Here is a 260,878-nt window from a genome sequence, read left to right on the forward strand (position 1 = left end):
CAAAGCTTCTGACGTTCCATTCTGTCGACTTTTCCACTAATTTTTCCAACCTTGCTTCCAACTTTGGGAGCATCATGAAGTGCAGAGTTTTCACACGTAAGTGCAGACTTTCTGCGAGCAAATAACGGCACTTTTAGCAGGAGCAATTATACAACGTCTCTTCTGCCGGATGTATCGCCTCCTCCCAGCGGTCATCCCCTGTTAGTCACAAACCAGGAAGCAACAGAGGGCAGAAAAGCAGCGCTGGAGCCGACAGGAACCGCGCACTTCCCCTTTCACACCCGCCCTGGTAGCAGCACAGACACACAACGGCCAGCACGGAACACAGACCTGCACACAAACACTGATCTGACCCAGCATGAGCCTGGTCAGTCATGTTTACTGAAGGCATCAATCAGTGACACATCTCAACCTGTCCTTGGCCTCTGGTGCCTATGATAACCTCACCCTCGGTTCAGGATCAGCTCAGGCTCTGGAGAAGCAGGGACCTCTGAGGAGCCTTCAGGCTGAGGCCAGCAGATCCCTGGACCAACCCTGAGGGGAGAAACCCTGCCCTGCAGACCAGTGGAGAGACTGAATTACAGATAAGATTCACCATCAAGGAAGGAGCATAGAAGCAGCAGAATGAGAATACTCATTGCTTTAGTTTTCATCTTCTCAACAGGTGAGAACTCAACTGATCTGTTTGTAGTTTATTTTTGGATTATTTCTCATGTATGTGTGCAGAACTAAAAGTAACTGCATAATTAAAATCCATAACATTAAGTAGTAAGGTATGTAGAGGGGTCTGCAATGAAATAGGTGATTTCACTGCTGGGTAGGGTGGGTAGGGTGGGCCACGGCCTCTCTATTGTGGCTGCAGAACTCTGAACCAGCTTGTTCTCTCGGTATGTCTGTGTGTGTGTATGTTTGTGTGTGTTTATGTGGTATTTCTGTAGCATGAACCCGGCCAAAAGGCAGCGGAGCGCTGTACAGGGTCAAAGACAAACATAAAGTGAACAAGTATTAGGGAGGCAGCTGGGTTGCGGACAGTTAATGCACTGTGACGTAGTGTTCCTTAAAGTGCCAAGTCCAACTCTTTCCTAAGTAGGAGCAGTGTTGGAGCGGGCCTTCTCTCGCTCACTCTCAGGACCGCCCTCTGCATGGGAACACGACCCACAGACCGCTTCGGCCTCGCCGGACCTCATCAGTGAGATGAAGCACGAGAGGCGCTAGAAGACAGACCTTTACACTACATTATAATTGTAAAGTTTCATCCAGTCTTTAAATGCAGTACAGATCATGTGGTATCAGCAAACCATCAATTTCATCGCGCCAGTCTTAGCCACATCGGTGCCACTTTCCTGGACTTCTGTGCTCTATCTTACCACGCATAGATCTTGAAAGGATTTAAGGTGATCCAGTCCTACTAGTCAGTTCATTTATTTATTTACTTTCAATTTTATAATTCGCAAACAACATCCAGGGTACTAGATCTGTTTAAATTAACATTAGGAAATATAATCAGTGCAAGATCATCCAAGACATTAATTAACTCTGTTGATGAGAAAGAAAAAACACTGATATAATACATATAGAGACAAAGGATTTAATTTTTTGGGGTATTTCTCAATCAGTAGATGTTTTAAATGCTGGAAGATTTCTAACAAAGGATCAGTGCGTATTTCAGGAGCGACTGAGTTCCACATTCAGATAGCACTTCCTGAGAAGGACTGGGAGACAGTCCTTTCTTTCTTGAACTTGGGTAGTTCCAGGAAAAGTAATTCTGCACGTCTGAGAGAACTGTTGCATTAAGGGAGACTTTGGCTCAGCTCTACAAGGTTTGTTTTCAAACCCACAGTTGACATGAGTGAACTTAGTTCAATGCACCAGCTCTGAATGTGAAAGACAGGTTGCTGTAGCCCCGCAGAACCCCACCCCATGCAGAACTGAGGTGGTGTCAATGTTTTTGGGTTACTCACAGGGAGCAGTGGTAATCCAATCATTCATTAATGATTTACACATTAAAAATCACAAGAAAAGGAATAGATAGTTCAACACATTTATTTTAAAATAGTCATTTTAAAATGCCTATATCGAGTGCACACAATATTGGCAATATCAGAGAAGATAAAAAGCAGCTAAGCTTTTCAAATAACAGTGACAACAGGGAAAAACCAGAGGTAGGGCGCATACCTGGACAACAGTGTTTGTTGTCTGTTTGTAAAATCTTGTCAGCTATTTGGAGCACACCGCCAAGAGATAGGAGATTGCGTCTGTGCGATAGCACAATTCTGGCACTAGTTTTGAAGGCAGAATGGAATACTTCGCAGAGCATTGAAGAGCCTTGAAGGATCCTTCTTCACTTGAGATGGAATCTTGTGCTGTACTCATCCAGACCTGCGCCTGTGACCTGCATGATTTTTCTCTTCTGAAAAGTGGTCAAATAGCAGTCCTATGATACTGTGTCTTATCTAGGATAGAGTTTCCAACATTAGGAATGTCTTGACATAATCATATACATCAGTGGATGTCCTAATAAAGGTAAAAATATGTCAATATTGACTACATTGTTTGTGTTATGGTTGTTAAAAAGGCACCTGTTAAAAAGCACCTGTCCCAGAGTGATGTTGCACTGGGTTTTTTTGACTATGTCATTGTTGGGAGCATAGGACAAATGTATAGGTTAAAAGGATGTGGCATATTTACAGTTACTCAGGAAGATAAAGGCCACTGTGTTTTAGACCTAGGCGATTCAAGACTTCTATTTTCTTGAAATGCTTATGACAAAATGGGGTCTCGGCCTGGACAAAATGGGGTCTGCATTTATGTGTTCAAGAACCTAAAACTAAATAAAAGAAGACTAAATCCAAGTGATTAAAATAGATAAAATAATAGAATTCTGGAGGGAAACAGAAATGTGATTTATGTGATTTCAGGAATGATTTCTAAACTAAATGGTCACAAAAATATCACTGAATGTATTTTCAATAAATTTGCTTATATTACATATATAATACAACTCATCATACATTTACAGAAGAACAGCACATGCAAACAAATGTGCATTTGATAAAATAGCAATTCATCACTTGTTACATGTTCACTAACACTTCTTGAAACTGGAATGAAAAAGGGGTTTCTGAGCTGAAAGACATGTTCCTTACAACAGGATGACTGCTCTCTCATGGGACGCGTTTCTCTGCCACTTATTTTGGGGTGCCTCAGTTCAGAGCTTTGTGTGTGTGGCAAGTAAAATGAGTCTAGCTTCCATCAATAGTAATCAACACAGGAGCAATAGATCCTGAGTGAAAGGTTTGATATTTGGGAGAAGTGAGATGGTAGTAGAGGTTTGATTGTTTTAGAGTCACTGTGATTTAATGTATACGTTGAAAAGGGTTGGTGTTAAGGAGGGCCCTTTTAGGACTCCTTGCATTGCAGGAGCTAGACTAATTAGAGATCTATTAAGTTTGATTTATTGGCAGTGGGTGTCCAAATAAAACAGATCCAAGTGTGGACTATTCCAATTTTACCTTTATTATTTTTTCTCTAAGAGTGTAGAGTATGAGGCTATGATTGATCGTTTTGAATGCTGTCAGTAGGCTGATGAGTCTTGTTTGTACATGAGGGAGAGAGTGTTGAACACAATCTGTGGCATTGCTGGTTCTGTTCTGCAGCCAGGTCCAAAACCAGGTTTAAAATCATCAGGAAGGTAATAGTCTTCAATCATTTATTTCAGGTGAGTTCATACACAGCTTTCAAATATTTTTGCCATAAACTGGAGATTGGATACAGGGCATAAGGTATCCAAATGTGGGCATACCTTGTTCTGTTTTCAGACAGTTTGGAACTTCACCCTGGACCAACAAACAATTGCCCAGCTGAGTCCAGTAGGATGTGAGAGCTTATCTCTTTAACTAGTGTGAAAGGATCCATGATGTAAGACCCTGGTCTTGTGTTAGCTTTCATCCCAATAAGTTCACGTTTGTTAACCTTCTTTAACTCGCTTTAGCTTGAGTTGTCCTTTAGGATAGTGTTATCTGTTGAGATGATGAGGAGCAGCAGTTCCACCGTTTGATCTCAGATTTGAATTCGGATGGCTTCTTGCATCTTTCTTTAGCAGAGTCAACATTGATTTTGGTTGTTGGGTCAGTGTTTTGTTGTTTGATAATGTAAGTTTTCTGGGATTTTTTTTTTGTTGCATGAGAAGCATTCAGCTTTTGCCTTGAAGACCTTGCTTTTGTACTTTCCTCTGTCTTTTTTAGCTTTTTAAGTATATTTTTATTGAAGTTTCAGATCTAGCATTACAATTAGAGAAAGATGAGAATGCAATCTTATACATTACAAAACAAACAAGAATGTGTTATTGTGTAAGGGATTCTATGCAAAGTTTCTCAATGGGAGGGGGGCACTAGGTGGGGCACAAGCAGTATGGCAGCACAAGCAGGATGGCAGAACTGTAGTGTGGCTCCTGCAGCCCGGAGCATTAATCCGCACATATATATCTGCCCAGACGGTCCCAAATGCTTAAAGACCACAGCGCTGCGAGGAGTAAATACTGGTCACTGCCCCACGCAAGTTTGGTGTAAGTGAGACATCCCTGGTCACCGGAGTGGCGGAGGTTAGCGAACGCCGCTGCTGCTGCATAAGAGGCCGGTACAGAGCCTGGGCTGCACTGGCTACATGAGCCTGCGGCGCCCACGTGGTGACAAGGCCTCGCTGAGGAAGGCAGTCACGGCCCACAACATTGGGCAACACAGAGAGAGTAGTATCAACTATCAAACGCCCATAACAGCACTGCCGCATTGAGGCCCGATAACCTTGGGGGAATGTTACCGGATCGCATCGCATTGCTGACACCGATGCCAGCCCAGCTGATATTGTGGGGGCCGCGCAGTCGTTGCTGCCAGGATCGGGCAGAAGCTGCACTGGGGTGAGGCCTTTCAGGCTCAGCAGACTCTCGATTTCACCCCACACCTGCATGTGAGGCGCCCCTGATCACTGACACTGCTGTCTGGGTGCCAGGAAATCCTGGCACCCAGGCGCGAGTCCCGCAGCGCCAAGTTAGAGGTAGGCCTCGCAGAAGTACACAATTGTGGTCCAAAGTACCGCAGTATGAGGAGTGAGCTCCATACTCCGCTCCAATCCTCTGCAAAGAGCTATCAAGGAAACACATGCTAACCTCTGGGAAAACTAATCGGATTGCACCACCTGGCTGATATCGGCGCCAGCCCAGCCATCATTGGGGAAGTTGCACTACCATTATCGGCAATGGAGAAAGGACCCGGCATATGCAGCCTACCAGCCTAAACACAGCATATATTACCTCGCTATCCTGCAAAGGGCACTTGCTGTAGAGGGAGGAGGTGAGAGCACTGCTGTGAAGCGACTAGGGAACACATCCTAAGCAATCCAACCACCTTAATGCATCTCGACCCTCCCTGCCTGGAGTACTGATACACTGACTGGAGGCTATTTTCCAACACCTGAGATAAACACAGCTGCGCAACATAGCTGGCAACCATGATTCGGCCGGATACCTGAAAACAAAGACAGGTAAAACTAGAGGCTGGGCGAAGTGACAACTGAATACAACTGAATACGCAAATAGCACCACCCTTACCCGGATCAGACCTCACAGGCTGCATAACACAAAAAACATGGGGAAGGCAGACCCGAAACAACCCAGACTTATGTTCGAGACCAGAAAGGGAGGGCGCACACAGCACGAAAACACCACTGCAGTCACTGAAGCACCAGAATCGGGATCATCTATTGTGCCAGAAGACGATATGAAAGCCCTGGTATTAGAAGTGTGACAGGGCCTAGCCACCATTGCTGACAAAATGGACTGTATGTCTAACCGTATGGATGCCATAGTGCATAAAATAGAAGGCCACGAAGAACATATTAAAGAGACAGAACGCCGCATCTCAGATAATGAAGACACCACCTCTCAACTCAAGACAAAAGTGACTAACATGGACAAATTGCTGAAGGTTATAGCTGCTAAGAATGAGGATTTGGAGGCATAAAGTTGTAGAAATAATATACGAATGCTTGGAATACCGGAAAGTACCAATACTGGGAAAATGGAGGACTACATTGAACCACTACTAAGAGTCACAATCGGCTCTGACTCGTTCTCATCTCAATTTCTTGTCGAAAGGGCACACCGGTCTCTGAGGACCAGACCCTCCCCAAGCAGCACACCACGCCCTATCATCACTCGGATGTTAAATTATGGCGACTGGGACACCGCCCTCAAGTCAGCTAGAGAGAAGTGCCAATTGACTTTCGAGGCAGTCATTTCACCATATATACGGACTTTACAGCCACCGTGCAGGACGAACGGCGCAAATTTGTACCTGTTAAAAAGAAACTGCGAGATGCCGAAATCGACTATGCCCTTCTATACCCAGTGCGCCTGAGAGTCACCCATCAAGGGAAACACCAAACCGCAGCAAGTGGGCGAATTCCTGAAGCGCCTCCGACGTTACAACAATTCCACAGGCTCCTCGATCTCGTCTCCAAGATCCGAATCACCAACAACGGAGTAAGGCAATCTTGAAACTTAGAAGGGACGCATCCGAGAATGCAGAAAGACGCACACATTACCAGAAGCCCCAACACAGTGGGAACCGCATAATACGGGTACTAAGACTGAACTATGGAACTAGACTCCTGGAGATGTCTAACTGCCTGGAGGCCAACACCAGATAAGTGTCATTTGGGATCATGGGATATAATATACTATGGGCACCACTGCCCTCTCGGGGCTGGGCCACTCCAACGTTAAGGCTCTCTGAGGGCGGGGAGAGTATGTGCTATTTCCTGGAAGTTCCCCCCCTGAGGGCGCTCCCCCAATGTTCTATGCTGGAACTATGTCAGCAATAATTTCTGGGCAAGTTGGGGAAATAGGGTGGGGGGTGGGATACGTAATTCTGGCATGATTGGGATGCTTCAGTGGGAGGGAAACGGTCTAGGGTTGTTGTTTCAGTTTCTTCGTAGCTCGCAAAACACATGTGATGTCCGATTGTATTGTTTTTACTTCATTCTGCTTCTCAGACTTATAGCACCTATCCTCATACTCAACCCATCACACCAGCATGCATGACTGATCTAATGGGCTCCCCAACAGCGCGGTTCCTCACCTGGAATATTAGGGGTCTAGGAGACCCGAAAAAGCGCTGCCAAGTTTTGGCATATTTAGATAGACACCAGACACACATAGCCATGCTCCAGGAGACCCACATCAATCCCAGACATGATAATTCCTTTGCTAGTAAATGGGCAGAGCACAGAATTTGTGCCTCATATTCTTCCTACTCCTACGGGACAGCAGTTCTTATTAAGAAAAGCTTTCCTTTCGCCCTGGCAGGCTCAACGCAAGACCAGCATTGGCCTGGGGCAGACTCGGCACATATTCTGTTATCTTAGCTTGTTGCTATGGTCCCAATACAGACTCGCCTGAGTTTTTCACTACGCTATGGGGAAAAATTCTGGAGATAGGTTCCACTCATCTCATCTAGGGGGAGGGTGCGGGGGGGGATATTTCAAAGTCACCTTAGACCCCACAATGGAAAGATCCAACCCAGCCCGCATCATTACAATGGCTCATATAAAGCGCTGCGTAACATAATGGAAGCCAATGGTGTAATAGATGCTTGGCGGTACGTCAACCCACATGCAACTGAAGGCACACACCACGCAACTCAATTGGTGTCCTGGGCCCGCCTAGACTACCTCCTTGTTACGCAAGGCCTAGGTCCTCTGATTGTCACGGCCACACACCTAGCCAGAACATACTAGGATCATGCTCCTGTAAGCCTAACATTTAATCCCTCTGGATATGACGCCGCACAAAGGACCTGGAGGTTCCAGCCACTAACACTGCTGGATGTGGTGTATCATGACGAATTTGGACAAGAAATACAGGAGTTTTTACAGAGATATAAGGGTTCTGTTGACAGGGTAGAGGCTGGTTGGGAGGCCTTCAAGGTCAATATCCAAAAGCTCGGGCGTATTACGAAATATACAGAGGACCCTGAAAAAATTAGAAACTGAGATTAAACACTTAGAGACACGGCTCAGCACCAGCACTGACGGACAGGCAAATCAAGAACTTCGAGATAAACTCACTGAATACACTGACACTGCTGACACGGAAGGGAAATTTAGGGGCAAACACTGGGTTGCAAGGAGATATGGAGAGCGGCAACGCCCCAGGAAGGTGTTGGCAGACACAATACAAAGACCACGCTTTGCGAATAAAATGTTATGCCGTTTCCTCCCAAACCATTGCGCTCTACAGGCATAAAATCAAAAAACGTTTCCCAATAATCCCTCCAATTTACTTGCCAAGTGTACATTATAAAAAAGCAAAGACAAAACATCATACAAATGCTCTCCCCTTTCCCCTTTTCGAGCATTTGTATGATATTGTGTCTTTGCTTTTTCATAATGAACACTTGGCAAGTAAATAGGACGGACTATTGGGAAACGTTTTTTGATTTTATGCCTGTAGAGTGCAAGGGTTTGGGAGAAGACTGCATATCATTTTGATTAATTACACACAGGAGTTTACCAAGGGAGTGTAGCAGAGGGTCGGTTATGGTAATATTTTTGACGAGGTTTCTATTAATTACTATACTCACAGATAGTATATGTTGTGCGCTTCTGTCTCACTGCTTATACAGTTTTTATTTTATTTATTACTGTGCCCCTGTCGAAGAACTTATAAGAGTTAGAAATGCATTGGGCTTTTTACTGTGCTGACTCAAAGGAATGTTAAAAGCACGTATCAATGTTTAAGCTTATTTTGGCGACATATGATATTTGAAAATGCGCAATAAACATTCCAGTATCATCAGGCTGTCTCCGGAGTGATTTAGTAAACTGGGATTTTTTAGAATACTTTTGGATTATAAAGGATCACTATGGATTACTGAGAGAAACAGTTTACTTCTGAGGGAAGTCTCCCCACTTCAGCAGTGCAGCAGCGGGGGCACCAATGTTTCCTTTTAGGAAGTATTTTGTAGATATGCTGTGAAAAGAGACGGTCACGGCGCTGTCATGCACAAATTTATTTGCAGTTACAACTAAAATGTAGTAATCATGGAAGGGAAGGTGTGCACTCACTATCCTACTTTCTAACTTTCTAAAAGTGGCATTTTTAAAATCGTAATCAAAAACTACATTTTACCATTAAATAGGGTTTCTCATTACAATTCAAATCACACCAATTATAGCTCAGCTAATTGTAAGTTATAACTTATTAAATGGAATAAGGATTTTCCAATGTTATGCAATGGGAGGGATAAGCCTCACAGAAGTGAAAAACAAATTAGGAGTTTTTCATAACTAGGACATATAAAACGTAAAAGTGTGTGTCCAACCTTAATTACAATGCACCCTACCGTGTGAGGTACTTATAACCTACCTTAGAGGTGACTTATATGTAATAAAAGGGGAGTTTCAGGCTTGGAAAGAGGGTTTTCTTGCCAAGTCGACATGGCAGTTTAAAACTGCTTCCAGGTTGCACGTGAAGGCCTGGGACAAGTAGTTAAGGGGCAACTGAAGTGGGCGGCACAATAAATGCTTAATGCCCACTACTAGCATAGCATTTAATTTACAGCCCCTAAGTATATAGTATACCACTCTACAGTAAATTAAATATGCCACACAGGTGTAAACTAATGTTGTCATGCTTAAAGGGGAGAGCACCTGCACTTTAGCACTTGTTACAAGTGGTAAAGACCACAGAGTCCTAATTCCAATAAAGAGAAATTCAGTCAAAAGTAAAGGGAAAAGGACAAAAGGTTTGGGGGGAGAGAGGGTCAGGTCCAATAGAGACCTTGCTATCCTGCCACTAAATGTACTTCCAACGGGCCTGGCGACCTCGAGGATTACTCTCTTCTTATTGAGCCCATGGTCAAATGCAAATATGGGCAGTTTGTTTTGAGTCCGCCCTGAGTTAAGCTTGACAAGCGTGTTGGAGCTGAAGACTTGTTGCTACTGTGCAGATCTGTTCCAGCCTTTGTATATTGGTTGGAGCGCATCGATGTTAGGCTATTTTTCATGGAGACATTACGGGTTTACCTAATACTTTCACTTCAGTCATTCATCAGCCTCCCTGTGTTTCTGCTGATGTTTCAGTGTTATATTCCTACCCGCCATCTCAGATCAGTTCAGCTGAACTTACTAACTGTCCCAAAAAGGAAAAGGAAGAAGCTTGGAAGGTTAGTTTTTCCGTAGTGGCTCCTCACATCTGGAATACCCTAGCCCTTGGCATTAGATCATTAGCCATTTATGTGGGTTTTAGGAAACTCTTAAAAACTTGGCTATTCAGACAAGATTATGGCTACTTTTGCTTCTGTTACTTTCTGTACCTCAGCTCAAGAGACCTTATGGTGAACATGCACTCTATAAATTCGCAATAACATAACATCAACTATTGAGTAAGGTTTTACACAGGCTATTTATTTACAAAGGTTCGTAACTCTTATCAGAATATTTATGTAAGAGGAGCCCACTGGGTAGAAACCCCCCTTAAAACAATTTGAAGGAGATTGTATTGCTATTATTATTTATAAATCCATGCATGCAACTTGCTCTTTTTGTAGCAGCTCTCTGCTGCTATGCGGAGTCACATCATGGCCTTACCTTTGTGTTTTTTCTACATACTTCTGTGGTTGCCGCAATAGTTGTTTCCCTCAAAGAGGACCCGGCAACATATAGTGAACCCTGGGGTTCATTGAAAGCTGGTAATGATATTGTTGTATCTAACAGAGTTACAATCCTGCAGATTCTGTTCTCAGCGAATTGATATGAGTCGCTAGAAATCTCAGTACCATCTAGTGAATTACTAGTTGCTCCTCTCATACTAGGTAATTTGACTTCTCCCTGCAGCCTACAGGCCAAATCCGCTATGTTCAATCTTATTAGTTGTAACATTGCAGCGATTAATTCTAAATTAAAGAGGCCAGACTAGGTTTCCTAGATGAATGGTTCAGATGTAGTTTTGTTATAGGAAACTTGGGGCCCACATGTATGTAGCTTTATAATGGTCGCTAATTACCCAAATTACAGAATCTGGCTGTTTGTAACCAAAAAAAAAGCATTTTCCTATGTACAAAATCCAGTTTCGAGATTGGGCAACCTATTATCGAATCATAAAATGGGTTAGCAAGTCAGTATTAGGAAGAGGCGTGTTAGGGGTGTCCCTTCCTAATAGCGACTCACAGTGCATGTATGAATGTTTTGCGACCGAAATACGGTTCCAAAACATTAGCTTTTTTGGCCACATGTACGCCATTTTTAGTGGTAGAAAATGGAGATTTGTGTTGTTTGCTGGTGATAAAAAGGGTTGTAGCATGTATCGACCCTATTTTGTGACTCTGTAACCTGATACCTACTCGAAATATAGGGTTTGAAAGACACAATTAGGACGGGAGTGCCAACTGCGTCCCTTCCTAATAGCTATTCGCAAGGGGATGTATGATTGTTTTGCGACCGGAATATGGTCGCGAAACCATCGCAGTTTACCACCTACTTCAAGTAGGAGGTAAGCAAGTTGCAAACGGCAAGGGGTCCCAATGGAACCCCTTCTCCTTTGTGAATTGCAGCCAAAACATTTCTTAAAAGCAGGCAGCAGTCCCTAGGACCCCTGCCTACTCTTAAAAATAGTATAGTATAGCCAGTATAATAGTATAGTATAGCCAGTATTCACTCACTGCTGGGTTGCCCTTCGTGAAGTGCCCCATTGCCGCAGCACCTCCCAAGCCCAGCCGGAACCAGAGGAACACCAGGAGAGGAACCCGGATCTACTGGTGAACTACAACCCCCAGAGTCCCTAGCGCACTGAGAACGCGCTAAAAGCAAGACGCCGGCCCACGGCGCCTTGTAACCATTATTCACTCACTGCTAATGCTGGGTTCTCCTTCGTGAAGTGCCCCCTTGCAGCAGCACCTCCCAAGCCAGGCTGGGACCGAAGGAACGCCAGGAGATGAACCTGGATCTACCGACGGGACTACAACCCCCAGAGTCCCTAGCGCACTGAGAACGCTTTAAAAGCAAGACGCTGGCCCGCAGCGCCTTGTAGCCAGTGTTCACTCACTGCAATTGCTGGGTTGTCCTTTGTGAAGTGCCCCCTTGCAGCAGCACCTCCAAAGCCAGGCCTGGACCGGAGGGACACCAGGAGAAGAACCTGGATCTACCAGTGGGACTACAACCCCCAGAGTCCCTAGCGCACTGAGGAAGCGCTAAAAGCAAGACGCCGGCCCGCAGCGCCTTGTAGCCAGTATTCACTCACTGCTATTGCTGGGGTGTCCTTCGTGAAGTGCCCCCTGCCGCAGCACCTCCGAAGCCAGGCCGGGACCAGAGGAACACCAGTAGAAGAACTCAGATCTACTGGCGGGACTACAACACAGAGTCCCTAGCAGACTGAGAACGCGCTAAAAGCAAGTCGCCGGCCCGTGGTGCCTTGTAGCCAGTTATCACTCACTGCTATTGCTGGGTGGTCCTTCGTGAAGTGTCCCTTTGCCGCAGCACCTCCCAAGCCAGGCCGGGACCGGAAGAACGTCAGAAGAAGAACCCATATCGACTAGTGGGACTACAAACCCCAGAGTCCCTAGTGCACTGAGAACACGCTAAAAGCAAGATGCCGACCCGCAGCGCCTTTTCACCAGTAGTGACTCACTGCTATTGCTGGGTTGTCTTTCGTGAAGTGCCCCCTTTGTGCAGCACCTCCCAAGCCAGGCCGGGACCGGAGGAACACCAGGAGAAGAACCTGGATCTTCCAACGTGAGTACGCCCCCCAGAGTCCCTTGTGCACTGAGAACGTGCTAAAAGCAAGACTTTGGCCAGCGGCATGGGACCGCTCAGGGTGCGCCTGGGCAAAGCCTGGGTCAAGGGCGGGCCCGTCCACGCCCGTCGGAGCCCAGAAGAGGCTGGGCTGGGCCATCCCCCCTGTTAGACCTGGCATATTTGGCGTGGTTTTCCCCTATCTTTTTGCCTCTACCTCCTGTATTTTTGATGCTGTGCTGGATTTCGTTTTTGCTGGTTTAGATGCTTTGGACACTGCTGATCAGTGCCAGAGTGTAAGTGCTCCCTATGTAAATTGTTATTCTGATTGGATATACATGTTTGGCATATTTGTATCACCATGAAGTCCCTAGTAAAGTGCACTGGGTGTGCCAGGGCTGGTGATGACAAATGCTACTAGTGGGCCTGCAGCACTGATTGTGCCACCCACAGGAGTAGCCCTAAAAAGATGTCTCAGGCCTGACACTGCAGTGCCTGTGTGCAGTTTAGAAGTTCCATGTCCTCCTGGTCAGTGTCCCCACTGACCAGGCCTAACCCTTCCCTTTTTGTGCGCATCAGTCACCCCTATGGAAGGCCCAAGGTACCCCCCTGGGCAGGGTGCAGTGTATGTAAAAGGTAGAGCATGTACTAGTGCAGGTGACATGCTCTGTTAGTGAATGGCAGCAAATTTCGTTTTCACTATTGTAAGGCTATCTTGCTGCATAGATTAACATGGGGGATGCTGGCTACAGTGGTTAACAGCATTTCTTCCCATAGGAACAAGATAGGACATAAGTATCTAGTATCCCTGAACTCAGAATTTAATAACACATCTTTTAGGAAAGGTTGTTTTTAAATCCTGTGTTTGAGAACATCACTTTTAGAAAGTTGCTGTTCTCTTGTCTGACCCTTCTGTGTGCCTGGGTCTGTTTGTGTATTGACTGTCTGGTTTGAGAGTGACAGGGGCTGGGGATGCCCCAGGAGGCTGGCTGAGTCAGCCCTAGGATGAATGACTGCATTTGCAACTGGAGTGGTGGGAGGAGTTAGCACCTGGGCCTGAATAGGGCTGTGCCTGCCTTCCACAATGCTGGCTCCACCTCCTGCTGGGTGGCTGACGACCCTGCCCCTCACTCTGAAAGGAAAGAAGAAGCCAGCAAAACAAAGTACTCAGGAAACACCCAGAACTGGTTCAGACCGGGCTCAGGGCCCACATGCACAGACAGAACAAAGACTTTAGGGGTATAAGTACAGGACCCCTGACAACAGAAAATTAGATCATCCTGGAATCAAGAAGGAACCTCTGCCAAGGAGAAAGCTGAAACTGAAGAAGGAAGACTGTCCTGCTGTTGCTCTGCTGGACTGACCTGTTGCTTTGCTGCCAAGGAGAGGGGAAGGACTTTGCTGTTGAGCTGTGTCCCCTGTCTTGAAGGAATTTCCAAGGGCCTGAGTAGAGCTGGCTCCCTGTTCTGAAGTCCCAGGAACAAAAGGACTTCACCCCCACCTTCCCTGAACTCTACTGAGAGAGTTCTGTCCTTCCTAGAGTGCTTGATCCAGTTGTGGGGCCTCTGGAAGTTGTACCTGTGCTGGGAAGCTTGAAACTAAGCTTGAGAGACTTTTGAAACTGAAAAGTGTTGCATCGTTCGCTTGCGGAGCGCATCCCCGACAGTGCGAGAAGTTTCCGGCCGCTACAAAGGTCGAGATCATCGCAGCGCCTGACGCCGCTGCCAGAGCCGTCGCATCCTTCGTTTGCGGGACGCACCAGACTGGTGCGGGAAAATCGAACATCGCTGCGAGTGTCGTCGCAGAGCCTGTCGTCGCTGGGTGAGATCGCCGCACCGCTTGCTTGCGGACCGCATCACGTCGTTGCGAGCATCGTCGCAGAACCATCGCATCGAGGAGCTGCGAGAGAGAGGATCACCGCTGGACCGCGCATCGCCGCCCCGGAGATCGTCGCAGCCCCTACGAGATCGTCGCATCGTGCCTTTGCGAGAACAGACTTCCTACGGAACCTACGCACCGGAATCCATACAAGTGGCCTTCCTCCCCATACAGACCGGATTCGTTGCAACACGCCGCTGCTGCAGTGAGGCTGTCGCAAACGCCTCCCCAGGGTCTCAGGAGCAACTCATCGCTTGTTTTCCACCGCACCAGCTTCTGCTTTTGGAACTTTGTTGCAACTAAAAGGTACTGTGAGTAAACGTGACGCAACTGTGAACTTTTCACGCATCTGTAGAGAATTCTATCGCAACATAGAGAATTCTATCGCAACCTAAAAAATTTAAACGCAACCTTAAGAACTCTTTTGAAACCATATTCTTGAACTGTGTATGTTAGATTTTTGTCATTTTGGTCTTGTGTAGTTTAGATTAAAAATACCTTTATTTTTCTAAACTGTTGTGGAGTCAGTTTGTGGTGTTTTCACTGTGTTACTGTGAGTGTTGGTACAAATACTTTACGCATTGCCTCTGGTTAGCCTAGACTGCTCGTGCCAAGCTACTTAGAGGGTGAGCAGGGGTTATCTCAGAGGGTTATCTCCTTGCCCTGACTAGAAGCAAGGGTCCCTATTTGGACAGTGGTACCTACCCCTGCCAACTAGAGACCCCCAGTTCTAACACCCCCTAACATCTGGATTAAGGTACTATTATTTATTTTTCTTTGCAGTGTCTCTTACTAAGGATGGTAAGAAAGAAGCCGGTTGTGGAAAAAGTAGTGGCAGGAAGAGTGGCAACCCTTGACGCATTCCTGACTAGAGCTGCGAGCGTCCTCTCTCATTAAATAGAGCTCACAGAAAGACGCTTGTCCATGGAACCACTTCTTCTTGCTAACAGGTTATCCCCTGGAAGTACTCTCGAGATTGCCCCCTCCATAAGTCCCGATCGCTGTTTCTTGATGACCTCCCACCTGGTCAAGAGGAGTCATTGCTAATTATTTAATCATCTTCCACTCCGCGGAGCAATGAATCGCCATCTCTCATCAGCGTACCTACTGACCCCACCTTAAAACAACGGAAGGGTGTGTGTTAGAATTGGGGGTCTCAAGTGTTCACTTGTGACAAGCAGGGACCCTCTCCTCTAAGTCAGGGCGAAGGATGACCCCTTAGAATTACCCTTGCTCACCCTCTAGGTGCGTGGCGTGAGCAGCCAAGGCTATTCTCCAGGCGTTGCTGAGTTAAGCATTTGTAATAACACACACAGTAAATATACTAATCCCCCCACAAATGGACACCAGGCTGTAGATATGTAAAAATATGTTCTCTTTATGTAAAAATATATATATGCAGGCCAGACTTATCACAAGACCAATGATAACGTTTTGCTAAGCCACAAGGTTGTAAATAGGCAAGTGTTCTCTTTGTTTACAGCTCAAATATTGCTTCTTAGTCTCTTTTACTTCAAAAACGGTTCTGTTAGTTCTTTTAAACTGTTCTTAGTCTCTGAGGCCTCTTTGGACTCCCTGGCCGCTTCTTAGCGCTTCTGTGCGCTTTTCCCGGTGAAAATGAGCGAGACTCTACCGCGACTCACGCATCTCGCGGTGCGGGTTGAATGGAGACCAGAGAGGAGCCTCGAGAAACCCAGGACCTTTCCGGAGGTGGGGGCTCTCAGCTGCAGTGAGGAGCAGGGAGGCGATGAGAGGAGCCTCGAGAAACCCAGGGCCTTTTCCGGAGGTGGGGGCTCTCTCGAAACCCAGGGCCTAACCCAGGGCCTTTTCAGAGGTGGGCCCGTACCTTTGTGATCGGCGTATGGGAAAATAAAACGTTGCGGGCCCGAGCCCGGTGAAGATCCTGGGGAGAGGTTTGAATTCCTTTCTTGGGGGTAGACGAGTCGTTCACGGACAGTGCGACTCGCTTCTTCAGGCGGGTATCCTCAGATCTTTACAATTCGGCAGGTGCATAAACACAAGCAGGCGCGGCCCACGACCCCGGTACAGATGGTACTGGGGTCTCCCAACCGGGGGGCAGCATGGCCTGTAAAGTCTTTGGGTCGGCGAGCGGGGTTAGCAGGACACGTGACACGTGCAGTCTCGGCTTAGGTCACCGGCCGCAAAGGAATTCCGGCGGGAGGGGCGAGTGAGCGCTCAGAGCGCTCCAGTGGAGAGGCAGGGGCAGAGGAGCAGGCGGACTGACCCGGGGGCAGAGAGCGACTCCAAGGAGCGAGGCTCTCACGGGTAAAGGGCAGGCGAGCTCCCGAGTGCCACAGCCCTAGGAGGAGGCGATGGGGGGTGCAGACTCAACTCCGGCGGGAGGCACACACGGCTCGAAGGTCAAAACGAGCGAAGACACCATGAACCCATTGGTCCTGGGGTTCAGATCAAGGGGCAAGCTCAGACAAGCACTTGGAGAAAGTTTCTAGCACAAGTCTACAAAGTCTTTTCAGCAAGTCTATTCCTCTACTTCCTCAGCAAGGCAAGCAGCAGGGCAGTCCTTCTAGCGTCTTCTTCTCCTTCTAGTTGGGCAGATTTTTGTTGTGGGAAACAGGATTCTGATTTACAAGGAGCAGGGCTCCTACTTTTATACAGCATTTTCTTTGTTCTCACAGGCCAGGGGGGCCTTTGCATAACTTCTTTCAGTCTCTGAGCACTTTGTGGGTGTACTCTGGTTTCTTCTTTCAGTGTGAGGGGCAGGCACATCAGATGCTCCACAGGAGGTGGAGCCAGCATTGTGTGGACAGGGGCAGCCAGGAGTACCTTGTTGACAGTGCTTCGCCCTTCCTAGGCCAGGTGTCGGGCTGAGTCAACAGTTGCTCTCCAGGAGGTGGAGCCAGCATTGTGGTGTCAGAGCACAGCCCTATTCAGAGTCCAGGGGCCCTCCCACCTCCCACCAAGGTGTAATCCTTGCATTCACCACCTGTCATCCCCCAGCCCTGTCACTCACATATCCCAGACAGTCAGATACACATCCTAGCAGAGGCGGGCTGAAATGGTTAGGCAAGCAAATGCTAACTTTCTAAAAGTAGCATTTGCAAACACAGGATATTAAAATAAACTTTACTAAAAGAAGTATTTTATTATTCTGAGTTCAGGCACACTAAACTTTATTTTCTACCATGTTCCCCGAGCCTGCTGGAATTATAGAATGTAATAATTCCAGCAGCCCATCTTGGCCTAAGAGAACAGGTAGCCTTACAATAGTGAAAAACGAATTTGGCTGTAATTCACTATTAGGACATGCCACATACATCAGAACATGTCCTACCTTACACTTACAATGCACCCTGCCCTTGGGCCTACCATAGGGGTGACTAATATGAAGCAAAGGGAAGGTTTAGAGGCTGGCAAATGTGTGCACTTGCCCAGCCAGCATGACAGTACCAGACTGCACACGGGTTCTGCAATGGCAGACCTAGACACAATTTGAAAAGGCTGCTTCTGTGGGTGGCGCAACCAGCGCTGCAGGCCCACTAGCAGTATTGGCATTCACAAGCCCTGGCACTCCTGGTGCACTTTACTGGGGACTGACAGTAAATCCAATGAGCCAAATCATGGAAATCAGTCACATATACATTTTGCACAGGGAGAGCATATGCACTTTAGCACTGGTCAGCAGTGGTAACGTGCCCAGAGTCAATAAACCAACAAAAACAGGTCAGAGAGAATATTGGAGGAAGGCAAAAAGTTCAGGGATGACCCTGCCAAGAGGGCCAAGTCCAACACAACCCCCTTCCAGCCAAAAAGCTGGGTAGACCAATCACCACTGTGATGGACTTCCCGGCTTTAGGCGATAGAACATGGACCTGGCCCGCAACAGCAGGGTCACATTCCAGTTCTACGCCAATCTGAGCCTATTTCAAATCCTCTGTCCATACTCTCAGGGTCCACCCAGCTAATCCATGGGGCACCCTTCTCTTCCTTTGTGGACACCACCTGTGCAGCATCTAACCTTAACTTGCTCACAGGTGTGTCCCAACAGATAGTCATAAAATCACAGTGGCCACTGACAGTAGTCAGGGCTGAGACCCAGGCCTCATGCCTCCCAGGGCTCCCAAACCTCTGTGGCCAAAGAGAGCGGGGGCAGTAGCCCCAGGTGCTTGGCACCTTTTGTTCATTCTCTCTTCTGTCAGTCCAGGTATGACATCCTGGCACTGACCCACCAGCCCCAGGCCTGTACCTGGCGGCTAGACCAAAGACTGGGGAAGCCTCTCCCACACCCGGTCCTCCTCCTTGGCGCTCTGTACCCTCCCACCTGGAGTGGTACCCCTTCCAGAATTGTCAGGGCACCTGTGGCAGGTGACTTGAACAGTTCGCCCACCAGTTCAGGGGTGCTTTCCTGCAACAGGGGCACCAGGTCAGGGTGGAAACTCTGTACCTGGCCCTCTATCCCAGGGTCTAAACCCTCTAGTTGTACCAGGGTCAGAGGCGAGGACTCCCTCCCTCTGCACCCCCTTCCAGAGTACTGCCCACTCCCAACTGGAGGGGTACCCCTAGAAGCGACATGGGCCAGGACACTGATTACAGTGGTCCCACCCTCCAGGTCAGACAACACCTGAACCTGGCGCTCCTACTCAGGGACCCAGCCCTGCAGTTGAACAATTGCCTGGCGCACCAGGACTTCCCGGGGAGCACGCAAGCCCCCCCTGAGGGTGGCACATAGCTCATGTGTCCTGTGACAGTCTGCCTGGCGCAGACATCCCAACCCCTGTCCCTCTGACAGTGTGGGAAGTTCCCCCAAGACAGAAGTGGTGTCCCCATGGTCATTCACTGGGGACGCAGCCCTGACCCACTGGTTCTTCCACTGGGGACTCTTTCGCCCTCTCGCCCCTCCTTCTGGACTTCTGTACCCTCCCAACTGGAGGGGTACTGCCAGACACCAGAACTACTGGAGCTCTGTTTACAGAGCCTCCACGTTCTCTAGCCACTGGGGGATCCCCCTCAGAGGGTGACTCATCCGGACATCCTAGGCTCCCCACCTGGTGTTCCCTTAAAGAACCATCCAGGCTCTGAGACTGAGGTTGGGCACTACCGGGACGAAACCCATTCTCACTCCTTCCCCTTAAGGACAGGACGTGAGGCCCTACACCCCTCTCACTACTACAGGACCTAGCTGGGCTACTCTGCGCCACTTCCACCACTCTAGGCTGGAAGATACCTGAGCCACTCCCCACAGGATCACACCCCAATGTCTCTCCAGACCCTCTGGAATCCACCACAAGGTCTGCCTCCAATGTGAGCTCCCTGGGATCAGAGAACTCACTCTCAAACAGGTGTTGGCATAGCTCTGGAAAACTGGGACTTAAAGTATGCTCTCCCACAATTGGATTACACAGCCCCCTAAGAGAGTTAACCAAACTATCCCCTCACCATCCAGCGCCTCACACACATACTCTCCACCATTCTCCTGAGACTGGCCAGACAGTAGCGGACTGTCTCTGTCACACAACCCAAACTCTTCTGTGCGGTCCTTACACTCACCCACCAGGACCTCAACCATGGGGGAATCCCTCCCACCACTAGGATCATGAACTCCTACGCCAGCTACCCTATTCCCTTCAGGGATGCTGCGCACTACTGGAGCTACCTCATGCCCTTGAACCTCCTGGTGTATGTTAACCCCCTCCAAGTCAGGTGCCATATCTCTAGGTGGGCGCACTATGCTGTCAGGACTAGCTACCTGAATGTTGCTGTCACCAGCTGAGCGGGACTCCTCCTCCAACTCTGCAAAGCTCAATCTGTGAGCTACACAAATCTATTGTTGCTGGGCTGAAGTCCTCCTGGCTTCAAGCTCCTTGATCTCCAAATCAAGTTCTCTCATTCTCAAGTAGTGATCTCTCTGGCGTTTTTGCGCCTCCATTGCCAATTTCAGTTTCTCCATTTCCATTTGTCCCTTTAATCTCGCCATCTCCATTTTATGTGCCCTGGTTGCTGCCCTGTCTGCCAACTCCTCTGGCGACAGGCATCTGGTTGCTGCATTTTCCATCCTCACTGAACCCGGCATGACGTTTCAAAAACACATGGAGATCTCCCAGTAAAATTATAAAAAATGGAAATCTGTGGCTGCGTTATAGGTCTGCTCTCACTATGTGGTGATCAGCAATTCACTGTATGTCAACTACAAATGCAAATTCGCAAATCCTCACCGCTGCGTCCAATGTTAGAATTGGGGGTCTCTGGTTGGCGCAAGTATTCACTTGTGACAAACAGGGACCCTCTCCTCTAAGTCAGAGTGAAGGATGACCCTTTAGAATTACCCTTGCTCACCCTCTAGGTGCGTGGCGGGAGCAGCCAAGGCTATTCTCCAGGCGTTGCTGAGTTAAGCATTTGTAATAACACACACAGTAAATATACCAATCCCCCCACAAATGGACACCAGGCTGTAGATATGTAAAAATACGTTCTCTTTATGTAAAAATATATATATGCAGGCCAGACTTATCACAAGACCAATGATAACGTTTTGCTAAGCCACAAGGTTGTAAATAGGCAAGTGTTCTCTTTGTTTACAGCTCAAATATTGCTTCTTAGTCTCTTTTACTTCAAAAACGGTTCTGTTAGTTCTTTTAAACTGTTCTTAGTCCCTGAGGCCTCTTTAGGACTCCCTGGCCGCTTCTTAGCGCTTCTGTGCGCTTTCGCCGGTGAAAATGAGCGAGACCCTACCGCGACTCACGCATCTCGCGGTGCGGGTTGAATGGAGACCAGAGAGGAGCCTCGAGAAACCCAGGGCCTTTTCCAGAGGTGGGGGCACTCAGCTGATGTGAGGAGCAGGGAGGCGATGATAGGAGCCTCGAGAAATTCAGGGCCTTTTCCGGAGGTGGGGGCTCTCGAGCCTCGAGAAACCCAGGGCCTAACCCAGAGCCTTTTCAGAGGTAGGCACGTACCTTTGTGATCGGCATATGGGGAAATAAAACATTGCGGGCCCGAGCCCGGTGAAGATCCCGGAGAGAGGTTTGAATTCCTTTCTTGGGGGGTAGACGGGTCGTTCACGGACAGTGCGACTCGCTTGTTCAGGCGGGTATCCTCGGATCTTTACAATTCGGCAGATGCATACACACAGGCAGGTGCGGCACACGACCCCGGTACAGATGGTACTGGGGTCTCCCAACCGGGGGGGGGCGGCGCGGCCTGTAAAGTCTTTGGGTCGGCGAGCGGGGACAGCAGGACACGTGACACGTGCAGGCTGCAGTCTCGGCTTAGGTCACCGGCCGCAAAGGAATTCCGGCAGGAGGGGCGAGTGAGCGCTCAGCGCGCTCCAGTGGCAGGCAGGGGTAGAGGAGCAGGCGGCCTGACCCGGGGGCAGAGAGCGACTCCAAGGAGCGAGGCTCTCACGGGTAAAGGGCAGGCGAGCTCCCGAGTGCCACAGCCCTAGGAGGAGGCGATGGGGGGTGCAGACTCAACTCCGGCGGGAGGCACACACGGCTCGAAGGTCAAAACGAGCGAAGACACCATGAACCCATTGGTCCTGGGGTTCAGATCAAGGGGCAAGCTCAGACAAGCACTTGGAGAAAGTTTCTAGCACAAGTCTACAAAGTCTTTTCAGCAAGTCTATTCCTCTCCTTCCTCAGCAAGGCAAGCAGCAGGCCAGTCCTTCCAGCGTCTTCTTCTCCTTCTAGTTGGGCAGAGATTTGTTGTGGGGAAACAGGTTTCTGATCTACAAGGAGCAGGGCTCCTACTTTTATACAGCATTTTCTTTGTTCTTACAGGCCAGGGGGGCCTTTGCATAACTTCTTTCAGTCTCTGAACCCTTTGTGGGTGTACTCTGGTTTCTTCTTTCAGTGTGAGGGGCAGGCACATCAGACGCTCCACAGGAGGTGAAGCCAGCATTGTGTGGACAGGGGCAGCCAGGAGTACCTTATTGACAGTGCTTCGCCCTTCCTGGGCCAGGTGTTGGGCTGAGTCATGAGTCGCTCTCCAGGAGGTGGAGCCAGCATTGTGGTGGCAGAGCACAGCCCTATTCAGAATCCAGGGGCACTCCCACCTCCCTCCAAATTGTAATCCTTGCATTCACCACCTGTCATCCCCCAGCCCTGTCACTCACATATCCCAGACAGTCAGATACACATCCTAGCAGAGGCGGGCTGAAATGGTTAGGCAAGCAAATGCTAACTTTCTAAAAGTAGCATTTGCAAACACAGGATATTAAAATAAACTTTACTAAAAGAAGTATTTTATTATTCTGAGTTCAGGCACACTAAACTGTATTTTCTACCATGTTCCCTGAGCCTGCTGGAATTATAGAGTCTAATAAATCCAGCAGCCCATCTTGGCCTAAGAGAACAGGTAGCCTTACAATAATGAAAAACGAATTTGGCTGTAATTCACTATTAGGACATGCCACATACATCAGAACATGTCCTACCTTACACTTACAATGCACCCTGCTCTTGGGCCTACCATAGGGGTGACTAATATGAAGCAAAGGGAAGGTTTAGAGGCTGGCAAATGTGTGCACTTGCCCAGCCAGCATGACAGTACCAGACTGCACACGGGTTCTGCAATGGCAGACCTAGACACAATTTGAAAAGGCTGCTTCTGTGGGTGGCGCAACCAGTGCTGCAGGCCCACTAGCAGTATTGGCATTCACAAGCCCTGGCACTCCGGGTGCACTTTACTGGGGACTGACAGTAAATCCAATGAGCCAAATCATGGAAATCAGTCACATATACATTTTGCACAGGGAGAGCATATGCACTTTAGCACTGGTCAGTAGTGGTAAAGTGCCCAGAGTCATTAAACCAACAAAAATAGGTCAGAGAGAATATTGGAGGAAGGCAAAAAGTTCAGGGATGACCCTGCCAAGCGGGCCAAGTCCAACAGTGTGGAACTGCTGAATCAAAACAACCCAAACCTGCAAGAGTGAATAAACCTAGGGCAGTTCATGCCAAGATAGCTAAACCGGACACTGCAAGAGCGCCAACGGTATCAACTATACGTGCCTTGACCCGAGAGTTAGCACAAACGATGTTTTTTGGGCAGAAGTCACTAAACGAATGACCGCTCTTCTCGACCCCATTCTTCTAAAATTGATGAAGATTGAAGAGAAATTAGCTGCCTTTGAGTCCAAAACTGTCCCTGCATCGACATCAACTCAGAATGCGGATTCTATACATTCATCTATGGTTAATCCTCAACAAAATGCTTGCGCTCTTGGGGATGAGATAGTTTTAACAGCTTTGAGTATCCCTCCAAGCACACTCGTAAGGGAGAGTCTCCTACCCCTAGCACATGAGCAAGCCCTCCCTCAACTAAAGGACCAACCCATATTACCTAGGGACAAAGGAGAAGTGTCCCATCAGGCACACCAGGAGCCACAAGGGCCAGGGGAACTAAGCATCGTACCTCATCCACCAGTAACAGACCATCTTCCTGCAGCAATGGACGTTAACCGACAACAATTTCTTCACCTTCCACCAGCAGCTTCCACCGTAGTGTTGGTTCCGGACAATGTTCCTCTCTTGAGGGTCAATCAGCAGGAATCTGCCACGCAGCTTATGGACAAATGCCTGCATTGGCTATCTAGCCATCCTATGGACTGGGGAATGGGTAGCCTTCAGCTAGCCAGCAAAATCATTATTGCCAGGAGGGTAAGGTGGGTGGGTCACTCATTGAAAACCTTTTCTGGAGATTGTGTAGTGATAAACTTTAACAACCCTTACACTGGCACTTTCCTCCTTAGAAATCTTTATAACCTTCTCTTTAGGAACACGCAGATCATTCCTCTAGCATTGGAGTATTTTTACAAACAGACCCCAATTTTGGGACATCAACAGAGGGCCAGGCTTAGATCAGGTTATCAGGCGTCACGTTATTTAGAGTGCCCAAACACTACACCGGGGGTTGGGCTCTCCAATAGATTTGCTGTCCTTTCTGAAATGGAAGCATGTGACTGACCATCAATACCTACGTATTCACTTCCCCTAATACCGGTCAATACTGAGCCTATTATGCAGGTTTTACCCTTGACCGTATCATCCCAGGAAATAGGGATAGGAACATTATATGCCTAGCTGCATGGAATGTGCCAGGAATTGCTTCAAAAGTATGAAATATCGAGTGGCTTAACCATTGGCAAAAGAGGGACATTATATATTTTCAAGAAACTTGGGATGTGGATCCAGTTTTCTTTGCGGGGTTCCAGTCCATTCATACTACAGCTGTCCCCTCTGCATCAGGCAGAGCTAAGAGTGTTTTACTAACCCTAGTTTCTAACACACTACTGGTACAAGTAAAACAGGTGGGTCCTCAGAATAATTATTTTCAGATTCTCCAATTGGAGGTGACAAAATCAGGGCCATTGGATATCAATAGATTTTTATAATAATGACTTTGGGGGTAACATGAAACAAGTGGTTGATGATTTAAATAATGAAATCCGATCAATTAAAGTACGGACAAAGAAGGGCCCTCCCAGCTTAATATGGCTGGGGGATTCTAATACTCATTTATGTAAACTCAATGAGGCTAGCGTGTGTGGGTTGGAGGATCCGCAAGGTAACCCACTGACACATTTTACTCACAGTGAATAAGACGACTCTCTTAACAGGCTACTATACACAAGAACCTGACCATAGTTAATAGTGGAAAGACAGGTCAAATAGAGCCAACAATTAGGAGCCCACAATTGATTTTATTTTAGCTTCTTCTGTAATACAGGATAGAATTGATCATTTTAGTAATACATTTGCCTACCACAGTGATCATGCAATATTACTTATCCATTTAGGTATCCCCAAAAGGTGAAGAGAAACCAACAGTGAGTGAATAATATTTCATTATCTAGAAACAATGGTTACCAACTGAAGTGGGCACATGTGGAGAAAAAGAATGTGGCTTCTGCCATAATAACTCAAGTGAGGGGGGACATCCTACTCTGCTTGGACCAGGATGTTCCTCCCCCTTTTAATCTCCCAGTTTAAAACCCTTCTATTAAATTTAAATGCCACTCTTTCTCGATATAACCCAGTAAATGGTACACCACCCGGTCGGTGGTTTGATTCACTATCCTCATCAGCCAAGAGAACTCTTGACAGCGCTTTAAAAATGCAACTCAGAATGCCAGCACTGATAAGAGCCCTTCGTAAATATTACAAACAGGCAAGAAGTATATGTGCGAAGGAACTAACGGAGAAGGCCTGGGATGATTTGGAACAAGCTGAAAGCTCACGTACTAGCAGGGAGTTTTGGAAGGTCATAAATGTCCCATTTTTTAAAGATTCAAATGACCCGTCTCTGGAAACCCATGTAGAGGAAGCTGCATGGATAGGGTATTTTGAAAGTATCTTTGCATTACAATCCCCCAAGAGCTTCCGCAGCTAGGTCAACTCCTCCCCATTAAACAAACTCTGATCTTCTCACCATATGAAGCGAGAAAAGATTTGGAAGCCTGCGTTAAAGGGAAAGCCCAGGGTCCAGACGGGGTCCCAATTGACCATTCTCTGGCCAATTACGACCTGTGGGTCCTGCTATTAACAAACATTTTTAATAGTATTGTGGTAGAGGGCCCCCCATTATCCTGAAACCAGAAGTGTAATAGTTCCAATATTTAAAAAGGGATACAGAGGCTGTCCCAAGAACTACAGGCCCATCTTCCTCCTGGACACAACCGCCAAACTCATGGGCTGGCCGCTGTTAGCCAGGTTGGAGGAGTGGGCTCAAGATTGTAATATTTTAATGCAGGCACAATATGGCTTCCAGAAAGGTAAGAGGACAGTGGATCAATGTCTCAACCTCTCGCTTTGCAAAGATAAGTACAGAAAGGCCAAAGGCGGGAGGTTATATATGGCCTTCATGAACTGGCCCTCGATTGTGTGTCCTACTCCAAATTGTGGCTGATGGTGGAGGGCATGGAGATTGATCCCCTGATTATCCGTTTCATCTGTCAGCTGTACGCCAACGCCTCTGCCTCTGTGCGGTATGGCAGAAATGGGGAATGCATGCGGTCATTCAAGATTGAGAAGGGAGTCAGACAGGGCTGCTTCCTTGCCCGGTTTTATCTTTTCCATCTATACCAACGGGGTGGCGGCAGCCCTGTCTGGTCTCTCCTAGGCATGCCAAAATTTGATAACATCTCTCTCCCAATATTGGTGTATGCTGGCGATGCGGTTTTAATTGCCAGGACTTGGGTAGCTCTCCAAAGCATTATACCCTTGTATGCCTCATTTATGGCTTCATTAGATTTCGTGTGGGCGGAAGTCGCGGAAGAGACTATCGCGGAGAGGCACGGAGATTGAACCAATCTCCATGCCTCTCCACGATATTTCCTTTACGCAAGCCCACCCGCCCGCCGCCCGCCTGCCGCCTGCTTCCCGCCCGCCTCCCGCTTCCCGTCCGCCTCCGTCCTGCCTTGTTAAATTATATTTAAAGGCTAAAATACAACTTAAATAAAAGTTACCTTATTGCGCCGCAAACTTCCCCATCGCAGCTGCATCTTGGAAACTGCGCATGCGCGGGAGCCTGCGCATGTGCAGTCCTTGCGAGGAATGCGCAGGCTCCCGCGCATGCGCAGTTTCCAAGATGAAGCCGCGATGGGGAAGTTTGCGGCGCAATAAGATAAGTTTCATTTAAGTTGTATTTTAGCCATTAAATATAATTTAATAAGGCGGGTGGGAGGCGGGCGGGAAGCGGGAGGTGGGCGGAAGGCGGGCGGGCGGCCAACTTCGGTTCTGCCCACGAATGTGCAGAAATTTGCCCCATTTTTCCGCCTTCTTTGCGTAAAAAGTAAAAAGTAAAAAGTAAAAAGTAAAAAGTACTAGATATATCATCATCTACGCGCGTTTCGGCTGACGCCATGCAGACGGACGCCGACCAGACCCCTCGATCGGAAGACGATAAATATAAAAACTCCAGTTACTCCACACGTCCACGCATTGAGCCTATTCCTCCCTTGGCCCCATGCAAACGGACGCCGACCAGACCCCTCGATCGAAAGACGACAAATATAAAAACTCCAGTTACTCCATACGTCCACGTATTGCCATACACAGGACGAATACCGTCGGCTAGCATCCTGAAGCTCACAGACCCCACGTGCGACACCTCGTTGACGCATGTCAAGACTGCCAGTAGGAACAGAATTGTCAACAGAACTATCTAACGAACTATCTGAATCGAGTCATCAGGTTATCTACTTATCAACCACTGGGTACCCATAGCACGTAGCTTCTTACCCAACAGGAGCGACTCCACAGCTTAAATACCAGAAGCTCACCCTTAAACGACAAAATATATGAAACACGCAATTTAGACCTAGATTAACGACACACTACAAAGGTCCACTTGGATACCTACATGGCTCCCTGATGAAGGCCTTCAGCCGAAACGCGCGTAGATGATGATATATCTAGCCATGTTTTAATGAATAATGTGTTAAAATTTAAAAAAAAGCCTTCGTATAGATCTTAATTTAAACTTTTTCTGACCATGAAATATGTATAGGATCCGATCATAATTGTCCATACATGCAGATAAAAAGTCAAATGTATAATGAAGGCATGCACACAATAACCATATATATTTAAATAATAATGTGTCTTTTTACCATAATGAATATTTAATAAAATAATTTTGTACCATGTATTCTGCTTACTCATAGTTTATGCTGTCACTAGTCCGCCTTTGTCCTTTGTTTAAACATTAGTTCCTAATTATTTTTCTCAACCATTATACCTATCCCGTATTAGGAACTCTAGTCGGGGATACCCCTTCTTCCTTACATACAGAGATAAGGGCGTGGTCAGACAAAGAGCGCGGGGAAAGCTCTGCGGCAGACAAATGAGGCATTAGTGACGTTGTAGCGAGAAAGTGGTCCAAGCGCGCATAGGTTTTATGTGCTGCGGAATAGTAAGTGAAGTTGCGCTCTAGGGGATGCTGGGTATGTCAAACATCATGTAACCCCCCCTCCTGCAGCCACTGTTTCCCTCCCTGTGTGATGGACCCTGTTTGAGGCAAGCGTGCAGCCGATCTATCTAGCACAGGATCCATCACCACATTCAGGTCTCCCCCCAACAACACACATGCATCTGGGGAAGCCAGCACCTCCGCAAGCGCCATCTTCAAAAAGGGCTCTTGGCGTTCATTTGGGGCATATAGGGAGCCTATCGTGAGATTCGTGGCCCCCCATTGGATCCTGACCGCCAGAAAGCGCCCCTTTACATCAACCACTTGTGACAGGACCTTACAGTGAGCTTTAGCGCTAAACAGGATAGCCACCCCCTGCTTCTTCGCTGGACCTGAGGACCACAATTGCACTGGAAATGCCTGTCTCTCATCCTCTTAGTATCTTTGGAGAGGAGGTGAGTCTCCTGTAACAGACACACATCTCCACCCGCACTCTCCAACAGTGATAGTATGGCTGCACGCTTAACAGGGTTATTAAGAACCCGTACATTCAAGCTAACAATTTTCAAATCTTTACCCATACCCGCCAAACAGGGATAGGAGCATTAGACAGGGCATCTGAAACAGGACCATTGGAGGACCTCTGGGAGGCACCCAACCCTCCCAACCTACCCCTAACCCCCCCAGAACTGATGTGGAGCCCCAAAAATAACCCCTCCCCAACCCCCCCAAAATCACGGCCCAACAGTTCAAAATAATGGAACATACGGTAGTTCATAATAAAGGCCCCAAAGGCAGGGGAACATGGCACCAACCAGTCATTCTTCTAAATCCTGATACAGGACTCCCTGCCGAACCAGAACATAGAAGATTTAGTCAGATGCCTGCTTCGAACCGTCGCCTCCGGCGCCAGCTACTGGCCCTATTAGGGCCTGATGAAGGGTCCATGCCTCAAGTGCCTGCTGAAGCGTCCATCACCTGGGCCACAGAGGCCACCGCCGCCCCACGTGCCCTCATACTCGCTGTCAAGCCGGGCTTCACCTTGGGCGCAGGTTTACCCACTCTCTGCCAATCGGCGGACCGTCGCCGTTGTCTACCGGGAGAGCCGTCGGCCTCAGAGACGGGGGGGAGAAGGGGGAAGGTCGATCCAGCCCTAATATGTCATAAGCCGCTTCTAGGGACCGGACCTGTATGAGCTCGGCCTTCCACTTGAAGATGAGCCGGAATGGGTGCCCCCAGGAGTAGGGGACATTCTGCTCTCTAAGGTAGTTAGTGACGGGTTTGAATTCTCTCCGTTTTACCAGCGTAGAGGCCGCTAGGTCCTGGAAGAACAAAAGACGATGTTCTCGAACCTGAAGGGGAGCAAAGTCCCTGGCTTTTCTTAGGATCCGTTCTTTGAGTTGGAAGTCGTGCACACATACCAATATGTCAGGAGGAGGGGCCTTAGGTCCCCGCGGGAGACCAACTCAATGCACTCGGTCCATTCGGATATCCTTCATGTCCTCCTCATTAAGAATGTGCAGGAAGAGGGACCCCACATACTCTCGCAGATCCGATCCCTCGCCCTTCCAGGGCACTGCCCTAATCCGAATGGTATTGCGATGGGACCTATTCTCTAGGTCCTCAGCGTGGGCTTGCAAGTCTAAGTTTTGTTCTGTGAGACGGATCACGTCTTGCTGGAGATGGTGGATGTCCTCCGCTGTCCCTAGATCATGCTCTTCCAGGGTCGCGACCCGCTCGCCCACACCATCGACATCTCGCCGCACTTCCCGGAGATCAAACGCAAGCTGGGAGCGCAATTCCGCAATGTCTTCCTTGATCGCAGAGAACAGCTCTATCATGAAAGCCTTAGTTGCCGGGGCCTCCGAATCTTCTTTCCGCAGGGACTTGTCAGCTGCCGGCACGGTGGCCTGCACCGCCACTTTCGGGGATCGCTCCTTCCCTGCCTTTTCCTTCCTGATCCTGGCCGTTGCCATGACTGGGCCCGGGGGGGCTCACAAGCAAGCTGGAGGAGCGAAGGGGACCCAGCACTCAAGCTCCACTCGTGTACGTCTCCACCGGCCCCCAGGCAGCTCCACCCATCTAGTTAGTGCCCAGGTCCCGGGGCGAGTCACCTCCAGGCCCTATGCGCTGCCGTGTCTCAGTGGTGTCCGCCGTCAGTTGCGGCTCTGCGCATGTCTGTATGGCGCCACAGCCAGTTCTAGGCCCCTCTCTGTCTGCTCATGCCCACTCAAGACTCCTGGGCCCACCAGAGTCCACCTCAGATCCCCGGAGGGATCCCCTCCTGCTCCTCACCTCCAGGCGTCACCACGGGTCGCCAGGTCATCGCTGTACATCAGGCGTCCCCAGGACCACTTCTGCAGGCGCCTCAACGTCTTTGTCTCCTCAGGGCACCAGCAGCCCGCATGGGGCTAGGCCGCAAGCGCGGGTCTCAAGTGGCGCAAAGCTGGGCCCAAGTCCGTCACCCCGGGGCGCACAATCTCCTTCAGGGCCATGATGGGTCGGCTGATTGGTCGCAAGACCCCCGGTTCCTCCCCCGAGCCTCGCAGTCCACAGGGAGGCCCCCCTCCAGCACCGGCTACAAGCCTATCGTAATCTCCAGCCCGCCGCCGGGGTGTCGCGTAGTCCATCTGGCTGTCTCCACCGCAGCGTCCAGCGATATCCTCTGCGCCAGGTCCAGGCCGGGCTCTCCACGCTTGTGCGGCCTGCTCCACATCCAATCAGTCAGTCGGGGGATGCCCCCCCTCGCTCCACGCTCGCCGCCTCCTGCACTGATTCGGGGAGCCTCAGTTCCTCTCACAGGGTCTCCCGCGCCGCACCGCAGCGCTGCAACAGTTCCAGGGCCGGGACCCCACCCCCAGCACTGGGCCCTCACCACTCACTGCACTCCCTGGGCTTGGCGTTGTGTGCGGCCCGCCACCAGCCGTTAGCGCCGCTGGCTCGGATGATCCGCTCCCGCTGGGCCCCAGGTGCACTCTTCTGACCTGCTCTGGGCCGTCACAAGTTTCTCCATACGTCCGCCATTCCTCGGGTCAGCACAGCACCGCCGACGGGCGCCAAGGAGCTGCCCAGCCCTCGGCCTCTGTCACTGCTGGGATCCGGCTGGCCCCTCCGCCACATCAACTCAACTCTCGGGGCACCTCGGAACAATCCCCAATGTTCAGGTAGGCACCAGACCCGCCTCTGCTGCTCCACTTCACCGGCCGCACCTTACCGAGTCCGAGCTGCCACCCCGCTCCGCCAGCCACGAGGCTCTCCCGGTGAGCCACCCACACAGGCTGAACTCCTCTACACCTCCTCAGTCCGGGCCACACTCGGAACGGAGGCCACCAGCTTGTGCCAGACGGAACCCTGCTCTTCGGCACCACAGGCAGAAGCGTGGATGGGCGCCTAACAGGGCGATAATCAAAGCGTTGCAATGCTTGGCGCCGGAGGGACTGAAAGCGCGTCCTACTCCGCCGCCATCTTGGCCAACCCAAACTTTCTTTGATTGAGTTTTCAGTTAAAATTTAAGGCACAGATATTTTTATAAAGTTCAGGATTGGGCCAATGCTAACATTTTAAGATGCTGCCAATATGGCTTTAGTGAGAACTTAGGCACTCAGGAACAATTTTTTAACCACACTTTATTGGTAGAAAATACACAAGTGTCCCATGTTGTCCATTGTATTTAGATTTTATTAATTTATCCAAGTCATTTGACAGGGTCAACAGGTTCAAACTGTGCCTCTTTTTAATTGAATTGGGACTTGGCTGTGTTTTAGTTTATTGTCTTGTAGATTTGCACTGTAATGTCTCTGCAAAAGTGAAATTTGGATTATAAGTAGAACTAACAGATTCCATCCCTTTTCAATAAGGTGTCTGATAAGGATGCGTCTTTGCTCTGCTTTTGTTTATCCTATATTTAAACAAATGTAGCCCTACCTAGTGAGTAGGGGTTTCGATGTGCCCATGGTACATAGTAAACCTATCACTGTTCTGTGTTATTCAGACAATGTGGTGCTTCTGGCCCACACTTCGAATGCTCTGAAAAATGTAGAGACATATTTTGCCAAGTTAATTTCTCCCTTAGATCACATAATCAATTTTCCTAAGTCAAAGCTAATGTCTTATGGCCCACGTAGTTCCAACAAGCGAACTCTCCAGTTACTTTGCAACACATTGGATATTGTACCAGATTTCCCTTGTTTGGGGATTGTCTCTTCGGCTTCGTCCTCTTGGTGCCCAAATATCACATTGAGGCACTTAAAACGTATCCAAGCTGTGGGCACCCTGTTGAATCTATCATTATCCTTGGGAGGGAAACCTATAGAACTGATACTAGAAATCTACAAACCTCACTGTGTACCAATATCTAGGTATGAGGATGGTATTTGGTAGTTTTCTAAAGCTTGGACCTTTCAAGTAGAAGAGAACAGTTTTTTAAGGTGCCTTCATTCATTGCCTCATTACACTTTAAATGATGTATGCCATGAGAAACTGGGTATTTCCTACATCAAGGACTTCATCAGAGTTGCCCCAATACTGTTGGGGATTGCTATCTCGTTCAACCCTCAAGGATTTCTTAACCAATCAGTTATCTGTGATTGTTTATCTTGTGGCAGAGGCTTGGATAGTCCCTGGATGTCATAGGATAGAACCTATTTTATTAAACTAGGATATGCCCCGGTTAACAAATCCATCTGTTAGCCTTCAAAAAAGGATAAAAGATGACCACATTTCACATTATGATGTTCAAGTCACGGTCTCAGGGACAACAATTTCTTATGTTTTATTGCTGTGTCGTGTGAGTAGTCTGCTGTGTATCTTTTTTTATAACAAATGTATGGAATTTATAGAAACAGTGAGCATCATTCTGACATTACAATTGTCAAAATCTATGGCAATCACATAGATATCAGCTCACGCAGGAGCCAATCCACTTGCCAAGATAGACCATAATAAGCCCATTATTTCCCCCACACCTTCTCATGTTTTTAGGGGCATCCACAGGCTTCATATATGGGCTTCTCCTGCTGTGCACACCAATCAACACCAGTGCACCAAGCAGATAACGAGAGAGGTGCAGGCTGCCTCCACAATCAGGCTATATCTCGCTTGGCCACTAAACAGACCACACCTATGATGAGTTGCTCCGCCCAGGGGCCTAGCTCGTGGAATTTTGTGGAAGGAATGTGCCAATCCATGGTCAGGGAGGAAGGCCAGTGCAACCAAGTGTATGGCTGAGCTGGTCCAGTGTTGCTAAGGTGCCAGTCTTAATGGGGACAATGTTCCCTTCTCCTCATGGGATTCTGAGGTGGGCAGGGTGGAGGCCCAAAGGGGGTCATAGGAGCTACCTAATTGCTCCGAATTGCTCATACGCCTCTGTGTGCAGAGTCCCCACCCAGACTGATGGCAGGGCTCAACCCATCAAATAGGGCTATTGGGTCCACCACTTTCACCTCTGATGTCACCGGGCCCCAGGGGCCCAAGTGGGTCTCTGACAAGCATGGCGGGCCACTCTCAGGCACCGTTTAGTCGGTGGACATATAATTGCCATCCCCACAGACTTGAGCACCGATACGGTCAGTGATCAGGCTCTGTTCATGAGAGCTCATGCGAGCTTTAGGAAAGGGCCACGATATGCAGGCAAGCACCAACGGGGCCTGCATCTTCTTCACTGCATGGGTCTCCTGACAGGCACAGTGGAGGTCCATGAGGATCACTGGGGGACACTGAACTGCTCTGAAGCCTCCAAGCACGGCCCCCCAACTGGAGAGCAGGTGCGGACAGAGATCCTTCCGAGTAGTTCTGGGCCCGCCACTCTCACTTGTGGAGCAGCGCGAAACAGTTTCAAACTTAGGGCCCATAGGAGTCTCTTTTCTATCAGAGTGTGCCACTCTCGGACATGGCCTCATTGCTGTGCTTAATTTGAGCCAGTAGTTTTCCATGCTCAGCACCGGCATTTAATCATCAACACCAATGCTTTTCATGAGCACCAGTTAAGGATTTAATTTAGACACGAGGAGATTACGTGATTTGCCTAGAATCACGGGATGTTGAGCGAAAGCCAAAACTCGAACCTGGTTACTCAGCTTCGAAGTCGGCAGCGCTGGCCAAGATGCCACATCCTCTCCCCACTTTCCTGGTTAGTAGTTAGTTCTACTTTAAGCGGAGCTAATAGGAGGACTGGGCTGGTGCGAGCTGCCTCCTGACAAGAGCCCTGGCACATTGTTTTAACAATTTAACCACTGGCTCATTGGCATACAGTCATCGTCAACTCCCTGTGGTCCACGGGTGCTTCTATGGGTCGTGGCTGGGCACCACTCATGCAATATGTTGTCACTCTGAAGGCCAGTGAGTGCTGGTGGACATCAAAGGAATTTATCTGAGGGGGGCGGGCGCACTCGAACCGTTCCACAAATGGGTGACATACCCAGTATTCAGTGTGTGATCCCCATATGCCTCCATGGTCAGCTGAGGTTTCTAATGGAGCGGCCATCTTCCTCTGTGGCCGGCTCCACGTCTGTACTTTCTTCTTTCAAATCCAAAGTATCAAGAAATTCATAAAAGCCGGATTTTGTCTCTATTCATGATCAACTGATCTAACTGGCATTCACTGCTCATTCTGTTCTGTATTGAGCTATTGGAATGAGTTTCAATCAGCCCAATTCTTCCATTATTTTAGTCATGGTTTCATTGCAGTGAATTACATGTTTAGCTCATTGTATTCCGGTACGAATTTGTGACTCAATTTTTGCAGCAAGCTTGTGGGTGTTAATGTGCCAAGTATCTCTTACCCTCTGATTTAGTATGACCATTTGATCATTTATTTTGGTCGTGTGTGAATACAGGAAGAAAATAAGATGGTGATCAGACCGGTCATCTGAGTCAATCGAGAAGTGATCTTCTTTTGCAAACAGGAGATTATGGGTGGCTCCTTTTATATGGGTCAATTCTTCACAGAGTTGTGTAAGATTGTTTATGTTGAGGAAGGTGTTCAGTTGAGCTACCTAAGAAATCCAAATGGTCATTCTAGTGTAAATTGAAATCCTCTATGACGATGTTATTCATGGAGAGTAGGGCTTGATTAGATCCATGACCTATTCGATGCAAACTTGGTTGACTCCTCGAAGGTTATACATAATGCACACCTCTAGGGTTAGATACCCTCTGTGAAGCACTTGACTTGAATCCAGTTTGTGTGAATGACTGTCATTCCTTCTCCAATGAGGCTTTCTCAATCTAGACATTTGATCAAGCGGTGGGGGGGCCTTGAAAGTCGATCACCCGTTCGGTGGCTAAAAAGATGTCAATGTTGTAGATGAGGATAGCATCAGCTATCTCTATGCAGTATTTTGCTGCAGATCTGCAGTTATGAAGTATACACCCTAGGTTAGTTTCTATCAGTTTAGCAATATTTGGGGGACTATCCGGCGTAGAGTAGATTGTTTGGATTAGGCCTCATCAATAATTGAGGTAAGTTTGCTTCCTATTACCTTCAATTACTTGGGTATTGGGGAGCCTTTAGCAAGGAAGAACCACATTTTCTGATCTATAATCCTCTAGTAGAGCAACAATGTCACTTTTAGAGAGACAGTTGTGAGTGCTCTTTGGAAGCTGATGTCTAATGCAAGGATGGCAGGGGGCAAGTGGTTGCACAAGATTTGTAGCCCCATGACATGTGAGAGCTGAGGAGATTTTTGATCCTCATAGGGATGGTGTTTTTCATATTGAACATAGTGAGTAAATGACTAACTATGGTTTCTAGTTGGTTCAGGTGTTAATAATAGCTGACTGAAGGTGAGACCGCTTAAAAGGTGAGGCTGCAGGATGCAGCATGGGTGAAATGGATAGCGCAGGGTGGTTTCCCTCTGTGGGGAGCCATGTCTTAGGTTGTTTATTTCTTTGATATGGTTATTACAAAGGTGAACGAGGATCGGCCTGGGGGAGTGGCCCTTTCTACATTCATTGTTTATTCCTAAGAGCACTTGGTTGTCATGATGCTGCTATTCTGTGTAATGGGGGAGATGCCAGAGACTGGAGGAGGTATTCTTAATAGGGATCGATTGGGTTTGCATCCAATATCAGGAGTGATGTCTTGTGGCAGAAGTGTGGCAGGTGCATTTAGAGGCAAGTAGGAGTGTTAGAACCAGGGATGGTAGTAATGAAGTATGGTGTGTTCATTGGCAACTTCAGGGGCTTGGCCATGATAGAAGGGAAGGAATCCCTCCATGGGAATCGGGATGGCCAGTTGTAGATTATCGGTTTGTCTGGAGTTTGATGGTAAAAGGTTAGCAAAGTGAAGATTGAAAGTTCTCAAGTTGTTGTAAAGGGCTTGGGTCATTAGGCTGCCATTGTTATGGACGTAGATCAACATTACTCTTTAAGCGGCCTATTTACAAGTCCATTGCACTGCCGATGTGTCACTTATTTTGATGCACCGGCGACAGAGTGTGCTTACCCATATTTACAAGGTCACGTAAAGTCAACCTGAGGGACTTTTCATGGCCTTGTAAATATGGGCCCCTTTCACATATTACTCTGCTTGAAAGGGGCGTTCCATGGGAGTTACAGTGGATGTTCTCATGCAACATCCATGGAACTTGACGCATTACCAGATTTACAGCGTTTGCAAAAATGGGAATGCATCAGAATCCTACGCCTCCCCTGTAGGAGTGGCTCAACGAGGAGAAATACTTTTATTTCTCCTAGTTTTTTCCTCTTTCTATGTGTGCTGCATTCTGCAACATGTATGGAAAGAGGAAAATGTCATTAATGATTGTTTTTGTGCAGGAAGGTGTCCCTTTCTACACAAAAACAATCATCCCCGCAGTGCAGGCACCCCTGCAAAATGACGCAAGGCTGCCTGCGCTGGCGCATGGGAGCTAATTGTCACCAGCGCCGGGGATGCACTGTGTTGTTGTTAATAGGACGCATCCTTGCGCTTTGAAAGTGAAGCAGCGCGGCGCAGCTACATGGCTTGCATTGTCGCGCTGCGCCATGTTCTTGTAGATGAGGCCCTAAGATTGTCGGATAACAATAACGAGAGTTTGAGCACATAAGGAGTTTCAACGGAGAGTGCCATTACAGTGCTTTCTTTTCATTAAACAAGTTATTCTTGCCCTCTGTCTGTTACAAAACATTATTAATACAGTTGGTAATTGTGTCCTGACAACTTGTGAAGAAGTCCCCAATCTTACTCCCGGACAGGTGTATTGTGGTAGCTTTTTGTTGGAAAACCAGACTTCCACTGGAACATCCTCCGCTCCCCATTTGGTATTTTATTATCCCTTTGTAAAAAATGTATTTGCAGAGTTTTCTATTGCACTTGAAGTGACATCTTTTGGTTATATGTACGGACATTGTGTTTGTTATGTTTCTAAAGGGCTTAGTACAGCAGATTGTCTTTTCTGGGGCGAATAGTGGGTGTTTCAGGGCTGTTTTTACGACTCTAACTTATACAACCGTAACTTGCCAAAATAGATATGGGTATTTGTGAGGAACATTTCATCCCATTGGGAATGTCTCTCTTAACATTTCTGGTAAGTTCCCTTTATGAAATACTTCTCACAGTTGAGCCCCTTATCAAACCAACTCACTGCATGTTGTAACTGCGCCGCTGTATAAGACAGTGATAGGTCAAGCGGTCCCAGGCCTCTTTTGACCATGAGAGCTTCAGAGTGGCCAGTTTAATAGATCTGCAGACCAGAGTGAACAGATGCATGTCTAATAGTTGAGCCCGCATTGGGCACATTGGGGCAGATTTGCAAGCTTCATGCAACACTTTTGTACAGCCGGTGCGTCACTTTTGTGACACAAGCCAGCGTAAAAAATGCAGCAAATTTACAACATGATGCATCTAGGGAGATCCATCACATTGTAAAGCCCTGCATGACATTATACCTGTGTCAGGTATAATGTATGCAGGGTCGGCATTCCCACGCAGAAAAGCCTTGTAACAGTGATGAAGATTTTACTGCGTGACTTTTAGGACGCCACTGCTTCAAAACCTTACGCCGGCTTGAAACAGATGTAAGGAGTGACGCAGTGTGTTGGGAAAAGGCCGCAACACGCATTGCCGGAGTTGCATCGTGCTTGCGACACGACTCCAGCAATGCGTGACTTTGCCGCCTACAGAATTTCTGCCGCATCTGTCAATTCTTGCACCAAAGTGCGCCGTATTGTAAATACGGCACATCTATTGTGGCGCAAGGGATTTTTACGCAGGCGCAGGGAAACTGACACATCCGTAGAAATGCGTCAGTTTCTTGTGAATCTACCCCATAGAATTTTGCAACACGTAGAGGCATCATGGTAAAAAGACCATCTTAGCCGAGATCTTTCCCATAATAGATAATGGCAGTGGTTTACAGAATTCTGCTAAGTGAATGAGCCCTCCAGAAGCCTTCTCATATTGAATGGGTATTGCTCCAGTCTATCATGAGTAACGTTTATTTCCTAAGTCATGGCAGCTTCATGTTTCCAAATATATTCCTGAATCCTAGATCCGATAGGGCACACTCATCTAGTCTTTAAAGGCTCCCAACTAGAAATTAATCTAAGTCTCCATAGTTCGTGAGTAGTTCTGAAACATGTTTGAATCTCTCAAGTTCCTGAGGAAAGAGGTTCTCCTAAATAGACTCAACCTCATCATGCACATACAGGCATCTGGATACCTTAGCTTCTTTCTGTGGTCCTTCTGAAACACATCTGTTCTAGCTGACTCTGGGATGTGCATCGTCACGAAAGTTCACACTCTGTTGACATCTTGCTCATTTTAGATTTGTTAAATAGGCAAACCACACCATTTATCGTGCACCACTCTTCCCTGAAAGGACAGGGTGACAGCCTAGCTGGAAAGAACCAGGAATGTGCCCTGGGATTGCTGGACTGCTGGGTTAAAGGTCATTGCTATTGACACATCAGTCAAAACTGTTCACGATGGCTTTCAGCTGGGCTCAAAAACAAACATCCGGGGCCTCCTTGCTGTAGCGGAGAACGGATCAAATGCTGAACAGAGTTGTAACTTACACATTCAATGAATGAAATTAGCAGCAACTTATCTTATTCTATCTGCAGTATTTCATTTATTTTTATTTATCTTTCATGTTATTATATATATCTGGGTAAATACGTGTTCATCAGAAGGTGTACACACATTTTACAAACAAATCTAATTTAAGAGGGAATCTTTTTTGACATGATAATGAGCATATGAAAAGGGGGGGCCCTCGGCCCCCCCGCACGCATGGCGGCGCGGCGACCGTCTCACCTCCTCTCCCGGGTCCTTCGACGGTGGGGGCGTGCCCTGGGGGCGCGGCCCACCGCCGATTGGCCGGCGCCCCTCCTGACCCGGATTCAATGGACTGGTTCCGGGTCGGGGGGGGCGGGCGTTAGGAGGGGCCACCCGGCCCCTCGGGAATAAGAGGTAGGGAGCGCCCAGGAGACCCCCTTGTCCCTGGACGCTCCCTCGCTGAACGTTGTGCCCCGCGTTCGGGGCTTCTTTGTTTTATTGAATTTTTCCCTTTTGTTTTGCAGGTGGAAAGCGGATCTGGATATTTGCAGCGCGGAGCACCGAGGACTGGAGCCGACAGCGTGAATTTTTCGTTTTGTCTTCCAGAAGGCCAGCAGCGTCGAGCAAGAGCCAGCAGCGTCGAGCAAGAGCCAGCCGCGTCGCGAGATTGACGGCCCAGCCGCGTGGGGTCAGCCGACGGGGAGATCTGCGTCTCCAAGGGACGCGAGGCGGCAGCAGAGGCGGCGGGAACAGAGGCACTTTGCCCAGGCTTGGTTTTAGTTCTAAAGCGGCGCGCACGGCGACCGCATAAGGTATTTGGGGCACGGGCAGGGACAAGCTGTGGACCGGCTATAAGGAGTAGAGCGCGGGTCCGGTTTGCCGTCCACAAGAAGTAGAGCGCGGGTACGGTTTACTGTCCATTGGGGGGAGGAGCGGGGGCCGAGAAGGCTGCATCCGCGAGTGCTCGTAGAGCAATTTTGGTGTGTTTTCTTCCATTGGCAAGCGAAGCAGGGTCGACCAGGGCAGCACCTGGATGGGAGACCCCATTTAAAGCAATCGGTAATAGGAAGAGAAATAATTGCAATTTTTAACAAAAGTGAATGCATTTTCATAAAACGGGCTGCAGAATTCTTTACAATTGTAAGAGAAAGTGAATTGATGTTTATAGATCTTTGGATGCTGCATTGATTTGTATTATTGGAAACTGCTAATGAAGGTGTAGTTGCAAGTAGGTAGGGAATTCACTGTTGGCTATAATTCTGTCCCGGAGGGAATTTGTATTTGTCTATCTCTGAATTAAACGGATTTAGGAGTGCACATCCCAACAGGGTGGTAGGGGGGGAGTGCAAGCCTCCATTATTTTAAAACAAAGGTTTTTTCCCTACAATCTGCCCCCCTCTTTGTTAATACAAGGTGGTAATACGTATCTTTATTTCAGACATTTAACGGCACTACTGGTGCAATCCACTCACAGAGAGGGACGTAAGGACGGTAAACGCACGGCCTGGTGTGATTCGTGATCGCGGACCAATACCACCAGCGGACACGCAGGACTAGTCGGTAAGAGGGGTACGGGGGGCTAGCATTCATAGCTCCTGGTGGCCGCCGGGTGGGTCTACATTAGGTTTACTCACCCCTTACATAAGCGGACAAGCCGCTAGTGTTGCGGTCGCCGTTGCATGGTGCTGAAAGCCCCCTGGTGACCCTCCATCTGAAAGGTACACACAGTTGACCTGTTGGGAACTAAGTAGGCAGCGGGTGTTGTTTGGGGTAAGCGTCATGCCAGGTCCAAGGGGTGGAAAAAGGGGGTCCAACATGGAGGCTATGATGCGGGCTATGATGCGGGAGATGAGCGACATTAAGCAACAGCTAGGACAAATTAAGGAGCGGGAAGCCCGGTTGGAGGACAGAGAGGGCGAGGCACCGGGCCCGTCCGGGAGACCGATCCGCAAGAGGGTGGCACCAGTGCCAAGAGGGGAATTTGTCACCCCGCAAGGGAAACCTAGGTCCAAAAGACCCAAGGAGGCGGTCCCCACCCCAGGCCCAGTGGATCCGTTACCAGCCGCACCGCCCGCGGTGGTCCCACCCCCGCATGTGCCTACACCCATTGCCCCTGTGGTGCCGGTGCCGGCAGGTCAACCAGTAGACGCTGGGTCTGCTCCCGCACCGGTACCCACATTCCCGGGTACAGGCTGGCCTCACCCGGCGCCCGCCCTGCCACCTGTGCCAGGACCATCGGGCATAACCCCAGTGGTACCTGTTGTCCCGGGGGGTACTGTAAATTCAATGCCACCCGAATTCGTATCTCAGTTAACGGCCATGATGCCATGGCTCCAAAAAGGGGGAGCCTTCCCGAATTCTGCAGACCATGCGGCAGAGGCGGCAAGGTTTGTAGAAAAAATCAGATCGGCACCGATCGCCGACAGTGTTGCATTGCCAATTTCTTCTCCCCTTGCAGGTACAAGTGTTCCCCAGCTGGACGGAGTTAAAGGGCAGCCGCCCACGGTGCCCGCACTTGGTAAGGAAGTGGCATTGCCGCTCTTGGGGGACGGTGTGATACCTTCCAGGAGCGAAAATCTAGCTCAGCATGTGTCATTAGCTGTGAAGGAAATGATTTGGGCTGATAAATACGTGTACATTTATTCTTTATTGCTGGATAATAGGGAAATGGAGCAGGCGAAAGCACTGAAAGAGTGGATGCTCCCAAGTGAATGGAGGGCGCAGTGTACTAGATTCAGGGTTGAGGAGAATCTCAATAATTGGATGCAAGCATGGGCCGTTTTCACTGCAATTAAGGCTGAGCGTCCTCCAGATCTGCAGGCTGCATTGGCTTGCTACTCGAGCAGGATTGTGGGGTGGAGTCAACAGTATTCTGGGGAAGCATGGAAGGGTTATGATGTCAATTTTAGGAAGGCATTGGAATTCAATAGATCATTGCCATGGGACTCGGTGGATTCCATGGCTTGGCACAAGCAGTTCTCTGACACTGCACCTCCCCCTCAGTTCGGTGCGGTCAAGGTGTTCACTAGACCGCAGCAGCCCTTTCGGCCCCCCCAAACGAGTGAAATACCTGGGAAATTTAGGGCAGGTGGGCCAGAGAAGAAAGGGGTGTGCTGGGATTTTAATAGGCGCACCTGCACAAGGGCCGCGTGTAAGTTTAGGCATGCATGTTCCTCCTGTGGGCACCCCTCTCATCCAGAAACTGCCTGTAGGTCCAAGCAAGGTAACACAGGACAGAGGGGTAGGGGAAAGCCATTATAAGTCAGACAGATTACGCCCCCCCACTCCAGTGGATGTGGTGGCAATGATTCCATTGTTGAACAGATACCCTGACCACAAAGCGGCCACCCTACTCCAGGAAGGTTTTTCTAAAGGTTTTAGGATCCCGGCCGGGGGATACACAGGCAGTGCGCACTGTAGAAATCAATTATCGGTCAAACACAATCCGGCTGTTGTGGCCGCCAAAATTGACAAGGAGCTTTCCTTAGGCAGGATAACTGGCCCTTTTTCTGCAGTGCCAGTACCCAATTTTGTGTGTTCCCCACTGGGAGTTGTCCCCAAGAAAGAGAAGGGGCAATTCAGATTGATTCATAACCTATCAGCACCAAAGGGGGCGTCACTGAATGATGCCATTGACGAAGGTATCTGTAGTGTTAAGTACGCCTCTTTTGATCAGGCTGTTACCTTATTGCAGGCCACTGGACCCGGGGCGCTGATGGCGAAATCAGACATAGAATCCGCCTTCCGCCTCCTCCCAGTCCACCCGGCGGACCAGCATCTTTTAGGTTTCACCTTTAGGGATAGGTTCTACATGGACAAATGCATGCCTATGGGTTGTTCTATTTCTTGCGCCTACTTTGAGATGTTTAGTTCATTTCTTGAATGGGCCATGAGACAAGTGACGGGCCATCAGAGGGTCATGCATTACTTAGATGATTTCCTCTTCCTCGGTACAGCGGGTTCTCAGGAGTGCGCACTGGCATTGCAGGAATTTTGCGTGCTCATGCGGGCTTTTGGGGTCCCGCTTGCGCCTGGGAAGACGGTGGGCTCGACCACCTGCTTGGAATTTCTGGGCATCGAGATTGACTCAATGGAGAGATGTTTTAGACTACCTAGGGACAAGGTGTGCAAATTCAAGACATCGCTACAGTTATGCCTCCGGAAGGAGAAGGTCACTTTGCAGCAATTACAGGAAGTGGTAGGGCAACTGAATTTCGCGCTAAGAATCATCCCAATGGCTCGCCCCTTTTCTCGCTCCATCGCGCACGCGATGAAGGGGCTGAGGGAAAAGCACCACCGCACGCGCCTATCGTCTGAAATTCGCCAGGATATGCTTATTTGGATGGCATTCCTGGAGGATTTTAACGGTAGGGTGGTCTGGCCCGACCCGCTCATGACATCAGCGGAGTTGGGACTATGGACTGATGCGGCCGGTAGTGTGGGCTTTGGTGCCATCCTAGGGAATAGGTGGGTCGCTCAACAATGGCCAGAGGAATGGAACACATGGGGTTTGCTTAGCAACATTGGCTTCCTGGAACTTTTTCCAATATGGGTGGCACTGATGGTTTGGCCCGAACACCTATGTAACCAATCAGTGGTGTTTTGGTCGGATAACATGACAGTGGTGGAATGTATCAATCAGCAGGGGGCGCGGTGTCCTTTCATACTTCGTCTGATCAAGGAAATTGTTCTGCGGTGCCTTAAACTGAATGCTAATTTTAGAGCCAAACATGTCCCTGGTGTTTTAAACAATGCTGCTGACTCCCTTTCTCGCTTCAAAATGCAGGTTTTCAGGGAACATCTCCCCACAGCAGACCCCTCGCCAGCACACTTCCCAGCAGTACTTTGGCAGATTGGTGCCCCAGATTACAAGACCTCGTGGTCGCTAGCCTAGCCCCCAGGACCAAGACGGCGTACGAAGGGGCGTTTCTGTCTTATTGTTCTTTCTTGGGGCCACAGTGGGAAGTGCTTTGGGCGAAGGAGGATGGGTTTGCAGCCTATTTAGAATGGATGCACAAAGAGGGGCGCTCAGTAGCAGCGGCAACCAGACATAGGGCAGCAGTGTCATTCTTCGCTCAAGCTAGGGGCTTCCGAGATCCCACTAATACCTTTATGATACGCAAGGCTTTAAGGGGATGGCGCCGTATTCAGGGACACCAGAAGGATAAGAGGAAGCCCATGGGGTTGGCCCGGCTAACAGCCTTACTGGGCATGATGGAGATTGTGTGTAACTCGGAGTGGGAAGTGCTTCTGTTTAGGGCGGCATTCTCCCTGGCATTTTATGGGGCACTGAGAATTAGTGAACTTGTGGCAGGATCCAAGTCTGACATACTAGGTGGCTTGCAGAAAGCGGGGGTGACGATAAGGGGTGACACCATGTGGGTGATTATCCAGAAATCAAAGACCGATCAAGAAGCTAGGGGTCACACCATAGTTCTGCAACGGGCCCCCGCCAATCCGTGCTGCCCGGTGAGGCACGTAGAATCACTCATGGGACTATTGGTCGGTTCGGCGGGCAGGGCGTTGCTCTGTCACGCCGACGGGAGCCCCTTGACCAGGTATCAATTCAGGAGAGTGTTCGAAATAGGGGTTACAAAAGCGGGTCTTGATCCTAGAGATTTTGGATCTCATTCCTTCAGGATTGGGGCAGCAACTGAGGCGGTGGCGGGGGGCCGCCCAGTGGAAAGAGTGAAGACAATTGGGAGGTGGTCGTCAGACTGCTATAAACGTTATGTTCGGATTGACATGCTATGATTACTTGTCACTCACGCTTGGTCTCTTTCCGCTCTTTTACAGTTTCTCAGACCTGTTACGCAGGGGAGGAATTTGTCGTCGGGCACCGCCAATATTCATCGGCACGGAGCGGCGAACAGGAAACAACAAAGAACAATGTCTGGATTGTCGGTCATTCGTATGTGAAGCGAGCAGAATGTGTCTTCCTGTCAGGTGACAAGAAGGAAAGGGCGGCACAACTAGGGCTGAATATCACGTTCTTTGGCAGGGGAGGGTTGTGTCTTCACGAGTTCAGGGGATTCTTCCAAGGGCTGTTAGCACGCCAGCGGGCTCCACCGTCAGTGGTGATACTTCACCTTGGGGAGAACGATTTGGCAACACTGGGCAGGCGCATCTTGATTGAGGAGATTATCTCAACAGCGGGTTGGATAGCTAGGACCTGCCCCGGGTGCACACTAGTATGGTCACAACTAATACCTCGACTTCAGTGGCGGGGGGGTCATTCGGTCAGGGCGTTGAATCACTCGGTAAAGAGGATCAACACACGGTTGGATAGGTTGTTTCGAACCCCCGTGTTACAGTCAATACCTCATGGGTGCATCTGGGGTCACAAGTATTACTTGAAGGACGGGGTTCATTTGACAGAAGAGGGTAATGTCCTATGGTCTGACAATATCTGGGCTTGGCTAGAGGGCTGGGATAGGAGGAGTGTGTCCTTAGGCAGGGGCTAGAGGGGGAGGCCAGATCGTCGGTTAACAATACTGGCCTGTGGCGGTAAGGTCATTATCGGTGAGCACATATTTGAGGTCTGAGGTGGCGGGCATCATCCTATGGAGGTTCCCGCCCGGGGGGAGGGGCCTGCGGGCCACTCCCAGTACTCCAGGGGCAAGGTAATATGCAAAGGAGCGCGGGTAGGAGTAGTTCACGCTTTCCTTAGGCTGGTAGCCACCCCGCGCGCGTGGACTCATGACGCCACCGGCGCAGAGTAAGGGCCCTCCTTTAGTGGGTAAATGGAGTTTGGGGCGTAGACCGGGCAATTCCCGGGGTAACACTGCGCATGCGCACTTCTATGGGGGAGGCGCAGCTTGTAGGACCTGACACCGGTAGTGACCCTGCCATATGGCCAGAAATGTACAAAAATCAAGATAGGATGTTTAGTTTAAGCTAGGAACAACTTGTATTAGAGTTTTGTTAAGGTCAGGCTCTCAAACTTGTTGATAACAATTGTATAACTGAATGTCCTGCTGATTTTTGTATTCATTGTTGATTATGCAATTAAACCTTTTTTAATTTCATACTTTAATAAATACGGCCGGGCGACTAGCGCCCGCCTTCCAAAAAGTAAAACACGTCTCGTGTCCACGTTCCTGGGTGTTGGGTGCCGGATTGGGGGGGAGGCGGCAGCTAGTCGCTGACCATGTGAAAAGGGGGGGCCCTCGGCCCCCCCGCACGCATGGCGGCGCGGCGACCGTCTCACCTCCTCTCCCGGGTCCTTCGACGGTGGGGGCGTGCCCTGGGGGCGCGGCCCACCGCCGATTGGCCGGCGCCCCTCCTGACCCGGATTCAATGGACTGGTTCCGGGTCGGGGGGGGCGGGCGTTAGGAGGGGCCACCCGGCCCCTCGGGAATAAGAGGTAGGGAGCGCCCAGGAGACCCCCTTGTCCCTGGACGCTCCCTCGCTGAACGTTGTGCCCCGCGTTCGGGGCTTCTTTGTTTCCCACCCACCATCCCTTGGTACAAAGTTTAAGCAGCGTTATGTCCGGTTTAATGGTAAGTTTCAAAGGTATGGACCGCGGGAGAGAGTAGGCTGTTGTTGTATTTTGTGATCTGTTGTTAGGACTTTTTCCCCTTTGTAGGAAAGTGATGTGTAAAGTGAACTGTACTTGAAGATATGTGTCTTTAGGCCTTTTTTCCCTTTGTAGCTATACGTTGATATTGTAATTTTGAATAACATGTGTGAACCGAATTGTAATTTTATGCCATGTGTCGTTAGGCCTTTTTCCCCTTTAACTATGCGTGGATACTGTTATTTATTAGCCAGTGTAGTTGTCCTTTAGAATTTTTTCCATAGGTCGTCGTATTTATTAGGTATGGGGCATGCGGTAAGGTCATTATCGGTGAGCACATATTTGAGGTCTGAGGGGGCGGGCATCATCCTATGGAGGTTCCCGCCCGGGGGGAGGGGCCTGCGGGCCACTCCCAGTACTCCAGGGGCAAGGTAATATGCAAAGGAGCGCGGGTAGGAGTAGTTCACGCTTTCCTTAGGCTGGTAGCCACCCCGCGCGCGTGGACTCATGACGCCACCGGCGCAGAGTAAGGGCCCTCCTTTAGTGGGTAAATGGAGTTTGGGGCGTAGACCGGGCAATTCCCGGGGTAACACTGCGCATGCGCACTTCTATGGGGGAGGCGCAGCTTGTAGGACCTGACACCGGTAGTGACCCTGCCATATGGCCAGAAATGTACAAAAATCAAGATAGGATGTTTAGTTTAAGCTAGGAACAACTTGTATTAGAGTTTTGTTAAGGTCAGGCTCTCAAACTTGTTGATAACAATTGTATAACTGAATGTCCTGCTGATTTTTGTATTCATTGTTGATTATGCAATTAAACCTTTTTTAATTTCATACTTTAATAAATACGGCCGGGCGACTAGCGCCCGCCTTCCAAAAAGTAAAACACGTCTCGTGTCCACGTTCCTGGGTGTTGGGTGCCGGATTGGGGGGGAGGCGGCAGCTAGTCGCTGACCATGTTATATTGACATGATAATGGCTATACTGAGGGGTCAGGCTGCCCGTGCTCATGTTTTATTGTTTCATTTCTCTTTCCAGCCGGCGGCCAGGCTCTGACCGGTCCAGAAGAGGTCACAGGGACCCTCGGAGGGTCGGTGTCCGTTGAATGCAGCTATGAGGCAGGATGCCGCGATTCGGACAAATATTGGTGCCGAGGAACATCCCGGTTCTGCGACACTGTTATAAAAACATCGGTCTCTGAGCGAGAGGCGAGGAAGGGCCGAGTGACCATCAGGGATTCGCCACAGACCGGGACATTCACGGTGGTCATGGAGGGGCTGCGGCTGGACGACGCCGGGAGCTACCAGTGTGGAATAGACAGAACTGCCGAACTGGATCACATGGTCCCAGTGTCAGTGGGTGTTCTTAGAGGTGAGTTCACGCTCTGCTGGCATTAACAGTTACTCCGCCTCTGAGTGCTGCTAGGGAAAGGGGGCGTATGTATTGGAGCGTGTATCGAGTGCACCAAACTGGGAAGCAACAGCACAGAAAAAGATTTGCGAGACCCCATTGACTGAAACAAGCAGTAAATGGGAAAAATCAGCGTTCTAAAGGCATTGCGGGAAAGGTGGCGGTGGGGAGGGGGGAGGAGGGAAGGGTACATTTCGCCGGACCCCAGTTCAAGTAGCCTAGAAGATATTTTGGTCTGGATCTGTGATTTGGCCGACCCGGGGATATTTGCTGAATTTGTCCTGTTGTCATTTTCTGACACCAGCAAATAATTCAGGCAAATTAAACGCTACTATTGGTCTTGCCGCCCATTTAAGCAGCCCTTTAAACCTTGTCTGAGGGCTGCCATTAAAACCTATGTGCACTTTTAAACGGCCAATTCAATTTCGCAAAATAAACCTTTTGCCAAGCGTAGAACACCCTTTTAAAACATAAAAGTCACCTTTGGGTAGGCTCTAGGCACCCCATGGGGCAGGGTGCATTCTATTTAAAAAGTTGGTTGTGCACTCTAAAGTACATTTGTTTTTCACCACTGTGATGCCTGTATGTTTGGTGTCTAAAGAATTGTAATTTGAAAAACTCTTCCATGGTAAAGTCGGATTTTAAATCACAATTCTGAAATTACCACTTTTAGAAAGTTGCCATTTGCTTGCCCTAAACATTTGGTGCCTGTAACCTATTGCCTTAGTCACATGACTGTGTATTTGGAAGTTGGCCTTAGTGTATTCCTACTACACAGTCACACAATAGAGCTATTGGGTGTTGGCATGATGGGCCATCCTGGCAGGATGAAGAGGAGGGGGGGGTAGATGGAGCTGTGGACAGTCACTCTTGCACTTCACACATACTGTGTCAGCTCACAAAGAACTTCACACTAGCCTTTTGTGAGCTCAAACATCATGAGACCTGGGCAGGGAAGCAGGAAATTCAAGACACTTCTCTGGGAAGAAACTCCTGAATTTTCTTCCACTTCAAAGCTGGCACAAGGTATTAAATTAGGACTGTGAGAAGTTAGCCTGGCATACGATGTCCACTAGTTCTTGTGGGCACCGTGCACCAGTCTAATTGACATTATTGATGGTGGTTGTAAAGTCAACCTTATAGAAAGCTATTCTAGTGGTAGCATGGACCAGCAGTCATCAGGCTAAGACTTGAGCATGTGAAGCAGGTTGTTTTACCAATTATAATCCCTTGAATACCAAATGAAAGGACACCACACAAGGTATATATCAAATATATATGTATTTATTCTAAACACAACCCCTCTGCACTCTTTATGAGGTCAGAGGTAAAAGTACATCACAAGTTACTTAATTAGCATATGATAAGGTGCACCAATACAGTTAGGCCCTAGGGGCCTCACAAACCATATACTAAAATAGTGGTGGTAGAACAACCAGGTCTGGTAGGAAGTAGGCCTAGGGCGTAGGGAATCGCTGGGGCTACACTAAACAACCAAAGGTTAGGCAATAGGAGGCCCACGGGAGATGCATGCAGTGTCTAAACACAGCCGCGAGTTACCACTGACTTTCTATGGGAAACGAAGAAGTTACAAAGTTACTGTTTAAGGGCACTTCCGGATGGACTACGACAAAACCCTTTAAGACTAGGACACTTCGAGAGTCAAGACCCACGGGAGCACCGGAGTACTTGTGTTACCTTACCCAGGGAAGCCGGGTGCATATGTGCCTTTTGGTGTCGGGTTTCGTTGTCGTTTTCTATGGAGATCTGCAAAGAAGTGCTGCAGGCGACCAGAGGAAAAGTGTCCGTGTGGATCCAAGGGTGGATCAGAGATCTGAAGAGCCTGAAAGCAGAGGGGACAGAGTCTGGGTCACTAGCCATTGACCAGGAAGGTACCAGGAAGAAACCAGGCGATGTCGCGTTGATCTCAGGTGAAGAGATGAAGCTTGTCTTTGCAGCCACGAGGTCCAGGAGGTGTCGATGATGACCAGGAGCTGGATTCGAGCTGTCCCACAAAGGATCTAGTTGACTGCGGTGTAAGTATCCGGATTGGACCCAACAAGCCTTGGCAAACGCAATCCACGCAGGAAATGAAGATTGATTTTGGGGCAGACCAGCAAAGTCTGTGGCACTTCTCCTTTGTAGGAAAGCTGAAGCAAAATTGGAGCAACCAGGAAAACAAGTTAAATTCAAGATGGCATCTTCAGGGGGCTCACTATCTAACAGGCAAAGAACTGGGAAGACGCGTCAAGCTTAAATGCAAAGGCGGGGCCCACGGGACACTCCCCAAGTGTGGGGGCCTGGGCTTTGGTGCAAATGGTGCTCGGGGCTAATGCTTCTTGTACCCCAATGCACAACTTACTGAGGCTTCAGAAAAGGAGTGCAGGTAGCAAAATGCAGGATGTCAAAGATGTCCGGTCCACGTCTCTCGTGTCTGCCACCGGTCTCAGCTTTGCTCTGGATGTGGATCGAGGTCAAAGAAGTCTGCAAGTCTAGTTCTTGTGTCACAGAGTCTTCGGGTTCCAACTGGAGATTTGAAACTGCAGACCAGCAAAGTTGCTGTTGGTGCCTGTTTGCACAGGGTGGTCACTCCTTGACCACAAGGGAGATGTCTTCCATCTTCCAGTCAGAATGGAATGTCGAAGGTCCAAGATATGTCTTTCAAAGATTCATCCCAGATAATCTAAAGTCGTAGGGACACCGCTCTTATACTTATACTAAGGTTAGGGGCTGGACTACCTGGCTAGGTCCCTCCTATGGGTGGACCTGGGAAGGGGGTGGTTACACCCCTTTCCCTTTGCACAGTTTCGCATCAGAGTGGGGCTGGAGTGCCCCAGCAACTGGTTTGAATTGGGCTATGCATGGAGCACCTTGTGTGCCCCAGGCAGGGTCTGGAAAAGCATCTGCTGATGCAACCCTTCCTGCCCCAAAACACAAAACCCTGTCTGGGGAGGTGCTGGCACCTCCCTGGACAGGAAACGTATTGTCCTAGCCCTCCCCTGCCGGAGTTTTATCCAGCAGCAGGAGGTCAAACTCGTGTCTGTGGCAGCAGCATCCATTTTGTGATGCTGAGGCTCTGTTTAACTTTAACCGGGTAAACCAGTAACTCCATGTCTCCCTCCTGTAGAAGGGTGGAATGCTACCCCTGCCACCAGGACTGGTCGGGTGGGGTAATATTCCAAAGTGTTTTACACCTTACACGACATGTTTTGGTAAAGCAAACCAAAGTTAGCATTAACCGCGAGCATTATAAGCACTTAAGAGTATATGGTATGGCTATATCATAGAACAGCTATAAGGAGATGGTTCCGAAAGCTGCAGAGGGGCTCAGCTCATGCTAGGGCACCCTCTCACATAAAACGAAGCACTCTGCCTCCAGGATTGTCGAGGCCTACCATAGGAGTGACTTATAGGTGCATATGTGTCTATATATATAGGTAGATATGGGTATACTATATCTAAGTAAGGTGTGATTACACCACCTTACCCAGGCTGTACGAACAGACCTGTGGTGTCAGTTTGGAAGGCAAACCAGGGGCACAATACATGCTGCAGCTCCTGGTAGGCCTAAGGTGCTCCTACGCCCTGGGTACTGAGGGTACACTATACAGGGGCTCACAAGGGTGACCCGGTAACCAATATGGTATGTACCTAAAGTACATGGTATCAATTTAGAGAGCAAACAGCTGGGCTGTGGGTCTGATTAGCAGGGCCACAGCCAGTCTAAAGTTAAAAAAAAACAGAAAATCACAGAAAAAAGTGGGGGTGACCATAGGAAGCAGACCCTACTCTCCTACAAGGACTCTCAGACCCACTCTTAAGTTCACTTCAAGACCTGTAGAGGACTCTTAGAGCACTGCCCTTCTGCCTTTGGCCTGCTGTGTACTTCGGAGGGCTGCCATGCTGCACCAAGTGGACTGTCTTGCTGCCCAAAGCCTGCCCAGTGTTATCAGCGGGCTTCTCTGCTGCTTGAGACCTGCTCCACTGCTTGAACCTAGGACTTCCAAAGTGAATCCAGGGACTAGTTGGCTGTCCTTTTGAGCAGAGCCTCGGAGACCGAAAAGGCTCCAACCACCTTGAACTCGCACCTGAGCCTGAGGGAGTCCTGACCCTCAAAGTGGTGCCCTTCATCCCTGGGCCCTTGGAAGTGGTGCTAAAGGTTCCCAGATTTCTCAAATCCAAAACTTGTTACTTAGAAAACTTTCTTCCAAAATGTGCTCTGAGAACAGAGAGGAGACCGGACATACAACAAATCCTGCTCAGCTGCTCCTCACAGAAGGAGTATCCGGCATTGTGGAGCCCTTGTTGGCTACAGCCTGCAGCTTCATCCAGCTGGAGACTTTCAACTTTTAAATAAGAGGATAGGTACAAATGAAATCTTCAGTGCTACTTTGTCTAGCAGCTCCCTGGCAATCAACGCCTCCTCCTTGAACACCGCCAGCTACCTTGCCTCGTAAAATGTTATCTTCCCAAGAAAGTTTATTCCAAAATGTCTTCTATGTCAGAATGTAAGAGGAGACCAGGCCCAATCCACACTGTATATCTGAACCGCAGTCATCCATAACTTTTTACTTTGCCCTTGTCTTGTGTGACTAGATGTCTTCAGTTGGAGCTTAGATCTTTGAGACGCTATTATGTTTTTTATTTTGAAACTTCATAACTCCAGTCTACTGATTGTATTCTCCATCTGATTTAGGTTTGTGTTTGAAAATGTAGGTGGTATTACTGGGTGCAGAAGTGCAAGTGGCAAAACAGGGCACAGTACTCCCATACACAGTCATTCTAGATGGTAGAACACCAGGACGTTCAAGCATGGCAAGAACAGTGCCCCCTCGGGATACCGTTCCAGCTAATCTATAACTCCCAGATGTCCTTCATCACCACTGGAAACCTGGCAATTAAAAACAGGCTTCCATGCACTGTTTCCCTAATTTATCTTACATTTCTTTATACAGCAATAAGGCACCAAGAGTGGCACCAAGTGAGTAGCAAAACATAAAAAACATCCCCTAATTCAATCAATAACACAAAATGCATGCAGCTACTTAAGTGTTTAAAAAACATACCATATTTCTATAATTATACAAAACTATGCACCAGAGCTGCTACACACATAATCCAACCACTGTGATAGAAGCCAGCTGTGAATTGAATATATGCATAATCAATATTGGGTTGGTTAACACAACAACAGGGTCGATTACTGGTGATATTGCACAACATGACGGGAATGAGGCAGATCATCTGAGTGTTTTGTCGGCATTGTGCCTACTGACATGGGCTTCTGCTGGAGCTTTAACACAAACACAAACCTAGAGGTCCAGTAAAAAATACATAGGGCTAGAGCGCATGCTAATACAAATCTCCAGATATACTAAGTCTACATCAGGTTTCTTGACAATACCATTCAGGTGCAAATGAATACCGAGCAGGCAATATATCCAGGGTCTGGTGGGAACCTTTTGATATCATAATCAGACATGCCAGTGAATTCAGTTATATGCCCTTACAAAATAGGTATTCAGCCACATTTAATAATACCTGAGTAAAATGAGTCTACTTCAGTATTATAAATCTAACAATTGATTTTTCTTGACAAGAGTGTGACTTGACTAAGGACAGCACCACTCTCCAGAACTGCATGACCCTTGGGGAAACCAAAATAAATAAGGGTAAGCAACAAGCATGCATATGTAGGTAAGTTCGAAATACAGATTCCTAATTATCGCTTTTTACAGAATTGGTAATTAGAAATCGGTATTTCCGATGTACGTAATAATTTGGTAAATATTACCAATCGGTAAAAATCTGTAAATATTTACCAAATCCGCAATACCGATCGGTTTTTCCGAATCGGTAAATACCGAATCAGAAAATATTACCGAATCGGTAAATACTGAATCGGAAATTCAAATGCACAGCAATTGAGGAATCAGCCAATTCTGTGCAACCACCACCCCTCCAAACCTGAAAGTGGCTTCTGGAGAGGCTGGGAATGCAGAGGAGAGAAACAGTGCCACTGCCTGAACTTACTCTGAAAATCTTTCACAATGGCCAGCCAGGACACAGAAGGAGGGGAAAGGAAGAGAAAACTCAAATTCAGTCAGGAGGAATTGCAGGTCCTTGTGGAGGAGGTTGTTAAGCAGCACACCAAGCTTTTTGGGAAGCAGTCCCTGCAAGTAGCAGAATCGGAAAAACGCAAAATCTGGCTTGGAATCCAGTCCCAGGTGAGTGCCATTGTAGTGACCCCCCGGGACATTGATGTGCTCAAGAAGCGGTGGTATGACATCTGGATCATCACCAAGAGGAAGATGGCTGAACACAAAAAACAAGCCAGCTAGACGGGAGGAGGAAGGAACAGGGCACCTGCCCTCACTGAACTTGAGAGGCTTGTGGAGTCCACGATAGAGCCAGAGAGCGTCTGTGGGATTGGGGATGCAAACAGCTCTGCCAGAGCTGCTTCAAAACAAGGTAAGAAGCATGCACAGCATTGTGCCCCCCTTCCCCTATCCCAAATCCCCAATTGGGCTATGTGAATCCCACTCCAGTACAGGTTTTACTTCAGACCAGCAATGCATTATGGGAGAAGTAGTCAGTGAAAGCCCTATCATGACAGGAATAGCACTGAACAACAAGGCATGTGACACGCATCAGCAATAAGCAGGCAGAGGACAATGAGATATTGTTTCAGAAATGTATTTTAAATGTTGCAATGTAGAGCTGCAGGTACACTGAGCTAATGTACAATTTCTGTCCACAGGCGAGACCTCACGCAGGACTGCGCAGGACAAGGAAGAGAGGGCACCCCAGAAGGACACCACAGAGAAGGCCAGTACAAGTGCAGGCCACACAACACCACCACACCCAGCAACACCACCACAGCCAGCCTCACAACCACAGCAGCCAGCCTCACCAACACAGCCAGCCTCACCAACATCAACACCACCTGCAGTGGTGAGACCTAGAAGGCGTGCTGTTGCCAGACTGCTGGAGTTTGAGTCCTTCTCTGAAGACTCGATGGGGGGGGACTCCTACTGTGCCACTGGTTGTATGACATCACAAAGCATGCTTTTACCACGCATGCCATTACAACGCAGTTTTTACAACGCAAGTCATTACAACGACTTGCGTTGGGGGGCGTTGGAAGTGGAATAGTTTAATTTTCTATTCCAACTCCAGTCCCCGTGGATAGTAGGGAAGGTGTTGGATAGAAAATTAAGCTATTCCCTATCCTACAGCGCCCGCCAGCGCAAGTCGTTGTAATGACTTGCGCTGTAATGGTTGCGTTGTAATGGTAGTGCGGGGTAAAAGTTGCGTTGTAAAGGATGTTCCCGATGCCACTGGATGTCAGCAATGCTGGTTTGGTGGCCACGACTGAGGAAGCACACACAGGTGCCCGACGCTGCCGCAGGGCTCGTGTGACAAGTCCACCTCCATAGGATGAGAGCCATGGTATCTTTGGCGGGCTGGAAGTAACCATAGTCATGGTGCAGCGCCTACAAGGAAAGGAAATACTCTCAGTCCAACGACAAATGAGGCGCTTCAATGATAACATGACCAACATTGACAAGGGCATCAACTCAATGGCAGAAGGAATGAAGGAGATGACAGCGGGCATGCGGGACATGTCCCAGTCTGTGATGCTGTTGTGCAGCAAAATGGATGACGACAGAGTAACAAGGCGCAGGGAGAGGCAGAAAATGGGGCAACATACGAGGGCAGTAAACCGGCTGGCAACTGCCACTTCTCTACCATGCAGGCGCTCTGTGGCCATGCAGGAGGGACTGGCGCACTGCAGCCCTGATGTGTCTCGGGGGCTGGTAAAGGTCACCACTGCTCTGGAAGTGCTGCTTACGAGTCACTCTGCCACCACTGGTGCTGTCGAAGTTGCGGACAGTGAAGACACAACCAGTCGGAGCAGCCTTACCCCCATGTAACAGACACCAGGAGGAGCAGCAGACAGCATGGGGCTGCCACTGGTACCACAGCCAGTGAGCAAAGTCAGTCAATGCCATCCAGCACTGTTGTGCGTGGGCGTAGACGGTGATGCAGCTCACACTTTCTGGACAGAATTGAGTGGAGTAACCCATTACTTCCTACTATGGATGTGACAAATTGGAGGATTTTGTTGTGGCATAGTGCCCAGAAATTGAACTACGTCATTACATACAACAACTGTCTGTGTCTCCTTACTTACTTAAAAATAGTTGCACGTGATCTCTTCCCATGTCTGTCTCCCATCTGTTGCTGGTGGTACTCCTGCTGCGTTGGGCTCTGGCTGTGCAAATTCATCATCAAGGTCCTCATAATCAGTTAATTCCACTTCTGTACCTTTCTTAGTGGCAAGGTTGTGCAGCATTGCACAAGTTGCAATGATTTTGCAGCAGATGATGGGTGTGTACTGACGTGCACCTCCGCTTTTGTGGAGGTAGCGGAACCTGCTTTTCAATAGTCCAAAGGTGCGCTCCACAACGTTGCGAGTTGATTTGTGTGCCACATTGTATCGTCTCTCACTCGGGGTTGCTGGGTTCAGGTAGGGAGTGAGGATAAATGACTGCACGGCATATGCACTATCGCCTAGGTGAGAATAAGATTGCCATTAGTCACATATACCAATACACATTCATCTGCAGTAAGTATAAGGGAGTGTCACAATGATTTACCTAGCAGGTATCCTTCTCCAAATTCTCCAGCAGCCAGGTGTGTGTAGATCCCACTGTTCTGGAAGATGTATGACTCATGGGTGCTCCCAGGAAATTTGGCCACGATGTCAGTGATTATGTTGCCAGCATCGCAGATTACCTGCACATTTATGGAGTGGGTGGACTTTCTGTTCCTGTAAATATACTCAGTGACTGCTGGTGGGCAGATTGGAATGTGTGTGCCATCAATACAGCCTATGACATGCGGGAACTGTGCCATCTGGTAAAAGTCTGTCTTGGTTTTCAGCAGTTCCGCTTGTGTGTGTGGGAAGCTGATGCAGTGATGCATTCTCTGCATCATGGCATACAGGAACTTTCTGAAGAAACGGGTCAGGCAACTCTGAGACACCCTGCCTACCGCAGCTATCACCCCCTGGTAACTGCCAGATGCGAGGAGAAGTAGGTTACAGAGCACCTGCACGTGTGGTGGTATGGCGTGCGCCCTTGGTGTTGGGTGCTCAAGGAGTGGGTGCAGGTCCCTTATCGGGCCCAAGATGGTGTCGGGGTGTAGCCTGTACCTTTCATGGATTTTGCTATATCATAGGATGGTAGTGATGGTTTAGATGAGTCGCACATCAAATTCTCCCAAAAGTACAGAAATGGTATGTTCCCAATTAAGGATATGCGAATATTACAGTGCCACTCAAGTTAAGGAAGTCATCCCACTACCAAGGATGTCAGATTAACAGGTAAAAGTACCTGTTGTTGATTATCTTACAGAAACAGATTATACCTCAGCACTCTAAGATTTAGGTTTGTGCAATTTTGCAATTGAATTAATACATATATGTCTGATAGCCAAAATATTCATACAGCAAAAGTTTTGCTCATATGTGAAACAACGTCATACTCATTACTCCAAAGAGAGAGAAGAGATCATCTTAAGATTTGAACACGTTTCATTTTTGTTTAAATTTCCAAATTCTGTGGGTCCTAGTCCGCCACCCACATTCAAAGGCTTACCCGGGCGCTAGTCACTGCGGTTCATCTTTCGCAAGGACATACCAAAGTCCTTGTTTGCTAACTTAGAGTGCCGAGGTATAATCTGTTTCTGTAAAATACCTTTCATAGATCTCAGCCTCAGTCTGTTGGAAGAGTGTGATTCGCTGTCTGTAAATGCGCTCCTCCCATCCCCAGATCCTCACTCCTGCTGCCTATAGACATAGCGGCCTTGCAATCCCATAGTAAGCCGCCATAGTGATCACACTGTTGCATTTTGGGATTGCTTATATACCATGTGGCTGATTACCACCTGCTTTCAGTCAGTGTTAATTACCAACACTAAAATTCCGAATTTCATGAAATTCGGTATTACCGAATTTACCTACATCTCTTTTCTAGTTTTTATCGCTTCCTATTTACCGAGTCGGTAAATAAGGAATCGGTATTTCCGATTCGGTAATTTTGGATTCTGAAATGATGAATTGGTATTTACCGATTCATATTTACTGAATCCTTATTTTTGGACTCCTACATCTCAATAGCCTATATACCGGTCAGTAACGGGAAATTTACCGAATTTTGGCCGTTATCAACCGGTATTTAGCTACCTACACATGGCCCTTAATCACTAAGCATGTCTTCGACATGAGAAAAATGTAAATATGGACTGCATATTAAGAAATTGTAGTATCCCATTCGAGTAAAATCACAATATTTATTTATAAATGAAAAATCCTTGAAAACATCTTAGTAAATACTCCAACAAATGGAGATCACATACTAACAATAAAGTTACACCATCATCGCTTATTCTAAGGGAGGTGTACCCTTCTCAGTAACAAAGAAACCCTGGTCCCAATACAATTATGGGCTAGGGAATCATCACAAGTCCTGACTAAATTTAGCCCCGTGACGCGCTGACGCAGACCGGCCGCCCCCACCCGGAAGCAGGACTCCATGGTGTTTACTTAACTGCCTCGCTGCCCTGAGTGGACATCTTCAGGGTCCAGCGGAGGGTCGCTGTAGGTATACCACGGGTGCCGAGCGTCGAGGGCGTGAGTACTTCAAGCAGAAACTGTTCCGCACTTCCTTTGAGCTAAGTACCGATCTGAGTCGCACAATTGCCTGTTCTTACTTCATTTCATTTTTTGACAAACTGCAGGGTGTGCCAATTACGCCTCCACCCCCCTCCTGTGACCCATGGTGTGAAATTTACACACTATCAAAGTGAGAAATTACCCTTGTTTTAACTGTCAGCATGATTGTTTATCGCGCCGACATTTTAGGTTGATAGCGTTTTTACTCACAACTCCTTGTAAATAGCACGCGTTGTACATAGCACGTATAGCACTTAGCACAAGTTACTTATAACGATCTTTTCGCTGGGGACCTAGGTGGTGTTAACTATACCGTTATCTAACCACAGGATGTCTCCGATACCACCAACTGGAGCACACTGGACTGCTATAAGGCAACCATCAATACAACTGATTGTTTGTTCTGTCTTTATGTTTGTCCTCGTCTTTTCATTTCCCAACAGGTGCAGAAACCAAAATTGGAAGCCTCCTAAACCAGGAGTTATTAGAAAGACAGCTTTTCTTTCTAATTTTTTGCACTTTTTTCACGATTAATTTTCACTCTCACGTCCCTAGGTAAGGGTGGACCTTAGCGAGTCCATACCGCCAGGGTTTATTTACACCAAGTCCTGAAGAATGCCAGGTAAATTTACACCGTTTCGTGGCTGAAACATGTCGACTGACTTAGGAAACTACCACTAAATTAATTGTGGACGTATTTCCTACACATCATTTTTATCTCTAAGTCCTTAGTGATCCTAATAAATTAATTTTGATACACTACAGACTTTATTTTTAACTTCACAACACTCACTTATGATTCTTTGCACAGCACTGTCCTTACCCACCAACCCGCTCCGCAGTAGATCTGGCGTCGCAGCACACAGAGGGGATGCTAGATCCCCTCTGTGGGGCCCGATGATGAAGCATGTCATCACTAGGTGGTGAGTGAGGGCTTTCTTTCAAAATATAACGCCTTAAGTGAAGTCGTTGATCTGCTCCCTATTGATGGTCTCTATCATTGCCATAGAATACTCTTGTTTTGTTTATTAAATTTAGACTACGACCACTGTTTTTAAGCAATCCATAATGTTTTAGGTCCACCTTTAACCTCGCCGTGAATACTTTTTGTCTCGTAGGTAATAATCAAGGACATAAGACTGAGACAGGCGAGAGCCTTATTCTTCATGTATGTGCATGGTAAGCATGCATAGAAAGGTAGGGATGCATTCAATGAGCCTTGATGAAGGCCTTAAACTCAAACAGGCTCATAGCACACGCCGAAACAAGAAACAATTGAACAAGTTCAATAAACCCTACTTCAGGTACCCTTTTTAAAAGGAATCCTGTGAGTATACCTCTAGGTATTTTTAACTCTATATCTTTCGACATGATCCTGCTTATCCAGTTTGATTTAATCCAAGAAGTCCCATTCTATCTTTGGTTGAGTCTGCCCTGGTGGTACCATCCTACCAGGGTGTGGATAGGCGCCGATGATAAAGCATATAATGATAAACTGAGTGAGGCGTCTTATCCAATAGCTTTGGATAGCCAAGAGGTATAAGAAAGAAGCTTCTTTCCATTTCCTTCCTTTCTTTTTTCTTTTTTACTTTTCCAGTCACTTTCGTGTGTGGTAGTTAAGTGAATAAGCCTGGTCCTTTCTAGTGAAGGTTGAGAAAGTTCTGCTTCTGAAATTTAAAAAGAGAATGGGACAAATAGTGCTTTTTAAAATCATAATATTTCATGAAATTGCCCTAGAAGTTACAAGAACTGCCTACTGAAGCTGACCATTCCCACAGGTGTTGATGAAGTCACTCTGCTCATGAAAATTTTGAAAAAATGGGGCCATATTTTGCATTTTAAAGCACCATTTTTAAAGACGTAGGCAAAAAAGTCACAGGCCTTGATTACAAATGCCTTGTAATTTTCCATCCCCACTGCTCAAATACCTGTTTCATTATTACCAGATATGCAGAGTTGACAGCAATTGGTAATTATCGTACCTGATAAGGACCACATTCTTCCCAGGTTGATATCAACAAGTCGAAACTGCTGAATTTTACACAAAGAAAATGCTAGATAAATACCAAGACATGAGGATTTTGGTTCAGAAAATGCAACCATCTGCTTGCCATTTGCAGTATGGTAGGATCTATTTCAGAACTGGAGTAGTTTATTGCCCCTTGATGAATAACAATTGCCAGGATATCAATATATAATTTCCCATGCTCACTATCCTCTGCTCTGCCCTTTCTTCACTCCTCCACAACTTGCACCAGGGGCCTCCAGACAGCCAATGCACCAATCTAAGACCTCCTCCAAGCAAGTGATGTATGGTTGTGGATTTAGGACTGTTCTTTTCTTCGCCGTGGGATGAAAACACATAAAATTGGACCTGAAACTCTAACTTGCAATCCCTGTATTTAAGTGCAGAGATATAGGTTAAAAGTGCTAATTCTGTTCCTAGGAATCTTGCTCCAAATTACAGGGAATTTGTACATGGGACCAACATAGGTACAGTATGGACAGACAGTCCTGGAGTGTTGCAGAAATGGCAGGCAGATTCACAGCATTTAGCCAGGAGGTGCAGAACTGCTCCATGCACAGTCAGATCAATGGTTGGTGAATTGCAGATGTGTCCAGTTGTAGGGGGAGAACCCCAAGTAATATGAGAAAAGGAATTTACTTCAGATTTTATGGCCCTACTTATAGTGGGGCCCTTTAGTCCAGAACAGAGGTAAACTCACTGGGTTTCGACCCTACATTTCAACCATTTTTCCTACTGTTATCCTTGCAATTTTCTCTTAACTGAACTTGCCTTTGATTGCCCAAGATCCCCACATTCCTTCCCTTTTTTTTCCTTCATGTTTCTCTTGTGTGCCTCTACTTATTTTCTATATATTTCTTTCACACACACTTTCCATTCTCTATTTGTTTTGCTCTTCTAATGTCAGATTGGATAATCAAGGGATGGTCTGGAAAAGAGGGGAATCCAGCTGTATCTGGCAGGTATTATTGATGGGGTCTGGTATCTGTGTCCTAGTACAAATTGAACTGTGGGACCACACATTTATGTTCTGTGTCCAGATCAGCAATCTGCAGGGGCTAAAGACTTATTTTCAATTTCAGTTGACCCTACACAAAGGCCTCTCAATGGGCCATCTTAGTTCATTTTGTTCTAGCCTACGATGACTGGGAACTAGCTGGAGCCTAACACATTGATACCCAAGCCATCAAAAAAATCAACATAATCAGCTTGTTGCTGCACAAGTGCTTAAGAGATCAAAATATGGGGGCATATTTATCAAAATGTCATGCAGCAAGCAACCTTGATGCATTAGTGGAGAGGTGTGGCTCACTGGTTAGAGGCGGCAGACCTGTAAGCAGAGAACGGCCCGGGACCAGGGTTCAATTCCCGACGCGGCAGGGTCTTGGACCAGCGTCAACGGACTCGATAATTCTCGCCTCAGTGCCTACTCTAACCAGGGAACACACTCGGTAACTCTGGGCATTAAGCTTGCCATATCTCTACAACGGCCCCCCACAGACGCCGGGGATGCCTGGTTTCACCCTGGAGATTCCCAGAAAGGGACCATCTCACAGGGAAAACCAGGACGGGTTCCCCAGCGGTCTACAGCGCCAGGACACTCGGGTAGAGTAACAGTGCGCTTTACAAGTATCCAACATTTACATTTACATTTACGTGGCATGACCGGGAGAGGGCAGGAATGCGCCATATTTAACAATTATATGGTGTGTCCCTGTCCTCTCCTTGCGCTGGTGCACTATGTGCTGCCTAGCGCCAATGCAGGCAACCTTGCACCAAGGTGATTGATTTACAGGCAGAGTTGTTTGTGTGCAAGACGGGGTACTATCCAGCACAAAACAACCCGTTGAGGGTTTTTCCTCTTTCTTTGTGTGCCCTTTACATCACACATACAAAGTAGGAAACATTCAGTCTAAGCACAGTATTTTGTATTAAAAGTGCACTTGCCTGTTCAAAACCTGTGCTAGACTCACCCTATGTTGCAAAGGTGTGTGCATAGCACTCAGCAGCCAAATTCTGCACCAGCGCTGTGGGGGGGGAAAGTGCCATATCTCACCTTCTCACACAATGCAGCACAGCAACTTTGGTTGCTGCACTGTGTTGTGTGACTTGTGTGACTTTTTCATAAAAGGGCCACGTGGGTGTTCTTTTACTATAGTTCATCAATGTAGCATTTTTGTGTCCCTACACAGGAGCATTTGAAAGTAAAGACAACAAAAATACTAACCACAAAAATACAAACTCAGTTATGTAGAATGCCACGGGAGTAACACAGGACCCCATCAACTGTTGTGAAATGAGATGACATTGCAAATCAAAAAGGTGCTGTGGCTGTGGCATCCAGGTTTCACACAGTGCTGGGGTGAAGGGCCAACAGACAACAGGCAAGTTGTGTGTAACTGGGTGTAGTCCCCTTGGAAGAGTGCGGGAGGCCCACATAAATAGATGTTTCTCCAGAGAAGTCTGCTGAGACTGCAGTCAAGAGAGCATGCAGCTTCTGCTAGAAAAGAGCATGGTCTGAGATTAAGGCTTTATTTTTACAAGTTCTGGCCGCAGAAATGCAATGTCTGATCTCCTATCTGTCACAATGAGCTGACAAATAAGTCAGGACTAAGTTCACTTGCTACCCCTTCTCTTCCGCACTCTTTGTCTTTGCAGGGTCTCTTGCTTTCTGCCCTCTGCATTACCATCTTTTCCACTTTTTCTCTACATTGCTTTCCCCATCATTCCTTTCCTCTCTCACTTTCTGTTTTCCCTTTTCTGCATACCACACAATTTTTTTTCTTTGCCTTACATCTCTATTTCCCTTGCTTTATGATTCGCTGGGCATGTCTATCCTTCCTCTGCAATACTCTCCCGCTTTATTGCCCTCTATTCTTTCCCAGCCTCCTATACTGACTTTTAACCACCTTTTTCCCGTTAGCTTTGCATCGCATTTTCTATCCTATCAACCATTTGCCCCTCCATAAACCCATCTGCTCCTTTGTCTGTTCATCCATCCATCCATCCATACATACATATATATATATATATATGGTAACAAGACAAAATATCGAATTCAAAATATAGAATTACCAAAATATCGAAGTCAAAATATAGAATGGACAAAATATCGAATGGACAGACTATAGTGGTGAAAAATATCGAATTGAAGGTAAGTAATTTAATATCGAATAGTAATTTTTACCCCTATGCTATCCAACGCTTTCCCTACTGTTGCACTCTCTGGAGTGGAAATAGTAATTTTTACCCCTACGCTATCCAACGTCTTTACTGTTGCACCCTCTGGAGTGGGAATAGTAATTTTGACCTCTACGCTACCCAACGCTTTCCCTACTGTTGCACTCACTGGAGTGGTAATAGTAAATGTTATATTTATTATTTCATTCATTTTAAATTACTTTTAAGACATTTTAAAAAATTCGATATTTTGACTAACTATATTTTTTAAAACTATAGTTTTGATTCGATATTTTTGTACTTACCTGTTTGTGGATAGGAATTTGATATTTTTGCATTCTATATTTTTTCTTCGATATTTTGGTAATTCTATATTTGTGTATTCGATATTATGTCAGTGATCCCCCAAATGCATTGTTGCTCTCTGCTGATGATGGAATTAATCCAGAAACACATGCCTAGAGTTACACAGCACAGGCCGCACCAAATATTGTGATACATTAAAGACTACTGCTGAAGTAAGAGTTGTCATGCACTGCATTTACCATGATGCAGTGGAGCAGATTGAGTGCTGGGATCTGAGGCAATGTGATTCCAACCTCCTTCCATATGATTTATTGCTTTAATATAATCTGTGTGCTGCCGCTATGAACTCATATCTAAAATAAAATATTGTTACTGTTTAATATGTGATACATATGGAATATGCATGGAGTATGGAATAACAGCAGGTATGAATTTCATCATCAAAATTTCATTAAAGCAATGAAATATTATTGCAGTACAGTACAAAACCTATGCTAGACTTATGCACTATAGCTCAACGGTGTGCATGTGGCGCTCAACAACAAAATTCTGTGCCGCCGATAGGGAGTGGGGATGGGAGAGCCATATCTCTGTAGATATGGCACTCTCCTGCTCTCTCCTTGTCATGCAAAGCAGAGCAGAATGTGTGGCTGCTGCCCTGTATTGCATGAGAATTTAGTAAATCTCCCCCAGGTGCTTGAGGGTGCGGTACACTTTTATTGAGGGTGGAAGCCACAGACTGAAAGAAAGCCCCTGCTTATTGAAAATATCCTTTTTCCAGAATAGCCTGTGCTTGGAAATGCGCTGATGTGACATAAAGACATAATCAGCAATCTTGCATTTCACTGAGGGGGAAAGAACATACCTAATTTAATGAGACGGCAGCACCCCACCCCCACAGGCAAGTGCAGCGTGTCTTCTAACCCACCTGTGCATAAACATGAGTACCATGTAGGACCCCTGTGACCTTTGTGCCCCCTAGCAAGGTGGGCCAGAGGAGGGGTATATTAACTGTACTTCCTGTATTTCCTAAGTGGTATAAACACAGTGAGCCTATTTTACCTCTGAGGCTGTGTCGGAAATTTACCAGATCACAGTTGCAAAGGCATACCTGCATGTTCATTTCGTCATGCCTCCATGCAAATGAGGGAACTCCCACCACTTCCAATCATGCAACATGTGTGCCAGCCATATCAACATTAAAGAAGAAGTTGCACAAGTGTCACGGTCCCAGTGCCGTAGTGAAACCCCCACTGTAACAGATTAGGTAGGGGCTGCCCCTTGGGTCGATGGGCCGTTGAACTCAATCATAATAAAACATTCATTTGTTATTGTGGGCCTCTTCTGTCTGCAGACAAAATTGTCATAAATATCACTAGAAGGCAAATGCATGACAGAGTGATGTGGCTGATGGGCTGCTTCGCAGTGAAGGAAACTATAAAAGGAGGAATTATAAAAAATAGGGGAAAACACAGAGAAGCATACAAACAGAAAAAAGCATCATAAACAAAGGTAAGAGAGGAAAATGTATGGATGAAAATTAATAGATGAGTAGATAGAAGAAAAAGAAATAGGAGGAGAAAGGAACCGTGAATGTGAAGAAGGAAGAAAAGGAGAATGTTATAATTGGTGTCAAGCCTCCTCACCCAGAATGGGCAGGGTCCATGGAGGGGTAGCTTCAAAGGCCTGCCGTCTTTGAGCTACCCCAGCCATTTGCTGCTCCCAGCAACCGGCCCCCACCCATTCTGACCCCCACTTTGGATGGGAGACTCGGCAGGAAAACCAATTTAGGAGGGAAGTGTGCCCACCTTTGCCTCCGCCCTCATGGGGCGGAGGCGAGGTGAAGCACAACGAGTCCCTGCCATCATGCAGATGGGGGAGCCAGCCAACCAGAGTGAGGCGTATGCCTCCTCCCACTGGAAGGCAACATTATAGGGGATGTACCTACCCATTGAAAGGAACCTAATGGTCCTGACCTCCACCTACCTGTAATGCCCCTAAATTTTGTATTTAGGGGCAACTCTGAATCTTGCCTTATAAGACCAACGCCGAAAAGAAGAAGCAAGAAGAAAAAGGACCAAACAGCCGTGCGGAGAGAAGAGGCGGACATCTACTGACTTGGCCCCAGTCCTACTGGCCCGTCCCAAACTCAGACTCCTCCAACGGAACCTGGGTGTGTCCTGCAGCCAGCAGTCTTCAAATCCCGGAGAACCTGCACTGCCTTTGTGGCTAAAAACTGACTTTGTCTCCCATGAGCACCGGACTTGCTCACAACCAACCGACTCTGACTCCGGCTGACTCTGTGAGTCTCTCCCACTCCGCTTCTGGCACCCCAAGCCTGAGTGAACCAACAGCCTAAGGAGGTCGTTCCAGTGATCCTATCCTGGATCCCAGTGGCCCTTAACCTCAACATGCTCCCAACTCAAACCTGCAGCCAACAACTAGAAGGTCCTCTCAACCATGACCATAGGCGACCCCCAGATTGACTTAGTAACCGAAGCAGTCCAGAAAGAGCAACGGCGACTGTCCGACTAACTCTGTCACCAAATGTGTGTGGTCACAGGAAGACGACTCCTAAAGATCCCATTCGCCTGAGCAGCAGCTAACCGACTCAAAGGGAACCGAGAACGAATCTGCAGCATCAGCCAAGACCGTACCTTACACCCGCCACTCCTGTGCCACCTGAGGTGTAGTTCTTGTGTTGGCCACGGAGTGACCTTGACTCTGGGAGCTTTTGTTCCCCAATTTGGTGGCCTGCTTGCCGCAGTCCCCATGCCCATGACTGTGCTTAGCCCGTTGGCTAACGTGTTGTCTCTGCACACTGCACCCTTCTGTTGTGGTGCCACTGCCGGTGCGGCTCGAGTGCCCATTTGACCGAATCTTGCCCACAAACCCATAAAACTCAGTTCTGCCTTCTATGGAATAAATATGGCTTGTGAGTAATACTGTAAACCTGTATTACTGTAATACTGTAAAACTGTATTTGCAAAATGCCTTGTTTCATTTTTCTTTCCCTCAGGAAATACACCAGCCTTGTATCTAGAGATACCTGGCTGTGTAAGAAAAGTAAGTGCAAAGTAATTCTGACTATCTGCAAATACAACGTAATTCTACTGTAACTAATTCACTGCATTCAACTGTAGTGAAACTACATATGCCTGCAAAGTATTCCTATACTTACCTGTACCCTTCCACGCTGATAACAAGTGCTGGTAAGGGCGAAATCACCGCCTTTCCCGCCTAATAATCTCCTACCGCCCTGATTGGAACACGCCCACTCGAGGCCACGCCCCCTACCCCAAGCTATAAAAACGAGCTGAATCACAAGCAAGTTAGATAACTTGGACCCTCCTGAGGCGCAGCCGGGAATAGTAGGAGACAGAATTATTTCACTGTTTTTAACTTAAACAATTGTATTTTTGCCACTTGAATTTTAACTCACTCACCCCTCCTGGGACATATCCTCTGTGTGCAGGCACCCTTCCACGCTGATAACGAGTGCTGGTAAGGGCGAAATCGCCGCCTTTCCCGCCTAATAATCGCCTCCCGCCCTGATTGGGACATGCCCACTTGAGGCCACGCCCCCTACCCCAAGCTATAAAAAACGAGCTGAATCACAAGCAAGTTAGATAACTTGGACCTCCTGAGGCGCAGCCGGGAGTAGTAGGAGACAGAATTATTCACTGTTTTTAACTTAAACAATTGTATTTTTGCCACTTGAATTTTAACTCACTCACCCCTCCCGGGACATATCCTCTGTGTGCAGGCACCCTTCCACGCTGATAACAAGTGCTGATAAGGGCGAAATCGCCGCCTTTCCCGCCTAATAATCTCCTCCCGCCCTGATTGGGACACGCCCACTCGAGGCCACGCCCCCTACCCCAAGCTATAAAAACGAGCTGAATCACAAGCAAGTTAGATAACTTGGACCCTCCTGAGGCGCAGCCGGGAGTAGTAGGAGACAGAATTATTTCACTGTTTTTAACTTAAACAATTGTATTTTTGCCACTTGAATTTTAACTCACTCACCCCTCCTGGGACATATCTTCTGTGTGCAGGCACCCTTCCACGCTGATAACGAGTGCTGGTAAGGGCGAAATCGCCGCCTTTCCCGCCTAATAATCTCCTCCCGCCCTGATTGGGACACGCCCACTTGAGGCCACGCCCCCTACCCCAAACTATAAAAACGAGCTGAATCACAAGCAAGTTAGATAACTTGGACCCTCCTGAGGCGCAGCCGGGAGTAGTAGGAGACAGAATTATTTCACTGTTTTTAACTTAAACAATTGTATTTTTGCCACTTGAATTTTAACTCACTCACCCCTCCTGGGACATATCCTCTGTGTGCAGGCACCCTTCCACGCTGATAACGAGTGCTGGTAAGGGCGAAATCGCCGCCTTTCCCGCCTAATAATCTCCTCCCGCCCTGATTGGGACACGCCCACTCGAGGCCACGCCCCCTACCCCAAGCTATAAAAAACGAGCTGAATCACAAGCAAGTTAGATAACCTGGACCCTCCTGAGGCGCAGCCGGGAGTAGTAGGAGACAGAATTATTTCACTGTTTTTAACTTAAACAATTGTATTTTTGCCACTTGAATTTTAACTCACTCACTCCTCATGGGACATGTCCTCTGTGTGCAGGCACCCTTCCACGCTGATAACAAGTGCTGGTAAGGGCGAAATCGCTGCCTTTCCCGCCTAATAATCTCCTCCCGCCCTGATTGGGACACGCCCACTCGAGGCCACGCCCCCTACCCCAAGCTATAAAAAACGAGCTGAATCACAAGCAAGTTAGATAACTTGGACCCTCCTGAGGCGCAGCCGGGAGTAGTAGGAGACAGAATTATTTCACTGTTTTTAACTTAAACAATTGTATTTTTGCCACTTGAATTTTAACTCACTCACCCCTGCTGGGACATATCCTCTGTGTGCAGGCACCCTTCCACGCTGATAACAAGTGCTGGTAAGGGCGAAATCGCCGCCTTTCCCGCCTAATAATCTCCTCCCGCCCTGATTGGGACACGCCCACTCGAGGCCACGCCCCCTACCCCAAGCTATAAAAACGAGCTGAATCACAAGCAAGTTAGATAACTTGGACCCTCCTGAGGCGCAGCCGGGAGTAGTAGGAGACAGAATTATTTCACTGTTTTTAACTTAAACAATTGTATTTTTGCCACTTGAATTTCAACTCACTCACCCCTCCCGGGACATATCCTCTGTGTGCAGGCACCCTTCCACGCTGATAACGAGTGCTGGTAAGGGCGAAATCGCCGCCTTTCCCGCCTAATAATCTCCTCCCGCCCTGATTGGGAAACGCCCACTCGAGGCCACGCCCCCTACCCCAAGCTATAAAAAACGAGCTGAATCACAAGCAAGTTAGATAACTTGGACCCTCCTGAGGCGCAGCCGGGAGTAGTAGGAGACAGAATTATTTCACTGTTTTTAACTTAAACAATTGTATTTTTGCCACTTGAATTTTAACTCACTCACCCCTCCTGGGACATATCCTCTGTGTGCAGGCACCCTTCCATGCTGATAACGAGTGCTGGTAAGGGCGAAATCGCCGCCTTTCCTGCCTAATAATCTCCTCCCGCCCTGAATGGGACACGCCCACTCGAGGCCACGCCTCCACCTATCCCCTCCCAACAAAAATGTGCATGTTCTGGAAGCGCAGCGGACAAGCGCAGCGGGTGCAACGATTGCGCGCCGAAGGCGCGCATTAAGCAAGCTCGTCTGAGCTCGTCCGTGCCGAGACCGGGCCTAGGGCCACCCCCCCTATATCCCAGGCTACAAAACGCAAGCATTACAGCACGGAAACTCTCTTGGGATTAAGACCCCATGGCATGGATTGCTATCAGTCCCAGTTCCACGCAGAAAACATCCCATTTACCTGTCCCTCCTGTCAATCAACCCTCAAACCTAAGCCGGCCCCAGACCAATCTCACGAGTACTGCATGTTCTTGCTCAATTGCAGATCCCTGCCCAAACACAGGGCAGAGTTTGCGCTACTGCTGGAAGAACGTTTGCCAGACATTGTTTTCCTGATGGAAACATGGATGGCCACAGACTCGGACCCGGCGGTAATCACAGCCCTCCCTCCTGGCTTCCAAATCATCCGACAGGACCGACCTGAGGGCAGAGGAGGAGGTTTAGCTATTATCTATAAAGACCAATTCCTCTGTTGAGTAATCCCGGAAACCATCCCGGACTACGAGAGCTTAGCCTTCAGCCTCGAACTCTCCCCTAACATCTGCTTCACAGGTACTCTAATTTACCGCCCCCCAGGCCCTCCCAAGCAATTCTACAATTTTCTCGCTTCAATTGTGGCGGAACGCGTCAGCACTCCCTCGAACTTCACCCTGCTAGGGTATCTTAACTACCACTTTGACTCCACAACCGATCACATAGCCACTATGCTGGTAGATGACCTAGCAGCGCTGCAGCTAACCCAAATCGTCAGGTCTCCCACTCACGTCAAAGGCCATTTGCTGGACCCTGTGTTCAGCAATTGTGCAGATCTTACATCTAGCCCACCAATCCCCCTTCCATGGACTGACCATTTACTAGTCCCCTTCACCTGGACCACATTCAAACCCCCAACCATCAAACCCACAGTACGAATAGCCAGAGCCTGGTCCCGCCTCCCAGTCGATAAATGGACAACCAAACTCGCTAGCAGCCTTCCTCTCCATAACAAGGATCCCTGCCTAGCCAACCAGACATTTGAAGACTGGATCACCCAATCCCTTGACAACACTCTCCCCAAAAGAAAAACCACTCTGAAACGTTCCCACAAATCTGCACCCTGGTACTCAGAGGCCCTTAGGGCAAAGAAACGCCTATGCAGGAAAGCTGAAAGGAAATGGCGTTTGGACTTCTCTCCAATGGAAAAAACCCAATACCAAACGCTACTTAAAGAGTGCAAAGAAGAAATCAAAGTTACTCAGGCGGCATATTTTGCTAACAAAATCATTCTAGCCAAATCAAAACCAAGGGAGATTTTCCAAATAGTAAAAAATCTCACCAAGCTACTACCCAGTTTGCCTGAAACAACATCCTCAGAGCACTGCAACAAGGTGGCAGACTTCTTCCATCAAAAGGTTGACAAAATCTACGCCTCCTTCCCCCCTTGGCCGCACCCGTCACAGCCTCGACTAACACAGCCTTGGCACACCTTTCCCCACAGACTCCCTCCACACTAGATCACTTCCCCCCCTAGATCTGGTATCTCTGGAAACTGTAGCCCGGAAAGTCAAATCTGGCTCCCCCAATGACCCAGCGCCACCTGACATTATAATGTCGGCATCTCAGGGTCACCCTGCCCATCATTATGGACCTCTTGAATGCCTCCATCTCCTCCGGCACGGTCCCGCCTGGATGGAAACGGGCCATGGTTAAAGCGCTGCTGAAGAAACCCAGTTTGGACCCACTAGACTTCAGCAACTATCGGCCAATCTCCCTACTTCCCTGGCTGAGCAAGGTTTTGGAGAAATACATCAACAGCCATCTGGTCACCTTCCTAGAAACCAACCAACTACTAGATCCCACCCAGACAGGCTTCCGACCCAAGCACGGAACCGAGACCGCCCTCCTCATTGTCACCGAGGAATCCAGAAAAATCTTGGACCAAGGAGGATCAGTGGCAGTGATCCTCCTTGACCTTAGCGCGGCCTTTGACACGGTCAGCCATGACATCTTGCTGAACCGTCTAGCTAATGTCGGTGTCAAGCACAAGGCTTGGCTATGGTTTGAGTCCTTCCTGAAAGACAGATCGTTTCAGGTATTCGACGGGGAATCAGTGTCCACCAGCAGACCTTTAAGGTGCGGGGTCCCACAAGGCTCCTCTTTAAGCCCGGCGCTATTCAACATTTATATGAGGCCACTGGCTGAGGTTGTTCGTCCGTATGGAGTTAAGATCATCTCCTATGCGGACGACACCCAGCTGGTGGTCTCACTGGCGCAGGAGGCCAACATTCCCATAAGCGGAGGACTCTATAAGTGCCTAGAGGAGGTAAAGAGCTGGATGTCTGCCTCGTCACTCAAGCTAAACGGGGACAAGACGGAGCTGATGCTTCTAGGTTCCGCGAACCCAAGCTCCTTCAATTCCCTGTGGCCACCCTGTTTGGGTACCCTTCCAACACCCAAGGACAACATCAGGAGTCTTGGGGTGTGGCTCGACAAAACCCTGTCATTCGACACACAAGCTACCAAACTTTCGGCCACCTGCTTTGGCCTGCTTAAAATGCTCAAAAAAATTCTTCATCTTTTACCCATGGAGGCTAAACAGGTGGCCATCCAGGGTCTGATCCAGTCCCGCCTGGACTTCAATAACGTCCTGTATCTCGCGGCACCAGACTACACACTGCGGAGACTTCAAACAGTGCAGAACTGTGCAGCCCGGACACTGCTCCAGCTCCCACGCCGACAATCCATCAGAGCTGGTCTGACCAGTCTACACTGGTTGCCAGTCCGCCAAAGAATCCACTTCAAAGCCTTGTGTATCGCCCATCAGGCCTTCTGGGACACAGGCCCCATTATCACCCGCGACCTAATCTCTCACTACCATCCAAGTAGAAACCTACGGTCAACCCAGACCTTCATTGCCACCACACCCAGAATAAAAAGAGCCAGATCAGGTGGTAGGACCTTCGCCCATAACGCCTCCAAGCTGTGGAACGCCCTTCCCCTTCATCTGAGAGCTAACTCCAATCTTACCTCATTCCGGAAACAGCTCAAGACTCTTCTTTTCAACTCCCCACAGTAATTCCTGGTACTATCCCCGCCTCTGCCTAATCATCTGTTGGTCCCTTAGCGCTTGGACGCCCCCGGGCATCAATCGCGCTCTATAAATCCACTTACAATTACAATTACAATTACAATTACCAGGCCTGGCTTGGTTCTAGACAATAAATATAGCTAAATAATATTTTCATACAAACCAATTGGTCAGAGTTCAGTCCTTGAGTGTGTGAAATAAATTCTTTCCTCAGTTATACAATAAATGCGTACCACTACTATCTGATAAGTCCTTACTACTCGCCCACACTACCACAAATAGAAAATAAGATACTGTCTACTTTAACCTCTACCTACTGATGGAGCAGGATGTTTTCGCAAAAAGAAACCTGCTTGGATTTGCACCCCCACAATTTGTACTACCAGTGTGCAGTGGAAACTAACATACAAATCACATGACACGCAGGAAAACTGCTTTACACATACGTGCACTAAGGTGAACTAATGCATGAAAGAACTAAGCTGCATTTACATTCCGTTTCGAAAGAAACAAGAAATGCATGACTAGTCTGCATTTCGTCTTTTGCATTCTGCTTTAAAAATAATAATAAATAATGCCACTTTTCCTTAATGTTTTGCTAAAGAAACCAATAACATGAGATAGTGCAAAGGTGGATGGTGAACAGTGAAAAGTGCATTTCTATGTAATTAACAAATGTTTATGTTTATTTCGTCATTAGTGAGTCAAATTGGCCTGCATTTAGATAGATGGGGGCTGAATAGAGCATGAAAAACCAGACAAACAGACTGACATGTCAAGGTTGTTCAACCACAGAGAACAGGCTCCAGTGTTTCTGGAGGCTCCAGAAACACTAGAGGCACAAACAACCTTTTGCTAAAGCCTAAAAGATTCCGCAAGGAAAAAACCTTTAAACGCTCTTTCTCAGGAATGGCTCCCAGGATTTGGAACTCGCTCCCCCCTGAAACAAGGCTTATCACCTCTACCATACTTTTCAAGAGAGAAGTGAAAGCGATCCTCATGGCTAAATACACTTGAACGACTACTGAGGAAAAACTACAAAGACTCGATACTCATCTGTACTACCTGTTCGAACCCTTGTACTTCTATTTTTGACTTTGAAATTGACTTACTTGACTGTTTTATGATATCACTTCAATGTACTGTTAACATGATTGATGTATCTGCGTATACATGCTCCCCTCCTCTGTAAAGCGCTCTGATATCTGCGAAGATCTTGTTCGCGCTATATAAAACTTTCAAAATAAATAAATAAATAACATTGTTTGTATGCCAAAAGATGAGACTGCTGTGGGACCCAAGACTTCCACGGACGTGGCTGAGACAAACATGAAAAATTAATGAAAAAGTTCTATCTATTAAATGAATGAACGAGTCAAATTTTATGTCATGAGAAAGGATGATAAACAAAAAAAGAATGCTTAATTTTGTAATGAAATCATAGTGGTGTGACAGATCCACCTGTCAATCCGTCCAATGAGAAGTTAAGTTTTATGAATTGTTTCAACTAATGTGGGTTGGACATGTAGGTTTTAGGTTATAACTGGGGTGCCTTTAGAGGTGTGGTTTAGAGCGAGCAGAGATCGAGAGAGAGAGAGAGAGCGGGGTTATGCGTCGCTGTCCGTCGGTTTGCAGAGAGGCCTAGCTGTTCCTGTCACTGTACGGTTCCTGAGTTCTGAATTCTTTGTTCCCTGACTCTATTTCAGGGGACCCCCACTACCTCCTTGGCCAGCGGGTGGGTATTTCACTGATCTTTGGGTTAGTATTATCCTTCTGACTCGTATTCTGCATAATCATTTGCAAATGTAATGTTGTCTCTGAAACTTATGTCTCTTCATCTATCCCCTCCGTCATATGTATATTGTTTTGCATTATTTTGCTAAAACTTATGTCTCTTCATCTACACTGATTGCATATTGCTGATGTTTTTCTCTCACTCTTGAGGATTTCTTTGTTTGCATTTGTAACCTCTATGCGATGAGCATAAACTATATACATTAATTTGAGATAAACTTTATTGTTCTAACCAAGAGTCTGTGATTATTTAGCTGACTAGATAGATAGTACTATTATTACCATCAACTACTCAACCAATTGACCAGAGGAAAGAGAGTTGATATACACGTTTAATTATGTATTTAGAAATGTTGACCCTGAACCTGTGAAGGAAACTAATTATGACGTCATAAAAACTTGACCCCCAGGGCATCAAGGGATCTGGGTGAATGTGTATGGGCCAAATTGCATGGGATGTTATTGAGTATTGATCCCTGATTAGGTGTTGTGCTGGATCACTACCCTTGGGGATGCACTGGACTCTGTGCACATTATACCTTACTTTCGTATAGAATATACAGAGCCAGCTTCCTACATGCTTGAATTGACATCTTTTGGTAATATGTACGGACACTGTGCTTGTTATGTTACTAAAGGGCTTAGTACACCAGATTGTCTTTTCTGGGGCGAATACTGGGTTTTTATCAGGGCTGTTTTTACGACTCTAACTTATACAACCGTAACTTGACAAAATAGATATGTGTATTTGTGAGGAACATTTCATCCCATTGGGAATGTCTCTCTTAACATTTCTGGTAAGTTCCCTTTATGAAATACTTCTCACAGTTGAGCCCCTTATCAAACCAACTCACTGCATGTTGTAACTGCGCCGCTGTATAAGACAGTGATAGGTCAAGCGGTCCCAGGCCTCTTTTGACCATGAGAGCTTCAGAGTGGCCAGTTTAACAGATCTGCAGACTAGAGTGCACAGATGCATGTCTAATTCCTTCAATAGTTGAGCCCGCATTGGGCACATTGGAACAGATTTGCAAGCCCCATGCAACACTTTTGCACAGCCGGTGCGTCACTTTTGTGACACAACAGTGGCGTATAAAATGTGGCAAATTTACAACGTGATGCATCTAGGGAGATCCATCACTTTGTAAAGCCCTGCGTGACATTATACCTGCGTCAAGTATAATGTATGCAGTGTGGGCGTTCCCACGCAGGAAAGCCTCGTAACAGTGACGCAGATTTCACTGTATGACTTTTAGGATGCCACTGGTTCAAAACCTTATGCCGGCTTGAAGTAGGCGTAAGGAGTGATGCAGTGTGATGGGAATAGGCCGCAACACGCATTGCTGGAGTTGCGTCATGCTTGCGGTACGACTCCTATAATGCGTGACTTTTCCGCCAACAGATGCAGCAGAATTTCTGATGCATCTGTCAATCCTTGCACCATAGCGTGCCGTATTGTAAATACAGCACATCTATGGTGGTGCAAGGGATTTTCACGCAGGCTCAGGGAAACTGACGCATCTGTACAAATGCGTCAGTTCCTTGTAAACCTGCCCCATAGAATTTTGCAACATGTAGAAGCATCATGGTAGAAAGACCATCTTAGCCGAGGTCTTTCTCATAATAGATAATGGCAGTGTTTTACAGAATTCTGCTAAGTGAATGAGCCTTCCAGAACCCTTCTCGTATTGACTGGTTATTGCTCCAGTCTATGGTAAATAACGTTTATTTCCTAAGTCATGGCACCTTCTTGTTTCCAAATATATTCCTGAATCCTATATCCGATGGGGCACACTCATCCAGTCTTTAAAGGCTCCCAACTAGAAATAATTCTGAGTATCCATAGTTCGTGAGTAGTTCTGAAACATGTTTGAATTTTCCAAGTTCCCTGAGGAGAAGAGGTTCTCCTAAATAGACTCAACCTCATCATGCACATACAGGCATCTGGATACCTTAGCTTTTTCAGTGGTCCTTCTGAAACACATCTGTTCTAGCTGACTCTGGGATGTGCATCGCCTCAAAAGCTCACACTCTGTGGACATTTTACTCATTTTAGATTTGTTAAATAGGCAACCCACAACCTATATTATGCACCAATCTCTCTTGAAAGGACAGGGTGACAGCCTAGCTGGAAAGACACACGAATTTGCCCTGGGATTGCTGGACTCCTGGGTTAAAGGTCATTTCTATTGGCACATCACTCGAAACTGTTCACCAAGGCTTTCAGCTGGGCTGAAAAACAAACATCCGGGGCCTCCTTGCTGCAACGGAGAACGGACCAAATGCTGAACAGTGTTGTAACTTACACATTCAATGAATGAAACTATCAGCAACTTATCTTATTCTATTTGCAGTATTTCATTCCTTTATTTCTCTTTCATGTTAATATATATATGGGTAAATATTTGTTCATTAGAGGAAGGGATACACACATTTTGCAACCAAATCTATGATGATAGTTATATTATATTGGCATGATAATGGTTATACTGAGGGGACAGGCTGCCCGTGCTCATGTTTTATTCTCTCATTTCTCTTTCCAGCCGGCGGCCAGGCTCTGACCGGTCCAGAAGAGGTCAGCGGTACCCTCGGCGGGTCGGTGTCCGTTGAATGCAGATATGACGCAGAATACCGCGATTCGCACAAATATTGGTGCCGACAAACAACCCGGCTCTGCGGTAACCTTGTACAAACATCGCTCTCTGCGCGAGAGGTGAGGGAGGGCCGAGTGACCATCAGGGATTCACCGCAGACCGGGACATTCACGGTGGTCATGGAAGGGCTGCGGCTGGAAGACGCCGGGAGCTACCGGTGTGGAATAAACAGACTTGGTTCACTTTATGTCCAAATCCCAGTGTCAGTGGCTGTTCTCACAGGTGAGTTCATGCTCTGCTTGCATTAATGGTCCCTCTGTCTCTGGGTACTGGTAGGGGAAGGCCGTTTCAGGGAGCGATGGAAAACATGCATGTATGTGTGTCTGTATGTATATATTGGAGTTTGTGTAGAGCGCACCAGGCTGGGAAGCAGCAGCGCTGTGAATACGGATGAGACCCCGATGACTGAAACAAGCAGGCAACGGGGAAAACCAGTGTGTGAGGGCATTGCTGGAAAGGTGGGGGTGGTACATTCTGTCGGATGCCAGTTCTAGTAGCCCGGTGGCTATTTTGGGCCCGATCCAGAATTTATATGATATATATGATATATATTTGCTGAATTTGTCCTGGTGTCATTCTCTGACACCAGAAAATAATTCACTTACATTAAATGCTACAAGTGGGCCTTCCACCCATCTAGGTATCCCCTTAAAACGTGCCTCGGGCTTCCATTAAAGTATAAGTGCAATTTTAAACTGCTAATTCAATTTTGCGAAATAAACCTTTTGCCAGGGGTAAAACATCCTTTTAAATACATAAAAGTCACCTTGGGGTAGGCTCTAGACACCCCATAGGGCAGGGAGCATTGTATTAAAAAAGTTGGCCATGTACTCTAAATTTTTACATGTACTAGTAGATAAAAACGTACAAATTTATTTTTCAACACAGTGAAGCCTGTTTCTTTGGTGTTTAAGGAATCGTCATTTGGAAAACTCTTCAATGGTAAAGTCAGATTTTAAGTTACAATTCTGAAAATACAACTTTTAGAAAGTTGCCATGTTCTTGCCCTAATCATTTGATGCCTGGGGTCTATTGCCTGGGACTCATAACTGTCTATTTGGCCTTCTGTGTATTCCTCCTGAACAGTCACACAATAGAGCTATTAGGTGTTGGCATGATGGGCCATTCTTGCAGGATGAGAGGGGTGGGGGTAGATGGAGTTGTGGACAGCCACTCTTGCACTTCAAGCCTACTCTGTCAACTCACAAAGAGCTTCACACTAGCCTTTTGTGACCCCAGACATCCTCGGACCATGGCAGGGAAGCATGAAATTCCAGACACTTCTGTGGGAGGAAACTCCAGAAATTTCTTCCACTTCCAAGCTGACATGAGGTATTAAATTAGGATTCTCAGACCTACTCTTGAGTTCACTTCAAGACCTGCAGTGGGCTCTCAGAGCACTGCCCTTCTGCTTGTGGCCTTCTGTGCACTTCAGTGGCCTGTCCTCCTGCACCAAGAGGACTGGCTGTCCAAAGCCTGCCCTGTGTTATCAGAGGGCTTCTCTGCTGCTTGAGACCTGCTTCTCTGCTTGAACTCAGGACTTCCAAAGTGACTCCAGGGGCTAGTTGGCTGTCCTCCTTATCAGAGCCCTAGGGACAGAAAAGGTTCCAACCACCTTGAACCCACATATGAGCCTGAGTAAGTCCTGACCCTCAAAGTGGTGCCCTTCAGTTCTGTTCCCTTGGAAGTGGTGCTAAAGGTTCCCAGATTCCTCAAATCCCAAACTTGGCCCTTAGAAAACTCACTTCCGAAATGTGCCCTGAGAACAGAGAGGAGACCAGACCTACAACAAATTCTGCTCAGCTGCTCCTCACAGAAGGAGTATCCGGCATCGTGGTGCCTTCATTGGCTCCAGCCTGCAGCTTTATTCAGCTGGAGAGCTTCAACTTCCGCAAAAGAGGCTAGGTACGAATGAAGAAATCTTCACTGCAACTTTGACTAGCAGCTTCATGGCAACAACGCCTCCTCCTTGAAAACCGTCGGCTACCTTGCCCCGCTAAACTTTACCTTCTCAAGAAATTTTTTCCCCAACATTTCTCCTACCTCAGAATGTAAGCAGAGACTGGGTCCAATCCACTCTGTACATCTGAACCGCGCTCCATCGCGGTCATCCATAACTTTTTACTTTGCCCCTGCTTTGCGTCACTAGATGTCCTCAGTTCGAGCTTTAATCTTTTAGACGCTAATTTCTTTACTTTAACACTTCATAACTCCGGTTCTACTGACTGTGTTCTCCACCTGCTTTCAGTTTGTGTGCGTAAATTCAGGTGGCTTTACTGAGTGCAGAAGTGCAAGTGGCAAAACAGGACCCAGTAGTCCCATACAGAGTAATTGTAGATGTGGAAATACCAGGCCATTCAGACGTGGCAAGAGCAGTGACCACTCGGGATAATGATCCAGCCAATTCTTAAATCCCAGAAGTTCTTCATCACCACTGGACACCCAGCAATTAGAAAAAGGGGCTTCCAAGCACTGTTTCTCTAATTTATTTTCAAATTTTTATACAGCAATAGGGCACCCGGAATACCACCAAGTGTGTAGTGAAAAATGTAAAACATATCCTACTTCCACAAATAACAGATAATGCATGCAGCTACTTAAGTGCTTAAAAAAACATCCTGTGTTTCTATAATTATATAAAACTTGCAGCAGAGCTGCTGTACACATAATCCAACCACTGTGATACATGGCAGCTGTGAATATATGCATATTGAATATTGGGTTGGTTAGCACATCATCAGGGTCAATTATTGGTGATTTGGCACAACATGACGGGAATGAGGCAGATCATCTGAGTGTTTTGTCGGCATTGTGCCTACTGGCATGGACTTCAGCAGGAGCTTTAACACAACCCCAAAGGCCCAGTAAAAAAACACAATGGGCTAGAGCTCCGGCTAATAAGAATCTCCAGATATATGAAGCCTACATCAGGTTTCGTAACAATACCATTCAGGCGCAAATGAATTTTTAACAAGCATTATATACGGCCTCTGGCGGGAGCTTTTCGATGTATTAATCAGACATGACAGTGAATTCAATGATATGCACTTACAAAATTCGTATTCAGCCACATTTAATAATACAGGCTCGAAACGAGTGTCCTTCAGTATTATAAATCTAACAACTGATTTTCCTTGACAAGAGTGTGACTATGGAAGGCACCACTCTCCAGAACTGCATGACCCTTGGGAACACTAAAATAAGGGTAAGCAAAGAGCATGCATGAATTGCATGTACGACACCTAATCATAAAGCATGTTTTCCACATGAGAGAAATGTAGATATGGACTGTATTTTAAGAACCTGTAGTATCACCTCCATGGAAAATCACGATATTTCCAAATGAAAAATCCTTGAAAACGTCTTTGCAAATACTCCAACAAATGGAGATCACAAATTTACAATGAAGTTTCACCATCATCGCTTTTTCTATCTAAGGGAGGTGTCCTCTATTCAGGAACAAAAAAACCCTGGTCCCAAAACGATTATGGGCTAGGGAATCATCACACATCCTTACTAAATTTAGACTAGGACAGTAGTAAGTCGGGATACCACTCATCAAAAATTCCTGGTCGCAAAAGTGACATGTCTGGTCGCAAAAGGCTGGTCGCAATTTTGACAGCTTTTGACATGTCTGGTCTTAAACTTCTGGTCTCAATTTTGACAGTTTAAGACCAGGACTGTTTAAGACCAGGGTTTGATCTGGCCTTAAACAGTCTGGTCTTAAACTTCTGGCCTTAAATTTAACAGCTAGGGCTGCAAAAATGGACATGCCCAGGAGTGCTCAGGCCTGGTCTTAAACAGTCCTGGCCTTAAACTGCTGGTCTCAAACAAGTGACAGGTGGCCCGTGTGTTGACAAGGACCGACAGGTGCCCCGGAAGGGGCGTATGAGTCACAGGGGGGTGGGTTGTTTTTTGGAGGTAGAGGCGTGGCAAAGCAGCCCTATGGCCATGTGTCCCTGTTGTGGTGTAGAGGTATACGCCTCTTTTAGGGGTGGTGATTTCTTTGAATACATATAAGCCTTTGTCAGGAGCCTGGGGTAGCAAGCAGCCGCTGGACAACGTGAAGGGTCACCATGGCAGAAAGGAAGAGCTACAAACCATTTGAGAGAAAACATTGGTTTGGTGGCTCAGAGATCCCCGTCAGTAGCTTTTACAGAACCAGACCTGCGGTAATGGAACATAATGCTCAACCAGGAGAACCTTATGGCTGTGGGTTTGCTAAACAATGGCCGAGCCGGGTGGACCCGATTAAGCGTTACAGCAGCTCTAGCGAGTGTTCGAGTGACGGTTTGGCGTCTGAGCAAAGCATGCTCTTGGAGTTGGAGGATGAGGAAGAATCCATAGTTCCTCCTAATACACCCGTCTATGAAACCATGGATGTTCACATGACGAGTCCTCAGGAAGTAGGTGTGCAACAGCCTGGTACAAGCGTGGAAGATGAGGGCTCACCAATGGATATTACCGACTCTCAAGATGTCAGAGTAGCCGACGCGGGGTTTGAAAATGTGGAGGTGAGTTAAAATGTTAGGAGCAACTATTTTGCATAAGGATGTATTTTATTTCTTCAACTACCAAACGTTAATCTTACTTTTGGCCCCTCTAGAGAGCACCAGCTCCTAACACACCCATCTATGAAACCCCGGATGTTCACATGACGAGTCCTCAGGAAGTAGTTGTGCAACAGCCTGGTACAAGCGTGGAAGATGAAGGGTCCCCAATGGATATTACCGACTCTCAAGATTTCAGAGGCGCTGCAGAGGATGGTGAAAATGTGGTGGTAAGTCAAAAAAAAAAAAAAAATGTTAGGAGTAGACCCTTTACATGAACGTTTGTTGTCTTTCTAACGCTAACGGGTTGTCAATATTTATCTTTTGAACCTAGGATGAAACACCGAAAAGAACTGATGCCCAGGGGCAGACTGCAAAAGGTCGCAGCTTGAATCTGTCTTGTATATGCTGTGCAAACCAGACGGGGAGTTCCACAAATCTGGGGACACCTATGTCTAAGGAGTGTGAAGAGTGTTCTAAGAACGACGACTCTGAAAAACCAACGCCAGGGTTCACCAGAGTTGGGTTCACCACTGATGACATATCAAGTGTTAAAGGTTTCGCAGCTGTGGTTGTATACACATGCGTCAAAAGGGACTATTACAGCCTGTGTTTCGGCCATCGTATTAACGACCCTGAACAGGGGGCGCACGAGTGTCTATCCGGATCATACAGAGACCGTGTAATCCGGTACATATGTAGTATGCTAGACCCGTACAAGATGCATAAACTGCTAAGGGTGGTGCACGGCCTGAGCGCTGAAAATAGTTTTGTCCATCCGAACATGCTGAAGATCATGATAGCGACAGTCAAGGAGATACGCTATGCCAACGACCCCTACGCAAAACTAAGAAGTATGCCAGGCACAGGTGTGTGTTGTGACAAAAAGATGGCACAGAGACTTATAGAAAGGCGCATGTGTAATCTGTATCTAAAAAACAGAAAAGTGGTATCCTTGGCACCACAAAGGCTGTTTTATAATAGATAAGGCCTGATGTATTGTGACCTTATAGCGTGCATTTAAAGTAATGTAGTAGAATGTTACACCCTCAAGATACCTTTATGTAAACCATACTTGCTATGTAATAATGTAAAATGTCTGTGATATGGTAATACTCATTCTTTTTTAATAAAATGTTCTTACACAAAACAAGCGTCTTTCATTTCCTGTACTGTAATGCCCGCTAACATGTCGGAGGGCCTGTTAAGAAAACTTTATTATGATACAAGAGGGGTTGGCAGCTTTGGAAGCGGCGCAGCTCTATATAGAAGGGCTGTGGCTGAAAAGGAGTCTGTAAGCAGAGAAGCTGTGAAGACATGGTTATCAGGAGAGGAGGCATATTCACTACATAAACCTGCCAGAAGACGTTTTAAGAGGCGACCCACAATCGTTAATGCGTGTATAGATTATCAGTGGCAAGCGGACATAATCAGCCTTCAAGATATAGCAAAACATAACGACGGTGTGTGTTATATATTAACAGTCGTAGATGTGTTGTCCAAGTATGCGTATGCAGAGGCGATGCGTGATAAAAGTGGAGCTAGCGTCACAGACGCTTTTAAAGCCATCTTCGATAAGGGGCGTATTCCTCAAAAACTACAAACAGACGCAGGAAAAGAATTCTTAAACAAGTCATTTCAGAAATTATTAAAGCAGCATAATGTTCAACATTTTGTAACACACACGGAGGTAAAAGCAGCGGTTGTAGAAAGGTTTAACAGAACTTTAAAGTCTAAGATGTGGCGGTATTTTACGGCCAACAATACATACAGATACGTGGATGTTCTACAGGCTTTTATAGCTGTATATAATGCCAGTTATCATAGGACCATCAAAATGGCACCTGAAGAGGTAACAACTGATAATTCGTTAACTGCCTGGAGAAACGTGTATGGGTCTAACTTTGGTACAAAGGTGAAGAAGTCTGTTTTTAAAAATGGTGATCACGTCAGGATTTCAAAACTGAAAGGAGTCTTCACGAAGGGTTACCAACAGACCTTTAGTGATGAAATATTTATAGTGGAAAGTGTGGAGCTTAAGGAAGGGGTGTATATTTACAGGCTAAAGGACTACGATGGGGAAACGGTGTCAGGATCCTTTTACAAGGAAGAGTTACAAAAGGTGCCCGATGATCCAAACCGCGTGTATAGGGTTGAAAAGGTTCTGAAAAGGAAAGGTACCGGTGCTAAGAGCCAGGCATATGTCAAATGGCGCGGATGGCCTGAGAAATTTAACAGTTGGGTGTTGGCCAGCTCCCTGAAGGGTGTGTGAACTAAAAGCCGCTGCGACGATGGAGACTACACCCTTTTATATAACCTTACCATCCAACGCTTCTAAGGACATGTTCCCCAACAATCAGATTTCTAATTACACCGTCAAATTGGCTAAGGCTGTGGACCTGAAGGGGGACTGGGAGGTCGCCCTAACAGAAATACAATACCCTAGAACATGGAATACATTTACAGCGGCTGAAACCAAGTTTTACATCAAGAGGGACCAGGACCCCATGGGCATACACACATCCTTCCCACCAGGCTACTACCCACACGTAACAAGCATTATCGAAGCCATCAACAAATCCATAGCCAGTATAGAACCACATCCGAATATTCATCTGGTGCTAGATAATGTGAGAAGGAAGGTGTTTCTTAAATCCATAAATCGAAACACCCTGTTTAACTGTTCAGGTAAATTAAGAAGGATTTTAGGGACAGTACAACATGTGAAAAGCCCCGTGGAACAAGATCACACGTGCCCCGATATTAATGGGGGGTTCTACACGCTCTATGTGTACAGCGATATTGTAGAGTCTCAGAGGATAGGTGATAGTTACTCGCCGTTGTTAAGGTGGGTGCATGTACAGGGTGATAATAATACCATGGTCAACATACAATTTAACAAACCCGACTACGTCGCAGTTTCTAAAAACCATTTTGACACTATTTCAATTATGATCTACGATGATCAGTCTGAGCCGGTGGCCTTTAAATACGGGAAAGTTATTGTCAAGCTTCATTTAAGGCCTAGACACGACAGAGGGTATTAAGCAGCCATCATGGTGGTTATGAAAACCTACGGAGACCCGTCTATGTACAGAGACTATTACAGAAGTCAAGCCGGTTATGGAGGACCACCGTACTTTCAAGGTTCACCTGTTATGTACGGGGCTGGATTAGGGGGATTCTTTAGGAGTCTGTTTAGAAGAGCTATGCCTTTCCTGAGAAGAGGCTATGAAATTGCAAAGCCTCATGTTAAGGCTGCTGCCACGAACATTGCCCAGGAGGTGGTGGGGTCTGTTACATCGGCGGTTGCAGAGCGCATGAACAAGCAACCTCAAGAAGGAGCTGGTTTGATGTATAAGCCACGCGCTAGTGTCAAAAGGAAACGGCGTGTTTCCAGACGCAGGGGTCCCCCAGCCCCCTATAAAAAAAGGAGGACCTCTTCAAAACGTCCTCAGAAAAGAAGAGCTCCAAGACGGAAGAGAGCTGTGAAGAAGCGAACCGGCTCTAAAGTAAATATTTTTTAAAGACTTGTAAACACAGCCATGGCCTTCGTACATTGTGGATCTGGAGAGTGCGCCAAATCAGAGTTAGACTTGTTTAGTCTAAAACCTACGCAGACAAGCATCGAAAACAGCTTCTTCATGGAGGTGTCACCTTTAGCAGCATTGACACCTCTGGCACCTATAGAGTTTTATGTGTCAGGGGCCACGGATATGTATTTGGATCTCAACAACACTCTGCTGCATCTTATGTGTAAAATCGTAAAAGCGGATGGGTCCGACATTGCCGACGACGCTAAAGTGGCACCGATCGCTTACCCTCTAGCTACCATGTTTAATCAAGTGGACATCACCCTGGGCGACCGACTTATCACCCAGAACGATAACATGTACGCCTACAGAGCCTACATAGAAAGCATTCTAAATTACAGTAGCGAAGCCCTTGACACACAACTTTCAGCGGGTCTCTTTCACAGGGATACACACGGTCAGTTTGAAATCACAGCTCTGGATGGTGATAATAAGGGCTTTATAAAAAGAGCGGGGCATGCTGCAGCCAGCCGTACCTTTGACCTCCTGGGGCGCATACATTCGGACCTCTTCTTCCAAGATAAACTGCTCATCAACGGAATTGATCTTAAGATCAAGCTCAATCGCAACAAGGACTCATTCTGCCTCATCAACGGGGATGCTGAACAGTACAAGCTGAACATACTGTCTGCGAGTCTGTTTGTAAAGAGAGTGAAAGTGTCCCCGAGCGTCAGGTTAGCGCACGCCGAAGCTTTGCAAATATCCAACGCCAAGTACGCTGTGGAAAGAGTAGCTCTGAAGGTATTCAGCATCCCTGCAGGTACCCGCTTAACACAACAGCAGAATTTATTTCTGGGACAGCTACCAAAACTCATCATCATAGGGTTTGTGGACAATACAGCTTTTAGTGGCACCTATGGCTCAAACCCCTTCAATTTTAAACACTACAACATCAACTACGCAGCGCTGGTCCACGAGGGCAATGTGATTCCTGCAAAACCCTACACCCCCAGTTTTGAAGCAAGGCATTACATCAGGGAATATCAAGGACTGGTTTCGATAACAGGAAAGCATCAAAGGGACTGCGGTGTAGCCGTGTCAAGAGAAGGCTATGGCCGTGGATACACACTGTTCGCATTCGACCTGACACCGGACATGGAAGATGGCGATCACTACAACCTGGTCAAAAATGGGAATCTAAAAGCTGAAATACGATTCGCAGCTCCACTACAGACTAATGTGAACATGGTCGTATTCTCTGTATTCGACAGCATCATTCAGATCAACCACGCAAGGCAGATTTTGTTTGACTATCTTTAAAAACATTGGTGAAATGGATACGGTGCAGATACGTGACTTCTTAAGCAGACATAAATACGCCAGGAAATACTTTTTGGGTGTTTTCCCTAGCGATGGGTTACCAGGCGAAATAGGGGCAGAAAGGCCCTGCACCCTAGTCTTTAACACAGACCCGCATGACCAGGCTGGGACACATTGGGCGGCCATGTTTATAGATGTTGATAAGGTTATAGTGTTTGACAGTACCGCAGAGTTCCCTGAGCACAGACTCTATACAACTCCTATATTCAAGTTTGTGAAAAAAGCTGCAGCTGTGGTGGAGTATAACAAACTAAGGGTGCAGGATTCCATGGCCATCACATGCGGGGAACATTGTATTTATTTTATCAGTAAAATGTCACAGGGTCTTTCGTTTAGAAATTTCTTAAATCTATATCCGGGGGATCTTGTTAACAATGACCGTATAGTTGCGAAATATGTAAAAGAAAACACCTGGGTGTCGGTCAGACCTGTGAAAACAGAATATGTACCTTGTCAAAACTGTAAGGGTTTATAACAGTTGTATGTCTAAAGTTGAACGTTTAAAATAAAAGACATTATATTTTTTTTAAAAACATGCATTCAGACTCGTTATTTCAATATACATGCAACATGAAATGATTTTTTGAAAGACGACTGAGACGGCTTGTAAAGTTATAACAAGGTGTTTATTACAAATATTTAGTTGACAAAACTTTACTGCAGAAACCTAGGAATAAAAAATCACACACAATTAATCAAAAATCCATGCGATGGGTGGCTGGGTCAATGTCTTTTTTTTTTTTCGAGATGTCGTCGGCTGGGTAGGGGTAGACCAAGTAGGAGATAGTCTAGGGCCTTCAGAACCTGTAGGCGATGGCAGTAGGGGACTCTTCAAATTGTCTAGCAGGCGCCGGTGTTCATTATTACCAACAAGCGTGGAGGGTATATTGAGTTCAGCAGCGGCCCTCAGAAACTGCTCCCAGCCTCTCGGTGCATTTTGAGGCGTTAGGATTTTGGGGTGTGTCAGACCTTTGACTAGATCGTACATATGCGACCCTGCAACAGGTTGGCCCTTGTAGAGAAACTCGCCGCGTTCATTCCAAGAGGCTAGGTCTTTAGAAGCGGCTAGTTTACTCATCAGCATCTGCGCAGCCCCTCTGTGCCTTTGACCTATATTTTTTAGGAGGTCTCCAGCAAAGGTATCTGAAGCTGTCGCCCCATCGGGAGGCGGTTGTAGGGGCTGAGGGTCGGGGGCCTGAGCAGCTGGTTGTTCAGAGTCTGGGGTATATAGAGTCAACTTGTTCTTCTCAGTATTCCACTGGGTGTAGTAATTTAAGAATTTTTTTAGAGTGCTGTTGTAAAGGTTAGCCTTGTCATAGGGGTTTAGATCAGTCCTGCTCAAAATGTCCTTAATTTCAGTATCCAGGCGTAGAGTCTCATTTCTACGAATATCCCAGGCATTGTCCGTGGTGGACCCCAGCTGCTCCATTTGCTGCCTAGGAACCAGATACATCTTTGTGGCATGATCCATCACTGACCCGAGAGGAGGCTTGTAATTACAGGTATAGCTATGCCCAGCAAGTTACCTATAAAACCTCCAGACTGTTTCACCAGTTTCTTCTTTGTTATGAGTGAGCCCCTTTTATTACTGAGCTTCTTGATGAGCCCCTTCTTCTTCTTCAGAACCTGTAACTGACGCTTTGATATAGGGACGTTGCCTTTTAGGGTGTTTAGGGCTATTTCTGAAATGGCGGCCACTAAATCGTCAGAAGCGGTGCCCAGGATGGCCTTTCGGTGTTGGGGGCTGGCTGTAACAAGCATTTTCAGGAGAGCTAAATTGCGGCGTAGGTGTGTAGACATGGTCACCACTGAGCGTTATAAGGGCTGGCCTGTAAATGGTTCTAAAAGACTTCACCGCTGCTTTTTATAGGGCCTGGTCTTGGGCTTTGGTGTGTAAACTACAGGTAGCTCTGGGGGAAAAATATCAGCCCTTAGTCTATAGTCTTCTAGAGTTTCGTTTTTTAAGTCTACCAACAGGTACCCGTGGGGTTTTGATGTAGCGTCGTTAAAGGCCTCCATGAAGAAGTGTGTGTTTCCGGGGTACATCTGTTTAGCTATGACAGCTATTTGTTGTTTGTCCCGAGGGTTTTTAAATAAAACAAGGTATGAAGCGTTGAGAGCTATAGACCTACTGTTCTTGCCTTTGTAAAACAAGTTCTGCACAATGTAGCAGATGCTTAGATTGCGATGATGTGAATATTGAGTAAAAGCTCTCTCTAACTCTGGATGATCACCACCTTCACGCATCAGATCATCAACAATTATCATATTTACAAGGGTTGGTGGTAGTAGTTCATCATCGTTGAGGTTATTCGGTATACCCTCTATAAATTTGATATGTGGGAACCGACTGCCCAAGTCTGTATAAAGAGGCTGCCAGCATGAATAAAGCCACACAATGTTGTTAGGGGTTTGTGATAAAGCAGAGTTGGCATTTTCTAAGAGCTTTTTTATAAAGTAGCTTTTACCACAGTTTGAGGGTCCTGCTAGCACGCAGGAGAATGGATGCTGTAGCCTGGTGTCCATGCTGTGGCGGCTGTCTCTCTAATGGGCCTAATAACCATAAGGCAGTGTTTTATAGTCGGTGGTCAGGACCCTTTTATCAAAAACAACTCGCAATGTTTTATGTAGAGGCTCGGTTGTGATTTCCCACTTCTTTTTGGATCTGACTATGCAGGGTTGGTTCACGACTATGGTTTTAGCATTCTCAGAATCGTCTGCTGTAACGTATTCGTGCACCAGATTCTTCAAGCTATCAAAATTGATTTTTAGGGTGTTGCTGACATTTAATGTTATCCCTTTGACCTTCATACACACCTTGTTCTTGTTGGTACGGTAGCTGTATGTTTTAGGCCCTGAGGAAGTATATTCTTTTATATACTCGTCCTTATCTAGCTCACTGGTTAGGTTACCCAGATAATCTCCTAGAGGAGGGTCTTCATCCCCCGGCTTGCTCAGAAAAATCACAGAATCTGTATCGTGATACAAGCAGCGATCCTGGAGCTTATCCATAACCCCGTAAAGCTCTAGACGAGCGTGGGCTGTCGTGAAGCAGGCTATGAAAATGTTTATGTTGTTACTCGATGTGGGGTACTCTTGGGCATATTTCCAACACAAAGCCGCGGTATCGTCATCGATAAACTCGCAGCTGGACACCTCGTAGCATGGGGCAAACAGGTACTTGAACAGTTCATCAGGATCTGATATTAAGGTAGTATTTGAAAGGTTTGTGCGCTGTGCAAATTTTCCCCATAAGGAGTTGAGACAGAGTTTGGCTAACTGTCGGCGTGCAGGATTGACCTCTATCAGATGGGATCGTAAACGGATACCCTCGTGAGCATAGTAGTCATCGATGTATTTCTGTTTTGCATCCTGACTAGTACACCATTCAGGATACCCTGAGGCCTCCTGCTTGTCTCTGAGAAACAAATTAATGTAGGGGGCAAAGAGTTGTGTTGTAGTGCTCTTAAAATGCCACACTTCGTGTACTCTACCTAGCCTGTACCCCTTCTCTAAGGCAGCTTGTACCTCGATGCTACACCAGGTCCCTGTGAGCATCCTTTGTTCCTCGGTGTGTGTGCAGCCGTCAACCTCTTTAAGCATCGCACAGGTTCGGCAGAGGGGGAACATTAGCTTGCCATCGACTCTGCATGGTAACACCGGGAAGTAAAGCTGCTTAGGAGGATATATTTCACATTTGATAAGCCCAAAGTATTCGTCTAGGGGCTTAAAATCTCTATAGATGATGGTGGGATGACCCACCGGGTACAACTTCATCTTGTTCACAAAAGGGTACAGACTGGTGAAATCATAGTAGTGTATTTTCTCACCCTCACCAACGGCCTTGTACAGTTGTATGGCATTTGTACGCCCCCCAAATAAGGCATCTCGGGGCTCCAAAGGTGTGGGTAAATCATGAGTCTTAAGAAAAGAGCAGAGGTCTGTGTCGGTTTTTAACATGTCTAACCACTCGTGCTCCCAAAGAACTCTCATAGCAAAGCCACTGTTTTCAACATACTGGGCCTTTGTCAGAGTACGTCTGTATAAGTGTTCAAATTTGGCACCCAGCATTTTGTTATATTCGTGGGGCTTGTAACACTTGGGGCAGCCGTGGTAAAAACAGCCGTTGAATTCAAAGGCTGTCGGCACACCCTTAATTACAGAGTACCCGTCCAGGTAATAGGGGCCCAGGCGGAATTCACCAGCCTGTAATGCATGTTGAATCTGGATGTCTTCCTTCTCAGAGACGTACATGAGCCACTGGATAGAGGGGGTTGAATAACGTTTCTGTTTACCGTTATAGAGGTCTGGCGGTACTAGAGCGATAGTTTCTGGCCTCAAAAACATGTGTTTGTAGATGGACATACACATGGATGCCAGAGTGACGTTTTGAAATGGGTCTATGTATTCGACCGCATGCTGTATTTCAGGGGTTTTGGATGTCGAGGCCTTGACTTTCTTAGTCAATGTCTTAGGTTTCAAGGCCTTGACTTCTTTAGTCATAGACACCACAACATCTCTGAAGAGGTTACAAGCTTGCCGGAGGATCATTACATCAGCCTGACAATAAGCTTTCAACTCTGTTTGAAAGTGAAACTCCTTTTCACGGTTTTCAGAGTACCACTCTAGAAAGCTCACTTTCTCATCAGGCATCATGTATTCAACCCCGTAGCTGTCAGGAGGCGGCATGGGTCCCACATAATTCTGGTTAGCCCAGGTGTTGAAAAAGTGTGGAAAATACCCTTTACACCCTGGGAACCCAAAGGCCTTTGGCAGCTTGCTCAATTTCATGGGTAGGAAATTCAGGGTGTCTATGAAGCGTATTTTTAAAGGACATACCGTCATCAGCATCAGTTTAGACCCCTGGGTTATGAGTTCCACCTGTATCTTTTCACGAATCATGTCTCGTAGAATAAAGAAGGAGTCATAGGCTTTCGAGTTGTGGGCTAGCATGGTATATCCTTGGAATTTGGCTTGAATGAAAGTGCTCAGGAAATCACCAACGCACGTTCGTCCCTCAAACTCCCAACTGTCGTCGGAAGTTAGATGGTGCGCGTAAATGTAGTTAGGCTGGTGTACCCCCGTCTCTTGTGTGCACTCTATATCAAACACTATATAGTCTTCGGTCTTGGTCTGAGATGGACCTTTAACCATATAACACTGATGGTTGGTACCGGCTTTGTAAGATACATGGCAACGGGGACATATCATACCTTTGCACTTGTGATTCACTGCCACATACCGCCCACACTCGCTACAGTCCTTTTTAGGGACGCAGCTGTAAGATTGCTCGTGTATGCTCAAACAGTTTTGCGAGCGACAAAACAACCTACAGATGCCGCACCTCACCTTTAGGGTAGCGTCTTCTATGCAGCCGTCCCTCTGACACATCTTACAACACATTTCACACTGGTGGTATGTTTTATTGTTGTATATATGATCGCAGTGGGCGCACACATATTTGGCCCCCAGAAAACCTTTAAGGTTCAAGATACCGTAAAAATGATTTTCCATGTGGAGGACATATACGGTCTTGTTTCTCACAGGTTCCCCGGTTGTAAAGTACTTCCAGGAACCGCTGTGATAGAGAACTTTCACCGTCACGGCGAAATAGTTCTCAAAAAGACCTATATCACCAAAGCCGACCATTCGGTCAGGAGGTATTTCAAGAACCTCATGGGCTTCAGCAGCTCTAGACATGATGACAGCGTCAGGGGTCTTGCGAGTCATCAACAGACCCACGATGCTGGCCGCCAGACATGTATTGGCAGTGGCGTTGCTAAAGTTGAGCAGCCACCTCTGTTTCTTGCCAATTATTTTACTGTATAGTACGCTCTTTAAGGGTCTGGAAACACCCCCCTCACGCCCCCGTACAATGAGGGCTATGACTCTAAACGTGCCATAGGCGACTAGTTCAGCCTTACTCTGTAAAAGCCTTGAGAGGTTTTCTAAAAATTGCACGGCATCAAAAACATCTCGGGTCTTCCGCCTGGTGAACAACGGTGTGTCAAAACCCTGCCCCTGGAAGCGGAGTTGGAAAAAGTCATTAGGCCCCACATCGTGTAACAACCTTACTATGAGCTCCTGCACAGCCTGATGTATAGCCAGAACACCATGAGTGGTTGATGTTATTTGATGTAGGTTAACAAATCTAAACTCCTCATAGTGTTCTACGGCCCTAAACCTCTCTACATTGCGAGTGTAACTCCTAACACTCTCTAAAAACAAGGGCTCTGGGCCCTCATCAGTAGGAGTGTGATTTGTGGAGGTGTTCTCTGATGTGTCACTTTGGGAGGTCAGGGTGGTCCCTGTCTCAGAGGTCCTTGTAAACCTGCGGGTAGCGCATATTCTAGCCTTCTTGAGCTTATTTATTAAAAGCCGGCGTTGCTTTGTACTATTAAGCCACTTTTGTTTTTTTTTACGGGCCCAGGCTTTTCTAGATACCAAGCCCCAGCCTATCTGAACAGGTAGCTCGCTGTCGTTGGATGTCTTGTTCATGGAGGCCCCCGCTACAGTTCCACCCCTGGGTCCTTCTGAATGTTGCGTTGTTTGGAGTTTTGCCATCCCCCCTACCCCCTTTAAATGGCCGACCCTAGGTATGTTAGACCCTGCCCCTATGTATTGTCGGTGGTGAAGTGCTGGCTTATATGCTTCAGGCGTTGATCTTGAAGCTGTGGTACCGTGGTTGAAAGGGTCTAGGGAAACAGGGGTGTCTTGTTTGAAGGGTTCTATGGAAACATTGGGGTCTTGTTTGAAGGTTTGTGGGGTACCAACTGGGCGTTGCTTGAGCAGTTTTAAAAAGCGTCCAGACTTTGTCACTAACCTCTGGACCGTACGGCTATATTTTGAGGGTCTCTTATGAGCACCAGTGGTTGTGGGGGTCTTTAGGGGTTGGTGCTTACATAGTCATGAATGTGTACCTTGTATGTCGGCCACAGCCGCCTGACACATCTGTATGATGTCTTTTTTACAAACCCCAACCCTGGCCACGACCAGATGTTGGGCCTCCCTCTTGTTGATGAGATTGGAATACCCCATATCCATTCTTATGAGTGCACGGTTCGCCTGCCGTTTTAATTTTCGAACCGCCATCTGTATCTCTCTTACGTGTGTCTTCAATACATCTTCTGTGTTTACAGACCCATCTTGTTCCTGCTTAGGGGGGCACACCTTGCGAGGTCTTATAAATGGAGGCAACCCCCCAGTCCCATCTATACTGCAACCCTCAAAGGCGGGGTTGGACACGGGTCTGTACACGGGCATGTCCCATGGGATGGACACGGACCTGTACACGCGGCTGGCAGAGGTGCTGGCCTCGGGTTTGGACACGGTACTGTACACAGGATTGGCAGAGGTGCTGGCCACGGGACTGGACACGGTACTGTACGCGGGATTGGCAGCTGGGCTGGCCTCGGGTTTGGACACGGTACTGTACACAGGGTTGGCAGAGGTGCTGGCCACGGGACTGGACACGGGACTGTACACAGGGTTGGCAGAGGTGCTGGCCATGGGACTGGACACGGGACTGTACACGGGATTGGCAGCTGTGCTGGCCACGTGACTGGCCACAGGACTGTACACGGGATTGGCAGCTGGGCTGGACACAGGACTGTACACGGGGTTGGCAGAGGGGCTGGACACGGGGGTGTACATGTGGATGGCCGTGGGGCTGGTAGGGTCGTATGCTCCTGGAGGGGTACTCGGGGACAAAGGGTATGAGGATTGTGAGGAGGTGTCGTTGTAATCCTGGGGCCTAGTTGAAATGTCGGTGGTAGGGTGTGGTGCCTGGTTACCTGTGTTCTGTAAACCCTCTGTGCTCAAAGACCCTTGGTACACCGCTTCTGGGGTTCTACCTATGTTGTCTACCAACCCCCTCAACGCCTCAAGAGAGTTGCTAATCGTGGTAGAAGGACCTTCTAGGGGTTGCGCAGTATCACCTGTTGAGACCCTAGGCTGTGCCTGAACACTTACAACCGGTTTTGGGGGCTGTTCAGGGGCGTGCACCTCTACATGTACAGTTATTCTATTTGGCACTGTCTGGGGTTTCAGGACGCTTGGTGGATCCGGCGTTGCCTTAGGGTTGCTGAGGGTCTCTGCTAACTGTAGCTTAGGGACCCCCGGTTTCAGCTTCAGATGTTTCCTTGAGAGGCGCGATGTTTTAGGGGGTTGTGGTGGCGACGCCTCTTCTACACCCACAGGTGCAACTAACACCTCCTTGGGGCTCAAGGTTGTATAGGTCTCATTCAAGGGCTTAGCATCCTTTTTTATAGATAAATCTAAGGGGCTAGCTTGGGGCTCAGGGGTGCTAGGGCTTTTCTTCTCAGGACTTAAGAGCTTTGCCTGACCCTCTTGGAGCACCTCCGGTGTCTTCTTCTTCATGTTTAACTGTTCTGTTTGGGGATCTGTGAATACCTTACAGGCCTTCACACGTTTTAAAGGGTTGGGGAGGTTCTCTGAGTCCCTATGTTTCTTCTTAAGGGAGGCCTGGTTTGTAGGCAGGCCGCCAGTGTTGACCCCACCCCTGTGCAGAATAGATTGTTGTAGCTGGTTGTTCAGCGTGTTGCTTGGTGTGTAGTAGGTAGAGAGTTTTTCCTGGCGTACACGCCTACTCACGCCTTTCGCGCCGCTTCCGTTGTTCTGGACGGATGTTGTTATGTCCATTAAGGGCGCCACCGACCTCTCTTCAGCCGCATGTTTCTGAGCCGCTTCTAAAATATAAACAGAAAATATATATATATTAGAGAAAGCATAAAAAAAAACCAACACATACAAGCACCAGCGGGCTATGTCCTACACAGCCACCTTTTTTGATATAGGCTTTGCTACAACCAGCTGTAGCCTTCTGCTTGAGAGTCTGTAACACCTCTAGTACTTCTCACACCCTTTTGTAAAAAACACACCTGAAAGAGGTCTTTTTGCAGCTCCTTTCTTTGACAGTGGTCCCACTTTAGAAGTTGAAGCTTTCCTCTTCAAAGGGATTTCTTTTGAACCATGCGCCGCCTCTTGGACCTTGACGACGTCCTGGCATGACGTAGGGACACCTGTAAAGAAAAAATAATACCCAACATTAGACATCTTTTCTGATGATTACCTCTATACATCCTCAGGGTCAGGACTCTGGCCTACCCCACCAACTACCCAGCGTCTTAGACAGTTTAAATAACAGCTGTCTTTTTATTTACCTGTAGGAACTGAAGTGTTTTGCACAGTGTTCAGAGCGTCTTGAGCCTCGATGTACTCCATAAAATCGTCAAAAGCTTGTTGTAGGTCAGGGTCATAAGCTGTAAAAGCATACACACATGAGAGCCCATTAGAAAAAAGAGAACTTCTGAGAGACTGGTGTACAAAACTACGTAGAACTACATAACTTTAAATATATATATATACCTGACTGCGGGGCTGACAAGTGCCCAGCGTTGCTATTTATTACAGCTGGGGCCAGCGCAGGGGGCACATTGGTGACGGTTGCATTTGCAGGGTCTTGCACCTGTATTAAACATTAAAAAAAAAAAAGCAGCGGTTTTAGTAAACGCCTTTCTTAAACAAAAGTATCACAACTTCAAACAATTCCTGTATACATTTAAAACCTGATAAGCGGGGTGCACCAACACACATTTTTAAAAAAGCGTTGCATGTGCTGCGCTAAAACATATGTTAAAAAACAACCTGCGCCATATCCTTTGCTTATGGGGTAAACCACTTTAGGTACACATGGCCCTTCTGACATTTAACCACTACCCTATATACCGGTTACTCTTTTGTAACATGTACATGCCACTTTTCTCTTGTAACACATTGTTTAATAACTCTCACATTTTGAGTGCTTTAAATAGTTGCGCCATTGCCACAATTGCCTACATAAAGCTTATTCTTGTGCTTGAGTGTCTGCCTTATATTACAGTATTATAGCTCTAACTGTACTTTGTTTTCTCTTGTAAAACACAGTTTGCTACCTCTTGTATTGCCTCCCATTGTCTACCCTGTATTGCAGTATTTTACCTCTACCTGTAACCTGCACACATTGCACTTTTTTCCTCATGTAACTTAACGTATGCTGTTGTACTTTGCTCACCATTGAGATTTTTGCCCATGTAACTTATCGCCTGCTCTTGTAATTTGCGCTAACAACCAGTATTTTTTCAGTTTGTATCTTTTATGTAACACCTGTAATTCTTAGACCTTATGTTTTGCATAAGGCTCTTGTGTAAAGCGCTTTGACACATTCCAGCGCTAACTCTCAGTCTCACATATATTGCAGTATTATACCTCTATATTTATTTTGTACGCTTTTTGTAACCTGCACACGTCACTTTTTCCTCCTGCAATGCATCGTTTGCTACCTCTTGTATTTTGTTGACTCACGATTGTCACTTTTGTAATGCACCGTTTACTACCTCTTATACTTTGTTGGCGCACAATTGTAATTTTGCTTCATTATTGTAACGTATGCTTTTGTAATCTGTTCTTTTGTAATGTTCTCATGTATCAGTTCTGTTCCTATTGTGAAGCGCCCGGACACCTTCGTGTTCGCGCTATCTCTCAATAAATTTAAAAAAAAAAAAAACACACACCGGGCCTGCAGGGGCTTGGCCAGCCCCTTCAGTGATGTCACCAGCTCATCACTGGTGGGGGCGGCCCTAACCCTGCTGCAACCCCGGAGAAGCTCAAGCCGCCATGCTGCCTGCTGCTGGATCCACGTGGAGCCGTGGGGAATTGCCCCCAGGACCCTCACAGCTCCCAAGGACACCGGAGTCCTGCACCAGAGCCCCAGGGCAGCGCCCGAGGCAAGCGGGCTCGTGGGGGATTATTTTTTAAAAAGAACGGCCGTGGAGGCCCAGAGACACCGCGACCCCCACCCCCGAGCAGCGCCCGAGGCAAGCGGGCTCGGGGGCATTTTATTTACACAATGAACGGCCGCGGAGGCCCAGAGACACCGCGACCCCCACCCCCCGAGCAGCGCCCGAGGCAAGCGGGCTCTGGGGGCATTTTATTTACACAAGGAACGGCCGCGGAGGCCCAGAGACACCGCGACCCCCACCCCCCGAGCAGCGCCCGAGGCAAGCGGGCTCGGGGGCATTTTATTTATTATTTTAACAATGAACGGCCTCGGAGGCCCAGAGACACCGAGACCCCCACCCCCCGAGCAGCGCCCGAGGCAAGCGGGCTCTGGGGGCATATTTTTAAAAAAAAATAAGCGGCACTTGTGGCTCCCAGCCCCACAGGGACACCAGGAGACCGACGCTCGAGTCCCCGAGCAGCCCCATGGAGAAGCGGGCTCGGGGGGCAATTAAAAACCGACACAACTCGGCATTCGGGGACCCCACGGAGCCACAGGGCCCCCGGAGCCACAGGACACCCAGAGCCCCCGAGCAGCGCCATGGTGAAGCGGGCTCGGGGCATTGTTTAAAAATAACGCTGCACTAGGGACCCAGAGACCCCCAGGACACCCCAAGGGACTATGGCGCCCCACCAGGAGCCCCCCTGGACAACTGGCCCCAGGGTTTATTTATTTTTTAAATACAAGGCCCTCAGGACCCCCCAAGGAGCAGCAAGGACCCCGGAGCCCTCCATGGACCCCTCCAACTCTCTACAGCGGTTTGGTGAGTGCAACCAGGCATTATTAATTTTTTTATTATATGCCATGTATATTATTTAAAGCCCCTATGGTACCGTTACAGTGTGGTTAAATGTTTCTATGAGCTGTAAAATACCCTGTTCCACTCTGCATGTACCCTCCTAAGGCCTACAACATTATGCCCCTTAAATACATAGCCTGCAAACTCTACCCTACGTCACCACCCCATTAACACTAAATACCTACACACATAGCTTTTTAAACTCAACAAAACCTTTATTCATTTTAAACACCTTTACATTACAATTCAGGTCTTTTTAAACTCCATCCTTCAACAAAACCTTTATTCACATTAAACACAGCACATCGCCTTAAAGATTAACAGTTTACAATCCACACTACATAGTACTATTTTTTAAAAGTGCAACTTTTTTCCAAACTACATGTACACCCTAATACACCATTGCGCCATCCATTATTTACCTTCTCTACATGTTGACAGGCGGTGTCAATCTGGGAAAAGTTGCTCCGGTCCATTCTTGCCTTAAGTTCCTTGGGTTGGCTCCAAAACAATCCAGGCAAGTCACTCCCCAAGGTTTTGAAGGGCTTGATGGTGTAGAAATCCACAAAGGATTTCTGACTGGGTTGTAGATGCAGGAGTCCTCCAGGTACAGCAGAACAATCCACGCCAGTCGCTCCTCAAAGGGGGTTTTTTGAATGGGTGTTTGGCAGTGTTCCATGAGGGGCCTTTTTATACCTGTCCTAGCATGCTAATTAGAAGCCCCCCACACCCCTTTATGACTTGAGGGGTGTTTAGAACAATGTCATGGTGGCCTTTGGATGGGAACCTTTTTTTTCTATCCTTGTACAGTATAAACAGTACAACATTGTTTACTTTGACACCTGTTACTCAAACTCAAGGCCTATCCTGGGAAGAGTGGGGTTAGACAATGGGGGCCGGTGTAAAACTCTTCACCCCTACGTGACCCCTTCTCCTGGGAATTAGGGAGCCCGGGAACAGAATCTACCTTGGGACTCATATGTCAAATTTCCTGCCAGCCACGTCAAGTTGGAACTAACCTGCCAAAATTTGGGACCAGAGGCTTTGTGATGTGTTTATTACATCCTAACAGCTGACACCCTGTTTCAGGGTCTCATTGGAAGCTTTGATCTACAGGCCCCCTGTCTTTTATCTTATCTCAAAGCTCAGGGGTGGCTGTGTGGGTTTTAGAGAGAATTACCACAGGTAGGTTTGTGAGGACCCTTTACAGCTTTGACACCTACATGACACATTCTTCTTCCCAGGCCCTGGGCTGGGGAACTCAGGACTGCCCCAGCAGCTGTTCAAACATCAGCTGGCTGCAAACCCCCAGTTTTAAAAATGCACAGACATTTCCAGCCTACAACCATGCAGTTTTTTTCTATGCACTTTTAAACACATACACAATTACCACATGTTTTTGCTGCCCTAGCTGTTAAATTTAAGGCCATAAGTTTAAGGCCAGGACTGTTTAAGGCCAGATCAAACCCTGGTCTTAAACAGTCCTGGTCTTAAACTGTCAAAATTGAGACCAGGAGTTTAAGACTGTGAGGACCCTTTACAGCTTTGACACCTACATGACACATTCTTCTTCCCAGGCCCTGGGCTGGGGAACTCAGGCCTGCCCCAGCAGCTGTTCAAACAGCAGCAGGCTGCAAACCCCCAGTTTTAAAAGTGCCCAGACATTCCAGCCTGCAACCAGGCAGTTTTTCTATGCACTTTTAAACACATACACAATTACCACATGTTTTTGCTGCCCTAGCTGTTAAATTTAAGGCCAGAAGTTTAAGACCAGACTGTTTAAGGCCAGATCAAACCCTGGTCTTAAACAGTCCTGGTCTTAAACTGTCAAAATTGAGACCAGGAGTTTAAGACTGTGAGGACCCTTTACAGCTTTGACACCTACATGACACATTCTTCTTCCCAGGCCCTGGGCTGGGGAACTCAGGCCTGCCCCAGCAGCTGTTCAAACAGCAGCAGGCTGCAAACCCCCAGTTTTAAAAGTGCCCAGACATTCCAGCCTGCAACCAGGCAGTTTTTCTATGCACTTTTAAACACATACACAATTACCACATGTTTTTGCTGCCCTAGCTGTTAAATTTAAGGCCAGAAGTTTAAGACCAGACTGTTTAAGGCCAGATCAAACCCTGGTCTTAAACAGTCCTGGTCTTAAACTGTCAAAATTGAGACCAGAAGTTTAAGACCAGACATGTCAAAAGCTGTCAAAATTGCGACCAGCCTTTTGCGACCAGACATGTCACTTTTGCGACCAGGAATTTTTGATGAGTGGTATCCCGACTTACTACTTAGGACTATGGTTTTTACACAATTCATAACATTTTAGATTACACCTTTAACCTCGTCATGGAAAGTTTTTGCCTCGTATGTAATAATCAAGGACAGAAGATCGAGACAGGCGAGAGCCTTATGCCTCACGTATGTGTATAGTATGTATGCGTAGAAAGGCAGTGATTCATTCAAAGGCCCCAAATTCGAATGGGCTCATAGCCTGGGCCAAAACATGTTGGCACCAATAGAGGAGGTTTAATTGAACAAGTACATCCAAAACCCCGTGCCAAAAACAAAATCGACCAAGCTTCAGGTACCCTATGAATAAAGGAATCCTGTGAGTATACCTGTAGGCATTCTTAACTCTATACCTTTCTTTTGGATCCCTGCGTATCCGGTTTTATTTAATCTAAGAACTCCCATTCTATCTTTTTATTTTTTTTTACTTTATTTTTGTGCAGGTATAAAAGAATACAGTCACACCAGGCTCATATTCAGCATGAGAAAACTTACATCATATTACTATATCCACAGCCTTCACGCCCACAACCCGGAGGCCGGGCGGCGACAAAATTTTCGTTAAGTGAGTTGCAGTTATTCTGAGACTTGCGAGCACTTCACGTAACTCCCCAGACCTGCTTTTGGTTTATTTTTTCTCCCACAACTCCCCCCCCCTCCCACCCCCCTATCAACAAAACTGGCTGGTTTCTCCCCTCAACGGGGTAACAGTCCGAACACATGTCTATCAAACTAAGTGTCACTAGTCCATCAGTGCCATTTGTGCCTACTCTACTGATGCTTGTCTCTCTCCCCATGTTACTGTAGATCACCGTACATGTGTGGCGTCTCTAGGTTTTCAGTGGTTTGGTCTGCTACCGAGCATTGATCGTAATCGGGTGGTCTCCCACTCCCTCCTCTGTACTCCGTTCGTCTATGAGTCACCTCCTAAATGCCCGACTTCTAGGCCATGGTATTGTCTCCACCTACCCCATACCTTTCGGAATTTTTTGGGACAGCCTCTCGCTTTGTATGTCACTCGTTCTGCAGCCATATAGAGGTCTAACCCTCTCCTCCACTCCTCTACTTCCGGCCTCTCCGCCACCCCCCAGTATTTTGCAATATCCCTTTTCGCCACAACTAAAGCCAACATCAGGAAGATAATCTGTGGGCGCGGCAGGTCTACTTCTGTCACCATTCCCAGTAGTGCCAGTCTCGGGTCCAGTGTCAGCTCTACTCCCAGTACCTCCCCCAATTCCGCGAAGATGTGAGACCAATACGCTTGAATCGCCGCACAGGACCAGATAGTGTGGTAGAAGTCCCCTTGTTCGGCCCTGCATCGAAGACAAGTGTCATCTGTTATCCTCCCCATATTAAGGAGACGTCTCCTATCAAAGTACGTCCTGTGCAGCACATTCAACTGAATCAGCCTTAGCCGTGACTTAATGGCCACTTCTCGGGGGTGCATCAGGATCAGCTCCCAGTCTAAATCTTCTAATTGCCCCACTTCCGCCTCCCACACTCTCCTGAGTTTCGCCAAATTCCCTAACATATTATTTGTGAGTGTTTTGTAGGTGAGGGACACTGCCTGGTGTAATATTTGCTCCTGTAAGAGTCTTCCTTCTAGGGGTGAATATTCCGGTATATCATGTAATGATATCTTCTGTGCTTTCCATGCATGCACTCGCGGCAAGTGTTTGTACTGTTGTGAGTGGTGTAATCCAAACTCTGCCTGTAACATTGCGAATGTCTTCAGCGCACCCTGCCTAATCACGTCTCCGATAGTAGATATCCCTATGTCGTCCCACCTTTGGAAGTCTTTCAATTTTTGAAGTTCCGTGAACCAGCTGCAGTGCCATAGTGGTGTCTGGCGTGTAGGTTTCTCCTCCCACCCCGTGGATCTCGTGGCCCGTGTCCATGCTCGAATCGTGATCATGGTAGCGGGCAGGAGCTGTCTTCCCGCCCTCCCCCCATATAAGTAGTGAAGTATATTGTGTGTGGACAATTTATGTCTTTCCAATGCATATGTCGGGTGGTCCACTGGTGCGTGTAACCAGTCGTTTATGGGGGTCAAGTGTTCCGCCCAGTAGTATGCCTCCAGGTTCGGGAGTGAGATCCCTCCACTATATTGGTGTCGTTGGAGTGTTTGGAGTGCGATGCGTGGTTGTTTGCCTAGCCATAGGAAGGACGCAGGTCTGCATGGATTTTGGTGATCGTGTTAGCCGGGAGCGGGTAGTATTCATTCTGAAGTGCGTAGAGGAATTTGGGTAGCGTAATCATTTTATACATCGCCGCTCTTCCCAGTAGGGTAAGGGGTAGCAGCCTCCATCTCGTCATATCTTCTACTGCCTCGTCCATTATTCGTTCCACATTATGCTGGAACGAGAGCTTCTTGTCCAGAGTGATATAGACCCCAAGGTACTGGAACCCCTCCGCGGTAGTGAGTAAACGGTCCGGTAGCGCCACTTCTGTCACAGGCCCCCGCGGCGTATACAAGACTGATTTGTGCCAGTTGATGGTATGGCCTGCCATCGCCCCAAAGCCCTCCAACTCTCCGAATAATGTCCCTACTGAGACCTCGGGTTTCGTAATGTACAGTAATACATCGTCTGCATATAATGAAACTTTTTCCTGCACCTCCCCTGAATCACTCCACGTGAAACCATGGATCCCTGGGTTTTGCCGAATTTTGGCAGCCAAGATTTCTATCGTGAGCGTAAAGAGTAGCGGGGACAGCGGGCATCCTTGTCATGTGCCCCTTTCCACATGGAATTCACGTGATAGCCATCCATTTACTTGTACCAGCGCTTTCGGTGCCGTGTACAGCAGCCCTATCCATTTCTGGAAGCGTGGACCAAAACCAAACCGCCTCATCACCGCCATGAGAAAGGGCCAGTGTACTGCGTCGAACGCCTTTTCAGCGTCCAAGGACAGGAACCAGTGCGGTTCCGCCCTATCTTTCACTTCTTGAAGCCAGTTGTGTGTCCTCCCATTCTATCTTTGGTTGAATCTGCCCTGGTGGTACCATCCTACCAGGGTGTGGATAGGCGCCGATGATGAAGCATATCACGCTAAAGTGAGTGAGGCATCTAATCCAATATCTTTGGATACCCAAGAGGTATAAAAAAAGGAGCTTCTTTCCAATGATAGGATCCATTTTCTTCCTTCGGCTTTTTTTTTAATATTCCAGTTGCTTTTGTGTGTGATAGTTAGGTGAAAAAGCCTGGTCCTTTCTAGTGAGAGTCAAGAAAGTTCTGCTTCTGAAATGAAAACAAATAATAGGACAAATTGTGACTTTTAAATCGTAATATTTCATGGAATTGCCTAGGAAGTTAGAAGAACTGCCTATTGAAGCTGACCATTCCCACACGTGTTGATGAAGTCACTCTGCTCATGAAAATTATGAAAAAATGGGGCCAAATTGTGCATTTTAGGGCACCATTTTTAAAGACATAGGCAAAAGGTCACAGGCCATGATTACAAATGCCTTGTCATTTTCCATCCCCATTGCTCAAATACCTGTTTCACTGTTACAAGATATGCAGAGTTGACAGCAATTGGTAATTATTGTACCTGATAAGGGCCACATTCTTCCCAGGTTGATATTGACGTCAAAACTGCTGAAATTTACACAAAGAAAATGCTAGAAAAATACCAAGACATGAGGATTTTGCTTCATAAAGAACAACCATCTGCTACCTTAGTATGGTAGGACCTATTTCAGAACTGGAGTAGTTTATTGCCCCAGATGAATACCAATTGCCGGGCTATCAATTTATAATTTGCCTTGCTGCAGGCTGAGCCCACACTGCCCACCATGCCACTGCATAAAAGGGGAAGCTGTAAATCTCCCCCACCAGCAATGCTCACTCCCCTCTGCTCTGCCCTTTCTCCACTCCTCCACCACTTTCACCAGGGGCTTCAAGAAAGCCAAAGCACCCATTCAAGACCTCCTCCAAACAACTGCTAAATGGTTGTGGATTTGGGACTGTTCTTTTCCTCACCGTAGGGGGAAACACATAAAATTTGATCTGGAACTCTAACTTGCAGTCCTTGTATTTCAGTGCAGGGATATCAGTTGAATTCTGTTCCCAGGAATCTTCCACCAAATTACAGGGGACTTGCAAATGGGATCAAAACAGAAAGACAGCTGACATTGGGCATCTTCTCAATAAGGAGGATTCTTCGCAACGGAAGCTTCAGGAATGGACTGAACAGGAACGAAGACTGGACCACTCTACTATAAACCCTTCACTTTGTTTTTTTTCGCCTTTGTTTGTCTGTTTCCATAGTACACCATTTTTTATTTAATATATTCATCGCTTAGATTGATTGTCAGATTGTCTGTGTACTGTTTTTAAGTATACACCATTTTTCCAAGCCCGGTGTATCAAATGGTTTTCCATAATTTAAGTCTAAATCATTATCCATTTTTCCTCTTCCTTGCTTTATCTGCTATACTTTCTAACCGTCTTAACATATCTGCCACCTTCACTCTAGTGTTATATCTACACCCGTCTGAAGCCTGCGAGTCCTTTGCACTACACGAGCAAATGTGAATTTTCACCACATCGCCCCACTCAGTGCTACTCCTCACTTCGCGCTTGCAATTCCCTCACCTAGACGACGTGGCAACCTCTTGACGCTCCGCGCTATTTAAGTTCACATATGGCGCCTTAGCATTGAGAACTATCGGCCATCGCGCCATTCACCACTGGACTACACCGTAGGTAAGCCCTCCATCCAAACCAGCCCCTGTGCTCACCCTGATGAGCCTCCCCCACAAATTACCGACTTTTCCACCTCTTCCAATTTTAGTCAATTCCCTTTTTTCAAGTCACGCTACTGAGGACCGCTGGAAAAATCTTCTCCTAACACGGACCAAATTTCAATCGTATTGGAGGAAAGGGCCCGCTGTCCACACCCATCCCAACCCCCTTCTCCATGTCCGTGTTCACCAATTTCCCTCCTTCATCCCCGCAGGTCCGAAGAGCCTTACGGTCCAAACACCAGTCACCTCCTTGTCTGAGGCACCGCAGCCTCTGCCCAGACAAACCACTATGGTTTTGTTGGTCTTATTCTTTTCACCTAACGGACCAAGTTCCCCACTGCCTTGCAGGTAAGGGCTCGCTCTCCATACCGCGCCCTGCTCCTTCCTGCCACAACCATGATTATGGCTTAATCTAACTTGTTCCTCCACAGGTTACTCTGCCTCCAGGCCATCCTGCCACCTCCTCTGAATTATCTCAGTCACACTACCGCGGAACCGCAAATCTTATCCCCTGCTCCGTGTATCTCCAAACCTTTGCCTTTATAGCAGATCACGAATCTGTCAGCCAATTCCTCACCTGCACTCGTACAGCTCCTTCTTACAGGTACCCCTCTTAAACCAATTAGTCGCCATCTGGTTCCTGCAATGTGTCAGCCAGCTCACCGCCATATTGCGCCTGCTAGCACTTTCATTTTATATAAAACTTACCTTGGGTCAAACACTCCCACCAAGTCATCACCTGCAATTCCACCACTCCTCTCACCGCCATAAACTTAAATAGTTAACTCTCCAAGCACCATCTGCTCCGCATGCATAATGCTGTTAAGGAATGTTTTCTACCACTCCAATTCTTATAATCTTTTTTCTTTTGTTTTTCTCCAAACTCTTTATTGAATTGTCCATTTCTGTATTGTCTCAAAGGCCACATGGCTCTCAAGCTTGCATTTAATTTGTCCTGATGATGGATCCCATTATTTTTAGAAAGGGATCGAAACATCATCGAATAGCTTTACACTGTCTACACATCTTAATTTGATACCCAAGTGTAATGTTTGTCTCTCATTTGGTCCTTGTTTCATTGCTCACACTGTGTACAAGCCTCCTCACCTTGCCTGAATATTTTGTTCCTTTGGTTTGTTTTTGATGTTCACTGTTATATGTAGGACGCTAGACTGTTTCCCACTGTATTTGTTTTCATAAAATTCCTCTCTGCAAATGTATTAAATCATATTGTCCGGCTGGACAGAAGCAATATAGCACTGATTCTAGTCTATATTCATTACTTCTGCTTCAACTAAAATTCTGTTAAGTACCACTGTTCTTAGAAGCTGTGCATGCCTTCATCACAAAACCCTTTACTCCATAGGGGATAGCTGAGCAGGTGTTCATCAACCCTGGGGAGTTGCAGAAATGGCAGGGAGCTCCACAGCATGTAGCAGGGAGGAGCAGCACAGCTCCCTGCCCAGTCAGATCAAGGGTCGGTGAATTGCAGTTTGTCCAGGTGTAGAGGGAAAGCCCTAAGTAATATGGGAAAAGGAATGTACTTAAGATGTTATGGCCCTACTTAAAGTGTGGCCATTTGCTCTGGAACAGAGGTAAACTCACTGGGTTTCGGCCCTACATTTCTACCATTGTCCCTACTGTTATCCTTGCAATTTTTCCCCTAACTGACCTTCCCTTTTTGTCCTTCATGTTTCTCTTGTGTGCCTCTACTTATTTTCTATATATTTCTTTCACACACACTTTCCATTCTTTATTTCTTTTGATCTTCTAATGTCACATTGGATAATGAAGGGATGGTCTGGGAAAGGGGGGGATCCTGCCGGATCTGGCATGTATTATTGATGACGTCTGGTATCTGTGATGAGCTGATTGCATCCTAGTACAAATTGAACTGCGGGACCCACACATTTTATGTTCTGTGTTCAGATCAGCAATCTGCAGGGGCTAAAGAAGACTTATTTTCAATTCCCTTTGCCCCTACATAAAGACCTCTTAATGGGCCATCTTTGCTCATTTTGTTCTAGCCTATGACGACTGGGAACTAGCTGGAGCCTAACAAACTGATCCCCATGCCGTTAAGAAAATCAACATACTCAGCTTGTTGCTGCACAAGTGCTTAAGAGATCAAAATATGGGGCATATTTATCAAAATGTCATGCAGCAAGCGACCTTGATGCATTACGTGGCGTGACAGGGAGAGGGCAGGAATGCACCATATTCAACATTTATATGGTGCTTTCCTGTCCTTTCCTTACACTGGTGCACTATGTGCTGATTAGCGCCAATGCAGGCAACCTGGCACCATGGTGATTGATTTACAGGCAGGGTTACGGGCAGAATTGTTTTTGTGCAAGAAGGGGCACCATCCAGAACAAAACAACTCATTGAGGGGTTTTACTCTTTCTTTGTGTGCACTCTACAGTGCACATAATTCAGTATAAGCTTAGGAGCACATGCATCATTGAAAATTGCATTCGCAAAGGGTGCGAATCGCAAAATTCGGCCGTTTGCTAATGCAATTTCATTAATTGGGATGCATCACAATTTTTGTACTGTTCGCAATTTAAGAAATCGCAAAATTGCGATTTCTTAAATTGCGATTGCATTTAAGGAATCTCAAATTGAGATTCCTTAAATGCAATGCATCAAACTAAAAAAATTAGCGATTTCGCTAATAGTGGGAGCAAATTACCATGAAGTTGACCTTCATGGTAATTTGCAAAAACTTTGAAAAATGCACTAAAGTGCATTTTCCAAAGTTCCATTTTACACACACACATGCCCTTGGGGCATGTGTGTGTGTGCAAGATGTACTTATAGGCAGATTTCAGGGGTGCAACAGGGTGTCCTTTTGACACCCTAGCACCCTTGAAATTGCCTTCACAATTTGCGATTCTCTAATTGAGAATCTCAAATTGAGAATGTCTTCCCATTCACTCCTATGGGCCTTTAGGGAGGTATTCCTTAATTGCGATTCGCAATTTGCGGGTCGCAATTAAGGAATTTTAAGAAATTGCTATTTTTTTAGCGATTTCTTCATGCATAGCCTTTTGCAATTCCTTATTAGCGAATCCTTATTTTTCGCTAATAAGGAATCGCAAATGGCATTGTTGATGCATGTGGGCCTTAGTATTTTGTACTGGAAGCGCACCTGCCTGTACAAAACCTGTGCTAGACTGACCCAGACACTTTTGCACCATGATGCAAAGGTGTGTGCATGGTGCTCAGCGGCAAAATTCTGCACAGCTCTAGGGAGAGGGGGAAGTGCCATATCTCTGTAGATATAGTGCTCTCCTGTTCTCTCAATGCAGCATAGCAACATTGGTTGCGACACTGTGTTGTGTGACTTTTTCAGGAATCTGGGCAAGGAGGGTGTTCTTTTACTTTAGTTCATAAATGTGTCAGTTATTGCACTTTTGTGTCTCTACACAGTAGCATTTGATAGTATAGACAACAAAAAGACTAACTACAAAAACACAAACTCAATTATGTTGAATGGTAGGCGAGCAACACAGGGCCCTGTGCTGCGGGTGAGGCCCCAGGCTTTCCCATCCCAGAGGGGGGCCCATGCCCCCCAACTGTTCTGAAATTAGATGACATTGCAAAAAAAAAGAAAAGTACATATGCTGTGGCTGTGTCATCCGGGCTTCACACGGGGCAGGGACGCAGGACCAACAGACAAGTCGTGTGGAACTGGGTGTAGTCCCCTTGGAAGAGTGAGGGGGCCCTCATACATAGATGATTCTCCAGGGAAGTCTGCTGAGTCTGCAGTCAAGAGAGCATGCAGCTACTTCCAGAAAGGAGCGTGGTCTGCAACTAAGGCTGTATTTTCTCAAGTGCTGGCTACAGAAATGGAATGTCTGAATTATCTGTCAAACTGGGCTGACAAATAAGTTGGGCCTTTTCTATTTTGCTACCCCTTGTCTTCCTCACTCTTTCTCTTCAGGGGCCCGTGGTCTCTTGCTTTCTCTTCTCTGCATTAACTTCTTTTCCACTTTTCTCTTGATTGCTTTCCCCATCATTCCTTTCCCCTCTCTCTCTCTCTCTCTCTCTCTCTGTTTTCCTTTATCTCCGTTCCCACTGTATTGTTTCTCTTTGCCTTACATCTCTATTTCTCTCCCCTTATGTTTCACTTGGCATGCCTGTCCCTCCTCTGCAATAGTCTCCTGCTTTATTGCCCTCTATTCTTTCCCAGCTTCATATCCTGCACTTCTAAAACAACCCCTTTCCCTTCTAGTTGTGCATCTCATTCTCTGCCCTATCAACGTTGTCCCTTCATAAACCCATCTGCCCCTTTGTCTGTTCATCCACCTATCCATCCATCCATCCATCCATCCATCCATCCATCCATACATATATACATACATATGATATATGAAGGAGGCTGAGAGCATACTGACTCACATCCCAGCACTTGCCTAAATGCATTGTTGCTCTGTACTGATGAAGGAATTCATCCAGAAACACATGTCTAGAGTTACACAGCACAGGCTGCACCAACAATGGTGGCAAATTAAAGACTACTTCTGAAGTGTTATCAAGCACTGCATTTACCATGATGCAGTGGAGCATACTGAATGCTGGGATCTGAGGCAGTGTGCTCCTACTTCTTCCGTTTGAAAATGCACCCTTGAGCTACTGAGCTGACGAGCTTGTGTTGATGCACCTGCGCCCGTGGTACAGAGACCTGCAAAAACTTTGGCCAGCATTTCTAGCACCCCCAAAACGACTTGTTGCTCTCTGCTGATGAAGGAATGAATTAATCAAGAAACGTGTCTAGAGTTACACAGCACAGGCTACACTAACAAGGGTGATAAACTAAAGACTACTACGGAAGTAAGTGTTACCATGCATTGCATTTACCATGATGCAGTGGGGCAAAATGAGTGCTGGGTTCTGAGGCAGTATGATTCCACCCTCCTTCCATATGATTTATGGCTTTAATATAATCTGTGTGCTGCTGCTATGAACTTGTATCTAAAATAAAATATTGCATCTGTTTATTATGTGATGCATATGGAATAAGCATGGAGTATGGAATATATGCAAAGATGTGCGAAGAAGCTAAAAGTGAAGGGTTTGATTTCACCATTAACATTTCGTTAAAACAATGAAATATAATTGCAGCTCAGTACAAAACCTATGCTAGACTCATGCACTATAACTCAAAGGTGTGTATGTGGTGCTCAACAGCAAAATTCTGCACCAGCACTAGGGAGTGGGGAGGAGAGAGCGATATCTCTGTAGATATGGCACTCTCCTGCTCTCTCCTTCTCATGCAAAGCAGTGCAGCATTTGTGTTAGAATTTAGTAAATCTGTCCTCAGGTGCTTGAGGGCGTGGTACACTTTTATTGAGTGAGGAAGCCACAGACTGAATGAGTGCCCCGGCTTATGAAAAGTATGCTGTCTCCAGCATAGATGCAAATTCACCTGTGCTGGGGGAAAGCGCGGAGGTGACATAAGAAGCAGTAATCTTGCATGTCACTGCAGAAGGAGGAACTAACTAATTTAATGAGAGGGCAGCCCCCGCCCCATAGGCAAGTGCAGTGTGTGATCCAATCCTCCTGAGCAGAAGGAGGAGTGCCATGAAGGATCTCTGTGATGTCTGTGCCCAAAGCAAGGTGGGCCGGAGGAGGGCTATATTAACTGTACCGCCTGTATTTCCTAAGTGGTTCAAACACAGTGAGCCTATTTTACCTCTGGGGATGTGTCGGAAATACACCAGGTCACAGTTTCAAAGTCATATGTTCGTGTGCATTTGATCATACTCCCATGCAAATGAATGAATGAATGAACATGTTTATTGTTGGATTATTTAAAATCATACAATATGCGCTTATAAAATGCCACCACGCATAATATACAATATAAAATGAATACATTTTGACAAATAAACTTTATTTTCATTTTGCAAAGTTAAAATTCTTCGTAGAAATACCCTGGTACCCCCACATGCACTTCCAATAAAAACGGCTGGCAGGTACCTTATTTCTTATTACTACTATTACCATTTAAAAAAGGACATTTCTTTCCTAATATGTCATTTTGTTCAAGTTCATTGTCTTGACCCCGTTTAACCCCTCTATGGGAGTGATTCTGCAGGTTCAGTCTTCCAAGTTTACAACAGACTATTCCACGGAAACTAATAAAATTTTTGCCAATAGCATAAATTTAACAAAAACAGCATTCATAGCTATGTCTGTTGACTTAAAAAATCAGTGCTTACCTACGGGTTCGAGTTCCATAGACATTAAAGTTATTCCTTAGAAGCCTCCTTGGTTCTGTCTTATATCAAGTCCAAACATAGGTATTTAAGTGAATGATGTTTTCTTCTCCTTTTTCCCATAATCTACAGGGCACGGGTTTAATTGTGCATTGCAATGGCATTGCATGAGATGATCCTGGAACAAGGCCAAAATGTACTTTAATGGAAAAAAAATAGTTTTAAGGAACAAGGGGGCCTATTAGCAACAAATAGCGATATTTATCGCTAAATGCTAATTTTTTTATCGCTTGCTATCGCCGGATATAATCGCAGGGATAACGTGCTTTTAGCAAAGTTTATCTCCAATGCGATAAAATATCTGGCGATAGCGGCGAACTGCGAGATTATTGCTGGAAATCCAGCGATATTCTCGCATTAATGCCAATGGGGGCTTAATCTAATAATCCACCCCCCATTGACTATACAGGTAAATCAACTTTTTAGCAGGCGTTGGTTTCTAGCGATAATCGCGCTTAGTGTGATTTTTTTTATCGCTTCGCCTGCCTTGCTAATAGGCGATAGCTGTATTAGCGACTGTTTTCAGTCGCTAACAGTTTGGGTACTCCCACTTTGCATGTCATTTGCGATAAATATCGCTGACGTGCAAAGCGGGCCCCAAACCTGTAGCTATTGCCTAAAAGCTGTTGCTAACTACTGTTAGCGACAGCTTGCTAATAGTGCGATAAAAATGTTGCCGCTTTAGCGGGAAAAAGTCCTGCTAAAGCGGCGATATGGCCCTTGATAATATGCCTCAAAGTGTTTCTAAGTAGATTTAGCAGTTTTATATTCATTCAAGATCATCCATGCGTGCTTTCGTTTTGAGAAGGGTTCCTTGTCCTTCAGCGTTGACAATCGATTTGTTGTTTTATTGATGAGTTTTTTAAAGAGACTCTGGCCTTATAGTAATGTCTCAAACTTCATGTGCTGTGTACTCACCCAAAGCTGTGTGTAAATACTTCCAATACTGTAGTTTATGATTTGTTTGTATTTCTAGAAAGGGCGATTAACACATTGGGTTCGATATATTTGATTTTATTCTCTTCCATACCTTTATATACTGACCCTTTCTTGCAATGAGCTGGTTAGATAACCCAAATTCTAACCTGATTTGGGCTGGAGACATGTTACACGGAAGGCAAGAAAGAAGCTTATATATTTTTGTAAGGGCATTATTTAAACTTATAGAGTCCCCACCACACAGTGCCTCACTACCATATGTAATAGTTGTTAATAGTTTAGCATTTATTACCTTTAGCAGTATAATGTAGGTTGGTCCACCCAAGGATTATGTAGAGTTCAAAATGCCATGATTACGGTGTTACTTCTTTTGCAGCTGAAAAGTGCAATTTTCCTCGAAAAGGTATCTGTAGGTCTTCACTTATTTATTTCTTTATTTATTCAATTTATATAGCGCATTATCACCTATAGGTCTCTAAGCGCTTGTACAGGAGACACTGGACATTGCAAGAACAGGCAACCGGTTTATAACACATCCCATGCATCTTGGAACAGCACCGTTTTTAACATCCGACGAAACGGCAATAGATTAGATTCCTTCCGAAGGCGATATGGCAATTTATTCCAGACTGCCGGGAGTACGGTCGAGAAGGCACGTCCACCCACAGTGGACAGACGGAAACGCGGGCTGACCAACAGGATATCCTCGGACGAGCGCAATGTCCTCCAAGGGGTATACCGCAACAGTCTGGCCTTGATGTAACTAGGCGCATTGCCATATACTGCCTTATGCGAGATGCATAGACCTTTGAACATTACCCTCTGCTTGATGGGAAGCCAATGTAATTGGCGCAGGAGCGGCGTAGCATGCGTGCTCCTAGATTTTTTTAAAATCAATCTAGCAGCATTGTTCATGACTATTTGCAGTCTTGAGAGTTGTTGCTGGGGTAGCCCAACATAGAGGGCGTTACCGTAATCCAGCCGTCCTAGGATCATTGCGGACACCACACTCCTTAAGGTAGAGAAAGACAGCAATTGAGACATTTTTCGAAGTTGCCTAAGGAGGCCAACGCATGTGCCCACCACCGAAGACACTTGCTTCTTCATAGACAGATTACCATCAATATGGATTCCCAGACTTTTCACCGCGGCTGCCGGTACTGGAGTCCTACCCAACTCCTTGGGCCAGAAACGGTCGTTCCAAGGGTTGCCTGAGATGGTAATAGGCAACACCTCGGTTTTATCTGGATTAATCTTCAAGGAGTTGGTGGACATCCAGTTGATTGTAAACTTTAAGATGTTATGCAGCCTGGCTTGGGCTCCTGGCAAATCCTCAATTTGGATTATAATCTGTGTATCGTCAGCATAGTTGTATGTCTGACAATACATCTGATTGAGAGCAGAAATCAGTGGCTGCAAATAGATGTTGAAAAGGAGCGGCAAAAGAGCAGAGCCTTGCGGGACTCCACAGGTAATGGCCGCTGCTGTAGATACTAGGTCTGACAACTGAACCCTCTGCGATCTTCCCTGCAGGAATGAAGTAAGCCAGCCTAGTGCGGTCCCCCCGATGCCCAGATCTCTCAGACGCTTCAACAGTTGACTATGACACACCGTGTCAAAAGCGGCGGAGAGATCAAGGAGCACCAGGGCCCCGGGGATCTTCTTATCAGCTCTGCATCTTAGTTCATCCAGAACGGATAACATCACCAGCTCCGTGCTGTGATGAATCCGGAAGCCAGCCTGATTTCGCTCTAACAGATCGTTTGTCTCCAGGTGTTTCGAGAGATGCGTCAGAACATGCTGTTCCACCACTTTAGCTAAAAAGGGTAGTTGGGAGATGGGCCTAAAGTTCTTTAAATTTTTGACATCCGCCCCTGGCTTCTTGAGTAGTGGAATCCGCCGGGCCTCTTTAAAGGAGGTCGGAACCTGTTCCGTCTCCAATGATCTATTTAGGAGCGCAAGGACGTCCTCCTCAATCCCTGGCATAGCCACCTTAAAGACACTGGGAGGACAGGGATCCACACGGGAACCTGACTTCACTCTCTCCACCAAGCTAACTAACCTCTCCTTTGTGATCAAAGGTAGTGAATTCAGGGAGTAGCGGACATCTGGGATATCTGGTATAATTTGGAATGGACAATCAAGGATAGGGGTGCGAGATATTTCAGTCAGGAGATCTTCAATTTTATTCGTAAAGAAATCCTGAAAGTTCTGGCAGTCCTCCTGCGAGAACTCAGGCTTCTGCTCTTCATTAATCCTCAGTTCCGTGAATACCTTAAAAATTTCTTTCTGCGGATCACGAGCTGTCGCAATTCTGGTCTCAAAAAACTCCGCTTTACGGGCCAGAATAGCCTTTTTATAAAGCGCGAGCTCCTGCACATATAGACTCTGTGCGTTTGTGTTATAGTCCCTCCGCCAGGCTCTCTCCGCTTTCGTAGGGTCTGCTTCCTAATTCTCAGGGTCTCGTTAAACCAAGGTGCTCCCGCCCCTTTGTCCATCCATTTCACCTTTTTTATCGGCGCAACGACGTCTGCTCCCATTGATGTTCTTGCAAATACCATTTGTGTTAAAAAAATTCTGTTTCCTATTCTTAAATTCTATTACCTTAGTCTTGGCTTCGTTTATTACCATACCATTTTCTGAAGAGTAATTTGAAATTTTATTTATGAGCTGTTGTAATCTATTAAGCCAAACTTGAGCCCAATCGCCACTTTTGTAAATAGGTGATATTACGGAGCCGTTCCATGACTCCGGCAGCATTGATGGTTGAATGGCTTTTTTTAAAGCTTTTCTGATGTATTCTGCCCACATAGTTGGATCATCTTTACATAGTGCAGCTGGAATTCCGTTTTGGCCTGGTGCTCCATCTTGCCTCTGTTTTCTAATAAGATTGTATACTTGATCTCAGGTTATATTTATTTACGTTTCGTGATTCATATTTGTGTCTTTTACGCTTCGATTATTGGGCCTATTGATTTGTTAGACATCTTTGTTATTATTCAGGTGAGTTGTTACAAACTCGACCCATTTCGCTTCTGTTATAGTGGATTTTCCCATTTTAAAAGTGACGCACCGGCGGCGCAAGACCTTCATAAATAAGGCCCAAAGAAACTAGTGAATAATTGATTTGCGAGTTTTGAGCATGTGCTTGACTAGAGGGATATCTTGTTAGCCCCTCCCATTTAAAACCCTTAATCCCAGGGATTACGGGTTTTTTAGTAGGTTTTTACCAACTATCCCTCCTGCCACTTTAGACTTCGAGAGTGGAAACTGATTAGCAATTGCCTGCTGGTGGTCCTGTTGCAGTGTAATTTCATCTCTTGCATATGCCCTTAGTAGGTTCATGTTAAAATCCCCTGATATGATCATTTCAGAGTGTATCTCCACATTTTGATGTAATAGTATATTTATTAGGTCATTGGCGATTGATTTCCTGGCATTAGCCTCCGGATGTATATACGTGTTTATTAATAACAGAGATTTTACGTTGTTTGCTTCCTTATAGCACAGTTTTACAACTAAAACAATATTACCACTTGTGGATACTTGTTCACTTTCTAATTTTAAGTCTATTGCTATTGCTATGAAAGTTGACAATACCCTGCTGGGGCGTCCATATTTGTTCAAATTAATAGCCAGGTCAAAGTACTTGGTAAACCATTCTAGTACAAAGGACCGTACTGCCTAGGTTTCTTACGGGAAGATAATCTGGAAAATTCTTGGACATGAACGGCAAGTACGCAGTTTGTGGCTTAGAACCTACACATATATATTCCAAGAACATATTTTTATCATTTCCCTTTCCTCAGATTGTTGGTCCCAGGCGCACTGATGTTGATCCTTTCACCCCTGGTTTGCACCATTGAGTGCTGCTATCAACCAGCCAAACTTAATATTTGTTACTTTCTCTTCTTGAGGTTAGATTTGGTTGCTGATGTTGAATTAGCTGTTTTACCGATTGGGTTTTTCAATATTGAGACTACTTGCTTATTTGTGTTTTTATTTTTATTCCGTTGGTGGACAAGTCTCTCAGGCAAAGAAAAAGGGTTTGTATAAAAATTTTGAGCTGGCCTGCTGATTTTTATTCCCCAATTTCTGAAAGTTTCATATTCCTGAAGGATTTTTTCTAGTAAGTGGATAGAATTCCATGTCACCAGTGTACGTTCTTGGTAGTGTTAGTCGTAATTTAATAAAAATTCAATGGCCTCTATATTTTCACTTTTCATTTTTTAAAGCAACAGGATTGCTTTTAACAGTTTTAAAATAAATCCCCGATTCAAGATGTCATGTTTTCCCCTCAACTTATATTCAGGGTTAAAAATAAGTTGGCTTTTGCCACTTTTATGATCATAGGTTGCACTCTTAATGTCGCCTAATACAGGAGTTGTACATCCTTTTTTGGACAAAATTGATCTCTAGTTTAATGACTTCATCCTTTGGGGTGGTTCTGTGTACAAATCAGATGATAATTTCCTGGTTCATTTTTTGGATGACTGTTTAATCATAATTTTTCCATGATTTTTGTCTTCTATGTTGTATTGACTACGGAAACATCCTATACCTAAGTTCCAACCTAGCAGTGATCAAGCGACTCCAAATGATACAAAACTCCGCCGCAAGACTCCTGTGCAGGATACCTAAGTTTGAAAGAGTATCACGGCACCTAAATGACCTGCACTGGCTCAGAGTTGAACATCGGATTAGTTTTAAAACACTCAGTTTTATGTTTAAAATAAAATCCAAAACGGCACCCTCCTATCTACAAGCCTTAGCTTCCCCCTACCTGCCAACCAGAAACCTGCGTTCCCAAACTGCAGCGAAGTTTTCTGTCCCCAGACACAAACTCCAAAGGATTGGCGGAAGATCTTTTTCGGTTCAAGGGCCGGTTCTGTGGAATTCCCTCCCCCAGTTCATCCGAAAAGAAGAAAGCTACACTAAATTCAGGAAATTTGTTAAAACGTGGCTTTTCCAGAAACAACTAGGCTAAAATTCCACACAGCACCTCCCTTTGTTCAATCTAAAGTCACAGGCGCCGGGAAACCCTTGTTGGGTAGCTGAGCACCATACAAATGCAAAAAATAAATAAATAAATAAATTCCTCTGTATCCTCGATCAGCACCTCATCAGTTTTCTGCGGGTACTTTGATCTTCCTTGTTTATCTAGTTGGATGGAAGTATCATCATTCATGAAGGGGTATTCCTATCTCTTGTTAACTTATATTCTTCGTGAAGCTAATTTTCCCTTTTTTTCCTTCCATTCTCAGGTGCAAGCTGCGTTTTTGTGCGTCACTTTTTGGGTTTTCATGGGAAACGTGACAATGGTTTTCAATTTGTTATGTTAATTCTTCACTATTCTTAACACTTTTTCTTTTTTTTCAGTAGGTTTGTAAGGCTGTGTTTGCACTGGTCTGATGTCTTGATTAGGACTACTTATCTTAATCCTGATGTTGTTTTCGGTAAAGACAGTATTATACTGTTTTTTATCTTATTTCTTGCTTTACGTTGCATTTTTGTCAATAACAGTGGTGGTCCAGTTGTTTGTTTTTGAACTTGATCTTTTATTTTATCTTCTGGTGAATCACACTTCTTTTGAGACATTGTCTTTTTTCTTATACTTCATCATCAAGAAACAAACTTTATTCGATTTAAAATAAATCATAAACACACTGTTAGATCTGGGGGTCCCTAGTTGGTAATGGTATTCACCTTTGTCCAAATAGGGACCCTTACTTCTAAGTCAGGATAAGGGGATTACACTCCTGAATAACCCCTGCTCACCCCCTTGGTAGCTTGGCACGAGCAGACAGGCTTATCTCAGAGGCAGTGTGTTAAGCATTTGTGAATATACACAGTAATACAGTGAAAACACTACAGATGGACCCAACACAGGTTTTATGAAAATAAGTATTGTTTATATAGACTTAACACAAGACCACAAACGACAAAAATCTACAATACTATACTTAAAGCTGACTTAAAGACGATTAAAGTTGCTTGGATCAAGTTGATGGTAAATGCGACAAAGTTCTCAACAAAGTACCTGGATGCGTAATGCAAAGTGAACAAAAGGCTTGCAAAAGGGGAGATACGTCGGTTCCCTGATCCGGGGGAAAGCATGCGTCGTGCCTCAATGCTTGCAAAGAGTAGGGGATGCGTTGTGATCTTTACCGGTGCGGGGATGGTGCGTAGGTTGTTGGCCTGCGGGCCCGTTGCGGTGCGCAAGATGGCGCCTTGATGCGATGACCCGGTTGTGATGCAAGAAGATGGCGCCCTTGATGTGACAATGCGAAGACGCCCTGGCAGACTTGCGACGACTCTGTACTTTAGAGCCGCAACAGGCCCTGCGACATGCTTCTCCTGTGATGCGATGGCGACTCTCTCGACGGCATCACGCTTCTCCGGTGATGCGACGGCAGGCAGCTTTGACGAAGACATGTTTCCAAGGAGATGCAGCGGTAGCACGCTTCTCCGGCGATGCGACGATCTCAGCTGCAGTGGTGACACGCTTTTGTCGGTGCGTCGCGCTTCCAGCTCTCAGCGACACGCAAATGTCTGTAGATAGAATTCCCAGCAAGAAAATTCAGAGGGGAGCTGGAGATGAAGTCTTTTGTCCCTGTGACTTCAGCAGGAGGCAGGCACAAGTTCAAGTCCTTGGAAAATATTCTGAAGATGATGAAAGCCCTTAAAAAGTTCCTTCTCCTTTCCTTGGCAATGAAGAAACCACTGCAGGCCAACCCAGCAAACAGCACACTGGCAGAGGGGAAGTCCAAACTCCTGCACCTTGGTTCTTCTCCTTGGTAAAAGGTTTCTTGTTCCAGAAGTTATCTAATTTCTTGGGATCAGGGTCCCAATATTTATACCCCAAAATCCGTTGTTCTCTGAAGGCAGAGAGGCCTCTGCCTAGTCCAAACCAGTTCCTGAGCACTTTGTTTACATGACTCCTTCCTTCCTTTCACAGTGCAGGGCAGAGACATCAGCCACCCCACAGGAGGTGGAGCCAGCACAGGGGAGGGGAAGTCACAGCTCTGGAGCACTTTGTTGACATGATTCCTTCTCTCCTTTCACAGTGCAGGGCAGAGACATCAGACACACCACATGAGGTGGAGCCAGCATTGTAGAGGAAAGGCCCAGCCCTATTCAAGTCCCAGGTGCAACTCCTCCATCCCATCTAGATGCAGATCTCTCTATTCACCACTGGGCTGCCCCAGCCTGTCTCCTAGAATCCCCCAGCCCTGTCACTCACAAACCCAGACAAGGACTACACAACCTAGCAGAGGCAGGCCTGGACAGTTAGGCAAGGAAATAGCTACTTTCTAAAAGTGGTATTTTCAAACACAGAATGTTAAAACCAACTTCACTAAAATATGTATTTCATCATTCTGAGTTCAGGCATACTAAATTTGAATTTCTACCATGTTCCCTGAGTCAGTTAGGATTATAAGAATGTAATAATCTAACTGCCCATTCTAGCCTATGGAGAACAGGTAGCCTTGCAATAGTGAAAAACGAAGATGGCTGTAATTCACTATTAGGACATGCTACACACATCAGGGCATGTTCTACCTTATACTTACAATGCACCCTGCTGTTGGGCCAACCATAGGGGTGTCTGATATGAAGCAAAGGGAAGGTTTAGGGACTGGCAAGTGGGTGCACTTGCCAAGTCGACCTGGCAGTACTAGACTGCACACAGACTTTGCAATAGCTGGTCTGAGACACACTTTACAAGCTGCTTCTGTGGGTGGCACAACCAGTGCTGCAAGCCCACCAGCAGCATTTGATTTATAAGCCCTGGGCACACATGGTGCACTGTACTAGGGTCTGACAAGTAAACCAAATAACCCAATCATGGAGTCACTAATTAGTACATCGATTTAGCATAGGGAGCACTTGCACTGTGGCACTGAATAGCAGTGGCACAGTGCCCAAAGCATATAACCAGCAAAACATATCAAAACAGAGGAGGCAATCCGTCAAAAATGGAATGGAGACCCACGCCAATGATGCCAGGTCTAACACACACATAATACATAATGACATCATAAAAACATATTTTAAATACTTAAAAAGGAGAGTGACAGAATGCTTCACATTATATGTTAAAAGTTTGTTCAGTACAGTGAAAGCAGTAACTTATTATGTTGGTGTACACAATATAATGCAGATGGGGTGCTACAATATAGCTTATTTTCAGCTCTCACTAGCTCTGGGATACGTTTACAAAATCAACTTAGTGCTCCAAAATGCAGCAAATACAATCAACAAAATAAATAAAAGATACTATGTACTAATATTGCGACATAGGTAGAATACTGTGCATAATATAATAAAATGTGTGATAAAGTGCTTGTGCTGTGCAAAATGTGAAGCATTGTATTGTGCTTGAAGCTCGCTACCTTGGTCATGTGAGCTAGAGAACCAATCGGTCCTGAGATAAAGTGCAATCTTAAAGCCTGTGTATCCGGTGGGTTCCAGTAATTGGGAGGAGGTCCTGTTACACAAGTGGGCCCTAGTGGACCAATTATGTAATGGTAACTGACGATTATTTTCCCACCAGCTTCTGTACTCTGACGGACAATGAAATATACTTATGACCAGTAAAGAAGACCATGTCTGTTTGTAATAACTGAAGAAGAAAAAGTGCAGCTGCGACTGGAAGAGACCGAGTCACAGGGACAGGCTATTCGATCCTGGACGCATCTAGCTGTAGATAGATAGTCCACTAATAGATGTAGCAGGCCATGGCGGAATCTAACCATTTAGTAACTGTGAGAGCTCGGAATAATAAGCAGATAGGGTTCCATAGTTCTGGTTGTTTCTAACATGTCATATGCTCTAACTGACCATTTACTGAAATCTTCTTCCTCTCTTTTCTTCGTCATGTGGTCCAACCATTCTCTCTTGGCTAGAGTTTTCATCTACCTAGAGATAAATGATGGGTTGTTAAAATGTTTTTGCCTCCCTGTAACAGTCAGATGAGTCTTGACATATTTCAGCTAGTCAATACGGTTTGTCTTATCTAATTTCATACAACCATTAATTATGTTTTCGGTCAAGACAGCTCCCGGGCGGTTCTAAACTGAGATCCACAGCATTAAAGGAGCTAGCAAAACTAGTTCTCTTACATCAATAAGGCCCAACTCTTCATGACAGATAGATGCAGGTACAGACCTAGGTAGACATAATAGTTTGCGTACAAATTTATTTTCAACAACCTTTAATGAAGAGGGCTCGTATGGTCCCCATATCCCAGCTCCATAGGTGGTTGCAGTAACACATCTGGCCTTATAGATGTTAAGCAGAAAACCCACTGGGGAGGATCCTAGTTACTTGGCAAACTTATATATAGCACCTACATTTTGTTCCATGTGTAGGCATCTGACCTGTGCCAGATGTCTTCAGTTGCAGCTCTCATCAAAGGGTACCCCAAAGAATGTGAATGTGCTCACCATCTTCAGCCTTGTGCCCTGGATATGGAATGCTCTCGCCTTCCTTTAAGGGCGGCCGCAGAACATAGTAAACAACTTTGTTTTGTTAGTTTGCAGCCCAAGAGATCCCATAAATGCAACAAATCCATCCAGCAACCTCCGTAATCCAAACGCTGTCCTTGACATGAGGACACAGTAGTCCGCATACATCAATACGGGAATGGCCCTCATATTTGCCCTAGGGCGATCATCCACAATATCCCCCAGATATCTCTCCAGATCATTGATGTATATACAGAAGAGAAATGGGGCAAGCACACACCCTTGACGAATTCCCTAGCTGATTTTATATTATGGGGTGCATTTCCCCATTAATGCCGTACTGAACACAATGTGTCACATCCTCACGTAATTTACTTAAGATATGCACCAATCCTGCCTCCACTCCCAAGCCCAGCAATTTGACCCAGAGTTTGCCTCTGCTAACATTGTCAAATGCTGAGCTTAGGTCCATGAAGGTGAGGTATAGCAATCCTTTCTTTGCCCGAACATACTTTCCATGTATGAGGGCAAGGTTAAGGCATTGTTCAATTGTTCCTAGTCCCCTCCTAAACCCAAATTGAGCTGATGTTGAGATCTCATTATCAGATGCCCAGTTCTCCACACACTCGAATAATATCCTTCCCTGCACTTTCGCTGTGCTGTCTATGAGAGGAATTGGGTGATAACATTTGGGGTCCCCACTGTCACCTTTTTTTAAAGATTTGCTCTATAATGGCAATGGACCAGGATTTTGGGGGCCCAAACCAGATGGCGCTGTTTACAATGTTGACTAATAAGGGTGCCCATTGCTCGGTATTGTTTTTGAAGAAGTCGATAGGCCCTCCATTAATCCTAGTCCATGTGGTACTGCCTTAAATACACTTATGATAAAACACAACTTATACGCTTTGTTACTTGGGCATCTGGTGATGGCTAGGGTAACTTCGTCTAATTCAACGAGTGGCTGATAGCTACCCAGCCCATTGTCCCTGTTCTAATTAGGCAATGGTTGTCCCTTTTCTGGTTGATAGGAATCATTGAAAACATGGCTAATGGGATAATGGTCACTCAGCTTGGTAGGTAAAATAACATAATCAATGATCCTGCCTCTTGTCTCTGTTGAGACCGCGATGCAGTCAATTAGGCTGCCAGAACCTTTCCCTATATAGGTGACCTGCCTGTCTCGTGGACTACTTGTTAAGTCAAAGGCAAGAAATAAGTTGTGTTTTGAGGTTACGTGGTTTTCGGCTCCGCTTCGTATCTAGCCACCATTTTGTGCTTATCCGCCATTTTGTGTTGCCTCACTCAGGCAGCACGGCGAACATGGTCTTTTTGCCTTTCCAGCTGCTATGTGTCCCTTCTGTTAAAGAGTAACCCCTGTCCTTGATTACGAAACCGATGTCAGGGCCTGGCCGAGTTTGCTAAATCCATGTCTAGACTCATTAATCCTTACTATACTCCACTGTTTGGGTCCCACCATTCTTCCTGACTTTATCTTATTTTGACTGGCCTTCGCTATTCTCTTCGTGTGTTCTCTTGTTACATAACCTATCCTTTGAAGCATTCAAATATGTTCTACCACCTGCAAATTGAATCACGGGCACTAGTGTTGATTAACTTGAGGGGAGGAGAGCACACGGGGTCTGAAAAAAAGGTGTGTTTTCCTATTTGTCAGTTTTGTATGTTTTGGGAGTGGGTATTGTAAATGTATATACCATATAAGATTGTGCTCCACGGATTGAAGTGGCAGTCTCCTGAGAATATACCCTTACGGTACTTCGTGGACAACTGTGCTTAGCTGCAGCTAATAAATCTGATTTTCTACGCCTAACAGAGTGTCTCGTGTCTCTGTTCGACAAGGCAGGTGAACCCGGAGATTATAGGCGTGCCCTGCGCCGCTTGGCCCATAAGGTCAGGTTCTCCAGTTTTATCATAAGTGTACTTAAGGCAGTACCACATGGACTAGGATTAAAATATGTAAAATCCGGAGAGTCGGCCTACCATAATGCACAAATAAGATTACTAGTGGAATGGCACAGTCTCAAATTAAAATCTCTCCCCCACAGCATACAAAAATCCCCTGGGAAACTTTCAATGACTTTGTCAAGTGCGACTCCCAAGGAATCTATAACTGTACAGTCAGAACAATCAAAATTGTTATGATAGAAATGTATCAAAACTACCAATTGCAAGGACAGCTTAATTTAAATATTTGGAAAAACTGGTAAATCTATTACCATGTCTATTATTTTACAAGGAAGGGTCTTGCGTACCATAGTTATTAAACCTCCACTGTTATGACCATGCGGGGTTGGAGCAGCAAGAGTTGAGATCATGTAGAAGCCATTCAAAAACTGCATTTGCAGGCCCAAGTCTCTTGCAAATAGAGATCTGGTAATCACTGATCATGTCTAGCCATTCTGGATCCCGAAGTTTGTGTGCGATCCCCGCTAGGTTCCAGAATAGAGCCTTTGAATCCCACCCTTTGTTTGAAAATTCAAATTTTGAGTTGGCTCTGGTCGCGGGCTCATTGGCAATGGGAGTTTGCCTGTCAGCTGTAGTCAGCAAGGATTCTTGGGTGGTAAGACTGAAATTGAGCGAAGCATCACTGGTGGGAAAGGCTACAATGTTACCCCTACTATTATGATTTTTATCAGGGACAATAGTTTCCAGTCAATCAACTCCGGCCAGTGCTGAGAAATGGTTGTAAGGTGGAAACGGGTAAATGGCTAATTGGTGAGCAGAGAACAACGGGATATCCAAATCCGGATGTTTGTAATACGCGGTCTATAAAAATAACTAAGTGGGACCGCTTTCACACATTGAGTGTGAGTCTTGCATAGGAGTTTTTGAAGGATAAAATCAACTGTCAAAGCACTCGTAACGGTAACAATGATGCAGTCACCCTGCTCTCTTTTTGTCGTTGTGCCTATCCATTGGACTTTACGGACGGTGATGATGTTGTTTGGAGCAAAGATACTGCTCATGTCAGCCATGGATGCACTTAGCCAGTGAATTACCTTATCTTTGAGTTGGACTTCCGTCTCCAGCTGGCCATGTGTTAGGCTAGGCAGGTTTTTCAGTACGATGACCAGCGGGGAGGCATTCGGTGGTAAATGAATAATAGGGAGGGCAGAGATATAATGGGTATGGACAGCAGACATACTGCTGTATGGACAAACTGCATGTGGTGCTCTCCATGGGTATAAATCTAGCGATGGGGGGGAAGTGCTTGTTTAGAGAGTACGCCCGGCAGATGATGCTTTGAAACAGGCTCAATTGTTGCCCTCTTGGCGCTGACTGATTGAGTTCTACATTGAGCCTCTTGAGGTCTGCCAGACGTTACTTGCTCAAAAGCAGGACTGACCATGTTATTAAGACATATCGCCCCCTGTTTTTGTTTGCCATGGGCTCTAGCTTTCAGGTCAATTAGTTGTGCATTTATGTCCTTTAGTGTTAGCTCGATCCCCTTGAGGGCAGTGAGTACTGGGTTAAAAAATGTAGCACTGATAACCTCTGTAAGGGTCTTCAGACCCTCCGATTCGGCAGTCAAAGATGGTATATCTACCCTATTTTTTTATCCGCCCAATCGCAACTTCCAGCCTGTGTTTCGGCATCAGCTGGGGTATTGTCTCGGGTTACAGCGGTGTGGATTTTCTTAAAGCTCAATTTTTATAGTTTTTTCGATATCCTCTTCCTTTTGACTGGTTGCAGGTTATTACATGTTGGATCAGGGTGAGACACACTTTTGGCGGGGAACATCGTTTACAACGCGGTGTTTACACCGCAGTTCCTTTACAGCGGTGCCATTACAACGCAAATCGTTACTACGACTTGCGCTGGATGGCGCTGTTGAATAAGGAATATTGTAATTTTATATTCCAACACCTTCCCTACTGTTACGTGGGCTGGTGTTAGAATATAAAATTATAATAATCCACAATCCGTGCACACCAATGCAAGTCGTTGTAACGACTTGCGTTGTAAAGGCAGCGTTGTAAAGTACCGCGATCTAAAAGATCGCGTTGTACTAACGTACATCCACTTTTGGCATCCTTCATTATGTCCAACGGGCCATTGAATGCACACAGGTTGTTTCCCCCGCGGCTGCCCCCAAGTCCTCCAGGGAGAGTTGCATCCAGTTCTTTACTCGTAGTCAACCTGCTTAGTGGTGCAAGTACGTCAGTACTACCAGTGCTGTTGTCTCTGGAAGTGCCCAGGAAGGGAAAGCTCGGCCTGCAGCTTTAGATAGAGGTTTTCTGAAGCCCCCAACCGCTCTTCTACAATCTCGATTTCGTTGCTAATCACTCCCATGGCATTAGTCAAAAAACATGCAAGAGAATTAGCTGCAAGTCTTTTCTTACTTGCTGTTCCTTGCGTCGAAGGTGCAGCGGACTTCCTCTCCCCCACTGCAGCAACACAGGTATCTGGTGCTCTGTCAAACCTCCTACCCTTCCACCCAGGCACAACAACTAGGAGCCAAGGGAGGCGGCCCAGCCCAGCCTCTGTCAGACGCTGACGAGGGGAAGATGGGCCCCCTTTTGGCCCGGTCTCTACCCAGGCCATGCGCCCGGACGCAACCCTGGTGTGTCCTGTGCTTTGGGAGCCCTTCTGGGTTAAGTACTGCGCCTCCTGGCGTGGTAACAACAAGGGCGGCTTTCTGTCAAGGTCTAAGCTGGGGCTTGTGGTTCACCCCCTCCTTTCACTGGAATGGCTTATATTTATTTCCTCTAATTCTAGCTTTCTAGAATTATTGTTCTTTCCTAGAATTCGTATGTTTTCTAAGTCCTCCTTGTTCAATAGGGGAACATTTATAGTATCAACAACCATTTTGTACTGCAATTCTGTTTTCCCTCCTGCCTTACAGTGATTTTGATCTATCCGATTTGCTTGGGAAGAGCTAGGTGTTAATTTTGTTAAGATCTTACCATTTTTATTATCTACTGTTACTTTGAGAGGGAGTGGTGCCCCTGATAACAGTAGGTTTTGTGCATTTCCTGTAAGTACTTCCGGTGAGTTTGGAGCCTCTTGGGACATTTGTGACATTTGTGATTGTTAAACTAATGTCAGCATCTCCAAGTCTTTATGTACCCCCACTGAGTTGCCATCTCACCCTCCGGTTTCATTGTTTGTTCTATTCCCCCATGGTCCGGAGTTCTAGTATTTTGATCCTAATATATCTATTTTACCTCACTCTCAGGTTCAATTGGAGTTTGGAGATTATAAGTGTCAGATTGTAATGTTAACATAGCTCCAGTTGGATCTTTCATGAAGTCAAATTTGTGTGGGATTTTCATTGTCATTGATTACTCAAACATTTGTACCATCACGAGATTAACAGATGATTCTCCCATGCTGATTTTCGTTTAATGTTTTTTGAGGTTGTTAGTATTTGGAGTTTTTTTCCCTCTTTCTGTGGGAGAAGGGGGGTCTTTCTTCACCTGCACGCATATCCCAATTTGTTGAGTTAGTGTCAAGTAGTAACTGAAATGTATTTAACACATTCTCACGTATCCTGGCAAATTCTTCAGCTTTTCACAGGATTTCCTCTGGATTAATACACCTGGTCAGATAAAAGCCCCCGCTCACCAGCCTCTCCAAGCAACAGTCAAATCCTGATGATCCTGGACCAGCCCAGTCAAATCAACCACAGGCTGCTACCCCTAAGTATTCACAATCTGAATTTGCTCTTGTGGCTTGGTAGTATTCATGATTTAATGCTGATTGGCTGAGTGGTGCGGTTTTATGCTGAGTGGCATGGTTGTTTTTTTATACTGAGTGGCGTGCTTGTGGTTTGATGCTGTGTGCCGGGGAGGGGATTACAATGCACTACTGACCCCTCTCTGTGTGCAAGCTGCACCCGCCTATTGCTGGCCGCTTCCTTACAATGGAGCGATGGAGCCACTTCTAATACTCCTGTGGTACCAGCTTCCTTCATCAATTTCTCCACACCCCTTGCTTAACTTTGCTCACTCACTCACTCACCAGCCACTAATATAAAAATAAATGGTGATGCCCACCTGCCTAAACTATTTACAGCTTACCAGTCACTGAAATCCGCTTGAAAGCCACTTGACTACTTTTCCATTTCCCCTTCTTGGGGATTAAGAAAGACGGCTCCTAAGGCTTTCAGAGTGAAGTTCCACACGCAGGGCAAGAAAACAAGCCACCTCTGACCCTGACTTCAGCTGTGGTACTCTATTGCGGCAAACCCAGGAGGCACTGGCAGACATTGGCAGACCAAGAAACTGCAACTACCTTGCCTCTGCCTCATCTGGCGTCAAGCATCAGATATCCAGCACCCAGCATTGGACTCTTCAGCAAACTGCCGCCGGTGCTTGCAGTGGCTTATTCAGCAATGGGAGCAGTGCACCATAGTTTCTGGCGGATCACTGACTAAATATCGCCGGACACAATATAGACTACCCAAAATATCGACGTTAAAATATCGACGGACAAAATATCGAATTCCTATCTACAAACAGGTAAGTACCAAAATATCGAGTCCAAAATATCGTTTATATATATATACATTGTAAAAATATCGAATTTGTTAAAAATAATGTAAAATAAAAAAATTATAAAAAATAAATAGCTAAATTATACTTAAAAATACTTAAATTACCTTAAAATTATTAAATAATTCATTTAACTTATAAAAAATAATACAATCATATCTGTTAAAACATATATATATATATAAACATAATATTAATAAAAAATACACAATATTATTACCGTAGGATAGCGTAGGGGTAAAAATTACTATTCCCACTCCTGGAAGTGCAACATGAGGGAAAGCGTTGGATAGCGTAGGGGCAAAAATTACTATTCCAACTCCAGAGAGTGCAACAGTAGGAAAAGCGTTGGATAGCGTAGGGGTAAAAATTACTATTCCCACTCCAGTGAGTGCAACAGTAGGGAAAACGTTGGATAGCGTAGGGGTAAAAATTACTATTCCCACTCCAGAGAGTGCAACAGTAGGGAAGGCGTTGGATAGCGTAGGGGTAAAAATTACTATTCCCACTCCAGAGAGTGCAACAGTAGGGAAAGCGTTGGATAGCGTAGGGGTAAAAATTACTATTCCCACTCCAGAGAGAGCAACAGTAGGGAAAGCGTTGGATAGTGTAGGGGTAAAAATTACTATTCCAACTCTAGAGAGTGCAACAGTAGGGAAGGCGTTGGATAGCGTAGGGGTAAAAATTACGATTCCCAATCCAGTGAGTGCAACAGTAGGGAAAGCGTTGGATAGCGTAGGGGTTAAAATTACTATTCCCACTCCAAGAGAGTGCAACAGTAGGGAAAGCATTGGATAGCGTAGGGGTAAAAATTACTATTCCAACTCCAGTGAGTGCAACAGTAGGGAAAGCGTTGTATAGCTTAGGGGTAAAAATTACTATTCCCACTCCAGCGAGTGCAACAGTAGGGAAAGCGTTGGATAGCGTAGGGGTAAAAATTACTATTCCCACTCCAGAGAGTGCAACAGTAGGGAAAGTGTTGGATGGGGTAGGGGTAAAAATTACTATTCCAACTCCAGTGAGTGAAAAAGTAGGGAAAGCGTTGGATAGCGTAGGGGTAAAAATTACTATTCCCACTCCAGTGAGTGCAACAGTAGGGAAAGCGTTGGATAGCGTAGGGGTACAAATTACAATTCCCACTCCAGAGAGTGCAACAGTAGGGAAGGCGTTGGATAGCGTAGGGGTAAAAACTTACTATTCCCACTCCAGTAAGTGCAACAGTAGGGAAAGCGTTGGATAGCGTAGGGGTAAAAATTACTATTCCCACTCCAGTGAGTGCAACAGTAGGGAAAACGTTTGATAGCGTAGGGGTAAAAATTACTATTCCGACTCCAGAGAGTGCAACAGTAGGGAAAGCGTTGGATAGCGTAGGGGTACAAATTACTGTTCCCACTCCAGTGAGTGCAACAGTAGGGAAAGCGTTGGATAGCGTAAGGGTAAAAATTACTATTCCCACTCCAGAGAGTGCAACACTAGGGAAAGCGTTGGATGGCGTAGGGGTAAAAATTACTATTCTAACTCCATTGAGTGCAACAGTAGGGAAAGCGTTGGATAGCGTAGGGGTAAAAATTACTATTCCCACTCCAATGAGTGCAACAGTAGGGAAAGCGTTGAATAGCGAAAGGGTAAAAATTACTATTCCCACTCCAGAGAGTGCAACAGTAGGGAAGGCGTTGGATAGCGTAGGGGTAAAAATTACTATTCCCACTCCAGAGAGTGCAACAGTAGGGAAAGCGTTGGATAGCATAGGGGTAAAAATTACTATTCACACTCCAGAGAGTGCAACAGTAAGGAATGCGTTGGATAGCGTAGGGGTAAACATTACTATTCCCACTCCAGTGAGTGCAACAGTAGGGAAAGTGTTGGATAGCGTAAGGGTAAAAATTACTATTCCCACTCCAGTGAGTGCAACAGTAGGGAAAGCGTTGGATAGCGTAGGGGTAAAAATTACTATTCCCACTCCAGAGAGTGCAACAGTAGGGAAAGCGTTGGATAGCATAGGGGTAAATTTTAATATCCCCACTCAAGTGAAAATAAATTAATATAAATCACATAATTATAAATTAATCAAATAATACATTTTAATTACCAATTAAGAATTAATTAATTAACTATTAAATATTAATTAACAATTTATTCTAAATAAATACCAATTAATTAATTAACATGTTTAATTAATTATATTAAATTACTTCCCACCCTATTCCCCTATAAACCCACAACCTGCTACTAAAAATAAAATAATATTATTCACATAATTATCAATTAATCAATTAATAAACATTAATTATCAATTACCAATTAATTAGTACCAATTAAAAATTAATTGACAGTGTATTCAAAATAAATACCAATTAGTTAATTAACATGTTTAATTAATTATAATTAAATTACTTCCCACCCTATTCCCCTATTAACCCACAACCCGCTACTAAAAATGAAATGATATTATTCACATAATTATCAAATAATCAATTAATAAAAAATTATTATCAATTAACAATTAATTAATTACCAATTAAAAATTAATTGACAATATATTAAAAATAAATACCAAATAATTAATTAACATAATCCCCTATAAACCCACAACCCCCTACAGAAAATAAAATAATATTATTCACATAATTATCAATTAATCAATTAATAAAAATTAATTAACAATTAATTAATTATCAATTAAAAATTATTCAATAAATATTCAAAATAAATACCAATTAATTAATTAACATATTTAATTAATTATAATTAAATTACTTCCCACCCTATTCCCCTATAAACCCACAACCCGCTACAGAATTAAATAACATCAAATTAATTACTTACAATAAATTACAAATAAATATACACTTTTCACACATAAACTAACATATAAAACACTTATTAAAAAGTCGATATTTTTAATCACCTATATTATGTACTTCGATATTTTGACTGTCTATATTTTTTAATTCGATATTTTGGACTCGATATTTAGGTTACTCGATATTTTGGAATCGATATTTAGACCATTTACCGTTTCTGGCCACAGGGGCCACAGGGGCAGGGTTAGGGACTCCTCTGACTGTACTGGGGGTACCCCAGCAGTGAGGTCCCCACAGTTCTAATGACAGCAGCAACAGCAGCCTCCTCTCGGCGGCCAGCGGTTTCCAGCACTATGACGTTCAGATAAAGCACATGTAAACCTAACAATCCAGTCATGGTTTCTCTCCAGATGTGACCTGGAAAACATTCAAATGAGGGAGCACCCACTTCCAATCTTGCAATATGTGTGCCTCCCATATAAGTCCCAGAGGCTTAGAGAACGCCCCATTGTAGCAGTTTAAGTAGGGGCTGCTACTTGGATTAATGGGCTTATGAACTCCATCCCATAGGGCATTCATGTGTTATTGTGGGCCTCTTCTGTCTACAGACAATGTTGTCATGAATATCATGGGAAAAGCGTGACAGAGTGATGTGGCCTGTAGGCTACTGCACCGTGAAGGATACTAAAATGTAGGAATTAGAAAAATAGGGGAAAACAAAACGAGGCAGGCTCATAGAAAAAAGCATCATAAACAAAAGTAAGAGAGTAATAAGTATGGATTTAAAATTAAAGATGATTAGATAAAAGAAATAGAATGGGAGGAGGAAGGAACCGTGAGAGGAAAGAAGGAAGAAAAGGAGAAAGTTATAATTGAAGGATGTAAGGATGGACAGGTGGGATGGTGAAAAGAAGGAATGGTGAAAAATAGATGGAAGAGTGAAAGCATTGCTAGTTGAATTGGTGAATGAAAGCACGGATTGCCAGATGAGTGACATAATAGACCAAGGGAGAGTGAAAATATGGGTGGGTGAAAGGATGGAACTCCCATCACTGGTTACCCAACCAGTAAGTTGATGTGTAAAAACAATCATGGAATTCTGAGAAAACAAAATATTAGAATATCTCAATAGATTTTTGGTTCTCCCATTAAAATAACGAAAATGTATTTTGTTCAGTAGATCCGTTATTGAACATTTTCAAAGTTCCACTATATAAATGAATTTCAATGTTATCCAAAAGGTATCAAATTATATCAACACAGCCAACGCGTGTTTCGTAATTTACTCCCTTCTTCAGCCTTTCAATACGCATATCTAGTGTATAAGTTACATATTCAAACTAGATTGTCATACTCAGACTTAATCATCAATACAAATTCATATGTATTAGAAGTATGATGAGTTTCCTTCGAGGTTAGCGGGTTAAGACAGAGTAAGATTGCAATACATTGTATCTTTGTCTTCAGGTTTGATATTCGGTCTTGCGGCTGTATGACTGGGATGGGCGTATTTGGTTGGGGATTTTTCAATTCTTTTTATATTAGATGGCTTTCTTGGTTGGTCATTTATTTAAACGTCATTGCTGGTTTCTTGTAGAGTAGTGGACTTTTAGATGGTGGTTTTAAATTGTATCTTTACATTATCATTGTATCATTCAAGATTATATTGTTCCTTCTGGAACAGTGGGTTGTCAGCCTATAGAGTATTGTTACATTATATCAGAGTTCCGATCTTGCATTAGGATAGAAGTCCAGTTGATATTTAAAAAATCTTTTTTTCATGCTTACGATAAAAGATTGCTTGTTCTTAAATTGTTTATTACTATGGAATTATGATTAATATTATGTATCATGGACTGTTTATTTTGGGGTGTTTTTCATATTCATACTTTTTTGTTTGAAGTGGGTTCAGTATGTCTCTTTTTTAAATATTGCCCAGGAAATGGTTTGATTCGCAACTCCTAGACAAAACCGTGTGGTTGCATTTTGGCAGTTTTTTTTTTATGTATAACTAGACCTTAGAGTGCACCGTTGATATTTGTTTAAGCTTATGAGGGGCACGCCTTCTTACAATTTTGAAGGTATGTTTAGTGTTTTTGAATGTTCTCACTGTTTTGAGCCTGGATACTTGCCTCATGTACTGATTGTATGAGTTATCATATAGTGTTTCTTAAGTGGAGTTTTAGTTTATGCTTAGGTACCCGTATCATGGGGATAAATCCTTTGGTCTGGATTGCACAGAATCTGCTATTTAGAAATAGTTGCTAGGTAAGTGTACTATGTTTTTTCCTGAACTTGCATGGCACTTTCTTAAATCTGGTCCTTATAACGGACTACGCCAACTGAGTATTGTTAGGGATCTAAGGGGATAATCATACACAAATTTCAAATCCTAATAACAGTTGAGGACTGGAAATCTCTCACCAAAGTTAGAGGTAGTCGGGTGCCCTCCCTAGCAAGATTTTTTGAGAAAGGCCTCCTACCAGGTTTATAGATCCGCCATATTTATCTTATTTTGGGACCAGGTGAACTAGGAGTATGTGTCATCATATTAATGAGCCTTCGAGATGAGATAATGATATATGGTTTTGATATTAGATAATTAAGTACATGTTTTAATTTGTAAAATGCCATATTTCATGTTTTTTAGGACTAAAAGTAACTTGCGGACTTTTGTTCCACGGAACTCTGCAGAGTGCAAAAAAAACAATCCGAGAGATCATGCAGAACTCCAGAAGCGGGTCAAATTGCTCATCTGTCCGTCTGTTTGTGCTTTTGTTTTACATGCCAGTAGCGTGATGCGTGCTTTTGCCCTACAAAAGCAGCCCACATGGCACCGCATCGTCTGCATATGTGTGGCCATTTTGTTTCACATACTTAACTGCTCTGTGCATGTGCTGGGCATGATTGTTCTAGCTTACTTAAATCTTTGCAATCCTCTCCCTATCCCGCTCATCCACTCCTCATTTACCTTCATTTTATTAGAGTGTTTTCTTGTGTATTTTACATGTTTTCATTTTTTTCCGTTTCTGTGACATTTTTGTACTTTTTTCGATTTTCCATATACTTTATTTACCTTCAAGTTCAGGTATTTATAAAGCGCACTACTCACCCAGAGGGTCTCAAGGCGCTGGAGGGAGGGGTTTACTTTTTATCGAATAGCCATGTTTTCAGTTCTTTTCTGAAGGAGATGTGATTCTGAGTAAGGCGGAGGTGGGTGGGGAGTGAGTTCCAGGTCTTGGCAGCCAGGAAGGAGAAGGATCTGCCACCCATGGTGGTTTTTCGGATGCGCGGGACTGCGGCGAAGGCTTGATTGGATGATCTTAGTTGGCGGGTGGGATAGTAGAAGGACAGTCGGGTGTTGAGGCATTCGGGTCCTAGATTATAAAGGGACTTGTGTGCGTGGGTAAGAAGGCGGAAAGTAACTCTTTTGTCCACGGGAAGCCAGTGGAGGTTTTTTAAGTGACCGGTGATGTGCTCTTGGCGTGGGATGTCTAATATGAGTCTCGCTGATGCGTTTTGGATGCGCTGGAGTTTTTTCTGCAGTTTTGTTGTAATTCCGGCGTAGAGTGTGTTGCCATAGTCCAGTCGACTCGTGACCAGTGCATGGGTGACAGTCTTTCTTGTTTCGAGGGGGATCCAGCGGAAGATCTTTTTGAGAATGCGAAGGACGTTGAAGCAGGAGGACGATACGGCGTTGACTTGTCTGGACATTGAGAGGGAGGAGTCTAGAATGAAGCCAAGGTTACGTGCATGGTCTGTGGGTGTGGGGCGCAGATCCCAAAGCGGAAGGCCACCAGGAGTCGTCCCAAGCTGAGGGGGAGGATCCTAGGATGAGCACCTCCGTCTTGTCTGAGTTGAGTTTTAAGCGGCTCTGTTTCATCCATTCGGCTACTTCTTTCATACCTTCGTGAAGGTTGTTTTTGGCGGTGTTGGCGTCTTTGGTGAGGGAAAGGATTAGCTGGGTGTCGTCGGCGTAGGAGATGATGTTGAGGTTGTGTTGACGTGCGATGGAGGCGAGGGGACTCATGTAGACGTTGAAGAGGGTGGGACTGAGTGAGGAGCCTTGAAGTACGCCGCAGATGACTTCGGTGGGCTCTGAGTAGAATGGGGGGAGTCGGACTCTCTGTGTTCTCCCGGCTAGGAATGAGATGATCCAGTCCAAGGCTTTTCCTTGTATGCCGATGTTGTTGAGGCGTTGTATTAGGGTGTTGTGACAGACAGTGTCGAAGGCGGCGGAGAGGTCGAGTAGAATGAGGGCCACTGTTTCACCGTTGTCCAGGAGTGCTCGGATGTCGTCGGTCGCCGCAATGAGGGCGGTTTCGGTGCTGTGTTTGGCTCGAAAGCCGTTCTGTGAGGGATCCAGGGAGTTGTTGGATTCAAGGAAGGCTGCTAGTTGGCTATTGACGGCTTTCTCGATGACTTTGGCCGGGAAAGGGAGTAGGGAAATGGGTCGGTAGTTTTTCAGATCTGAGGGGTCTGCTGTTGGTTTTTTCAAAAGGGCGCTGAGTTCGGCGTGTTTCCATATTTCTGGAAAGGTGGCGGAGTCGAAGGAGCAGTTGATGACATCGCGGAGTTGGGGAGCGATGATGGAGTTAGCTTTAAGAAGATGAAGTGGGGGCAGGGGTCAGAAGGTGAGCCAGAGTGGATTGAGGTCATGAGGCGAATGGTGTCTTCAATGGTGATTGGGTTCCAGGAGTTGAGGTAGTTAGTTGGAGGGGTGGGATCTGAAGTGGGTGGGGTGAGTTGGTCATTGGGAGTATTCTTGAAGCTGTTGTGGATGTCGGCAATTTTGTTGTAGAAGAAGGAGGATAGCGCATCGCAGAGGTCTTGGGAGTTAGTGATGTCGTTGGATGCTGCGGGAGGGTTGGTGAATTCTTTGACGATATTGAAGAGTTCCTTGCTGTTATGAGAGTTGTTGTCGAGACGGTTCTTAAGTGCTGATTTCTTGGCGGATCGGATCAGTTGGTGGTGTTTGCGGGTGGCTGTCTTGAGGGAGTCCATGTTGTCTGAAGTTGGTTCTTTTCTCCAATTCTTCTCCAGGGTGCGGCATGTCTTCTTGGATGTTTTAAGGTCATCATTGAACCAGGGAGCTTTTTTGCTGGATGATTTCGACTGGTGTTTTTTCAGGGGTGCTAGTTCGTCCGCACTGTGGGTAATCCATTGCCTGAGGTTGGTGGCCGCTAGGTCTGGGTCCGTTGCCAGGGTGGGAATGTTTTGGCTGAGTGATGTGAGGAGTTGTTCGGTGGAGATTTTGTTCCATTTTCTTCTGGGAATGGGTTGTAGACGGTTGTGGGTCAGGGTTGTTTTGTAGCTGAAGTGAACACAGCTATGATCCGTCCAGTGGAGGGCTGTAGTATGATCGAAGGAGATGTGCTTGCTGGAGGTGAAGATAGGGTCGAGCGTGTGTCCGGCTATGTGAGTGGGGGTGTCAACAAGTTGTTTGAGTCCGAGATTGGACAGGTTGTCCAGAAGGGTGGTGGTGTTGTTGTCGTGAATGTTGTCAAGGTGGTAGTTGAGGTCTCCTAGAAGAATGTAGTTCTCGGAGGCGAGGGCGTGCGGGCTGACGAAGTCAGTGATGTCGTCACTGAATTGAGATCGGGTGCGTGGGGGCCTGTAAATGAGTGTTCCTCTAAGTGTGGTCCTGGGGTCGGTGTGGATCTGAAAGTGGAGGTGTTCGGCGGTTGCGAGGTTTACGTCAGAGCTGGTTGTAATTTTGATGGTGTTTCTATGGACGATGGCGATGCCTCCTCCAGTTTTTTTATTGGTGCGGTCTTTTCGAATGATCTTGTAAGTGTCCGGTATGGCTATGGCGATGTCGGGGGCAGAAGATGCATTCATCCATGTTTCAGTAAGGAAGGCGATGTCAGGTGACGCAGTGTCGATTAGGTCCCAGAGTTCGGTTGCATGTCTGTGGACCGAGCGGGTGTTCAGTAGGATGCATTTCAAGTCGTTGGGTTCGGAGCTGTGTGTGGAGGAAGTGTGTTTGGTGAGGGTCCTGACGCAGTTGAACTTACAGGAGAGGCAGGAGAATGGGCCGTGGGTACGTCCTGGGGTAGCTTCGCAGCAAAGTGGGGTGCGTCCAGCGTTGAGGGCGAGGAGAGTAGCGGCATCATAAGTTACTCTGGGGGGTTGGGAGCGGCATAGAGCAGGGGGACGGGCGCTGGGCGCGGTATGGGCGCGGTACAGGCGCGGACGGGCGTAGACGGGCTTACCTTTGGCGCACCTTCGGCGCGACCGCTGCGCGTGAACGCTGCGCGACGATGCTCCTGGCATATATGGATAGTGGATGCGGAGGGGCGAGGGAGGATCAGCTGGGAGGCGGGTGCGTGGTTGAGGGGGCGGGCTCCGGGCAAAACGACAACAACTGTGCAAATGGCGCCGAGAAATGGAGAGCAGACCGGGTAGGGGGTGGGGGAAGGTGAAATTGATAATCCACGCGGTGGCCAACACAGCAGTATGCAAACAAATGATGTGGCAGTGTCCACTCAGCAGCGCAATACAGGCACTCCAAATAAAGTTAAATAATGCAGGTACAGTCGGCAATCAGATGAGCGCGAGGAGATGACAAACAAATAAATAAATAATACTGTAGGCAAGACAAGCGCCGATACAGGGAAGCAGTGCAGCGCTAACGATACCAGGCAGTATGGTGCAGGGTCGAGCAGGGGCAGAAGGGAGCGACCGTGTCTGACGAAGCCAGGATGGTCACAGCTCTTCTGTTCTCTGGGGGAAGCCTTGCCTCGTAGTGGGAGGGAGGATCAGCTGGGAGGCGGGTGCGTGGTTGAGGGGGCGGGCTCCGGGCAAAACGACAACAACTGTGCAAATGGCGCCGAGAACGGGAGAGCAGACCGGGTAGGGGGTGGGGGAAGGTGAAATTGATAATCCACGCGGTGGCCAACACAGCAGTATGCAAACAAATGATGTGGCAGTGTCCACTCAGCAGCGCAATACAGGCACTCCAAATAAAGTTAAATAATGCAGGTACAGTCGGCAATCAGATGAGCGCGAGGAGATGACAAACAAATAAATAAATAATACTGTAGGCAAGACAAGCGCCGATACAGGGAAGCAGTGCAGCGCTAACGATACCAGGCAGTATGGTGCAGGGTCGAGCAGGGGCAGAAGGGAGCGACCGTGTCTGACGAAGCCAGGACGGTCACAGCTCTTCTGTTCTCTGGGGGAAGCCTTGCCTCGTAGTGGGAGGGAGGATCAGCTGGGAGGCGGGTGCGTGGTTGAGGGGGCGGGCTCCGGGCAAAACGACAACAACTGTGCAAATGGCGCCGAGAACGGGAGAGCAGACCGGGTAGGGGGTGGGGGAAGGTGAAATTGATAATCCACGCGGTGGCCAACACAGCAGTATGCAAACAAATGATGTGGCAGTGTCCACTCAGCAGCGCAATACAGGCACTCCAAATAAAGTTAAATAATGCAGGTACAGTCGGCAATCAGATGAGCGCGAGGAGATGACAAACAAATAAATAAATAATACTGTAGGCAAGACAAGCGCCGATACAGGGCAGCAGTGCAGCGCTAACGATACCAGGCAGTATGGTGCAGGGTCGAGCAGGGGCAGAAGGGAGCGACCGTGTCTGACGAAGCCAGGACGGTCACCTTAGTTCGTCCTTTCTTTTTCTGACACTTCCTTCCCTTTCCTATTCCTGTGTTTTCCCACCCAGCACCATGCCAGAGCAGGGAGTGGCAGTGCCAGTGCAGCTCCTAGCCACACACCTCACAGTTGCCAGTGAGAAGTGCAGCCATTTTTTCAGAAGTGGAGGTGGCCGCACTTATTTTTTACCTGCAGTGCACCTCCCCTCCACACTGGCAGCAGGCCTGGAAGTGGGTAAACCCTGCAACAGCGTTGGCTGCTGTGGGGGAGGGTGCACCGGCACAATGGGGTCCAGCGCACACAGCAGCAGTTGACACACCACTGAGCGGTCATCCAGGAGCAGTACCTGCTCTACCTGCTGGGCATCCAGGTTTCAGGGCTCAATGAGTAATTATTTATTTGTTGTGTTCTATAATGGTAATATTTCTTTTCATATAGCATGCTGTTCACATTCAGAGGTAAGTTACGTTTACATTGTAAATATTATATGATCCAGTTTGAGCTAACCAGATGCTCAGCGCTACCTAATCGTACTCATCGGCACGCGCTGGGGCTGATTTTTAAGAAGCTGTGCAGACTCATTTGTCCTGTCACTAAGATAGAAGTAGAGGTTAAGTATGAGTATATGTTCCTTTTCTGTGAGTAGATGAGTTAGTCACGTGTAAGGCTAAATCCTTTTTTCTTTGTTATGTCATGGGACCTGTGCCGCACACTGAATTACTCGTAGGACATCGCTACTTTGGGAGATTCATCTCTAATGCAAAATTGAATGTAGAAAATAATCTTTGACGGTACTGTGCATTGGCAAAACTGAAAAAATTAAGGAATGATGAAATCAAATTGATATAGCCTTGAGAAAGCCCTGGCGCTACCCGCCATGTAGGGCGAAACACGTGTCGGCTGTTTTTGCTCCATGTTGAATTAATAAAGCAATTTCTTGGATAACCTCAACGAAGATGGAATGTATTCTTAGTATTTGAATGGTGATTGTAACGAAGAAAAAAGGATTTAGCCTTACACGTGACTAACTCATCTACTCACAGAAAAGGAACATATACTCATACTTAACCTTAACTTGAAACTTTGAAGCTCTTAGGGTCCAGAGCTTCGAGTATGGTTACCTCACTTCCTTAATAATCATGAAGAAAGATATAGGCCTGGGATCCCTGGACCTTCTACCGTTTGTTGAAACTAAGATAGAAGTCGTAATTGTAATATCAGTGAGCTAGTGTTCTCTGTGCCTTTCTTTATGTAGTTTGTACCATCCCAAGCAAACTCCCAGTGATGTATAGTATGCATCTATGCATTGAAAAAAAGGGAGACTGAGTTAGCCCATCAAAGGGGGTTGAGAATTAGTTGAGAAGCAAAGATTATTTGTTGCAATGAATTAGTAGTTCCGAATGTAGTTTAGGAAATTTGGAATAGGGCTTTTTTTTTGTGGACTGGTATTGCAAGACAACAGATTTTTGGAAATGTTATATGACTGAAAGGATAGGTGGCTGGGTGAAAGGATACATAGGTGGGTGATAGAATGCATGGGTGGGTGAAAGGATTAATAAAAGCGTATATGGGTGAAAGGTTGTCTGTGTGGGTGAAGGATGGATGGGTGAAAGGATGCGCAAATGGGGTAAATGATGTGTGAAAGGGTGGATGGGTGAAAGGATGCATGGGTGGGTAAAGGGATCAATGGGTTAAAGGATGGTTGAAAGGGTGGATAGGTGAATTGATGAATGGGTGGATGGATGGATGAATGAGTGGATTGGAATGGTGCAAATGCGCCCTGTGGCGAGTTGTAAGTTGGGGAATTAATTCTCTTTCAATACTGAGGGTCCCTGAGGGCCAACTAGACCAACAGGTTTCTCCAGTATGCGCCAGGGAGCTGCGTTGCAGACAGGTGTTCAGAGGCCATGACCCTTTTTACACCTCTCTGCAACGCAGCTCTTTGGCGCTTACTGGTGGTACCTAGTGGGCTAGTTTGACCCTAGGTACCCTTAGGATTCAAGGGGACTTAATCACTCAACTTAGAACAGCCACAGGGCGCGTTTACACAGTGGTGAAGGGAGGGGACGGGGCCTGAGGTGACGTGAGCAAACATGCCCTGTGGCGCGTTTTAAGTTGGGGAAATAATTCCCCTTCAATCCAGAGGGACCCTGGGGTCCAACTAGCCCAGCAGGTGCTTCCAGTTACCACCACTGCGCTGCATTGCAGAGAGGTGGTCCAGGCTGTGCCCCTTTTTACACCTCTGTGCAACGCAGCTCTGTGGCGCTTACTGGAGGTACCTAGTGGGCTAGTTGGACCCCAGGAATCCTCAGGATCAGCAGCGGTGCGTCCATTGGGGCGTAGGGGCGTAGCCCCACTAAGCCTGGTGGACGCACCTGCTGCGGCACAACGAGCTCCCAAGTTAATATAATAAAAGCGCTTTCGGCGGGGGTTCCGGCCGGGACACACCCGCTGGAATAGGGAGTGCACAGGGGGTGGGGCGGGCTGGCTGGCTGACTGGCATTTAAACTTAAAGTAAACACTGTGTGGAGTCGGACCGGAGTTGCGCATTATGGGCAGAAACTTGCCCGAGCATGCACGTCAGCGTCATGTAGACGCTGAGACAGACCGAAGGGGCCAGGGGGTGCGGCTTTAGCTGCCCCGTCATTTGGACGGCGAGAGGGCGAGTGCTGTGTGTGCCCCCCCCATTCAGTGATTGGCCATGCGCGCCGACGCCGTTAGACGTGTTGTTACTTGTTTCTTAACGGTGGCGCGCAGCTCTCTCTCTCTCTGGAGTCGTCCGAGTCATCCCTCTCTGTGAGACACGCACTCGCCACTCGCCGACTGAAGAGACGAAGAGATCGTCGATTCCCTGTCTTCGTGCTGGTGTTCGATTAATTATTAAAGTAAGAGGTCCGGCACAGTATTATGCACTTGCAGGAAGCAGAATCTGTTATTACACGATCGCAAAAAGATTTGCCCTCTCGGGCCCAAACTCTCATTATCTGCCGAAGTTAGGAGCGCTCAGAAACCGTCCCTCGCTCCAAATGATTCACATGATGCGAATGGATCCTTCTTTAACATTGTTAAAAATGTTACTATATTATTTTAAGGACATTGATTTGTTTCCCCAGATAAGCCGCAGTTCCCGTACTTGTCTCTCCCCGTTCACCGTTCTCACACCCCCTCACCCCCTGACCCCTGCATCTATGCCACCCCCCAAAAAAAAACTCACACACACACATCTGCAGCTCTGCACACTCACTCACAGTGCACTGCTGCTTGTCTCCCCAGTCCGAGACCGAGAGATATTATACCGTGGCTTGGAGTGAAAAATGTGGCTTCGGAATCGCAAGAGTGTTAATGTTTCACACCTTGGAGTCGGGCCCCGGCGCCAAGGTGTGAAACACTCACTCCTGCGGTTCCGAAGCCACATGTCACCAGCAGGGCCTAATCTGAATATTGCCGTACGTAAATGCGGACGAACCATTACCAGCAGAAAGGGAAGTCAGACTCAGTCAGGACCTTATCTAACATCGCTAGAGTGCCAGCCTCATGCCGACCTGCACCTTAACCATGTAGCAGTAGGAGCGTGAGGTAGCAGTGCAAAGCATCGAATGTGGTATGCACGTAGGAACCACGGTCTATTTTGGAATGCAAACAATCAGGTGTGGACCTAGTTAATTTTTTATCCCAGTTCATTTGCCATTCTGCCCCTCTCCAGACTTCAATCGTCCTCTGTGTCGCTGATAACAGGCTTCGCCTCCCAGCTCCCCCATATATGTAATGCAGATAGGAGTGTTTCTGGAATTGGAGTCTCTCTAAGGCGTGGGTGGTCTCTCGAAGCATGACCCCATTCGTTAATTTCTATTAGATGTGCCGCCCTGTAGTAGGCTTGAATATCTGGCAGAGCTATGCCTCTATTATACTGACTGCGCTGTAGGGTTTGCAGTGCCATCCTGTAGGAATGTGCGTAGCTCCTCATTTATAGCCTTAAAAACCGTTTCCGGAATTTTACAATATGTGTTCTGGAGTATATAAAATTGTTTGGGAAGCGTTAACATTTTATACATGGCTGTCTTCGCTACTAGGGTCAGGGGAAGACACCGTCATGTGACCGCATCCTCTCGAAATTCTGCCAGGACACGCTTAATGTTATGGGTGAGGCAGCCTGCTACATTGGTAGAGATGTATAGACCTAGGTATTTAAAACCTTCTTCAGTAATATGGCATTGAACGCGTGTCTATGGAGCCTCACACCGAGCAGGTTACACACTTAATCAAATTTATTATCAACTTGTAGACATCACAAAGCTGTTTTCTTGAGGTAGTAGCAGAGAAAGACCATTACAACAAAAGAATGTGGCAGAGAGACAGATTAGACAGTTTAGCACTTAAATGTCTTAAAGAAACATTTGAATTGGCCTTTTTCTTGAAAGCAGAGCGTTTATGTGAACTAAAGAAATGTGAGCAGGTACATGCACACGGATTCACTCCAGATGATGGAAAGAAGGAAATAGGCACAATTTAAAATGCTAGAATTTTTGTAAGGGAAGCAAGAAGGGATGGATTTATACTTCTGTTTTAACATGAATAGGATGTGTACATTGATTGCTCACTCACGTGTTACTTGTGAAATCTGCATTTTTACAAACTGTTAATTGTGAATTTCGCACACATTGATCCTGGGATCACGTTGAATAAGAGTGAAGGGAATGCTTATGCATCGAGAAGGCAAAATTATCACATTATTTCGACTTTAGCTTATGTTTGGGCAGCTGGTACCAGGTACTTTATCTTTATTTGCATCACGCTGCAGCACTGGCTCTAATTTCACCGTAGGCTGTTGTGGGTTGTTCTAATCTTATGGCCCGTAAAGCTATCCGAGGAGCGAACTTTAAAAGAATGGCATTTTGTTCCAAATGGACCTTGTTATACCCTGCACGGCTTGCATCAAATGTTTCCAGCAACATCAGCTCTATGATTTTGATGTGGGCATCAACGAGGGGACTGGCCTGTCACACTCTTGTGCCACATACTTTGTACTTTCTGGGACAAGATCTTCACCTCAATCAGCACAAAACTAAAAGTCCAAATTGAGCCTGACCTACAAGTGGCATTATTCAGAATTTCAACCAACAACCATCATTTTAACATGAAGACAACAACACTACTTATTTATTGGATTGTTGGTTGCTAAGTTATTAACGCTGAAAGGATAGAAATCTACTCCCCCATCCCGACGTAAGAATCCTGGGTAAACAAAATGGGCCTAGTAAAACAGCGGGAGGAGCAGTATGCACAAAGGGTGAGTGCACTTAAAACAAGCATTTGCAATGCACTAGGTCTTGCATTTATGCGAGTTTGAGCTATTGGCATTGTAAATGACAATGCCTTTTATGATTTTTAAAATATAAATAAAAAGCATTGCCATTTACAATGCCAATAGCTTAAACTTGTGTAAATGCGAGACCTATTGCATAGCAAATTGTCTGGTGAATTATTTCTTTGAGTGGCAGAAAGTTGTTGAATTCTATGTTGGAGAGAGCATGTTTTGGCTTGGAGTTCTGCAAAGGTGAGATGTGTTTTGAAACTTCTAGATCTTTCATGAACATAATGCCATTCTATATCCAGAAGGGCCATAAAATGATTTTATTATTTTTAATTCTCTTATTGTGCAAGAATGCTTGTAAGCTTGATTTGTTAATGGTATTTTTTTTGTCTGTTTGGAGTAGAGCAGTAGCTGTATCGAGTAGAGCAGTAGCTGTATCAAGTAGGATGTGAATTGTCTGAACTGATCTGAGCGGTCTCATTTTAAGAGTGAGGATGATGGGAGTCGGGAGTATCAAGTCCATCTTGATATCTACCCAAATAGGTGGGTAGTTGAGGGTTCAGAAAACCGTAGAGAGACCCATCTTATCAGGAAAGGTCGCTTACAGTTGTCCCAGTTGGGTAGTCTATATCCTCTAGACTTCTAGCCTGAGCAGAGCTTTTTATTGAGATTCTTGTTCTATTCCCATGCCAAAGAAAGGAACAGCACTTTTTATCCAGATTGGGAAAGAAATTAGATGTCTGTTCGGAATCATTTTGGAGAGGAAAAGTTCAGTTGGTGTGATTATACTTTTCAGTTTCCATTCTCCCCCACCAAGATATATACTTTGGAGACCAGTGCTTCAAGTGGTCTTCAATATTGGATAGGATCTTCTCTTTCTGCCTTACCGACTTAAGTAGGCCACTGGAGAACCAAATGCGCAAGCACATAATGAATTTAGGTTGCTAGTGGATGCACACCTTATTTATGAAGCCTTGGAGGCATAACATGTTAAGTGGAAAAATGTCTGTTTTATCTCTGTTCAGAGAGTAACTGTTCTTGGATAATGTCTAGAAGGACTAGAATAGATTTTTCTTCATAGGCACAACAAAATAAAATATCATCCACATATGCTGCCACTTTGAGAGTGTGTGATTTATAGTTAAAGGCAGTAATATCTGGGTGGTTATTGATGTATTGTAGACGTTGGTCGATAGCTAAAAGAAATAATAGCTGTGAAAGAGGACAGGTTTTGCGGTTGCCTTGATCAAGGTGGAAGACATCTCATCAGTTCTATTTCTTGTTAACCATCATGCCTAAAGCACATAATCATTCTCATGAAGTGGTCCTTAAGAGTGAACGTCTGAAGTGTGGCATTTAGATAGGATCAAGAGACTTAGTCAGAGGCGGTTGCCAAAGCTGGAGAAGAAATTAACATGGACCATTTCATTTGTTCGGCAAAATATTTCAGTGTTTTCACAGGCCGTTCAACCTTGTTCTAACAATATCATGACTCCTTAGATAATAAATTGTGCCTTTTTTAATGATAATTTTTTTTGGTGTTGATTGCTTTATATGTTTTATATGTTTTATTTAGGACATTTTATATGTAACGAAACTGGTGCTCATGTAAAGCGCTCTTGACATCCGGCGTCTCTGGTCTAGTTCGCTATTTAAAACAAAAAATAGAAAAATCAGTTGTTGGCCTATATATGGCCTTAGAGCTGAGATTTTCATGAAAGTCTTATAGTCTGAATTCCGCACCTGAGCGTAATAGGACAGAATGTATGAAGCTCTGTTGTTCTACTGAATAAGCAGCTACCTATGTTATGCCATCTATTAATGTAATAACTGCACTTTCACAATTGCTTTATTAACCTTCCTGCTTTCTCAAATTTGCTTGAAAATGCACGATTTTTTTTTCTTTTTTTTCAAAATTTTCTTGGGGTGGAAGGCCCCCCAAACCCCCGTTTTGGGGTTCGGTCGCGCTCGCTGCGCTCCCTCGCTACAGTGCTGGATGAAAATCACTTTGCGCCCCACAACTATCAAATGTCACCCACCGCCCCTGCTCAGGATTCAAGGGGACTTAATCACCCCAACTTAAAACATGACACAGGGCGCGTTTGCACACATGTCACCTCAGGCCCCCCCTCCCTTCACCAGTGTGCAAACGTGCCCGTGGCGCATTTTAAGAGGTATTTTCAATCCCCCTGCCCTAATATATACTAGAGGCTTACAGAGGAGGTCGTGCTTATCATAGGGGTAGCTCAACGCATAATGTTCCCTAGTGTATGTAGGTGTTTTAACTGTATTGTAAGTGTCTTATAGCATAGCACTGGCTCTAGGACTGGTTAGTCAGTCAGTTACCATCAGTACCCATCTGAAAAAGTTGAGTGTACAGGATGATTTTGCAACAAGGCCTCTTTCTGCTCCACTGGTTGTTCTTTCTGCACTTCTTCTTTCTGCCTGGACTTTTCTTTGTCATTAATTGAGGACTTCTGTTGCTTCTTTCTGCATTTATTTTTCTTCTTTCTGTGTGTTTTTTTCTTCTTCCTTCAAATGTCTTACCTCTGTGGGCATAGTTAGAAAGTAGCATTTAAAAAACCTTTGAAATTCACTGAAAAATGCATAGGTTTCAGGCACGTAATAGTTACAAATTAGCATTTAAAAAAACCTTTGAAATTCACCGAAAAAAAACATAGGTTTCAGGCATGTTATAGTTAAGAATTAGCATTTAAAAAAACACAGAAATTGACTGAAAAACCATAGGTTTCAGGGGCGTTATAGTTAGTTGGACATTTCACTCGTACAAAACCATTGAAATTCCCCCATTATAATTAGTTCCGCTAACTATAACTCGCGCGCCCGCAATGCACTGCTGATAACGTCACATATCACATCATTCATGACATGGTCAGTGACATCACTCATGACATCACTGATGACATCTCAAATGACATCACTAATGACATCACTGATGACATCATCCTTGTGATAGAGTGGCAGACCTCCTCTCACCCTAATATATACTTTAATACACACACTCAAAAATAGAAACTAACATTTTCAAAACGATAGACATACCAATACCACTTATAACACACCTATTCAGTAATTCCAAGATCTACACACACTAACACACCCATACACACACTCATCTACCCATACAGTACTGCACACATGCTGTCTTCAACACATACAAACAGTGAGTCACTCATTCATGCATCTATGCACTACGTAATACCCCCCACCAAACCATACAGACACTCAGACACCCATACTGATACTCAAAAAACCAACTAATAACCTATATAGACACTCATGTAACTACTCACCAACCCATGCAGCCACTTATACACAAAGGGAGAGACTGATACAGATATTTACATATTTAAACATTACTCACTAGCCCATGTATTCCCTAAGATACACTTAATCAGACAGTTATACAATCAATTTTTCAACAAACTAATCATCCTTTTAGACACTCATATATCCATTTATTCTTCCATTGACCTTGAGATACACATATATGAAAATATAAAATTTTCTGAAAAACACACATTCACTGGATGATGTCATCAGTGATGTCATTTGCGATGTCACAAGTGAGGTCACTGACCATGTCATGAGTGAAGTAATATGTGACGTCATCAGAAGTGCATTGCGGGCGCGCGAGTTATAGTTAGCGGAACTAATTATAACGGGGGAATTTCAATGGTTTTGTACGAGTGAAATGTCCAACTAACTATAACGCCCCTGAAACCTATGCTTTTTTCAGTGAATTTATATATATATATACATATATATATATATACCAAGAGTTACCCCTACGAAAGAGTCCTCAAGCAGGTAGGTATTGCTTCAATGTTTTAATGAAGGCTGTAACACAGGAGACCAACCAATTCCAAGCAAAGTCTTACAGCCTGACGCGTTTCGTGGTTTACACTTCTTCAAAGGCATCAGGTACAGGATTCACAAGTTGCGTGTGCCTCTACATTTAAATATGATCTCCAGCCCATGTGGGCGTGGCTGCTCTCTCTGCAGCATTCTGGGATCTGTAGTTGCGAAACAATAAAACTCCAGTGAGCCGGCATGTAATCCTATCAATGTTCAACATATATTCATCCACAGTGGGTAGCTGGGCATAGTTTCGTAAATGTGTTTCACCTTCTTGCCTTCATTTTCACGCACCTGTCCCATACCGCGCACGTCGGTTGGCGTCGCCTGGGTGCGTACTACACGGCGGGTCATTTCACGGCTGGGTCAGCCATTTTAATTTAAACAAAAAGTTACCCCTACGAAAGAGTCCTCAAGCAGGTAGGTATGTACGTTGTGTGTAGGGAAATTATGTGGATAGAAAGTATGTGGTATTTAGTGTATAGGAATTATGTAGAGAGGGGTTATATGCTATGGAGACTAATTATGTGGTATGGTAGTCTGTGTTGTAGAATGGTAATCTCAAATTTAGTCTTCCTCCTTTCTATAGAAGCTAAAGTATAAACTCAAAGAGACAAAAAAAAAGAAGGTGCCTCCTCCAGCGGCTGGGGTGCACTTTAGAGGCGAGCTCTGACCCTTGGCGAATGTTTCCTGTCACGGAGCCCTTATCTCTCGTCGTCGAGGAGCAGCTGGGAGGCAGAGTTGGAGTGGGACACCCCCGCGCCGCACGGCCACCAGCTGCTGCGTGTGCCCCCAGTGCCTGCCTCTGTCTCAGCGCCGGCCTCGCTGCCGCCCTGAGCGCTCTCCTTGGTTTTCCCCCCGTTTTTTGCCTGAATTTGTGCTTGTTTTCATCGTGTGTCACTGCCTTTTTCCCCGTTTTGACTAAAATTTGTGCTTGTCTTTGTATCTGCCGATCTCGGCGTGCTCTGCCCACCTCGCCGCCCCCCGCTCCCGCTTCCCGCCACCGCCTTAGCCCCGCCCCTTTTCTCTTCTGTTTCCCTCCCCGCTCCCGCCTCCCAGCTGCTCCGCCCACCCGCGCACTTGGCCTTAAATGGCGACCGTGCGACGCAGGTGAGTGTGACCCACTTGTGGGATACCCCCGCGCCGCACGGCCACCAGCTGCTGCGTGTGCCCCCAGTGCCTGCCTCTGTCTCAGCGCCGGCCTCGCTGCCGCCCTGAGCGCTCTCCTTGGTTTTCCCCCCGTTTTTTGCCTGAATTTGTGCTTGTTTTCATCGTGTGTCACTGCCTTTTTCCCCGTTTTGACTAAAATTTGTGCTTGTCTTTGTATCTGCCGATCTCGGCGTGCTCTGCCCACCTCGCCGCCCCCCGCTCCCGCTTCCCGCCACCGCCTTAGCCCCGCCCCTTTTCTCTTCTGTTTCCCTCCCCGCTCCCGCCTCCCAGCTGCTCCGCCCACCCGCGCACTTGGCCTTAAATGGCGACCGTGCGACGCAGGTGAGTGTGACCCACTTGTGGGACACCCCCGCGCCGCACGGCCACCAGCTGCTGCGTGTGCCCCCAGTGCCTGCCTCTGTCTCAGCGCCGGCCTCGCTGCCGCCCTGAGCGCTCTCCTTGGTTTTCCCCCCGTTTTTTGCCTGAATTTGTGCTTGTTTTCATCGTGTGTCACTGCCTTTTTCCCCGTTTTGACTAAAATTTGTGCTTGTCTTTGTATCTGCCGATCTCGGCGTGCTCTGCCCACCTCGCCGCCCCCCGCTCCCGCTTCCCGCCACCGCCTTAGCCCCGCCCCTTTTCTCTTCTGTTTCCCTCCCCGCTCCCGCCTCCCAGCTGCTCCGCCCACCCGCGCACTTCGCCTTAAATGGCGACCGTGCGAACGCGCAGCGTTGACGCGCAGCGGGCGCGCCGATTGTGCGCCGAAGGCGCGCCAAAGGTAAGCCCGTCTGCGCCCGTCCGCGCCTGGACCGCGCCCAGCGCCAGGACCCCTGGCCCCCACCGACGGAAGCCGACCCGACGAACCTACACCGCCGCCGATCTCATCGCACTCAACACCGGCCACATCCCAGGATGTCACCGAGCCGCCCCGAAGCACACCCACGGACCCTTCAGCTGCCTCGCCTGCAAGTTCACCTGCATCCGGACCTTCCCTGCACCCGCCAAGCCGAACTCCAGCAGCACCCACCTCAAGTGCATCCTGCTCAACACCCGCTCCGTCCACAGACACGCCGTAGAACTCTGGAACCTGCTCGACACCACCGCCCCCGACGTTGCCTTCATCACCGAGACCTGGATGAACGCCTCCTCAGCCCCAGACATCGCCATCGCCATCCCAGAGGGCTACAAGATCACCCGGAGGGACCGCGACAACCAGACCGGAGGAGGCATCGCCATCATCCACAGAGACACCATCCGCATCACGACCAACACCGACGACACCCTCACCACCGCTGAACACCTGCACTTCCAGATCCACACCAACCCGAAGACCACCCTCAGAGGCACCCTGATCTACCGACCCCCGGGACCACGCACACGATTCAGCGAGGACATCGCCGACTTCGTCAGCCCGCACGCTCTCCCCTCCGCCGACTACATCCTCCTGGGGGACCTCAACTTCCACCTGGAGAACAACAACGACCGCAACACCATCACCCTGCTCGACAACCTCGACAACCTCGGACTCAAGCAACTGGTGACCACCCCCACCCACCTCGCCGGACACACACTCGACGCCGTCTTCTCATCCAGCAAAGACGTCACCTTCAGCCACGCAACAGGACTCCACTGGACGGACCACAGCTGCGTCCACTTCACCTTCAGAAGAACGACGATCCACCACCTCCAGCAACAGGTTGCTCGAAGAAGCTGGAACAAGATCACAGCCGACCAGCTCACCGCCTCCCTGAGCCAGCACCCTCCCGCCAACTCAGCGAACCCCAGCCAGGCCGCCGACAACCTCACGAAGTGGATCAGCAACTGCGCGGACGAACTCGCCCCTCTGAGGACCCCGCCCAGCAGATCCTGCAGCAGAAAAACACCATGGTTCACCGACGAACTCAAGTGCTCCAAGAAGAACTGTCGAGCCCTCGAGAAAGCCTGGAGAAGGGAACCAACGACGGACAACATGACCACCCTCAAGCTCGCCACCCGGAAACACCACCAACTGATCCGCGCCACCAAGAAAAATGCATACAAGGACCGGCTGGACAACAACGCACACAACTGCAAGGAACTCTTCAACATCGTGAAAGAGCTCTCCAACCCCAACGCCGGAAACAACGACATCACCCCGTCGCAAGACCTCTGCAACTCCCTCGCGTCCTACTTCCACAACAAAATCACGGACATACACAACAGCTTCAACAACCAACCAACGCAAGCCACAACCGCAACGACGCCACCATCCACCACCCTCCGCACCTGGACCCCGATCAGCACCGAAGACACCATCCGCACCATGAACTCCATCCATTCCGGATCTCCGACTGACCCCTGCCCTCACCACGTCTTCAACAAGGCCGACGCTGTCCTCGCACCCCACCTGCGGGACATCATCAACACCTCCTTCGACTCCGCCACCTTCCCTGAGAGCTGGAAGCACGCCGAAATCAGCGCTCTCCTCAAGAAACCCACAGCAGACCCCACCGACCTCAAGAACTACCGTCCCATCTCGCTCCTCCCGTTCCCGGCCAAAGTCATCGAGAAGACCGTCAACAAACAGCTGGCCGCCTTCCTCGAGACGAATGGATCCCTCGACCCCTCACAGTCCGGCTTCCGAGCGAACCACAGCACGGAGACCGCCCTCATCGCCGCCACCGACGACCTTCGAACTCTGATGGACAACGGAGAAACAGCGGCCCTCATCCTCCTGGACCTCTCCGCGGCTTTCGACACTGTCTGCCACCGCACCCTAGTACAGCGCCTCAGCAACATCGGAATCCAGGAGAAGGCACTGGAATGGATCACCTCCTTCCTCGACGGAAGAACACAAAGAGTCCGCCTACCACCGTACAAGTCAGAGGCCACCAAAGTCATCTGCGGCGTACCCCAAGGATCCTCGCTGAGCCCAACCCTCTTCAACGTCTACATGAGCCCCCTCGCGGCCATCGCACGCCAACACAACCTGAACATCATCTCCTACGCCGACGACACCCAGCTGATCCTCTCCCTGACCAACGACCCCGCCACCGCCAGAGCCAACCTGCACGAAGGGATGAGAGACGTAGCCGAATGGATGACGACCAGCCGCCTGAAACTGAACTCAGACAAGACGGAGGTCCTCATCCTGGGCTCCACGCCCTCCGCCTGGGACGACTCCTGGTGGCCCCCCGCCCTGGGCACCGCACCCAAACCGACGGACCACGCACGCAACCTGTGTTTCATCCTGGACTCCTCCCTCTCCATGACCAGACAAGTCAACGCCGTCTCCTCGTCATGCTTCAACATCCTGCGCATGCTACGTAAGATCTTCCGGTGGATCCCCACCGAGACGAGGAAGACGGTCACCCAAGCCCTCGTCACCAGCCGACTGGACTACGGCAACGCCCTCTACGCCGGAACCACGGCCAAACTCCAGAAGAGACTCCAGCGGATCCAGAACGCCTCGGCGAGACTCATCCTCGACATCCCCCGACGCAGCCACATCACCGGACACCTGAGAGATCTGCACTGGCTCCCGGTCAACAAGAGAATCACCTTCCGGCTCCTCACCCACGCGCACAAAGCCCTACACGACCAAGGCCCGAGCTACCTCAACAACCGGATCAGCTTCTACACTCCCAAGCGCCTCCTCAGATCAACCAACCACGCCCTCGCCGCCGTCCCCCGCATCCGAAGAGCGACAACAGGAGGAAGATCCTTCTCCTACCTGGCCGCCAAGACCTGGAACTCACTTCCGACCAATCTGCGCCTGACCCAAGACCACCTCTCCTTCAGGAAGAAGCTCAAGACCTGGCTGTTCGAGCAGTAGCGGCACCCCCCCCCTCCCAGCGCCTTGAGACCCTACGGGTGAGTAGTGCGCTCTACAAATGACCTGATTGATTGATTGATTGAGTATAGCGCCCCGATCTGAAGAGGCGCTTCCAGGACACTTTCCATCTTTCTGGGGAACTACAAGCTCCAAGATTCCCCTTGTCCCTGCACACCTGCCCCGGTCTAGTGACACGCCCACAGCCTCAGGCGCCAAGAAAACACCTCGCCGCACCCGCTGTCGCGGGTGCCGCAGCGCTGGAGGCGGCTGGGGTGCACTTTAGAGGCGAGCTCTGACCCTTGGCGAATGTTTCCTGTCACGGAGCCCTTATCTCTCGTCGTCGAGGAGCAGCTGGGAGGCAGAGTTGGAGTATAGCGCCCCGATCTGAAGAGGCGCTTCCAGGACACTTTCCATCTTTCTGGGGAACTACAAGCTCCAAGATTCCCCTTGTCCCTGCACACCTGCCCCGGTCTAGTGACACGCCCACAGCCTCAGGCGCCAAGAAAACACCTCGCCGCAGCGCTGGAGGCGGCTGGGGTGCACTTTAGAGGCGAGCTCTGACCCTTGGCGAATGTTTCCTGTCACGGAGCCCTTATCTCTCATCGTCGAGGAGCAGCTGGGAGGCAGAGTTGGAGTATAGCGCCCCGATCTGAAGAGGCGCTTCCAGGACACTTTCCATCTTTCTGGGGAACTACAAGCTCCAAGATTCCCCTTGTCCCTGCACACCTGCCCCGGTCTAGTGACACGCCCACAGCCTCAGGCGTGATTTAACCGCCCCTCCTTCTCCGCGTCGTGGGAGCGCCGGGCTAAGCCCGGGCAAAGGGCGGGCCCTCTGTTGCCCTCAGAGGCACGAAGAGGCCGGGACGGGCCACTCCATTTGGCTGCTACGAAGTTGGAGGTACTGTATTTTTTCATTCCGATTCTGACATTGCACTGTTCTCACATCATGTCCATCTGGGAGGAGTTGAACGCCCTGTGTGGCACGAACTATGCCCAGAATGTAACTACTCCCCTTATAGTGGACAGAGATGCCGATGAGGTAAATGACATTGACATTGTGAATACAGACAAAATGTGCACTCGTCCCTCACCACAACCCTCCAATTTACCAATAATAATTTTGCCAACTGAGGCGATGAACAAAACACCTGACCCTGTCTCACCACCTCAATTGACCCTACTGGCACAGATTGAACATTTGTTAACAACCGCATTATCACCTTTGATTACTAAAATCAATGAGCTGGGAGACAGGCTGACTAGTATTGAAAATAAATTATCTAGAAATCCTATCGCCACTGAAACAACTGCCGCACCCATTCACTCTATTCTTCCCTCCAACAAAGAAAACTTCAAACCCACGATACCTATGGAAGCTCAAATCCCTGAGCCCCTCATCTCTCCACCCAATCCAAGAGGCCGGAACATTATTTCTAACTCCGTACCTGCACCCCATAGACTACCCAGGTCTGCACATGAACGCAGGAATTGGATCAATTTACCTCCAGAAGCTGCCCCCTACGTGACTGTTCTTTCTGGGGTCCCTGCACCTATTCAGGGCAAATTTGAATCCCATCAGGACTTGTTAAATAAAACCATCTCCTGGCTAAAACAACACAGACCATCCATTGCCACCTGCTTTAGATGGCGGCCTTTTGAGGGTCAGGAGGGTGGGGTGGCTTGGTACGTCGGCCAAAGACATCCCGGGCAACCTTGTTTTAATTAAATTCAAAACTACGCATATTGTCCCCTATTTGCGATCCACCCAATCCAAAGAGGGAGATGGTCCCATTCGCATATGGGACTTGCACGATTTTTATCCCGGGCCCCGACCCTACCCGTCCCTAAGGCAAGCGGCATGGAACTATAATTTTTGGTAAAAGGGGATGCCATGAACTGTGTGCTACCAACAATTACCCTTTCCCCCATTTTTGAAAGCTTTGGTGAATAGAAATAGATACTGAATCCTGATGGAAATTAGTTTTAAAAATTGTGTAAACATGTACTGTGATTTTATGGTGGATTAATTGCAATGTCTTTTAATATTTTGTATGTATACTTTTATGATTTCAATTTGGAGTCGAAATAAAGTTATTTGATGATGATGGTATAGGAATTATGTAGAGAGGGATTATATGCTATGGAGACTAATTATGTGGTATGGTAGTCTGTGTTGTAGAATGGTAATCTCAAATTTAGTCTTCCTCCTTTCTATAGAAGCTAAAGTATAAACTCAAAGAGACAAAAAAAAAGAAGGAACCACTGAGGAGCACTTTTGGGCCTAGTGAGAGGTACGAGCAGGGCCACTGGAATTATGTGACTCTTTGACTGCACCGATTTACGCACAATTGTACATTTTCCGCATTTGCCACATAATCCATCATCTGCTGCATAATTTTCAGATTTGAACAAAAAAAATTTGGTTCTTGCTCAAACGGATCAAACATTACCAAAAATGAAGCGACAAGTATTACAGCATGGTGGAAGGCCCTTTGCATGCAAACATAGAATGGTCACTTGTTACTTATTGCTAAATGTGGGTGTTAAATTGTTACTAAAAGTATGCAAACCACTTGCTTCTTTCTGCTCCTCTCTTGCCTTTCTACACACTTCTCTTGCCTCTTTCTGCACTTTTCTTGCCTCTTTTTGCACATTTGTTACTCTTTCTGTACCTCTCTTGTTTTTCCCTGAACTTCTCTCACCTCTTTTTGTGTACTCAAATGGGAAGTGGAAGCTGTCAAGTTTAAAGGTCTGTGTGCTCGCGTGACTGAGGTATATGTTTACTTGTATATGTATTCTTACATGTGTTATGCATCTGAAGATGGTAGCTTAAAAAAGCGGGTAGCTGCCCCTGTAGTTGGTCAAATCTTCTCAGTTCTGCTCTGTCATTCGATTGCACAGGTAGACATGTCTTATGTATACAGGTGTTTTAGAGCCCCTCAAATATACTATTGAATACCCATGTGCCCTGTATTATTAGCAGAAAGAAATGCATACACATTTTTGCACATAAATTTAGAGGGTATGCTGTTTGAAACAAAGGTATTCAAGTATTAGTATATTTATTTGTATGTAACATGTCACTAGGTAAAAGCAGACACGCACGCATGCATACCCTCACAAACTTGGTGAGGCTTACAACAGTGATATGGTTAGGATTGCTATATTACATTTTTTATGTGTACCATTCTGAGCAGTTGATGATTAGTGAACCTTCAAGAGAAAAGTGAGATTTAAGACAGCTTGGGACAAGGATTAGTGATTAGGCTACTTTGTATGAGTCTGTGGTAAGGTACAGTCGAAGTAGGCCTCTTTCTACACCTCTGTTTCTTTTTTCTGCAATTCTCCTGTTTCTTTCTGCGTCTTTCTTTCTCTATCTGCACATGTCTTACCTATCTAGTTGTAGTTAGAAATTAGCTATAAAAAACTTTAGAAATTCACTGAAAAAAACCACAGGTTTCAGGGACGTTATAGTTAGGAATTAGCAAATAAACCCTTAGAAATTCACTGAAAAAAACACAGGTTTCAGGGATGTTATAGTCAGGCTGACATTTTACTCAGTCAGTCAGTCAGAATACTTTATTTCGATAAATCAATATCATAAAAAGACAATAGTACTATACAAAACTTACACAAAATACAATACATTAATTATACATGCTAAAAACAGAGTTAATTGTACACAGTAAAAAATATATCAAAATCTCTAAAAAAATTCCTTAAAATTTTTAAAATGAATTCATAGTAAAAAAGATACAAAACATCATCCAATATAGTTACCCTAATTACCATATCATAGTCCAAAACATTATCTTCAATATCATCCCAATTCATTTCACGACCTTTTAGGAATTCTCATTCATATTCTTGTTCCTGATCCTAACAGCACCCACTAAAAAACTAGCAACGTGGAAGATAATCCTAGGGTCTGCAATAATTGCAAGTGCAAAAGAGCTGGCTTAACCTGCAAAAACCCAGCCTCCTTTAAAATTGGGACCAGGAATTTTAGCCTTAATGCCGTGTAATGACCACAGAACATCAAAAAGTGCATTGTGTTCTGGGTGGAAAAGTTATCCCAAGAACACGGCATTGCATTATCAGGGGAGCTCCACTTAGGGAAATATCCAAGGTTCAAATGAATCATATTAAAACGGAATCGAGTTAAAAGAAACCTATGATATGGTTGATTCACAATATTAAGATACATTTCAGGTCCTTCTTGGCTAGATATAATGAGGTTAGTCCTCACAGTAGTTTTTTTTTAATTCCAGTTGTTCTCTCTCCAGGCTTAACATTTGTCCCATTGCACTTTTAATTAGTGCAATGTCCTTTTATGTTATTGACTCTGGTGAGGAAAAAAGCTCGGGTCTCCCTAGCCTGACAAAACTATTTATAATGTATGTCAACCACTGAATTTTATTATTTTTATTTAAATGTAGGCAATCTTTCAAAATAACATGATTCAGGTGAATTTCCTCATTTAACCAGGTCTTCATCCAGGCTATTAAAGGGGCCATTTTTATCATATCTGAAATAAAGCCTACCCCAAGTTCAGTATGAATAGTATATGAGGGGGTAGACTGTGGAACTGAAAGGACGGACCTCAAGAATTTGTTATCGGTAATCTGCAAACAATCCGGGGAACCCTGGGGCATATTACCAAGCAATAGCGATAATTATCGCTATTGCTTGGTTAGAGACAAAAATTTACCGCTGAGCTGCGGCGATTTTTATCGCAGATAAACCATGGTATTACCAAGGTTTATCGCAAATGCGATAAAAAACGGCCGCAATGCATGAATATCGCTGAAAAGTCAGCGATATTCATGCATTACCGAGCTAATGCTCTTAGCCATGTTATCCACCTCCCATTGGATAACATGGCTAAGAACTGCTCAGGGCAGGTGTTAGCTTTTGGAGATATTCGCGCTTAGCGCGAATATCTCCAAAAGTTGGTAATAGGAGATAGCGATGTTAGCGACTGTTTCCAGTCGCTGACATCTTGGCACGCCCACTTTGCATGTCATTAGTGATAAATATCACTGACATGCAAAGTGGGGCCCAAGATGGTCCTACTAGCTGTCGCTAACTGGTGTTAGCGACAGCTAGGTAATAGGGAGATAATTTTATCTCCGCTTTCTTGGCTTTTAAAGCCAAAAAAGCGGAGATAAACCCCCTTGATAATATGCACCCATGTCCCCATATTGAACTACCGTAGATAGCCACTGCGAGGCATTTTGCTTTGTAGATTTTCATTAGTGCAACTATTGGCCTAGCCCCCAATTTTTTCAAGAAGCCCTGGAGAGCAGAGGTGGTTCTCACCAGGGAAATGTTTCTGTTTTTTATCTGCGGACCCCAGTTCCCTCTCTCATCAAAAGTAATCCCCAGATAGGGCAATGTAGGTACTCTACAAAGTCACTCTTTTCCGCAGGTAAAAGTTTTAGAGTACTTCTTCCTAGAGCACCTTCCCATTATCATTATCTGAGACTTCTTGGCATTTAGTTTAAGATCCAGGGAACCCATGAAATCCTCAAAAACATCCAGGAGGCGTTGTAATCCAACCTCAGCCCGCGAGAGAAGGACAGCGTCGTCCGCGTACAGGAGAACTGGAATACCAAGTTCTCCTACACGCGGAATGTCAAGGGTGGCCTCCTTTAGTGCGGGTTCCAGAGCATTTATATATATCGTAAATAAAAGGGGAGCCAGGATGCACCCTTGCCTGACCCCCCTTTCTGAATTAAAATGACTAGAACAGCGGCCCTCCGAGGTGACCCTAACAGAAGCCAATAAGCCAGAATGTAAATCCGCTAGAAGGTTAACCAAAGCCCTATCAAGACCCATGTTGAGTAAAATATTCCACAGCTTTGAACGATTTACAAGGTCAAAAGCTGATGAGAGGTCCATGAATCCCAGGTACATGGACCCCTCCTTGGCCTTTGTATATTTATCTAGTAGCAGATGCAAATTGAGACATTGGTCTATTGTGCTCCTCTTTGGTCTAAACCCATATTGGACATTTGATAGAACCCCTCTATCGTTCACCCATTCATTCAATTTAGACAAAATGGCCCGTCCCAGAATTTTGACTGAGGAGTCAATTAAAGAAATGGGTCTGTAACAGGAGGGGTCCTGCCTATTTCCCTTCTTGTAGATAGGGATGATGATCGATTTTTTCCATGAGGCCGGTGTATTATCATGGGATAGAACATTAAAAACATTACATAAAATCTTTGCCCAAAATGTTGGTGCGCATTTAAAAACATCTGCAGGGACCCCGTCCGGGCCTGGAGCCTTGTTTTTTAGGGTCAAATCTATCGCTCTTTCCACTTCTGAGACCTCGAAGGTTACAATGGAACCCTCGGAGCTGAAAGGGGTGTCCCCAGTTTGTCTATCATTACTAGGGTCAGAATATATTTTTCCAAAGTGCTTTATCCATCCCTCATCTGGGATATTAGCCTCAAGTGGGGAGTTCTCCCCCGAGAATAGCGGTTGATTTACAATTTTCCAGAATAATCCACTATTTTTTAGGGTATCCGGGTCAAGTAATTGAGCCCAAGCGTCATCTTTCAGCTCTTTTTTCCTCTCTAGGATAGCTTTTTTGTACGCAGTTCTTAAACTAGCTCTATAGGCTCGATCTTTAGGGGTGGCCTTCAGGGCCCTAAGTAATTCACTATGTGCCTTGGAGCAAGTTTTATTGAACCATCTCTTTCCATGCTGCGTCTTCTGTCTTGGGTCAACAAGTAAGCTTTGGTTAATTTCTCTACAGATGTTATCAAAGGCAAAAACCACTTCATTATTTTGCGCCTGCGTAGCAAGGCAAACGGCCACCTCATCCTCAACTTTATCCAGTACCTCTAACAAGAAACTTCCAGGGACTATGTTTGCCCATTTTAACCTACGACCCTGATCTTTAACGATCACATTTTGGCCACCTTTATGTAATACCGTTTTCATGGAAAATAAGTCTGTAGACATTATATCCATGAACACCGGATTATGGTCACTAAAAACCGAGACCTCAGTTTTATATGTTAAAACTTTACACAACAAAAAAGAAGACATAAAAATATAATCAATGATAGTACCATCATTTGTTCCCTTGAATGTAGGGACCCTAAATCCACCATCCCCGCAACCCGAGTCGTATAAGTTCCATCTAGCCAGGAAGTTTTCTAATGACTGCCCCCGTCTAGAATGTTCCAGGTGGATAGGTAAAGAGTAAGGAGGGCCTTCTTCTTCTGAACTGGCACATGGTAGGTTGCAAGGGTGAATATTAAAATCTCCAAGGAATATTATTTCAAAAGTATTCTCATTTACACTGTAGACTGACAAAAATGTTTCCAATACTTCCAAATCATAACTGGTGCACTCATTTGCAATTGAATTATAAAAATTAATAAATAAAATCTTAATCTTGTCCGGGATGGATAGTTCAACAATTAAGCAATTCACACAACCTGAAATACACTGAGTTAGTGTGCCCTTTATGTCAAGTTTGAATAGACTTAGTAAGCCTCCCTTGGCTCTACCTGCGGCACTACTAGTTGCTGGGATGCAAAAATGTCTGTAGCCATCCAAAGAGAAACTATTTTTCTGGTCCCATGTCTCTTGAAGAGCAATAATGTCAAAAGTTTTTAATGAATTAATCCACAAGTCATTCCCTACCTTGTCCTTGATGCCAGCAATGTTCCAGGCGCAATTCTAAAAATGGGAGGTGGAGGCTGAACTTCAGTCCTAGGTTCATTTAGCTGTCAATCATTTTCCTCCAAGGAAGATAGAGGAGTATACCAATTAGTTAAAGGGAGGACTTGGTCAAATTGATTGTACGGCCTAGCCAACCGGTAACAATATGGATCAGGTCTATTTGGAGGTTGATATACATTTTGCGGAGAATCGGCGAAACCCCGCCTATATAAGGAGACGGGAAATTTGGGCTGATCAGATTGTGAAGGGTGAATTTTAATGAGATGATTATAAAAAACACCCGAGGGGCCGTGCACAAACAATGTTATCCGCAACAGGTAAGGAAGCTGCTCTAAGTAGGACTGTAGCAACATGTTGTGGATGCTTAAAATTGACAATGATACAGTCCCCCCTAGTGTTCTTCCTAGAGTTTCCTATCCAGCTAACTCTTCGTGTAGAGATTATATCGTTATAAAAGGCGAGTGGGAATCCACAGTTCCGGCTCAGCCACGATAGTGATTTATTTTTTAGGGCCTCGTGTGTTTCTAGCCTAGAGTCAGTAAGATAAGAATCCACCTCTGGAACATTAGTTAGTACAACTGTATATGGGGCACACTCCGGAGGGAGATTAACTGGCGCTCTTCTCTTATACACATTTCTCCCTTCATTTTTATCCCCCCCAGCTATAGTATTCTGGCTACCAGGGTTTGTTGGAAAAGATTGAATTTCTGGTACTGATGGTGGGGGTGGTTGAGGGGATAGTGACAATGATGGTTGAGTGGCTGGTACAGTTTGTATAGTATGTGTGGCCCTATTCCCCCATAGCTGGAAATACCTGCATCCTTATTTACATTATTCCCTGCCTTAGGACACTTGTGTGTTTTAGTCAGGGTTAGGTGAGAGTTCAAAAGACCACCCAATCTAGCTACTTCTTGTGTGACCTGATCTAATTTTACCACAAGAGGTCTAATCATGAGTTCGAGTTTTGTTTCAATAATGCTTGCCAAGAGATCAATATGGGCGGGAAGCAGAGTAGTCATCTCAACACTATTTGAGGTCTCAGTTGCATTCCCTAAACTAGTTGATAGAGTCCCGGTCTTTTTTGATTTCCTGACCCCCCCCCCCCCCCGCTTGACCAGTGCCTTTCTACATGCCCTCAATACTCTTCGTACAGGTGAGGGTGCTGGTGAAGGCCTCGGAGAAGGTGTCGGGGACAAAAGCGTAGTAATTTCAGGTGAATTTTCTCGCTCAACCTGTCTGTTTTCTAAAGATATTTCGTTATCAGACATTACAAACGAGTCTTCATTACGGCTATCAGCCAGGACGAGGAAAACTAGAGGGGAATGCAAGCTTGTTGGTGAGACCGGGGGGCTTACCCGATTTAATGAGAGACGCCTTTCCTTATTAATTTTACTAACCACCTTTACTAAATAGTTGTCCATTGTCTTAGTCACAGGCGGTATTTTTGCCGATCTAAGTTTAGACATTTTAGAGTGCCTAGATTCCAGATCCAGTCTAGCGACCCGGATACTAGTACAATAAGCAAAGAACACCAATGGATGCTGCAACTTCAATTACATCGGACAGGGACCACAATACAATTGAAATTTATAAGTCTCACAGATTTGAAGAATCCAGGGGAGGGAGAGCCAAAATCCGTGGCCCAGCCCAGCCTCGGTCTGCCCCGGACGGCCACAGACGGCCCCGCCCTTGTCCCGGGCTTCTCCCGGCACGCTCCAGCTCGCGTCCTGCGGGACGAGGGAACGGCGGTGCCTTTATGCGCCACCTGGCGCTGCTCAGAGGCGTCACTGCTGCTGGTCACGGGGTGGGAGGGACCCGGCGGAGCAAAGCCCGGCCGGGGAGCAGGTGGAGCAAAGCCCGGCCCTCTGCTGCTGGTGCTGCGACTGAGTTCGGCGGAGCAAAGCCCGGCCCTCGGTGATTGCTGCACGCTGGTGAGACTTCCCCTATAGTCAGGCTGGCATTTTACTCGTACAAAACCAGAGAAATACAGCTGCTATAGTTAGCTGAGCTAACTATAGTTCGCGCTCACGCAATGCACTGCTGATGACGTCACATATTACATCATTCATGACATGGTTAGTGATATCACTGATGACATCTCAAATTACATCACTGATGACATCACTGATGACATCATCCACTTAATATCTGATGCACCTCTTCACGCTGTAATCTAACCTTTGATACACCCACTAAAATACAGACTACCATTCTCGAAACCATAGACATACCAATACCAGTTAGTACGTATCCATTCACTGATTCATAGGTGTACACACATCCACTCACTCACCCATACAGTCACTCATTCACGCAGCCACTCATCTATACAGCCACTGATATATGCAATCATAAACCCACAGAGACACTCACACACCACCACTCACCCATATAGCTAATCACATACTTAGTCAGTCACGCAAAGAATCAATCACATTGCCATTTACTCACGTATACAGTTACACACACACCACCACACTTATTCATACAGATACTAACACATACTTACTCTCTTATACAATCACTGACACAAGCACACACTCATCCATAAAGTCACTCTCACAACCCTCACTTTCGCTTATAGTCTTATATACTCCAAGACATATACTGCCTTTCACATATATAGTTACTAACACATGTACCCCTGAGACATCCATTCAGTCACCAACCCAGCCATACACACTCTCTCCCACCCAAACAGCCCCTCGCAAACATACTCATGAACCCAAACACCCAGTGAATCACCCACTCACACATCCATGCAGGGAGTCGCCCCCCTATCCACCCACACAGACACTCAGTGACCCATACAGGTACAACCAATCATTAACCCATATAGACACTCATGTACCTACTCACCAACCCAAGCAGCCACTTACACACCAACTGACAAACTGATGCAGACATTCACACAGATACGTCATTCACCCATGCATTCACTAAGACAAGTTTAATCATTCGCTTATAAAGTAAGTCACACACACAGTAAACCATCCATTCAGACACTCATACACCCACTCATTTTTCAATATATTCCTTGGCATATATATACCATTCTTGAACTTTTTAGAAACACTTAGTCAATGGATTATGTCATTTGAGATGTCATCAGTGATGAAAGGTATTTTCATTGTGTTTATTTTACTTTTGCATTAATTTCGACTGCTTTACATAGATATGATCAATTTGGTATTGTTTACTTAATATTACTTTGTTATTTCTTCATTTGCATTTATTTTGGTAAAACATACTTGTTTTTTTAAGTAGATGCTGTGTGATGCTGCTTTTGTATTGTTTTCGCCTAAAAAGTGCTTTAGTTGTATGGTGAGGCCTTGTGACTGACAGAGATACACTCTCTCTCTCTCTCTCGTCTTCCTTCTTTCTCTGTCTGCCATTGGCTACTGTGGGGCAGCTGGCTTTAAATACATGCTTGTCCATCAGCCTTGTTACCAACCCACAAACTACTGAGCATTTGAACTACTTAAAAACTGTAGTTAACATCCATGATAAGGCTTCAGGCTATTTTTTTATACAATAGATGTCCCTAAAGCTGCCAAGTGCTACCTGGATGCTCTCTTTATTTTTACATTTTCCAGCACCTTTAAAAAAAGATCTTTTTTTACCTTTTTGACACAGCCCCGTCAAAATGGTAAACAAAAATATTGATGAGAGCGCATCATAAGATCATAAGTATCACAATGCATATGCCATGGAGGCAATGGCACATGCACACATGGTGGCCCTATTGTAATGGGTCTACAAGGATGCTGCTGTAGATGCACATGCATCAATCCATTTGCACTTATATGTTGTGACATTGTTCTTCTGATGTGCTAGGAACTTTAAACAACTATAGCAAAGTCTGACTCTCCTTCAAATACAAGACCTATTGGCTTTGCAAATGCTTGCTTAAATGGTTGGCTTAAGGCTCTCCTGTCATCTCATTTTCGTACTTTATAGAAGAGAAAGGGTGTGTATTTTGAAGCCTCCTTTGCCTGCATTATAGTCGTGTTTTTGCTTATTTATGAAATGAGGTTCGGGTGGCAAGGGAGCTATCTTTTAGTCCTTTGCTTCTTTCTATCCAAGGAACAAAGGAAGTACCACATTGAAGACTCCATTGTCTAAGCGTTATTTCAAATAGAAACAAATACAAGACTGTATTGAATATAAAGGTGTGTTCAACATGGGGCACCTTTTGTTTCTTGCATTTATCTGGCTGTAATATGCTAATGATGGGGCAAGCGTTTTAGTCCATTAAGTACAGACCTATAGACTTTGCCTGTACTCGTTTACAAATGTTATTGCAAAGCAGTAATCCCTTCACTTTTGCACCAGGATTATGTTCATTTGATTTTTTGCAGTTTATTGTTTCTTTTTTCTATTAAGTAAATCTATTTCTTCTGATTTCCACCCCTAGAACCAAACAAAACACAACCTCCAGTAACAGCAACAGGTTACAGTATCTTTGATGATAAAGGTGAGCCTTTGTGTTTTAGTCCATTAAGCACAGACCTAATGACTTTGCCAGTCCTCGTTTACAAATGATATTATTGCCAAGCACTAACCTCTCTTCGTTTGTACCAGGATTATGCTAGTTTTTTTTTGCAGTTTAATGTTTCTTTTTTTCTATGGAGTAATCTATCTCCTCTGATTTTAACATCTAGAACGAACCAAAACACAGCTACCAGTAACACAAAAGGAATCAAGTACGTCAGATGAAAAGGGTGAGCCTTTGACAAACAAAGTTGAATACTACATTTTGTATTTAACTTGTCTTTTTATTGTATTTGATGACTACATTATGCAAATTTTAGTAGTCAATAGTATTATTTTTGAGAATACAAATGTAAGAAGACTAGTGAAATTTCATGAATACTCCCTTAACACCAGCATATTATTAAAATATGAATAATAATTGTTAAATATTTGTATCCTAGTCATGCAGATTTCATTTGCAATGCATTAAATCTATTGAACACAAACGTACCGTTGATAATGTGAATACTCCTGGACTGCGATGAGTTCTAACAGACTGCTACAGGGAAAGTTATGTTCTGTATCTGTAGAGTTTATTTACTGTGCAAAATCAGTTACATTAAAACATAAGTAGTGTGAGATGATGTCTCCACCCTGGGTGTGCCTCCTAGAATATTCAGTAGGGAATATTGTGAGACCCTATAGACATAGACAGTGTATGGATAATATGAAATATGAAAATATGGAACGGTAAGTCAGTGTAGATTTGTTTTATACCTAACACCACATATATGTATCTTGGCGGTATACAAGTCTTCAAGGTGCCGGCTGTGGAGCTAAGAATAGTCAATCTATACTTCCTCTATACGCATGGACCTTTTGATGCTTTGTGCCACGGTATTTTGTCAATGATGTTATGATACTACGATATTCAGCAAACAACCTTTACAACGCAACCATTACATCACACTACACTTACAACGCAGTCATTACATCGCAACATCCTTTACAACGCATGACACTACAACGCAGGCATTACAACGCATACCATTACAACGCATGACACTACATCGCATGTCACTACAACTCAGGCATTACAACGCATACCATTACAACGCAAACCATTGGAGTTAGAGTAGTAATTTTTAACCCCTACATTATCCAAAACGTACCCTACTGTTGCACCCCCTGGAGTTAGAATAGTAATTTTTACCCCTATCCTATCTAATACTTACCTTAAATGCAATGTAATGGTATGCATTGTAAAGGTAGTATGCAATGTAATGGAATGAGTTGTAAAGATAGTTTTTAAAATGCGATGTAGTGTCATGCGATGTAATGGAATGCGTTGTAGTGGATGTTGCGATGTAAAAACTACGGTGTAAGTGCATGCGTTGTAACGTCATACATTCCGATATTCCTATGCTTGATATACCGTGGGACAATCCACACCCTGCATTGCTGCCTTTCTTCTGCTGAGACCCAGCTCTTGAGAGCCTGTGTGATGCTTCCTGCAGTGCAAGGCTTATTCAATGACTCCTGTGCGAGTCCAAAGAAGATGCACCCTGACACTGCTGCAGAATATGAATAATAATTGTTAAATATTTATATCCTAGTCCTGCAGATTTCATTTGCAATGCATGAAATCTATTGAACACAAACGTACCATTGATAATTTTCACCCAGCGCTGAAAGCGCTGGGTGATAATTATCGCAGGACCTTGCTAATATGCCCCCTTATATCTTTAATTTCTTTAATTTCTTTACCATTAGTCACCTCGGTTACAACACATGTCAAAAGGATTATCAACTGCCCTTGATGCTGAAGTGAGATGTATAAAGGGCACAGATACTCCACGGGGTGTCCTGGGGCAGCTTCTAGGCTATCTGAAAGCAGAGAGTATTCTCACACTTGTTGAAACAGCCAGGCTTTTAATTTTTTCTTACAAACCGATGTCTCCTCTGTGTGCATAACGCCAAAGGAACTTTATTCTAGACTACCGACCTGAGATAGGAGAAAGACCTACCTAGCATTCTCGCTCGATATACCTTGGCCAGCTGACAGGTGGATAATCGGTGATTTCTCGAGGGGTCATCCTCTTTAATCCTTTCCCTGACATTGATCACCTTATTGAGTCACTTAGGGCTGGAGAACTGCCCTGACACTCTCCAAAAACTATAGCAATATATATGTCCACTTTGCACTTGAGCAATACTTAGGCACAGCACAAGTAATGACATCTGTGAGGCAATAATGTTTTCTAGCAGGCACAGAAGAAATAATTACTACTAATGAAAATAGTAATAAACCCCACCAAATAATCTTGTACTGTTTCTACACATCCAGAACAATGTAAACGGAATGACCCACACTAGTGTAATATTTTCCCCAGAAGAGTCTATAGAAATATTAACTATGGCACTGTTATTATACTAAACGAAGCAAGTCTCTATTCGGCTTGTCTCCTTGGGCACAAGTATGGGCTGGATCTCCAGCTATTAATTCACTACAATTTTGTTTTTCTTTTCAAATAGTTTAATTTTTCTCATAGTTCATGATTCAAATAACATTCCTTGATGTTAATTCACATCATTTCGAAATTTCATGATTCACATCGATATAACTTTCTTATTCATTTTAACATGGAGTTGCCTCCCAATGCATTTCGGCGCGATGGCGCCTTTGTCAAGGGGTCTGTGGATCAGAAATGGAGGTCATTAGTACTACTTTACTCTCGCCACCCACAACATACTGTCTAAAAGATACTCACAATCTAAATAATAACAATACATACTTATCATTTTGCCCTATTCATACAGTTTAAATCTTATTGCATTTTTAACGTGACGTATACATATTTAGCCGTGTTATTATACTGGCACACTCCACACGAATATATGTTATTAGAACATCGGAATATTGGGAGCTCCTTTGATGACGATGGAGTGCTTCCTGCTTCTACGGGCCTGTAAAGGCCCGCAGAGCAACATTCCAATGTCTAACAAAGGCCTCTCGGAGCTGGAGGGGATTTAAATCCCTCGTGCTTCGAGAAGCTTTTGTTTTATTTGTTTGAAACATTCTGCCCTCTTGTGGCAGAATGTTCTAATAGCCTTCTAGCCATTCCTTGCAGGGCTATACCGTCTATTAAAGGCTTGTTCCCTACTTAAAGTCCCTTGCCTTCGGCTCGGGCCTTTAACGTGGGAGCGGACCTTTAATACCCGGTATAGCCCGCTACGGCGGGCTATCAGGCAATATTACTACGCATGCTTTACATTGCATGCCATTACAAATCGGTTGTTACAACGATTGTGTTGTTACATCACGAACCAATACATCAGAAGTCGTTACAACGACTTGCTGTAGGGAACGCTCTGGAATTAGGAATAGTATAATTTACTATTCCTACTCCAGTTTGTGCAACAGCAGGGAAGATGTTTTATTGTAAATCCAACACCAGCACGCCCCCTAAAGCAAGTCGTTGTAACAACTTGCGATGTAATGGTTTGCGAAATAACAACCACGTTGTAATGGCATGCGATGCGAAGCATGCATTGTAAACGCTGTTTCCCCTCCACACCATGCAATACAGGAACCCTATGTGAAGGGTCCGGAGACCTGGTAGGTATTGTGTGGTTACTGCTTACTAAGTCAGTGTGTACCAAATCATGTAAGAAAGAAAAATTTCTTTCTAGAGTCCCCTCACTCAACGGGGTTGCCCCACGGTGACATGCTTCATCATTGGGGCCATCCCAGTTCTCTACGAAAAGGGGCGTGCTGCGACAAGGCGACTACGCTGGAGCACTGGTTTTGTGAGATGACTATGTGTGGTGCAAGTGTGGTGATGGTGGAGTGGGTGTGAAATTAAAAATACCGTGCTAGTGGGCCTCAACAATTTATTTTGCTCCTAGTGTGGTATAAAAAATTAAAAAAGGGGTAACACTGTTTTCTAACTTTTACTGAGCTAGATCAGTGTTATGGTCAACATGTTTCAAGCTCCCCCAAGCTTTTCTTCAGGACCATACAAGGTCTAGCCCTGTATTGCCACTCCTGTATTCAAATGAAAAAGTGTTTATAATAATAAATACTAGTTATTTATATTAAACGCTGTTGATAAAAAAACATGCGTGTAGTTGTACATACGGTTTGTATTTTACTTGGAATGATAAAAGAGTGTTTGTTAACACCCCATGGTCTTAGGCAAGGGCAGGAACGCCTCGTGGAAACATTGTTCCTATCGGCAAACCCGCTCGGTACTACCTGGTGCTTCCTCACCCGACCGCATACATCACCACACTTGCACCACACATAGTCATCTCACAAAACCAGTGCTCCAGCGTAGTCGCCTTGTCGCAGCACGCCCCTTTTCGTAGAGAACTGGGATGGCCCCAATGATGAAGCATGTCACCGTGGGGCAACCCCGGTGAGTGAGGGGACTCTAGAAAGAAATTTTTCTTTCTTACATGATTTGGTACACACTGACTTAGTAAGCAGTAACCACACAATACCTACCAGGTCTCCGGACCCTTCACATAGGGTTCCTGTATTGCATATACTGACTGGAGGCCGACCTGGTTGGGTTTAACCTCCTTCTCCCTCTATTTTTTGTTTATCCCCTCCACACCAGTCAGGATAGCAATACTAACTTCTACCAGACACCAAACCAATAATGAATCCCCAGAAGACTTTATACTATCATTGGAATGAATTGGGTTCTAAAGAATGACTACCACTATAGAAATAAGGAGCATTGAGCAGGCACCATAGCAGTAATGACCTCGAACAATATCCCTAGGAACAATAGGGATTCACTAGCCACTACATGAAAGTAGCCTGCATCAAACACTGAATACCTGAATGACACCCCAAAGTAACAACCTCCTCAGGCCTTACAGAGCACCAGTCTCCTCACTGAACTGAGGATATATCAGGCGTTGCAGACATAAAAGGGAGGACAACGGGTAGTGTTTCGTTCAAATGTTGAAAACCTGGCTTTTCCAGTTAACCAAGCGGTATGGTCTTAGATAAACCACTTTATCTAGAGGTGCTCCTGGCCCAATTTCTGCAACAATTGTTAGTGCTCAATATAAGGTGAAACCCAGGCTGTAAAGTGATCAAGTGGAAATTGTTTAATCTTAGCATAACCACGTATACAAATAATGTGATACTGGGCAAATAAATGTATGCCTCATATGTTTCTGAGCCCTTTTAAGCACAATTTGGAAGAATTTAGAATCAGCAGGAATATTGATTGTAAACTATGAATATATTTTAAAAAAACAAGTCTCATTCAAGTTCGTCTCACCTGGTACTAAAGGCGTTTCTTTAAATCCTTAAGTGTTGAGACTTTTCCACCCAGTGCTGAGCCCAATTTAGATATTTGGGGCAGTTAGAACTTAAGCTCTTCCCACCATAAATTGGGGATTCTACATGAACCCTTGATGTATGTCCTTGGTATTCCCAAGAATATTGCCAAAATCTCTTACAATCGTTGCTTTTATATTTTTTTAAATGGCAAAAGAGTGCTATACAGTTTGAAGGCTATTTGTGTTCACTCAAATCACTATTTAATAAAGGCTCATAGAATTACTGTCAGTCGAGCCTAATTTTAATAATAATTATTATATGTCGGGTCACTGGGCGCCTGTTTTTGCCAACACAATAGTTGATACTGGATTCTTTGCTCTGCAAATGTGTACTTTCTCCCGGATGTCCTCAAGACTTAGCTTCATGGTATATATTAATTTTGTTAACAACAATATTTGTACTGGTTTGTCTTGAACAAACCATATTTAAACCTGTAGGAGGTTATTTTTTTATAGAATAAATACTGGTGCTGTTCATCCATTAAAACACTTATGAATCCAGGCATTGTTCCACTGCATGATCACTTCTCAAATGAGTATATCTTGAAAGCTTTTATACTGCCACACCATACAGTACTAAAGGCATCTGAGCAAAGTAGCTTCATTCGCAAAGACAGTGTAGCCAACCTTAATATATTGTATAGTGAAAGGATTCCTCTAAACACTATTTCAAAAAGATACTTTACATAATCCAGGACTTTGAGCAGTTGATACTGAAGGGAGGCGGGATGAATCAGAGTCTGACTGAAGAGTACACTACTTGAATACAATGCCACATGCACAGGTTCTTCATGTGCAGAAAACAGACGGCCCTCTGCAATGCCTTTGCTTGAAATTGCTAGGCACTTCCTATGAGGTAATTGCACATATAAAATATTTTTTGTTGAAGCTCAGAGGGACAGGGCAGTGCACAGCTATGGTTTGATCTTGTGCTACTTGTGGCTTATGTACTTCTTCATTATGTATGTGATTATCAGAACCCCTTTCAGAGGGCCCCGGGTCATGCAGGGGCTACTGGACCCAAACGTGGGACTCGAGGCCTTTTCATTGTACCAAGTACTATTCCTGTCACTGGAAATACAGAAACCATATATAACCGCTGCTCAAAGAAAGGTCAAGAGTTTTCTTTCCAGCCTTTGACTATTAAAAGGGAGTGTGGCAGATCAGTCAAAGCTACCTTATGAGGCTGGTGTAGGGTAAAACATCTAGTTTAGGCAGAATAGGTATCACCCACAGTACTTAGACTTTCCTAGCAGTGGTATTGGTTTTATAAAAAGGAATAAGACCTTCATTATGTGTTATCTATTAAGTTATCTGCCTGTAAATGTCGTTCTACCACATTCTATGGTTAGTCGGGGATAGGATGTGCACAGGAAAGCAGTGGTACACTCCTCTACACATTTAATATAGGGTTTAGCCAAGCTCAGAGTTTCACTAATTGCACTGTGCACATATGCATCATATTGTAGGTATTTACTCAGTGACCCCCTGATCAGTGTCACACAGTCCTTTAACAAAGGAGCACCTCTGCAGACATCAGTCCTGCACATTGTGGGCAGGGCTGGATAGTCACAGCTGCAGAGTTCTGCTGAAGAAGCAATATAGAGGTCTTGGCGACTGTTGTGGGCATGCAGGTGAGACTAATTCCCCTGTGTACCTTTCAATGGTCACTTCAGGGGCAGCCTTGAGTGTGGCCACAAGGGGCACAGGGTGGCTCAGAAGATGGGTCACTGAGGGCTCGCATGGTGCTCCTTGTAGAGCTCCACAAGGCTTTACGTCTGCGTGGGGCAAGGATCTACATCAGCGAAGTTCCATCCGTGGGGTGCCTTTCACAAGGCGTATGCCAGCTTCCTAAAGGGACTGGGCCACATCAGAGAGCACTTTGTGCATGAAAGTACATTGACCTCATGGAAGGGAGTTCATGGCGCCCTAGAGGTGACGCGCCATCCACAGCCTGCCCTCATATTTGCAGTGCTTCATTGAGCAGGCTCCTCCAGAGTTCACCTTCAGTCGGGCTGGGCTGTGGGACGCTGTCTTCAGTAAGAGTCATGCTTAGCAGCGCTGAGCACCTCATGGTGGCATTGACACCTTGATCCCAGCCTACAGGAGTCCAAGCAGATTCTAGGCACTCAAAGAATCCCAGCTCAACACTATAGATGAAATGTGGCTACAACAGTCAAGATGGCAGCAGTATATTTCTACTGCTCTGCCATCAGAGCCAGACAATCTGTCAAAATCCTTGTGCGAGGATGCCATCTGACTTCAGCACTTTGTCAGGAGGTCAGTCGGTGCTGTGTCAGATGCATTGCACCCCTTCCTGTCTTGAAGGGGGCTTGTGAGGGGCATGTAGTCCTGTTCGTTTTTCCCCCGGCGTTGCCCTGTGGCGCTGCCGGCTGGGACTGACACCAGGGAGTTGAGGCTTAGCTGCCAGCCTCTGTGGCCAAGCTGCATGGACTGTTGCCTGGGCCCATGAGGGGCCGTGTTGTGACGGGTTTGTGGGCCCGAAATGATTGGGCAGATTGGTGATTGAACTGCGTTGCACCTATGTCATGTAGGTTGGGGGGGATGGCAAGGCCTACAGGGATCGGTTCCATTTATTTGAGCAATGCAGCTGAACAAAGAGGCTGAAAGCAGAGGGCAGCATACGCTGGAGACCCACTGATCCCTATATTTGAGGCTGGGGTGATCACCACCTCTTTATAAGGGTCATTGAGACGTGTCTGGTTATTGTGACTATGCTGTAACTAACTCAATCAATCAATCAATCAACCAGGGGGGTTTAAAAGCACACTACTCACCTGTGAGGGTCTCAAGGCGCTAGGGGGGCGGGGTGGGCAGCTCCGGGTCAGTCAAAGAGCCAAGTCTCGAGGTCCTTCCTGAACGGGTGCAGGGTCAAGGAGCGTCTGATGTTCACAAGGAGCTCGGTCCAGGTCTTGGCTGCGATGTAGGAGAAGGCTCTCTCGCCTGTTCAGTTTCTGAGGATGCGGGGGACCTCTGCCAGGGCGAGGTCGGCGAAGCGGAGGTTCCTCTTGGGTACGTGGAAGGATAATCTCTCGTTGAGGTATTTGGGTAGCTGCTTGGAGCCTAGAACACTAATGGCGGCAGCCTGTGCTAGCTGCACTGGTTGAAACAAGGTGGTTTGAATCTCTGTTGGACAGATGCCACTGCCTACCGAAACCTGTAAGAAATTAGGTTATTGGTTGAGGGGGGTGATACGCTACTCTAACAAAAACAATCCTTGCTTGGTAAACCACAAAACTCACTAAATTAACCTGTGTTTAAACCTCTGGTAGCTTGGTAAAAAAGCAGTCTGGCTTAATTTAGAGGCAATGTATGAAGTATTTATGCAGCACACAAACAGTGATAAAGTGGAAACAAACTCACACAAAATACGAAACCAATTTAAAGAAATAGGATACATTTTAATAAAATATAAGGCACCAAAAAGGAACTAAATCCAATTTGTAGAGCTGGAGATATACATTTTGTGAGGTTTTGAGTGGAAAATAGCTCCTAAAAGATCAAAACGTCAACTGCGGGTATTTGGTAGCGCAAGACCTGGACAAAGTCAAACTCTAAGGCCAGCCGTGTTGGAGCATGGGTTGAATATACTAAGTGGATTGTACCAAGTCTGACTTACCTTCGGACTCAGAAGAAATTTTTAAGAAACGTTCCTGAGAAGGTAAACTTTAGTGGGACAGGGCAATCAGTGGTGTCTGAGGATGAAGCATTGCCGCCGGGGAGCCGCTGGAAGGAGTTGCGGTGAAGGTTACAACAATCGGACTTTGTCACTTTTTTGGAAGTCAAAAAAATCCAGCAGAACAAAGCTGCAGGTTGTAGTCAATGAGGGGCTCCACAAGGACAAACACCTTTGCTAAAAGGTCCTGCTGAACAGGATTTGCTGTTGTGGAGAAGAACGTTGCGGGAACTACTGCTGAGTCAGACCGACAGGAGATGCATCTTGGTGGTCTGGCGAGCAGGTAGGTCCTGGTCTATCAGTTCTCAGGTAACTTTTTGGTGAACATTTTTCTAAGTCCAAACTTAGGACTAGGGGGCCACCATTTGAAGGGTTAGGACTCACTGCTACAGAGGCCAGGTGCACGGTCCAAGATCCCTGGTGCTTATGTCCTTCTAGCTCACACAGGAGGCCAGCAAACAAGCATTTGGAGTCACTCCGTAGTCCTGGGTTCAAGTCACAAAGCAGGCCGCAAGAAGCAGGGCAGTCCTCTAGGGGGAAAGTCAAAGCATAAAGCAGCAGGTACAAGACAGGCCTCAATCAGTAGGGCGGATCTCTGTGGGTCCAAGGCAGTCCTTTTAAAGTCCTCCATAGGTCTAGGAGTCTACTGAAGAGGTGTTCTAAGAGTCCAATAAGTATGCCTGGTTCCAGCTTTTGAAGTGGGAGAATCTTCTAGGCTACCCCTAGATTTGGCTCCAGAAAGTTCTTCTTTTCACCTGCCAAGACTCCAAGAAGTCTTGGGTAACAAAAGACTAGTGTCAGGTTCCTTTGTGTTTGTGCTGGAGTCAGCCCTTTGAAGTGTAAGTAGGACAAGGAAGAGCTCCGCCCTCAGGAATCCTGGTAGAAACATCCACCCTGCCAACACTAGTCTTCTCTTTTCTCACTGTCTGGGGGATTACACAAGGCCAAGCAGCTAAGAAATTCACAGTAATATGACCCAGGACCCTGGCAGTAGGCACCAATTGGTTTGGACAATTAATCACTCAAATTGCGGTTATAGAGCCCACTGCTGCTTCATAAGAGGTGTTCCGGCGCTATATGCAAAAAAACTGACCTGCGAGTAAAAGGACAGGATGATATTGGCCTCATCAAAAGGGAAGGTTTTAACTACTTTTTGAAGATAGGCTCAAAGGGAGCCATATGAAGGCTGATGGGCAAAGCATTTCAAAGTTTGGCCGTCAAAAATGCAAAGAATCTGCAGCCTTTTCTGGGAGCCCTGACTAAATATCGAGGGACAAAATATAGACTGCCCAAAGTATAGATGACAAAATATCGACAGACAAAATATCGAATTCCTATCTACAAACAGGTAAGTACCAAAATACCGAACCCAAAATATCGTTTAAAAATATATACTTTGTAAAAATATCGAATTTCTTAAACATAATGTAAAATTAAAAAAATATTAAAAATAAATAGCTAAAATATACTTAAAAATACTTAAATTACCTTAAAATTATTAAATAAATAATTTAACTTATAAAAAAACATACAATCATATATGTTAAAACATATATATATATATTAACATAATATTAATAAAAAATACACAATATTATTACCGTAGGATAGCGGAAGTGTAAAAATTACTATTCCCATTCCTGGAAGTGCAACAGTAGGGAAAGCGCTGGATAGCGTAGGGGTAAAAATTACTATTGCCACTCCAAAGAGTGCAACAGTAGGGAAAGCTTTGGATAGCGTAGGGGTAAAAATTACTAATCCCACTCCAGAGAGCGCAACAGTAGGGAAAGCCTTGGATAGCGTAGGGGTAACAATTACTATTCCCACTCCAGAGAGTGCAACAGTAGGGAAAGCGTTGCATAGCGCAAGGGTAAAAATTACTATTCCCACTCCAGAGAGTGCAACAGTAGGGAAAGCGTTGGATAGCGTAAGGGTAAAAATTACTATTCCCACTCCATGAGAGTGCAACAGTAGGGAAAGCGTTGGATAGCTAGGGGTAAAAATTAATATTCCCACTCCAGAGAGTGCAACCGTAGGGAAAGCGTTGGATAGCGTAGGAGTAAAAATTACTATTCCCACTCCGTTGAGTGCAACAGTAAGGAAAGCGGTGGATAGCGTAGGGGTAAAAATGACTATTCCCACTCCAGAGAGTGCAACAGTAGGGAAGGGGTCGGATAGCGTAGGGGTAAAAATTCCTATTCCCACTCCAGAGAGTGCAACAGTAGGGAAAGCATTGGATAGCGTAGGGGTAAAAATTACTATTCTCACTCCAGAGAGTGCAACAGTAGGGAAAGCGTTGGATAGCGTAGGGGTAAAAATTACTATTCCCACTCCAGAGAGTGCAACATTAGGGAAAGCGTTGGATAGCGTAGGGGTAAAAATTACTATTCCTACTCCAGAGAGTGCAACAGTAGGGAAGGCATTGGATAGTGTAGGGGTAAATATTACTATTCCCACTCCAGAGAGTGCAACAGTAGGGAAAGCGTTGGATAGCGCAGGGGTAAAAATTACTATTCCCACTCCAGAAAGTGCAACAGTAGGGAAAGCGTTGGATAGCGTAGGGGTAAAAATGACTATTCCCACTCCATGAGAGTGCAACAGTAGGGAAAGCGTTGGATAGCGTAGGGGTAAAAATTACTATTCCCACTCCATGAGAGTGCAACAGTAGGGAAAGCGTTGCATAGCGTAAGGGTAAAAATTACTATTCCCACTCCAGAGAGTGCAACAGTAGGGAAAGCGTTGGATAGCGTAGGGGTAAAAATTTCTATTCCCACTCCATGAGAGTGCAACAGTAGGGAAAGCGTTGGATAGCGTAGGGGTAAAAATTACTATTCCCACTCCAGAGAGTGCAACCGTAGGGAAAGCGTTGGATAGCGTAGGAGTAAAAATTACTATTCCCACTCCGTTGAGTGCAACAGTAAGGACAGCGGGGGATAGCGTAGGGGTAAAAATTACTATTCCCACTCCAGAAAGTGCAACAGTAGAGAAGGGGTCGGATAGCGTAGGGGTAAAAATTCCTATTCCCACTCCAGAGAGTGCAACAGTAGGGAAAGCATTGGATAGCGTAGGGGTAAAAATTACTATTCCCCCTCCAGAGAGTGCAACAGTAGGGAAAGCGTTGGATAGCGTAGGGGTAAAAATTACTATTCCCACTCCAGAGAGTGCAACATTAGGGAAAGGGTTGGATAGCGTAGGGGTAAAAATTACTATTCCCACTCCAGAGAGTGCAAGAGTAGGGAAGGCATTGGATAGTGTAGGGGTAAATATTACTATTCCCACTCCAGAGAGTGTAACAGTAGGGAAAGCGTTGGAATGCGCAGGGGTAAAAATTACTATTGCCACTGCAGAAAGTGCAACAGTAGGGAAAGCGTTGGATAGCGGAGTGGTAAAAATGACCTTTCCCACTCCAGTAAGTGCAAACAGTAGGGAACGCGTTGGATAGCATAGGGGTAAATTTGACAATTGCCACTCTACTGAAAATAAATTAATATAATTCACATAATTATCAACTAATCAATTAATACAAATTAATTACCAATTAAGAATAAATTAATTACCAAATAAAAATAAATTAACAATTTATTCAAAATAAATAACCATAAATAAATTAACATATTTAATTAATTATAATTAAATTACTTCCCACCCTATTCCCCTATAAACCCACAACCGGCTACAGAAAATAAATTAATATTATTCACATCATTATAAATTAATAAAAATTAATTATCAATTAAGAATTAATTAATTACCAATTAAAAATTATTTAACAATTTATTCAAAATAAATACCAATAAATTCATTAACATATTTAATTAATTATAATTAAATTACTTCCCACCCTTTTCCCCTATAAACCCACAACCCGCTACAGAATTAAATTATGCAAAAATTAAATAACATAAAATTAATAACTTCAAATAAATTACAAAAAATATACACTTTTCACACATATACTAACATACAAAACACTTTAAAAAATTCGATATTATTAAAAATTCGATCTTTTTAATAATCTACTTTAAGTACTTCGATATTTTGACTTTCTATATTTTTTAAATCGATATTACATTACTTACCTTAAAAACTATACTTTTGATGTATATATTCTGTCCATTCGATATTTTGTCCAATCTATATTTTGGAATCGATATTTGTGTTAGTCTATATTTTGCAATCGATATTTTGACCATAAACCCTTTTCTGGCCTTAGACATTTTTGGAACCTACAGAAATCTAAGGTTGTTCGATCTTAGAGATCTAAACTGCTGGTAAGGTTGGAGATTTTTTCTGAAATAGATTCGTCTGTTCCATGAAAAAGCTCTAAAAGCAAGTGTTAGAGCATTGAATTTGATCCGATTGGTAATCGACAGCCAGTGCAGCTGTTTCAGATGAGACAAGATTGGTTGCAGATGAGAAATTCACAGAAGCAGTCTTGCTGCAAAAAATATTGTACAATCTGAAGTCTATGGGTTAGGGAAGCGGGAAGGCCCAAGTAAAGACTATTCACATAGTCCAGTATGGATGTTACCATCGTATGTGCAATCATTTTCCAAGTGTTCCCATTAAGAAATTATGTATTTTCTTCAGAGATTTGAGATACTCAAAACAAACAACAGACAGATGTTGGATTTGCAATGAGGATGGAAGATTAGAGTTGAATATTATTGCCAAGTTTCTGGCAGCAGAGAAAAGGGTAAGAGGAAGATTAGGTTCCTTCCGCCACCACCTGCTTGAAGCATTGATCCAAGAAAAAAGATTTGTTTTTTCTAAATGTATTTCCTCCAGCTTGCATCTTTCTGTGGGCACTGTTTGATAGATGTCATTATGCTCCTGTAAAGACACCAATAGGAGCTGGGTTTCATCAGAGTACAACACTACCTGAACACCACAAGCCTCAATCAGCTTGGCCAGCAGTACTATATAAAAGTTGAAAAGGGTGGGTCTCAGGGCTGAGACCTGAGGGATTTCATTCTCTGGTAGCTTTGGGGTGACTATAAATGGGGGAGATGAACCATCTGTGATCTGCGCTCAAGAAAACATTTTGGCCATGCAGATGCTTGGCCCTGAAGGCCTACCAATCTGATTCTATCCAAAAGGATAGCGAGCGAGACGTATCACGGATTACAGCTCAAGCAGGACTATCATGGCAGACTACCCCTTGTCCACCTTTACTTCGATAAATTCGGTGACTTCCAGCAAAGCGGATTTAGTATTGAACCCCAAGCAGAAGCCAGGCTGGGAATTGTGTAGAAAGTTATTGGATTACTGAAAAGAGGTTAGCTGCCTGTTGACTAACTCCTCCAACGTTTTAGAAGAAGCAGGTAAAAGAGAAATTGGTCTGTAACTGTTTAGTATTGTCAAGTCTGCTTTACGTTTCTTTAATAGTGGAAGGAGAAATGCCTATTTCCAGCCTGAGGGGAACGAAACTGATTCAAGTGATTGATTCAGGATTTTATTTAACACAGGATTAATACTAGAAGAAACAAATCTTGAAATGTGGGATGGACGTGGATCCCCTGGCAAACCAGATTTGCTTTCTCTAGTTCCTTAAGAGAGTCTTCCTCTGGAATCGAATAAGATTTTAGTAATTGAGTACCAAGATTTGGGCCTAGCTCAACTTGAACATTAGAAGGGGTTGCTGTAGAGAATTTCACATAAATGTTCTCAATTTTCTCATGAAAACATTTTGATCATTAATTGTAGATTCTAGAGAGGGGGTACAATTGTTTTTGTAGCCACTGGGGATAGAACAGAATGTATTATTTTTGACAATTTGGCAGGAATATTAGAAGATATGAAAATTAGGGAAGAAAAATATTGTTTTTATGAATTGCCAATTGATTTGCAAAATATTTTTAATGCAGATTTAAGTGTAGCTTTTGACTCAGGATTATAAGATTGTCTCCATAGACGCTCTAGGATTTTACTTTTGCTCTTCTCTTCCATTAAGGAGGATGAGATCCAAGAGGCCATATGTTGCTATCGTTTGACAACATGCATCTTCAGTGGAGCCATAGGATCAAAGTCATTAGTGAGCTATTTCTCAAAAATGTACACATCAGTATCTGATCTACCAATCAGAAGAGGGGTAGAGGATTGCAAGTTTCAGGAAAAGACCATTCCAGAAATGTTGTGCCATGCTCTGGAGAGAATCGGAGGTTATCTAATTTCTTCTGCCATGTCCTACAACTAAAGAAGAAGGGCTCTAGAAACAAACCAACCAAGTAAGAATGTCAGTAGAAAATACATGGAGATCCGGAAGATTAGAAAAAATCAAGTCTAGGATATGACCTTATACTTTGAAGTGGTAACTGTTGGACCTGGCCTTTTTGCAGGGTCATCCCTGAACTTTTTGCCTTCCTCCTAAGTTTATTTTAATATTCTGTGTTTGCAAATACCACTTTTGGAAAGTAGGCATTTGCTTGCCTAACCATGTGAGCCTGCCTCTACGAGGTTGTGTATTCCTTGTCTGGGTTTGTGTGTGACAGGACTGGGGAATTCCAGGAGACAGGCTGGGGCTGCCCGGTGGTGAATAGGGAGATCTGCATCTAGATTGGAGGGAAGAGTTGCACCTGGGACCTGAAAGGGCTGGGCCTTCCCTCTACAATGCCGGCTCCACCCCCTGTGGTGCATCTGATGTCTCTGCCCTGCACACTTAAAGAAGAAAAGGAAGACTGTCAACAAAGTGCTCCGGGGCTGTACTTGCCTTCCGCAATGCTGGCTCCACCTCTTATGGGGCATCTGATGTGCCTGCCCTGCGCTGTGAAAGGAAAGGAGAAGTCTGGTCAACAGAGTGCTTCAGAACTGGTTTGGACTGGCCACAGGCCTTTCTCCCCTCAGAGAACAAAGGATTTTGGGGTATAAATATTGGGACCCTGATCCCAAGAAATTAGATCCCTTCTGGACTTACAAGACAAAACCTCTGCTGAGGAGAAGGAACCTGAAGAAACTGAGGAGAGACTATTCCCAAGCTGAAGTGCTGCTTGGGGGATTGGCCTGCAGTGGTTGCCTTGCTGCCAAAGGGAGGAGAAAGACTTTGTGGACTTTTCTTTTCAACTTGTGCAAAGATCCTCTAGGGCTTGAAAGAGAGCTGGCCCCCTGACCGAAGTCCCAGCACTAGTGGACTTCCCCAGCCTTTGTGAATTGCTGCTGGAAACAAGTGGCTACTGAGGCAGGGAGCTGTGACCAACACTCACGACCGGCCCTGTGTCCTGTAGGCACCGCACCAAGCAACATCCGCCTCGAACAACGCAACAGCTTCGTCAATGAGCCGTAGCCTGCACTGCGACTGAAAGAGCACTGCGACGTGTAACGCCTCTCTACACCGAATCAAACTGGTCTGACCGATGCGGTCATTGCTGCTGATTTCGAGTCCTGTGACCGCACCAGAGTTGGACACCACCTCGCACGCTTTGCGACACACCGCCCGACTCGAACCGCTGTCCGGACTGATCGACGCCCGCTCAAGAACTCAGGCTTGTTCGCCGCACCGTAAGCTGCAATCACCGCATCGAAGCACCGTCTCGCCCTGCAACGTACGCCTTGGACCCACCGACTCTGTCAATGGGCCGCTGCCTGCACCGCATCGAGGGACAACGCGCCCTGCAATGCTTCCTTTCTGCAACGCGACGATCACCGGAACCGGCCCGCACGTTCGAGCCGGCTGTCCCAAGTAAAAGGTACTGTGATTGATTCTGTTGACATTTGAGTGGGCCCGTATCGACGCATTCTCCTGGATTTGCTAGACTCTGTTATTTTCAACGACGCTGTAGCTCGTCCGGGTTACTAACTCGCACAGAACCTTGATTTAAGCCTTTTTAACCTGAATTCTTGAAATCTAATAGTACTGTGGATTCTTTTTGTCGTTTATTGGTCTTGTGATACTTCTATATAAAGTACGCTTATTTTTTATATAAAACCTTGTGTGGTGTCCATTTGTAGTGTTGTCACTGGGTTACTGTATGTGGTCACAAATGCTTAACTTACATCGCCTCTGAAATAAGCCTGGACTGCTCGCACCACGCCGCCTAGAGGGTGAGCAGGGGTTATTTTGAGAGGGTAATTCCCTTGCCCTGACTAGAGAAGAGTGTCCCTGCTTGTCACAAGTACCTACCTGTGCCAACCAGAGACCCCCAATTCTAACATTGGAAGTCAAGTGGAAAGGATTTCAAATTTGCTTTTGTGACTCATGTACAGTGATTGGTGAACACTACTTAGTGAGTGCAGACCATAACACAACCCCGTACTTCTGATACTTGTTTTTGCCAGAGATCTCCATTTTTTTAAAGTCATGCCTGATTCAACCATCATGGAAGAGGCAGCATCCATTGCATCTGTTGACTGTGATTGGGAGGAAGAGAAAAGAGAAAGCTACAACAACAAACAGCTCAGGAGCTTCTGCAAAAAGTTAAAAATTTCCGTGACCAGACTCTCCAGAAGGGAGCAGTATCAAAAGGTGCTGAGGGCCTGGGTCGAGGCAAGGAATGCCCCTGGAAATGAGATTGAATTTGAGGATGCAGAACAGCAACTGGAGGGACCACTGGGTCCAGAAGGGAGGGGTGCAACCTCCCCATTGGGTAGCAGTGTTTCTGCCCGAGGCCTGTCCCCAGAAGAGTTGGCAGACAGGAGAGAAAACAGGATGCATGAAATGGAGATGGCCAAGCTCCAGTTAAGTGTACAACTGGAGTTAGAGAACAGAAAATTGGCCCTGTAAGAAAAGAGAATGCAAATGGAGCATGAGTTGATAATGAGGGAGCTTGATTTAGAGTTCGAGGGGCTTGAGGCCAAGAGTATCTCAGCCCAGCAACAAGAAATGTGTGTAGCTCAGAGATTGAGATTTGCTGGGTTGGAGGTGGAGTCCATCTCAGATGGAAGCAGCCAAACTGAATTTTCTAGTGCTGAGGGAGTAGTACACACACCCAGAGATGAGGCACCTGACTTGGAGGGGGTTAACATACCCCAGGAGGTTTAAGGACGTGAGGTAGCTCCAGTAGTGCGCAGTGTCCCTGAAGGGAAGAGGGTAACTGGTGTAGGGGTTCATGGTCCTAGTAGTGGGAGGGACACTCTACTGACTCCAGATGAGAGGTGCAGGGAGAGGGGTTCCTCCAAAGTTGAAGTCCTGGTATGTGAGTATGGAGACCACCCAGAAGAGTAGTATGACAGAGACAGTCAGATACTGTCTTGCCAATCTCAGGAGAATGGTGTGGAGTACGTGTGTGACGCACTGGATGGTGAGGTGAAGGATAGTTTGGTTAACCCTTGTGGGGGCTGTGTGATCCAATTGTGGAAGAGCATATTGTAAGTCCCTGTTTTCCAGAGCTATGCCAACACCTGTTGGAGAGTGAGTTCCCTGGGCCCAGGGAACTCACGTTGGAGGCAGACCTTTTGGTGGATTCCAGAGGGTCTGAAGAAGCATTGAGGAGTGAGTCCAACAAAAGTGGCTCAGGTATCTTCCAGTCCTGTGTGATGGAAGAGGTTCAGTGTAGCCCAGTAAGGTCCCATTGTAGTGGGAGGGGTGCAGGGCCTCACGTCCTGTTTCAGAGAAGGAGGAGTGAGTGTGGGTTCTGTCCCAAGGTACCTTAAACCCAGTCTCAGGGCCTGGATGGTTTCTTAAGGGAACATCAGGTCGGGCCTAGGCTGTACTTGTAGGCCATTTGAGGAGGATCTCCCAGTGTCTAGAGAACGTGGAGCCTCTGTAAGCAGAGCTCCAGTAGTTCTGATGTTTGGCAGTGCCGTGCCAGTTGGGAGGGTGCAGAAGTCCAGATGTCCAGATGGAGGGGTGAGAGGGGGAAAGAGTCGCCAGTGGAAGAACCAGTGGGTCAGGGGCCAGCCAGAAGGGCTGTGGCACCAATGAATGACAATGGGGACACCACTTCTATCCTGGGGGATGTTCACGCACTGTCAAATGGACAGGGAACGGTAGATCTGCATCAGGCAGACTATCACACAACACAGGAGTTATGTTTTCCCCTCAGGGGGGGCATGCATGCTCCCAAGGAAGTCCTGGTGCGCCAGGCAAGTGTTCAACTGCAGGGTTTGGTTCCTGAGTTGGGAATCCGGGTATAGGGGTTACCTGACCTGGAGGGAGGGACATCTGTAATCAGTGTCCCTACCAGTCTGTCTTCTTGGTGTACCACTCCAGGTGGGAGGGTACAGCTATCTGGAAGGACATGCAGAGGGAGGGAGTCCTCGCCTCTGACCCCGGTTCAGCATGAGGGTTTAGACCCTAGGTTGGAGAGCCAGGTTCAGGTGTTGTCTGACCTGGAGGAAGGGGCAACTGTAATCCGTGTCCTGACCCAGGTAACTTCTAGGGGTACCACTCCAGTTGGGAGGGAGCAGTGCTCTGGAAGGGGGTGCAGAGGGAGGGAGTCCTCGCCTCTGACCCCGGTGCAGCCCGAGGGTCTTGACCCTGGGTTGGAAGGCCATGTTCAGGGTGCCCCCCTGACCTGGTAACCCAGTTGCAGGATAGAACCCCTGAACTGGTGGGCGAATTGTGCAGGACACCTGCCACAGGTGCCCTGACAATTCTAGAAGGGGGGACCGCTGTAGGTGGTAGGGTACAAAGCCCCAAGGAGGAGGACTGGGTGTGGGAGAGCCTACCCCAGTCTCTGGTCTAGCCACCAGGTATAGGCCTGGGGCTGGTGGGTCAGTGCCAGGATGTCATACCTGATCTGACAGGAGGGGGAGTGGACAAAGGGTGCCAAACACCTGGGGTTACTGCCCACCGCTCTCTGACACCACAGAGGTTTGAGAGCCCTGAGAGGCATAAGGCCTGGGCCAAAAGTGGTACAAAAGGGGGTGGTGATGGACGGAGCATCTGAATCAATCAAACACTCACACCCAGTCAAAAGATCTGGGTTTAATCCATCACCGTTCTTTAGCCCACTCTGCCACCCAAGTTCAGACATGGCTATATGCAAATCAGTCTGACCCTGTGCCTCATGGGAACAGTCCAGCCCGAACTGCCAAGCCATTCCTTCCCTGGACCGGAAACAAGCTTCCGAGGACCGGTTTCTGGCATTCCAGCCATCTTCAGCCCAGCTTGCTTGAATCCAGTGGCAAAGTGATCAAGGGACTCATGTCTGAGCATACCCTGCCACACTTATGGCGGCCAAAAGCGGTACAAAAGGGGGTGGTGATGGACGGAGCATCTGAATCAATCAAACACTCACACCCAGTCAAAAGATCTGGGTTTAATCCATCACCGTTCTTTAGCCCACTCTGCCACCCCAGTTCAGACATGGCTATATGCAAATCAGTCTGACCCTGTGCCTCATGGGAACAGTCCAGCCCGAACTGCCAAGCCATGTCTTCCCTGGACCGGAAACAAGCTTCCGAGGACCGGTTTCTGGCATTCCAGCCATCTTCAGCCCGGCTTGCTTGAATCCAGTGGCAAAGTGAGCAAGGGACTCACGTCTGAGCATACCCTGCCACACTTATGGCGGCCAAAAGCGGTACAAAAGGGGATGGTGATGGACGGAGCATCTGAATCAATCAAACACTCACATCCAGTCAAAAGATCTGGGTTTAATCCATCACCGTTCTTTAGCCCACTCTGCCACCCCAGTTCAGACATGGCTATATGCAAATCAGTCTGACCCTGTGCCTCATGGGAACAGTCCAGCCCGAACTGCCAAGCCATGTCTTCCCTGGACCGCAAACAAGCTTCCGAGGACCGGTTTCTGGCATTCCAGCCATCTTCAGCCCGGCTTGCTTGAATCCAGTGGCAAAGTGAGCAAGGGACTCACGTCTGAGCACACCCTGCCACACTTATGGCGGCCAAAAGCGGTACAAAAGGGGGAGGTGATGGACGGAGCATCTGAATCAATCAAACACTCAACCCAGTCAAAAGATCTGGGTTTAATCCATCACCGTTCTTTAGCCCACTCTGCCACCCCAGTTCAGACATGGCTATATGCAAATCAGTCTGACCCTGTGCCTCATGGGAACAGTTCAGACCGAACTGCCAAGCCATGTCTTCCCTGGACCGGAAACAAGCTTCCGAGGACCGGTTACTGGCATTCCAGCCATCTTCAGCCCGGCTTGCTTGAATCCAGTGGCAACGTGAGCAAGGGACTCACGTCTGAGCATACCCTGCCACACTAATGGCGGCCAAAAGCGGTACAAAATGGGGTGGTGATGGACGGAGTAGTGGGCTTGCAGCACTGGTTGTGCCAGCCACAGAAGGGGTCTTGTGAAATGTGTCTAAGGTCTGCCATTGCAGAGCCTGCGTGCAGCCTGGTACTGTCATGCTGACTGGGCAAGTGCACTCAATTGCCCGTCCCTAAACCTTCCCTTGTCTTCATATTAGTCACCCCTATGTTGTGCCCAAGGGCAGGGTGCATTGTAAGTATAAGGTAGGACCAGCCCTGGTGTGTGTGGCATGTCCTAATAGTGAATTACAGCCATTTTCGTGTTTCACTATTGCAAGGCTACCTGTTCTCTATAGGATAGAATGAGCTTTTAGAATTCTTACACTTTATAATCCTAGCAGGCTCAGAGAACATGGTAGAAATTCGGGTTTAGTATGCCTGGACTCAGAATAATAAAATACATCTTTTAGTATTTTAATATTCTGTGTTTGCAAATACCACTTTTAGAAAGTAGGTATTCGCTTGCCTAACCATTTGAGCCTGCCTCTGCGAGGTTGTGTATTCCTTGTATGGGTTTGTGTATGACAGGACTGGGAAATTCCAGGAGACAGGCTGGGGCTGCCCGGTGGTGAATAGGGAGATCTGCATCTTGATGAGAGGGAGGAGTTGCACTTGGGACCTGAATAGGGCTGGGCCTTCCCTCTACAATGCCGGCTCAACCCCCTGTGGTGCGTCTGATGTCTCTACCCTGCACACTGAAAGAAGAGAACGAAGACTGTGCCGCTCGCAGCCGTACCTGAGGTCGAACTTTCCTTGGCTCCTGATAATTCCCGGGCAATCACCTGCATTATAATCTTGTTTGTGAGGACTTGCTGACATTTGGAAACCAACGCCGATTTGGAGCAGAGGAGCATTGCTACATCGCGGGCGGGACTGCGAGGACCAGCCTGTACAGCGCCACCATCAACGCTGCCACTGGGGCCTCTTCCCGCCCCCTCCTCCCAGCAGTTGATAACGGCTCGCGGCCCCCGCTTTGAGGGCGCCGCTCGCAGCCGTACCTGAGGTCGAACTTTCCTTGGCTCCTGATAATTCCCAGGCAATCACCTGCATTATAATCTTGTTTGTAAGGACTTGCTGACATTTGGAAACCAACGCCGATTTGGGGCAGAGGAGCATTGCTACATCGCGCGCGGGACTGCGAGGACCAGCCTGCACAGCGGCACCATCAACGCTGCAGCTGGGGCCTCTTCCCGCCCCCTCCTCCCTGTAAATATTTGTAGTCTCTCCCGCATATTGCGGGACGCACGCCGGACTAGCCGGGCTAAGCCCGGGCAAAGGGCGGGCCGTCTGAGGCCGTCCGAGGCTGACCGAGGCGGGGCAGGGCCACTCTCTTTGAAAATCGGGTTTTTACTCGGTATATCCTGTCTTTTTTACACTGTTTGTAATTATTGCATATTTATCTTTTGTTAGTACAAGTGCTATCTGTTAATTTTTGCATAATGGCCTTACGTTAAGGGAGGGGCAGAAAGGTTACCCTTAATACTAATGGTGGGGTGGCCACTGGGACCCTGGATAAATTTATAACCCAGGCTACTGGTATTTTAGAAAAGGAAATAGCCCTCACTGAAAAACGTTTGTCTATTGACCTTTTAACGGGGAAACGGTCTTCTTTAGGATTGATTGGGTCAGTGTCAACCCCAGTTCAATGCAGTAGGCCTGATCCCTTGGTTGTTACTAGCCCAATTTCATACTCTCTGTTGGTGGGCCCGGATGACTCAGTGTCATGCTCTAATTTAAGCCCAACGTCATCCAGTAGTGTCTCTAGTAGCCTTAGTATGACACAAATTCCTCCTCCCCTTAAAGAACAAAACTTGGTACCAGGGGTAGGTAAAAATCCTACAGTGACATCGAAATCAAGTAAAAGGAAAAGAGGGGGTGGACACAGGAAGGGTGGTTGTGCAAAATTGACAAAAATTCATATTATGAACGAGGATCCACCGGTTAGAGCATAGTCTCCTAGCTTAAGTGGTGCATTTCCTGAAGCTGCCCGACTATCGACTCCATTAAACCTAAATGAGGAACTTCTTGGTAAAATGGAAATACTACTGAGGTCCTTGTTATTGCCCCTGGTGGAAAGAACGGAAATAATTAATGCAAAACTGGATCAATTGGAACTGTTGGTAACAGGGAACACTGCCACACTTGATGAATTGGCAAAAGGCTTGAAGGGTAAAAGTGTTAAAACCCCTGCTATTGTAGCGCCTGGAACTACAAAGCCTACTAGAGGCGTGCAACTGGTTACCAAAGTAACCCCTGCAATTCAGAACCCAAAAATAGCTACAGAAGGTAATCTTGTAGTAACTACAAGTGACGGGGGTTCCGAGGCAGGGGTGGCGGCTGATTCCCAGCAGGCATCCCATTTAAAACCAGTGGTTAAACAACCAATGGGCAATGTTCCCCAGGGTAGAGAAGCTTCTGGTAAAAGGCTCCCATGTGTCAATCTTCCCCTGGAATCTGCACCATTCACAATCATATTGACATGGGTACCAGGTATTAGGCTAGAATCATTGGAATCACATAGAGAGCTGAAGAATAAAGTCATCTTTTGGCTTAATAAAAACAGGAGACTACCCCCCCCCCGGTTCTAATATAGAGATCTTAAATGTAAGAAGGGTGGCCTGGCTGGGCCGGAGCTCCAAGGATCTTGAGGGTGATTGTATCATCATTAATTTTAGAAATCCATGGGTTGTAGATTACATCCGACGAGAGGCAAGGTTTGCTAGAATAGGCGATATCCAATCTTTAGGCTTAGAGTATTTTTATTCATATGTGAACCTTGCGCGACCTCATCCATTACATAATCACAGTAGGGGGGGACCTTTTGGTGAGACTCAATTGGATTGGGCAGTACAGTACCTGCCATTGAGAAACAGATTTGACCCACTGATGGGGTTGGAGGGGGTGGACTGACTCCCGGAATCCCCTGTCCGGAATATTGTAGCGGGAGAAATGGGTGGGGCACCGGCTGGTAGCTCTGTAAGGATAGGGAGAGAGAGGGAACGGTCCTTAGATGGGATGAAGTCCATCAGTCATACAAATTTAGATGTTACTACACTGATGGCTCATGCAGATGTTGACCAGGGTGGGGGAGATGATACCCAATTGGAATTAAGGATTTCATCGTGTGTAGAAGTCACACATTTAGCTTCACTAAATAGCCAACTAGGAGGGCGTCCTTTTAGTTTGATTTCCTGGAATATAGCAGGCCTTGCTCGTAGGTTACAGGATGAGTTGTGGTTAAAATATATAGAAACGTTTGACATAATCTGTCTCCAGGAAACCTGGAGCAGAGAGGACCAAAGATTAGATGGTTATCAATCCTTTAACGTGTATGCTGATCCCTCACAAGCGGGAAGGGCTAAGGGCGGTATATTGAACGCTATTTCTGTAAAGTATGCCACCGTTAAGACACTGATGGTGACGGATTCTCCTTGGTTCCAATTGCTCCTGATTACAGATTTGTTTCCAGTGCCCCTGCTTTTAATCAACTGGTACTACAATATGTTCGACCCCCATGCCACATTTGTTATTGATAAATTTCAGGAGGAGATAGCTAAAGTGACTAATACCTCCTCCTCACAGTTTATTATGTGGGTAGGAGCTTTGAATTGTGCCTTGTGTAAGTTTAGTGGGTCTAGGGCTTGTGGTGTGGTAGATCCTAATGATCGACCAATGACGCACTTTAAGCATTCACCGCAAGGTGACGCCTTGAACAATATCATCGTGATAAATTATCTTTGCGTATTGGATATGGCAACTTTCTCAAAATCGCTGGAAATACCGACTTTTCAAGGGACAGGGGGCCAAATGAGTGTAATTGACTTCATCTTGGTCTCTAACAGGTATATCCATTTTGTCAATAATTTTCTGGTTGAAGTGAATCCTGTTAGTGATCATAACCCTCTAGTCCTGTACTTAAGCCCTACGACTGAGAAGATTCAGACCTTCGAACAGCCAATAAAATATAGTCAGAATCAAGGGGTAAGCCTTAAGTGGGACAAGGTTGAAGCACGAAAATTGGAGGAAGAGATTTTTAGAGAAAATAGCGCATTGATAGAAATTTGTCTAACTCCCTCTTCTGCGCCTGAAATTGTAATTAAGAACTTTGAGGCACTGTGTGGTAATCTCCTTAAAACCATGGGCAAGAAAAAATTAAGAGAGTGTAAATGGTTTGATGCTGAATGTTCTGCAGCTCAAACAACTTTAACAAAGGCATTACACCAAGTACTACGGGATAAGGAGTCGGTTAAAAACGCAAGGAAATTATATAGGGACACTATCGATAGGCGTAAATTAGATTTAAAAAAAAGCCTGGGATGACCTGGAAAAAGCCTCAGATTTGAGGGATAGTAGGCTATTCTGGGAAGTAATAAATCGTCCCTTCCTCAACAGCGAGGAAAAAGGCAACATGGTGACACATATACCAGGAGATATTTGGGAGGCACATTATGCAAAAAAAAATTAATCCAAGAGGGATTTGTTTGACACCTGTTACTGTGGCGAATAGTGATTTTCATTTAGAGTCAGCATTAACACTTAGTCTTTCACTCTCTCTTCCTGAGGTCGTGCAAGCTTTAAGGAAAGGCATCTTGCTAAAGGCCCCAGGGCCTGATGCAGTCCCTTTAGATCTTTTTAAATATAATGTTGAGGTGTGGGCACCTTTGTTACTCAATGTATTTAGAGCGATAGTGGTTGGGCGTATCCCAATTTCATGGAATGAGGCGTTAGTTGTACCGATTTTTAAGAAGGGTAATAAAAGTGACCCGTGCTGTTACAGGCCAATTTCGTTAATAGATGCATCATGTAAGCTGATGGGTAGGGTTATACTGGCCCGCCTGGAAACATGGGCTGAATCATCTGGTACTATTGTGGACTCACAGTATGGTTTCAGACGAGGTAAGGGGACCACGGAGCAGTGTCTAAATTTGGCTTTAATCATGGGTAAGTACATGAGGGCCAGGGGAGCTTGTATTCACCTGTCCTTCATGGACTTATACAGTGCCTTTGACACTGTCTGTAGAGATAAGCTATGGCGGATGATGGAGTCCATGGGGTTTGAGGAGCATCTGGTTACTCTGCTTCGTAGATTACATGTTGCTACTACTGTAAGGATTAGATTTGCCCCGGGGGGCGAGAAGACAAAACCCATCCCATCTACTGAAGGGGTACGCCAGGGCTCTATTCTGGCTCCTTTCTTGTTTTTAGTCTATACAAATGGGTTGGAAAATTATCTGTTGCAAAACTGCTCAGATTTCCCTAAAGTAAATGGCAAACAGATACCTATGCTATCCTATGCGGACGATACCGTGTTAATGACCCTTACTGCAAATAGCATGCAAGCTTGTTTAAAAGCCTTTAATGATTTCATGTCAGACTTGGATCTTAGGGTCAACTTCACAAAGTCCTTTGCGATGGTTTGTAGCCCGAAAGGGACAAAAACTCGCAGATATGTAGTAAATAATGTGACCATTGAAAAAGTTGATAATTTTAATTATCTGGGAAATTTATTTAATAGAACTCTGAGTTGGGACCCTTTAATATCAGCACGTGTGCAAAAGACAAGTGGATCTATAGAGGCCCTTTTTCGTTTTTCCAGCAAGTTGGGCCAAAAACCGATTGCTGAATTAAAGACCCTGTATAAAGCCAAATGTGTGCCCGTTGCAACATATGGGGCGGGGGTGTGGGGTATACATAAATGCACCAAGATCCAAATTATGGAAAATAAGTTCCTAAAGCGTCTTTTATCAATCCCATCCGGTTCATCAAATATTTTTTGTCATTTAGAGATGGGTATAGAATTTGTGAGTGATATCATTCACGTTTCCCCTTTACTTTTATGGGGGAAAATTTGGCAGTCTGAAGATTTAAAACTTTCAAAAGAAATCTTACAAGACTGCACTAAACTTGAACATGCCATGCAGATCCCATGGCTGCTATATGTGAGGGAAACTTTCCATAAGATTGGCTTGGGACATATTTATGAAAACCCAGAATCTATTCAGAAGGATATAAAGTCGACAATTAAAAATGCTTATCGTATTACCCTGGGCTTGCTAAAAGATATTGAACAGACATCATACAATAGGGGTAAATTGCAGCATCAGTTTTATTTATCCTTCACTATGCACACCCAATGGCGCTTTTATTTGACAAGATTTTGTTTAAATACATTGCATTTTTTGTTTGCATTTCCGAAACAAGGGGGTTGGTGTGAGAGGCTACCCCCTTGTCCTTGTAATAATAAGGTTTCACAATGCACTTTGCATCTTGTGCTTTTTTGTACTTTATATAAGGAACCAAGAAATCGGTTTATTAAACCTGTTTTGCTGGATATTCGACCATGTAATTACAGAGAGGGATATGAGTATTTGATGTCGTTGTCCACTGCAGCTATATACAGTGCTGTGCTTAGCTTTATTAGGCTAGCACTCACTATTAGAAGACGATATTGAGCAGCATTAATGGAAACCCTGTATGCCTATTTTGATAACTAAAGCAGCAGATGATTTTGTCTACAAATGTAGTAGTTAATTTTGGTTGTTAAGCTAATGTGCTGCACTTAGTCCCTGCTGTTTAATAGCACAAGCACTTTTTTCATTTTAATTGTGTATGGCCTTCTCTTTCCTTTGATTGACTGTAACATTTTAATATGGAATTTAGATAATTCTGTGTAAACTTGATTTTTAAAATTGTATACTTTTATGATTCTGTTGACGAATCGAAATAAAGTTTAAATGAACTGGACTGTCAACAAAGTGCTCCCGGGCTGTACTTGCCTTCCACAATGCTGGCTCCACCTCCTGTGGGGCGTCTGTTGTGCATGCTCTGCGCCGTAAAAGGAAAGGAGAAGGCTGGTTAACAGAGTGCTTCAGAACTGCTTTGGACTGGGCACAGGCCCCTCTCCCCTCACAGAACAAAGGATTTAGGGGTATACATATTGGGACCCTGATCCCTAGAAATTAGATCACTTCTGGACTCTCCAAGGGCTTGGAAAAGAGCTTGCCCCCTGACCGAAGTCCCAGGACCAGTGGACTTCCCCGGCCTTTGTGAATTGCTGCTGGAAACAAGTGGCTACAGAGGCAGGGAGCTGTGACCGACTCTCACGACCAGCCCGGTGACCTGTAGGCACCCCACCAAGCAACGTCCGCCTCGAACAACGCAAGCTCTAGGCTCTATGACTCCATCAATGAGCCATAGCCTGCACCGCGACTGGAAGTACACCGCGACGTGCAACGCCTCGCTACACCAAATCATACTGGTCTGACCGGTCACTGCTGCTGATTTCGAGTCCTGTGACCGCACCGGAGTTGGGTACCGCCTCGCACGCTTTACGACGCACCGCCCGACTCGCACCGCTGTCCGGACTGATCGACGCCCGCTCCCGAACTCCGGCTCATTCGCCGCACCGCAAGCTGCAAGCACCGCATCGAGGCACCGTCTTGCCCTGCAACGCAAGCCTTGGAACCACCGACTCTGTCAACGGACCGCTGCCTGCATCGCATCGAGGGACAACGCGTCCTGCAACGCTTCTTTTCTGCAGCGCGACGATGACCGGAACCGGCCCGCACGTCCGTGCCGGCCGCCCCAAGTAAAAGGTACTGTGATTGAGTCTGTTGACATTTGAGTGGGCCCGTACCGACGCGGTCTGCTGGATTTGCTAGACGGTTATTTTCAAGGACGCTGTAGCCCGCCCGGGTAACCGACTCACAAAGAACCTTGATTTAAGCCTTTTTAACCTGAATTCTTTAAATCTAATAGTACTGTGGATTCTTTTTGTCGTTTATTGGTCTTGTGATAATTCTATATAAAGTATACTTATTTTTTATATAAAACCTTGTGTGGTGTTCATTTGTAGTGTTGTCATTGGGTTACTGTATGTGGTCACAAATGCTTAACTTACATCGCCTCTGAAATAAGCCTGGACTGCTCGCGCCACGCCGCCTAGAGGGTGAGCAGGGGTTATTTTAAGAGGGTAATTCCCTTGCCCTGACTAGGGGAGAGGGTCCCTGCTTGTCACAAGTACCTACCTGTGCCAACCATAGACCCCAAATTCTAACAGTAACCAACTGGGGGAGATGCATACTTGCTAAGTCGAGGATGAACAGAGCGGCACGAAAGCATTTAGGATCATGCATGTGCAGATTCAAATCTACGAAAGCTTTAAAATTCGAATATTGAAGGAAGAGTTGGTTGATTGTATTAGGAAGTTGTGAAAGATTATTATCTATCCAGTATGGGGGTCTGTATATCAAAATACCTGAAAAGAAGTATAAAGGAGTCAACTTAAAAGTAAAAATAAGACCCTAAATGTTCCCTGCCTCCATCAATGTGGTGGAGAAATATACTAATGAGTCCCTAAAAAGTTATAGCAGTGTCACCCACTGTGTTCCCCTCACGATTTACAAAGTGGATCAGGAAGTCAGTGGTAAGAGCAAAGGCAGTGCTTCAGTGAGGAACATGAAGTCCAAATTATCTTCTAAAGGAAGCTTAAACACATCAAGGTAGGCTCAGGAAGTGACCTGCAATTAATAAGACAAGCCTTAAAAATAAACCGTTCATAAGAAGGCTTGGATTTAAGCTTATTGCAAAAATAAGGTATACCAGCAATGGCTCCTTTAAGAGAGAACCCACAGCAAGCACAGATGAACAAATTACCCCTAGAATGTTCTATATGAAAAAGGTCATGAAGGTAACAGGATCCTTCATTTCAATAGCAATAACTTCTCTTTGGAATATGTACTCACCTGAGACACAATCCTTACAAACCATATAGCATGGCTTGTGGTGGACACAACCCGGTTGCAGACGGGCACAGAAGGGCTTGCCTCTGCTGCGCATTTCCTCCACTAGCTCTAAAAACGTTTTGTCAAACTAACGTGTTTTAAGCAAAAAAGACTCATACCAATTAATCAGTTTCTCCGCTGTGCATCCGTGGCATTTGAATCTTTTTATAAGAGAAATAGAGGGAGGCAACAAATCAGCCGATGCTATAGCACTGACCTTACTGACAGTGGCACCAATGTGGTGGCATAATCCCACAAATAAAAAAAGACACCTGCTCCGAAAAGCACCACCACCTGCAAGGAGAAAGGCCGACAAAATGACTGATTAAAGATGACCAACATCTAGAAACTAAGAAAGTGCTAACTTCCTAAAATTGTCATTTTCATAATTGTGACTTAAAATCCCACTTTATCATTAGAAATTATTAAGTCCCAATTTATTTTAGGTACCTATGTGTTCCCAATCAGAGGTTAGCACTTATTAAATGTAAAAAGGTAACCAAATGTTATCCAATAGGAGAGATATGCCTTACACTAGTGAAAAACAAATGTAGGAGTGTTTTGCCAAAGGACATTTAAAACTTAAAACCACATGTCCTGCATTCTAAATACAATGCACCATGCCCTCTGGGCTGTTTAGAGCCTATGTTAGGGGTTACTTCTATGTATTAAAAAAGAAGGTTTACGTCTGCCCAAAGGTTTATTTTGCCAGGTCGAATTGTCAGTTTAAAACTCCACTACGGCTGCAATGGCAACCCTGAAACAGGTTTTGGAGGCCTACTTTAGTAGGTGGCACAATGAGTGTTGCAGGCCCGTTAGTAAAAAGAACAGATGATGGACGAAATGCTGATCAATGCAAACATTCACACTCAGTCGCATAGATCTGGGTTTAATCCATTCTTTTTCTCACCACACAACCCTTGTTTAGACTTAGCCATGTGCAAATCAGTCTTGACCCTGTTCCTCATGGGAACAGTCCAGCCCGAATTGCCAAGCCAGGTACTCCCTGGACCGAAAAACCAGCATCCTCGGACTGGGCTCAGGGTATCACCCCTCATCAGCCAGGCTAACTTGAATCCAGTGGTGCAATGAGCATGAGAACCACGTCTGGGCATACCCTTCCCATTTAGGGCGACAGAAAGAAAAAGAACAAATGATAGACGGAATGCTGAATAATGCAGACATTCGCCCCCAGACACATGTTATGTTATGTTATATGTGGATTTATAACGCGCTCCGATAGTCAAGACTGTCCTGGCGCGGGGGTGAAACTAGATCTGAGTGATAAGAGGAGTATACACATAGATCTGGGTTTAATCCATCGTTCTTTTGCTCACCACACCGCCCCAGTTTTGACCCAGCCATATGCAAACCAGTCTTGACACTGCCCCTCAACGAAACAGTCCAGCCCAAACTGCCAAGCCAGCTCCTCCCTGGAATGGAAACAAGCATCCTAGGTCTGGGTTCAGGGTATCACCCCTCATCAGCCAGGCTAACTTGAATCCAGTGGTGCAATGAGCATGAGAACCACGTCTGGGCACACCTTTCCTATTTAGAGCGACAAAAGCAAAAAGAACAGATGATGGACGGAATGCTGAACAATGCAATCTTTCACCCCCAGTCACTAAGATCTGGGTTTAATCCACTCTTCCTTTACTCACCACGCCACCCCAGTTTGGACATAGCCATATGCAAATCAGTCTTGACCCTGCTCCTCCTGGGAATAGTCCAGCCCGAACTGCCAAGCCAGGTACAAACTGAGGTGGCACATGGTTGTTCTAATTGAAAATGCTTCAATATTTCCAGGTAGAAGGAAACAACGTATAAACAGTGTCAAAGTACAGTAAGCCCGGACTGTAGTTTCCTCATACCACATGTGAAAAGTTCACCATAGAACATTTTCTAAATGGGGAATGGGGAGAGGTTGTGAAGGAGCAGCAATAAGAGGCCAGTCCATGAGAGGGAAATGTGGTTTACCTCTGGCTGCCTCATGCCAGGCACTTGCAGCACATGCACCCTGGCACTACCTAGCCGCTGGACACAGGGCCAGCAGTGTTTACAAAACAACCCTTAATGCTGTAGATAGGTCCAACCCACAGCTCATGCCCGGACTCTATGGTGATACCCCATGCCCCTACAAGGACACCGTGGGGTCCAGAGCATCACCAGGAGGTCACATTGAACCTACCTTATCAGAGCCCAATGCCTGTCCTCATCAGGGCAGCAGCGCCACCAGCTCCACTTAGCTCCACCCCAGCTGCAGTGGGCACGGTTTGATCTTCTGCAGCACTAAATACTCCCTTCCTAGCATGCACCACCTTGGAGCACTGCAGTCCGCTGGCTGCTGGCACTGCCTCCCATTGGAGAGGGGGCACAGAGAGAGTAAAGTATGAGAATCGTAATGTAAATTGAATGTAAAAAAGCAGCGATATCAGAGGGGTGGTGGGGCTGGCAAGCAGTTTTGTGGGAGGGGTGACGAAGTGGTGGAACAGCACAGGGATGTTGAGTAAAGGCAAGGCAAATGAAGCTGCTGAAGCTAAATAGACAAAACACTTAACAGTAGAGGCAGGCCAAAACAATGAAAAAAGAGTGCTCTTGAAACTCTACATAGAATCACGAGTAAGAACACATGCAAGGGGCGGTTGTTATGGGAGGATACAAAATCCAAAAGGAGGGACTACTAAGCTTAACCACCAAACAAAATCCGGCATTTCCAAAGGACAGATAGAGAAACCAATCAAAAAGATGGGCGGTCCTTCAAGCCCATATTCTGAGCACAGCATGTCTCAAACAAACAGCACATGCGCTTCCTAGGCAAGACCTAAAAATGTGAATGACCCTTTCGCCCTTTTTCGCTGCTTGCACAGTGCGATGCACACTGAATACGTACTCCCTGATAGGGTGATGGAGGTAGTTCAAGGATCACTGTGCTATCAATTGTAATAAAACTGTACATGCTGTGATATATTACAAGGGCTCAGGGCACCACTGAAGTGTTTGTTAATGTCTACCTGCCACTGTTGTTACTTTATCCCTGAATGTGAATGAGAGACCGTTTACCTCTACTCCCTTGTATTGAATAGTTTGTTGTTCTTGTTCAGTTTCTTTTGTATAGCGGAAAGCAAAAAGATTGCATTTACAGGCTGAGGACACATGACACTTACACTCATTAGAATACTGCTCAGCAATCGTCAGGAGACTTTAACCTCATAACCTGTAACACAAGGAGAATGAGCAACACCAGTGTGCACTATGTTGTTTTTCGTACTTGAAAAGGCGGGGAATACATATTGCATTCCTACAGGAATTATACATTACTGACCTTGAGGTGGCGCGCTTGCAAAAATGCTGGAGTGGCCCTATCTCCACAAATTTCTCTGTGTTTTCACAAGGCACGAAGATCTGGATTAAAGCTGGTATCCCATTTCACTCACACACCCCAATTATTGATAAAGAACAACAGTTATGTCCTAGTAAAAGGCAGTCTGGATGGCAGCTTATTGGCGCAGGGCAGTAATAATGCACCCACATGAATCAGCCAACCTTTTGAGGCATACACCAATGACCTGGTTACATAGTACACTGCAGCCTTTCAATGTTACATCATCCAAAGAAAGGGGAGGGGGTTCTTATTTTTTTTTTTTTTTTTTTTGTTTTTTATATCCTCATCTGCCCGACACACGTCCCTTAGATGCGGAAGGAACCAACCAACCATCTCACTGCCTTTGGGGGCGCGAAGCCCTGAAGATTGAGCCGCCTCACCACTCGGCAGAGCTTTTTTATGAGTTGATGAGTTGATAGGAGCAACCGTACATCTTATGACGTAGTCTCAAAACAACTTCGTGCCAAAAGATTCAGTATATGGATATCAAAATCTGGGCAGACCACAGTACTGAACTATTGAGTGGGTGGGCTTAATCATCGGATATTGGGGAAAAAAAAAAAAAAAAAAAGACATCACTTCCACTCTGTCAAAAGTTTCCAAAATGTGAGATTCTGGGCTCTGCATGATCTCCTCAGATCTACCTTTGAGGTTTCATATAGTGAATTTAGCCATGCTGGGTGGGTGGGAGGGGTGGTGTCCACCCAATGCATGCATATCTGCCGTCTTGCCAGCAAAATGGCGTAAAACAGAAAGGATCGTGCTGCCCCGGTTATGTTCGGGTCTAGACCAAGAATGACAAATGTTAGTGATAAGGGAATGTCGATTTTAGTAATTGCGTCCAAGGTAACTTTGATCTCTGCCCAGTAAGTAGCTATATGGGGGCAATCCCAAAACATATGAGTATCTGATGCTGAGGGCAGTTGGCATTTATTACAACATTTCCCCTCTTGAAATTTGGATAGACGTAGAGGGGTGAGATATGCCCGATGTAGAGTGAACAGATGGTTTCGTCTAAGCCAAGCGGGTTTTACCAATTTATACAAAAGAGTGAAAGATTCTGTCCAACTGTCCTCATCCATTGCCGCAATTTCTCTACCCCATAGCTCTTTTGGGAGGTGAAAATCCCCATCTATCTCCTCCTGTATAGACCAATACCAACAAGCCACCTCTTTGCCACCTATCTGTTTTTCGACTAGCTGTTGTTCTAGGGGACTAATTCTCCCAATATTAGGGGCTTTCCTGATTAATTCACTGGCCCAACTACTTATTTGTATGTATTTGAATCTTGACAATGTCAGCCCTACTTTTTCCCTAAGGACCTCCCACGGTGTCAAGATACCTCCACAAAGTAAATCGCCCCATCTAGAGAGCCCGGCTGTTATTAAGGGGGTTGCCAGAGAGTCCTGCAGGCATAGTGGAAGCCCAGGAGAGTCCCAAATTGGTGCATGATTGGAATAATACGCCAACCCCACTCTACGCTTAATTTGTACCCATGTCTTCAGTTGCGTTAGTAGGATCTTCAGCCTCACCTTATTAAAAAACTTTTGTTCCCCAAACTTAAAAAGAAACCCATCCAATGGAAGGTTTGCACCTACCAACATAGCTTTAAATAGCTTCCCATTTCAGGTAAGGTCTGGTGTCTTCAAAAGCATTCTTGAATGAGAGAGCTGAAACGCCCAGGAATAATACTGTAAATCTGGGAGGGACAGTCCCCCTTTTTCCCTCCTCCTCCTCAATTTTTTCCAAGCCAACCTCGTGGCTTTGTAGCCCCAAATGAAAGTGTTTATTTCTTGTTGGCACTTAAGAAGCTGTTTAGAGTCAAATGCAATGGGAATTGTGTTAAAGATAAAGGTCAATTTCGGAAGGATGGACATCTTTACGATGTTAACCCTCCCATAAATTGAAAGTCTAAGACCTACCCAGGATCTTAAAAGGGCCCTACACTCTTTTGCGACCAGGTCTAGGTTTGTTTTTGCTAAGGCGTCAATCTCTTGTGTTATTTTGACTCCAAGATAACGTATTGAGTGACTTGAGGGCGTCATCCCCACACCCGGATTGGCAATATTCCATGTCATCAATTCGGTCTTGTCGGCGTTGATGTCATAGCCAGAAATACCACCAAATTCTTTGGCTTTTTCGACCACTATGGGGAAAGCATTAGCTGGATCACTGGTATATATTACAATATCATCGGCGTATAGCCCGACTTTCCTTTCCCACCCACCGAATTTAAATGGAGAAATCCTTGCGTCCTCCCTAAAAGATTGAGCAAGTGGCTCAATATATATATTAAATAGTAAGGGGGACAGGGGACACCCCTGTCTTGTCCCCCTAGTGATCCGAAAGGGCTGAGTACACACACCATTCACCACAATACTTGCACTGGGGTTTTAATATAGAAGTCCAATTGCTCTTCGAAAATTTGGACCAAATGCGAATTGCTTCATAGTTTCAGCTAAGTACGCCCAATTTACTCGGTCGAACGCTTTGGTAGCGTCAAGAGTCATAATGGCCAAGGGAAGGGAGAACGTTGAGGCAATATCAACTGCCCCGATCAAATCGTATGTAAGGTCCGAGAGTTGTCTACCCTTTATAAAACCCTTTTGATCAGTATGTATAATTGAGCCGACCTCACGTCCAAGTCTATATGCCAACACTGCTGCAAAGATCTTATAGTCACTATTTAAAAGTGAAATTGGCCTATATGAGCCACATTTGGCTGGGTCCTTCCCGGGTTTCGGAATCAAAACTATAATTGCCTCTCCCCATGATTTAGGGGGAGCCACACCATTTATTAAGATGTCGTTAAACAGTCTTGTCAGCACCGAAACTATTTTGGGGGCTACGACCCGTAATAATTCGCCAGGAAGGCCATCTGGGCCAGTTGCCTTGCCCCTCTTCACCTTTTTAATACTATCCCTCACTTCTTCCTCTGATATGGGCCTGTCAAGACGATCTCTTTGTTCAGAGCTAAGAGTGGGAAGAGTAATCCTCTCCAACCATCTAAAACTTGAGATGGGGTCCTCCAAGATTTCTTCTTTATATATTTTCTGGAAAAACTCCAAAAATGCTTCTCCAATATCTTTAACAGATGATCTTTCAATTGCCTCGCCCTGTACTATAATATGTTTTATATGTTTTTTTGCCTGGTCCGATTTAATTTTCCAGGCGAGGACCTTACCAGCGGACTCACCATATTCAAAGTTGGAGAGTTTACTTACTTCCCATTTTAGGGCGACCCTTTCCTGAAGCATATTTTCTAGCTTTTCTTTTAACTCCTTACGCTGTTTTTGTTCCATATTAGTCCCAGTTCCGGAGCCAATACGTTGATCCAATAATGCAATGTCCCTTTCGATACTGTTAATCTTAGCTCTGTAGATTTTCCCTCGATAAGAGGCTCTATTAGTTATGTAGCCTCTCAGATAAGCTTTATAGGCCTCCCATACTATATTTAGCTGAGTGGAGTTAATATTAGAGTCCATGAAGAGATTTGTTTCATGGATGAGGAGGTCTATTTCTTCTTCCTCTAAAAGAATAGTGCGGTCAAATGACCACAAGGTCTGGGAAGGTTGCTGGACAAATTGCAAACAGAAAAATATAGCGGAATGGTCCGATAAGTGTAAGGGCAAATACGTTAAGTCCTTTAAGTGATCTCTTAATGAATAACTAAAAAGTGCATAGTCGATTCTTGATTTATGGTTATATTTATAATTGTGGTATGACACGCCAAGTGCCTTACCAGCTCTCTCCCTCCATGGATCCGCCAATCCGAGTGTAGACATGACATCCCCCAATACCTGCCTGGATTTTTTAAAAGTTAATGCCCTTGAATTGGGGGATTTATCCAATTTTGGGTTAAGTACCAGATTAAAATCTCCCATCCAAATTATCGGGCCTTGCGTTAATAATAACTGGTTCTGAATTTTAATCAAATATGAGGGGTCATCCAGGTTCTTATATACTCCTAGGTGAGGCTACACTTGTTTCTCAGTTGTGCCCACCTCCAACTGTTCTTTATTCTAAAAGTTTTAAGTTTGTTGACCAACCACACATATGATCACATCAATTAAAGAAAAAAGGTGTGAGAAGTCAGAAAGTACCTCGTGTAAGAACCAACCATAGAGCTACTGGTTGGTACTCACCAGTTTCCTCATGTTGTCATCATCGGTAACTTTCATGACAAGAAAAGAAAAGGGGAGAGTGAAAATTTTGCCCACATCTTAAAATTGTGTGAGAAAAGTTGAAGAAGAATAAGGTGTCGATGATCATGTCATCTATCAGCCATCTGGAGCCCGTAAAGTGCAAAAGAAAACTTTTCTAATCTAAAATGAGTTGTGGCTCACTTTTTGTCATACATACTTTAATTTCCACAGTGTCCATACTCAGATTAAAAAGAACAACATGTTTAGACCATCCTAACTGGCATGGCCGACATGTATCATTGCCTTGTGAGTTTTATGGCAATTTCATCAGGGCTCAGGGACACATCTCCACCTCTCTGATGCTTCTGTGGTGGTTGACAAACAACTTAAAAGAAAGATTGTTCCAGAGGCATAAAACACACCCATGAGTTATTGTTCTGTGTCGACATTGCCACATTGCTTTAAAAGTGTGTATAGTTTGTGCCATAATTACCTAGTGGTTGCCCGGTGGACTCCTACCAGCAACTCACTAAGAAGGGGGACAAAAACAGGGTTTTAACAACATTTCCCCATCAGGTAGAACACAGCCATCAGTTGTAAGCCTGTGAATGGGAAACATCCTTTACAACGAAACTTTTACAACGCACTACCATTACGACGCAACTTTTACAACGCAAACCATTACAACGCATAGCGCTGGGGGGCGCTCTAGGATAGGGAATGTATTTAATATACTATCCAACACCTTCCCTACTATCCACGGGGACTGGAGTTGGAATAGTAAATTAAATAAATCACTATCCAGCGCCTAAAAGCACTATGCGTTGTAATGGTATGCGATGTAAAAACCGCGTTGTAAAGGCATGCGATGTAAAAGTATGCGTTGTAACGTCATACATCCCTGTGAATATATACACGCATTATGTAGCCATCATGCCAGTTTTTAGTCATACTTCTCGTGTTTGCCAATTAATATTCTTACGCCTTCTTCGGTTCTCTATTAAGCAAATGTAAGCATTAGCTGTGAGGCCGCGACATAACCTGTACATAGCAAAGACCCAGAAATCTCCTATGTCGCACTAACCCGCTTTCTAGTTCCAGGGCCCTGCACTTCACAAATCCATTTCAAATTAGAGCGTGAGTCATGGCATTTGTAATGTTGTAGAGACATTGGAACAGTCCACGTCTCTCCCTGTGTTGGGGGGTGGTCCTGCTAGACCACCGCCCCCTGTGAACGTAAGTGAATGAGTCGGCTTGGCGTACGCCGGCACGACGTATGTAAGTCAAAAAAATAGCCCAGGGCTCTGGGCGTGGATCAGTTTGGAGCTGGCCACCAAAGTACCGGTGCCTCCGAGTGTTTGTGTGCTCATAGCCCCAGGCCCAGGCCACAATTCTACACTGGTGACGAGGTGGTTCAGCGGTCTGCTGTACTACCTCTCACCCACCATGCCTGACACTGTTGCCTCCGTGGGAGTGCTCCTGCCGTGTCTCTCATGCATTTGACCCAGTGCGCCCCTGTCGTGTGGCCGGTCTGGCCTGTGGCCTGAGCTGCGCCAACTGCCTCGCAGCCCCGCAGCCCCCCTGCATGCATCTTAGTCCAGACCCTGCAAGCCTCGGAAGTGTGTGCGCACGCACTGGCAATCCCGGGATCCAGCCCGCATGTCACTGTAGCGTGCAACGGAGAGACGACCGCCTCAGACTCCCGGTAAGCTGTGCTGCTCAGCTATACTGCTCCCTGGCCACCCAGCTGCCCATCAACGGTCCTGCACCCCACACAGAGCATCCTGCCTTCACACTCTAACAGAGGCCTTTCTGCGGTGAGCTGCCTCTGTCCACGTCGTTCCCCGTTCCCTCGGTGCTTCTGCCTGCCGTCAACTGCACCCAGGGCTGCCGCCTAGACCCTACTACTTCCTGCTCACAATTTATAAGAGACTTGCCTGCCTGCTGTGCAAGCGTCTCCTCCTTACTCCACAGCCCAGGCTCCGGCTGCCTGTCATTCACCGCTCCTACTGTCTACGGCCTCAAGCCACCAGCCTCACCAGTAATACGCGGCCGCGCCCTGCCTCCGGTGGTGGTGCATACTACTTCCTGCGCCTGTTGTCTGGGCGCACCTTACCACTCTCACTGTTACCCCTCGTCAGGCCGGCTTGTCGTCTATTCCACCATTGGAGCCCTTCACCAGCACAGGGCCGCAACCCTCCCAAGCCCCGAGCCCCGAGATGGAAGGAATGGGTAGAGTGCCTGGAGACATTCTTTGATGCTGCTGACATTACTGCCCCATGGCGGAGACCCATGCTCCTCCATTTAGGCAGTGCAGATATCCACAAATTCGCAAAGAATGTCCGCAAGGCTGGGCCTCCAAGAAACTATGCCACGATGTGTGACGCCATCACCGCTCACTTCGAGCCCTACACTAATCCAGATTACGAGTGCTTCCTCCTCCGCCAGGCGAAACAGCAGCTAGATGAGTTCGTCAGCATATTCTATGCCGTCTCAAGGCACTTGCCAGCCCGTGAATCCAGCCCGATGAGGATGGCGAGATCCGGGCACAATTCATTCAAGGGTGTGCCTCCTCTAAGCTGCGTGAGCGCGTCCTACAAGAACACAACATGCCGATGAGGGACATCCTGCCTGACCCTAGGACGTTCCAAGGAACTATCCAAAGCCAGGGCAGCCCACATGGAGCTCAAAGCTATGGCTGCCATCAAAGAACCAGTCTGCGCCGTCCGCTCCTAAGCCCGTGATCCCCGACAGAAGCCCAGGAGATCTTCGACCCAAGGCTCCAGGCAGAGCCCAAAGACCCGCCTCTGTGGATGGTGTGGCGGCGCGCTCCCCCACAATGGCACCTGCCCAGCCCAAGAAAAGCCCTGCTGTGCGTGTTATAAGCTCAACCATTTCTCCAACGTCTGACGTTTGAAGCCACAATGACAACCGCAAGGCCCGCCTCGCCACGTGCGAGCGCTTGAACCTCTCCCGGGCGACGACTCAAGCAGCGACATGGACGAAGACGAGGCCGCAACGGCACATGTGGTACACATGCTACACGCCCTCTCAGCCTCACCGCAAGCAGCTCCCATGTGCACCATCAACATGCAAGACCACCCTGTAGCAGCGCTCATCGACACAGGTGCAACCATTAATCTCATTGCCGGCAGCGTCTACTGGCTCCTCCCCGGCCTGCTAGCCCTTCGCAACACAAATGTCCAAGTGCACGCGTTTGGCACCCGCACTGCGCTCAGAATATGCAGTGTCTACCAAGTTGATCTCTCCCATGACCAAATCCACCAACGGTCCAAAGTCTATGTCTCACAAGAAGGATCTGGATTCCTACTCAGTTGTCCATCTGCACATAGACAAGTCTGTGGCTCCAATAGCACTCCGGCACAGGAGGATTGCCTTCCACCTCCGCCGGAAAGCACAGGCAGGCTTGCCTTAGACATGGCGGTGCAGCTGCCATAGTTAAACAGCCTGCCTCTTAAAAGGGGCGTGGCTATATCAAGTGAACGCCAAAACCAGGGGGGACAACAAAAATCGAACTTAAGCCCAGCAGCTATGCTCCCTACCAGATGGAAGCTACTGGTGAAATTAAAATAACATGAATCAAAAGGTGAGTAAAGTAAAACCCATAAACCAATTAAAAAAGCAAGGGAGCTGATCAATGATGGCGCCTGTAGGAAAGTAGAATCTGCATGGTCTCTCCCACCCCTTTTTGCTGGTGTCATTATGTCTTACTGACTAGGCTGACTGGGATCCTACTAATCAGGACCCCAGTCTCTGTGCTTCTCCCCTAAATTGGACATGGTGAGTAATTAGGTACACTCCAAATTGACTACAGGTGCAGTATTCCTAATCTGCTTCAATTTAGGAAGAGCCTGAAGACGTGGCTTTTTAATGTCTAGCTGCTCTTTTGGTGGGTCTCTTTCTCTTTTTTTTCTGTATTTTGTTTCGTGTTATGTTATTACACACTGAGCTGTTTGTGGAAAGCGCCGGGACACTCTGTCGGAGTAGCCGTGCGCTATACAAATTCATTTTAACATATACATATAACATAACATATACCCTTGTACGTCCCTAGTATATGGTACTAAGGTACCCAGGGCATAGGTACACCAGTGCCCCCATGGGTTGAAGCATGTATAGTGCCACCCATTAGAGTCCACTCAAAGTGTGACTACAGGCCTGGCATTGCAGCCTATGTAAGCTGGTGCTAGCACCACTTATGACAGATCTACTTTTCATTATATCTGCGGTCACTGTACTTAACGCCTATTAGTCACCCCTAAGGCAGACCTTTCAATCCTGAAGGTAGTGTGGTCAGTTCTAAGTGTGAGGGTGCCCCTGCATGAGAAGGACACCCCTACAGCCCTCGGAGCCCATTCTCCAGGGTTGTACGTGCATCAGCAATTGCGATATATAGAGTGGCCATGCATTATTATGCGATGGCTATCTCTAAACTGGCTGTAACAAACCCTGTCATGTTCAGTCTCCTGATTCCATGTACTGTAAAGCTCCTCCGGGAGGCCCTCAGTTCTACTGATACCAGTGTTCTAGACCACGACAGCAAACTATGGCTGCTGCCGACCAGAGACACAATTCTGACCTCCTGCTGCTGAGCCAAGCTCGAGCAGGGAAAGGCAGGGCAATAGGTTTCCTATCAAAAGGAACCACCTCCCAAACATGACTTAGTGCATTGGGACAGGGTGGGGGCCCCTGTCAGCATCATTAGACTGCTTTGAAGGGCACATTTGGTGCCCTTCTTGCATACTCCAGTTAAAACCAGTTCAGGGAGCCATTGGCTCCCGCTCTGGCATGAAACTGGACAAAGGACATGGGAGTATCATCCCCACTGTCCAGCCTCCCCTCTGGGGGGACCCCTGAATCGTCCCAACCCTTCCTTAGGGTACATAAGATCTGTGGGTGTATCCCTAGATTTGTCATGGGACAAAACTCAGATCTGAAACCACTTCAACTTCAACCGTCTGGGCAGTTTGGACTTCGCTGGAGTTTGCTTTGGGAACCGAGACTGAAACTAGAAAGGCCTTCTGCTGCTCCTGGTCTTGTCATCCTGCCAGTCTTCTGCAACGTCTGTGCTCCAAACAGCTACTTCACAGGGGCTATGGACATCCAAAACACCCACAGGAATCTCCCTTGGAGTGATGAAACTGTCTGGTGTTCCTGAGCTCCTACAGACTCTGAAAGGTTCAGCAACACAGTTTCTACAACTCCCTGAAGGCCTGCGCTGGCTTCACAGCAACTCAGTATCCCTCGTTAGAACCACTGGAGGAGAACCCCTGTTCACCGCGTCGACTGTCCGTTGCCAGGGCTTGTTGACTTTCTCCTCGAGAGATCTTCAGGCTCCAAGAAGCTCCAGTCTTAAGCATCTCCTGCAGCCAAGATCTTCACCTGCACCTCATCCTCTGCACCGTGGGCCTTCATCCTTTGGTTAGCTGCCTGAGGTCCCTTTGTGACTCCTGTGCCTTTGGCCCTAAGATCCTCTTGAGGGCCTTCTTTGGCTCCAGTGGGCTCCCCTGTTTGTTGGGGCCTGCTCTGACTTTCTGCCAGTGGTGAGTCAAGATTCAAGATTCAAAAGTACTTTATTCGGTTATAAAAGCAAAATAACCATAAAAGTAGCATGAAAGGTACAATTTACAAGGGGTCAAGTAAACATTTTTTAAAAATCACGGAAAAAGGAAGACAACAAAATTAAATTCATATGTACAATATAGAAAATTAATCGATTTGAATTGATTTACGACACTTAAAAACTGATTTTAAAAATTCTGCAATTGAGGCTACCATAAAAACAGTTTCCATTTTCTGGCATTCTAAAAACGCTAGGCGACATCTATATACATTTAAGTCTTTGAGGATAGGGATGATAAGTTTCTTGCGGAAGAAAGTATAAAATTTACAGAAAAATAATATGTGTATATCGGATTGTTGGGATACATCATCACATGGACAAAGACATAGATCCCTCGACCAACAATTCATCACGGGGAACGATAATGTCCTAAAAACAATATTAAATCTAAATCGGGTCAAAAGGAAACGTTCATGATTGGACATATACAATGATAGATATGGCTGCAATTTCTCTCCGCATAAAATGTCCTGGTGGGCAGAAACAGTCTTTTTTCTCACCTCCTCTATATGTCTCTTTTCCCTGAGGTACGCCATACACAGATTTTTCAGGTCTCTTCTAGATATGTATTCCATTGATTGTGGGTCCTCAAAGTATTGGGGGCAACTTAATTTATCAAGAAAGTTTCTGACGTAGCATATCCATTTAAAGTCATTGATATTGTCCAACACTAAAATATCCTTTAAAATTGCCCGATTAACAACACATTCATCATTTGTCCAAACCCTATGCCAAAGTAGGATTGGCTGAATTTTAATAGTATCAGTGACGTAAGATGTTCCCAATTCAGCATGGCATATCATCATTGCAGTACTTTCGGGCACGGACAGAATGTGACATAAAAACTTATTTTCCATGGTTTGAATTGCACTAATATTTGAGTAACCCCATAATCCTGCACCATAGGTGACTACAGATATACAAGTCGCATTATAAACAGTTAAAATCTCCTTTATGGGTTTTTTCCCTAATTTTTTCATAAAGCATTTTAGGGCCATAATAGTCTTAGAAAATAACAGAGATCTAGCATGGATTGCAGTAGTCCATGAGCCACTTTCATGGAACAATATCCCCAGATATGGGAAGGTGGGGGTCCTTTCTAAGGGATTGGAATTTATAAAAATTGGCTTCAGATGCTTGCTTGTTCTTGACCCACAGTACATAGACAAAGTTTTAGAACAATTGATTTTCAGATCTAAACCAAGCATAAAACTATTAAAGGATGTAACCAAAGTTTGTAAAGCCATTGGGGTGCGTGCCATCAAAACAGCATCATCAGCGTACATCAGTGCAGGGACAGGCCTACCTCCCACCATAGGCATGTTCCTGCCCTCCTGCACGAGGTGCTTCTCCATTCCATTTATATATAACAAAAATAAAAAGGGGGCTAGGACGCACCCTTGGCGCACACCCCGACCAATCCCGAATTGTCTGCTGCATTCACCATTATTCCCATATTTGACACTTGCGGTGGCCCTGGAATATAAGTCTCTCAAAAAGCATATGATGGCATTATCTACCCCCAATTCGACCATTATTGACCATAATTTAGTGTGTGACACACAGTCAAAAGCTGATGATAAATCAACAAATGTGAGGTATAGACGTTGTTTTTTGACCTTTATATACTTCTGTTGCAAGGTGAAAAGATTCAAACCTTGCTCTATGGTCCCTAAGCCCTTCTGGAACCCAAATTGAAAATCGCTTAACACCCCATCGTCCTCAGCCCAGCTTTGTAGTTTGGCTAAAATCACTCTCCCCAAAATTTTTATAGAAGAGTCCAATAAGGAAATTGGCCTATAGCAAGTACAACTTAGCCTATCCCCTTTTTTAAAAATTGGGACTATTACCGATGTGGACCAAGTAGGAATTGGACTATTTGCCAAAGCGGCATTGAAGAGCTGGACTAACAGTGGCCCCCATAGTTCGATGTTAGCCTTATAGAGGTCAGCTGGTATGCCGTCTGGTCCAGCCGCCTTGCCCCCCTTAGTCGCCTTCAAGCTCGCAATAACTTCAGGAAGGGTTACAACCAGGGTTCTAGATGTATCTAAATTTAGCAACCCTGCATCCTGGCATGTTTCAGGGATTAGTTCCACAACCTTATAAAGGGAGGAAAAGTGAGCCACCCACTCATCTTCTGAAACGGCGATTTCCATGCGTGCTTTTTGTTCATGTAGGAGGGGGGTGTTAATGACCCTCCAGAAGGTAGCCGGATCCTTTGATTTTGATGCCGCACATAAATTGTCCCAGGCTTCCCTTTTTATCGAGGCCTTCCTGTCCTTCAATGCTACATTATAATCCCTCCTTGCAATTCTAATTAGGATGACATCCCGTGGTCTTTTATGAATTGCATATCTAAGCTTTGTTAAGGCTTTAGTGCACTTTCTATCAAACCATTTCCTATTGGGCTTTAGGGAATTTTTCCTGGCAAACCACAGTGCTTCCTTAATTGTACTAGAGATGATATTAAAATGGGTTATTATTTCGCTACTCTCTGCGTATTCATCTAAACAGATCGAAAAACTACTCGTACATTTACTCAATATGTTAAGCAAAAAATCATCCGGAACCACTCTACTCCATTTAAGGTTATAACCATTTTGGGTGCCCAACTTCACGTCCTGAACCATTTGGATGGGACATTCTCTAGTATCGGTTACAACAAATAAATTCTCAATTTTTAATACCTGTGGCAGGTGGTCACTCAGTGGTAAGTCCATGATGTTCACGCTAATCAATCTGCTCGCTGAGCTTTGTGTACATAAACTAAAATCAATAATAGATGAGGCACCCCGCCCAACAAAGGTTGGAGCAAATGTCGTTGTATGATGTGCTAACTCATTTGAAAACCCAAAGTTGAAATTAAAAATCATCTCGTTTAATGAGTCACCTAGTAGGGTATGTTCGAAATGCGTCAGGTTGACATCTTGTTCCAGCATTAAACCACAAATACCCTTTTGGCCCTTTTTGCAAAGAGTGCAATTAAAATCACCCCCCCATAATAACATAACTTCACCCCTTTTACTCATATCAAGTTCGTATTGCATATCTGAGGTTAGTGTAGCAAGTACATCCTTAATCATGCTACCTAAGCAGTTATTGTAAAAGTTAAAAAGAACCATCTTTGGACCCTTCCTTGTGTCTATCACTATTTTTTGATAGTAACTGGATCCAGGGGAAAAGGAAATTTTATCATAAACTAGGAGATTTGATATGTATACAATCAACCCTCCCTTGGGTCTTCCATGTACTCCACCCACCGCAGGGGTAAAGTAAGTTTTGTAGCCATTGAGATGTATCGGCGTGGTGGCCCAAGTTTCTTGAAGGGCTAAAATTCCCACGTCGGTAATGGCCTCATCCCAAGTTGGATTGGTAATCTTCTGTTTTAACCCTGCCACGTTCCAAAAGACCACCTTGCAATAATCTTTTTCTGCGGGTAGAATGTCTACAGTGGCATCTAGTTGTCTAACCTCACTCCCTTGTATAATCTCATCCTCCACTTGTGTTTCTGAGGTTTCCTCAGACCCTGTACAACTTCTAAGACCCAAGTCCACAGGTTTATTAGACATCTGGGCATCTTCCTTAATCTTGGGGAGTCAATCCACCGTTTCCAAACAATCAAACCGGTTGTAACACGGAAAGATCGGAGGAAATTGCAGATTGCCTGCCCGTCCTGGGTCATAACCTTGTGGGCGAAAGTAAGGAGGCCTCACTTTGTGTTTCACAATGTTCCAACCATCATCGTACCTCCCATTCCACTGTGTATTGTGGTAGTTATTATCAAGAACCTGACCATTATTACCACCATGGTGTCGATTATCCCTGGTCCAACTCCACCTATTATCCGGATATTCACCCTCAGGGTAGAAGTAGGATAATGCCCTAGCCACAATGGACAGCCCATAATTTCTTGGGGGCCTCGTCGTAATAAATTCAGCAGTGCGTGGGTTCTCAAATGTTATCACCACGCAGTCACCGTGTGTCCTTTTTTTATTGTACCCCACCCAAGGAGCCCTTTCAACCATCAGAATGTTACTTTTAAAGGCTGGGGGGAGAGGGTAGTTATCATTTAGCCAATGTATTGTTTTATTTACAAGTCCCCCGTTATTTTCATTTGATTTGGCATCCGGATGAGGGACTCCGGTAAGGACCACAACGTATGGTGAAGCTTCTGGGGGTAGGTGTATATTTCTGCGCGACTCCCTCTTTTCTACGTTATCTTTATCCTGTTGTAATTTGGGAGTTTGTATGAGTGGCGCTACATTGTCAGTTGTGGTTGGGTTTTTAGATGTTGGTGTGGGTTTTGGAGGTAGATTAGTGGTTGGTTTTGGAGGTAGATTAGTGGTGGGTTTTGGAGGTAGATTAGTGCTAGTGATGCTTTTAGCGGCTGTGGGTGGTCTATTCGTAGTCGGTTTTTTTTGTGGAACTTTATTGTTCAAATTGAAGTTAGGGGCACTAATATCTTTATGGATATTATTCAGTATTGTTTCCAGACATCGTAGCCTAACCTCAATCGGTTATAAGAGGATTTTTAACATTTCAAAGATGTTATTGTTAACCATGATTAGGCTACTACTGTCCTCACTCCCTCTGGCTTGATTATCAACTTCCCCACTTAGTTCCAATATCCCCTCCAAGCTACTATCCAAGACAGTTTCATCTGGCAGACTTAATGTTATGGGCACACTTGCCTGGGACCCACCCGTGATGTCCTCGATATGAGTATGAGCATCTAAGTTGGTGCTCACATTCAAAGGGATCGGATCCAGCTGGGTTGGATTGTGATTTTTACCAGGCTGGGCTTTTTTCCCTTTGCGAGTGGTTGTTTTATTGGGTTTTTGTCTATTACTCTTTTGTTTAGGGATTGCCCCCTCTTTCCTGCCCCTTTCAGTCAAGGTACTAGCTGTAGTTTCATGCTCGTTTACAGCCGGGCCATTTACCACCAATAAGGAGAGATTAGGGGTTGCCTCCAGGCCTTCCTGGGAGGCTGGTAAGTCACAGCCCCCGTCCTTGTGTACCATTACAAGTATATTTGGAGCGGATGGACCATTAGGAGTGCGAGCTTGTGCAGTATGGCCCAAAGAGGAACGCTTTGCCATGGCTAAATCTTGGGACACCCTTCTGTCCATCAGTATAATCCCTTCATCAATGAGGGCATTTGTGCGCACAATAAAATCGTCTAAGGTACCAGTCAGTTTCTTTACCCCAGCGGCTGCCATGCTTCTAGTCTCTGGGTGGTTCATCGCAAGGCCAATAAATCTCCCACAGTAAAGCCGGAGGAGGTGACGGCCAGTTACCGCTATCAATCTCAGTATATCAAGATCTTACGGGCCCACGACGGTGTATGACAGCAAGAATTAGCCAACTTACAGTTATGGAGTTTCGGTGTCCTTGGCTACTCGCAGTCGAGCAGGGTGTCTGGCACAGGCCAGGCTCCTCGGGCCTCTGAGGGCCTAAGAGGGCCCGCCATTTGCCCGGGCTTCGCCCCGGGCGTCCCGCGACGCGGGGGTTCCCGAGCTTTATGCTCCGTTGGCGCTCTCTCTGTGCGCGACCCACGTCACTCAGCACGCGCCGCCGCGAGGCCTGCCGGGATTTGTGGTCTCCCGGAGCGGCGGCGCGGAGTCCGATGCCTTTGGACTCTTGGCGGTGGCGGCGGTGTGGCGGCGGTGTCCCCAGATGCTGTGCACGTCTGTCGGGTGCTTTGTCAGCCCACGTCTGACTCTCGGCGGTGGCGGCAAAAGGTTAGTGATTCCCCCCGCTCTGCCGGGGTTCCCGAGCTTTATGCTCCGTTGGCGCTCTCTCTGTGCGCGACCCACGTCACTCAGCACGCGCCGCCGCGAGGCCTGCCGGGATTTGTGGTCTCCCGGAGCGGCGGCGCGGAGTCCGATGCCTTTGGACTCTTGGCGGTGGCGGCGGTGTGGCGGCGGTGTCCCCAGATGCTGTGCAAGTCTGTCGGGTGCTTTGTCAGCCCACGTCTGACTCTCGGCGGTGGCGGCAAAAGGTTAGTGATTCCCCCCGCTCTGCCGGGGTTCCCGAGCTTTATGCTCCGTTGGCGCTCTCTCTGTGCGCGACCCACGTCACTCAGCACGCGCCGCCGCGAGGCCTGCCGGGATTTGTGGTCTCCCGGAGCGGCGGCGCGGAGTCCGATGCCTTTGGACTCTTGGCGGTGGCGGCGGTGTGGCGGCGGTGTCCCCAGATGCTGTGCACGTCTGTCGGGTGCTTTGTCAGCCCACGTCTGACTCTCGGCGGTGGCGGCAAAAGGTTAGTGATTCCCCCCGCTCTGCCGGGGTTCCCGAGCTTTATGCTCCGTTGGCGCTCTCTCTGTGCGTGACCCACGTCACTCAGCACGCGCCGCCGCGAGGCCTGCCGGGATTTGTGGTCTCCCGGAGCGGGGGCGCGGAGTCCGATGCCTTTCGACTCTTGGCGGTGGCGGCGGTGTGGCGGCGGTGTCCCCAGATGCTGTGCACGTCTGTCGGGTGCTTTGTCAGCCCACGTCTGACTCTCGGCGGTGGCGGCAAAAGGTTAGTGATTCCCCCCGCTCTGCCGGGGTTCCCGAGCTTTATGCTCCGTTGGCGCTCTCTCTGTGCGCGACCCACGTCACTCAGCACGCGCCGCCGCGAGGCCTGCCGGGATTTGTGGTCTCCCGGAGCGGCGGCGCGGAGTCCGATGCCTTTGGACTCTTGGCGGTGGCGGCGGTGTGGCGGCGGTGTCCCCAGATGCTGTGCACGTCTGTCGGGTGCTTTGTCAGCCCACGTCTGACTCTCGGCGACTCTGACTCTCGGCGGTGGCGGCAAAAGGTTAGTGATTCAATTGCACCTTGCGGCACCCTTACACAGTACCTTTTTGATGACTAAGTTGGTTGCCATTGCCAAGGCCTATTGGTGCCCCTGCCTGACACTGACCCTTTGGCTCTAGACGTCCAACATGGGACAGCTCATGAATGGCTCCTTGACTTCTACAGCGTCGCTTGGTCTGCACAGCTGAAACTTCAAGGGCACCGTCAACTTTCCTACATCTCCGACATTGGTGGGCATTCATCTTCCATGCCTCCTGCTCACTCCTGAGTGGCATTGACTCTGTCCCCTCTGCTTGCAGGTACCTCTCATCTTGAATCCACCTTGGAGTTCCACCAGACTCTTACACCTTCTTCACCAGTGGCATCTTTTCTTAAGTCCTCCATTGTGATCTATGGCGGTTTCCGACATCACTTCGCACCTATGCACCCGGCTTCCCTGGTGTAGGCATCCTGGTTCCTGGGGTATCCACAGTTTGGGTGACTCTCCAACCTTCCATCTTCCACTGGATTTCTTCAGTGCCCGCTGGGCAGGGTCTTTCTTCCACACTTCAAACGTCCTCCATGGGGTTCCTAGATACTCACCATGGGTAGTTCTTTGGACCCCCGACTCTTCTACATCTTCTCGGTCCAGTCTCGACTTAAGTCTTGGTTCGCATTCCACTATTTTAGTATATGGTTTGGTCTCCTCCTGGAGATCACTGTGTATTTGTGCTACTTACGTGTACTGTTTCCAAAGAATTTGTGTGTATTGTGTTTATATCTCCAGTTATAAGATATTCCAATGTTTTAGTGAGTGTTTATAATAAATACCTATTTTTATAACTACATTGTGTGGTTCTTTTTCACTTAACCTGCATCATAATATTAAGTGCTGGTAAAACAAGCTGCTTTACACTCCTGGACTAAGCCTGAAGGCTGATCTCCTCTGCTACTACTTAGAGAGCTTTCTAAGGTTGTCTAAGGCCACTAAAATCACCATAAGGGTTGACTGGATTAGTGCAGGATTCTACACATACATATGTGAGCACCATATACTAAGCCTGACTCCTTAGTACATGGCCCCGAAGGCGCACCTAAGGCAAGCCCGTCTGCGCCCGTCAGCGCCTGGACCGCACCCAGTGCCAGGACCCCTGGACCCCTGGACCCTGCGAACGCCACGACGCCCGACACGGCTACAATGCCAGAACCCTCCACGCACTCAACACCAGACGATCACACACCTGCTTCCTGGCCACCACGAAGCGCACCCACAGAGCTTTCACCTGCCGAAACTACAGCTTCACAAGCATCCCACTATGCTGCCTACCGGGAAAGAACCCAACCACCTCAGATGCATCCTTCTCAACACCCGCTCCACCCACAAACACACCGTTGAACTCTGGGACCTACTCGACTCAACCTCCCCAGACGTCGCCTTCCTGACTGAGACTTGGCTGAACCACGCCTCGGCACCCGACATAGCCATAGCCGTCCTGGAAGGCTACAAGAGCACCAGCAGGGACTGCACCAACGGAGCAGGAGGAGGAATCGCCATCGACCACAGGAACACTCTCAGAGTCTGGAGCAACACCGACGACACCCTCAGCATTGCGGAACACCTGCACTTCCAGATCCACAACGACCCCAATACCACCCTCAGAGGAACCCTCCATCGATAACTTCGTCAGCACACATGCCCTCGCCTCCACGGACTACATCCTCCTCGGGGACCTGAACTTCCACCTCGAGAACAACAACGACACCAACTCCACCACCCTGATCGACAACCTAGCCAACCTCGGACTCAGAAAACTCGTCACAACACCCTCCCACTCTGCCGGTCACACGCTTGACCCCATCTTCTCCGCAAGCCCCCACATCTCCTTCAACCACACCACCGAACTCCACTGGACCGACCATCGCTGCATCTACTTCACCTTCAAGAAACCCATCAGGCACCACCGCACCAAACAGATGCCTCACCGCTGCTGGAGCAAAGTCACCGAAGACCAGCTAACCACCACCCTTGTCCAGAGCCCACCCGCCGACCCCACTGACCCTGACACCGCCGCCCGCAACCTTAGACAGTGGATCAACGACTGCGCCAACACCCTCGTCCCGATCAAGAAACCTTCCAACAGTCACACCAACAAGAAAGCCAGCTGGTTCACTGAAGACCTCCAGGCCTCCAAGCAAACCTGCCAAAAGCTGGAGAAGATCTGGCTCCGTAAACGAACACCGGACAGCCACACAGCCCACAACAACGCCACCCGCAGACACCATCACCTCATCAGATCCGCCAAAAGGGCTCATTTCAAAAAACACCTAGACAACAATGCACACAACTGCAAAGAGCTCTTCAACATAGTGAAGGAACTCTCCAACCCCAGCTCCAACACCAACGACGTCCCACCCTCGCAAGACCTGTGCGACTCGCTGGCCACCTTCTTCCACCGCAAGATTGCAGGCATCCACAACAGCTTCAACGCCATGACCGCCCCGACAACCACTGAGACCTCCGCCCCCACGACCACCATCCGCATCAACGGCCTGCTCTCCTGGACCAACATCAACGATGCCGACACCATCAAAGATCATGAACACCATCCACTCCGGATCTCCGTCAGACCCATGTCCACACCACATCTTCAACAAAGCCAGCACAGCCATCGTACCCCATCTCCGGAAAGTCATCAACACCTTCTTCGAGACAGCAACCTTTCCAGAGAGCTGGAAGCACGCCGAGATCAACGCCTTACTCAAGAAACCTAATGCGGACCCAAAGGACCTCAAGAACTTCTGACCCATCTCCCTGCTCCCGTTACCGGCAAAGGTCATCGAGAAGACCGTCAACGAACAACTGACCCGCTACCTCGAGGAGAACAACATCCTGGACCCTTTCCAGTCCGGGTTCCGCAGCAACCACAACACCGAGACTGCCCTCATCGCCGCCACAGATGACATCAAGTCCCTGCTGGACAACGGAGAAACGGCGGCCCTCATCCTCCTGGGCCTGTCAGCCGGCTTCAACACGGTCTTCCACCACACACTACGAATACGCCTCCACAATGCCGGGATCCAAGAGAAGGCCCTGGACTGGACCACCTCCTTCCTCCCCGGCAGAACACAGAGCGTCCGCCTTCCACTCCGAAGCCAACGAGATCATCTGCGGCGTACCCCAGGTCTTATCCCTCAGCCCAACTTTGTTTAACAACTACATGGCACCGCTCGACCCCATCGCAGGTTGGCTAATTTTACTACTCCTAAACTGAGAAAATCCTAAATTTAAGACTTTCGGTATTCACGGAAGGCATTTAGGAGTCCTAAAGTTAGGAGTCCTAACTTTACTACTCCTAAAGTGAGAAAAATCCTAACTTTAAGATTTTCGGTATGCACGGAAGGCATTTGGGAGTCCTAAAGTTAGGAGACCTAACATTACTACTCCTAAACTGAGAAAAATCCTAACTTTAAGACTTTCGATATTCACAGAAGGCATTTAGGAGTCCTAAAATTAGGACGCCTAACTTCTGTGAATACCAAAATGAGTAAGTGCCTTCTGTGAATACCAAAATGGTAGTAATTTTAGGATTTTGTCTTAAGTTAGTTCTGTGAATTGGGCCCAGAATGTCCTACATATGCTCAACAGTGGAATCACAAACTATCTGTCTCAGAGCCATGCAGTTTCTGTCATCAGAACTTCTCTTGCCCTTTTTCACAAGAGCCGTTCAAACATAAATGACGAAATATGCTAGTTTGCAAATGTTTTCCACATAATTATGGCTCTGCCATATTTGTCACATAATACATCATCTGCTGCATAATTTGACGATCATCTATATATATAAAAACGAATGTATGTCTGTGTGTCTGTCTGTTTGTCCTTTTTGCATTACTACACCATTCATCCGATCGCCATGAAACTTTGGGAAGTTGTTGAGTACACTACCGCAAAGGTTTCTGGCATACATTTTTTTTATATATCGGTCCCCCAGGGCCCTCATAATCTTTTGAATACTGATGTACACACCAGACGGAAAAACAACAAATCGTGTATCCACAAGCACTCGAAAAAATAAATAGAATTAAAAGACCATTTATCCGATCGCCATGAATCTTTGGGAAGTAGTTGAGTACACTCCCGCAAAGGTTTCTGCATATATTTTTTTTAAATATCGGCCCCGCCAGGGCCCTCATAATCTTTTGAATACTGATAAACGCACCAGACGGAAAAACAACAAATTGTGAATCCACAAGCACTCGAATAAATAAATAGAATTAAAACACCATTCATCATCCGATCGGCATGAAACTTTGGGAAGTTGTTGAGTACACTCCCGCAAAGGTTTCTAGCATGAAATTGTTTCAAATATCGGCCCCCCAGGCCCCTCATAATCTTTCGAATACTGATGTACGCACAAGACAGAAAAACAAAAAATTGTGTATCCACAAGCACTCGAATAAATTAATAGAATTAAAACACCATTCCTCCGATCGCCAGGAAACTTTGGGAAGTTGTTGAGTACACTCCCGCGAAGGTTTCTGGCATAAAAGTGTTTTAAATATCGGCCCCCCAGGGCCCCTTATAATCTTTCGAATACTGATGTATGCACCAGACAGAAAAACAAAAAATTGTGTATCCACAAGCACTCGAATAAATAAATACAATTAAAACGACACTTTGAAATGTTTTCCATATTAAAATGAATACGTTTCAATAAAAATGACACAATGTAAATTGAATGTTATCATAACGAGTTTCCTTGAATTTCCTTTCTTCTGAGATCGCAGCAACGCGCCACGGTTAAGCTAGGTTTTAATTAAAATGACACAATGTAAATTGAATGTTATCATAACAAGTTTCCTTGAATTTCCTTTCTTCTGAGATCACAGCAACGCGCGACGGGTAAGCTAGTAACTAATAAATTGTTTGTAGCTCAAACAGATCAAAGGTTACTAAAAAATGTGACCTGTGTTGCTGCGAAGTGCAGGGCCCTTTGCTAAGGTTGACTGGTCACCTTTCTCACTGCTTCATATGTATGTTACACTGGTACTAATGAGGCAACATTTTTTCAAAGACAGTTAGTATGTGTAAAAAGTCAAAATAATAAGGTATCAGAAAATATACCGCATTACACTGCAGCCATTTGTTTGAGCATAATTTAGTAAACACTGCGGCATAATGATGTCCCCCATAAGCTGTTTAATTCCAGTGTCCCCAAAGCAGGGAGCACATGTTAAAAGTGCTTGTGCATGAAGCAGAGAGAACTGAAGTTTGCACACATAGGGGCCGATTAGGATGGAGGATTTTCCGCCTCCTCCGGGCCGGCGGAAGCCACCTCCGGCCCGGAGGAGGCGGAAAATCCTCTGCGGACTCACCAAAGACCCACCGCCGCATTACGATGGCTGGTGGGTCTTGGTTTCTGTCCGCTGCATTTCCGCCGTGGTCGGATTACAACCGCGGCGGAAAAGCTCTCATTTGTCTGGCAGTGTCTATCAGACACCGCCAGCCAAATTAGGATGCTTTAGTAAACATGCTTTTCCGCGGCGGTTTTTCCGCCGTGGAAAAGCATGTGTACTTTTAAATTTGGGGGCCCGTTGCGGGCACCCAGGGTGTAGGCGGGTGGGGTGTGCACATGGGGGGTACCTATGGTACCCCCCAGTATTTACATGCACAAAGCGGCAGGCACCGCTTTGTGCCTGCCGCTTTGTGCATGTAAATGTAAAACATGCACTTTTAACATTGCGGCGGGTGCTGCTTGAAGCAGCACCCGCCGCAATGTTAAATATCCAGGATGTGACCGCCAGGGTGGCGGTCACATCCTAATTTGCACGGAGGGACCGCCGCAGCCCATGCGGACGGTCCCTCCACCTCTGGGATGGCGGACGGACGCAAGTCCGTCCGCCATCCTAATCGGCCCCATAGTTTGGTGTGTGTGCAAATCCTGCATTGGTGATCCCTGGTGAGTTGCACTATTACTGCCGTACAAGGCCATAGAGGTACCAATGGGTAAGGCTGACTGGTTTCAAGGGTCCTTTGACCTCAGTGACAGAGTCACTGTTGCTCTAGGGCACAGTTCTTCAATCTGTGGGGCGCGCCCCCCTGGGAGGGTGCGACACCGTCTCAGGGGGGGTGCGCACTCCACCCTAAAATCTCACCTTTGTCCTCTAATGATTTTTCAAACAAACGGCAGAGTGGAGCTGCAAGGGCCCTAAGAAGGGGTGAAAACCATCAAAGCCTCATTAACAAGAAAAAGGTCTTTTAAAGACCTATGAAATACTCGGGTGGGCTGTGTGTGCGCCGGTAAGCTGTCTCATCAGGCTGCCACACACGGGGTTTGGGGGGAGGGGGGCTATCCTGGTTAATTCCTACAGCTGAAATGCTTTAGCTGGAGTGGGAGGCAATGAGCCCTCTTTTGCTAAACATTAAAGCGATGATTTCATAGCAGAGGAGACTCCTTGCCTCACACTGCAGATGAAATGAATGTCTGTTACTTGCTTTCAGTTTTAGCAGAGAAGGCTTCCTGCCTCCCACTGCAGCTGAAGCGTTTCGGCTCTCGGAAGTTAACCCCGTCCAGGGAGGGACAGCTCTTCCCAGAAAGGCGCCAATGTTGCTTTTTAAATTACACTGGCAGGAGCGCAATGATCACAGGGCTAAAAGTGTTATAAGTTGCCAAAAGACAAATCCCAGTCAGGCGTTAAAACAGCCTGCAAATTGCTTCTCTTGACACTAAATATGGGTTATAAAGAAGTATGTATTCATTTATGATGTGACTTTTCTGTCTTTATTCCCTTTTATTATCAGTCATATTATTCAGGCAGCCCTAAAACACAATTTAAAGTGCTTTCTATTTATATTTGCTGTTCAAAGTATGCACAGATAAGTGCTGAAAATAGAGCTTTAGGTGACTGCTTATTTTTGTACCACCTGGCACATTAAAATAATGAGCTGGCAACCCTAATCATAAATCTGGATGTTTTTTGCAAGATCAGCCCAGTATTTATTTCCTCCACCCTCGATCCCTGGTTAATGCCATAATTGCAATAGCAATAGTTTAACATATCTGAAACCCTGCGCTGCCGTTAATAGCATGCTGAGTTACTGTGTCTGGGAATGCACCCTGTATTCAGACAACTTGATCCTCATTCTCGCCCTACACTTTCATGCCCACCCTGCACTCACAGCGATCACAATTCCCTCACACTGACCCCCATGCACTCACACCATTCACCCTGCACTCAGCGATCAATCTGCTCTCACAATGCACTTGCGCAGTTTTCCCTGTACCTCAACCTGCAGCCACACAAGCACACTACCAACCCTGAACTCATGTGACACTTCACTCACCTGTCCCCCTCACTGCTCAATCTGCAATCTCACTTAAACAAGCCCATCACTAACCATGCATTCATTAGTCCCACTCTGCACTAACATGCACACTCAAATTCATATGGTCACCTCACTCACCCTGCAGTCACTCCACTTACCCTACTCTCACACTGTCACATACCTCACTGTGCACTCACATGAGCAATCCTGCCACCCTCACAACACAGAGGGTAACGTGCCTGCTACAAAGAAGGTGTACCATGCAGATCAAAGAACTGAGGGGCATATGTTCAAGGAAGTTGCGGAGTGAGGCGTTAGCAGTCATGGATTAAGGCCTCTCTCCGCCACTTCAGAAACGGAAGGCTGCACTATATTTACAACAGTATGGTGCAGCCTTGCGTTTCCCCTGCGCTGGCACTACACTTAGCAGTGTAGCGCCAACGCAGACACCATTGCACCATAGTGCCAGGGTGTCTGGGTGCATGGAGAGGGACCTTCCTGTACATAAACAATCTTTAAATGTCATCTGTCCCACTTCCATGTGTGCTGCTTAATGCAGCACACACAGAAATCACAAAATTGTTTTTGTTTTTTTAAAGATTACAAATACAAGGCATTTTGCTTTTTCCATGTGTGCTGCACAAGGCAGCACATGTGGATGAAGCAAAAATGAGGAGAAAGAATGCATTTCTCCTAGTTTCGCCAGCTTAAGACCAGGTTTTCCCGGTTCTTAATTTTAACTCTGCCTCACTTTTACGCTGCCCTTGTAAATAGGGCACAACATCAAAATCAGTGCCTGTTGCAGTGGACCGCCCACCGCAACACCCACTGCCCACCCTTTCACGCTAAGCATTGCATGAATGGGGGCCTTATTTACAAGGCAGCGATAAGCCAAATTAAGTGGCTTAACTCTGCCTTGTAAACACGGCAATGCCCCTATTGCCACCACAACGTCGTAAAAAGTGACAGTGTGGTGTCTATAGGGGCTTGTACATATATGCTCCTGAGTATGATGAAACTATGAGTAGCACTATAAAAAAATTATATGTTTGCCAGAAAGGTGCTCTAGAGAGATGAGGTGTATTGTTGGTGAGTGGTAGTGAGGGAATTCATGGAGAAGGAGGAAACACTTATTGTTTTGAACATTATTTGCCGGATATGGCCCGGGATATGCGGGTGGTGGTCGATTATGTAGTGTACCAGATTCCAGAAATTTCTGTCAGGTGGTGGGAGGGGCCCGACATTTAAAAAAAATTCAGCTGGGGGGGTTCAACCTTCAAAAGTTTGAAGACCTCTGCTCTAGGGTGTGCTGCTTTGTAGGCCTGCCCTCAAGACTGAAGGTGTACTTCAGTATGAATTGTGGTAGATAGGCCTTCCAAGTTAACGCACACTTGTCAGCACTAGGGTCAACCTGCTGGTGCTATGACACCAGGGCTTCTAGGGTCTTGCTGTGCCTTCTTGGGTGTAGCATGGGAATGTGCTCCTTCAGGAGAGTGATCTGGTGGACTTGTCATGAAGGCTGACCCTGGTTCCACAGTGTCAAAATCGGCAGCTGTGGCCAGAGTGCCACATCCTCTCCCACACTGAACACCAGAATGCTCCACTGAGAGAAACAGGCACTGCCTTCAGCTACAACCAAATCGTGCTGTGCTATAAACACCTGGATGCAACTCAATTCAAATAATGCACTAGACAAGAGTAATATGTTGCCTGGAAAAAAAAGTAACAACATCATGGAAAAAGCAAACACTCATAGGAAATGCAAGATTAAGTACAGCAGGTGAAATGTAACCAGGAACAACGTGGTTACCTTAATGCTTTTACACTCATTATTCAGAAATCAATGAGTGTTTTTGCTTGGAAAGTTAAGGAAATTACTATAGGGCCTAGAAGTGAACCGTTTCAATATCCATTGCTTATATCCTCTAAAAACTTAAGCAGTTTGGTTTATAAAGACCACATTCCTGGATGCAACGGCCATGAATGCCAAGCCTTATATATGGGCCTTGGCTATTTATGGCGTCCTGGGATGCATTTTTTAAATAAAAGAAGTAGGAGAATCATGTATCGCATTAAATTAAAGAAGTAGGGGCACACTGTGCCCTGCGGATTCCTCCCACTTTGACCACCGAACTCAACACAATATATGTTACGGGTTATGTTACGGGTTTGTTGAGCGCGACAGCTGCCCCAGCAACGGGGCGTCCCGGCGCTAAGAACCATAGCACAACCTACTGGGGTGAGGGAGGGGAGAAGGGACCTACCAACATGAAAAAAGATGGGTTTTGATAACTTTGCGGAAAGTGAGTAGGTTGTCAATACAGCGGATGTGGAGGGGTAGGGAGTTCCATAGTTTTGCCGCCCGGAGTCTGAAGGAGCTACCTCCGATGCGGCTGAACTTTGTGCGGGGGACCACTGCTAAATGATGACCTATGGAGCGCAAATTGCGCTGGGGGGTGTAAGGAGTAAGCAGCGATTGGAGGAGTTCGGGGCCCTCTGCATTCAAGATTTTAAAAGCAGTAGTGAGGGCCTTAAATTGAACGCGAGCTTCCACCGGAAGCCAATGTAGTCTCTGGATGGTGCCTCGAGCGGAGCACCTTCTGGGGAGGCCTACAATTGCCCTGGCCGCAGAGTTCTGTATTCGCTGGAACCTAGCTGTTTCGGCTTTGTTAGCGCCTAATAGTAGAACGCTCGCATAGTCCAGACGGGACAGGATGGTGGCTTGGACAACGAGCTGCCGTGTTTTGGGATCAAAGAAGCCTAGAATGGGGTGCAGGCTTCTCAGTAACCCAATGCATGTAGCTGCTACCTTCTTGGTGTGGGTTTGGTAGCTGAGTGCGGAATCCAGCCATACTCCTAAGTTTTTACCTAGGGCTTTGGGAGGGGGGGTAGGTCCTAACAGAGGGGGCCACCAGTGGTCACTCCAATGGCTGGGGTTCTTACCCAGGAGTAGTACCTCGGTCTTTCCTGCATTCAGCTGTAGGCAATTTTCAGTCATCCAGGTGGCAACGGCGGCCAGCCCATCCCTAAATTTTGTGGCCGCGGTAGAGGGCATTTCAGTGAGGGTGATGACTAGCTGTGTATCGTCGGCATACGACACCAGCGTAAGGTCCCATTCTTTGGCCACTGCCGCCAGGGGCTGCATGTATAAATTAAAAAGGGACGGACTGAGGGCAGAGCCCTGTGGTACTCCTTGGTTAATCTCATGAGTGTGGGAGATGAAAGGGGGGGCAGACACACGAAAGGATCTACTCGTGAGGAATGATCGGAACCATTCTAGTGCCCTGTCCCTGATCCCGATGCCCTCCAAGCGGCTCAACAGGATATCATGGGACACCGTGTCAAAGGCCGCGCTGAGATCCAGTAGTATCAGTGCAGCACTCTGACCGGCGTCCATGATCATCCTAAGATGTTCGGTAGTGGAGAGGAGGGCGGACTCCGTACTGTGTCCAGGCCTGAACCCGTGTTGGGAAGTGTCCAAGATGTTATTTTCGGCCATATGGGCAGTGAGTACGGTGGTCGCATGGGCTTCTGCCAGTTTGGACACCCAGGGAAGCAGTGAGACGGGCCTGTAATTCTCCGGCTTTGTGGGGTCCAGAGTGGGCTTTTTAATGATTGGGGTAATCCAGGCCTGTTTCCAACAAGTGGGTACTATGGCAGATGAGAAAGAAAGATTAAGTAGCATGGCCAGAGAGGGAAGAAAAAAGGCCAGGTAGTCCAGAAACTGGGCTGGTCTCATGGGATCAGAGGGGGCGCCGGATTTCACCTTTCTGCAGAGTTTCGCTAGCTCCTCATGGGAGATGGGCGGCAGATAAGTGAGCCCGGGGCCTTTGGCAGGGACCTGGAGAGGGTTGGCAAGAACAGGGGAGTTCTGTGGGAAGGTGTTATAGATCTTTCTCACCTTTTCTGTAAAGAAGGTGGCGAGGTCCTCGCACTGCTGAGTGGAGGAAATGCCTGTGGTAGGATTGCCGCCGTTTTGTAATTTTTGGACCAATTTGAAAATAGTTTTTGTGGGGTTGGGGCTGGAGTCAATTTCTTTGGCGTAGAAGGACGCACGGGCAGTGCGTATAGCTTTATGGTATCGCTTGAGTGTGGTCAAGTAGGACGCTTTGTCATTGTCCCTATATTCCTTCCTCCAGTTGCGCTCCATTCTTTTACATTCTTTTCTAAGAATTTTTAGGTTGTCGTCATACCATGGGTTCGAGGGGCTGTTCCGTCCTCTCGTCCATTTCGCTGGAATAATGGTATCGAGGCCTTTGGTGATCCATTCCTGAAAAGAGGCATATAACGAGTCAATGCCATTCGTGCTTTCAAAATTAGGTTCTCCTAGACTAGCAGGCAAGTTTATGTTTTGGAGCTTGTGCCAGGGTCGTTTAAGGCGGGCGGTGGACGATGTCTTGTTAGGTTGGGTAGTTGCCGGAATCACGAAAGAAACAAGGAAGTGGTCCGTCCATCCCATAGGAGTAGGAGGATCGGCTATGGCTTCCAGAATATTCGTGAAGACCGGGTCGAGTAAGTGCCCAGCCGAGTGTGTAGAGGATTGTATGATAGGGGTCAACTGCAAGGCTGTTAAGTCCGCTAGAAGATTGCTAATGGTCACATCTGAAGAGGCGTCAAAGTGGAGGTTTAAATCCCCCAAGATCGTGAAGTTAGCGGAGCTAGTGACCAGGGCATGGGCTATTTCTAGGAGTTCCTCAATGAATTTCGAGGAGGGGCCCGGAGGTCTATAGATAAAGAGGCCAGAGAGGGAGAAATGAGGGCTCGTGGTGATTTTAAACCGTGCGCCTTCACAGCCCGTAATGTCTTCCTTTACGAAAGTACAGGTGTAAGATGTTCTATAAATGACGGCGATGCCGCCACCCCTTGATCCTCTATTGATGGAGGTCATAGAGAATCCATCTGGTAGAGTTAGGTTGGGGATGCTGGTTAGATCGTCCGTGAGCCAGGTTGCACATAAGAATAATATGTCCGGGTTCTCGTCTGTTAGTAAAGTATATATCTCCGCATGGTGTTTAACCAGGGACCTGACGTTAAGCTGAGCGATTAAAAGCGTTGAAAGGTTCTTTCTGGCGGTTCTGTGACAGAGTAGTCTCGGCCCAGGTATGAATAGGCTACAGGAGTTACATTGGAGAGCAGTCTGTCCAATGCATCCCTCCAACTTGTCACATCGTTGGTTCGAGTTAAGAGCAAGAAGCTGATTTTTGTCATAATAGTATGTCGTCCGCGTATTTTGGGCAAGGGGGTGGCGAGAGGCGATGACTTGGCGATGACGGGCGAAGACGGGCTTGCCTTAGGCGCGCCTTCGGCGCGCAGACGGCGCGCCCGCTGCGCCCGTCCGCTGCGCGTACGGTGTAGACACATACTTTTATGACAGAAAAAAGTTAGGGAGGGGCGTGGCCTCCAAGGGGGCGTGGCCTATCGGCACGCCGGCAATGGCTCTGTGTTTGTTTGGGCGTTCGTGATGCCAGGTGAGTAGTACTTTTAAAAACAGTAGGAAATCTCAAGTGACACAATAACAATTTAAAAACAATCTAGTGCCTATCTCCCGGCTTTCCGTCTCAGGAGTTGCGAAGGTTCTGACAGGCGGCGCTTGTAATCAGCGACTAAATACCTGTCTTGAGGAAGGGGGCGTGGCCTCCAAGGGGGCGTGGCCTATCGGCACGCCGGCAATGGCGCTGTGTTTGTTTGGGCGTTCGTGTTGCCAGGTGAGTAGTACTTTTAAAAACAGTAGGAAATCTCAAGTGACACAATAACAATTTAAAAACAATCTAGTGCCTATCTCCCGGCTTTCCGCCTCAGGAGTTGCGAAGGTTCTGGCAGGCGGCGCTTGGAATCAGCGACTAAATACCTGTCTTGAGGAAGGGGGCGTGGCCTCCAAGGGGGCTAAGTGACTGGACTAGTAGTACTAAGTGACTGGACTAGTAGTACTACTACCAGATGTCTTGTCATCTCACTCTCTCACCTACTCACCTGAGACTTGTCTTGCAGCTTTGGTGGCAGGCACAGGCTGGCAATTACATTTCGGTCACTGTGCCTGACTCAGGCATACCGCCACCGCACGTACATTTTACACTGACTGCGCATGACATTCAGTCAGCTCAGGCCAGCCCTGCCCACCTGATGCCCCACCCTGAGGCTGAAGACCACACAGCTGCACCGTGCGCAGGCTCAGCATGCAGCTCTTTCCTAAAATACATATAGTGTTGTATTTAAGTGACATATTTCCTCACGCTACAAGACATAGAACTAGCCACCAGGTGCCATGTTATACCAAGCACATTTGGCTAAAAACGGTTTCTGTCGTGAGTGCCCTCACCGGCCTCGAGTCAGGCTCTGTCTTTCGGTGCGGGCAGTGCTTAGAGGCACGCCTTCGAGGCTTTAAGCTGTGTGTTTCCTTTTGTATTCGAATGCAGCCTTTGGTCCCTGTGGTGTGGCAAGTGGGCCCTAGTGCAAAGGGTCCCTTGGACAATCTTATGAATGAACAACACCGCAATAATCTGGTCAGTGGGCCCCTCAGACCTCTGCGCCCCCTTCTGGTGCATACACCTTGTAATATATGGTCTGCCTTGCTGATGGCAGTGAGCAACATTGGGCACTCCGTGGCAACACAAGGATATGTGACGTGTCCAGTGATAGAGCGCGGGTCCACCTGCTCAGAAATTTGCCATACTCACCTGGGCCCATAAAACATACACACTTTGAACAGGTAAACCTACGCTATACCAGTGATTTAATAATAACCTTTTTAGGACCTATACCTGACTTACCAAACCTAGTCACCGGTACCTAGAGTCCTAAGGGATCAAGGGAGTTAGCAAGAAAATAGGTAGTAAATAAACATTTGCACTCATAAAATAACCACAGACTCGGGAAGGTTTAAAAGCTTTATCTAAATAATTTTTTAAGTGTCAATGTCCATACTAAATCAATCAGAGCTTGATCAATTAAGAATAAAATCAAAGCAAGATGATGTGAAAATATCATGAAACGTTCTTCAAGCATTGAAACATAGGAAGGGTAAGAAGAGGGAAACAGCACAATAATATATCCCGCTCAGCTTTATATTTACCTAGAATGGTGTGAAGACCAACCCTGGCCACAGGCTGGGATAAAGGACAGGACGCCCGATAGTGTAGGTGCCAACAGGATAGATCAGGTGCAGACCAGAATCAGGATAAGTACGGACCAAATTGGATCAGGAAATGACCACCGCAGGTCAGGACCGGCACCCATCTCTGCAGATGACAGTCGGACCCCGATTGGGATAACGAATCTTCTCCCTCAAGAACCCCGATTGGGTTATCAAACTCCTTCCCAGAACCCCGATTGGGGTATCGAATCTTCTGACAGAGTGCTCCGCCAGCCCCTCTGCTCTCGATCGCCTATTGAGTGCATTGGGTCAGTGACAGGTCAGCTATTCGGACAAGTCAGACAATCTAACTAGCTAAGCCTACCTTAGTTATACCATTTTCCAGGGCAGTGTACCACCCCCCAATGTTGCAAATGTGTGAATTCCCTCAATTTGATTGGTCAAAAGTCGAGGAGAGGACATCACACCACACAAGTTATGAGGTCATGCTCTTCAATATTCATATTAATGTTCCCGCTCAATATGTTATTTTCCCATGCACTTTTATTCCACCCGGCAGTGAATGTATCAATAAGAACTACAATGTAATATAACAATTTGGTTCAGCTTCCTCTCCAAGGGTCAAGGGGTAAGGATCCCAAGTACATCTTCTAGCAAGTCAGGAATTGGCTGGGTTTCAATGTCAGTGCTTCAGAAATTTGAGCTTCTCTGCACAGGCGCAGTTCCTCCAAAGATGGAGTTCGGAAGTACATGTCAGGCCCAAAGTACAATACATGCAAAGTAGAAGAGAAATAGTTTTAGAACAAGAAATAAATGAATGCACTGTATACCACTTATCTCTACTCTATTCCCATTACTTTATTTTAACTACAGCATTAAGGATTAAGCAGAACGAACACCTTAATAAAAGCAGCATTGCAAGCGTTAGCACATTAACACACAGATTAGTCATCTTAGTTCTAGTGCGCAGAAACAAGAATTTCCCACCAATGGAGGCCTTGGCGGGGTGGGGGTCCTGGAAGCAGATGGTGGGACACTAGACATTTGGGAACACCAACATTGGGCCCCTCGCGCTATGGGGAGGCCTGAAGTGCCAGGAAGCCAGCTGAGTGGGGGGGAAGCAGATAGGGTGTGACTTAGGTGAGGGTGGGGAGGCATCGTGGCAATAGGTTTGTGGTGGTAGCAGGCACATGGGCAGACAGGGGGGGTGGGACGGGGTTGGGCGGGATTGTTGTAAGGGTGGTTCTGGTACTGCGTTTTGTTAGCCGACAGGCACACTCACAAACAACTCTACCGCATAGTACACAACGAGAACACGCTTCCCGAGACCAGAGGGGACAGGGTGGGGGGCGACCGCACACACGGGACATCCACAAAGTCGTACCAGATAGGTCCTGCGCCTCCTGAACCTTGGGATGCCGGTGTACTGGTTTTACGGCCTACAATTTTATTGTACTATGTATTTCGGTTACCCTACATTGCTGCCGGCCCCAGGGTTGTAGGCGAGAAGCTGTGTGTGTGTACTGACGATGAATAAAAGTTTATAACCAAAAAAAAAAAAAAAAGAATTTCCCACCAAGCAGAGAGAATACGTCATGTCACGTGAGTGTGACGACAGACACATAGGCAGAAAATTTCCCGCGTTGTGGCGGCCATTTTAGGTTAATCGAGTTACGGTTAGTAAAAGCACATATGCAGGCCTCACCAGCTCACTATAAATGTTGTGTTTTGCATTGTTAATAGGATGAAACATGTTTATTAGTGTATTACAGTTTATTTCGAGAGGGTTGAGTCCAAGCAAGTCGCTTTACATGCGAAACCTTGCTCCATCACCAGCAAGTACCTACAAACACCACTACTCATATTACAAAACACAATTTTGGTGGGTACCTGCGTATGGGGAGTATTGGGTGAAAGCGAAGATAATTTCAAATCGATTGTTGAAATCCCTGAAATGTCCACATTCTGTCGTCAGACTGCTCTCTTATTTAATTATTATTATTTTATTTTTTTGCCAGTGAGGTTATCCTCGGCGACAAATAAGTCCAAACATACTTTAAATCACATCTGTGTACTTGTTACTAAGGGGCCCATTAGGATGGCGGGCGAATCGCCCCCGGTGGGCGGGCGGTAGTCACTGCCAGCTCCGAGGGGGCGAGCCGCCCGCCATCCACACAGTAAAGACCCCCCGCCATATTATGATGGCTGGGGGACCGCGGCGGATGGAAAGACTGTCTGCCGATTCTCCACCGGTCAACTCTCCGACCGGCAGAAAAAGTGCCTGCATATGGTGGCGGTGTCTGAAAGACACCGCCATCCATATTACAATGCTGCCGGTCAACGGCCTTTCCACGTTGCCGCCGTGGAAAGGCATATGGTCTTTGCTTTGGGGGCCTGTTGTGGGCCCCCAGGGTGAAGGGAGGGGTGGTGGGTGCACATGGCGGGTACCTATGGTACCCCTCCTCATTGCCTTGCCCTATGTGGCACTTGCCATGTAGTGCATGGCAGTGCCGTGCACAGTCCTTTTCCATTGCGGGCGGGTCTGCAGCCAGCGGATCCACCCGCAATGGAAAAGGCACATTATGCACCCACCAGTGTGGCAGGCACATCCTAATGTTCATGACTGTGTCTGCTCGCCATCATAATAGGCCCCTAAGGGTTGACTATTCGTGTTTGCTGCACACATTATCCAAAACATTGTTTTGATTGGTACCGAGCCCTCACACTTTTAAGCACCTTTTTTCACTGTCACACTGCCCCACCCACTTAAAGTACACTTAATTTCTTGGCGGCACTGGCGGAAGAGTGCTTGTCATCATTTTACACACGCTGGTGTGAAAGTCACAAAGTTTCCAAACATCAGTTGGTATTAGGCATAGGGCGCCGGCAGTAAAAATAAAGGAGGTGGTGTTAGGCTTTTTCCTCTCAAAATGAGGATTTTGCTCTTATTAAAAAAAACGTTGGTGGTTTGCATCATCACGTTAAAATATAATGAAATTCAACAAGGCGCCATTATATTTCAAACATTAAGATCACCCCGCCTCTTGGACGTGCAGTTTGTCGGAGAGTACAATTAGGTCCTGAAGAAAGCCAGGGAAATGCCCTATTGGCTGAAACATGTCGACCGACCAGCACAGCGCCACAAGGTAGTCTCTCTACCTGCCGTTTTTAACCTTTGACACACAGACTCCTACATATACGCTTGGTTAGAATCAGTGTAGTCAATTTTATTTTTCACAATCACTTGAGCACTGCACAGTATCTAGTCCACTTTATGGTAAATACCTTGGCCGGATCTCTGACATCCATTTATCACACCGGCACTACATGGTCGGACTGGGTATGGATCGATCAGTAACTCCCACGTGACGTTAACTCCACCATGAGGGTGGTCTGATGGGAATTTTTCCAGCCTTGTGCTACCAATAACATTTCACAGCATTGGCTCGCATACACGTCCTACTGCTTCATAGTCACAGGCATAGCTGCACACCACCCTCCAGACCTGTTCTGCTCTGTTGTGCTTTTTTGGAGAGTACAATTATACACAGTATTTCCTTGTTAGTAGGTGAAGTGATAGAATATCTTCTTTTGGCAATACAGCTGCAGACATAAACCGAAACATACTTTCGATTACAGTTGCAGAAGCCCCCACACTTGCGCCGGTGCATCACAAGCTCTGCTGTCAGTCTATCAACTCCCTTTAAAAATATTAATTTCTTCTGGTAAATGGATTCATAGACTCCTCCTTTAGCAGACTAAGTTTCCTACGAATAGTTGTTCAATTATTTGATAAGTATGTTACCTCTGTGCATCACCATTACTTATGATCAAATACAGTAAGTGTGCGTTTACACATGCCTAAACGTGTCACATAGGACCATTTGAAATGATTTTCTTTCTAATTCTGTCCCATCACCAACTTGGGTAGAGAGCTACACCTGCCCTTGTCAGGAGTAAAGCTCTGATGGAATCCACAGTGGGTTGGTAACTAGGTGTGTGAATACCAAGTGGGTGTTGACCTCCTGACCTACTCAGGTGGTCACGTGCACAAGCGGATACTGGGAGCAGATTTGTTCATACATAAAACACGCTGATAGTTTTAATTTACATTTCAATAAAGCCATCTAGAAAGGTAAGTTCAGGATTCGTGAGTAGTGAACAAGGCCTGCACTCATTAATGAAGGTAACTGCCCAACTAAGTTGAAACTGGTGCTCAAATATCTTTGTGAATAAGGCTGCATGTTTCTTTGTACAGCTAATTATGTAACCCAAAGACACAACTGTGTAAATATTCAAAATTATTGAAAGATGAAGAGAGGTTGAATTAGAAACGACTGCATTTGTTTTCTGACCCTACAGGTACTGTGCAGATGGAAGAGGGTCCCTCGTTTACCGTTTTCAATGCCATCCAAGTGGCTCAAATTGTGGTCCTGCTTCTCAGTGTCACGGTGGCATCACTTCTGTGCAAACGTGGCACATCCCAAAGCACGGCAATTGACTCTCGTGAATATGTGAACACCTAAGTAGTCTCATAACAGGTCATCAGTGCACAATCAGCTTAAGAGCTTCAAAATGTGATCTCCTGACTGTTTCAGGCGCTGATCTAAAGTTATTCTCAAGTGAGCAGGACCAGCCTAGCTACACTTTAATTTACATGTGACAACCATCTGCATTAGATTCCAAAACCAGGGCAAATGTATTAAATGTAGCTCTGGGCGATTGATCTGTGTTGTATGATTTTACATAATTTTTTGGCCTTCTGTGCTTTCTTCTCCAAGATTTGGACTGATGCTGCTGGGGGGGTTTGATAGTGCACAGAGTTCTGCCAACCAGATCTCAATGCCAGTGCTCGTACCCGTAAAATGTGTATGTCTGACTGGCTCACCCACAATTGGCATAAGCTAACTTTGAGTCCCTAGTATATGGCACTGGGGTATACAGGGCCTGTAAGTTAGTGCCTCACATGGATCCAACACTTTTTGTTCCACCACTGCTGGCTGGCTGAGCAGTTTGCAAACTGCTAACTAGGCCTTCCCATTTAAAATATGTCACCCCCAAGACAGGTCTAGCAAGCCCTAAGACAGGGTAGTTGTATTAAAAAAAGTTGGACATGTGCTTTTACATGTACCAACAATAAAAAACCCAAATTATCATTTTCACTCTAGAAAGTCTAACAGCCTCTATGGCAAATCCAGGGTTACAAATTTGCAACTTCTGAATGGGACTAGTAAAGTTGGCACTTCAAGGTATCAAAGGAATTGTTTGCATTAAACTAGACTTGATGCCCAAGTCGAATTTCATCTACCTATTAAAAGTAAATGGTAACTTTAGAAAGTTGTCACTCTGTTGCCCAAATTTATTCAGTGACGATTTATGAATGCTGGCCACTCGATAGCCTTCTCCTTACTGGAGGGACGTGCGAACGACTCTCAGTGAGGAACACAAAAGAGACTACTGGTGGAAAAGGTGTTATTTTTCCCCGGCAGTATGACCAAACAGGGTGTGGGCCCAAAAGCAGAGCTTCAAAGGGGAAGCAGCCTTTAAAGGGGAAATGGCAGACACACACAAGAGGGTCTGCTCTTTTGTTCTGGTAGACATGTTGGCATCAGGGAGAGAAAGGGGTCAACATTTGTCACCCATTTTTCCAGTGAGCGTGTATCCCTTAGGTAGCCACCCCTAGGGTCAGCTACCAAGCTCCACACATTGAGAGAGGTGTACTGCCATTTTGGCTTTGGGAAGAATATTGCATTCTTGGAGTAGCTAGATGCGACACTTTGCAGGAAATCTTCATCAGGCATGGAAGTGACATCCCTGACACCCAGACAATAGATCACGCCTGCACTGCAAAGAGGACCAAAGAAGGACTTCTCTGCTGTTCCCTAGACCTGGCAAAGAGAGGCTGCACAACAGACTGAACTGCAGTTGTTGCACCTAGGCTAGTAAGAAGAGGACTCTGCTTGTGATTCCCTGCTCAAGAAAAAGATGTCTCTGAGCCCCAGACAGAAATGACGCTAAGGGGCATATTTATGAGGGCCTTGCATCACGTTTGCACCATGCAAAGTGGTACATGTGTGACACAAGGCTCTCAACCAGATTTATGAAGCCGCGGAAAGCCATGATGCGTGGCTTTAAGTGGCCTCATGAATCTTGAATAAGGCAACACATCGCAAATCGTTGCATTACCTTACTCTGCGTAATAGAGGCATTTCATGGGTGTTGCAGTAGGTGTTCCCATGCAACAGCCATGGGTTTTGACACATTCCCAGATTTACAAGCACTTGCCAACCTGAGAATGAGTCAAAATCTTGTGCCTCCCCATGGAAAATGTAACAAGGAGAAATATCTTTAGTTCTCCTCATTTTTTTCTCTTTCAATGTGTGCTGCATGCTGCAGCACATGTAGGAGGAGGAAAACAAGTCATGGATTGTTTTTGTGCAGGAAGGTGCAACACAGGCATCCTTGCACCAGGCCCTAAGAATCAGTTGGCTGTCTTCGTGGTCAAGTTACAAGGCAGCAAACCTGACTTGGTAGCCACAATTGCTTGACCACCACTGACCTTTGAAGCATAGGCTGGCAGACCACATCTTAATGCTCAAAGGTTGCCCTCGAATATGCTGGAACCATGTGAATCATCGTAGTGTAGTGTGGTCACCCGAGAAGTACAGTAGCCTCATTTAAAGAGAACCGCCAGTTTTGTAGTAACAAGAGACACGTGGGTTTTTTCGTCTGGACTTCAAGGGACATTGACCCCTGTGGCCAAAGTCACCACACCATGACCCATGGATCGAGGAGCAACCCCAGGAAGACCCCCTCACAGAATCAGCGTCTTCAGTATCCTGCATCCCTTGCATCAGTACCACTCTATTGAAGTTTGTGGTGGTTTGCCCCTAGAACTTAGAATTGTACTGGAGACTGCTTTGACTTCAGGTTAAGTGTCATACCAAGCCTTATTGACCCCTGTGCCTTGCTACCTGCCGGGGTTAGTCACTCAAAGAGAGCAAGGGTAGCCAACAACAACTTTACAAAAGTTTCCAGAGTAACCGCTAACTCCTGTAGTTACCATTGCTTGTTTGCAATTTGAGTGAAAAGCAGTGATTTACTATTTGCTTAATCTTTTTTATCTCCGAAATCCCCAGGTTGATTTTTTTTTTTTTGTCTCTAGAAATAAATAAAATGCGAGCTGGATTTACAAATTGGTGCTTGATTTCCTTTGTGTCATGTTTATTTCTATTTCAGCTGTTTTGGTACATCTAAATGCTTTGCCATAATTATTTTGTTTAAGCATGACTGCTCAAAGCCACAGCTACCCAGTGTTGAGCTAAACTTTTACAAACAAGCCGGACTGGACCCAAGATGGGTTTGTGAGACCACACAACCACACCATCTGATATACACTTCCTTTGCATCATTGCCTGTGATAGTAACAATTAGATGTAAAAATAACACAATTGTTTTGCCAAATTCAACTCATGGGAGCAGTTGAGGTGATAGCACATGGCCTTCGAAACCCACTGGCATCAGAAGAATTCACATCATATCACGTTTATCCTTCTAAATTCACCAGGAACACAAGAATCTGATTTTGGTCCCTGGGTGACATCTGCACTGTGACTATTGTAATACTATCAGTGGGTGGCTGTGCGAAAGAATGTATGGCCATGTAGATGACTGGTGATTTGCTAAAGTGTCTGTATCTCTTTTATAGTTAGGTGCCAGGAGACAGCACATCATTCATTTATCTCAGGAGCATTGTCTAGATCTGTTAGGGATGTGTTTTCCAAATGCAGCATTAGCAAAATCACAAAAGTGTTACCATGTCCTAAAACGACACATTACCCCTTATTGAGAGGAGGGCAATAACAGGTTAGCTGCTACAATTAGTAGATGTCCTGTCCACCGAAGGCTTGTTTATCCTGTCTACTTCAGAAGGTGTAGGTATGCCGTACTCCTGAGCAAAAGGCATGCCTGGGGGCTGCCACATTTACGGTGACCCCCACGCTGCCATTCCTGTTGGCATCCTTTCTCTCTGGGCCTGCCATGTGGACAATGGAAGCTGAATAGAGAAAAAGCCAAGATGGGCGTTAGTGATGGTACTCCTGTAGGTTCAATTTTGTCGGCTGCCACCTTGATGGTGGGTAATGTAAATGTAATGTAATGGTGTCTTGTAAAGAGCCTGAATCACCCCACATGGGGTATCTCCGCGTTGTAGACCGCTGGGGAACCCGTCCTGGTTTTCCCTGTGAGATGGTCCCTACTGGTTATCTCCAAGGTGAAACCAGGCATCCCCGGCGTATGTGGGGGGGCGTTGTGGAGATGAGGCAAGCTAATGCCCAGAGTTGCCAAGTGTGATCCCTGGTTAGAGTAGGCACCGAGGTGAGAATTATCGAGTCCACTGACCCTGGTCCACAACCCTGCCGCGTCGGGAATTGAACCCTGGTTCCGGGCCATCTTCTGCTTCCGAGTCTGCCGCCTCTAACCAGTGAGCCACACCACTCCACTTTCTTTGGAAAGACACCATGGATTCGCCTGCTGGCATGTCATGGTGGACCAGCCTCCACATTTGTCCTACAGTGGTTCCTACCATGGTAAATCTGGCCTGACTGCCGGTGTACAGAGTGCAGAGGGGCAGTGGCAATCCCACCATAGAGACTCACTTACCCTGTGGCACTTTTAAATAAACAAAACATACCAGTACAAATAGAGAAATATTTATATGACATCAGCAAACAAAACACACCATTTCAATAGGGTGTACATATAAGGCAAGCTTTGCACCTTCATCATGCTTTTGAAATTCCCCAGGGCTACAAACCTGGTCTGCTGACCTGTTGCTAATTTCAGACTGAACCAAAAAGATGTTATTACGTCGTGGGCTTTACATCGAAAACGATAATGATGACCGGTTACGCTTTATCCCTGAATTCAGAATTATATACCTGAAAGTAACATAAGCAGTGGAAAAATGTGTATTAATCTATCACACCCCTGTGATTCTTTCTAGAAATCAGAGCAAAAGGGGGTTTGACAAGTATGACATCTCTCTGCCTATCAATGAAAATGTTGTGGAGACAGATGGGCTCACCATAATATCTATTTGTGGGTCTCTGAATAGAAGAAGACAAGCAGCTGTTAATTATTAACTATTATAAAAAACAGTGAGCAACCCTGCAGACTGGGAAACATTTAGAAAAATGCATCCTTGATTGAGAGGAGAATCTGTATGTCCCATGGGCAAGGGACTTCAACGCCCACCTCTCTGCATTTCCACCTAAGGAGATATGTGGGATGATTGCTATCTGGAGAGGAACAATCAAATGTTGCCCATAATATGCATGCGGAAGCATTGAATTATATTTTTTATAAAGTATAACCTTCTGTTTGCTAATTATGTATGTGGTACTTCAGAGACCCCTGCCCTCACCTTTACAAGTAGAGTGGTGAGAAGCACCTGTACCTAATTGGTATAGTCTGAGACTACACTTTAATTGCAATCTGGATGAGTGATCATAATCTGATTGTGTGGGGTCTTTGTATTAGTTGCAGTGTAGTCAATTCCATTGACTTAGTAAAGGATATATAAGTTATAAGGAATAATGGACGTAAGATTAAATGGGCTCTGATACAACCCCTATTGACAGAGTTTTCAAATGCTTTTAAGATATACATGGATGGGGAGGCCAAATATAGCATCTTCATGATCACATTTGACTCAAAATTAGGCTCCTTTAAGGCCCTTTTCACCTAAAAGTAAGAAAATGGTTTAGCAGCATGGATGGTTTGATGACCGCTTTACATCCTATCCCTAGGAACTGCTTAGACATTAAAAATGGCTGATTCAGATATATTTTAAAAAAGTACTACAGTTAAGGAAAAACAGAATTAAAGAGGAAACCTAAGGCAATTTGGTTATGGAAAGTGAGGTTAAAGATTGTTTAGGAAGACTGTTAGTGCTCCATTTTCCAAGGATGCCACCTCACCTCAATACAGTGCCTATTTTCAGATATGAAAAGGGTGGATCATTTAAAAAAGATATCTGACCCTAAATATAAAGTATCAAATGATCTCGACCCCAGCAGTAGACTTATGATGTTTGACCTGGATGAAGCATGTGCTGTGATTAATAAAATCAGCGTATTTATTATGTATTTATTTATTTTAAGAGTTTATATAGCGCTGGCTAGACCCGGAGGTATCAGAGCGCTTTACATGAGGTTCCACAAAATTGCAAGATTACATCAGTTCCAATTTACATCAGTTGCTAGACAAACAATTACAAGAGCATAGAAGACGATATAAGTGAAGTGTAGAGGGGAAGGGGGTAAGGGTAAAGGGGTGGGAGGGAGAAACGGCAGAAAGACGGAGGAAAGTCTGCCCAAAGTCCGGCTGGGTAGGTGACAGTCGAGGGGGAAGTCCCAAAACCCATCCCCTGTATAGCTATCAGGTAGCTCCACCGGGCATTGGCCAAATAGCTAGGTCTCAATGGGGAAACATTTAAAGAACATGGAGGGCAAAATAAATGGAGCGTAGAAGGGAGGGGGCAGGGAGGGTGAGAAAGGGAGGATAGGGGAAGAGACAACAAGGAGAGATGAAATTAAGTCTGTCTAAAGGCCGACTGGGTAGGTGAAGACCAAGGGAGGGAGTCCACGGCCCATCTCCCCTATAGCTAAACCAGGTAGCTCCATCGGGCATCAGACAAAATAGTTCAGTCTCAATACATTGAGAGAGGAGAGAAGGAGAGACATAATAGAGGGAGGATGCGGGAAGAGACGACAGGAGAGACGAAAGGAAGTCTGGCTAAAGACCGACTGGGTAGGTGACGTCCAAAGAGGGAATCCCCGACCTGTCTCCCCTATAGCTAAACCAGGTAGCTCCATCGGGCATCAGACAAAATAGCTAGGTCTCAAATGACGAGGGAAAATTCACAGATAAGCAAGGTAGGGACTAAGGGCCAGGACAGAAGAGGGCAGAGGTCAGTAGCAGGAAAGTATAGAGGAGTTGAGCGGGGAGGAGGGAGATACAGCGGAGAGACGAAGGAAAGGCTGTCCAAAGTCTGGCTGGGTAGGTGACGGCCGAGGGAGAAGTGCGCAGTCCATCTCCTCTATAGCTATCAAGGGAGCTCCACCGGGCATCGGCCAAACTGCTAGGTCTCAGCGGTCGGCGGCAAGTTCGCAGATTCAATGTCTTGATGGGTGAGCTGGATATGGGATATGCTTGAGGACTGGTCGATGATCAATAGTAGTAGCACAACGTGGTAGAGGACCACTATGGGTCTGAGGGGTCGCTGGTATCTTGAGGAGGCGTGGGTATTTGGTAGATTTTCCGGTGTAGTTTCTGGTCCCGTTGCGTTCTGTGAGAACCTTGGTTCCCCATTATGCTGCGTGGAGTGGTGTCACCTGATGGTCCAGTGTAGTGCACTGTCTGTTGTCTGTGCGGTTCCCCAGCTCAGAAAATCGTGTGTGGCCTCCCCCTCAGTAGTCACTTCCAGTCAAGCGTAGTCCACACCCCACTTCCCCGTGGGTACTCAATGCGCGGTTGATGGATTGCGCCTCAGGAACTCAGTCCATCTGGCAGGCGCTGGGAGGCCTCACTCCAAAGATATCAGTGGGGAGGGAGGTTGCATAAAGCTGGGTGCAGACCGGAGCTATTTCAAATAGGTGCCACAGCAGTGCGGGTGTTCAGTGCGTGCGGTCGCACGTCATGCAGCGTATTTTTACAATATTGTGCCCCACTCTCAGTCTGTTTGGTGTCCCTAGCGTGTTGCGGGGTATGGAAGTTATTGCCAATTCGCGTTGGCATACTCACTGCACTGCAGGGGTTCAACAGCTCTCAGTGCGGCTGTGATGGACAGTGTTAGACCTGTCAGCCCTTTGGGTGGTCCCTCCTATTTATTTATTTTTTTCTCCTTTTTGCCTCCTAATTTTCTTTCATTTTTGTGTCCACTATATTTTAATTGGTGTTGTCCCCAGGGTTCTGGGGGCCTCCTTTCCCCTACGACATCTTGAGGCACAGGTGCTTCTTTAAAATGGAATGATAGGGAGACACAAAATGGAGGCTTCTAACTGCCACATTTTTTACCTCAGGATCCTGAGCCATAGGACTATATGGGAAAGCTCTAGAACCTACTAGCTGATTCTGGTAGCCTGAGCCCAGACTATAAAAGGCCAGAACCAGGGCGGCCATTTTGGAGTGACCAGAGAGAGTTCAGTTGGAACCTGGTGAGGAGTGAGGCGGTAGTGTAGGGAGGAAGGCGCACTAATAGAGGTTAGATCCTCCTATGGGCCGGCTGCTCTACTTTGAGGACGTCACCCCCTAACTATTGACTGTGCCCTACCACTGTTTTCCACCATTAGCTCACAAAACCCTGGAAGTGCTCCTGAGAAAAGCGTCATTGAGCCCCCTGTGAGGAGCGGTCGATCGTTGACCTGGGAACACATCAGGGAAGCATCTGATTTTGGAAGAGTCTGACCGGCTTTACTCCCCCCCCCCTTTTTCGTGACCCTCCTTGGACCGCTTCTACAGAAAGTGTGGGTCCTGGTAAAATCACCGCCACTACCCTCTCTTGGGCTCTCTGTGCCCATCTGATTGTAGGGAAAACCTTACCTCGTGGCAGCTGGCCGCTGTAGCCCCATCACTGAGTGCCTGCCTTGTGTTCACGGGCCCCAGTTGAAGAGATCCAGCGGGAGAGGTCAGCAGGGCAGCAGTTCGTGCGAAGTGGCAGCGCGGAGGCCGGAGAGTGGTGTCAGGCGAGCGCTGGAAGGAAGGGGCGGTAATCAGAGTAGGCTGGCCCCCATCAGCTCCCTTCCTCTCTGACGACTGTGGAGAGGGCGGGACACAGAGCCAGCGGAGACGCCGAGGGAGTCGCGGCGAAATTCCAGCCCCGTCAGCTGCGAGGAGCCTGCAGCGTTAGGGCTGGAATCAGAGCAGAGCGGCAGACTGCGGCCGATCCCTCAGACCAGGAGGAGGCTGACAGAGCCCGGTAAGACTGTTGAAGTGCGGGGCCCCTGGAGCTGAGAGGGCCTAGTTTCTGCTTCTGAAAGTGTGGCAGGTGGGGAGAGATCGACTTACCCAGGTTATCGGCCCAAATTAGACCATCTGGCAGTACCAGAGGTCCGGAGTGAGCCGGGCAGGGGTAGTAGGAAGGGAAATGGGAATTCTACGGAACCCCCTGCCGGGCCTGGGGAAATTATTAGACTTCCTGGCATATTGTGGACAAGTGGAGAACATGGGGATTAAAGAAACTGCATAAATTCACTGGAACTGGCATTAAAGAGAGCGTGAACACTCTAGGGAGCCATAAACCATAGGAACTCTGTTGTTTCAGTGGAAGTGTGCCGGTGTTGGCGAAATAACAAGACAGAGGCAGAGGAAACCACGAGTCTGACAGGTTACTGTTGGAAATGGGATCCCTGGCTGGCCAGGGCTTTCGCCAAAGTCAGTCAGAGACCACCACTCCCAAGTCAGGGCAAGGGAGTTACACGCCAAGATAACCCCTGCTCACCCTCTAGGTAACGTGGCGCGAGCAGCAAGGCTAAACTTGGAGGCGATGTAAGTTAAGTATTTGCGCATGCACCCCAGCAACAACACCCAGGACCCACCACAAAGGAAACTCCACACAAGGTTATATAGAAAATAGCCTTTGTATTATAATAAACATACATTAGATAAGACACACATATTGTTACACTGTGCCAACAGGCACGGGCATAATTTACAAGGGATATTGTACAGGACAGGGCCACCTGGACCACTGTCAAGGGTATGCACTTTTTAGATCATAGAATAAAATTACTGTAGCACAAAAATATAAAACTAGAGCACACAACCAGTAATCACTGGTAACAGGACCTCACTAGCACCACCTGTACTAGGGAGAAAACAACCACCTACATATCACAATACCTATAGGGTGTAAGCACATAACACATGATGCAATGCATAACATTCATTCAGAGGTGTAAGAAGGGAACACACCTGATGCATCACAATACATTCAGAGGTGTAAAAGCACACAATTGCGCCAAACCCAGATAAGTCACCACCTGTGACAGTCCCTGTGTCCCAATGTCAGGGCCTAAACGTGGCAGCTGCCCACAAAGTGCTGGGCAACTGGTGCAGGGAAAGTTAGGGCAACCTTGGAGCCTCTCTGGGCTCCTGGACAAGAACTGGTGCCCTGAGCCTCTCTCAGGCTCGTCGCAAAAATGGGCACTCGAGCCTCTCTGGGCTCGAAAGGCAAAAGGCAGGCAAGAGCCTCTCTGGGCTCGAAGAACGGGAATGCCCTGAGCCTCTCTGGGCTCGTCACGGATGTGGGCAGGGGGGCCCCTCTCGGGGACCCCAGAACAACTGGAGAGCCACTCGGGGCTCAAAGAACAGCGAATGCCTCGAGCCTCTCTGGGCTCAAAGGACGAATGGCCCCCAGGAGCCTCGGGGCTCCTCCACACTGGTGGGGGCTTGGATGGAGTCCCTCACGGGGGACTCAGAGCAGGGGCAACAGCAGAATGCCCAGAAGAGCCTCACTCGGCTCCCTCATGAAGGAATGCGGTGCACGTTGGAGCGGCCCTCTCCCAACGGGGCCGCTCGAAGAATAACAAAGAACCCGCCCCCGCACTCACCGGCTGCTGACGGCTGCAGCTCTTCTCGGAGGCTGCTCCTCGGCTTGGTTGGGCAGTCGGCTCTGCACGGGAGCTCCCGCTCCTCGGGGGCTCCCTCCACACTTCTCCCTCGCTCTCTGGGGCTCTCCCTCGCTCTTGGAGGCCCGGGGGGGGGGAAAGACCAGACGCTGGCTTTCTCTCCTCACCGGAGCGCGGGGTGGCCTCCCGTCCGCTTCCGGTCGTCTCGCCGCAACTTGCCTGACTTCCGGGTCCGACCTCGGGGACGCGCCGCAATTGGCAGGCCGGCCAAGCACTTCCGGGTCGCCGCGGGCAGCGCGGCGGCTCGCTTTAGGCAGGCAGGCGGGGTCCCATTATCCGAGGAGTGGGCTCCCTCGTGATAAAGTATGAAAACGGGCAAAATAAAGCGGCAATGAGCGGGGTGGCACCCGCGCCACCAAATCACCACACGGGGTGATCGGATGCCGGGTGGGCACCGGCTGTGCACACCAAGTGCTAGCAGCGCTAGCAACGAAGGGTAGGCGCTCCCAAGCGCCACAGGACAAAATACAGCACTCACAGTGCTACGGCCAGAATAAAGCGCTTCCAAGCGCTAGGCAGGAGATTTCAGCGCTCCCCAGCGCTGAAGGGCAGAGAACAGCGCTCTCAGTGCTGTAGGCACAGCACAAGCTCCAGCAGGGGCTAGAGGCAGGCAGGGGGGGGCAAGGCTGGGCCAGAGCCAGCACACTGGGTCTCCAGGCAGGGAGACACTCCAAGTGGCGGTCCTCCTGGCCCCAGCAGCAGCAACAGCCCCCTCTGGTAGGATCCAAAAGCAGAACATTTTCTAAGGGGACACAGCCCCTTCTTATACTATCAAATCCTTTGTTTCAGGGTGCAGGGTGGGGGAAAACCAGTTGCAGCTGGCTTTGGAGCACTCTTGATGGCCCAACCACCCATTTCTTTCACTGGGGAGGCTAGGGTCGTTAGACACACCACAGGGGGGCGGAGCCAGCATTGTGTGGGGAAAACCCAGCCCATCCAGGACACAGGTACACTCCTCCCACACATCACTCATGCTAATCTCCCACTCACCACCGGGCAGACCCATCCAGACTTCCTGGAGCCTGGCATGCCAGCCAGCTCCAGCCAATCACGCTCCAGCACCCTCACTGCACACATATCTCAATGTCCAGAAGTAGCACTTCCCAACTAGACACATACATGCCGCAGACACCATCTCGCAGCATTCACTCTCACGAGTTTACACATACTAAACTCGAGCCTGCACTCCCCACGCATCAGGAACTACCAGGGACACACACATTCCCCATGCATTCCTATGGGAGGGCAGGCCAGCCATACTACACGCACACACTTTCACTCTGGGACCCAGGGAAAAGTGCGCAGAGACCCAAAAATCACTGACACAGGGTCACAAATAACAGCAAAAAGTTTAGGGGTGAACCTGCCCTGCGGGCCAAGTCCAACAGTTACCCTGCCTGGTTTAATTCCTGAACTGTGAGACCATTTGCACACTAGTAATTACACCTCAAGAGGGGCCAATGTAAATTTCAATTTTCAATCAATTGATATTTACAACTGAAATGTAATACTGAAGCCAATCTGTCTTCCTTTCCAAGATAATCTCGAGCTAGATTACTCAGAGTGCCTTATGTAGAAATTTTCCCTTCTGATCCAGGGTGATGTATTAGGACTTTAACCCCTTCCATGCTCATGACGAGCTCAGCTCGTCATGCAGTACACTGCTCGTGTGCTCATGAACAATGGGATTTAAGGGCCTGCAGCACCTTGGGAAAATACCTCTAGCATTGAAGATGTTAAAAGCTGAAGGGATCTAGCCTACTAAAAGAAATGTTTTGACTGAGCAAGATTGCCAGGGAACGAAAATTCTATGAAACTAGGAAAGTTTACAAAAGCGAGTAACTTCAATGCACTGTTATAAATGTAAATGTGATACTGTCTTTGCAACTAAAAGAAATTTAAGAAACTAACCGAAACAGAATATAAAGATTTTCTACTTTTCTAAACACGGTGTGGTGTTTCCTTTTTGGTGGATGGGCATTGGGTTACTGTGAAAGGTGCGATGCAAGTATAACTCAATTGCCTTGGAGTAGGTCTTCCCACTTTGTGCCAGGCAACCCTATGTGGACTGGTAACCCCAGGTCCAACATAATTGGTGTTCAGTGGTGGGATTAGAGCTTGTGGTTGCATCCACTTAGCAGTAGCTTAGTGTGCGCCACATACCCACACCTGGAGTTTTCTCCTGGCGGACCCCCTAATTAACAGTTTTGTTTTTCCTGGTGGTGGGTGGAGGTAGGCCTTACTTAACGCCCTTCCTTGACTTCTTCCAAGTGGCTGTCTGAGACCCTGTTGTCAAAATGGAATTTGAATTGGAGTAGTTGGAGACCTATACTGCGGCCCGACTCAGAGAATTTTGCCAGAGAAAGGGGGTGTTTTTCAAGCGTGGTGCAAAAAAGGGGGAACTACAAACCAGCTTGAGGGCATGGGAGGAAGCTCACTCAGATGGGAAGAAGGAGGAGGAAGAGGGGGATCGGGACACTGTCATCGGAGTGGATGAACTGTACCAAACCGAAAAGGGGAACCTACTGCAAGGTCCTAGGACACTTTAGAGGGAGGGCAGCAGTGTCTCAGTGAGAAACTTGACCGAAGCCAAATTAGCTGACCGGAGAGAGGAAAGGCAGTTGAAGTGGGAGTAAGCTAAGTTGGAGAAGGAGAGGGAGGAACAGAGGCTGGCTCATGAATTGAGTTTAAAGGAGTAAGACCTCAAGGCCCTGCAAATAGGGACTCCTAGTGCTCCTGTTGGTGGCAGCGAACTCAAAGAAATAACCAGGGAACCCAGACCCTATTTGCCAAAGGATGTAGTCGCCAGCTACAGTGCCGGGGACGATATTGCGAAGTGGTTAGCTGCCTATGAGGTCTCGCTAAGAGCCCATGGGATATCGGAAAGACACTGGGGGGTGGCCTGTACAAATACATGCCTCCAGCAGGGAGGGATGCACTTCTCGCCCTAGAGCAGGAGGAGCAGACTAACTACCCCACCATGAAAGTGGCACTGATAAGAAAGTTTGGGCTGACTCCTGAGAAGTACAGACAGAAATTCAGGAACAGCCACAAACTGGCTACACAGAACTGGGTGGATTTCTTAGACTACGCCAAAAAGGCCTTAGAGGGTTGGGTGCAAGGCAGCGAGGTGGGGGACTACGAGGGGTTGTATGATTTAATCCTAAAGGAGCACCTACTCGAGAAATGTTTTCCAGAGCTGCAACAACACCTGGTGGACAGCAAGCTGACCAGTCCCAGGAAGCTTGCTGAGGAGGCGGACATCTGGGTTAGTACCCGGGTGTCCTCAAAGGGGACTGGCGGGGATTCCCAAAGGACTGGTCAGGGCGCTCCCCAGAAGAAAGAGGGGGGAGATAAGAAGAAGGAGTTCTCTAAAGGCCCCCAAAACAATTTCCAAGGAAGGGGATCAGGATTCATTCCTAGGGCCAACCTGCCGAAAAACCCTCATCCTGACCATAGTCAGCAGCCAAGGGTTGTCCGCTGCTATGAATGTGGTGGGGTTGGGCACTATAAAGGAGATGTCAAGTGCCCAAAGAGACCACCCCCTCCCACTGGAGGAAAAGCCCCGGGAGTAGCTAGTGTAGTGCTCGGGGAGGAGTTGCCCTTAGATAAGGGCGGGGAGTGGGCGGGAGTCACCCTAGTGTCCCTGGGAGATCGGGAGATGGTTCCTAAGATCCAGGTGCCCTCAAATACTACCAAGTATGGGCAGTGAGTCAGCATCAATGGCCAAAGAGGGGAAGCTCTGAGGGACACACGTGCCAGCATGACTATGGTAAGGAGTCATCTGGTGTCTCCGGAGCAAGTGATTCCACACGTGCTTCACCCCGCCGTGATGGCTGACGGCAGAATAGGTCACTACCCGGTGGCCGAGGTTCCATTTGAGTGGGAAGGGGTTGCAGGTCCTCTTCGAGTTGCCGTAAGCCCTGCCGTGCCAGTCGATTGTCTGTTGGGGAATGATATGGAGCACAATGCTTGGAAGGAGGTGGAATACTGGACTCATTCTGAGATGCTGGGTACACCTGACTGGGCCTGTGCCAGCACAAGGTCTGCAACTACCCGGAGGGGGAGTTCGCCAGGGCTGGAGCCTGGAACAAAGGCACAGCCAGCTGCCAGAAAGAGAAAGATCCGGGGAGAGGAGAAGCCTGTCTCGGCATCCACGCCCTGTGAGATGGATAGGCCACCTGTGGTGGTGGACCCGGAGTCCACGGAGGGGGGTATTTTCTCCCTGGAGAACCTACCTATCCCTGCCGATTGGCATATGGAGGGTGGTCCTACCAGGGAGGAGTTTTGTAAGGGCCAGAAGGAGTGCCCTACCCTTGAGGGTCTGAGGCAACAGGCCGAAACCCAGGCAGCAGGCAACATTGCAGGGAACTACAACATTTACTGGGAGGATGGTCTCCTCTACAGTGAACCCAAGGCTCCAGTGCATGGTTCATCACGGGCCTTGGTTGTCCCCCAATGTTACCGAGCCTTTCTTTTAGAATTGGCTCACGAAATACCCTTGGCAGGACACTTGGGTCATGCAAGACCTTTGCCCGGCTTGTCCCCCATTTTTACTGGCCTCAAATGAGGGTGGCATCCGACACTTACTGTAGGACGTGTTTGTCTTGCCAAACCAGTGGGAAAACAGGGGTTAAGCTGAAAGCTCCCCTGGGACCACTACCTGTCGTTAGTACCCCCTTTGAAAGGGTGGGCATCGACATTGTTGGGCCATTGGATCCAGCCACTTCAGCTGGTCACAGGTTTATCCTGGTTCTGGTGGATCACGCTACACGGTACCCAGAGGCAATTCCTTTGAGGACCGTTACTGCACCTGCAGTGGCTAGGGCCCTGATGGGGATTTTTACCCGAGTGGGTTTCCCCAAGGAAGTTGTGTCCGACAGAGGGACCAACTTCATGTCAGCCTACATGCGGGCTATGTGGAAAGAGTGTGGGGTTACCTACCGGTTCTCCACCCCTTACCACCCACAGACCAATGGTCTGGTGGAAAGGTTCAATACAACCTTGAAGGCATGATCAGAAGTCTGCCTGAGAGCCTGCGGGGGAAATGGGACGTCCTCCTACCCTGTCTGTTATTTTCATACAGGGAAGTGCCACAGAAGGGAGTGGGTTTCAGCCCCTTCGAACTTCTGCATGGGCACCCTGTTTGTGGACCTCTCAGCCTGATGAAAGACGGATGGGAAAAGACTCCCAGGACTCCCAGGTAGGATGTGGTGAGCTACATGCTGGCCTTCCGGAGCCAAATGGCTAAGTTGTGGAAGCAAGCTTCTGACAACTTGGAAGCCAGCCAAGCAGTGATGAAAGAGTGGTATGACCACAATGCTCACCCTGTGGAATTGGAGCCTGGCCAGAAAGTGTGGGTGATGGAACCTGGAGAGCTTAGTGCCCTCCAGGATCGCTGAACAGGCCCCTTTGAGGTGATTGAGAAAAAGGGTAAGGCCACCTACTTAGTGGACCTTAAGACCCCCCGGTAGCCCCATCGGGTGCTCCATGCCAAATGCCTCAAACCCCACCATGAGAGGCCCGAGGTCATCTTGATGATGGTGACTGATGGAGCAGAGGAAGAGGAAAGTGAGCCTCTCCCTGATCTATTTTCGTCTCATGAAAAGGATGGGTCTGTGGAGGGGGTGATCCTCTCACCATCCCTGACTCCTGAACAGCGGAGAGACTGCCGCCAAGTCCTGGAACAATATTCCTCCCTGTTCTCCCTTATCCCAGGAAGGACCCACCTGTGTACCCATGACGTGGACACAGGAGACAGCCCACCTGTGAAGTCTAAGACCTACCAGCTGTCAGATAAGGTGAAGGCCAGCATCCACAGTGAAGTCACTAAGATGCTGGAGCTAGGAGTGATTGAACCTTCAAGTAGCCCCTGATTCAGTCCGGTGGTTTTGGTATCAAAAGCTGCCCCGCCGGGCACCACTCCAGAACTCAGGTTCTGTGTGGATTACCGGGGACTGAATTCAGTGACTAAGACGGATGCTCATCCAATCCCTAGGGCGGATGAGCTCATTGACCGGCTGGGAGCTGCCCAATATCTGAGTACTGGCAGATATCCCTTACAGATGGAGCAAAGGAAAGGTCAGCCTTCTCCACGCCTGAGGGCCACTACCAGTTCTGTGTGATGCCCTTTAAGCTCAAGAACGCTCCTGCCACTTTTCATCGGCTGGTGAACAAGGTCCTCTCCGGGATGGAGGCCTTCTCTGCTGCTTATCTAGACGACATTGCCGTCTTTAGCAGCAGCTGGGAGGACCACTTGTGTCACTTACAAGCTGTTCTCCAAGCCCTGAATCAGGCTGGCTTGACAATCAAGGTCAGCAAATGTCAGATCGGGCAGGGGTCAGTCGTGTACCTAGGCCACTTGGTGGGCAGGGGAACGGTGCAGCCCCTCCAGGCTAAGATTGAAGCTATCATGGCCTGGGAGCCCCCCAAGACCCAAACCAAGGTCCGCGCTTTCCTGGGCCTCACAGGATTTTCAAACTCTCAATGGGAGCTCAGAGGGAAAATAGGACCGGGTCGCCCTCCACTCAAACATAGACCGACAACAAAAGACCCTGTCCGACGGACGTCAACTTGTGTCAGTTACTGAAGAAATAGAACAGTCTATGTGTACTGATAACTATTCCAGTCCCATGTAATTTATGAGGGGACAATTCACTGCACTGCGCCCAAGTTCACGTTAAAAAAGGCCCATCTTCCTTGACAGATACACAGAACAACAAGTACAAGTTGTCTGACCCATCTAGGTTAATGACAGGGATCCACACCCTCAGTGTTGGACCAAATTCTACTTAGAAAAAATGTGCGAGAAACAAGTGACACCTCACGGAAACACCACCAACGGGGTAACAGGTATGTAATTTCCAGACAAACCCCTGTCTCATCATCGGTAGTCATTTGATTCTCAAAGAAAGAAGAAGGAAAGTGTCCAAAACAAACAACCAAAAACGTGTAACGAACAGTGGAAAGCAGAAAACATCTGCTAGTGACAAACACGCAACATAAATAAGTGCATAAAACACAGCATCCAGTTACCTTAACCAACTTTATTCGTAGGGAAATGAGTGTATGCTGTACATATAAAAAGGCTGGTAGCTATTCATGCGTACCATTACCTATTGCCAATGCCGACATGTTTCACTGCCACCTCAATTCAGACAGTTTCATCAGGGCTGCACTATATGCTGCCACTCCACTCTTGGACACTTGTTCTGTGTTAACTGCCAAGGAAACAGGCGCATAAAAACAGTTAAACGCATGTAAACACACCAATGGGTAGCCGTATATATGGTGCCATGTGTAAACATTGTTTACCCAGAGCCAGCCTTGTTGCTCATACCGGCCGCCCAGGGGTTGAAAGGGATGCAAGAGTACTCCAAACGTGAGTTCTCGCCTTCACTTAGCCTTTAGCATTCTGATGGTATAAACAAACAAACATATTTCCAAATGTCAGAAAACATTTAAATCCTCTCTTATTGTTAGGAGGCTAGAAAACCACTCTTTCGAGCCACCAAGCGGGAACACCCATACATACTATATCCCATTGTTAAAAAGTTATGCAACTGTGAATTCAAGATGTCCAACCGTAGCACACATCCATACTGAACGTTAGGCACACGCTGATGTAACTTCACATTTATCATAAAAAATGCTCAAATGTTAGCATCTGACCGTCGCGTATTTATGCTCGAATGGGGGATACAAATGTCAAACACCCTTGTTTATAGGGTAAACAGACCTCACATATCGTCATGCGGTACCCCACGTTTTATGGAGGACCAAACCCTCTCCATGCCCAATGTACGACTGCTGGGCTCGAAACAAAAATCACACACCCCAGTGTCACTCAATCTACTCCGATACTTCTCACCGTGATATCTCATCATGAGCGCTTCGTCTCCTTCACAGTGTGTGTGCCCCGGTCGCGCTGTGATAACCACCTGTAACAGCCTACGCCCACTGAAAGCGGTCACATGACGCGGTTGCAAAGATGGCAGCCATCTTGGAAAGGTACGCAATGCTGGGGGACCGATGCCGGTGAATGTCACTGCCAGTACCCGTGCTGATTAGATTGCAGTGCCATACTTATCGCCTAGAGTCTAAAGCAATGGATTAAATAAGGAATTCCTCCTAGTAATCTAAACGCACAGAAAACACAATGGCAGAGTGCAATGCTGTAAAAGGCGGCCATCTCAGACTAGTCACAGTGTAGTCAGCTCTAAGTGCAGTACTGGAAGTTCCAATAGGCTACAGACTTGCCAGAAAGAAAGACGTTACAAACTCATCCAATTTGGTGTCTGTTTGATCCAAATTGGATGAGTTTGTAACGTCTTCTACCACTCTTGAAACTGTACAAAATGCATAGGCAGCTCCCAAATTTCCTTCATGGTTCCGTAGACGCAAGCTGTCCACAAACAGTGTGTAATCAGATTCAGGTAGTGCCACATCCTGTATGTCTTTTCTCAGTTTGGTGCATAGTTCAGTGACATCAAGACGGTCATGCTCCACTTCACCCTCATCAATATCATTCTCAGGAAGGGGCAACAGACTAGCAGAATTTAGAACAGCACATCGCTTCAACGTTACATTTTCAGACACAAGCATGGCCTGTTCATACTTCGTGAGCCGACTGTTTGTAAGGTGCTGTGTACATGTCCTGGTCAACAAAAATTCAACTGAATGGGAAACACAGACAGTCAGGGGATGACCCATAATAAATCTCTCACACCTCTCCATACTGACACCTGTCACAGATTTGAGAGATCCGTGCAACGATGCAACCACTGTATCTAATGTGTCTGATAAGTAGTCAACTGGTCCACAGACACCTCCCTGATTCTGAGTAAGCACTGAGAAAGCGCAGTCTTTCCTCTCAAACTGCAGAAAAGCAAAAACACTTTGTTGTAATCGGGCATTCCTAGTTTCGGGGTGGGGCAGAGGCTTTCTCACAACTCCAGGAAGGCAACCAAACAATCGGTATCCCAGGGTACCGATCAAACACATCCTTCTGTGTCAGCCTCTGTAAGGGCTTAGATATAAGGGAGAATTTGGGTTTCCACTGGGGACAGTAGCCTACCAATCCCAAAAACATCCTGACTGCCTTCTCTGTCATTGGTGGAATAATTTGCATGATCGCCAAGACTCTTTCCTGCGACCCCTTCCTTACACCTTTCTCAATTTGGTGTCCCAGGTACATGACTTCTCTCATACAATACTGCAACTTATTAGGAGACACTTTATGTCCAGTCTTAGCCAAATGGTTCAGTGAGGTGGTAGATAGTGTCTGTCTTACAAGCTTCTTGGATGTCTGACACCACCAAAACAGGTCGCCTATGTACTGGACTAACACTGAATTACAGGACATACTCAGGGACACCAAATTCTTTTTAAGGATCTGATTAAAGATAAACGGACCCTCCTTATACCCTGGTGGGACTTGGTACCATGTCAAAACACGGCTGCCGACCCACAAGGCAAAGAGGAATTGATTGTTTGCATGCAACGGCATGGAAAAGAAAGTCTGGCAAAGATAAATGACCGTGAACCACTCAGTCTCATGTGGAATCTGAAATAATTTCACAGCTGGATTTGGTACCACGGTACAAAAGGGGACTATGATTTTGTTTATTGTCTCAAACATAGGGTACTAGTAGAAAGGATTATTCTGGAAAGCAGTCTGGTTCACATTTGGAAGCTGATTTGAAGCGAATCTAGCACCATTAGCAGCTTGCTGTGGCATTGGGGGTTGTGGAAACTGCATCACTGGGGCTTTTGGTACATTGAAATGTTGAGATCTCGGTCTTGGCACATTTTGTGACTGAATGAGATTATTATTCTGGGGCTGTGCAAGTCCTGGATTTTGACCTTGATTTGCAAGACTAAGACCACATTCCTGCTTCTAATGGTCCAATCTATTACAGTAGTGGCACAGGTTACACTTTTTCAATGTAGTTACATCAGTCTCATTACTCAGAGCAATGAGAACACCCATAGCTCTACCATGTGACTTAAATCCACCTCCACATTGCATCACAGGAGCTCCCTGCTGATACACTCCTTGCATAGGAGGAACATTCCCCACAAAAGGCGGATGTTGACCTCCCCTCTGAGCAGCGTCCATTTGTGCCACCATCCATCAGTTTCTCCTTTAATTTCTTCTGCCTCATGTCTATATCGGCATTACAATACTTGGCATATCTCAAGATCTCATAAACCAACTTATTCTGCCAACAAATCAAATTCTGTTGAATAATCATGCTAATTTCGGGCCTCAATCCTGTCACAAACCTAGACACAAAATGTCCCATATATCGGGGTTCCAATGTTTCCATTCCACTATAATGTTTTAATGCCTCTAACAGCCTCTCGTAATTTGCATGAATTGTGTCCTTAGGTTTCTGAGTTGTTCAATCAATCTTGAACCAGTCAATATCCTGGGGGGACACTTTAGACTTCAACTATATCATCACCTGGTTGTACTTCTCATTACTGTGGTTGACGGACCATTAGTCAGTGGGTTCCTTGTTGTTTCTTTCTCAGGCTACTTGGGAGTCATAGTACAGGCTGTCACTTGGAGCCACAATTTAAATAAAGTATTCAAATCAGTCCATAAAACTTTTGAGACTTTCACAAATCGTTCAACTTGTTTGTACCATTTCACAGGCTTCTCTCTTACCTGGGGAAATCATTAGTTAATGATGCAAGATCAATACTACTCCAAGGTACATGAACATAACCTCCACTCGGGACCTCTCACAAAGAGAAACTTGTAACTCCTGCTCCCCTCCTCCAGAAGGAGGTGGTGCCCCCATTGATCTTTTGGGACCTTTCCTTTTTGACCATTTGACTTCCCACTTATTCGGCGCACTCCAAATCCAGAAGCTTTGGATTAATTCCTGAATTTGCCTTTTCAGCCCTGGTATTCTCATATTTTTCAAGTCCTGATCACAAAAATAGAGTTGGAGGATCTTCTGTAAAGCCTTTGTCTGACCCAAATCTGCTTCACATTTCTGAGCTATTTCGGATTCATTATCATAGTCATGTCCCGCTTGCCTGGTTACATCTTTACTCATAAACAACAGTTTATTTTGCTGATAAGTATCTATTTGAGCCAATGTGAGATTCCACTCATCATTTCATTCAATTCTAACTTAAATGTTCCCACATCCACCAACTGTACCCTCAAGAAGGGCTGAATCATCCCTTGACTCAAATCTATTCTTCCATTCCCACAGGAAGTTGCATTTAAAACTTTTAACCACTCATCCACTTCCTGAGCATTAAGACTAGGTTGCACCTCAGGAGCTTTAGATACCACCTCCGCTGTGGGTGTGCTACTATGTGCATTCAAGGGTGACTCCCATGTGAGCATACTCAATTCTGGCAATCCCTGGAATTACCTTAAAGGTCCAAATGCAGTCTGGTACATCTTATGATCTGCACTCGCACCTCAAGGAGAACTTAAGGGAATTAATTCTACTGCCCTCTAACATATTGGCACGTTTTCTAAAACTGGTTGTTGAGCAATGACAGCAAAGTTGTGTGTCCCATTTCCTGCAGGACTAGGGTTGTATATAGAGACCACTGGCCCAATGGTAACCCGGAACAGTTAGCACATATGGGGTATTAAGAGATGTGGAAATGCTAGGGGCACAAATCCCTGAGCTTTCTTTCCTCAAATTCTGATCCATATTCACAGGAGTGACTCCCATTACATTGGGGCTCACATTTACTGGTGCTGGAGCCAATCCAGTATTTCCATTCACATTAGCATTTCCACCCTCACTGCTTGAGTCTAATTATACGTAGTAGGGCTTTCTGACAACAATACGTCTAAAAGACTATCACTAGTGTCATTGTTTTGAACTTTCTCTCCTATCATATTGGTTCTCCACCTGTTCTGTTCTGCATCCCACCTTGCATCAGCATAGTATTAATTGCTCTTCTAGCTTTTCCTTGATATCTCTCTGTCTCTTTGGCATGAGCTGCATGCTCCCAAGTATTGAGCACTTCAAACTGTGTAGGTCTAGGCTGTGGCTGTAGTTTCATCTCATATGAAATTCTCCTCCAGTTTTAATTGATTCTCACAATAAATGTACCATAGTATTGAAACACCAGTGCACCGTCTATCTCAGTGACCGTATGCCATTGTTTAAGCCAAATACAAGTGTGGAGCCCTACATTTATCACCATATATTGACCTACAGTATGTTCAAGTGATGCCTATTCTTTCTCTCTGACAGGTATCGTCACATCTCCCCTCACCAAATCTCGTAACATTTTAAAACACTTGATATTTTAGAGAAATTTGCCAACAATTGCAATCTAAATATATGATGTAGCAGGAAATAATCCTTTACCCACAATTCCTGCTCCAATCCACTGACCAAAACGAGCATGGCACTTGATGCCGTGACTCAATGATCTGCCACTTGTCAACTCTCAGCGCCAGGACACTCTAGTTCAAGTAGCTGTGTGCTATGTCAAAACCTCTCATTTATTCATTCAGCAACAAATAACAGCGCTGCTTTACACCAACTGACCAATCCCAGCGTAGCACACCATGATGTCAATCTCACTCACTGCAGCAGCTTACCCTTCTTTACAATCTTCGCAAGCGCATGCACTCTCTTCACCATTAAGCACGAACTACAAAATACAAAGCAATTTCAACAAATAATGTTGTCTGCTCCTCTAAAAGTTTACAATATTCAATCACACAGGAACTGACTCAGAACAACTGTTTCTGACCCACTTAGACATATACTCGGATGAAAACTCGACCTGCGGGGAGTCACTCCGATTTATTCAGCTCCCCCTGCACAAGGGGGCCACCATCAGCTTACTCTCACACTGAATAAAAGTCCCTATCTCAATTGTGCAATTAACAACGCCAACAAAGAGCACCTCAGCCTCAAAAGACAATTAAAATATAGTGCCTTCTACACTGTTTAGTATTATCCCGGGACCTTAGGCCATGTCTGACCCAATAACAACTTCAACTTCTCTGCATTGAGCACCACATTCACACAACAACTTAAAACATCTCTGCAAAACCCCACACAGTCTTCACAACAACACTGCAATCTAAATGCAAGCCACTGCAACACACAACCCTATTAATACTCACTCCTCCGCTGTTATTACTTTCTCCTGAACCACTGAAACTCCGCCGATCTTCCAATGCGAAACATGGGTACTAGGGACTTGGATTGGGATTGGGTGTGGACTAATCTAGAAAAGAGTTTTCTAACCCCCTCTACTTCAGAAACAAACCATCCTAGCTCTGCTACCATCTGAGAAGGTACTTGGCCGTTAATTACCATCTGTTGATTGATTTTTGTAGATGCCTGAGAGGTAAAAGTGGGTTAACGTCAATGCAGAGTTCAAATTACAGTACAATCTTTAAAACCACACAATACAAGTCTGTATCACTAGATGAAGTTTAAAGGTTTATTATAGACTCAAACCCAAGCTGTTATGAGTCACAGAAACATATTATAAAAATACAGAATCACTAATGAAAATCCAAAGCGTAGGACAATATTAAGCCTCAACCACAAGAAATGTATAAGAAGTTCAGTAGCCACGATGCAAAATATAATGAAAAGAATCTGACGATTAGATTGCAGGTTTCGATCCTGTTGTCTATACATGATGATATCTAAAGAAATGTGTTGAACTCTATCCTAAACTGGGGATCAAGGAAATCTCTATGTAAATCAGGGAAATAAGAATAGTGTCAGCATAATGGAGACTTCAGTAAAAGTTCTCCAAATCAAGGGAAAGCATAACATAAAGCCACACGATGAGAAATATAGCAAGAGGTCTGTATCTCTCAAAGTACAAGGGGCACCTTTCATTAACTAGCTATGCCTTGAAAATGCCCTTAAAGAGAGGACATCATGTAAACAAACAACTGTCACATGGAAGGTTAAACATCGAAGCCCAATTTTTAAAGCCTTTAGTCAAGTTAACTATGGTAAAGCTCGGGTGCACCTGGCATTTAAATATATGTGCACAAACAGACACAAATCAATGTAATTACATATAGGTAACTGAAGTAAGAAAATGTGGTTACATGAGTAATGTAATTTAGAATAAATGTTACACATCTTGAAGCATATGAGCTACTACACATGTGAACTACAATTTCGTGTATAACCTAAACGTTAACATGCACTTGTTTATAATTCTTGTATGTTCTACAATAAAACATTTCAGAAATACAGTTGATTACTCCACTTTTCTTAATGACGTTAAGACACACTGAGTATACAAGACTCTTAACAGGCTCAAATAAATGTGACCATATCTCTCCGCATCTGAAAGCACTGAACTGGCTCCCCTTTGAAGCCAGAGTCTAGCTCAAACTGGCATGTATCACGCACAAAGCACTATACACGAATTCCCCTGCATATCTCACCAAGAAACTCTTGGTATCTGGGAGAGTCAGAAACTCCCGGTACGCCCGAGTCCTTGTGCTCCAGCCTCCCCGCTTCTGTAAGGATAAAACCTATAACCGTGCCTTTTTTGGGGCCGCACCTAGAACATGGAACTCGCTGCTGTCCTCCATCAGAAGAATCCCTTCTCTGTCAAAATTCAGAAAAGGAAGCTAAAACATTCCTAATAAGCAAATTCCTACCATAATTTTATTTTACCGCACACTCTTCTCTGCGGCATTGCTCTGGTTATCCTGAAAAATCTCTTGTCTGCTTGGTTGCTTCTATTCTTTGTACTGATTTATTATTCCCTCTTAGGTAATTATGGACTCTCTCTGCATTTCGCTGACGTCTCACCCCTTATGTGTAATTGCTGGTTTTCACTGCTTTTGGCTGACTTGTCGCCCCTTTGATTACTGAATATACCCTGGTTATGTCTGAATGTAGTCACTGCCTTCTATCCCTATCCTGTTTGTTTTTTCTTGTTTTTTTGCCTGTGTCAAAACTGTATACAACATGTTATCCATGTAAAGCGCTCTGATACCCTAACGGGTCACGTTTGCGCTCTATAAAACCTTAAATAAATAAATAAAGAATAAAGTAAATGCACTAAGTATATACGTTTCTGTGACATGAGGGTGAAGCCAAAATTATGCTGCGCTACAGGGATTTTGAGCTCGATGTTGAAAATTATGTCCGAAATTACCATGGAAATGCAATGGACTTTCAAGAATGTTCAGCGGTACCCAGGAAAGGTCCAGAAGGGACAGTCCTGCGCCTAATATGCAGTACTTGCCTTGAATCCTGTCAAAGATGCTGCGAATCCAGCCCTAATGGACCTTTGTTGAATACCGTTGGAATGGAGCAATGAGATTTCTCCTGGTTACGTACTTCCTACTTAGCATTTAATCTGGGAGGCAGGGCTTTAAGTGGGCTGGGTCCTGCACCAAACAGGCTTCTTGTCTTTGGCTAAATAGGATTGCCTCATTGCCATAGCCACTGAACTATGATCATTTTGAGTACTAAATAGTGTACAAACATTACCTTGTTTTACTTTTCTTTCTTATCACTGCAGACATGAGCACTTTTAAGAACACCTTTCTTCTCACTCTCTGTGGAGCAACCATTGTGTAATGAATGTTAGGTCTTCTTCTGACAAATGGATTATAAATGAATCTTTAATACAGAAATAATATACTTTGATTGTAGAATTCAGCATTGAGGGTGATGTATTTATTCTGTTCCCCTTGTTCTTCGCTTTCTAACATTGAAATGTAATTGTTGCTTCTTGTGTCAATTAAGTACCAGTAGGACCATACTGTTTATGTACTACATGTTACCC

At 46.4% G+C, this 260,878-nt stretch overlaps 1 protein-coding gene across 1 annotated transcript; it reads left to right on the plus strand.

The window, feature by feature from the left end:
• Positions 1-299: 299 nt before the first annotated feature.
• Positions 300-234,953, plus strand: LOC144820083 (polymeric immunoglobulin receptor-like). The gene is made up of 5 exons (XM_078677735.1): positions 300-664; positions 48,101-48,433; positions 77,841-78,173; positions 165,985-166,044; positions 234,768-234,953. The coding sequence occupies exons 1-5, from the start codon at positions 625-627 to the stop codon at positions 234,929-234,931; spliced, it is 930 nt and encodes a 309-aa protein (XP_078533861.1). The 5' UTR covers positions 300-624; the 3' UTR covers positions 234,932-234,953.
• Positions 234,954-260,878: the final 25,925 nt, after the last annotated feature.

This window comes from Lissotriton helveticus, chromosome 2_1 (genome assembly GCF_964261635.1).
Source record: "Lissotriton helveticus chromosome 2_1, aLisHel1.1, whole genome shotgun sequence".
Taxonomy (NCBI): domain Eukaryota; kingdom Metazoa; phylum Chordata; class Amphibia; order Caudata; family Salamandridae; genus Lissotriton; species Lissotriton helveticus.

Bases quoted from the DNA above. Each gene is read 5' to 3' on its own strand.
- LOC144820083 (XM_078677735.1), top strand. From the start codon at position 625: ATGAGAATACTCATTGCTTTAGTTTTCATCTTCTCAACAG. The intron at 665-48,100 runs GTGAGAACTCAA...TTCTCTTTCCAG, and splicing joins AGTTTTCATCTTCTCAACAG to CCGGCGGCCAGGCTCTGACC. The intron at 166,045-234,767 runs GTGAGCCTTTGT...CTGACCCTACAG, and splicing joins CAGTATCTTTGATGATAAAG to GTACTGTGCAGATGGAAGAG.